Source organism: Arvicanthis niloticus, chromosome 4, assembly GCF_011762505.2.
Source record: "Arvicanthis niloticus isolate mArvNil1 chromosome 4, mArvNil1.pat.X, whole genome shotgun sequence".
Classification (NCBI taxonomy): Eukaryota; Metazoa; Chordata; class Mammalia; order Rodentia; family Muridae; genus Arvicanthis; species Arvicanthis niloticus.
The window spans coordinates 65,433,143-65,721,500 of record NC_047661.1 but is presented as its reverse complement, the minus strand read 5'-3'; the positions used below and the strand labels follow the sequence as shown (position 1 = coordinate 65,721,500).

Here is a 288,358-nt window from a genome sequence, read left to right as displayed (position 1 = left end):
ATTAAAACATCCTGATGTAGGCATGGTGCCCCAGGCAGGGAATTTACACTTGACAGCCCATTGCCCCCTAGTTGAGTTCCTGTTTGTGTTTTTCCTTCCCTGGCTTGGCATATATATTGAACCTGCTCAGTAAAAGCTTTGGCATTCTCCCATAACGAATGACCGGAGTCAGTGTCTTCCTTTAATCCCCCAGGCCTATGCCCGAGCTCGGTACTGTGGCAGCACTGGCGCTGTCAGAAATATAAAATATAGTGAGCTAGGGAGAGAGCTCCATCAGTAAAATACTTGTCCCCAAACATATAGAACTATCATCCCTGACACCCACGTTAAAAAGTCCATCAGCACCAGGTATGACAGAGAGCACCTTAAACCCAACATTCCTGAGGCAGAGGCAAGAGAATCTTTATTAGTTCAAGACCAGCCTGGTCTATATAGCAAGTTCCAGGCCATTCAGTGATACCCTGCCTAAAGGAAGTAAATAAATTCCATACCTGTAAGCTCATTCTAAGGAGGTCAAGAAAGGAGAATCACTAGGGATTGCTTGCAAGCTATAAGGTACCCACAGTTAAATATAACTTGCACCCTCATCAAAGAAGCTTCTTTTCTCTGTGGACAGAGACCATTACAGAAAACTACAACTAGTCAAAAGGCAGAGAACAACCAACTGTGGAGTGCCCAACCCCAACTAATGTATTACACACAACCCTTATACCAATGGCTCAGGGAACATTGCACAAGATAGAGTGAAAGAGTCTAAGAGCCATAGAACTATATCTGCTACAAGACAAGCCTTCTAATATGATAGGGAAACTACACCCATAAAATGACAACAGTGTGGCTGCTTAAAGAAAACCTAAAAACAATGACAACACCAGTTGATGTGCCAACATAAATAGGGGAAATCACTTGGGATCCCACCCCTAGAGAGAGAACTTCAGTCAATTAAAAACTGTGGAGAGGGGAGACTTAGTCTTCCCCTAGAGACAAGCACCCTAAATGATTATCCAATACCAACTAGTCAGCCTCCTCCAAAAAAATAGACACATATAGGCAACACTAAATAGACTCAGTATGTCCACATACACACACATATATACATATGTTCACATACATATATATGTATCAATAATAAAGAATAAGAGACCATGAGTCTGAAAGGGAACAAGAGGAAATCATGGAAAGGGTAGGTAGGAAGGAAGCAAAATGGTGGGGAGGTGGCAAATGATTATATTTTAATTAAAAAAATATTCTCTGAAAAAGAAGAACATCACAAGGTGGATAGCAATTGCTATGCAATCCTCAATTTCTGACAGCCATGCACACATATACAAGTATACAGACATGCTCCTTCATGCACATGAACACACACATAGACACACAAAATTGTAATGAAAGCAGTCAAGACAGATATTTATGCTTATAATCAACTGATTTTCAGCAAAAGCACCAAGACAGAACAATACTAAGGGCAGCTTTTCTACAAGTGGCAAAGAGGCAATCAGATAACCAAGTACAAAAAAAAAAATCACATCCTGTAAAAATTAACTCAAAATCCATCACAGGCTAATTAAAAGAGGGAAACTATCTTAATGTCTTGAGCTCAGAATGTAAATATTCCAAAATAAGATAATAAAATTAAAATATACTAATGGTTGCAAAGCTCTATAAATAGACTTAAAACAACTGAATTATGTAAATGAAGTAAACATACTGATTGATCTCATCAACTCATTTCACTGGTCAATAGTCCAATTAGTTCAGAACATTAAGACACAGACACTCCACCAAAAGATGTGTATAATGACACAAGAGGTGCCACTGTCCTGTCTGGCAACCATACTACAGCTTGAAAGGAATACACCAAACTGTAGCTAAAATCAGGAAAAGTAAAAGAGAAACAAAATGAAACTGTTACTTGAAGTCTCACCTTACCTTTGGACTCCAGATAAGTAAGTTCATAAATCCTTTTTATTGTGCTCAAAGCAATCGAGTAGAGGGTTGCTGGGGTTTTTCTTTTGTTTTCTTTCTTTTGGGTTTTATCGGGTTATTGAGACAGGGTTTCTCTGTGTAGCCCTGGTGAACCTGGAACTTGTTCTGATTAACAGACTGGCCTGGAACTCAGAGATCTGCTTGCCCCTGCCTCACCAGTACTGGAATTAAAAGACTGTGCCCAACTGCAATTGGGCACACTATCACTAATACCAATCACAAAAAGATAATCAACAAGAATGTTCTAGAGTAGATTTCTTCTAATCCTTAAACGTATAGGTAGGATGATGGAGGAAGTAATCTAGATCCTGATGTGACTAATAGAAACCCAGTGGATAAGTTATCTTTATACTAAAGTTCATTTAAGAGTCTGAAAAGTAATCAACAATGGATTTATACAGTCCACATAAAATTTTTAAATGTTATTTTTATTTTTAAAGTTTTTTTAAACTATATTTCTAATTTTTCCCTCCAAAAACTAAAGATGTGCAACAACACTGAGACCACATTACAGCAAGACATCAATCAGCTAGAATGTCTGTTGCCCTCTGAAGTAAACAAAGGTTATTCTATAACCATCAATAAAAACATTTATTTAATACCTAGCTCCTCTATTTATCAGAACATAAAGTTAATTGCTACACAACAAATAATAAGACATAAGAGTCCATTTCTCAAGCTGTAACATTTAAATTAAAAATCAGAGGATGTACATAATGGTTTTATTATATACTTGTAATCCCAGTATTTAGGAAGATGAAGTAGGAAAATCTCAAACTCAAAACTAGCCTAACTAGCCTAGACTACACAGCAAGTTCTAGATCAGCCTGGCTACATATTACATAGGGGTGTTGTTGTTATAACAACAACAAACAAACAAACAAACCAGCTGGGTGGTGGCACACATCTTTATTCCCAGCACTCAGGAAGCAGAGGCAGCTGGGTCTCTGAATTTGAGGACAGCCTGATCTATATAGCAAGTTCCAGTACAGTCAGGACCACAAAAACTCCCAAAAGAAAGGGGATTTGTCAACTTGACTACATCTGGAATTAACTAAAACCAAAAATGGTGGGCACACCCATGAGGGATTTTTGCTTAAAGTGGGAAAATTACTTCTAATCCATATCTTTAAAGTAGGAAGATGTACTTTTAATCCAGATCTTGAGGTGAGAAGACATACTTTTAATCCAGATTTTTGTGTGTGTGTGAGTGTGTGTGTGTGTGTGTGTGTGTGTGATGGAAAAATTCCTTTCTCATCGGGGCCACATGTTCTGCTGAAAGCCTATATATAAATAAAGACATGGAAGAAGGAAGCCTCTGTTCTTTGCCTGCTTGCTGTCACCTTACTGATAAATCCATTCCTTCAATTACACTAGAGACTACTTTTTCAGGATTCTGGCATACTGAAGACCAGCTGAGACATCCAGCCTCATGGACTGCACAACTACAAATTCCTGAACCTTCCATTTATGGCAACCATTGTTGGATTGGCTGGACCACAGTCATTCTAATAAATCCCCATATACATATAAAAAGATTCACTCTATAAGCTCTGTTACTCTAGAGATCCCTGACTAATGCAAGACCCTATCACAAAAATAAATAAATAAATGCATGAAAACATATATTTGTCATTAGCCCAAGAGAGAAACATTATTCACTTAAATACCACTGAGTAGCTTTAGATGAATAGTAAAAATCTCCTACTCTACAGCAAGTTCCTGAAATATGCCAAAATATTAATTGTTCTGTATCCACTGTCTGATAAGTAAACACACAATTGAAGACAAAAGGAAATGGTTTTAAATTGCAACATGATAAATATAAAAGTGGAGAACTTTGAAATGCTAGGATACACCAGTGTCCTATTCATCAAAATTTAACTGAGAAGCAGATTTGGAAAAGAAATTACAAGATATGGTAACTTTCAGCAGGGCAGTGGTGACGCACACCTTTAATCCCAGCACTTGGGAGGCAGAGGCAGGCGGATTTCTGAGTTTAAGGCCAGCCTGGTCTACAGAGTGAGAGTTCCAGGACAGCCAGGGCTACACAGAGAAACCCTGTCTTGAAAAACCAAAAAAAAAAAAAAAAAAAATAGTAACTTTCAAAGGAATTTAACAGGTCGGTCAAGCTACATGAGCAAAGTTGAGAAGCAACATTCTATGAAGCCAGATGTTACCACTTACTATCTGGACAACTCTGGAAAGGCTGTTTTTTAACATTAGAAAGTTATCTTTTAAAGTAACAAATATTTAATCAGTAAAAAATAAATAAATAAATAAATAAATAAAAGAACAAAAGGTCATAGAACATGTTTTAAGCTAGGTACAGTGGTATGTGCCTTTCTACTGGGGAGGCTGGGATAGAAAAATCACTTTGAATCCCGGAATCCAACGCTAACGTGGGCTACACATGGAGATCTTATCTCTCAAAACAGGGAAGAAAGGGGGCTTGAGAGATGGCTCATCAGTTAAGAGCACTGGCTGCTCTTCCAGAGGTCCTGAGTTCAATTCCCAGAGACCACATGGTGGCTCATAACCATCTGTAATGTGATCTGATGCCCTCTTCTGGTGTGTCTGAAGACAGCTATAGTGTACTCATGTAAATAAAATTAATTTAAAAAAGAAAAAACAGGGAAGAAAGAATGTATGTATTCCTACTTTAATACGCCTAAAAAATGGAAAAAGTTATGTCAACATCAACATAGACTAGAGCCACTGGAGAAGCGGGAGCATCAGTTAAGAAAATGCTTCCATAAGACTGTAGGACATCCTCTTAATTAATGATTGATTGAGGGCCCAAACCACTGTGGAGTGGTGCCACCTCTGGGCAGGTGATTCTGGAGTCCATAAGAAAGTAGCTTGATCAAGCCATAGGGAGCAAGGCAGTAAGCAGCACTCCTCCAGGAGTATCAGCTCCCACTGTATCAGCTCCCCACCTCCAAGTTGCTGCCTTCTTTGAGTTTATGTCTTGACTTCCTTCACTGATGAACAGTGATATGGAAGACAAATAAACCCTTCCCCCTCCCCCAACTTTCTTTTGGTCATGGTGTTTTATCACAGTAATAGTAACCCTAACTAAAGTAATACCCCAAAAACATAGAATGAAAATTCCACTAGAGACTAACTCTCTACAAATGAAGGTTCGCAGGGCTTACACTTCTGTAATTTCATGACTCACATATGTCTCATGTTCTGCTGCTTGTTTCCTACTTTTCACAATTTTGGAAGATTTAATTCAATGTACCATTAAGAAAAAGATTGTTACCCCTCACAGAGGTACAGACCTATAATTCCAGCATGCAGGAGGCAGAAGCAGGAGGATTTTAACAAGTTTTCTGCCAGTCTGGTCTATGTAGACAGAATCAGATCAAGTAAGTATACATAATGAGAACCTGTCTTAAGACAGAAAGATAGGACAAAGGAAGGGAAGGAAGAAAGGAAAGAAGAGAGGGAAGGAGGAAGAAAAAAGATTGAACTGGATAATATTTTTGTCAGCAATGTGCCTGCCATGCAAGCTTGACGATCAGACTTCAGTCCCCAACTCCCACATGAAAGGCATGTACCTGAACTCCAGTGTTAAGAAGGTAGAGACATGAGGATCCCTGGAGCTTGCTGGCCAGCCATTCTAGTTGAATACACGAGTTCCAAGTTCAGTAACAGATAGAAATATGGATGGATGGATGGATGGATGGATGGATGGATGGATGGATGGATGAATACTGGGCAGTGGTGGTACACACCTTTAATCCCAGCATTCAGGAGGCAGAGGTAGGAGGAGCTCTCAAGTTGGAGGCCGGCCTAGTCTACACAGAGAAACCCTGTCTTAAAAAAAAAAAAAAAAAAATGGGGCCAGTCATATGGCTCAACTGGTATAAGCACGGGGTGACAATCTGATTTTGATCCCTAGAATACACAAAAAGTCAGATGTCCTGACTCATATCTGTAATCCCAACACTCCTTCAGCAAGCTAGGAGACAAAAAGAGAATCACCCTATAGTGCAAGGGCCAGCTAGACTAAACTACACAGAGCGGACAAACAGTAGGAGAAATGGAAGTGGAAGGAGAGGACCACCTCCCAAAAATCTGCCCTCTGACTTCCACACCTGTCCCTGGCATGCTCACCCACACTTACATATACATGCTCACACACAACAGTAAAGAAAATATGGTAAATAAGTAAATAAGGTAGAGAGTGATTAAGGACAACACTGGACATCAATCTCTGGCCTACATATAAACATACACTGATGCACAAATACATACATAAATACACACACATACATACACTAGTGCATAAATACATAAACACACATACATACATATAGCAGTGCACAAATACATAAACACATACATGCATACACACATACAAAAAAAGTTAATCAACTCTCTGCACAGACTGAATGAGAAACCAATGAGAATGAGAAACAACAAAAAATGTGTTTGCTTTTAAGGTTTTTTTTTTTTAAGTGTAAAAAGCTTTTTTAGTTAGATGAAAAAAGAGTAAAATCCACTGGTGGAGGGTCAGCCATGAATATTTATCAAGACTAATAATGACTTCTGTGTCCTTGAGGAAAGCAATGCCTAAGGTACAAATACCTGCTTAGAGATGAAAACAACTACACGCCAATTCATGTGACAGATATATTCCTGAAAAGACTAATCCTAAAAACCAAAGTGTAGCAATCTATATATTTAATTTTCCAGTATCTTGATCTCCAATCTTTGAAATGGCACATATGAATTATGTTATTTAGAGAGGAGTTAAATAATAAGGCCACTTGGTCCACTGCCTGGCACAGAACAATGTTCTTCCTTGGAACAGAATCACAACTCACACCATGTCCACTAAGAAATATTAGATGCAACAATACTAGCAGTGAGATGAACTAGCTGAACCACCAACACCTTGGTTCCCATAATTTTCTTAGAGCCCATATTTTGATCATAAAAGGTACTCTAAATGATGACAGAAGAAAGAACTGCCATTGGCTCCTCTCAGCCACTCTGCCCACCATACTCAAAAGAGGGGAAGCTGCTGAAAAGGATGTAAAAAGGGACAGACTTTCCATGTTTCTATACTGTCAACATGCAATGATGACAGGCCCAACCTTAGAATTCGTATCAAGACTACCCTTCAGCAAACTATTAATAAAAAATTTACATTTTCTTTAACGATAAAAATGCAAGTGATTCCTGTTTGGTCATCCACCCCAACATAACACACTGTAAAGAATAGAGGAGTCTGAATCTTCCTGCCAAAAACTGTTGTGTTTTCACACAGAAACAACTAAGTATGGACTATATCACTACAAGATTTCTGTGCACCATCCAAACTACATCAGGTTCAGAAGGAGAAACCAAAATTAAATTTTTAAAAATTTGTTTTTTGAGGTAAAGGGATAGATGAATTTCCGTTTCATCTGGAAGCTCACTGTTGAAAGTTTCAAACACACAAAATATTCCCAAAATACTGAAGTTGGATGATGGATGCCAGAGTTCACTGCACTACACTATTCTAATATTCAATAACATATACATTTCAATCATTAGTTTCAAAATGTGTGTATATGTATGTGACTATCAGTATTTATATCAAAAGTCACTATACAATAATCTAATAAAGAAATAAAATATGGTTTAAAGTTTTATGCTTCAAAAGAAAGTGAATTTCACCTATACCTATCCTGTTATTCTAGAACCTGTATTGCAAATAACCAGACTAAAAGTAAAGGCCTAATACAGGAAATAATTAAGTGCCTGAAATAAAACAAATCTAACCTTGAAAATATAGAGGCAAAAAGGATGGCTACTAAACAGGTATTACAACTACTGCACATTTATATCTGGCACCATGTATTATCTTCTAACACTGGTTGAGTGAAAGAAAATTACTTTAAAGCCAAACTCCTTTTTGATTCTTTTAAGTTGACAAGCAACAGAAAATTAAAGTCTAAAAGGTAACTTCTAAAAATGGAATGGAGAGAAAAAGAAAGTACTCATATCCACTTAAAATAAGTCATTGCCCACCATAGTATAACCAACAACTTCCAATGACCAAATCTGATAAATTCTTCCAATGATAAACACAAATTAACAAAATCGTCAAGCTCATACTGTGGCTGCCTCAGGCCTTTTTCAAATTGTCATTCAATTATCACAAGATAACCCTAAACCCACTCCAAAATTTAACTAACCTTGATTAGTTGTTTCTAAAACTAAAAGTAGCCAAAATTTCTAAAAATACTAATTTGCAATAAGTTAGCCTATATCAGTACTATGAACATGAATTCTGTGATTAAAACTATAGCAAAATGTAACTTAGGCAAAGACTCACATTAGCCCCCCAAGACCAAAAAAAAAAAAAAAAAAAAAAAAAAAAAGTAACTTATTCAGAATATGAATGGGAAATGCAAGCTTAAACATACACTTCTAAGAGGTAAAAAGTTACAGCCAAATTCTCCATTGAATACTTGACCCACACACACACACACACACACACACACAAAGACACAATTATACTTCCACACCAACAATTGCTTAATTAGCACAAAAGTGCTCATGTTCATTCAAAACCTGAAGCATCAAATTTTGCATAATTCTCTTTAAACTGAAATACAAGTAATTGCTTCATTTAGGTCAAGTAGAATTTTGTCTCTATCCGTGGAAAAAGCCATTAGATTGAGTGAAGCACATGACCCCAGCTTCGTCTTGTTCCCCAACTCACCGAGAAAAGTATATGCTTATAAAATATTTATCTACTTACCAGGTTAAAGACAGTTTCTACAATATCCCTATTGGACACTTCTCCAACTTCAACCAACCCCGTGAGCACGGCGAATTTCATTCTGATGCCCCTGATGGGGAGCCCCGGCTTCAGAGATAAGGCACCCCCTTCCGCGGGGGTTTCTTCTTTCCCTCCACCTCCCCCGTCATCACCTGTTGGTGGCCGGGAAGGGGCACGATTGTCTTCACTAGCCATTAGTAGTCCACGAGAAAGGACAAGTCAGAGTCACCCTGAGCCAGCAGTCGCTGCACTGAGAGGCGGCACAACACACGCAAACGCTAAACCAAAAAGGGTCTCTGTTCCAACTTGAGGAGAAACCCCAAAAGCAGGAAAAGTCCTTGGCGTCGCCCTCCTCCTCTTGGAGACTATTTGTCCAATCTCACTCCCGGAGGCTGACAACAACGCCAAACCCTATTGGAAGATTAAACATTTGTTAAATAGGGTAAGTCTGTCGTGGGATTTTTTAGGGAGGAGAGGGAAATAGTTACTGTCTGTCAAATAAGTTACTAAGGGCACCCCAGGGCCAGCCGGCCGCTCCTCCCGGGCTGCAGAGCCGGGTCCGCCGAAGGCGGGTCCTCCAGGCCGGCGAGCGGGTTCCCTCCTCCCCCACCCCGCGCAGGTGGTGGGCGCAGGGCAGGTGCACCGCGGGGAAGTGTCGCGGGCAGCGGAGGGGGCCCCCCGCGACCACGGAGGTCCAAAGTTCTTCCTCACCCAGAGACTCCGGCCTCGTCCTCACCCCCGCCGGGGCGCAGCCAGACGGAGGTGGCGGCGGAGATCCAGGGCAGGAAAAGGCGGGGGAAGGGGGCGGTGATTCTCCTCAGCGCTCGGCCCAGGGGGAGGAGTGGAGCACCTCGCCCGGGCACCTGAGCTTCGCTGAGGAGAGGAAGGGAGGCGTGTGCTGGGGCGGGAAGGCAGGCCCGACGCGACTGCGAGGCGGGGGCGGGGGAGAGCAAGGTCAATGCACCTGGTCGCAGCCTTCAAGTTTCCCTAGTCCGCTCCCCGGGAGCCCGCGGCTGCCTAGAACTCCATGGATTCCTAGGCCGCCCCACCCCTGCGCTCAGCCCTTGCAAAAGCAGCTACTGCAGGCCCTAGCGACGCCGCGGCTCGTGCTGCTGCGGTGGCCGAGGATGCTACTGCCACTGATCGCCGGGCCACGGCGCGCGGGACTACCCCTGTGCCTACTGAAGCTGCTCCTCGCCGCCATGACAGCGCCGAGGGCCGCCGGGCGCGGCGTGCGCGTGCGCGAGCGCGCGGGGTGGCGGGGCGGGCGGGCGCCCAGGCGGAGGCGGCTCGGTAGGGGACGTGCGGGCGGGCCCGGGAACCGCGAGTGAGCAGGGGAGCCGAGCACGCGCTCCCCGGAGGTGCCACGCGGGCGGGAGCGCGCCTCGGGAGCGCGCTGCTCAGGTAATGCGGCGAGCGGCGCGCTTCCCCTCGTACTCTCCCTTAGACTGTGCTTCGGGGAGAGCGAGGAGGGTGTTGTTAAGCTAGGGCTGGTCTCCGGGCGCCGAGGGAACCCGCCCCACGTTGTCAAGGTGTCTTTTTGTTGGACTTGGAGAAGGACACCTGAGGGACTTAGGAGTCGTTGAGGTGGCGGCGTTGGAGCCTCCAGGGAGCAGTCTCCACCCCTGGCTGAGCTCAGCTGCTGCCCGCCCGCGGCGCTGGCGTAGACTGGGAAAGATTTCCACTGGGATGCCCTGGCAGCTGCCCGGCTCGGAGGGGAGGGACAGCGACTGGGAGGATTCCTTGCCTTGCAGCTGCCGCCCCAGCAAAGCTCTCCCACATTCTAAGGAGGATTCATTCCTCAGACAGCTGCTCTGAGCAGTGAAGGCGGGATTCACGGGGCTCTGGAACTGGGAAAGGGAGTTCCTCTCAGTTTTCCAGTGTGAAAGTTAAGTTTGCCTCATTAAAGATGCTTTAAAAATATATAGATAGATGAGGGTTTGAAGCCAGTACAAATTGTCGTAGTCTAATACTCTCATTCTCTTCACTGCCTCTGATAATGGCAAAGCTTTAATCCTGGCGCATCAGTAGAAAGTAAAATGAGCATAGAGGAGGTAGTTTTTCAACCTATTATTATTATATGGGATAAGACTTTAAAGTACGTGCTGGGCAGTGGTGGCGCACGCCTTTAATCCCAGCACTTGGGAGGCAGAGGCAGGCGGATTTCTGAGTTCCAGGCCAGCCTGGTCTACAGAGTGAGTTCCAGGACAGCCAGGGCTACAAAGAGAAACCCTGTCTCAAAAAAGCAAAAACAAAAAAAGAATTTAAAGTACGTGTCTAAAATACTTCTAGGTTCCTAAAAATAAAAGTGAAGCAAAAAAAAAAAAAAAAAAAAAAAAAAAAAAAAAAAAAAAAAAAAAAAAAAAAACGGGATGAACTAAACAAAGTACTCTGAAGAAATCCAAAAACCTTACATCAGTTTGAGAAATGAAATGATTCAGTGGAAAAGGAATTATTTGAAACATCCTTGAAAATAGACAGTTTTAACTATCACATGAATACTTGAAAGAAGCAAACATCAGAAAAGATTCTAGCAAAGAAGTGTGTTTAGTGTTGCACCTTTTTAAAATACTCAATAAGATGCTTCTTAAAGGAAACTAGGTTGCCTCAAAATGGATTTACAAATTCCAAAGATAAGGCAGACATTTTTCTAATTCTGTGAATTGCTGATTTGTGCTGATTGGGGTTGGAGGTAATATTACTGGTCTCCTGTTGCTAAAATCCCTGAAAGGAGAGGTGGGAGAGGAAACTCCTCAGATGTCATTGTGTAAGTCTGAAATAAGGGAGTGAGAGGTCCCTGCAGGATCAAGAAAACATTCACTTGACCTACCAATTTCTATTTTTGAATGTGGGAGCCATGATTAGGCTACCAAAATCATCTGGTAAGATTTTTGTTTCCTTGGGTTTGGGCATATAGTTTAAGTTACTATGGTTTATAGTTTGTTGATAAATACCTTCCAATGAAAGAAGCAGAAGGATAGCAAGAATGAAAATGGTCACAGCCCCATGGTCTCAAGGATCCAGGCATGTGTCTCATGCATTTCTGAGATTATTGGTAATGCTCTTTTACCTGGGAAACAGAAGTAGATACAAGTCAACTATCTAACTATTTCAAAACAAATTACACACTTTAAAAAGTCATTTCCAGTACTTTTGTCACTGCCTGCTTTTCTTAGGAGGTTTACTGCAAGAAGAAGCACAATGAAAGCAGAAGAGGAAGCTGGGGCTAGCCCAGCCCTGGTTAAAGTACAATCCCCATAGATTGCCGTTTAGATGTATAACATCCTGAAGGATGCTTCCAGCTAAACTGCCTGCCCATCAATTCATAAGTTTTTTAATATACTGTGTATTGTAAGTACTCTATCCTATACTAACGGGGATTAAATCAAACCCTGAAGTCATCTGCTTTAATCCTGAAAGCTCTTGCTACCATTGGAAGTGAGGAAAATTCTGCTATCATGGATATTTTGGTATGAAAACAGTTTTTTATCAGTTAGATGTAATGGAAGTTTGTCTAGTTAAAAGCCTTCATATGAGCTATCAACAGCTAAGTTTATAGCTGTGTCATACATACAAGGGAGAAAGGAGAGAAAATGGAGGGAGATGAGAAAATTGGAGAAGGTGTAAGCTTACCTTCTGCAAAGGTAACATTCACTTGACCTACCAATTTCTATTTTTGAATGTGGGAGCCATGATTAGGCTACCAAAATCATCTGGTAAGATTTTTGTTTCCTTGGGTTTGGGCATATAGTTTAAGTTACTATATCTGGTTTATAGTTTGTTGATAAATACCTTCCAATGAAAGAAGCAGAAGGATAGCAAGAATGAAAATGGTCACAGCCCCATGGTCTCAAGGATCCAGGCATGTGTCTCATGCATTTCTGAGATTATTGGTAATGCTCTTTTACCTGGGAAACAGAAGTAGATACAAGTCAACTATCTAACTATTTCAAAACAAATTACACACTTTAAAAAGTCATTTCCAGTACTTTTGTCACTGCCTGCTTTTCTTAGGAGGTTTCTGAAACTGAAACTTAGTTCCACTTTCTTGTTGCCTTTTAATTTGTATCTATCTGATATCAATGTCTTGGGATTAAGTCCGAAGATTTTTTTATATATATATAATTTTCCTTATCTTAAGCATACATTAAAACCATAGCAGAAAACAAAAGAAAGAGAGGAGTTAGGTGTGGTGTTCGGGCCTATAATTCTAGCTAAGCCTTGATGATCTCAAAGTCAAGGCCTACCTAGACAAGTTAATGAAACTAAAAAGTTATAAATGTGTTGAAGGAGATGGCAAGTTGACTCAGAAGTTAGGAGCACTTGCCACCACCATTTGTTAAGAGGACTGGGATTCAGTTTCCAGCACCCCCCTTGGGACTCACAACCATCTGTAACTCCAATTCCAAGAGATCTGACACCCTCTCCTGACCTCTGTGGATACCAGGCATGCATGTGATATATACCTCAGGTCAAACACTCATGCACACAAAATAATAAAAAAAAAATTTAAAAAACAGTTGGGAATATATATCACATTAGTAAAGAATGCTTTCCCAGCCTGTATGAGGTCCTGGGTTCAGTCCCCAGTACAGAGAGAGAGAAAGAGGAAAGGAAGGTGAATTCAGAACAGGAAGCTTTTTGCATAACTCAGAAGAACTCAAGCAAAAAGAATGTAATTTCATACTGAAATCAAGATTATTGATCTATGAACTCTTACCTACATACAAAGAAAAAAATGAGAACAGAGATGAGATGGAATTTTCTTTTATCAGAAAAACAGTCCACCCAATTGTAACTTCTTGGCATTGTGTAAATATATAGGTTAAAAGATAACTTACACGGAAAGTACAACCTATGTGATTGGCAGTGCACCGGTGTGTACCTCCAGATTTGAATTTTAACTATTCTTTAACACTATGAAAACATAGGCTGAAAATTCATGTCTCTAACTTGCTTCTTATTGTAAGAAAGGCAAACATTTTTTAAGTTATTTCTTAAATTACATCATTCCTACCCCCCTTTTCCTCCAAAATTTAAGACTGTTTCTTCCTTAATTATTGCTGAACTTGAAATTACTGAGTCTATTTAGTGTTGTTCATAAGTACATGTATTTGTGGTTGGTCAAGAGAATTGGAATTAGTTTTCTCCAGACCTGAGCCCTCTGGCAGATTATGCAAACATTACTTTTATTATTAAATACAACTTCAAAAGTTAGTAGTATTTATTACTGACTTTTGTTGATTGGTTGAGTTTTAGAGACTTTCTTGCTATGAAGCACTAGCTGGTCTCAAACTTGCTCCAATCTCCTTTCAGCCTCATAGGTGCTGAGATTAAAGTGTGTACTACCACACCTCCTAAGTAATGTGAAAGAAAGTAGTTCGTGCATCCTGTTCCTTCCTGATAGTGCCATTAGACTGCATGAAATGTTCTACCCTGAGATATCACTCCAACACTAAATTTTTTTTTCAGTGTTGGAGATGGAACCCAAGCCATTGAGAATACTAAACAAGCACTATCACTGAGCTACAATCCTGTAACTAAATCTATATGAGCACATATCACTAGGGAAAGTAACTACATTTGTCAGTTTTAGTCTGAAATTCTGGCCTAGCTAAGGTCTCTGAAAAACAAAGATTTCCTTTGAAAGGAGATGTTTGCACTTTTTATGCTCGGAATAAGACTGGAAAGTAGACTATTTGAACTACTTGCTAGTCTCCAAGTGGAGAAGAAAATTATGTCTGCATATGGTAGTGTGCTTGGAACAATCTCTCTTAGGACCCAAACTATTAGACAAAACCACGTAGAATAGTATCCAGGCCCATCAGCCAACATCCCAAGCTGTTTATCTAGCAAACAACCATACCCAACTACCTGCCATGTGAGTAAATCCATCTTGAATGTTCTAGTCACAGCCCTGAGAAGATTACAGCCCTAGCCAACGTGTATCAGAATTCATACAGAACCTGTTGACCCACAGAGAATAGTAGATACTTGTTGATGTAAGCAACTGGGTCTTGAATTATTTGTCATCTAGTCTGAAGACAAAACATCAGGTAAAACAAATTCTCAAGTTTTGAGTTACCATCACTTTGTCCAGAAGAAAAATGTTCAAATACTGCAGGTCATAGCTATGCTGCAATTCATATTCCCTATAACTGGGCCTGCATGTTGCAGAAGGTTTTCACTATGTTTAGTCAGAGAACAAGAAAAAGATGATTTGTATGGAATCACATTTGGGGTTAAAAGATAGAAGAATTTGGCACTAGGATTTTCTTTCTTTCTAAATGAGAACTGCATTTAGTTTTATTAAAGGAAACACTCATTTCCTTACAAGTAATCCAAATTGTTTTCTTTGCAAAGAAACATACATTCTCAAATACACTAAATGAAAATGAAGAAAGTATTGAGCAAAGGCGAAGTATCTACTCTAATTGACAGTAGGCTGCACCTTTTAGAATGTATCCTCTAAGGCACTGGTTCTCCTTCCTAATACTGCAACTCTTTAATAAAGTTCCTTATGTTGTAGGGACCCCCAACCATGAAATTATTCCTTTGCTACTTCATAACTGTACTTTTGCTACTGTTATGAGTTGTAATGTAGATATCTAATGTGCAAGAAATCTGACATGTGAGCCCTCCCCCAAGGGGTAACAAACCACAGGTTGAGAACCACTGCTCTAAGGGAGTGAAGGGGAGAATATAACAGAAGTTTAGTAATAGAGTCCTGTCTCAATATGTGTGAGGACCTAGGGTCAGTCTCTAGTAACACATGCACAGAAGGAAGCCTGGGAAGAGCAAGTTGTTCATTACTGTATATTAGATGGAACTAGAAGTTAAGCTGAAGAGACAGAGAGACTGTGGTAAACTTGTTTAAGGACCAGATTCTATGCTAAGAACAATCATCTATCTGCCTGGGAAATATTATGAGCAATAAAGTGTGGGGCCATGAAGAGATGGTTTGGTCTCCCCAGTAGAGCACTGGGTTTGAGATAGCCGGAGACCCAACAGGTGACCCCTATGAGGGACATGGCCTGTGAGGGACGGCATATATCTCCCCACGCCCCGGATTCCAGACTCCTCCATGTGGTCCACATCCTTCATTAACCTGGGCCTTGCAGGCGCGTTTGGCTCAATAGCTCCTCCCAGAGAGGTTTTGCTTCACCATCTACAGCTACAGGTAGAGGGTGTGACTAACAGGCCTCTTCATGAGTTATCTAAAGACAGGAGAGGAGGCACCATCCAGACCCATCCACATTCGCCATGAACAATAAAGCTTTGAACTCTTGGGCTCCACGTGTCTTCTGGGGCCTTCCGCCAGGTTTCCAGCCTTTGGAACCGGATTTTCTCATATCTATTGGGACCCACAGTCATGTGGCCAGCACACAGGACTTCCCGACCCAGCCTCTCCGCAGGTTCCCACGCGAGTTTGTTCCCACAATAACAGAATTTTACTAGCCTCTTAAGAAAGTCACTGAAACTTCCAGCTCCCACTCCATATTTGGTAGAATCAGCCATTGTATAGTATTGGTAGATTGTAGTTTCATACTGCTTTATAATTTGCACAAAGTATAAATATAAAAAAATTGTATGGAATAAGATGAGTAGCATCCATTGAAGTTGGGTGATTCATTCTATGCTTTTCCTCTGAATGTTGAGAAAATAAAGATAAAATATCAGTGTCATCCATCTCCTCACAGACACATGCCACAATATCTTTAGTAAGGAGTATGAAAACGTAGATATTGTTCATCTGTAACCATATACATAAAACATGTATGCTATTACTGTGTGTTGCACATTGTTCTGGAAATGTGATATGCTATGAATATATTTGAGCAGCTAGTTTCAAACATAGAAAATGCCATCTTGAGTTGTCATAGCCTAGTTCAGTGGGTCTTAGTGATCGGTCTTTATATTCACCTGGAACCTTTTTATTTTTCCCAAATTTTTATTATTTGGGAATTTCACACAATGTACCCTATCACACTTGCTTCCATTCCTCCCAGGTTTACCCTCCCACATTTGTGCCCCAAAAAAGAAAGAAAGAAAGGGAGAGAGAGAGAGAGAGAGAGAGAGAGAGAGAGAGAGAGAGAGAGAGAAAGAAAGAGAGAGAGAGAGAAAGTCAGTCCATAAACTCATTGGAGTATGGTCAAACTCCCAGTGGCCCCTTAAAGAGAACTGAGTTGTTTCCCACCCCACCCACCTCCAGAAGCCATCAACTATGAAGAGCTACACTTCAGCCATCCTTACCACAATTTTAAGGACTCTCTTCAATAGCTTCATGTCTGGACTGTTTCTTTTGGGGGCAGGGGTTGGAGGGGATGGGAATGGCACAGAAGCCTCCAATGTTTCTCATTCTCAGTTATGAGTCCGCAGTCATCAAAACCAGGGCAAAAGAAGCATCCCTGCCTATAGCTGCATATCAACATGGTTGGCTCAGCATGGTTTCCAGTGGCAACACAGATGTCTTTTGAGTAGACCTAACCCAGAAAATGAACCATTCTTTATCTCAGATATCTTGATGTTGCTCAGAATCAGAGTGATCATGTTATTGATATCTCTGATATCTCTCTCTCTGTCTCTCTCTCTCTCTCTCTCTCTCTTGCTCTCTCTCTCTCCGTGTGTGTGTGTGTGTGTGTGTGTGTGTGTGTGTGTGTGTGTGTGTTGAAGAGGCTGTAGGTGCAGGACCTGCAGGAGCTCCAGACTGCTGCACACCATCTTGTCCTTCCTGTGAGCCACTTTGCTGACACCTCAGGCACCATGCCCAGTGGTGGCAACAACATACTCTTTTGTCCACCACAGCTGTATTTACATATCTCTAATTCTCCTTCTCTCTTCCATATGCACCACTCCATTTCATTCTGCCATCTTTTTTCCTATTTGACCTTACTCATTGAAACCTTTAATGTCACCTAACACCTTTTTTCAATCTCAGTGCCTACACCCATTAAATTAGAATCATAAATAAAATCCAGACATCAAGATTTTATTACAGCTTTCTGAGCAATTTGTTTGTTCATTTGTTTATTTGCTTTTCTTTTAGTTCTGATTGCTTTGTTTTATGGTGTTTTGTTTTATTTAGCATGGTCTCAGTATGTAGCCATGGCTGGCCTGTAATTTGCTATGTAAGACAGACTGGCCTTGAACTCGAGATCTGCCTGCCTCTGCCTCCCAAGTGCTGGTATTACAGACATGGACCACCACAGTGACTCTAGTTAATTCTTATGTGAGACAAAGGCAATAACCACTGAGATCCTTCTTTTTTTTATTTGATTTCATAATAGTCCTTTGATGACATATATAAAAATGAGTTTAATGAGATTCCTGCTGTTTGTGTTAGTGTTTTTTGTTAGTGTTCTTTGTTTTTGTAGTATTTTGTAGACCACGTCTTACTGTATAGCCTAGATTGGCCTCAAGTTTACTGTTCTCCAGCATCAGCTTCCTATGTGACAGGATTACAGGCATGTATAAACATAGCACAGGGCTTATGAGGAGCTATCATTTAGGGGGTTTGGTTTGTTTATTAAACTGAAGTCTTATTCTATTGTCCAAGGAGGTCTTGAACTCCTGGCTTAAGTGATCCTCTTGCTTCAGCCTACTGAGTAGCTGGGACAAGAAGTGTGAGCCACTGCTCCTAACTGTGTCTAATGTTATGTAAAATCAACTTGTACAAAGATTTTTAGTTTCACCTATTAAGGTTACTGGAAATAACCTATACTACCACTAAAACTGGACTTTTTCCTAAAGGCATTAGTTCTCTAAATGAGGAGGAAAATATAAGAGTTCTGTGTAAAGGAAAATGCATTTGCTAGATTTCAACACAAGACAAGCATGGTGCAAAACTTTTAAATACTTGATTTCTGCAACAAATGTATTAGCAAATTAGAAGTTATAATTAACATTATAATTATAAAATTATTATTTCCAGAGTATAATGGAAATTAATGAAACTGCAGTAGAAGAGGGAAAATTGTATGCTGTAAGGTAAAACTAAAAGGTCTTTGTTCCTCAGCTAAATTAAACTTTCTTTAATGAAGGTTGTCTGTCAGTAAAACTTTGTGTTTAAGCTTTTTGAAACAGATTTTGCTTATGTCATTTTAATTAGTTGAGAATACACTAATACAGAAAGTAACACTTCTAAGTACTGAAGATCTATTTCTAGTTACATGACTCAAACTGTAAACACTTAAAAGAAAGAAAATTCCATGAACTGCAGTCCTGGAAAATGAGGTGAGACTAGCTTGAGTAGAAACAAGTCTAGTCAGCGACCTTCACATACTCATTTCATTCTGCCTTCGTGCTTTCTTTACAGATAGATGGCAATTAAGAAAAGAATTTATTTTTCTGGTTTTTTATTTTCCCATAGCCGTTATTAGGCAAGGCTAACAAGGTGAAAAGAATAAGCAAACAGATGTATTTATTATTGTGCACATGAACATGATGGGTATGTGGAGACATTTGCCTGTTACATTAGATGGATGATTGACAGAGGACAGCTATGTGGAGCCATTTTTTCCATTCCACCATGGAAGTTCTGGGAATTGAACTCAGTTTCAAGTGGCCCAAGCTGACTCCAAGCAAAAAGATTTTATTGTTTCTTGTTTTAAGTTCCCAAATATCAACTTGAGCAACATAGTAAGTTGTCTTTGTACAAAATAATAAATAATAAGTAAGGACAAAGAAATACAAACAAAGTAGGAAACTCAGCATCAAACCAGACCTCATAATCAGAGGTCAAGGTCATTCTCAGCTGTACAGAGGCCAGAATGGACTACATGAGACCATGTCTCAAGGAAATAAAATGACAACAATCACAACAAAAACCATACAAAAATAATTTCTCATATACATAGCCAGTAAGATGTAGAAGCAGTATTTAAGTGAGGTGTTTGGTACTAAAGCCTCTGCTCTTGCTCCTAAAGTTCTAGAATTACAGGCATGTGCCATTTCAACTGCTCTAGTGAAATTACTGAATAAATTATTGAATTTTGCATTTCTTCATCTATAAAATGTTTATACCAAGAGGATTTCAGTAATGTTCTTAGCATGGCAGGCCACAGGCAATCAGTGCCTAATAAAAGTAAGCAAATTTATGATAAATTAAGCATAATTATTTTAAAAGTTTGGAAATCCATTTTCTGGTGCACTTGTCTGTTCAGTGTCTTATCTACCAGCTATCTGATGAGCATCCTTGACAGTCACATAAAGTTGTTTGGATTACAGAGCCTATTTATTTCTTAAATCAAAAGAGGGCATTTTTTTTTTTTTACATATTTTCTGTTCCTTTTTCCTTCTGTTATTGTTTTTTTTTTTTTTTATGCTGTTGTTGTTGTTTTAGAGGGGCTTGGGTGTTTGTTTTTGTTTGAGACAAGGTCTCACTAAGTAACCCTGGCTGGCCTAGAACTCACTATGTAGACCAACCTGGCCTCAAACTCACAGATATATGCCTCCAGAGTGCTAAGATTGCACTCTGTCCCCCATGTTTGGCTTCTGTTGTTCTTTGAAGAGATAACTCTTGACAGTAGGTTTCTCTTTGTTTATGAGCTGTCCACCAAGTAAGATGACTAGCAAACCACAGCAAGGTGGTACCAGTTTCTGCTCTGCTTGATCAGGCCTTGCAGTTCTCTACTTCCTCTTTGCAGCTTTGTAGGTAAATGAAATAAGTATAGTGGTGAGTTTAGCTAAACCGCTTGCTTTCTCAGCCACCTGCCAGAGTTCTTTGGATTCAAAAATGAAACACACATACACACACGCCAGTTAATTTTAAATGTCTTGACTAGCTGAAAGGTTAGCCAGTTCTAATCTTTTTTGCAGATAATAAACACCCCCTCTGGTACTTCTGAGTTAACATTTTTAAAATCTGTATTTCATCTCCACTACTCTAAACACAATTGGGGAAATGACCCGTGTGGCCACTTTCCCTGATTCCCACATGTCGGAGGACCTTTAGTTCTGGTCTTTCACATCCACACCCCCATCCCCATCATAGTGATCTCCTCCTTCCTCTCTTCCAGTTCCTAACCCACACAAATCCAAAAGTCCTGCCTCAGTCTCTCTGCCCAACCACTGGCCGTTGGCTCTTTATTGATCAACCAAAAACCAATTGGGGACAAAGACCTTCAGCGTTTGAACATGCAGATTCCGGGTTTGGAGAGCCAGATTAATCCAAAACATTAAAACCAATCTCCAACAAAGAAGGCTATATAAAATTCATACCAGAGCTATGAAGATGAGAGTTAGTGAATTCCATCCCACCTTGTACAACACATACATCACCCTAAAGAGCCTTTATGGAATCTCTCAACTGCTCCTAAATTACAAAATGCTCTTGATTTCCATCTCATCCTTTTGTCCCTGTTTCAGTAATTATTCTGACTTCATCTGTAGTAAACAGAGTTCTCAATTATGTCCTGCTGACTTTTTTAATCATTAAAAATATTTCAAGGCCTACATGGGAGCTCATGAAAGCAGCAAACACTTGGTCGGCATTGCTTCAAATCACAATGGTGAGGTCTGGCTGAAGAGATGGCTCAGCAGTTAAAAGTACTAACTCTTCTTCCAGAGGGCCTGATTCAGTTCCCAGCACTCACAAGGCCAACAAGTCCCAGGGGTATGTGAAACTCTTTCCTGACCTTTGAGAGTATTGAACATATATGGTGAGCAGACATACATACATGCAGGATAACATCTATCTACATAAAATAAAAAATAAATCTTTAAAATTAAAAAATATTTATATCAGGCAAACATCTTCCTCACCTTATTCTGTCCACCTCCCTAAATAAACAACCTCTTCTATGGATTGTTAGCTATCTGCTGTGATCTCTTTCTACTAGGTTCAGTGCAGCATGGAAATGAGAGAAAATGCAGGTACTTTATTTACCCAGCCTTCATTTCTGTTTACAGAATTTCTTTGTGGCCTTTGCAAAGCTCCATTCCATTCACCCCCACTGTAGCACCATTGGTTCTAACCATCAAACAATGAACAGGAAGGTCTGAAGTCAGTTTCTGACAGGAGAAGTGGGAGGGGCACCCATCAAACTGGTTTAACTACCCCAAGACTGATTACACTAGTTTTACAAGAAAAAGAAAAAAAACTTACAAAATAACAGGATTCTGAACTTCCCAAATCTGAAATTGGATTTTGGAGCAATAAACAACTATATGCTTTACTCTTTTAAAATGTATGTATTACATTTATTGTAGTGGGAGAGGTAGGCACCACACTGTGCATGTACAGGTCAGAGGATAACTTGTAAGAGTGAGTTCTGTCCCTCTACTGTGTGTATCCCTGGAATCTCAATTAGGTCATTAGGCCTTTTCGTGGGCCTTTAGCCAATGAGTCAACTGATTTTGTCTTTATGTTTTTGTTTGAGACAAGTTCAGGTTAGTCTTCACTATGTAGGAGAGGATGACCTTGAACTTCTGAGTACTAGGATTACAGGTGTGACAAGGAAACCCTGCTTGTACAATGCCGGAGATCAAACTCAGGGCCTCAGGCATACTAAGCACTCTACTGAGTGAGCTATAGCCCCAGCACTCCCCACCCCCTTTTTGTACTGAACTACTGATAACTTTTAAATGGTACACATTTTCTCAACGTTGTGTGAATATCACATTAAGTGATTCACTTAATTTTTAAATTAGCATGAAAAGGAATATGTTTCCTTATTTTCAGGCACACTTTGTTTTGGTTAATCCTTCCACTCTTTCTCAACTCTGACATCTTCCTGTCCACTCTTCATCACCTTAAGGCAGCTGCTCTGTATATACAGTTTTGGAGAGGTAAATTGCTCTTCCCAGCTCCACAGATTCTAAAATGCCCCCTGGAATTAAAGAGCTGATAGTCCTCAAGCTAACATATAGTCCAGTCATGTTGACAAAGCAGAAAATGGGAGTCTCCTAAGGTAAATAAAAGGTACTGAGACTAGGGAGCTGTGCACCCCCTTCAGTTAAATGCTAGAAATGGTAGAAACTATAGGAAGAAATATACTTAAATAAACATCTAGCCACTAATTGCTTGCTTGCTTGCTTGCTTATTTGTTTATGGTGTTTGGAGGCAAGGGCTTGTGTAACCAAAGCCAGCCTTAAAGTTCTAATCTTTCCATTTTCACCTCCCTAGTACTGTGATTATACATCTAAGTACATCCAATTATACTTTTCTTTTTACATAGGTTCTGGGGACTGTCTTCATGCTTTTGAGGCAAGTGCTTTACTGACTGAGCTCTCTTACCAGCCCTGTCCAGGGTCATTTTAATTGCCCTCTCCTTGTGAATCTACAGAAGCTGTTTAAGCATCTTGCCCACCTCTACCTTACTATGAGTGAGCATTACCTCTTTAATCCAGTTCTGCTCTCCACAATGCTGGGTATTCCAAGGCCCTTTTTCATAGATGTGGTGTGCGTTCCATACAAGTTTGTGTTCAAATGAAAGAAGCAAATCTTGAATATAGAAGCTTTTGTGGGCCTCATTGTTTGCAACTGGCAACCATATTCCAACTGGAAGCCATTTTGTTCTTTGTCACTCGAGGAGAGCTAAAGATGGAACTCAGGTGATAGAGTACTATATCCTAACACATGAAGGATCTCCAGCACTTCATAAAATAAGCATCATGCTATCAGTCTGAAATTCTAGCAGTTGGGAAGTGAAAACAGAAGAATCAGAAGTTCAAGGTCATCTTCAGGTACATAGCTAGTTTGAGACCTACTTGGAAAACATAAGACCCTGTCACAAACAAACACAAGAAAGGATCAGAGAAGCAAGTGTATGTGATAGTTGAATGAGTTGAGGCAGGAGGATCTCAAATGCAAAGAAAGCCTGTGCTATATACATCAAATTTAACTTGGGGAGTCATTGGAAGAAACAACTGTATGCCCTATTTATCATAGCACTATTCACAGTATCCAAGTTATGGAACCAGCCTACATCCCTATCAACAGATGGATTTTTAAAATGTACTGGCCTGATGTGCTGGCCATGCCTTTAATCTCAGCACTCTGGAGGTAAAGGAGGATCTCTGTGAATTCAATGCCAGCCTGGTCTATATAGTGAGTTCCTGGCCAACCAGACTAAAATAATGAAACACACACACACACACACACACACACACACACACACACTCCATGTTTCATATACAGAATTTGAAAGAGGAACTTAAGATGTAAAATAGGGGCGATTAGGAAAGAAGAAGGAGAATAAGAAAAGGAGTGTGTGCTGGAGAGATGGCTCAGTGGTTAAGAGCACTGACTGCTCTTCCAGAGGACCCAGGCTAGATCCTCAACACCCACACACGATTTTCTTTTCTTTGGTGCTGGGACTAAAAACCTTTTCATATAGCACCACTTATGGACATCTTCAACACTTGGGTTTTTGAGACAGGGGAGCTTTGGCTGGCTCTGAAACTCTGATGTCTCTGCCTCTGCCTCTTCTTTCCACATAAGGAGATTAAATGTGAGTGATAGCACTTGCCTTTAATCCCAGCACTTGGGAGGCAGAGGCAGATGGATCTCTGAGTTCCAGGCCAGTCTGGTCTACAAAGTGAGTTCCAGAGGAGAGTCAGAGAAACCTTGTTTGGGGGGCGGGGGGAGGAAAGAGGAGAGATTTTGTGTGTGTGTGTGTGTGTGTGTGTGTGTGTGTGTGTGTGTGTGTGTGTGTGAGAGAGAGAGAGAGAGAGAGAGAGAGAGAGAGAGAGAGAGAGAGAGAAAGAGAGAGAGAAGAAGGTAGTTGTTGTTTTGGTTTTGGTTATTTGTTATTTGTTTTTGTTTTTTTGAGACATGGTCCCTGTATCCCAAACTTGCTCAAATGGCCTTGAACTCCAGATACTGTTACCTCTACCTCAGATGCTGGGTGTGGGGGAATTTTTACAGACGGTCACCAGTACACTTGGTTTAAGAATATGTTCTTTTAAAAACAAAAACCTAGGAGAAAAAAAAAATGGAAGGAAGGAAAAAAGGAAGGATGGTTAAAGCATTGAATATTGCAGGTGTATAAGGAAGTACAATGCTAATCAAAGACCTTTGGCTTTCCTGTCAATTCCTGATGATTCTTGATGAATCCTGATGACCCTCAAGAGAACTATTGCAGACTAGTTACAAGAACAGATTAACTAAGGTTGAAGATTGAGCAGGTATTGACAGGTGGTTGGCATAGAAGACAGACCATAATTCCATTATAGACAAATCCCCACGGACCATGACACTAGCACCCTCCACAGTCGTAGCTCCAGCACAGCAGCATCCAAACTTCCTCTTCATACACAGGATATCCCATACTATCCCATCTCCACCTTTGTTCTTGGTATTTCCATATGCGCTGAGAGTCTACTGTCACTGATTCAGAAACTCTGAAGTCCTTCCCTAATTACTTCAGCTTTATACTGCAGTAACATGCACGCTACGATCGTTTTTCTGATACTAAACACATTCCCAAACTCAGCCTGGTATTAATGATGTATCAGATGTATATGCCTAGAAGAAAAAGACAAATTTTAATAAATACTTGTACCCAGGTGTGATGGCACTCACTTGCAGTGCCAGCACTTGAGAGACTGAAACAGGATGATCACAGGTTTGAAGCCAGCTTTGGCTATTAGTCAGACTCTCTCAACAAACAAGCAAGAAACAGAAAACTCAATATGAGTTAATACTCATTCAAATATAATAAATGTTACTTATGTAGATTCATGCAAAGAATTTGAGTCATAAAACTTAAGAAGACTGGGGTAGGAGCTGGAAAGATCTGACTTCTTTGGCCTTCTTTGTTTTTTTTTTGGTTTTTCTTTTGAGCAACAGGCACACAAGTAGTATACAGACATACATTTAGGCAAATACCCACACACACAAAACTAAATTCAAAAGAAGAAGAAGAAATCCTCGTACTTGGAAGATAGATTGTAAATTCAAGCCCAGCCTAGGATACAGAATACCCTATCTTTATTCAATGATTTATTTGTTTTTATTTTATGTGCATTGGTGTTTTGCCTGCATGTATGTCTGTATAAGGATGTCTGATCCTCTGGAACCAGAGTTACAAACAGTTGGGAGTAGCCATGTGGCCGCTAGGAATTAAATCCAGGTCCTCCGGAAGAGCAGTTAATGCTCTTAACTGCTGAGCCATCTTTCTATGACAAAGGAGAACGTATCTATAAATAAATTTTTTAAAAAATAAGGAAAGAATAAGGAAGGGAAAAGGGAAAGACAGAAGGACACAAGTGCTCTTTACCGCCAACCCAACTCTCCAGCCCATGAAATTGCGGTAGTTATTACACCTATTAGACCTGACTGTTGATAAGTAGATAAATGGATAGATGAATGGAAACAATGCACTTATGATTTTAAATATCCTGATAACTGTGCTACAAGATATTTTTCCCTACTTTAATTGTTTAAGAACATTATTCCAAGATGGGTTCATGTATTTTAACAAGTGGACCAGAGTGAGCTCAAAAATACCTCCTCAATCTGTTGTTCAATATATGTGGCTTCTTCAAAGCAATGGTTCCCAGCTTCCACAAGAATTAGTTTCTCCACCCTTAACTAAACCCTCCAGATCTTACCTCCCCTACCACTTCAGGCTACCCTTGATTCCTACAGAACCCAGGGTCCAGAGTGCTAGAGAAACACTCTATCATTGGGCTGTACCCCAATGGCAATTGTTCATTTTCTGTATTCCATGGAACCCTACTTTTAGACCAGAGACCAGACATCCACTTACCACATGGATCCCGCAGTTTAACATTAGCGGTTTTAAATATCACGAGTAGCCCTGAAACTCCAGGACATGTAGTAATTTGCCAGTCCACTGAGGCATGAAATGGGATTGTTACTTCTGGGATTGGAGTCAGTGAGCCGGTTAGGAGCCTGACAACCCGGATCCACAATTCTATATGACATTTTTCCATGCTGGTCACAAAGCTAACAAATGTTTATATTAACCCCATTTTACAGAAGAAGAATTAATGAAAGTATAAATTAGGGGAGAATTGAAGGACCTAGAGATTTTAATTGACTGATGTATTATTTGTGAACCAACCATTATGGAGGGAAAGACTGTCTTTAATTTTGGAACCCTGGGGCCCATACTGGGCCTGACAGTTGGTAGGTGCTAAGTAAATCATTTACTGGTTAATGACAGGAAGTGTGGTAGGAATTCTGCCTTCACTTTCTGAAAAGGAATATCTTGAGGTCATGGCCTAAAATTGCTTATCACTGAACTCCCAGCCCCTAGAGCAGCACTCAGATCATACAAGTCAAAAAGCTTCCTATCTCAGTCAGTCTAGGGTCGGTTTTTTTTTTTTTTTTTCAGGATGGCATTACTTACCCCAGACTGGTCTCAAATTCCATCTTCCTGCCTGAATCTCCCAAATTCTGGGAATACAGATGAGATGTACCATGCCTCACATTGCATTTTAGGTTTTCTATGAAAGCTTCGGAATAAAGATAATGTACAAAAGTATAAATGTAGCCAATTTTACACACAAGTCACAATTGCTTTCAGCTTTTAACTTTTCAAATAACTTTCCCAACAGCCACCATGATTACTACAGGACTTGCTTTTATGTATTATGAGAAAGAAAATCTATATTTTCTGGGGCTGTTAATCATTATTAAGCTATAGCTGGAACACATATATAAGTGCAATTCCTAGTTATATATTCCCCCTTAAGTTAAAATAAAATAAAGATAATATCCAGTTTCTTAGTTAATTCAGATGAAAATACTTTATGTTATAGGATGAAAAGGAGGCAAAAATAAATATAATCAGAGGGTTTTTTTCTTTTTCTTTTCTTTTTTTTTTCTTTTTTCTTTTTCTTTCTTTTTTTCTTTTTTTTCTTTCTTTCTTTCTTTTTTTTTTTTTTTTTTTTTTTTTAAATGTCTTGTTTTGTAGCTCTGGGTAATTTGGGATTGGGATTGACTATGTAGGCCTGACTGCCCTAGAACTAGTAGTGATCCCCCTGCATCAGCCTTCAAGTCCTAAGACTACAGTAATTACAGTGATAAATCACTACTCCCAGTTGGAGAACTTTTTTTAATGCAGTCCTAACTAGGCTGAACTCCATATGTAGATAGGATGGCCTCAGCTCAGAGAGCTCTACCTGCCCCTGCCTCCTGAATGCATTTGCCATTATGCCCTGCCCTGAACAAACTCTTTTAAAAAAAAAGACATTTATTGTTTTGCTTGTTAGTTTAGGGAGATTGAAGAGAGAGTCTCAGTGGCCCAAGCTGTCCTCAAACTCACTGTACAGCTGAAGATGACCTTGAACTCCTGCTCCTCCTGGTTCCAACTCCCAGGTCTGGGACTACAGGTATGTACCACCATCCAGTATGTTCCACCATCATGCATGTTCCATCGTCATGTATGTACTACCATCATGCATGTTCCACCATCATATATGTACTATCATCCTGTATGTACTACCATCGTGTATGTGTTACCATCATGCATGTTCCACCATTGTTGAGGCCCGAGCTACCCCACGCTTGGGGACCAAAATGTCTCGGACAGCTCTATCAATATTGAAACCCGCACTGCCAAAAGCCTTGGGGGCTAAATTGTTAGAGTCCGCACTGCCCCAAGCTGCTCTGGTCCACAGGTCAGGGTTCAGCAAGAGAGAGAGTGAGGACACACTCGAAGAATGGAGACCAGACAGAGTGTGATTCAATCTTGTTTATTCTTCAGTCTCTTTTCTTCTCTCCAAGTCCCAAGTCTTGAGTTCCTAGTTCCAAGTCCCTAATTCCTAGTCCCAAGTCTCAAGTCCTAATTCCTAGTTCCAGCTGTAATAAGTCTCAAGTCCTTATCCTCGTTCCTAGTTGCTAGTCTCTTTCCCAGTTCCAAGTTACCTGACTCAAGTCTCAAGTCTCAAGTACTCTTCCAAGTACAAGTGTCTAATTCCAAGTATCTAATAATTTCTTCTGTCTGCCTCTCGCCTTTTTATATGTCTCACTTCTAAGCCATGCCTTTAAGTCATGCCCTTAGGTCTTTAAATCACACCTTTAAGTTTCACACACCCAAGGGAAAATCCTGGGCATCTAAAACAAGATGTTATCAGAGTGTGCTCAGCTGTTGTAGGCTATTGTAAACAAGTCTCTTGTCAGGGTATATGGCTCAAGATGGCTGCAAGGATGATAGCCGCCTTCTGTTGGCTCCCCACACACCATCATGTATGTACTACCATCTTGCTATGTATGAATTCTAATTTACTTCTGTTTGAGATTTTTTTCTCTCTTTCAATGTTGAAAATAAAGTCCAGAGTTTCGCACATCCACATCCCCCAGTGTTGCTGCCCGCTCTGTTCCATGCTTGGCAGCCACTGTTTCCCGGCCCAAGCTGCCGCTCCGATCCAGTCTGTGGGTTGGGGGGGGGGGGGCTGGGGGGGGCAGAGAGAGAGAGAGAGAGAGAGAGAGAGAGGATAAAGGGGAAGAGATGCGAAGAATGGAGACAAGACAGAGGTTCTGATCAAGTCTCAAGTCTCTTTTATTGAAGGGAAATCTGGGGTATTTATACGCTTTTGCCACGTGCCTTGTAGGTGTTGATATGATGTAAGCCTTACAGGCTTGGATACCACGTGCACCTTATAGGCATGTATGGCATGGATAGCACGTGGACAGCACGTGAACTGCATGCCCTGCAGGCATGGATACCTTGCAGCTGGGGGCAGTAACAGCAAAACAAAATATGTTGGATATCAGAGTGTGCTTCAGCTGTTGTAGGCTGTTGAAAAACAAGTCTCACATCAGGGTATATGGCTCAAGATGGCTGCAAAGCTGATAGCAGCTTTCTGCTAAAAGTCAGCTCCCAACACCCCAGGGTATGTTTTGGCAGGAGATTGATTTGACAGTAGTACAAGGATCAAAGAACAAAGAACACCAGAACACCTCTTTATCTACATGTCTTTTTTTTTGTTTGTTTGGGTTTTTTTGTTGTTGTTGTTGTTGTTGTTGTTTTTTTTTGTTTTTTTTTTTTTTTTTTTTTTTTTTTTTTTTTTGAGACAGGGTTTCTCTGTGTAGCCCTGGCTGTCTTGGAACTCACTCTGTAGACCAGGCTTGTTGGGAGCCGACTTTAGTAGAAAGCGGCTAGATCAACTTTGCAGCCATCTGGAACCATATACCCTGATGAAAGACTTGGTTTTCAAAAGCCTATAACAGCTAAAGCACACTCTGATAAGTATATTGTTTATCCCACATAGTTTGTTTTACTGTTTACTGCCCCCAGCTGCAAGGTGCACATGGTAGCCACACCTGCAAGGTTTGCGGTTCACGTGCTGTCCACGTGCTATCCACGCTATACATGCCTGTAAGGCACACGTGGTATCCAAGCCTTCAAGGCGCACGGTGCACGTGCTGTCCACGCTATAGATGCCTGTAAGGATTACGTCATATCCATACCTGCAAGGCACGTGGTATTCATGCGCCTACAAGGCACATGGTAAAAGCGTATAAATACCTCAGAATTCCCTTCAATAAAGGAGATTTGATCAGACTTTCTGTCTTGTCTCCATTCTTCGCGTCTCTTCCCCTTTATCCCCACTCTCTCTCGCTAGACCCTGACCCTCAGACCGGAGCGGCAGCTTGGGCCAAGACACAGTGGCCGCCAAGCGTGGAGCGGAGCAGGCCGCAACATTTTGGCCCACAAAGCCAGGCAGTACAGGCCGGGACACAGGCTGGCCTGGAACTCAGAAATCCACCTGCCTCTGCCTCCCAAGTGCTGGGATTAAAGGTGTGCGCCACCACCACCCAGCTATCTACATGTCTAGAATGTGTTAAATGTGAGTGTATCCTACCCCAAAGTGCTTTCCATCCTGAGAAGTCAGAAGCACCTACATAAAACCCGAAAGTGGTATGTTTATATTTCTTATAAAAGGCTCTTTGCTCATTTTCTTGATTACTTTCAGTGAACGACACTTACCCAGTCAAGAATGACTGTGTCCTTAAATAGACTTAGATGCCACCTTGGAGAGGTATTTTGCTTTTGCTTCCAAGTGCAGCGTTCGGGTAAGTACCTCAGTTATACTCGCATGTCACAAAACTCCAGCTTTGTGAAATTAACCACTTTTCATTTATCTTTCAAGTTTTCCTTTCTTATTTTTAATTGTGACTATGTATCTCTCTGTGGATATGTGCATGCATGTGCATGTTGGTGTTCAAAGAAGTTAGCGGTGTGGGATCCCCTGGGTAGAGTTGCAGGTGGCTGTGAGCTGGGAACTGAACTCAAGTCCTCTAGAAGAACAGCAGTCTCATAAATGCTGAGGCTTCTCTCCAGCTCCCACCTTCACTTGAAAAAAATGACTTCATATTTTTCAAGGGGTAACAAAGGCATTGGGTAGTGTGGTACCTTAAATGAGAATGGCTGCCATAGGCTCATATATTTGAATACTTGGCCACCGGTTGGTAAAACTATTTGGGAAGAATTAGGAGGTATGGCTTTGTTATAGAGGTGAGTCACTGGAGATGAGCTTTGAGGTTCAAAAGCCCGTGTCATTCCCAGTTAGCTTGCTCTGCCTCATGCTGTGTGTAGAGCACAGCACCCATGTGGAAGTCGAGGACAAGTTTGTAGAATTGGTTCTCTTTTTCAACCTTTATGTGGGACTGAGGACCAACTTCAGGTCATCAGGCTTGCACAAGTGCTTTACCCACTGAGCAGTCTCACCCAACCCTTTAAAAAAAATGCTTACTTGTTTATTTATGTGTGTGTATATGTACGTGCTCATGTAAGTGTAGGTATACATGTGTATGCCTGTGGAGGCACTTCTCCTATGGGTAACGTGTGGTCAGGTACTTCCTCCTAAAAGGAAAGATGAACAAGGTAAGCTTAGAGTGTAAGTGAGCCTAATCTAGCCTGGAAGTGACTGTCAGGAAAAAGTGCTATTTATCATCTCATGCATATGCATGGATGCATATGCATATGCCTTAAATTATGAAATGTATGGCCTGCTCAAATGCAGATTATTCAGTATAACAGGTTACAACAGGTTATCTGTCAGTCAGAGTAAGGATCTTTTCCTGGCCCTGGGGACCAGCTCCTCACTTTGTCTAGACACATACAACGAACTCAGGACTCTTGAGCCACATTTGCTCAGGGGCGGTTCAGGGCGGCTCCCGTTCTAGAGACTGTACTCTCTGCTTTCACTCTCACATTCAACAAATCTATACGACTTTTAATAAATATATACTCTTTTTTTTTTTTTTTTTTAAAGTTTGGTTTGGTTTTTCAAGACAAGGTTTCTCAGTGTGGTCCTGGCTGTCCTGGAACTTTCTCTATAGACCAGGCTGCCTTCAAATTCAGGGAGCCACCTGCCTCTGCCTCCCAAGTGTTGGACTTAAAAGCATGTGCTACCACCACCAGGCACAAACCTAAACTTTCATTGCTATGGTTCTGTGTTGTGAGTTTCCCTTTCCTCCGTAGTCATTGGGCACCACCCCATGAGGGCAGAGAGAGAGAACAGATGCAATGAGCAGGGTTCAGCGCCGTGAGTATGACAGAAGAACGTCTGGAAGACAGCTTCAGTGGCTCTATTTTATTGTTCCAGGGGTAAAGTATACAAGGGCTCTCGGGGTACAGGTATAGAGGGCTGATTGGTCATAACAAGGGCAGGGGAGAGAGCCAGACTCATGTGCTGAATCGTGTAGTTCTTGCAGAAAGCGCTGTGCAGGGTCATTCTCCAAGTAAGGTCAGGCGTCTGTACCCAGAGACACCCTCCAAAAAAGGTTAGGCAGAGCATAGGAAGCTCCACTGAGAAAGGGAGTCCTCCATTCTGCACCAAGCTCGGAGAGCTATCCAAACATGGTGGACTGCGATCTTAATAGCAGAGTTCTCCAACAGTGGGGCTTGTCCAATTTGCTGATTGAAACACGGAGAATCTGGGTATCATGTCAAAGGGCACCTAGAGAGAGATTACCCTCCAGTAATGTCCATAGTTGTCAAGGATTCCATCAAAGTAACAAGAAAAACAACTAATACAGAGGGTTGGTGTCAGTGGCGTTGTTGCTATGATAAGCCTGGCCATGTTGTTCATAGGCTTTTGAACTGGCTTATAGGAAGAATGCTCTAGCTTCATGCGAGAGAAGCCTTATAATTCTTTAAGCTGAGCTTAACAGATCATTCTAGTGAGAACTGAGAGGCTCAGATTGATGCCAGCAGAAATGGAGACAGTAAAAGCTGCTCGTGAGGTTGGAGAGAGGAACAAGTACTATCTGAATCTAGGAACTGGACTGGAAGTCGTTCATGTTGCATTCTGTCAGCACATCTGCTTGCATTCTACATGTGCCCTGAAGTCTGAGTAAGGCTTCTCAGTTTAAAAGTAGTGGACTAATTACCTTGTTTGAAAGAATTTTTGAGACAATATACTAGTCAGACTGTGATATGGATTTAATGAGGTCTATAGTGAAAATTCAAAGCAGAAAGTAAAACAGGAATATGTAAAATATGTTCAGTTTGTTCAGTAAGAAATGTGACAATAGATAAATTTGTTGAACACTGTGGGTTCAGACAAAGGGGCTGTAATTGCTAGAGACTGATGCTGTTAAAGAGAAACTGTATACTTTGCCCTGAGACAATAAGAAAGGAGCTGAGGATTGGTCCCCAAGGCTCCAGTGCATAAAATTAAAAGTTCATTTGAAAGAAGAGAACCTGGACAAAGACAGCCTCCAAAGCATCCTGCCCCAGCAGGGTTCGCTAAGAGAGAGCTTCCCAGGTTCAGCCAAGCAGGTGCTCAAAGGCCATTGTGGTTGTAGTAGAAGGGGGTAACTCCATCTCAAATTGGTAGAAGGAACATAGGTCATCTGTGTGGTGCTGGACACAAGCATGAACAGGCCATAGAGACTTGCACCTGTATTCTAAAAAAAGATACTGAGGCCAAGCAGGCAATGTATGACAGGGACAGATTCTCTGAAGAGAACCAAGTAGGCTATGTATGAAGCTGTGAAAGATGAACCTAAGTTAAAAGTAGAGATATATCCAATATATCAGAGATGTCAGCAACATGGGCTGTTCACAAAGGAAAGTCCACAAGAGGAGCTGCCGAGAGAGAGAGAGAGAGAGAGAGAGAGAGAGAGAGAGAGAGAGAGAGAGAGACCACTGTATGGCAGGAAAGGCAGTTCTGCTAGATTCTCAAACCTCTTGGTTCCCAGGTAATGTTGTCATACTCCCTAGTGCCAGACGTGGAACTGCAAGGTTTGCTGTTTGCCCTGCTAGGGTTGGGGTTTGCTTTGGTCTTGTCTTTAGCTGTTGTTCCACCATTTCTCCCTTTTAGAATGGAAGTCTTTTCTCTGTTCCTTTGTCAGGTGTTCTGTCAGGGAATACCTTCCAACATTCTGCCTGTTGGGAGACTTGTGTTTTGCCTTTATAGGGGCTCATAGTTCAGACATTGTCAAGAGTATCAGGAAGAAACTTCAGACTTCTGAACCATGTCAGAACTGTAAGAAGGCCTTTAAGTAGGGGAACCTAGTGAAAGGAAGTTAGGTCATTGGGAAGTGAAAGGTAGATTGAAATATTGGCCATTTTCTCTTTGCTTCTCAATCATGAGATGAGCATACATTTTCTACCAGGCTCTTCCACCATAATGTTCTGTGTCACTCCAGGCCCAAGACAATGGAATCACTCAGTGGTGGCCCTAAACCTCTGAAATAGCAGACATAAAACTTCCCTCTGGTAATTAGTTTATTGTTGGTATTTTAGCACAGGCATTGATATCTTCAAGTATATGAAATATACTTCAAAGTATGATGGTACACAGCTGTAGTATCAGCACTTGGGTAGAGGTGGAAGGTTAAGGCAAGTTCAAGGCCATTCTGAGCTACATAGTAAAATTCTTTCCAATGGGAACCATGTATAAACAGACACATGCATATATATGCATCCTGTGTGTGTACACATGCAGTGGAAAGTGTCACCAGTCAGCTTGAGCCAGAAGAAAAGGATTTTGTGAATAGAGAACAAGACTTGTAGAATATTGCATTCCAACACCAATGAGGAAAAGTTAACATGAAATTCACAGAAGTACATCATTGACACACTCTAGAATCTGATCAAGGAGTCAGATCCAGAGACCCATGAGAAAGATGAAGGGTCTGAAATAAAACTAAAGGCACAAAAATCAAAGCAGAAAATTCTCCAAATCTAGAGGGAAAATAGAGATACTCAAATACAAGAGCCATTGAGACCTCTAAATAGATGTGAGCAAAGAAGAATCTATAATGTACTATAGTCAAGATGTCAAAAATGTAAAGCAAAGAAACTATATTAAAAGCTGTAAGGGAAAAAATACCAAGTCACCTACAAAGATAGAAATGTCAGAATAACATTAGATATCTTGTCAGCATTTCTAAAAGCAAAGAAAACTCAGATGATACGTCTAAAGCCCTGAAAGTAATAACTGCCAACCAAGATCCGTATCTAATAAACCTACTACATTTAAAATTTTATGGGAAAATAATCGCCTATCAATACAAGCACAAAGTAAGGGAATTTATTATCACTGATCCAGCATTGCAGAATACCATAGTGAGAGAAGTAGTGTGCACAGAAGGACTCTCAGTTACAGAAGAACAGGAAAGCATAAATGTATAGAGGAGTAGATGGGAGAGATAGGACCCCAGCACGTTTTCACAGTCAGCCAGCAAATCCTTCGTACTAATGGGGAAGAGGTTAAAGGCAAACAGTATTCCAACCTACAAGAAAAGCAGCCACATTAGAGGGACTAGTAAAACTTCTCAATAATAGCCTTAAAAATAAGTGGCTTCAACCCGCCAAAAAGAGACATAGACTGGCTGGCTAGATTTAAGAATTAGATCCTAGTCTCTGTAGTCTCTAAAACACATACCTCATCAGTTTAAAAATAAATCCTCAGACTTAAGAGTTAAAGAGTGGAAAACATTTTATCAAGCAAATAAGAACCAAAACCAAATTGATGTATATATCTGAGAAGAGACTTGAACCAAAAAGAAGAGATGAAAAACTACTACATCTTAATAAAGGGAAAATACATCACGAAGATATAGCAATTGTAAATATTTCCCTAGATAAAAGTTTTGTATATCAAACTCCAGAACACATTAAGTAATACCCACTTGACTAAGCAGGTTTCATTCCAGGGATGCAAATTTGGTTCAACATATGGAAATCAATAAGTATTTTTATAAATAGAGTCAAGAGCAGGGATCATATGAACATCATAATCAATGCAGAAAAGCCTTCAGCATCCCTTCAAGATAAAAAGCTGCTAAGAAACTAGAAATAGAGTTGTTATCTACTAAGCTTAGCATGCCAAAAGCATGTCATGATTTTGACCTGGGTCTTTGCAGTAGAAGTGCTAGGAAGTGCTTGAACTCTGAAGATACGCATTTTGAATATGGGTTTGAAACCTAAAATATGAAAGAAGGGGAGAAGTGGAGCCAATTTTAAAGTTTCAGGCTTAAGCAGATGGAAGAATTCGGTTGCTGTAACTCAGATGGGGAGGCCACATCCTGTTGTAAATATAATAAGCCTGTGGGTTTACAAATGGGCTTTATTTCTTAATAGTGTTTCCTTAGTTATCAAAGGCCACCGTTTCCTTTAGTGGCAGCCAGTTTAGAACAAACGTGGCAGGTTTGTTCTAGGAGCCCCTGAAGACACCGGGGATGTTCACATCCTTTATTTAAAATGGCATACTGTTACACGGCCTGCATAATTTATTTAATCTCTACATTACTTTAGCTAAATTGCTAGTGCCTAGTATAACATAAATACTGTACCAAGAGCTGCATATTCAATACAGATGCAATGTTTTAAATGTTTTCTACTTGAGGATAGTTGAACGAGGGGTGTGGACATGGTGGGTCTCAGGTCCGGACCATGTTTCACACTGATAGATATGTTTTTAACTGTAAGGGATTTTTGTGTGTGGTTTTTACATTCCTAGTAAAGTGCTGATGAGTGAGAAAAGCTTCCTAACTGTTCTTTTGAAGCATTTCAAGTGTCACCACTGGTGTAGTTTGTGATCTTTGCTCTTGCTGAGCTGCTGAGATCTGGCTGGCATGTCGTAGGCGGTTCAGCACAGTGATCCATGCCGCCCCTGGTGCTGCAGTACGCTAATTGTAGGAATTATCTTTTGCTCAGCTATCTTCTGTACAGAGAATTTCTGCTGTGATTATCCTCTGTCCTAAACCTGCTCACCACAGTATAAACAAACTATGCTTTCTGCTCCACGGGGAATATTTCGCTCTCTTGTTCTATTTCTACAAATAGTCTAAATGTAAATCTCTATGCGGCTTTCTTCTCATTTTATATCTTGAGAAATAAAACTTTAAAAAAAAAAAAAAAAGAACTTGCTCTGTTGACTTGGCTGGCTTTGAACTGACAGAGATTGGCCTGTCTTTGCCTCACGAAAACTGAGATTAAAGGTGTATGCCACCACTGCCCTACGAATAATAAAACTCCTAGCTTTCAGGACTTTACTTCCTCTTATTTTAACCATGGTTATTAGGCCTGCATTTTATTTTGGTATTCTTTAACAGAATGTGTGTGTGTGTGTGTGTGTGTGTGTGTGTGTGTGTGTGTGTGTGTGTTATATGTATATGTTTGTGTACATATACAGATGTACAGGTACATATGGAGGCCACTGGTCAATCCCAGACATCTTTATTTATTTATTTTGAGTCTTGTAGATAAGCTTGCCTTGAACTCACAAAGATCTGCCTGCCACATTACCAGTATTAGAAATATTCTCCACCATACCATTTTATTTCTGAGACAAGATCTTTCACTGAACCTTGAGCATGCCAATTTAGTTTGTCTGCCTAACCAGCAAACCATAGGACTTTCCCTGTCACCTCCTAACCAATGCTGAAATTATAGGCACAACTGCTGCACCAGGCTTTTCTTTTATGTAAGTGTTGGAAAAATGAACACATGTCCTCGTGTTCACACAACACCAAGTAAGCCATCTTTTAGGCCTTAGAAATGCATTAATTCTACAGTGAGTTTTGTTTGATTTTTTTTAAAGATTTGTTTATTTAGTACACAGTATTCTACATGCATGTTGCTGGGAATTGAACTCAGGACCTCTGGAATATCATCCAGTGATCTTAACCTCTGAGCCATCTCCCCAGCCCCTTGTTTGATTTTTAAGATTACAGGATTTAAGGATGGCAAGATGATCTAATGAGTAAACATACTTGTCGCTATGTCTGCCTGCCTCAGTTTATTATTATTATTATTATTATTATTATTATTATTATTATTATATTTTAGGTATATGGGTATTTATATCTGTGTACCATGCATCTGACTGGTGCCTACAGAGACTAGAAGCAGGCAATAGATTTTCTGAAACTGGAATTAGAGATAGTTGTGAGCTACCATATAGATGCTGAAAATCAAACCCAGGTCCTAATAATGTCACTCCCTGTGGGCCAAGCATTCAAACACATGAGTCTGTGGGTGCAAAACCTATTCAAACTACCACAACCAGCTATGTATATCCCCAGCCCTACTTCATGTTCTTCTTAATCTTAACAGCAACATGAAATCATGTTAAAGTTGATGGGAAGCTTGGGAGTAGTATGATTCAAATTACTGCCTTAATTAGGCAAATTACCCCGCTCATTTTCAAAACATTTCCAGTATCAGAGACCCTATTTACACAATGTGGTAATCTATTCACTTCACTTTTAAAGAAACCAGATTGCCAAAACATTCTTTCTTACAACTTAAGTAAAGTTGTGTCTTCTATGGCTTCTTCTACCCACACACTCTTGGAGATACAAAAAGAACAGCTGCTTTAATCAAACATCCAGGAATATGTCCCCAGGTAACCTCAATCTATCTATGTGACAGTAACTCAGAATCATATCCATTCGACCCACTTTTCTGTTCTGGAAAATGAAAAGGTTGGACCATTTAATGCTTCTTCTAGCTTTGAAAATTATAAATGAGAGAGAATACAGTAAATATGGGGCCTGGTGAGATGGTGGCAGCCTCCAATCCTATGGGTTTGAGTTAGATCCTAGATTCCATATGGTGGAAGGATAAGAACCATCTCAATAAAGCTATCCTCTGACCCCCACATGTACACCAGACATGCATACATACACAATAAAATATATAAAAATGTTTTTAAAAAGATTCAGATCTTGTTTTAAAAGTAAATATAGTCAGTCATAGTGATATAAGCATGTGATCTGCTCCAGAAACTAAAGTAGGAATGTTATGCCCAGATTGTGAGGTCCCCACAGAACACTAGAGCCCACCAGGAGTCTAACTCGTATGCAAAAGCAAAGAGTCTTTAATCAAAGCTTGAGCTCAGACCCTCCAACCTCTCCAGCACAGTGGATGGTATGGAAGGTCCTGAGCTGGTACAAGCCTTGCCTATTTATCATGGTTGCTGGAGCAGGGTAAGGGACTTTCCAACTTGGCAGTTACATGATTAGATGACATTTGCTTGGTGCACTTCTATTGGCTATTAATGATTTCAGCTTGGTATGAAAAAATGGTTGCTAGCTTAATCTATCTACTTTAGACATGAGGTACTCCCCCCCCCTTTTTGAAGATTTATTTATTTATTTTATGCATATGAGTACACTGTGGCTCTCTTCAGACACACCAGAAGAGGACATCAGATCCCATATACAGATGGTTGTGAGCCACCATGTGGTTACTGGGAATTGGACTCAGGACCTCTGGAAGAGCAGTCAATGCTCTTAACCACTGAGCCATCTCTCCAGCCCCCAAAATAAAGTTTGTAATGTTAAGCTGGACCATTTGGGAGGAGGACTCAAACTTGAAGCTAGCCTGGGCAATGACAATTGTCCTGCTAAACTAGAGACAAAGAGACAGAGACACAAAGACAGAGAGACAGAGAGAGTCCCAGGGCCTCTCGAATGATACATGAACACTTTACCACTGGGCTATGCCAAACCTTACAGTCTCTGATTCTCTGAAGTTCCAATTGTTTTTGTTCTCTTCTTTGACCATTCAATCTAAACTAATAGGGAATTGTGGGGAAAGAAAGTGTAGGCAACATTTAGTTGACCACCAACAGCTGGTGTATTGCTTACTTGGAAATTTTCATTAATCTTTCTTAAAAGAGCAAATGTTATTTGATGTATCATAACTGTGTAATCTTTATAAGAAATTCAAATAGCCTGGCAGTGGTGGCACATAACTTTAATCCACTCAGGAGGCAGAGGCAGGCATATCTCTGTGAGTACTAGGCCAGCCAGCTCTTCAGAGTTAACGCTGGGATAGTCAGGGCTGTTATACAGAGAAACCCTGTCTAAAAAAAAAAAAAAAAAAAAAAAAAAAAGGAAAGAGAGAGAGAGAGAGAGAGAGAGAGAGAGAGAGAGAGAGAGAGAGAGAGAAAAGAAAGAAATTCAAATATTCCCAAAATACATAACTCAGGAAATAAATATCTAGATCAACCACACTGAGAAATCATCTCTGAAAACCCTATCCTTGCATAAACTTCTAAGTTTCATTTTTTATTGATATTATCGTTATTAGTTTGAGAAGGAGTTTTACTCATTAATCAGGCTTGTCTTGAACTCAAAATCCTTCCAGTTCTGTCTCCCAAGTTGCTGGAACTTTAAGCAAATGTTACCATACCCAGCTAAGATCCGAGATGTACATAAGCTATACATTAATTTGAATAAAAGCTAAGTAACAAACACCTATACTACATATGCATGTTATATAAGATTACATAAATGTTACTTTGCAAAAATGTAACTATGATAATCAATACTTGTTATTCACACACCTGCCTTTTTACAATAAGGAATGCTTTTTTCTTAATGCTTTTGCCTGCCCTTTTGGTGCAGGGGCCATTCTAGTCTTCTCTGTATTGGTTCAACTTTAGTACATGTGCGCTCCCTACTCATGGGCCACCTCACCTCACGCATCTAAGCAACTATGTTACCACTGAGCAGTGCCGCAGCCCTGAGCTGATCTTACTATTCTAATGTGCCTGTCCTGAGTGGTCGGTGAGGCTTGAGGACTTTTCAGAGATTTATTTCTACTTCTGCGATTCATCACGCACGAGATTCCTATCTACACTTACTAAGGAATCGTGGCAATGGGAACTCAAAGCTCCTGAAATCCCACTTTTTAATCTTTCTGTGAGACAGAGGCAGAGACTCACAGCTAGACAGCAACTTACACCTGGCTCCTCTTTCAGATCAGTGAGTTTGAGAGCAAATTGGAAAGAGCAGAAAGAGAAAAAAAAAATTTTTTTTTGCACTCCACCCCCAGCCAACGGCAGCAAAGGAGCTGTGCCTTAATTGTACCCTTCTCCTGGAGGATGCTAGAGATCTCTAGAGGTGGTTATTATTTCAACATAGAGAACAAGAGGCGCATGGAAGCAGAAAAGCATCTCACCACAGTGAGATGTTTGAAGAGTTAGAATGTGAATTCAGAGACGGAGTGTCATAGCCGACTACTGTTATTTATGCTTTGTTTTTCTTTTTTTTCAGTGTTTGTCTCAATATAAAGCAGACGCTAGCTTGGAACTCTCAAGCCTTCTGCCTCCGTTTTCCTTGTGCTGGATTTACAGCACAGCTATTGTTGTTTTTTTCTGTATGCTTTTTACCTGGATCCTGAAGCTATTTCTAGAACCAGTGTTGTCACTATAATGGGGTAGAGTAGAAATATAGTCATCGGTTTCTTTTTTAAAATATTTTCGTTATGTGATTGTGTGTATGCCTGAATGTGTGCACACCACATGTGTGGAGAGGCCCACAGGACTCAGGAAAAATCTCAAATTCCCTGAAACTGGAGCTCCAGGAGGTTGTGAGCCATCTAGTATGGGTGCTGGGAACCCAGGTTGTCTGCAAGTGCTCTTAACCAGAGCAATCTTCCCAGACCCTATAATTGAATTCTAGTCATGTACTATACAATTTGTCCTTATGGTATACAATATACAGAACTAAGGGTATAACGTATTGCTACAGTATTTGACTAGCATATGAATGGCTATGGTTTCAATCCCTAGCACTGTAAAAAAAAAAAAAAATCATAATGTATACAATGCATTGGGTTTCAGTACATTCAGAAGTAACCATTTAGTCAATCATCCACATCATCATTATCTAGTTCCAGAACATTTTTAATAGTCTAAGAGTAAATGGTATACCCACAACTTCATTCCTCATTCCCCATTCTCCCAACGTATTCCTGGCTAACACTGATGTAACTGTCAGCCCTACATGTTTGCCTATTCTGGACATTTTATAGAAATGAAATTATAGAATACATGACCTTCTGTGTGTCTGGCTTCTTTCACTTAGCACAGTGTTTTCAAGGTTCATCCATGTGTTGCATGTATCAACACTTCATTGCTTTTAGGGTCTAATTATATTCCACTGAGTGGACACAACACATCTTGTTCATTCATTTACCAGACATAGATCATTTCCTTTTTTTTTTTTTTTTTTTTTTTTTGGTTCTGATAATGCTGCTGTGCACATTTGTGTGCAGACACTTTTCAATTTTGTGAGGCTAGGTGTGGTATTTCTAGGTTATATGAGAATTCTTTATTAAATCACTTAAGGAAATGCCAATCGGATCCCCCAGTGACTGTATCATTTTACACTTTCAATAGCCACGCATTAGGATTCCAATGTCTCTGACTCTCGCCAAGGTTCTAGTGCCTGAAAATTTTAGTTATAATATAACCATTCATCCTAGCACATATAAAGTAGCATTGTGGCTTCTGCTGATTAATATGCTAAGTATCTTTTTCATGTGTTCAGTGGACACATGCATCTTTTGGGAAGAAGTGTCTGAATACTTTGTTCATAAATTCATTTCTGGTGTTTTGTTTTGTTTTTTGAGACAGGGTCTTACTATGTAGCTCTGGCTGGCCTTGGAACTTGCTATGTGGATCAGGCTAGTCTGCCTCTGTCTCCTGAGTGCTGGGATAAAAGGCAGCCACCACTGTACCCAACTGTTTTTAACTTTATAGACCAGGCTTGCATTTCTTCCTTTATATGCGTCTTCTCCCACTCCTGAGACAGGGGCTCCTGTATCCCAGGCTGACATCAAACTTGCTAGGTAGCCAAGGATATCTTCCTATCTCCACCACCCAAGTGGTGTAGGTGTATACCATTATGTCCTGCCCCTCTACCCATTATTTTTAAATGTTAATTAACTAAATAGATGAAAAACTTAAAATCCTTGGGGACCTGAATACAGGGTAATGTTTCTTAGCACACAATGAGCAGTTTCATAGAATTTTGCAGCAAATAGGAAAGTAATTCATAAGTGCATTCCAAGAAAAAAATGATAATTAAAAGAAAAGGTATTTAATGGGTAGAAAATTAAAGAACCTGTAATATATTTTGACTTCTCCTCATACCCGTAAGTGCATATAAAGCAGATTGTTGGAGGTTATTACATGAAGCACAACTAAAGGCAAATCTGCCCCCATCGAAGCTGAAAGGGACCAAAAGGAAACCAAGGTTGATTACTCAGGCTAATGGCCTGGCGGCCAGAAATGACAGGTGGCTGCATTAAGGAAGTTATTGCCTTCACATGTTGAATGATGGCCAGTGATGTTTTAAGTAATAAGGCTGGTGCTTGAAATCAAGCTTTCTGACTAACTCTCCACCCCTCTTTGAAATCTTTGGTAGTTAAAGCAGCTAACTTCAATATAACTCAGGAACTTTTTAAGAAGTTCATGGGAGCACACAGAGTTAACAGTTTATAAATTTTCTTTATTCCACAGAGGGAAACAGGCACAGGAACTGGGCACCTCTGTTGTGGTCATCCTGCCAAAAGTCTCCTGGGTTCTCTGGACTATTCATTTCCTCCTTGTAAATACACTCCACCACACTTACGGGAACACGAAGAGACTTAGAGAAGAAATGGTTCCTGGTAGGCAGGTAAGACTGAAATTTGAGATCACTCAGAGGAAAGTTTGGGTCAGTAGGACAAGCAAGAGGAAAGAAATATGGGGTTAGAAATCTATTCAAAGAGTCTACTTAAAAGAATTCAGGACTTAAACCAAATTAAATAACAGTAAGCCTCAAGACCTCACACAAGCGAGGCAAGCTCTTAACTCGGTTTCACCCTCTGCCCACCTGGGAATTTTTAAGTGCTTAAGGCAAGAATTACATGTCAAACCTGGCCAGAGTCTGCAATAGAAGCCATGAAGAGATAGCCACAGCGCTTTTGACACAAACTGATCCTGACAGGATGCTGGGGGTTGGGTATCTTACAGGGTGCTTGTAAAATTGGATCCATGTATATTCTTTAGAAAGTTTCTAACTTTACCAGATGAGTTGAAGAAAATATTTTACGAGCATCCAGGGTAATTAGTGTGCTGACACTTTCCATCATTGTGATAGAGCTCTAAGAAAACAACATGAGAGGGAGACATGTTTGTTTTGACTCACAGGCTCAGAGTCTCAATGTGTGACTAACTGGCTCTACTGCTTGTGTGTTTCTAATAAGGCAAAATGTCATGGTGGATAGTCATGGTGGGAGGAGGCTGCTTGTTGAATAGTGAACAGGAAGTAGGACATGGCTCCTACTACTTCCTGCCTCTACTCTCACCAAGTAGGTGCTACCCCCAGCTTTCTCCTACTCATTATCTCCTTTATGGACTGTAGCCTCTCATCAGTACCACAAGCTGGGGACTAAGGCTTCAAGTGTCTTGGGTGGAGGACATTTCAGATTCAGGCTATAGCAACCAACTAGTTCCCAAGAACACTAACATGCAATGAATCAGTGAGAGTACTTCAGTTGCAAATACTGAATAAAACTCGTTCTCATGAATAATAGTCACAGACAATAAGGACACTTATGTTATATGACAAGGAAGTTCAGGGCTAGGGCAAGGAGACTGATGTCATTGATTAACAATGATATAAAAACTAGAGGATTCTTCTGTCTCTTCAAGTGTGTCGCCCAGGTTTCTTGCTGCTCTCAGACAGTGGGGAAGTGGTTACAGTGATTCTTGACATCATACCCCAGACATGCTAACATCCAGAGAAAGAAGACTCACTTGCAGGAGTGAGGAAGTATCTTCAAGAACCATACAAAATTGGCCACATGCTTATTTGGAAACCAATTACTGGTCCCGGGATGAAATGCCCTAGATTGGTTATGCCAGCCTGTAGTAAAGAACAGAATTTGCCTGTAGGTGGACACATGCCATTGTCTCCTCCCATAGAAGTTAATCCAGTTGGGCAGGTCCTTGACCTGATGAAGACCACCTTAAGTCCTGTTAAAGAGGAAGGAGGACTAATTATCCTTTTAATGGAACATGTACCTTTCCTTGCCAGAATTCCCTGCCCCCCCCCCCCCCCCGCCCCATATACACACTCTTTTACAGGGCTATAGACAAAACTTTTCCTTTTCTTTTCTCTATTTCTGTTCTAAACATGCTTCCCCTGACACTTTGGATTTTTTTACTCAAGCCCCTCCCCTACTGTGGCCGCCTGCCCCATGCAGCTGTTGTCCAGACTAATGTAGCTCAGTTGAGATGTTTGCTTGTTTTCTTCCCCTTCTCCGTTTTCCTCATCTGGGCAGTTTGCCTGCCCAGAGATTTTTCTTTTGAGCTCAAACAAAACTGTCCTCAAACTTCTGTTTGAGAACCATTCTGTGATGGTTTGTGTATGCTTGGTCCAGGGAGTGGCACTATTAGGAAATGTAGCCTTGTTGGAGTAGGTGTGTCACTGTGGAAGTGGAGCTTTAATACCCTCGTCTTCAATGCCTGGAGTGAGTATTCTGCTAGCAGCCTTCAGATGAAGATGCAGAGCTCTCAGGTCCTCCTGCCTGGATGCTACCATGTTTCCACCTTGATGATAATGGACTGAACCTCTGAACCTGTAAGCCAGCCCCAGTTAAATGTTGTCCTTTATAAGAGTTGCCTTAGTCATGGTGTTTGTTCATAGCCATAACACCCTAACTAAGACACATTCTTAAGTTATTTTATTAACTAGATTAAGCCCCCTAAGAGTGGACCCTGATTTCTAGCTATCATCTGGTGACCAAATAGAGACACTGTGAAACTTCCAGTACAACATGTATTTTGGGGATAGATAATAATAGAGAGTCGACCATATTTAGTAAGGTCTGTAACAGGGCAAGGCAGTGCTGGGGTTCCTTCATCCTGTATTCCTGATGAGGCCATTTCAGGTTTAACCAGAACTTGACCTCCCCGATGGAGAATCCCATGGAAAATTACCCAACTCTATTCTAGGAACCCAAGGTCAAGATACCCCAGCTAATTTATCTTAGCTTCTGTTAAAACTGCCTGCTTGTGTGGAACCTCTCAAGCTAACTGTTGATCTTAGCACAGAACCTCCCCTCCAGCTAACTACTTATCTTCTATCAAATTGTTTGCTTACACAAAGCCACTGTTCCCTGCAACATACACACACACACACACACACACACTCATTCACACATGGCAACTGCCAACCAAGATACCAGGACATGGTTTTTGCCTTCAAACATCCCATGCTCTGGACACTCAAGGCTCTACATGGGTTCCCTAAATACCCAAGTATAGTCTCAGTCAGCTGGAATAAAGACTTTCAATTGTGTATAAACAGTGTCTGAGTGGTCATCTCTGGGAGCTCCTCACAACAGGTCTACTTTTACTTTTATTGATATTTCCTTAGTTTTCCCTTATCTGGAACTTGTTAACTGGTTGGCAACACTAGCAAGATGTCAGTATTTCATGCTCATTTTTTGATAAATGTTTTCTCCCTAAACCCAAAACCATCACCGAGGTGCATTGTTTTTGTGTAATAACCAAAAAGGACAAGAGTATCTGAGAACTTGGCTTAGCAAAAACAAACAAAGAAACATGATGAAAACATCTGAGTACAAAAGAGTTCATGTGTGTGATTATTTGAATAGAAATGGCCCCATAGACTCATGCATTTGAATGCTTGGCCCAGGAAGTAGCACTATTAGGAGGTGTGGCTTTCTTGGAGTAGGTATGGCCTTGTTAGATGAAGTGTGCCACTGGGGGTGGGCTTTAAGGTCTCATATCTTCAAAGACCCTGTGTGGCAACGTCTCTTCCTGCTGCCTTCAGATCTGGATGTACAGCTCTCAGCTCCCCCAGCACCATGTCTGCCTGTGTGCTGCTATGTATGTGACAATAATGAACTAAACCTCTGCACAAGCAGGCAGTTTAACAGAAGCTAAGTAAGCCAGCCCCAACTAAATGTTTTCTAGGAGTTGCTGTGGACACAGTGTAGCTTCCCAGCAATAGAAACCCCAACTAAGACAGCATGAGCTATGGTATGCATGTGAGACAGTTTAGACACACATAATTTGTTATAATTAAAGAATCAAAATTAGCCAGGCGGTGGTGGCGCACACCTTTAATCCCAGCACTTGGGAGGCAGAGGCAGGCGGATCTCTGAGTTCGAGGCCAGCCTGGTCTACAGAGTGAGTTCCAGGACAGCCAGGGCTACACAGAGAAACCCTGTCTCGAAAAACCAAAAAAAAAAAAAAAAAAAAAAAAAAAAAAGAATCAAAATTAATGATCAAGTTACTTATCACCAGTGAACTCAAGAGAGCAGCGTAGGTGAGAGGGTATTTATTGTGCTATGAATTCCATAAAATCAGATTGCAGGAAAATACTTAAACCCTTTGAAGAAGTACGAGGTTAAGGGATGGATCAGTTGGTAGAGTTCTTGCACAATATATACAAGGCCCTGGGTTCGACCCCAGCATCACATAAACTGGGCATGGTGGTACATACCTATAATCTTGGCCTTTGGGAGGTAGAGGCAATGGGGTCAAAAGTTTCAACATCCTTCTCAGCAAATAGCAAGTTTAAAGCCAGCATGGACTTCATGAGACTGCATCTCAAAAATAAATGAACAAACCAATAAATAAAAAACAAAAAGTAAAAAAGGGGGCTGAAGAGACAGACCAGCATTTAAGAATACTTACTGAATGCTTACTGCTCTTGCAGAGGACCAGAGTTCAGTTCTTAACACACACACTGAGTGGCCCATAATTGCCTGTAACTTGAGCCTCAAAGCAACCGTTCACCTCTGGTTTCCACCACCTGCACTCATGTGCATATACCCACATGCAACACATGCACACATACACATAATTAAAATAATAAAAATAAATCTTAAACAAAACAAAATAGGACCAGCAAGATCGCTCAGTGGATAAAAGCAGTTTTGACGGAGCCTGAGGACATGGGCTCCACCCCTGAAGCCCAAATGGTACAAGGAGAGAGTAATCTCCACAACTACCCTCTCACAAAATACATAAATGAAAATAAAATTATAATAATATTGAGAGAGAATTAAAGAAGCTGATGTTACCCAGGATCATTGTACAGGCACCTAACCTCACTGATAGATGTGTGTCTTCATTCCTAGCAGGCCAAACAAAAGATGTCCACAGAACTGTTCATTGTTAAATAAACTTCTAAACAGTACCCAGAACAATTTTTGTTTGCTTGTCTAGTTTTGTGGTGCTAGATAACAAACCTGGAGCCTTGTGAATGCTAGGCAAGCACATTACCACTTAGCTACAACCCCAACTCCTTTTACTTTTCCTTTTGAGATATATTCTCCTAAATACCCAGGTTAACATTGAACCTCCTGTACTCTGGCCTCAGCCTCCTAAGTATCCGCGATTACTTGACCTGTGCCACTAGGCCCAGATCCAAAAACCTTTTCATTTGTTTGAGACAAGGTCTCAAGTAGCCCACAGTAGCTTCAAACTTGCTTTCCTGCTAGTTTTGAATTCTTGATCTCCTGGCCTTTACCTCCCAGGTGATATGATCATGGGCGTGTACCAGGAATCCCAGATCAAAAGAACTTTTTCTTTTTTTCTTTTTTTTTTTTTTTTTTTTTTTTGGTTTTTCGAGACAGGGTTTCTCTGTGTAGCCCTGGCTGTCCTGGAACTCACTCTGTAGACCAGGCTGGCCTTGAACTCAGAAATCCGCCTGCCTCTGCCTCCCAAGTGCTGGGATTAAAGGCGTGTGCCACCACCGCCCGGCCCAAAAGAACTTTTAAATGAGGCATTTTACATGTGATTAAGTGGCAGACTGAGTGTACAAATTCTAAAATGAATAAAAATATACAATAAGGTGCCCTCAATCTTTTCTCTTTATAATTCTGATACAGCTGATTTTTTAAAATTAGCTATATATTTGTAGAGGTGTTGCCACAGTTGGTATGGTCAAAGGCTGGCCCAGGAAGCCCTAACAATCAGATACCTGTCTTTAATATGCCCATTGAAGGCACAGATAATAGTGAAAAGCAGGAAAAGGAGATTTATTCAATGTGACCATATTAGGAAGAGGAACACTCACCTCTAAATCTATCTCAGGGAGTACTAACAACAAGTTTTCTTTCATTTAAACAGAGGGCAACAGGTATACAGATTTACCAGTCCTAGTCAAACTGCAGTTCTGCCCATCACTCACCCACCATTGTCTCAGTGCCAGGCTATCCTGCAAGGTAGGCTAGAGAATTTTTCTAAGCATGTAAAAATCTCTTCCTGGGTGGCAAGTTCCAAGTTAGAGTTTATTGTTTTTAAAGTGTGTGTGTGTGTGTGTGTGTGTGTGTGTGTGTGTGTGTCAGTTTGTGCAAATAAATTCAAGTGCTCAAGATAGCCAGAGGCATTGGATCCCTTGAAGTTAGAGTTACAGGCAATGTGAGCTTCTCAATGTGGGTGCTGGGAACTGAACTTCATCCCCTGCAAGAGCTGCACTCTATGCTGCCAAACCTTGCCTTTCCTTTTCCTCCCCTCTCCTTTCCGATCCTTTCCTCTCCTCTTTTCTCCTTTCCTTTCCTTCCCCCATTTTTCACTTTTTTTATATTTGTTTATTTTATATTTATTTATTTTATATGAGTACACTGTAGCTGTCTTCAGCCACATTCCAGATGGTTGTGAGCCACCATGTGGTTGCTGGGAATTGAACTCAGGACCCTTAGGAAGGGCGGCCAGTGTTCTTAACCACTGAGCCATCTCTCCAACCACCTCTTCTCTTTTTTCTTTTCTTTCTTTTTTTTATTGGATATTATATTTACATTTCAGATTTTATCCCCTTACCCCATTTCCCCCCCCCCCACTCAGGAACCCCCTATTACAACCCCCCTCCTCCTGCTTCCATGAGGATGTACCCCCACCTACCCCCTGACTCCCACCTCCCCACCCTCAAATTCCCCCCCACTCGGTGTCCAGCCTTCATGGGAACAAGGATCTCCTCTCCCACCTATGTCTGACAGGGCCATCCTCCCCTACATATACAGCTGGAGCCATGGATCCTTCCCTATGTGCTCCCAGGCTGGTGGTTTAGACCCTGGGGAGCTCTGGTTGGTTGGTATTGTTGCTCTCCTCAACAACTGTAGCTTGCGACAAACCCTTTCAGCTCCTTCAGTCTTCTCTCTAACTCCTCCATTGGGAACCCTTGATCAGATCAATGGTTAACTGTGAGCATCTGCTTCTGAATATGTCAGACTCTGGCAGACCTCTAAGGAGACAGCTATATCAGGCTCTTTTCAGCATGCACTTCCTGACATCCACATCAGTCTACCTTTGGTGACTGCACATGAGACAAATACCCAGGTGGAATGGTCTCCAGAGAGCCCCTCTTTCAGTTTCTGTCTCACACTTTGTCTCCATATTTGCTCTCTTGAGTATTTTGTTACTCCTTCTAAGTAGGACCGAGGCACACTTGGTCTTCCTTCTTCATGAGCTTCATGTGGTCTGTGAGTTGAATCTTGGGTATTTCAATCTTTTAGGCTAATATCCGCTTATCTGAGTAAATACCACGTGTGTTCTTTTGTGATTGGGTTACCTCACTCAGGATGATGTTTTCTAGTTCCATCCATTTACCTAAGAATTTTTCGAATTCATTATTTTTAATAGCTAAGTAATATTACATTGTGTAAATGTACCACATTTTTTTTTTGTTCATTCCTCTGTTGAAGGATACCTGGGTTCTTTCCAGCTTTTGACTATTATAAATAAGGCTGCTATGAACATAGTGGAGCATATGTCCTTGTTATATGTTGGAGCATCTTCTGGGTATATGCCCAGGAGTGGTATAGCTGGGTCCTTAGGTAATGCTATGTCCAATTTTCTGAGGAACCACCAGACTGATTTCCAGAGTGGTTGTACCAGCTTGCAATCCCACCAACAATGGAGGAGTGTTCCTCTTTCTCCACATCCTCGCCAGCATCTACTATCACCTGAGTTTTTGATCTTAGCCATTCTGACTAGTGTCAGGTGGAATCTCAGGGTTGTTTTGATTTGCATTTCCCTGATGACTAAGGATGTTGAACATTTAAGGTGCTTCTCGGCCATTTGAGTTTCCTCAGTTGAGAATTCTTTGCTTAGCTCTGTACCCCATTTTTAATAGGGTTATTTTGTTGTCTGGAGTCTTAATTTCTTGAGTTCTTTGTATATCTTGGATATTAGCCTTCTATCGGATGTAGGATTGGTAAAGATCTTTTCCCAATCTGTTGGTTGCCGTTTTGTCCTATTGACACTGTCCTTTGCCTTACAGAAACTTTGCAATTTTATGAGGTCCCATTTGTCAATCCTTGATCTTAGAACATAAGCCATTGGTGTTCTGTTTAGGAACTTTTCCCCTGTGCCTAGGTATTCGAGGGTCTTCCCCACCTTCTCTTCTATTAGTTTCAGTGTATCTGGTTTTATATGAAGGTCCTTCATCTACTTGGGCTTGAGCTTTGTACAAGGGGATAAAAATGGATTGATTTGCATTCTTCTACATGCTGACCTCCAGTTGAACCAGCACCATTTGTTGAAAATGCTGTCCTTTTCCCACTGGATGGTTTTGGTTCCTTTGTCAAAGATCAAGTGACCATAGTGTGTGGGTTCATTTCTGGATCTTCAATTCTATTCCGTTGATCTTCCTGCCTGTCTCTGTACCAGTACTGTGCAGTTTTTATCACTATTGCTCTGTAGTACAGTTTGAGGTCAGGGATGATGATTCTCCCAGAAGTTCTTTTATTATTGAGAATAGTTCTTGTTATTTTGGGTTTTTTGTTATTCCAAATGAATTTGCACATTGCTCTTTCTATCTCTATGAAGAATTGATTTGGGATTTTGATGGGGATTGCATTGAATCTATAGATTGCTTTTGGCAAGATGGCCATTTTTACTATATTAATCCTGCCAATCTAAGAGCATCAGAGATCTTTCCATCTTCTGAGATCTTCTTCGATTTCTTTCTTCAGAAACTTGAAGTTCTTGTCATACAGATCTTTCACTTGCTTTGTTAGATTCACTCCAAGATATTTTATATTATTTGTGACTATTGTGAAGGTTGTCATTTCCCTAATTTCTTTCTCAGACTGTTTGTCCTTTGAGTAGAGGAAGGCTACTGGTTTGTTTGAGTTGATTTTATATCCAGCCACTTTGCTGAAGTTGTTTATCAGGTTTAGGAGTTCTCTGGTGGAAGTTTTAGGGTCACTTAAATATACTATTATATCATCTGCAAATTGTGTAAATTTGACTTCTTCCTTTCCTATTTGTATCCCTTTGACCTCCTTTTGTTGTCTAACTGCTCTGGCTAGGACTTCCAGTACTATATTGAATAGCTAGGATGAGAGTGGCAGCCTCGTTTAGTCCCTGATCTTAGTGGGATTGCTTCAAGTTTCTCTCCATTTAGTTTGATGTTGGCTACTGGCTTGCTGTATATTGCTTTTACTATTTTAGGAATGGGCCTTGTATTCCTGATCTTTCCAAGACTTTTAACATGAAGGTATGTTGAATTTTGTCAAATGCTTTCTCAGCATCTAGTGAGATGATCATGTGTTTTTTTTTCTTTGTGTTTGTTTATTTAGTGGATTACATTGATGGATTTCCAAATATTGAACTATCCCTGCATTCCTGGGATAAAGCCTACTTGATCATGATGGATGGTTGTTTTGATGTGTTCTTGTGTTTGTGAGAATTTTATTGAGTATTTTTGTATCAATATACATAAAAGAGATTGGTCTGAAATTCTCTTTCTTTGTTGGGTCTTTGTGAGGTTTAGGTATGAGCGCGATTGTAGCTTCATAGAACGAATTGGGTAGTTATCCTTCTGTTTCTATTCTGTGGAATAGTTTGAAGAGAATTGGTATTATATCTTCCTTGAAGATCTGATAGAATTCTGCACTAAAACCATCTGTTCCCAGACTTTTTTTTTGGTGGGGAGACTTTTAATGACTGCTTCTATTTCTTTAGGAGTTATGGGACTGTTCAGATGGTTTATCTGCTCCTGATTTAATTTTGGTACCTGGTATCTGTCTAGAAAATTGTTCATTTCATCCAGATTTTCCAATTTTGTTGAGTATAGACCTTTGTAGTAGGTTCTGATGATTTTTTTTTAAATTTCCTCAGTTTCTGTTGTTATGTCTCCCTTTTCAGTTCTGCTTTTATTAATTTGAGTACTGTCTCTGTGCCCTTTGGTTAGTCTGGCTAAGGGTTTATCTATCTTGTTCATTGTCTCAAAGAACCAGCTCCTGGTTTTGTTGATATTTTGTACAGTTCTTTCTGTTTCTACTTGGTTGATTTCAGCCCTGAGTTTGATTATTTCCTGCCCTCTATTCCTCTTGGGTGTATTTGCTTCTTTTTGTTCTAAAGCCTTCAGGTGTGCTGTCAAGTTGTTAATGTATGCTTTCTCCAGTTTCTTTTTGTAGGCAGTTAGAGCTATGAGTTTTCCTCTTAGTACTGCTTTCATGGAGTCCTACAAGTTTTGGTATGATGTGTACTCATTTTCATTAAATTCTAAAAAGTCTTTAATTCCTTTCTTTATTTCTTCCTTGACCAAGTTATCATTGAGTAGAGCATTGTTCAGTTTCCACACATATGTGGACTTTTCATTGTTTTTGTTATTATTAAAGACCAGCCTTAGTCCATGGTAATTTGATAGGGTGCAAGGGATTATTTCAATCTTTTTGTATCTGTTGAAGCCTGTTTTGTGACCAATTATATGTTCTATTTTGGATAAGGTACCATTAGGTGCTGAGAAAAAGGTATATTCTTTTGTTTTAGGATGAAATGTTCTATAGATATCTGTTAAATCCATTTGCTTCATAACTTCTGTTAGTTTCATTGTGTCTCTGTTTAGTTTCTGTTTCCATGATCTGTCCATTGCTGAGAGTGGGGTGTTGAAATCCTTCACTATTATTGTGTGAGGTGCAATGTATGCTTTGAGCTTTAGTAAAGTTTCTTTTATGTATGTGGGTGCCCTTGCATTTGGGGCATAGATGTTCAGAATTGAGAGTTCATCTTGGTAGTTTTTTTTTTCTTTGATGAGTATGAAGTGGTTGAAAGTTGATTTTATTTGATATTAGAATCACTACTTCAGCTTGTTTCTTAGGACTATTTGCTTGGAAGATTGTTCCATCCTTTTACTCTGAGGTAGTGTCTGTCTTTTTCACTGAGGTGCGTTTCCTGTATGCAGCAAAATTCTGGGTCCTGTTTATGTATCCAGTCTGATAGTCTACATCTTTTTATTGGAGAACTGAGTCAATTGATATTAAGAGATATTAAGGAAAAATAATTGTTGCTTCCTGTTATTGTTGTTATTAGAGGTGGAATATGTTTGTGTAACTATCTTCTTTGGGGGTTGTTGGAAGATTACTTCCTTGCTTTTTCTAGGTTGTAGTTTCCCTCCTTGTGTTGGAGTTTTCCATCAATTATCCTTTGAAGTGCTGGATTTGTGGGAAGATATTGTGTAAATTTGGTTTTGTCATGGAATATCTTGGTTTCTCCTTCAATAGTGATTGAGAGTTTTGCTGGGTATAGTAGTCTGGGCTGGCATTTGTGTTCTCTTAGGGTCTGTATGATATCTATGATATCAGTACAGGATCTTCTGGCTTTTATAGTCTCTGGTGAGAAATCTGGTGTAATTCTTATAGGTCTGCCTTTATATGTTACTTTACCTTTTTCCCTTACTGCTTTTAGTATTTTTCTTTGTTTTATACATTTGATGTTTTGATTATTATGTGACGGGAGTTATTTCTTTTCTGGTCTAGTCTATTTGGAGTTCTGTAGGCTTCTTGTATATTCATGGACATCTTTTTCTTTAAGGAGTGAGGGAAGTTTTCCTCTATAATTTTGTTAAAGATACTTATTGGCCCTTTAAGTTGGAAATCTTCACCCTCATCTATATCTATTATCCTTAGGTTTGGCCTTCTCATTGTTTCCTGGATGTTTTGGGTTAGGAGCTTTTTGCATTTTGCATTTTTTGACAGTTGTGTCAATGTTTTCCATGGTATCTTCTGCACATGAGTTTCTCTCTTCCATCTCTTGTATTCTGTTGGTGATGCTTGTTTCTATGACTCCTGATCTCTTTCCTAGGTTTTCTATCTCCAGGGTAGTTACCCTTTGAGATTTCTTTATTGTTTCTACTTCCATTTTTAGATCCTGGATGGTTTTTGTTTAATTCCTTCACCTGTTTGGTTGTTTTCTTGCAATTCTTTAAGGAATTTTTGTGTTTCCTCTTTAAGGGCTTCTACCTGTTTACCTGTGTTCTCCTGTACTTCTTTATTTATTTATGTCCTTTTTAAAGTCCTCTATCATCATCATGAGAAGTGATTTTAATTCTGAATCCTGCTTTTCCGGTGTGATGGGGTGTCCAGGGCTTGCTATGATGGGAGAACTGGGTTCTGATGATGACAAGTAACTTTGGATTCTGTTGCTTATGTTCTTGTGCTTGCCTTTCACCATCTGGTTAACTCTTGTGCTACCTTCACTCAATGTCTCTGACTGGGTCCAGATGTCTCTGTGATCCTGTGATCCTGTGATCCTGTGATCCTGTGATCCTGAGCTCCAGCTCCTCTAGAATGTCTCAGGATATGGTGTGTTCATAGGAGCAGACCAGCTAAGTGTCTGCCCAGCCACCTCTTTTTTTTTTTTTTTTTTTTTTTTTTTTTTTGAGACAGGGTCTTATTGTATTGGGGCCTTACTGTATAGACCAGGCTGGCCTTGATCTTACAGAGATCCACCTGCTTCTGCCTCGTGAGTGTTGAAGCTAAAATTATGTGCACCATGTTTGACTTAAAGAAACCTTTAAACAGAGTAAATGTAGGAGTTAATATAATGGTGCATGAGAGACAGAAAAGGAAGCAGCCAAGAGCATGGGTGTGGACTGCCCAAAAAGATCCACAGTTACTGTGGTAGCCATACTCGCACTTTTGTGAGTTCAAGTTATTATCTTCAAGGGGTGGGTAAGGAAGTTAACTGAGATCATAGGGTTTTTCCTGAGTTGCACCAGACAGGGTTAAAAGCTGACAAAACAAAATCATGGATCATAGGAAAGTAAGGTTATCTTTGCACACAGAATAATCTTGTTCATGAGATTCCCAGAAACGATCCAGAAGAGAAGGAAGGTCATTCTCAAGATCATGTATGCTCAGGCCTTAGCATGCTTCATTGCTATTTGGACATTCTTACTTGAAAATCGCTCTACAGAAATGTGGCTCAGCTGGACAGTGGTGGCGCATACCTTTAATCCTAGCACTTGGGAGGCAGAGGCAGGCAGATTTCTGAGTTTGAGGCTAGCCTGGTCTACAGAGTGAGTTCCAGGACAGCCAGGACTACACAGAGAAGCCCCATCTTGAAATCCCACCCCCCCAAAAAAAAAGAAAGAAAGAAAGAAAGAAAGAGAAAAAGGAAATGTGGCTCATTGGTACAATGCTCGCCTAGCATGCACAAAGCCCTGAGTTCAGTCACTAGTATCAAATAAATCCTTGAGGAGTGGCACATGACTGTAATTCCAGCATTGCTGGGGTAGAGGCAGGAGGATTAGAAAGTCAAGTTTATCTTCTACTGCATAGGGAGTTTGAGGTCAATTTAGGTTCAGGAAGCCCTCTCAACATGGTAAAATGTGTGTGTGTGTGTGTGTGTGTGTGTGTGTGTGTGTCACGCACGCACACGTGATATTGACTGGGTTGACAGCCTTCATGGCAGTATGTCAGTTGTACTGTGATTTTCAGTTGATGACAAATTTCAATCAGACTTCACAGTAGGAATCTCCTTTCCTTCTGACGTCCTGGTGTTTTTCTTGTCGTTTTATACTGCCTCACTTTGACACCCATTAACTTAATATCATGACTCATTAATGTATCTGACTTGGAGATAAGGAACACCTCGCTCCCTCCCTCATACCAATCCACAGCAGGAAGTGAAGGGAAACCTACTGCCTCGACTGCAGTGAGAAGTGCTTTGGTTGCTCAGTCCCCAGTGTCCTGAGTTTTACAAAGTGGGTGTCACCATCACCACTGCCACCCACAGGCTGGCCTCAGGAGGATCTACTCTTTCCTAGTAAACCTTTGGTTCAAGATGGAGAGCTCCTTTACTCTCACTCCCTATGGCATAGTTAAATCAGCCTAAAACATTTAAGCTTTTCCTAAGGGCTCTGTGGAAACAGAGAGAAAGGAAGAAAAAGAGAAATATGAACCAGTTGGTCTTTTGTAAAGACAGATCTCACTCATTCTGAGTTAGTGCCTGGGACTATCTGCCTCTGTGCTGTGAAGGTCATCTTTTCTTTTCCTTTCCAGAATGATGAAATGAATTTTTACAGAAGAGCAGAGCGACTCCAGCCGGAGGCCTTCAGCTCCCCGTCTCTGAATCTCTGAGTTCCCCCTTTCTCTGATGCTTGTCTCCTTTACTGGTTGAATCTGTGGCAGAGGCTTTCACACACCCTCTCAGAAGGTGACCTTGCTCTTTGGTTTTATGCTTTTTTGATTCCACAAGCTTAATATTCTTAAAAGAAATATAAGGGATATACAGGGTTTTTTGTGACTCTCCGACACAAAATAAAATAATTACCTATAAATTTCTAGAAAGTTAATACTTGTCCTGGCCAATCTGTGTGAAGACTATAGCCTTAAATGCAACAGAGACATGATCAGGACAGCAAAACACTGGTTTCCTAATTTTATTTTATTTTTTTTAAACTAAAAGTATCCAGGTTTGGGGGACTGGAGAGATAACTCTGGGGTTAGGAGCACTGGCTGCTCTTCCACAGGACCTGGATTTGCAGCAGATATTTTGGCAGCAGATAGCAATAGGTAACTCCAGAGGATCCAACACCCTCTTCTCGCCTCTCTAAGGGCACTATAAACATGTGGTACACAAACACAATATACAGAGAAAATACCCATGCATATAAAAGAAAACAAATGAACCCTTAAGTATATATATAAAGTATTCAGGATTTGGAGGTCAGTGCCCTTGTCCTTGTCCTTAATCTTAATCTTTTCTTCAGAGGGTTGTAAAATGGCATTGAGCCAACTAGAAAGTTCTTTATGGTTTACTTAGGAAATGATCAATGAGACACAAATCCTGCTTTCCTTAGGTAAAAATGGGAAAGCAAATATTGTAAAGTCCTTGTTTAACAACAATAGCGGTAACAAAAGGCTACCCAGTATCTCTGGTTCTGGCCTGGTTGGATATCTTTCCTGGGGACTCTAAAGGTGCCTGGATCTGGAATCACCCTGCTCTGTATCTTCTGGCACAGTGACTCTGGCTACCAAAGAATTAGGACTGTGAGTGCAGCGGGCAGAAATGAAGACCACAGGCCAGGCCAACCATCAGACTGCTGTCCATAGGTCTTTCTCCACTCCTGCCTCCATGGAGATTGTTGGGGACCGCACTAGTCCCACGTTGGGGCGGCTAAAAAATGTCTCGGCCTGAGCAAAATGTTGAGGCCCGGGCCGACCCACGTTTGGGCGGCCACTGTATCCCAGCACAAGCTGCTGCTCCGGTCTGCAGGTCGGGGGTTCAGCAAGAGCAAGGGTGAGGGCAGATTCTACCTAATGTCTGAGATTCGTCTCTGATGATCCCCTGTATTCTCTGATCTCCGTCTATATTCTCTGATCTCTGGTTCTGTCTTCTATAGTCTGACTTCTAAGCCACGCCTCTAAGTTACACCTTTAACCATGCCCTTAGGTCTTGCCTCTAACTCTGATCTCTATAATCTCACACACCTTTAATCTCAAGGTATCTAAACCAAGATTATCAGAGTGTTCTCAGCTGTTGTAGGCTATTGTAATTCAAATCTCATGTCAGCGTATATGGCTCAAGATGGCTGCAAAGCTGATAGCCACTTTCTGCTAAAAGTCGGCCCTCAACAGGAGATGTCCTTAGTTCCTGGTTCAGTTCCTTGCCCTGCAGTAATAGTAACAAAACCACAACCGAATGAGCACAGTGTTATATGTACCTGTGAGCCCAGTGCTCAGGTGTGAGGACTGCAGTGACTTTGATTTTGAAGCCAGATGAAGCCACAGAGTGAATCCCAAATCACCCTGGGCTAGAGTGACCCTATCTCAAAACACCAAAACCAAAACAAAAGACACAGAACAAAACGAGAGGACCTGGCAGATGGCTCAGTATACAAAAGTGCATGTGCTTGTTGATGGGTTTGATGGAGCCAGAGGGAGTACACCTGAGGCCTAGCAGCACAGGCAGCCAAGGCAGGCAGATCACTTGAGCTCAATAGTTCCTACAATCTCCCTAGCCTCCAGAAAACAAAACAAAACCAGGTCATTTTTCTTAGCAAAGTTCTGATTGTATCACTTTGCTGATCAACCAACCATGTGGTGCTGATCAACCAACCACAGCCTTCCACATAATTCTCAACTGTATATTCTGGCATGTGGTAGATCATGAAATAAAATGCTCTAAGTTGCTTCTGTGGAATAAAAACAGGGCTGAAAGTCTAGTTGGGTGATTAAGAGTTTATCTTACATGTGTAATATCATCAGGTTCAATCTCTAGGACCTCAAAAAAAATGATGATTAATTCATTTTTATTGTTAAATTTGAAATGCCATTCTTTGTGTTTAAATGTTTCATTTCTTCTTAATTGTTTATAGATTTACTTATTTTTATATGTATGAATGTTTTGCCAACGTGTGTGTGTGTGTGTGTGTGTGTGTGTGTACCATCTGTGTGCCTGGTGCTCAAGAGGTCAGAAGAGAAATGTACAATCTCATGGAACTGCAGTTAAGAATGGTTGTGCCGGGCAGTGGTGGCGCATGCCTTTAATCCCAGCACTTGGGAGGCAGAGGCAGGCGGATTTCTGAGTTCGAGGCCAGCCTGGTCTACCGAGTGAGTTCCAGGACAGCCATGGCTATACAGAGAAACCCTGTCTCGAAAAACAAAACAAACAAACAAACAAACAGAATGGTTGTGAGCCACCATATGGGAGCAACCAGTACTGTTAACTGCTGAGTCATCTCTTCAGCTCCGTAAATATTTTATTTCTTAGGTGGAATAGTAGATACATGTTTGGTTTACTAAAGAATGGTAAAATATCCAAAACATAAAAATGACACTTCATGTCACTACAGTGTTCTACAAACACAACTACTGTTAGGATAGAGAGATAGCTCAGAAGTGGAGAACACATTGAACATGTGTGAAGACCTTGGGTCCAAGCACTAGCACTGCAATAAACAAGGAAACGGACATATTAATGGCCTTTGCACCAGAATTCCTTCTCTTAGATAAGTGTTTCTACGGTGCATCTGTAGTGTGTATTAGTGGCATTCATTGTTATAGTTGAATGCTTCTCCACTGTGTGAATATATCATTCATTCTTCCTTTCACTGGCTAACATGCTAGGCTAGCACTTTTGGCTGTTTCAAATCGTGATACTATGAGTATTTGTGAACAAATCTATATTTAAATATCCCTTCCTTCCTTTTTTTTTTTTCACCTGAGGGGAAGCACAAAGTGTTAAGGAAAGCATGCCTTAAAAAGGAATAGAAACAGCTATGAATTTGAGGGATATATAAAATTAATATATATATACATATGTATGTATATATATATTTAACTTTAATGAAACTATGTTTTATGCACTATATTATGATCATAATTCCCCTCTCCCCTCCACTAACTCTTCTCAGCTCTTCCTACCTTCCCACCTACCCTTCTCTCTCTCTCTCTCTCTCTCTCTCTCTCTCTCTCTCTCTCTCTCTCTCTCATTAGAAAACAAACACCTTTAATCCAGCACTTGGGAGACAGAGGCAGCTGGTTCTACAGAATAAGTTCTAAGACAGCCAGGGCTGTTACTCAAACCCTACCACCACCCCCTCCAGAAAGAAAGAAGGAAAGAAAGAAAGGAAGGAAGGAAGGAAGGAAGAAAGAAAGAAAGAAAGAAAGAAAGAAAGAAAGAAAGAAAGAAAGAAAGAAAAATACAGGCAACAAACAAACAAACCAGAATAGGACAAAATAAACAGGAAAAAAAGAAGAAGCAGCAGCAAAGGGGTAAAACAAACAGACCCAGAGACAGAGACACACATCTGCACACAATGAATTCCCATAAGAAAAAATAAAATTGGAAACTGTAAAATACACAAGTGAAAGACCTATAATGTAAAAGAAACACCCAGGGAAGGCACAAAGAGACAAAAAGCCTCCCACAATGCCTCTGGACTCATTTTGTCATGGCCATATACTGGTGGACATGGGGCCTGCTCTTAAGTGAGATTTGTATATCCAGTGAGATAGCACTGGAGAAAATTGATTTTTTTGACACAGAGTCTGTGTCAAAATAGCCTTGGCTATCTTGGAACTCACGATGTAGACCGGGGTGGCCTTGAATTCATAGAGATCTGCCTACCTTTGTCTCTCAACATTAAAAAGATAATGAAAAGTTATGATTCATTTTCTCAGCAACTAAGGATGTCGGGGAGACTAATGAAACTTCCCAGCTGCGGCTATGGAAGTGACCACACAGACAGCAGGGTCTGGGAGGGAAAGGCACAGTATCTCCCTACTGGAATGATTAGTCTCCGCAGCTCTTCTGCATAGATTAAGGTGTATCCTGCCTCCTGAGGGATGGTCCCTTAGCCAAGGTTGACCTGCCAAACTGGAATATCAGGTCTCCATCCAGTTTAAAGGTTCCATTCTCTTGACAATAGTTTTCTTAGTGAGTTTCTACTGCTGCTGTAATGACCCCTCCTCTGAAGAGGCAACCTTAAAATCCCTTAGGATGAAACTGGTGAATGGAAATGACCCATTTCTAACATGAAAATCTGGAGCTCTGGCTCCTTGGTGGAAGGGCTGATGTCTGGAGGAGTTTCAGCCCCACCCTCACATACAACCTCCAGGCAAGGTCCTGTTCAGGATCAGATAAGAAAAGAGAGGTCCCTTCTGGCCAGAGAAGCAAGACGCTTTCAAACTTTTGCTTTCTAGGTGGGACCCTGCCCAGAGCTGGCCTATCCAGTTTCAATAGCTTGTTCTCACTACTATCTAAATATCATCTTCTGATTGTTATTGCTAATGTATAGATGTTTTTAGTGTTGTTGCTCTTGTAGCTTGCAACTTTGCTGTACTATTTGTATCTTTGTTGTGGATGCTTTAATGTTTACAGTGCCCTGCCTGCATGTATGTCTGTGTACCCACCACATGTGTGCCTGATGCCTGAAGAGGTCAGAAAAGGGTGCCAGACCTCTGGGACTGGAGTTACAGATGGTCATGTGGGTGCTGAAGATTGAACCTGGACTCACTGGAAGAACAGCTCTTACCTACTGAGCCATCTCTTTAGGCTCATGTTCTCTCTCTCTCTCTCTCTCTCTCTCTCTCTCTCTCTCTCTCTCTCTCTCTCTCCTTAATGAATAAGTTTTACACAGTGTAGTGCAAGCTATCCTAGGACTCATCATGTAGACCAGGATAGCCTTGAATTTCAGCAGTAGCTTGCTATAAACCCCAGTCTCCCAAGTGCTGGAATTGAGTCAACGTGCCTAATTTTTTCCTTAGATTTATAGAGGTTATATCTGAAAATTCATATTTATTTGGGACTACAGAGATAGGTCAGTGGCTAAGAACACTTGTTATACAAGCATGAGAACCTGAGTTTGAAATCACAATGAGAAGCCAGCTCTTTTAAGTTCAGACTCCATTTTAGAGAACCTGACTTAAAAGATGTGGCCTCTCACACCACCCTCCTGCCCAGTCTTCTAAATAGCGGGACTGCAGTCAGGACTGATCAACAGTTTTAGAACATCTTAAATGTTCCCTTTAATTTATTCTTTTAGACATTTGTTCACATAGGATCCTGTTGATCAATTTCAGCAAATTTATGAGGTTCCCCGCATTCTTTCTAGTATTGGCTTTCCTGAGAGAATATACTTTATATTATTTCTTTAAATTTTTTAAAGTTATGCCTATATGTAAATCTGCATACCATGTGTGTGTGTAGAGCCCGCAGGGTCCAGAAGAGGGCTTTGGACTCCTTGTATTAAAGTTACAGATGGTTGTGAGATGCCATGTGGGTGCTGCAAACCAAACTTGGCTCCTTTGGCACAATGCTTTGAACCTCTGAGCCATCTCAGGCTCCCTTCCCTCATTTTTACTGGCTTTTGCTTGTGTATTTTTGTTTTAGGCACCAGTTCTTAATCTTTTCTGATGGGTTTACTCTTTTATCATTGTGATACCTACATTACATTTTTTTTGGTATTGCATGTGGTCTGTTTTATCTGATAATAGCGGAGCCACTCCATTGTGTTTGTTGATTGTTTTGTTTTTCTGGTTTTTGAGACAGGGTTTGTGGTGGTTTGAAAAGGTATGGTCCCCACAGACTCCTGTGTTTGAATGCTTGACCCCTAGAGTGGCACTATTAGAAAGTGTGGACTTATTAAAGTAGGTGTGGTCTTTGTTAGAGGAAGTGTGTCACTGTGGGGTGGACTTTGAGGTCTCCTATACTCAAGCTATACCCAGTATGGAATGTAGTCTCCTTCTGCTGCCTGTGAAACACAATCTAAGACAGAAGTTGGTACCAGGGACTAGGGTATTGCTAAAATAGGCTTGACCATGTTTTTCTTTGGAGGAATGTGGATTTTAGGACTTTAGGAAAGCAGTGGACTGTTTTAAGTGGAGTTTAATGGGCCATCCTAGTAGGAACATACAAGACAGTGAGTGGTGCCGAGAGGGACATGAACTGTGGAGGCCTGGTCAGAGGTTTCAGAGGAGATGAATTTTAGTATATTGTCTAGAGATTATTCATGTGATATTTTGGTGAAGAATGTGACTGCCTTTTGCCCTTGTTGGAAGAGTTTGCCTGGGCTAAACTGAAGAGTTTTAGATTAATTGCATTGGCAAAGGAAATCTCAAAATATCCTAGTATAGACTACTATGAACTACTCTGTCTTTTTCATTCTTTTTGTTTGTTTGTTTTGGTTTGGTTTGGTTTTGGGTTTTTTTTTTGTTTGTTTGTTTTTAATTAAAAAAATTGTATTTACTTAGAAGCATTCAGAATGTCAACAAAACAGCCGCAATTTTTTTTTGCAATTACAGAGTGGTATTCAGTTAACAGAACAACAATTATCTTCGTATAAGCTGCATCAGAGACAACTGAAGATGGAAAAAAAAAAAAACCAAAAATAAAACCAAAAGAAAAGAAAAACAAAAACCAAACTACTGTCCCCATATATAACTAATTTGTGCTGTGCACCAACAAGAACCTGCTTTAAATTTCCATGCCAATTTACAACCCTAGGACTGTACCAGGCAAGGTTAGGGGCTATTGAAAATACCACCAGGACAGGGCTATCTAAAGACACATTCAGTAGTGTGTTAACTATACAAAAAAAGACACTGTACAGTTTAAAAACAAATCTTACACAGCCTTACATTTCAGTTTTTCTTTAAAAGGAGTGAGTTGTGTACAGGGGGTTAAATGATTTATAGACAAGGGAAAAAAAACTGCGCTAGAACCAACTTATTCATCATCATCTTTGTCTTTCTCCTCTTCCTCATCCTCTTCATCCTCCTCATCATCTTCCTCTTCCTTCTTTTTCTTGCTCTTTTCAGCCTTGACTATCCCCTTTTTCCGCTGCGTCAGGTTTTCCTTTAGGTCTGTAGGCAGCAATATCCTTCTCATACTTCTCCTTCAGCTCGGCAGCCTTCTTCACGTAGGGCTGCTTGTCATCCGCTGCAGTGTTGTTCCACATCTCTCCTAGTTTCTTTGCAACATCACCAATGGATAAGCCAGGATGCTCGCCTTTGATTTTTGGGCGGTACTCAGAACAGAACAGGAAGAAGGCCGAAGGAGGCCTCTTGGGTGCATTGGGGTCCTTGAACTTCTTTTTGGTTTCCCCTTTGGGAGGGATGTAGGTTTTCATTTCTCTTTCATAACGAGCCTTGTCAGCCTTTGCCATATCTTCAAATTTCCCCTTTTCTTTAGCAGACATAGTCTTCCACCTCTCTGAGCAGGTCTTGAAGAACTCTGAGAAATTGACAGAAGCATCTGGGTGCTTCTTCTTGTGCTCCTCCCGGCAGGTTAGCACAAAGAATGCATATGAGGACATTTTGCCTCTCGGCTTCTTAGGATCTCCTTTGCCCGTGTTTAGTTGGTTTTCCTCCGTGAGGCACAGAGTCGCCCAGTGCCCGTCCGGCTCTCGATTGACCCGGCGCTGTCTTTATGGAGCTCAATGTACTGCAATGGCTGTGAGAGCGAGAGCCAGACGCAGCCTCCTCGTCTTTTTCATTCTTAAAGAACATTTTGATGAAAAGAAACAAGCTGAACAAGGAAAAAGTGTGCAGTTCAAGAAGAAAAGGGGCACTTAGGAAGTGAAATGGAACTAAATCTTGTGTTCAAGAAGATAAACAGATTAAAGATATTGAATGGTAGCCTCAGGGAAAGATTCCACTCAGAAAAAGTAAAAAAGAAACAAACAAAAAAGACAGTTTAGGTCTAGGTGTGGTAGTACACACCTGAAATCCCAGCACTCAGGAGACAGAGGCATGCAGATCTCTGAGCCAGTCTGCAGAGCAAGCTCCAGGACAGCCAAGCATGGGTAGTGAAGGAAACCATCAAAAAACAAAGCTAGTGAAGATGTAACTGAATAAAGGGACCATGTTCTAGCCCCAGCATGCTGCAGAACTTGGCAGCTTCGACCACATACTTCTGGCTTTAGAGTCAAGCATTGAAGATAGGGGTTATGGAATCTCCCACCAAGACTAAGGAAAGCCACTGAGGGCAAGCATGTGGCAGGGGTGTCCCTGAATGGAGGCCCAGAGAAGCCACTAAAGAAGCTTCGATAGTGAAGCCTGGATTGCCTTTTTGTTTGTTTGTTTGTTTGTTTCAAGTATACCAGGCTGGCCTGGAACTCACAGAGATTCAGAGTACTGAGATGAAAGGCACGTGCTACCAAAACCAGACAGTATGGCTCTTGGCTGAGCAAATCTCCAGACCTGACCTTGTGCTTCTTATCCTTAAGCCTCTGTCTCCTGAAGGCTAAAATAACAGGCATGTATCATGAAGTTTACAAAGAGCTAGGCATCAAGCCTAGTGCTCTGTGTACGCTAGGCTGGTGCTCTACCACCAGAGTTACATCTTTTGTTCCTAAGTAGAGATTTGTTAAGTAATTCTTGTTTTCTATATGTTGATGTATGCTTTGACCCCTCTTACTTTTAGCACACACAAAGGAATGTGCTAAATTCCCACAGAAGGAACCTGGGTTGTTCTAAACCAATGTTTGCTCACGCTTCCTTCCTTCCTTTCTTCCTTCCTTCCTTCCTTCCTTCCTCCCTCCCTCCCTCCCTCCCTCCCTCCCTCCCTCTTTCTTTCTTTCTTTCTTTCTTTCTTTCTTTCTTTCTTTCTTTCTCTTCTATGCTCTTTTTATAGCTTTTTTGCTTCTGTATACCTTTATATTCTGTTTCAAAGAAACATAGAAAAACCTTTCTTGCTGGGATGACATGGCCCTGTGAAGCTATCCAGTTTTGAAAAATAGCAAAGCATCAGCATGCCTTTAACATGCAAAGTAAAAAAACAAAAGCACACCTCCTCTCTCAGGCACATATGGGACAGGAGGCCATATTCCTTTGCTTTGGTCTTCACAGACATAGGCAAAAGGCAACTAAAAATCGACCTTAAGAGTTAAGGCATCCTGCCTTAAATTGTTTACTCTGCCCCACCTTTCCTGTCTTACAGAAATTCTCCAAAAGGTTCTACTGTTGGCTGTTCACTGCTGTCACCTGATCCAAACCTGGCACTGACCATTGGGTAGCAGCGGTGACCTACTCTCTAGAAGCTGTGAGTGTAGTAAGTATTGCTGTCTGTGCTTCTCTCTCTTCTCTCATAACTGCCAGGCCTGACCATCTCACCAAAAACACGTGGCTGAGGAGATGCTCATTGGAAGAGTGCTTACCTATAGAACACACAAGGTGTGAGCTTCATCTCCAACACTGCTTGCATAAATAAATAAATAATAAAATGAGAGAATGCAGAATGCTGACTGAATGCAAACACAAGCGTTTTCCCTCAGGCTCTCAGAACAGCAGCTCCAGAAAAGTTTAATCTGTGTGCCTAAACATTTGGCTCCTAGCGCTACTTCCTCAGCTGTGTGGTTTTGAGCACATTGCAACCCCCCTGAGTCTCCTTCTCCGAGTCACTCAAAGATATTAAGTGAGATCATATAAATGATTCTTCTACTGACTCAGGGCTTCCTCTATCTTAACTTTCTTTCCTAGTTTTCTTGGTACTGTGTTTTTAGTGCAACCATCAGAGGCTTCAAATTAAAACTTTTCGTTTTGGCAATTATTGGGAAGGAGAGATGCAGAAATGGGACTGGGGACAGAAAGCCAAGGTTATGTGATATTTCAAGAAGGAGAGATCTTGCATCATTCCCAAGGCGTTCAGAGTGGGCGATTTAAATACTACCCAACATTCTGCTGATACTGAGTGTCTTTGATAATAAATAGATTCTAAAAATAAAATTAACTAAACCATCGTGGATTCTAGTGTATGCTCAAAGCCTGAATGGACAAGAGCCATTGGCACGTGTATTTTCCACTTTTAAGGATCCTTTGAGATGGGAGGGGCAATTGTTATTATCTCCATTTTACAGGGACCTAAAAGTCAGGGATCACGTGGCTTGCCTGTGATTACTAACTTGCTGGTGAGGAAGCTGGAGCTTAAGTCAGGTCAATTAACTGCAAATTACAGTCTCGGAGCTGTGGAGATCTTAAAATAAAGTATCTTTTGAGTGGATAAGGTCACTACACACCTAGATAACACTACTGAGAAAATGCATGGCTGATTGATTAGTAAAATAAATTTATTATAGTGAATACAAATGCATAGATGCAAAAGCTATCATTTGAATGGGAAAGAGAACTGTGGATTTAAGGGAAGACTCTAAAATAGGGCTGATGGCACATGCCTGTAATCCCAGCACTGGATAACTGAAGGCAGGAAGATCAGGAGTTCCAGACCTGCTTTGACACGGACATAATGAGTTTGTCTTTGACATACCCTAGACGAAAAAAAAAAAGAAAGAAAGAAAAAGAAAGAAAAGAAAAAGTAAATAGACACAGTAGTGATTCGTTGTCTTAATCAGGATTTTTACTGCTGTGATGAAACACCATGACCAAAAGCAGCTTGGGGAGAAAAGGGTTTATTTGGCCTACACTTCCAGATCATAGTCCAGCACTGAAGGAAGTCAGGACAGGAACTCACACAGGGCAGAACCTGGAGGCAGGAGCTGATCCAGAGGCCATGGAGGGTGCTGCTTACTGACCTTTACTTACTCAGAGTTTGTTCAACCTGCCTTTTTAAAAAAAGATGTATTTATTTATTTACTCTGTAGATCTCTTTAGACACACCAGAAGAGGGCATCAGATCCCATTACAGATGATTGTGAACCACCACGTGGTTTCTAGGAATTGAACTCAGGACCTTTGGAAAAGTAGGTAGTGCTCTTAACCACTGAGCCATCTCTCTAGCCGCTCAACTTGCTTTCTTATAGCACCCAAGATCATCAGCCCAGGAACGGCACCACCCCCATCAATGGGCTGGCCTCTCCCCCATCAATCACTAATTAAGAAAATGTCCTATAGACTTGCCTACAGGCTGGTCGTATGGAGGCATTTTCTCAATTTAAGTTCATTCACCTCAGGTGACTCTAGTTTATGTCAAGTTGACGTTAAACTAACAAGCATGTCCAGAATATCTATATTATAGTATTGCAGTATATGTGTCTAAACTATCTAACCGCCTTACAAGACCTTGGTTGTGCATTTAAGGGAAGAGTCTAAAACAGGGCTGATGGCACATGCCCATAATCCCAGCACTGGATAACTGAAGGCAGGAGGATCAGGAGTTCCAGGCCCGAGATGCTTAAGCCTGAGAAAGGGTCTGTGTTTTCTCTCCTAATTTTATCTACTTATAAATAAATATAGAGGTGAACAAGTTAATGTCTTTTCTTTAAAGTCATTCTTTGTTTAATTTCTCTCTTGTCACAGGCATCTCCCCTTGCTCTAATCCTTGGGAGTCACTATTCTTTTTTTTTTTTTTTTTTTTTTGGTGGTTTTTTTGTTTGTTTGTTTGTTTGTTTGTTTGTTTGTTTTGAGACAGGGTTTCTCTGTGTAGCCCTGGCTGTCCTGGAACTCACTCTGTAGACCAGACTGGCCTCGAACTCAGAAATCCGCCTGCCTCTGCCTCCCAAGTGCTGGGATTAAAGGCGTGCGCCACTACTGCCCGGCTTTGTTTTGTTTTTGAGGCAGGGTCTCATGCAGCCCAATAGGCCTTGGACTCACTATGCAGTTAGAGTGCTAAGAACAAGGGTTGGCATTGCCATGTCTGGCTGCCAGTCTCTAAATTTTGCAGTACATTTCATTCATTTGTTATAGTGTTCTATATGTTGATAGATGCATAAACTCTGTGAGTACTAAGTTAAGAAAAAAATTCCATAGCTGAGTGGTGGTGGCACAAGCCTTTAATCCCAGCACTTGGGAGACAGAGGCAGACAGATCTCTGTGAGTTCAAGGCCAGCCTGTTCTATAGAGCTAGTTCCAGAACAGCTAAGGATACCCAGAAAAACCCTGTCTTGAAAAAAAAATCATTTATATAATCCTTATTGATATGTCATAAACATATTTTGATAAATAGCTATTAGAAATAATTTTCTGCCCTGTGTGGTAGAACATGCCATTAATCCCAGTGACCAGAAAACAGAAGCAGGTAAATCTCTGTGTCTACTTAGTGAGTTCCAGGCCAGCCAAGGACATTTTTACAAAACTAGGGAGCTAAAAGGTGACTGCTCTTAATTATCTGTTTCTTCGTTGTGGATGGCATCAGATTTACTTACTCACTCTTACTATGGCAGTGCTGGGGAAGGAACCCAGGGCCTTGCATATGCTAAGCAAGCACTCTAACCCTGCATATGCCCCAGCCTCAGTAACAGAAGTTTGGGTGTGCACGTGGGAATTCTATGCCAGCCTGCCTTCATTCTCAATATGTTAAGGTACTATGAACAGATCAAATGTATGGAATATGTGGATGGTATTCTTCAAGGGAAGGAGCATGCCTTCCTGTCTGCTTTCTCAGTGGTGCAAATGTTGATTTTTCATCTTGGACCACATGGATGAGAAGGCACAGTATGGCTGGCACTGGAATTAAACAGATGATGTCATAGCTGTGTATGTCATGCAACAGCATGAGACCTGGTCTGCCTCCACTTGAACTGTCCCTTCCATTACAGATAGCTTCTACATGTTTTATACCCCATTATTTAAGTTGTTGTTGGTGCTTCCCTGGAGTTGTGAAACATGGCAGACTTTACCAAACTTCTAAATGATTGAATTTCAGGAAGTTTTAGAATTCCTGAGATCAAACTTCTCTAAGGTGAGAGTGATCAGAGACCCCCATCTGAAATGGGGAAGGAACCCAGGGCCTTGCATATGCTAAGCAAGCACTCTAACCCTGCATATGCTCCAGCCTCAGTAACAGAAATTTTGGTGTGCACATGGGAATTCTGTATCAGCATTTCTCATTCTTTCTGAAATGTTGCTGCCTGTAGGAAAGTTCCAGAACTTGTGCTTTTAGACTGTCCAATGTAGTTTCAATTCCCTTGTGAAGACAGTGGCAGTGGCTTTGTGGGAAGTGAAGACAAGTGGGTGTTGTTCCTGTGGTAGCACAGAGAACGGAGAACCCAGCATGAGGGCACCTCTGTACTCACATAGCACCATGGACAGATGTAATCTTTTCTCAATTTTCCTGCTTTATTTCTTGGAACAAGTTCTTTCTTCTTGTCTGCCAATCACAACAAACCTCCAATGACTTCTACGGAAGCAATACTGAAGCATGTCACCAGGCTAGGGACAGAGGTGGCTGTTGTGGCCCGAGCTGCCCCATATTGGGCGCCAAAATGTTGAGAGCCCCCCTTCCCCTCGCTTGGGGGCCAAAATGTCTCAGACAGCTCTATCAATATTGGAACCCGCACTGCCAAAAGCCTTGGGGGCTAAGCTGTTAGAGCCTGCACTGCCCCAAACTGCTCCAGTCGGGGTTCAGCAAGAGAGAGAGAGTGAGGATGGACTCGAGGAATGGAGACCAGACAGAGTGTGATTCAATCCCATTTATTCTTCAGTCTCTCTTCTTTTCTCCAAGTCCCTAGTTCCAAGTCCCTAGTTCCTAGCACCTAATCCTAGTTCCAGTTGCTAGGTCTCTTTCCCAGTTCCAAGTTCTTTCTCCAAGTGCTAAGTGCCTAATCCAAGTGTCTAATCCCTAGTTGCCTGTCTCTAGTCTCAAGTGCCTACTGTCTAATTCCAAGTTCTTCCTCCAAGTGCCAAGTGCCTAATACCTAATAATAATTTCTTCTGTCTGCCTCTCGACTTTTATATGTCTCACTTCTAAGCCACGCCTTTAAGTCACGCCTTTAAGTCATGCCCTTAGGTCTTGTCTCTAAATCTGATCTCTAAGTCATGCCCTTAAGTCACACACCTTTAAGTCTCACATACCCAAGGGAAGATCCTGGGTATCTAAAACAAGATGTTATCAGAGTGTGCTCAGGTGTTGTAGGCTATTGTAATCAAGTCTCTTGTCAGGGTATCTGGCTCAAGATGGCTGCAAGGATGACAGCTGCCTTCTGTCGGCTCCCCACAGCTGGCATGGGTGTGAGTGGACAAGTGAGGGAAAGCTGACCATGTAATAAGGCTCAGACTCATTTTGATTAGACAGGGAAGAAGGAGCATTAAAGATGCTGATGCCTAGTATGTGCTAAGCCTGAGGTCGACTTCTGACATTACTGTATTGTTCACACCTTAGAGCAACCACAGGAACTAGGTGTCATTATTCACACTCACTGTTGAGAAAACAAGGACTGTACAAGCCACCCAAATGTGAGACAGCTGGCCCAAAGCCCATGATCTCTACAGTATGCTTTGCTAGTGTTTTAAAGTCCTTTTGAAAATTTCTCATTTTTAAATACATTGCTCTTGGGTGTATTGCAGTGATGAGGCTTTGCTTAGCATGTATTAGGCCTAGGGACTCTTAGGACATTTGCTAGTCCTAGGCTTGAGGGTAGAGCTTAGAGCTAAAGTGAGCATCCACCATGTATAATGTCCAGAACTGCCAAAATAGAAGGTGGAGTGCTAACTGGGAAGGGAAGGAAGGGAGAACAAGGGGTGAAGGGAAAAAGGAGGGGGAATGGAGCCGGGCGGTGGTGGCGCACGCCTTTAATCCCAGCACTTGGGAGGCAGAGGCAGGTGGATTTCTGAGTTTGGGGCCAGCCTGGTCTACAAAGTGAGTTCCAGGACAGCCAGGACTATACAGAGAAACCCTGTCTTGGGGGGTGGGGGGGGAAGAAGGGGAATGGAGGGGAGAGACGTTTCTCTCACTTCTTCCAGTCAGTCAGCATCTGAAAAATTCGAATTTCATTTAGAAAAGACCTAAGGATTGGGTTGTTCCTTAAGGGGAAGGGGAAGAAAAGAGAAAGAAAAGGGGGCAGGGAAGGAAGAAGGGAAGGATGAAAAGAAGGAAGGAAGGGAGAGAAGGAGGAAGGAAGAAAGGAAGGAAAGAAGGAAGGGAGGGGGAGGGAGGAAGGAAGGAAACAGGCCTTCTGTGTGTGGCATGCCCTATACAATACGTTGTAGCACTGGGAATCCAGTTGATCCTGTGACTCAGTTTACAGTTTAATGAGGAGAAAGTGCCAGATGGCAACAAGATAAGGAGTCTAAGCCAGGATGAAACTGGCACACTATTTTTTTGACAGAGAAAAGTCTTAGTACGGAGGGAAATGTCAGCTTAATTGAACAAAGTGTTCAGTGACAAAACTGATTTTATTCTGGCAAAGGCTCCTTGTCACATTAACTGATAATACTTTGTTGACTTTCAACTTTTCTGTCAATGCACAAACTTTGGGAAACTCCTAGAGTGGCTTGAAACAACCTCGTCTCAAAGACCTCTACAAAGCAAGCTTCTACAGCAGTGGGCTGTTTCCACTATATAAACATCTTAGAGAGAAAGCCTAAATTCCTATGGAAATGTGTAAAAGGCTGTAAATTAGACTCGTTCAGGGGTTGTCAGGGGCTGGGGCTATATTGCTCAGTTGGTAGAGTGGCTGCCTAACACACGAGTCCAGGGTTCAATCCCCAGAGAAAAGAATAGCATGGAGACACAGTAGCAAACACTTGTCATCATAGCACCTGGGAGGCTGTAGGAAGAGAATGTCAAGAGAAACAGTGTGTGTGTCGGGGGGGGGGGGGGGGGGGGAGTACTGGGGGGAGATTCACCTATTGATTGATCAAGTACTTCCTCCACCCTGTCAGAGTAGTTGCAAGCTAGCTAGGACATGGTTGCACAGGAAATTCGTCTGCTGCTTCCGCCTCTGGCTGCATAGGCCTGGCCAGTTCTGGGCATGTAGGTCATACCAAACTACCAAACAAACCCCTTCTTATCAAAAGCTCAATTACTCCTCATCTCATGTGACAGGGGAATGGATTCTCTTGCCCAGTGGAGGATCTCAGAGCCTGCATCCACACCTTAAATATTTCAAACAACAGAGAGGCAAATAGCAAGTTCTAAAAAAAAAAAAAAAAAAATCAAGTTTTTCTTCCCAGCCACTTAGTTCCCTTAAATAACAACCCTGAGACTAAATATTTATTAATAAATAGACCAGAAGAGTCAGCCTGCTCTCTGACTTGCTCTTAACTTATTATCCCTTTTAGTCTAACCTGGGTTCAGCTGAAGACCCCCATACTTGGGAGAGCCTTCCTCAAGTCTCAGATCACGACCACCCAAAGAGCACAAGAAACCATACCTGGATGCAATCAGCAGAGGCTTTATTAGGGAAGTAAGCCGGCGGTCAAAACGACAAGCTCTTTAGCTCCAAGAGCAAGGTTTTTGGCCCCGAGTGGTGGGTTAAAGGGTCTTTTATAGCATGGGGTGGGGGGAGGAAGGCATTTTTGCGCGCTTACACATGAATGGTTGCGTTTTCGCGCGCTTACACATGATTGGTTGTTTTACAAATTTTGAACATAGCACTGGGAAGACCAAGGGAGGGGTAACCAATAACAGTGGAACATTTCAGAGGAATCTAGCCCAAATGATCTAGAGTCATGTGAAATCACTCTGTACACTCATTCTTCTCAAAAATGTGTTTTTTACCATGCTATTGTGTCCTATCCTGCCATTTACCAACTATTTCAGATTAACTATCTTCTATATATCTATATATCTATATATCTATATATCTATATATCTATATATCTATATATCTATATATCTTCCGGCTATAGCCCCACCTAGGTGGCAGCATTTTTATCTGTGGTCATTTTTTATCTGTGGTCCTGCCTTGGGTGAGGCTTGAGGAATATAATCCAGCAAGTGTCCTTCACCTGGAATGTGAAGGCCTGAAATCTTATTTTTAGTTCCGAGTTCTGTAAGGTGAAAAATCTACACATATTTCATAAAATGGCCTTTATAATTTTTCACTCTACACAGCTACTTGGCTGGTTTCCTCTCCTTGTCTTCTTATGTCTGTCTCCTCAGCTTTCCTGGCAAATCTCCCCTTTTATTCTAACCCGAGTTCAGCTACTGGCTGGTTTACCTCCAACTCCTTAGTGTCCTGGCTAATCTCCCATGCCTCTGTCTATTTCCCAGAATTCTCTCAGTTCCTGCTGGATGTCCCACTTCCTGTTTCCAGCCTCAGCTCATTGGCCATAGGCTTTTTTTTTTTTTTTTTTTTTTATGACAGATGATGCTTATAAGAGATTCTCTTTGTACTCTGCCCTCAATTTCTCCAGCACTGACATATGGGGATGTTGTAAACAAAGGAACCTTGTACATAAGCCCACCACCTGACTGGGATGGGACCTGCATGCTTGTTAAACTGGTCATACCCTTTACTCTGCTTTCAATTCTTCTTAGCACAGGCTAATTCCAGGAGGCACACCTTAGCCACCATGTTCTCTGATTAAAGGGGGGATGCCAGATGCTCCATCATCAAACTCACAGCTCTGGAAAACTATTCAGAATATTCATGTGTCTTTGACCGTTGGTTTTATGGCTGTAGAGACAGCAAATGATTCTATTAAGTGATTACCCAAGCCCTCAGTTCTTCAGGAAATGACTTGGATAAAGGAGATTCTCTCAAAGCTAGGCTCGCCTATGTGCTTTGAGAATAGGATCTCGTCTCCACCCAGACAGAGAGCTGGGGGCCAGTGTCTGCACTCTCACCTCCAAGCCTGCCAGGAGTACGTAGGGGCTTTGCCAATGGAGCTTGTGATGTTTTCTAAGAAATTCCAAAACCCAAAAGCTCATTTAATTTGGTTGTCATGCTTTACAAATTAAGCCTCTAAACAATCAACCTATTTTTAAATAAAATGTTGTTAAGAAACATGTTTGCTGCTGTGTGTGGTGGGCTAGACCTGTCCATCAGCAGAAGGAGTAAAGAGTTGGCTTCAGCCTTCTTTGCTACTTCAGGCCACACTGCATGTCAGTTATTTATTACAGATTTAATGTGACTGACTGCTTTCATCTGCATTTGTTGATTGAGTGCATGGAATAAAAAAGAGGAGAATATTTTACAAGTTCTGTTAATAGGGTTAATATTAGAAAACATTGTAAAGTGAATAATTTATGCTTGACAAGGCAGTCACCACCTCTGGGATTATACTTTTTAGAAACTGAAAATAATTTCTTTTGGGGGAATATAATTTAGAATTAAATTGTCTCTTTACATAGTATGACAATATAGATTTAAAAGTAAATATAAAATATATTTACCATATAGTACTCAGACAATTTGATGTTAACAAAAATATATATTGTAATGTGTTTAAATACTAGATACGATCATTTAAGGTAATAGTCCCAATTTTTAAAACTTTACCTTATCAAATGTTTCTAACCAAAATTTATGTTTTACTTGAGACACTTTTTTTCATTAACTAAGAGGTATTGTTAGTATCAAAACAAATATACAAAATTCATCATATGTGAAATATGATAGAAATATCACTTAGGCCCGGCGGTGGTGGCGCACGCCTTTAATCCCAGCACTTGGGAGGCAGAGGCAGGCGGATTTCTGAGTTCGAGGCCAACCTGGTCTACCGAGTGAGTTCCAGGACAGCCAAGGCTATACAGAGAAACCCTGTCTCAACCCCCCCCCCCAAAAAAAAAAAAAAAGAAAAAAAAAAGAAATATCACTTAGGCACTTTCTGTTCAGCTCCATTCCTGAATACTGATTTTTAACTGACTTCTTTTAGAAAGCTTCCAGGTGCTTGTTCCTTATGCAGGTGTCTGATGTAACAATCAGCTAATTACAGTCACCTTATTCTTCTACAGAACTCTGGCCATGCTCCAGCCAGTTGTATAATTTCCTTTAACCTTAAGTTGTATTGACTCATGTTAATTTTGATGTAAAAGTTTTCCTCACAGAATTTTGTCGCTCGGTGTTTCCCTACAAAACTGTACGGTTTTTACCTCTTGACGTACATTCTGAACGGTTTGCAGCTGTTAAGTTTATCATGGCTGCTTGGATGGACCTTCTCTCTAACTGCTGCTCCTTCATCACCCTTTTGTCAGCCTTGAAGACGTTCAGCTCAGATCAGCTTAACATCCTTCGGGACCAGTTGGACTCCTTGACTGCTGCACTATTCCAAGATTCAAGAAGACTAGCTCTGACTGCCGCTAGGGATAGGATTTGTGCCTCCTGGAGCAACACTGCTTTACACCAACAGATCCTAAACTTGTTTAAAAGGGAGCCTAAACTCACAGGGAGGAGACAGAGTTCCTTCTGATTCCCTCCCACTCTGGCTCCTCCCCTTGACCCATGACCACTTCTTTTTTCTTATTATCCTCATACTTATATTTTCACCCTGTCTTTTAAACGTTTTACTTATGGAACTTCCTCCTATACCCAAACAAAATGTTCCACAGGCTCTCCCAACGGCTCTCACCCTACAGCAGCTCCATTTGTTCTGTTTGATCCTGATTCATCTGCAGAAAGACCGTTCAGATGGTGTGGAGAAGCTCTGGCTGCAGTGGGCCTTCATCCTGTTCACCCGGCCAGATGGTTCTGTACACTAGCCTATTTCTCCTGTTCCTTTCCTTTGATGCTCTGTAGCCTGCTGGTGCTTCTGCTAGCTTGTTTCAGTACAACAGTCCAGGCAATGGGACCAGTCATTGTCACCTTAAATCAACTCTTTGCCAGCCTACTTGTCCATCCAGCCTCCACTCTTCCTCCTCCTGCCACCTTCCCAGAAAAATGTCTCCATTCAAATCTGTAACCGAACCATCTGCTTTCGACCTTCTAATAACTGTTTTCCCAATCTTCTTCAGAAATATAGGATGGTGATCATCTGATCCATTACAGCCAGTCAGGTTAAGACTCTCTCCCTGCTACATAACCAGAGGATGCCGTCTTCAATGAACCCAGAACTACACCCTCTGAAAAAGACCCGACTCAGAAGAAAGCAGCTATAAAACTCCTGCCCTGCATGCATATATATATATATATATATATATATATATATATATATACACACATATATATGTATATATATACACATACATATATATATATATATATATATATATATATATATATATCCTCTCAGAGTTAGGAATGATAATCTCCTGCTGAAAGACTACACTGCCCAGCTTCTCTAGCAGACAACAGAAGTCATTTCTGCCCCTCTATGGGTCACATTCCATCTTCTTCTGTAGGCATTTTAGCCATTCACACAGGTGACAAAGCTCCCTTGCTGTGAATAAACATGGTCTGGCCACCAAGCCTCTCTTGTCACCTTCTCTCTCCAGCTGCTTTGCTAACATAACATAGCTGTGCTCACAAGAACTAAATTGACTAAACAACCCGAACGATAAATGGTTTATCCTTTCCTACACAATCTATCCTTGAATTTTAAGTCTTTTTTTTTGGGGGGGGGGGGCAAGGGTCTCCTATAGTTCAGACTGCTGAAGGCAGTTGAATTCTAGCTAGAGATGAACTTCAACTCCTTATTTTCCAACCTCCAATAGAAGGGTTGGGGTCACAGGCATGTGCCATCACATCAAGGTCTTTGTCACCATGATCTTTGTCACATTATTCACAGATACAGCACTTCTAAATGTATTAAACAGTGGTCCTATCTCTGGACACGTAGCCTGAGAGCAATTTTACATAATAATAAACTAATGAATAATTAACTTTTAGTGTGAATTGAATTCAGGGCATGCAGGCATATGATCTACTACTAAGCAACACTACAATTAGTTTTGTTTATTTATTTTTGAGAAAGGGGTCTTACTATGTAGCCCTGGCTAACTTGGAACTAGCTATGTAGATCAGGCTGGCCTTGAACTCACAGAGATCTACATGCTTCTGCCTCCTGGCTAATGTAAAGTCATGTACTACTATGGCCAGAGTATTTTATACAAATACTTTTAATAATTTTGTGCCTGGACAAAGTTTTACCATGTGAAATTTTCCACGAAAACCTCCTATCAGAGGTCACACAGTTTCAGATTTTGAAACATTTCCTATTTCCCGGTTAGATTGATCAATCTATATTACCATCAAAGCATTTGAGGAAATATTATCATTAAAAAGACACTTGAGATTTGCAGGGTTTCCCGGAACTCATTCCATAGAGCTGGCTTTTCTCAAACTCAGAGATCTGCTGCCTCCCGAGTGCTGGGGTTAAAGGTGTACCTCCTTGCCTGCCTTCTAAAAAGGCAGAATTCTAAACATGAAAACAACAACATAAGATTTTCTCAAATTTCTTTATTTATGGGAGACATTTCTATCCATTAATTAAATAAATGACCAACTAAACAGCAGATCCCAGCCAAATTCTGTTCAAAGTGCTGTTATTTTAGAAAGAATGACATGTTCAAACAGAAGAGAAAAACAGGACAAGGCAAGATAAACAAATGTCAAGCTGCTTTTGGCCAGAGGGTGCTTCTTGGTTCCAGAAGTCACAACTTATTTGGATGCCACTCTGAATGACAGAAGAAATCTAACCCTAGCATCTACTGGACAGCCCCACACGCTCCCCTCCTGTCAGTGTGCTGTCTCACATGCCAATAGGCCCAGCACTCACAAGGCAGAGGTAGAATGCTATGAAGACATGGCTGGCCTACATAGTCTAGGTCTTGCTGAGAAACAGAGTGAGACATTTCCAAGGGAGACAGGGTTAAAAACAAAACAAAACAAAACAAAACAAAACAAAAAACAGAAACAAAAACAAATAAAACCTCCAAACAGAAAGAAAATAAAGAAAAAAAAAAACTAGACATAGCTGGCTTCATTAATGTCTCCCATTGTAGTTTTTACTTGTGGGCAGAAAGAGAAAGTAAATTTAGGTTTTATTTTGAAGTTGTCAGCATGTGAGGAGGGGCCTATAATAAATTCTTTTGGGAAAGTTTCACAGTAGTGAAATGCCAGCTATAAAGAAATCAGAGTCAAATATCACCGATGGCTATAACTCAGTGGTTGAACATTTGTATTCAAAGCATAAGGTTGTAGATGGTCCTGGGTTTTATGTAATACTGAAAAAGAAAGGTGAGAGATCAAGTGAAGTGAGAGTAAGAGAGAGTGAGTGAAGTGAGTGAGAGAGAAAGAGAGAGAGAGAGAGAGAGAGAGAGAGAGACTCTGCCAGCATTGAATTAATACAAGAAAGTGTTATTATTATTTGCTTGCTTGAAGTGGAGTTGCACTATATACTGTAAGATGACCTGGAGCTGATCCTCCTGCCTCAGTCCCTCAAGCATGTACTGCGATGCCTAGTTTCCCAGATTGTTAGATGGAATATTATGTTTGGAAGGAATATGGTGGACCTGGTCCATGTCACTAGTTTTCACCAGTCTGTAATGACACAAGGGAAATAAGGTCTATATTGGTATATACGAGTAATTGCTAAAGATCTTTTCCCATTCTGTAGGCTGCCACTTTGTGTGAGTGATGGTATCCTGTGCTGTACAGGAGCTTTTCTGCTCTCATGAGAGACCCTAACTTTAAAAACAAACAAGAACTACAAAAAAAAAAAAAAAAAAAAAAAAAAAAAAAAAAAAAAAAGAAAAAAAGAAACATCTGGGTGGTGGGGTTAAGGGGAGTAGAGCTGACTTCTTCACTCCAAACATCTGGACGGTGTGAGTTAAGGGGAGTAGAGCTGACTTCTTCACTACAAACATCTGGATGGTATGGGTTAAGGGGAGTGGAGCTGACTTCTTCACTACAAACATCTGGATGGTGGGGTTAAGGGGAGTAGAGCTGACTTCTTCACTACAAACATCTGGATGGTGTGAGTTAAGGGGAGTAGAGCTGACTTCTTCACTACAAACATCTGGATGGTATGGGTTAAGGGGAGTGGAGCTAACTTCTTCACTACAAACATCTGGATGGTGTGAGTTAAGGGGAGTAGAGCTGACTTCTTCACTACAAACATCTGGATGGTGGGGTTAAGGGGAGTAGAGCTGACTTCTTCACTACAAACATCTGGATGGTGTGGGTTAAGGGGAGTAGAGCTGACTTCTTCACTACAAACATCTGGATGGTGTGAGTTAAGGGGAGTAGAGCTGACTTCTTCACTACAAACATCTGGATGGTGGGTTAAGGGGAGTAGAGCTGACTTCTTCACTAACTAGAACTACATTTTTATCGGGGGATATCTTATTTTTCTTTGGGTAGTCAAACGTAAATTTTAAATGAAATGATGTTGTTAGGAAATGTTGGGTCTTTTATTACTGTTATTTTACAGTTGGCAAAACTTAACACTTGTTGTCTTGTTAGTTCCTAAACTTATTCTGCTATCTGGGCTGGATAAGATGTGACTGTTGTCATCTAACCTTCTCTATTCATTCAATAAATATCCCGAGGGGTTACTATGTACTGAGAGATGAGGCACAGATGAGAGAGAGGCCACCGCGTTCCCTTTCCTGCACACAGTGTAAAAGAGGCATGTTTTGTCACTTGTTTCTAACAAGTAATGCTAGGTCTTCAGGGACCAGGTCTGAAGGAAAGCCTACTCTGCCAGGGACTGGTTTCATGTTGAAAGAAATGGGCTACCTTTAAAAATGTTTGGGCATGTGCCAGCTAAGGAGGGGTGAGTGAGATGTAAGCAAGGGAAGCTTATTAATTCAGGGGAATTTAAGTAATTTATTGGTGGTTGAAGAATAATTATTTTGTAGGAGTCAAGACATGGTGAAGACAAACAACGAGAGCAGCTCTGAGCATCTTCAGCTAAGCAAGTGTGTGATGTTTTATTCTTGTGCTAGAGATTGGACCCAGGGCCTTGGACATGTTGTACAAGGGATTTACACCACCCCTGTCCTGATGTTTGGGTTTGTTGTTGTTGTTTGTTTTTAAAGTCAGGGTCTCTCATGACACTGAAAAGCTTCTGTATGGCAAATGACACCATCACTCAGGAAAAGTGGCAGCTTACAGAATAGGAAGAGATCTTTACCAATTAGACATCTGGTAGAGGATATGGTGGTTTGAATGAGAATGGCCCCTATAGGCTCATGCATGCTTAGTCCCCCAGCTGGTGAACTGTTCAAGATTAGAAATTGTGGCCTTGTTGGAGTAGGTGTGGCCTTGTCAGAGAAAGTGTGTCACTGGGGGTGGGCTTTGAGGTTTCAAAAGCCCACACCAGGCCCAGTGTCTCTTTCTTTCTGCCTGCTGCCTACAGATCAGGATGTAGCTCTCAGCAACTTCTCCATCATCATGCTTGCCTGCATACTGCCATGCTCCCTGGCATGATGATAATGGACTAACCCTGTAAGCAGGCCTCCAATTAAATACTTTCTTTTACAAGAGGTGCCTTGGTCATGGTGTCTACAATAAAACTGTGACTGAGGTAGAGGGTTGAATATATATATATATATATATATATATATATATATATATATATATATCTCCAAAACCTGATTACAAAAAAACCAAATGACTCAATTAAAAATAGGGCACAGATTAAATAGTTCTCAAAAGAAGAAATATAAATGACTAAGAAACACTTGGATAAATGCCCAGCATCTTTAGTCATTAGGGAAATTAAAATTAAAGTTTGAAATTTCATCTTATACCAATCAGAATTGCTAACATCAATAAAACAAATGGCAGCTCCTGACAGCTGGCAAGGTTGTGGGGAAAGGAGAATACGCATCTATAGCTGATAGGATGCAAACTGATACAGACACCATGAGAATCAGTGTGGTGGTTCCTCAGAAAGCTGGGAATTGAGTTGTCAGAAGATGCAGCTCTACCACTCTGGGGCATCCAACCAAAGGACTCTACATCTCACTACAAAGATACTTACTCAACTGACCAAGCCAGCTCAGTCAGTCAACCAGGTCTCAAGGGAGGGATTGAGGATTGAAAAGAAAATGACAATTAGACAACACTGTAGCATGACTCCAGCCAGTGCTGAGGCTGAAGTGGATTTATTTTTCTCCAGACTGCTTTTATACCATTCTAAGTACATGCAAAGAATAAAGTCAGTTTTAGGTCAAGGAACAAACAAGGCAATAAACAAAAATAGTCATTTGAAAAAGGTCATTTGAAAATCCATGCCGGGCAGTGGAGGCGCACGCCTTTAATCCCAGCACTTGGGAGGCAGACGCAGGCGGATTTCTGAGTTTGAGGCCAGCCTGGTCTACAGAGTGAGTTCCAGGACAGCCAGGGCTACACAGAGAAACCCTGTTTCAAAAAACCAAAAAAAAAAAAAAAAAAAAAATCATATGGAAAACTACTAGTATAGAATATATATATATATATATATATATATATATATATATATATATATATATATGATCTAAGTGGAGTGGCTAAACAATAGTGGAGAAATGCACCCAGTAGACTTCTTATGCCACCAAATAAAGCCTTCAGTGCCAGGAATGGGTTATATCTTGTTGAGTCATTGGCAATGGAAGTCCCATGAACCCACCCCCACCCCCAAATAAAACCCTCAGGCTATTGCCAAGGCTATTGTTTGCTCTCCACAACTTGATGGTAAGACTCTACAACTGAAGAGAAAGCTAACTTAAGTCATCAAACACAGAGAAGTCAAGCTGGTGCCTAACTAGTAGTGTTACCTCTACTGACTAGCGGTACTGTTGCTGGAAGGCACTCTGCATGCTTTTGGAGACTAGGTAATCATCAGTATCATACAGCTACAAACTACAACCTATACCAGTGACCTGCCTGCTGCCAAACTGATGTACTAGTGGCGCAAATGTTACGGGAGTAACCAACCACTTTTTGATTTGATGTGATGTCCACGCTATGAGAGGGGACCCGTACCTGACACTGCCAAAGTGGTCAAGAGCCTGAGATTAGAAGCATGGGCTTAGGGGAAAGCTGGAACTGCTAAAGGAACACAGCAATAAAATCACCCCCAATGACATAATTCCATACCTGTAGGTCAGTGCCCCACTCAGCCTACATCAGAGAAGCTCCTTCTTAAAGCAAGTGGGGATTGACAGAGATTCACAACTGGACAATGTATAGCGAATGAGAGATGACTTTAGAGCATTCAGTCCTAGAGGGGATGTCTCCATCCCCTCAAGGGTCAGGGATCTGTGTGGAAGGGGAAGCAAAATGCTAAGGGCCAGAGATGGTAGCTGACTAAAAGGAAAAACATCTTCCAGACACAGCAGGATTGTTGCACATATGAGAAGTCACAGACTGCGGCAGTATACACAGGGCCTGCACGGGTTCAGGCCTGATGGAGTCATATCATAACACCAAGAGGGAGAAGCAGACATGGGGTTCCTACTCCTAACCAAGAAGCTGTCTGCAACTGATGCCCACTGGCAAGGATAAAATCAATCTTCTTCCATGGCTTCTGAGTGTATCAACTATACTCCAGGGTATCCCCTGTGCCCAAAATCGGTTAGCTAGCACAAGACACACTCAACGGTATTTTTGTGGACTTTTGCTTGTTTCATTTTGCTTTGCTTTAGCAATGGTCTTTTGCTTTTTTGTTTTGCTTTTCATTTTTGTGGTTTTTTTTTTTTTTTTAAGACAGAAGAAAACAGAACATAAAGTTGGGTGGTTAGGGAGGCTAGAGGATCTGGGAGGAATTCAGAGACAAAAAAACATGATCAAAAGATGTAGCATAATTTTTTTCCAGTAAAATAATAAAGTCAGATTCTCAGTAGGCCTGACTGGCTTGGAACTCACTATGTAGACCAGGCTAGCCTCTAACTCACAGATCCAATCGCCTCTGCCTCCTGAGTGTTGGGATTAAGGGTTTGTTTGTTTGGTTGGTTTTGGTTTTTTGAGACAGGGTTTCTCTGTGTAGACCTGGCTGTCCTGGAACTCACGCTGTAGATCAGGCTGGCCTCGAACTCAGAAATCCGCCTGCCTCTGCCTCCCAGGATTAAGGGTAATACAGGGTCTCGTGTAGCTCTGTTGGCCTCAAACTCCCTATCTATGGGTTACTTTGAACTTCTGATCATCTGCACTTCCTGTATGTTACAATTACAGGCATGTGCTGCTGCCGCTTCCTCTTCCTCCTCCTCTTTCTCATCCTCCTTTCTTCTTTTCTCAGATAGTGTCTCTCTCTGTAGCCCTGGCTATCCTGGAACTCTGTAGACCAGGCTGGCCTGAAACGGATCCGCCTACCTCTGCCTCCTAAGTACTGGGGTAAAGGCAAGTACTACCACCAGCTCTACAGGCATGTGTTTCTGTACCCAGTTTATGTGGTGCTAGGCTTTGTGCGTGTTAGACGAGCATCTAGGAACTGAGTTGCATCCCTAGCCCCTTTGGTTTTGTCTGTTAAATTATAGTAAGAAAAATAAAATGTATCTTCAGACTATCTTGTGATGGAGGGGGAAGGGCGGCTGGTGAAGTGTGAAGAGCAAACCAAGGACGTCCTAACTCAGACAAATGCTCTCTATCACTGACATTTCTGGCCTTGCCTTAACTATTTTTGAGGGTACCCTTGTGTAGTGTTAAATACAGTCACACAAAAAGGACTGGAGACACTACAGACATCTGAGACCTGTGGAGTTACCGAAGAATTTTGGGTGGGGCTAAAGGGTAGGAAGATCAACTTAGAGGCCGGGGTAGGAGGACGTAGGAGCTGAAAGCTAGCCGGGATTTTAAGGTTTAAAGGCTTGGAGCGTGGAAGCTGTGCTGGGATTGAATGACTACCAAGCAGAGCCTGAGGGCAAAGTAAAGGCCCGAGGGTGCAGCATCCGTGCCCGCCAGGCGTGACTAGTCACAGACTGGGGAGTTCAAGTGCGTTTAACATGACTGATGGGAACAAAGATGGCTCCACTGACAGAGAAGTTTCGTGCTGGGAAAGTCCAGTTGATGAGCACCTTGACTGACGTTATGATTAGTGGGGCTTCAAGTCCCACTGACCTCTGACAATGTCTTCTGAGAAGACATTATGCAGTTCAGTATCTTTCAGGAGGGTGACTCGATGGAGGAGCCTGGATGGTGTAAGAGATCCATTTATAGCAGAGGGGTGGTGAGCTGTAGAGAAAGGCACCTATTGATGGAAAGGGGACTTCAGTTACATTGAACTCATACACATCCTTAAAGATAGAGGCAGAAGGCAGAGGTGACAGAGGAGAGCTTCGCATTCCAGCTAGAAGCCAGAAGACTATGACTACACTTCTAGCCTCTTAGGAACCTGAGGTGGGAGGATCCTCTAAGATAGGGATCTGGGACAAGCCTGAGCTACACAGAGAGAAACTGCATCTCAAAATAACAATAATAACAACAGTTGTAACCAAATGCTCCTAGTTACTACTTTGGGTGTTTCCATTATACTGCACGCACACATGCATACTTATTTCTTTATGGTGATGGAGATTGAACCAAGTACCTTGTATGAACAAATATATACTGCCACAGAGCAATAACTCCAGTCCTAGGTATTCAGAGATTGGTCTCACTGTGTAGCCCAGGCTGCTCTCAAACAAAGAATCTTGTCTCGGCCTTCTGAATGCTCGGATTACAGGGGTGTGCCATCACCCATGGATCCTTGAGTTTTTCTCAAGGTTATGGTGTGTCCTCACCTAAACAGCTTTTGCTGGTCTTGTGTTTAGCCTCAGACAGCTAGGTACATGTTATCTTTATAATAAGACACTTCTGTCATTTCACAAATATAGGGTAACATGACAGAGGCCCTCCTCTCAAATCAGAGTCAATTTTTTCTTTAAGAGAAAGCTTCCAATTTGTTTCTGAGTCATGATTAATCTTTATATTTGAAGGGGAAAAAAGGATTTTAAAACTTCTTGAGAGCCTGCTGAATAGGGAGTTGGTTCTGAATTTTTGGGTTTTGGCCTTGGCCAAAGAGGAAGTTAGAGAAGAGAACCCAATACACTGCTGGCCGAATACCAAGCCTCACAGGCCAGTTCTACCCTTGAGGCAGCTGGTGCCATCTCCCCAGGCTGTGGTTTGCTAAACTGCTGTTGGTAACTGGATGTGGCCGAGCATGCCAGCAATCCCAGCACCCAAGAGGCTGAGGCTTGAGGAGCATGAATTTGAGGTCAGCCCAAACAACACAGGCAGACTCTTGTTTTGAAAAAAAAAAAAAAAAACAAACAAACATAAAACAAACATAAAAATGGGGAAGCCAGAGGTGGGGGCTTGGAGGTGTGGAGGGGTGGGGGTAGAGGTAGAGAAATGGCTCAGTGGTTAAGAGTGGTGACTGGCTGGGTGGTGGTGGCGCACACCTTTAGTCCCAGCACTTGAGAGGCAGAGGCAGGTGGATTTCTGAGTTCGAGGCCAGCATGGTCTACAGAGTGAGTTCCAGGACAGCCAAGGCTACACAGAGAAACCGTCTGGAAAAAACAAAAAAAAAAAAGAGTGGTGACTGCTTTTCTAGAGGACCCAGGTTCAATTCCCAGGACCCATGTGAGCGCTCACAACAGTCTGTAACTCCAGTTCCAGGGGAACTGGGACTTTCACACAGACATACATGCAGGCCAAACATGTAAAATAAAAATAAACACATCATTTTTAAAAGTGGGGAAGAGTGGTTTGCATTAAGAAAACTGGTGGGCAGATAGGTACAACAATTGGTCGTGACTGTGCCTTTTTGGAGTGCTGGAGATGGAATCCACCGATCCACTAAAAAACCAAATGCTCCTCCTATCCCAGAAAAAAAACCCAAACCAAACAAACAACAAAACCCCCGGGCTGTCGAGCTGACTCATGGTAAGGGCACCTGCAGAGGCCTGTTGGATGGTGAGGGTGCAGGGCACATCATATGGAAGCCTCTCCCTGAGCCTTATACCCACATGGTGGAAGAAGAGAACCAACTCTTGAGAATTGCTCTCTGACCTCCACACAGAGGCCTGTGAGGCACATGTATGACCACACACATAGTCATACAAAATAAATAAAAATATGATTACAAATGTGTAATATACTTACAGATATACCCCACTCTGCCGCCCTGCCCAGTCTGTCTTGAGGTATTTCAGACTAGTCTGGAATTCACCGTATACTCCAGGGTCTCCTCTAACTTGCTATCCTCCTGCCTCCAGGGCTCTGGGATTGCGGCCATGTGTTACCACACATGGCTAAGCCTCTCTTTTCATGAATGTTCACAACACAGCCATACCTAAGAGTAATCATCAGCACGTGAACGGCGTGCCCGAAGTTATGCTTACTGAATTATACTAACATTATGAAATAGATCGCATGATTATTCCCATTATACAGACGAGCGAACTGATGGCTAAAGAGGTCAGAAGGCTAAGTACTGTTCATATCACCACTTGAACACGGATTTGCTATCTCTGATTTAAAGCCCATGATCTAGGGGAGAAACATACTCTCAAAATTAGAGTCTGCGAGAGTTCAGCGGGTATCTCATTGTATGGAAATTTCCCACCCTCAGGGCAACGGAAACCACAGGAAACCTGACATGAGTTGAGCATCTCAGACAAGCTCCGGCGCACAGCCTTCTCCCAGTCAGCCCGCGGGCCGCTGCGCGACCTCCCGACACACGAGGGCGCTATTGCAGCACGGTGGGACCCAGCTGCTGGGTAGTGTCGCGAGATTACTAAAGCCGGAAGGGCGAAAGAGCAAGGGTCACGTAGACAGCGCTCCCCGCCCGGTTCGCGTTAAGTTCTCGCGCGAGTTGTACTTCCGCCCTTTTGGCTCTCCGATCGGCACCATGGCGGTCGGCAAGAACAAGCGCCTTACGAAAGGTGGCAAGAAGGGAGCTAAGAAGAAAGTGTAAGTGGCGGATTTTGCGGATCCCGGGTCTTCGGGGCCCGCAGGAGTTGGCGGGCAGGTTCTGGTCTGCAGTGTGGGGCGGATGGTGAGGATGCGGGCTGGATTGCGCGGCGGTGGTGCCGGCGGGTGCGTGCCGGACGACCGCCTCTCCCCGACCGGGCCGGGTGTCGCGCGCCGCGTGTGAGCCCGTCCTCCGTCTCCAGCGGTTGCTCGCTTGTTGCGACCTGTGGCTCCCGGTTTGCTTGAAGTTCGCGGCACTTTTAGCACCCCCTTTACGTCAGGAGGTTCGGCAGTCAACTCTGGTTGTCCATTTGGGACCCCACGTCACTTCTGTGCTCCGGGGCCTCGTGGAACCTGGAAACTCATGGCTGTCGCTTAGCAGCAGTTGGTGCTGTTCCGGACTAGTTAATATCACCAGTCCTGTAGGTTCGGGGCAGTATGTGATACTGCCTGTGTGACTTAGTGGGGAAGGCATGGCTTCGAACTTACTGAAGTTCGCCCCACAGTGAGGCAGGGGCGCATTTGGTATTAAATGCAAGCCAACTCCAAGATTTTGCCTGGGAAATTGTGTCAACAGAAGTACTAAGGATAAGAGTTTAAAAGTCGTCAGGAGTGTTCTTAGGATTTACAAAGAAACTTGGCTATTTTTCTCCAATCCAGGGTTGATCCATTTTCTAAGAAAGACTGGTATGATGTGAAAGCTCCAGCAATGTTCAATATTAGAAACATCGGAAAAACACTAGTCACAAGGACTCAAGGAACCAGTGAGTACCATAGACTTTTTTTTTTGCTTTGTTCCTAAGCTGTTGCATGCGTTGTTTTTTTTTTCTTTTTCTTTTGGTTTTTTTTCGAGACAGGATTTCTCTGTATAGTCCTGGCTGTCCTGGAACTCACTCTGTAGACCAGGCTAGCCTCGAACTCAGAAATCCGCCTGCCTCTGCCTCCGCCTCCCAAGTGCTGGGATTAAAGGCATGCACCACCACTGCCCGGCTTGCATGCGTATTTTAACAGGCGTCTTGGTCAACGATTTGTCCAGTGATGGGACACTTGATTGAAATGTCAGCTCAGTGGTTGCAGGTTTGGCATTTGGAGTGCTTGTTTTTAGTACGTATGTGGCAGCGAGGACAGTTGATAACAACTGTCCAAGAAAAACATTTAGGTATTGCCAGTAAGGCACTGGAGGTGGATTTGGTAACAGGCTCTGTGGTTCTTTTGTAGAAATTGCATCTGATGGCCTCAAGGGTCGTGTGTTTGAAGTGAGCCTTGCTGATCTACAGAATGATGAAGTTGCATTTAGAAAATTCAAGCTAATCACTGAGGACGTTCAGGGCAAAAACTGTCTGACCAACTTCCATGGCATGGATCTTACCCGGGACAAAATGTGCTCCATGGTCAAAAAGTGGCAGGTGAGACCAAAACCCAAGTGTTCTGTGGTACGGGTGTGTTGGTAGGAAGGATCAAAAAACATGGGGTTTTTTTCAAACTTGGGATGGTTTTCTTGGTATGAAGCACTCTCCTGGAGTTGAATTCCTGTTTTACATCAGTGAGTATCACTGTTACTCTTGTGCTGGAGGTAGCTCAAGGCTTTCCACATGCTAGGCAGTCAGTCCCAACACTGAGCTGCATCCCTTAGCCTGGTATTTGCTTGTTATGGTCACATTAGGTGGGGTGGGCACCTTTGCCAGTCTGGAGAATGTTTGAGGGTTTCCATCTTTAGAGTTCATAGTGAAAAGGTGCTCTAGCTGACTTGATTGACAGCGGAATGCGGCTGAAATCAGAGCTTCGGTCCCCATTTGTTTTGTTCTTGAAAGTAGCAAGCCTTCATGGCAGCTTTATTTCTTCATTTGAATAGTCAGAATCAGCTCATGGAGTTGTGAAGATGGAATAACCTGTAGGGAAATGGGCTTAGCACAGTGACCAACAAAGAAGGCAGTAGAAGGCAGTAATCCATGTTTCAGGAAAAAGCTGTCAGATGTATCTGGTTCAGAGTGATGGCATATTGTGTATGGGAATGAGTGATGACAAGATGTTTCGGTCCCAAATGAAGCCTACTGATTATACCGTTACATTTATTGCTGACATTCCCTAATGTACTTTGTGTGATTTTGGAAATGATAAGCTATTTAATATATATTGATGCATGCTTAAAACTCTTAGTTTGTAAAATTCAAAGAAATCACTTTGTCACTCAACCTGATCCCTTAAAAGATGGTAGCATGGTCTAATTACAGATTTTATTTAGATCTTAGCTTTGGAACTATGTACTTAAGTTCTTTGCATAACTTTAGTTTGAAATAAAAGGCATTGAGAAATATTTTTATAGCAGAGGTAATCTACTTCCCTGTTCTTTCAAGAAAGGATATCCAGGGCTGGAGAGATGGCTCAGAGATTAAGAGCACTGACTGCTCTTCCAGAGGTCCTGAGTTCAATTCCCAGCAACCACATGGTGGCTCACAACCATCTGTAATGGGATCTGGTACCCTTCTTCTGGTGTGCCTTAAGACAGCTACAATGCACTCACATATATAAAATAAATCTCCAACCTGTTGTGATCTGGTGCTTGCTATGTAGACCATGCTGGCCTTAAACTTACAATCTGCCTTTGTACACTGAGTGCAGGGATTCCAGACATGTGTCATGTGTGGCTTATTTTGTGTTTGGTTTTCTGGAATCTTGAGACAGGGTCTCACTGTGTGTATCCTTGACTGGCTTGGAACTTCTGTGTAGACCATGTTGCCTCAAATTCTTAAAGAGATCCAACATTTTCTGCCTCCTGCTTAGAGTACTGGAACTAAAGCCACCAGACACAACCTATTTTTCCTTTTAAAAGATAAAAACTTACAGTTTCATTCTGTCTATACCATCTTAGAATTTAACTTTCAAAGCTCTTGGGGGGTGTTGATACAAATGTAAAGGGTGTGAGTCCAGTTGATGACTGGTTTATAAGGAGAGTAACTGATTTTGGGGTATCATTTTAATTTCACTTTAAGGAGGCTGTGTAAACTTTATATACTTTATCACATGGGTTTGGCATCCCAAGCTTGTATATTAGCACTTAAAAATTGATTTAGGCTGTTAAAACATAAAAGGAGGGGGTCTCTGAGTTCAAGGATAACCAGGGCTATGTTGTGAGAACTGTCTCAGAAAACGGCAAGCCCCAAAACTGTTACGAGCTGACAGTATCCCTTTCTCACTAGACCATGATCGAAGCTCATGTTGATGTCAAGACGACCGATGGGTATTTGCTCCGACTTTTCTGTGTTGGTTTCACTAAAAAACGCAACAACCAGATAAGGAAGACGTCCTATGCGCAGCACCAGCAGGTCCGCCAGATCCGCAAGAAGATGATGGAGATCATGACCCGGGAAGTGCAGACTAATGACTTGAAGGAGGTTGTTAACAAACTGTAAGTGCGCTTCTTTTTCTCCTATAGAAACTTCCTGAGTGCCTGTTAAATCATCCTTCTGTTATTGAAGACAAGGTGGAGTTGGACCTCAACTTAAATCACTGTTTTTTGGTTGAAGTTATCTTACAGTGTATAGCGACTTGACTTAAACACAAAATGAATAACAGCTTTACGTATAATGCATGGGAATATGTGATGAGAAAATGTTTCGGTCCCAGTTGATGACCACTGATAACTGTTACATTTTTCTGATGTTCCCTTGTAGAATACAGGTGGCTAAGGGGGTGTTATGCAAAAAGCATAAGGAAGACTTCAATGTTAATTTTGTTGCTAAGCGTTACAGTTTAGATACTTTCTAAGATTTTTTTTTTTTGCTATTTAAAGAAAATTGCTGCTTATGTGAGAAAGTCGACTTTGGTGGGTTTTTTTTGTTGCTTGGTTGTTTTTTTAAAAGTTTACTGTTCTTACAGGATTCCAGACAGCATTGGGAAAGACATAGAAAAGGCTTGCCAGTCCATTTATCCTCTTCATGATGTCTTTGTTAGAAAAGTAAAAATGTTGAAGAAACCCAAGTTTGAATGTAAGTGAGAAATCATGTTTCATGAGATGGAAGTTTATGAAACCACGTACATGATTTTTTAAAAATGATTAAAATTTTTGATTGGTTTATGTATAATGAGTAATTTGCCTGCATGTATGTATACATCTCTGGAGACTTTGGTGTTCTCAGGGAATGGTGTTACAGATGGTTACAAGCCACCTGTGGGTGCTGGGAACTGAACCCAGTTCTGCAAGAACAAGTGCCTCTTAACCACTGAACCAGCCTCTATATGTAGGTTTTTAGGGCAAAATAATGGTCTGTTTTCTTCTGTCTGTAGTATGGAAACCATTTTTTAGGGTATGATACTTGTTTATAACAAGACTTCTTTTCTTTTCCTTTTAGTGGGAAAGCTCATGGAGCTCCATGGTGAAGGCGGTAGTTCTGGCAAAGCAACTGGAGACGAGACAGGTGCTAAGGTTGAACGAGCTGATGGATATGAACCACCAGTCCAAGAATCTGTTTAAAATCCAGATTTTTAATAGTGACAAATAAAAAGTCCTATTTGTGATTGTTTGCTTCTGGACATTGTTTTAAAATAGAGAGCTTGGTGAATCAGGTATTGTTTAATGGGTTTTATCCATTTAGAAGTTAGATTAGTAGTGAGACAAAGTGTGGCTCTGTCTGGCCTCCAACAGGAGATTTGGATACTTCTGGTTTAAAGGCCTGTGCCACAACACCCTGTAAGTAGAAATCCGCATAGGCCAAGGTTGGGTTTTTTGTTTTACCTCCCTTTAAATAAACCTCCTGCTCAGTATTATGTATCAGTTAGTTATGAAGTAGCAACAAAGAATTTTATGGTTGGAGGTCACCACAACATGAAAGATGCCTTGTTTGACAAGAGTGGGAATCTTATACAGTCTTATATACAGTCTTATAAAAGACTGTAATCCAACCGTAGGGGTATTGATACAGACTCCAGTAAAGTTCACTGGTCTCCAGCACTTTGATTTGTTGTGCCTGGGATTCAAAAGTAAAAAGTGTGATGTTTTGAAAAGTAGTAGACTTCCTGGTTTTGCATTAAGTGGTATGTCAGCTTTACATAACAAACCAGCACTATAGGCATGTTGATGGAAAAAAGAAGTGGCTTATTTGAGTTCATATTTGACCAACTGGACCCTATTGCTTTGGGTCTGTGGTGGCATGGTGGATGCATCATGGCATGAGTGGCAGAGGAGGCCCATTTTACCTTGTGACCAGGCACTAAAGACCAGAGACTCACAGTCACAAAGACCTATTAGGCCTGCCTAAAGGCTCTAGTGTGGACCTGAGATCAGTGCTGCAGGTTGGCTTCAGCTGTGCCTGTGAGAAGGCTTGCTGATGGTAGCTAGTGAAAAGTCAGGCCTAATGTGTCTCCCTCTGCATGTTGTCTGCAGATCAGGATCTAAAACTCAGCCATTCCGCCATGGCTGTTGTCTGTACAGACTCACTCTAAAACCCCCAATTAAATGCTCCGTTTTATAAGTTGTCTTGGTCATGATGTCCCTTCACAGCAACAGAATAGTACAAGAAAATTACATTTTATTCATTGTACTAAAAACCTAATAGATTGGGTAAACAAACTGTGTTATTTGTATGTAGTAAAAGAATTGATTTAGCATGGATAATTAAGCGGAAGGCAGAAAGTGCTATGTGCTTTTACGAATTTAGAAGTTAATCTGGTAGTGGAAACCAGAACATTGGTTGTGGTGGGAGACTTGAAAGGAGTGTAGTGACTGGAAGTATAAAGGGACTTTGAAGACAAGTGTTTCAGATATTGACTGTATATGGTGTCAAGTCAGAATTATTTGCTATCCATGTGTTTTATGTAAATTGATTTAGCTTAAAAATGGGTCCAACCAGCCAGGTCATTGATAATACCAGTTTCTTGGCTTCCATGGTATTCAGGACTGGGGACTTCTAGGGTCATGGGGCTGGGTCCAATCGTGTTTTCCAGCATTTCAGAGGTCAGAATCATCAGCCTGACAACAGTGATTCTCCTCCCTGAAGTACTGTTTCCATAAATTTCCATACTTGGTTCTCCAGTCTATATCCGTCCCCTGGGACATGATCTACCCCATCCAGTAAAAACAACCAATAACAGGCCAGACCACTTGAAATTCACATTTGTTGAGGATCAACATTTTATTTTTGTTTGGTTTGAATTTTTGAGACACAGTCTCACTACATAGCTCTGGTTTTCCAGGAAGTCACTAGAAACAAAAACTCACTGTGTAGACCAGATTGTCTTGAACTCAGAGATCTACCTGCCTCTACCTCCCAAGAGCTGGGATAAAGGAATGTGCCACCCAGCTTTCCAGTTTTTCTGTTTGTTTTGAGATAGGGTCTAGATATGTAGCTCAGGCTAGCCTGGAACTCACTATATTGATCAGGCTAACCTCAGATTCCTGGCTTGTCATGTGGTTGGTCTCTGTCTCCTGAGTACTGGGATTTCAGAGTCTTTCTGACCAGCCTGTTCATTCTGCATACAACCTTTCCACCACTCTTGTGTATTTAAAACTCCTGTCAACATTTTCATACGTCCACAGAGAAAGCAGTACTGTCTTTGTGATACTGAACTGAAGGGTTAAGTGCAATGAATCCTTTGAGAAATTATTTCAGCTGTGCCTGGAAAACAATGTGGTAGGCTGCAGTAATTGAGTCAGGACCCCCGCCCCCCTTTCTCGTCCCCCATGAGACTCCGGAGTACGGGATTCGAACACGCAGGGTAGAGCGAACGCAGAAGGCTGCCTTACATGCGCTGCGCCACTGCCAGTTCGCTGGAGTCAGGACTCTTAAATGTAGATTGATTTGGTTTTGAGGTGATTTCATGTAGGCTTTGAATTATATATCAAAGGAAGCCCTGAACTCCAGATCCTCTCTGCCTCTACCTACCAAGTGCTAGGATTTTTTTTTTTCCCCTTGAGACAGGGTTTCTCTGTGTAGCCCTGGCTGTCCTGGAACTCTGTAGACCAGGCTGGCCTCAAACTCAGAAATCCACCTGCCTCTGCCTCCCAAGTGCTGGGATTAAAGGCATGGATTACCACACCTGGGCTTTTTGTTTGTTTTCTTAAAAGAAAATGTGTAAAGAAGGAATACAAGATAATTTAGATTTTTGGTCAACCAGATGTGGGACACGACTAATCCAGCACTTGAGAAGCTCAAGCAGGATGACCATGAGTTAGGTCAGCCTGGGGTACACAGGGAGACCCTGTTACAACAGCAAAAAGATTGTTGGTTAATTTTTGAAAAGTAGACAATATTTCAGATTTCTGAATTCGAATCATTAGTTCTGAGAAGAATGTCAGTGAATCCTTACCTAACTTGCAGAGGATAAAGATAAATAGGATATGTAATTGCTTAAAATCATCTTCTTTTATCTGACATGGAGGTTGGAGATGGCTTGTTACACAGCCTTAAAACATTATAGACCTGAAGTTATAGGCAGTCACCAAGAAAAAGCTCTCCATTAGTGGATGAGCTCACAGTCTGAATTTCTGGACCCCCACTGGGGGTTGCATATCAGATATTCACATTACAATTCATATCAGTAGCAAAATTACAGTTATGAGGTAGCAATAGTGGTTGGAAGTCACTACAACATAAGGGACTGTATCAAAGGGTCACAGCATTAGGAAGGTTGGGAACCACTGTCCTACTGTCTCATGTAGCCCAGCATAGCTTTGAAAAATCCACTAAGTAGGCAAGTAACCTTGAATTTCTGATCTGTCTGTCTCTGCCTTCCAAATGCTAGAATTATGTACACACCACCAACCTGACTAGTACTTCTCTATTTGAAAGAACATTTCAGAGGCTGGAGAAATGGCTCAGTGGTTAAGAGCATATATTCTTGCAGAGGACCAGAGTTCAATTCCTAGCATCCATATGGTAGCTCATAACCAAGTGTAACTCCACATCAGAGGAGCCAACACTTTCTGACTTACATGGTACATACATATTCATGCACATAAAATGTTCAAAACATTCATGCACAAAATATTTTTTAAAAAAATTCAGAGCTTTAATTTGTTCTTTGCAATCAATACCTACCCTTCTTCCCTTGTTTTGCAAGAAGACAGAATCAGTCTTCCTTGTACTGGGGTTATAGGAATACCTGTGGGATTCTTCCTAATGAGTTGTGTGAGCCTTTGTAACTTATAGGCTAAGAAAATACCAAAACAAAAAGATTTATTTTATTTTTATTCCTATCTTTGTGTCAGTGTGAGTGAAAGCCATCTGTATGCAGGTGCCTGTGGAGTCTGGAAAAGGGTGTCAGTGCCCTGGAGCTGGAGCTGCTGGCACCTGTGAGCTGCCTGCCATGGGTGTTGGGAAGTGAACCCTGGGTCCTCTATCTCTCCAGCCACATAAGCAATTTTAACAGCTGAAGAAAAGCATCATTTCAGCATAATAAATGGGAAAGACACTGGATTGGTCGTCAACAGAGCGAGGCTCTGTTTAAGGCTCTGCAGTGACTTTACAAGTCCTGTAACCCTGTTGAGCTCTGCAGCCCCATACTTGTAGAAAAAAGCTTGTAATGAAAGAATAGGCCCCTAGATGGTGGCAGTGTTCTGAGGGAGGCTATGGATTCTGTTCCAAACAGTGAAGTAAAAAGTAAGGTAGAAAATGATTTCCCATTAGTTCTGGAAAAGAAAACTCAGCTTATGAATTCTTTCAGTGACATTCAAATTGGCATTGAATCATCTTACAGCCTATGCACATCTGGCATTAATTAAAAGGAAACAATGTTTGCACCAAAGTTAAAATAATCTAACTTGATCCATATATTCATTGCTGCATTCTCAGGCTTATGTACCTAAATTTAAGAAACTGAATACAAATAGTGATTTTTAAGGATACTGACATACAGTCCTATAATTATCTTTTTAAAATGCCAGTTCTAATGATATATTTTGATAAATATATTAATATCCTGTTCTAAATACAAACTGGTTTCCAAGGGTAATGAAAGAAGTACATTCTACGGCAATGTATACAGGGGCATCTAAGGAAACCTTATCTTTTCGGGTTCAAGGGATAATATATTAAAAACGGCTTCTGCAGTTTAAACCTAAAACCAAAAACCAAGCCCCAAACCTGAGTTTTTAAAGAGGTTTGTATGATGTATGGTTTGGGTATGAAGGGGTCCCCAAAGACTCATGTGTACAAGGTTTTGTCCTCTATCTAGAGGTATTACTGAGATGGGATCAGGTCATGGACAGATGAACTAATCCAGGATGGGTGGACTCCATGGATGAACTGATGGCTGAATGGGATATTGAGGGTCGGAGGGAGGCTGACTGAGGTGCTCCTCTGAGGAGTGTATCTTGTGCCTGGCTATCTTTTTTTCTCTCTTCCTGTTCCCTACTTTCTCTTCCTTTTCAGCCTCTTCTCTCTTTCACAGATTCTATACGTTGAAAAACTCCCCACCATGGTGTTCTGGCGTGCATCAGGTCCAAGGTGATGGAGGCAGATGACCTTGAATTGAAAACTCTGTCATCTGGCCCAAACAACTATTTCCCCCTTAAGTTGCGTATAAGTACTCTGTCACAGCTGTGAAAGGTGGACTGACAAAAATGAACAGTATCAAGCTCTCACCTGAAAATTTGGAAACAAACACAATAACCCATTTCCATTTATCTGAAAAGTTTTTCATATATAATTATTTTTCTTTGAACATTTTTGAGTTTTGTTTTGACCTTATTATATATAATAAGAAAGTATCCATGGAAACCCCACAGCTACATTTTGCTTTCTATTAGTTAAGAGAGAAATAAATAGCAAGCAAAACAGAGCATGGTAGATCTAGTGAGATGGCAAAAAAAGAATTTGTTTCAATATTTCAATATATATTTGTATTAACAAAGAGCAAAGGTATTGAGTAGACTCAATGGCCTGTGAAAGCCACCCATCCATCTGTCCACCAAACCCATCTAGCAAAGAGCCACCCCCTCCCCCCACCTGTGCAAAGGACTGGAGGTACAGGGACAAGACAGGTAGCATCTACATTCTGAAAAATGCAGTGTAGTCTGAAATAAAGATTGAAAAGCTGAGTTCAGTTTATTATGGTGTCAAGTAGATACACAGCTATTGCACTTATCCTGCTTACAGAGAGCCAATGTTTAGAGGGATTTTCCCTTCAACAGAGATAGGTTGTTCAGAATCTTCACTATTAAATGTTAAAATCTCACAGGCAAAGACACACTTCATACCCCTCTCCACACCCCTGCCCACTTCTTGCTCTTGTATGGCTTGCTGCCAATGAGAATTGAGTTTGGAAAACACTTTAAGTCATCTTATTCTCATAAAACAAACATGAGTAAAAACCTACAATGATTTTCCTTAAATACTCTTAACCAAAAACATGTAATAGAAACCCCAGATCCTAAATGCCAAAATCAAATGTAATCAGATGCCAGGGATAGGAAATTTAGCAGAAAACAAAGTAAATATTTCCTTACAGGAGCAACATGTTCAGGAAACCACTGGCCGCCCAGGTTTTGAATAATGGGGAAAACAATGATATGGTCCAGCATATGGAACTCTTCTTGAAAACAGAAGAAAGCCACGAACCTGCTGGAGAGTGTTTCACATCTCCAGTGAAATGTCAACCCACTGAGCCATTAGATTGTCTTCAAAGCATTTGGCTTTAGTTTGTAAACTGTAATTGATTCAATCACACAAGAACCACTTTTGAAACTCAGAACGTGTGACCCTGGATGACGGGAAAGTGGTCTTGTATTCATTCCAATAACTGTGGAGATACGCTGGGGATGGGACGGGTACTGCACCAGCCTTCAGGCCTCTTACGTTATTTAACTTCTGATTATATTGAGAAGAAATGAGCTATGGGGGCTTGGTATTGTTTTTCATCTTACCATCTTCTCTGTAATCTAAGATACTATCCAAGATTCATAATGTACTACTATAACAAGACACAGCTTTTATGTATTACTGGGGTAATGCAAAGAAAATGAGTTTTCCTTTGGGTACCAGTAATTGTCAAAGGAATGATTGCAGATTCAGAAAATGTGCTTTATAATAACCCTGTTAACATAAAGTTTACATACACTGAGGAAGAGGTAAGTGTGGCATGTCTGTGGAGGAGTTAGTTGTGTTAGCAAGGCATCTCAGGGATGGTTTTGGTTCTTTTGACCCCTTCAAGTCCCTGGACAAATGGGGAACGCTGGGAAACACAGGAGCACTTGGAGGAACATGAGCTTATTTCCCTACCTGCTTGTAAATGTTCCACTAGTTACCAAACTATCTGTCCTGCAGCAAGAATTTGCCCTGGAACTAAGACTAATGTGCTCAAGCTATGAGAATTAATTTGAATATCAAAAACGAAATTCAGATTACCATCCATGTCCTGATAGTTACAGCATGTAGAATGTCAAACGTCCACTTTTTAAAACTAAAGTAGAAAATGAAGAAGCATAGTTAACTCAGTGTGTTGATGGAACAGGTGTACGAGTACAGTTCCTGCTTGTTAGCCGACCCATGCTGCCTGCAGTAGATGCTTTCCCAGGGGAAGTGCGTCGCCTGCCATCCATCCCCGCTAACGCTTCCCGCCAGCTTCCTCACTCTACGTACATGTACTCTACATACGGTTTCTACATACACCTTTCCACTATGAATGAAGCTACGCTATAAAACCTACATGTTTTCTGGCCTCAGAAATTCTAGTGTACCACGTACATCTTAGATACTTCTCTTTCTGTTAAAAAAAAATAGTGCAAATATCTGATAGTCAAAGTGAATGTTCAAGTGAGTTCTCGTGCCAAGGAACAGCCAAGCTTCACCTTCAGCTGACTTGCAGAAACTGAACGTAGTTTTTGGGAAATATTCCAGCTCTTCCCATTAGTTCTCCACGCATCCAGTCATCATCCACGGGCTCCAGCTCTGTTATTACATCTCCAGCCTGGAAGAAGACAGGAGTTAGAAATAATTATTGGTTTCTGCAGGGTATAAGCACAGAGCGTAGCCTACCTGGAGCGGCATGAATAATCTTCTCTTTATATAACTCATTTATCTTGATTTGCAGAGAGGATTAAGTGATAAACCGCACAGATGATATATACCTTTTCATTTGCTGGTAGGCCTCTTTCCTCAAAGTAAACTCAATCCCCCGCCACTGTCAGACTGGCTGCATGCTGAGCTTCCACTTAGGTCTTATGCTCCCACAAGCACAATTCCTAACCTAAATCACTCTTTAATCAATAACAGTATCAGCTATATATACACAAACGCACACAGTTTCATCTAAGAAGTATTTACAGAATACCTACTATGTGGCAGATACTGTCCTAGGTAATATAGCTATAATGGACCTGTTCTAGGGTGGGAAGACAAGCCAACAGAGAGGATGGAGAGAGTGGCACACTGGCAGTCACACTTATATAAAAGTTACAGGTGAAAGAGTGAGCATGCTCCTGCGTGCTCTGTCCTAGTCTGTACCTCACAGAAATATGTTTCTATAGATGAGCACCGCTGGTATCCTCATGTGAAGCAGAGACCTTTTCATTTTTCTTTTTTTTTTGTAAGGTGTGCATACATGTGGGCTCGTGTGTGCATAAGTGCATATGCATGTGTCTGTGTGTACACATGGAAGCCAGAGGTTGATGCCAAGTGTCTTCTCCATCGTTGTGCATCTTATACTACTGAGGAAAGTTCTCTTACTTGAACCCAGAGCTCACTAACTCAGCTAGTATAGCTGGCCAGCTTGCTCTGGAGAGCCTCGTCTCCGTCTCTGGCAGATTGCCAGGACCTGGCATTTCCATGGATACTGGGCATCTGAATCCTGGAACTCAGACGTGCAGCAAGTGCTTTACCCACTGAGCTATCTCCCCAGTTCTAAATGTCCTTGTTTGATAGATAAAGCATCTGAAGCTCAGCCATTATATATGTCTTAGTTAAGGCTTCTATTGCTGCAACAAAACACCATGGCCAAAAAGCAAGTTGGGGAGGAAAAGGTTTATCTGGCTTACACTTTCAGATCACAATTCATCACTGGAGGAATTCAAGCAGGGAATTCAACCTGGAAGCAGGATCTGATGCAGAGGCCATGGAGGGGTGTTGCTTACTGGCTCCCCCCCCCCTTGATGTCCTTGTTTGATAGATAAAGCATCTGAAGCTCAGCCCCCCCCCCCCTTACTATAGAACCCAGGACCATGAGCCCAGGAGTGGCACCGCCCATAATGGGCTGGGCCCTCCCCCATTAATTACTGATTAAGGAAATCCTCTACAGGTGGATCGTATGAAGGCATTTTCTCAGTTGAGGTCTCCTGAGTTCAGATGACTCTAGCTTGTGTCAGACAGAAGACTAGCTAGCATGCTAGGTGGTGGTGGCACATGCCTTTAATCTCAGTATTCAAGAGGCAGAAGCAGGCAGATCTTTGAGTTTGAGGCTAGCCTGCTCTACAGAGTGAGTTCCAGGACAGCCAGAGCTGTCTTGAAAACAACAACTACCACAAACAAAACAAAAACAAAGACTAGCCAGCATAACAGAACTTATCAGGATTGCACACAGAATTAGTGTAGAGCCAGAATTCAAATTTTAGTGTTCTAAGGTCCACATTCCTAATCAGGAGGCTATGAGGAGGCCTCCACAGTTCACAGTGTAAAGTTACCATAAAACTGCGTGTACCAGTCTGAGCACATTGTATCAGATTCTTCATGTAGCCGTGTTTCTCTCTATCGTGGGCTCATTCTGTCCCTCCCCAGCGTCAACATCAGCTCTGCATCCAGTCCCATCTGAAGTGCTTTGCCTCGACACAGCATACAATACTGGTTTACCCTCACCTCAGTCACAGAGGAGTGTGTATTACACATGTGCAAACTATGATTCCTTTCTCAGATGACGATCAGATTTTGTTCTTGATGGTGTCTAATAATTTCTAAAAAGCCTGGATTTAAAGTTCTGCAAAGGTCTAAGATAACCCTGGCTACTTTAAAAAGAAAGTACATTTACCAGGATAAATGGATTTCTTTGTAGCACTACTACGTAGCTCTCTGTAAAATTGTTTGATTAAAGTCTTTCCTTTATGGAGACTGGAATGAAAACGTGGTAACTATCAGATGTCATTTATGTATGCTTTGCTGAAGTCTGTAAAATTTCGGCTATTCAAACTTTGTTACAAGTAAGTTATTTCTGCCTGAAACTATAACATAGTGAGTAGTTGAAGCTGTTTCTAACCGCCGTCAGTTTGGTGAGTGCTAGGACTACGTAAGATAGCTATCTACTAACATACTGTGCACATTTATATTCAAATATTATTTAATAAATAATAATGACCAATAGAAAAGCAGTAGAGTCCCTTAACAAAAAACTCAACCGTTTGACTGATGAGCCACTCATTCCTGAAAACAACCTGTTCTCTGTGGGGTATGCTGTGAATTCTGTGAATTGACTCAAATCAAAGCTAAAATATGTAGCATGCACTATCTGATCTCTCCATTAATTGCAGACGTTAGTAGCAGGCTCTGAGGGCTGTGGAGAACACTCTTAATGGGAACTCCCACATCAAGATCTGCTATTATAAAGCCAAGACACAAGGAATTCTTTGAAGACTGGGATTACTAAGCTAAGGTTTTTTTCCCCCTCTGTCCTTTAATGGCAGTTGATGATGTACACTATTCAGTTTATTTAGTTCTTCCTCCCTAACTGCCCCCCACCCCCATTTTCTTTTTGATATGGGCTCACTAGAGGCTCAAGCTGGCCTTCAATATATGATCCTCCTGTCCTCCTGCCTCTGCTTCCCTGAGATGGAATCACAGAACTGCGTTACCATGCCCAGCTCTGTCCGCTCTCTTCTGTTACAGTTAGGGACTGAGAACTGTTCACTCTTAGGTAAAGATCATGTTCCATTCATGTGTGCATTGCAAAATAGGTAGAGTTAGTACAAAAGATATGTATTCTGACCTTGAAAGAAAGTTCATCTTCGTTTTCCCCAAGAAAATCATACAGGGCTTTAACCTTCCTTCCCTTCAGTACCGTGGGAGCCACAGCTTTCACCTCAGCTGCAAAGACACAAGAATCTCAAATATGCAGGAAGACAATCACACAAAACACAAACACCTTAAGAATCTGCCTTGTCTTTCTCTAAATATTTTCAAGTAGTTCTGAATTTACTTAACTTGAAAAAGATAAAGGATGTTCACCTAGGAGGAAAAAAGTTGTACAAAGTCTACTTGTTAGTCAAAGCCAGCTGCTATGTAATCATAGCTTTATCTTTTCCCCTCCCCGTAACTTGGACATAATAGTATAGGAGTGACTTTATTAATCATCTCTTCCAGATGTAAGAAGTCAAGCATGGTCAGAGGTAAAGGACGAGACAAATGTAAAAGCCTCGGGCCCGTGAAGTAGGTCACACTCGTAGCTGTCCTACCTGGGCAGGGCTGCACAAACACTGCTGGGAAGATGCCCTCCCTGTCATGCAGTCGGCCCCGGTACCAGTCAGAGTCTAGACGCTCAAGGATCAGGATCCGATCTCCGCGTTTGAAGGGTAAGTCCTCGCTGGTCTCTGCTGTGAAACTGTGAAGAGCTTTGCACCATTCTCCAGGAGGGCTGCTATCCTGTTTCAAAGCAGGAGTCTGGTAAGGACTTCAGGGTTTATCCCAAATAGCAATATCCCAAGGCCCATGTCAGGCAGCTCACACCCACCTGTAACTCCAACTCAAGGGTATCTAACCCCCTCTTCTGGCCTGGGAGGGCATTCACATGCATATGTAAACATATACACATAAGTAAATAGATACATATAAAATAAAAGCAAAGGGTTTTCTTAAGAGTTCAAAACCAGAAGTTTTGTTCAAATTACCTAATATTTTATGTTACTATTAAGTTTCAGAAATAAGTTTCCAATAACTTTTTTTCTTACAGTGTAATTTTAAGTGATGAGTGTGATAGAGTTTAAGGTTTTGCTGGTTTTAAGGGACATGTAATATTTAAGCCGAAACTTTCTTCCAGTGATCTAATATGATAGGCTACTGTTAGGAACATTTTCTGTGGGGCTGGGGGGAGACACACACACACACACACACACACACGGGGGGGGTGGAGAGAAGAGAGAGACAGGGGGAGAGAGGAGAGAGAGAGAGAGAGAGAGAGAGAGAGAGAGAGAGAGAGAGAGAGAGAGAGAACACACGGGGCTGGAGAGATGGCTCAGTAGTTAAGAACACTGGCTGCTCTTCTGGAAGACCTGGATTTGATTCTGGGTTTGATTCCCAGCACCCACACAGTGACTCAGAGTCCCCTGTACACCAATTCCAGGGGATCTAATGCCCTCTTCTGGCTTCCTGGGGCACTGCATGTTCATGATGTACAGAGTACATTCAACAAAACACCCATATACATAAAAAAAAAAAGCAAAAGGAAAAAAGCTTAAAAAAAAAAAAATACTTAACCACCAGTCATAGTGGTACATGCCTTTAAATCCCAGTCCTTAGGAGGCAGCTGCAGGCCAGTCTATCTAGAGTTTGAAGTCCTCCTGTCTACAGTCTTTAACTCCCTCCAACGCATGGAAGAAGGTTCTGCCCTGTCTAGGGGCAGCTTTTTCAAGATGGATGGATCAGAATCTCTAGCAGGCAAATGCTTTGCAGCCATGCAGGCAAGGGGTCCAGACCTGGCTCTACTGTTCCCTGGCTATGTGTGACACTAGGCTTCTCAGAATTTGGATTAAGGGTTGCCATGAAAGTCAAATGATGGGACCCAGAGAACGAGTTCCACAGTGCCTGGTTTTTCCCTTCTCAGTAACTGCCGGACTAAAAACAAAAACGAAAAGCAAGAAAAGAAGAACCCCTTACCTGCTAGGTTTAGTGGCTCACACCTGTAATCTAGGAAGCTGAGGCAGGGGGATGGTCATATATTTGAGGTCAGCCAAGCAAAGCAGGCAGAGTAGTGCATCCTTATAACATCAGCACTTGGGAGTTAGAGGCAAGATGATAAAGAGTTCAAGGCTACACAAGACTCTAACTTAACAGCCCTCTCCATAAAGGAGAGCAATGAAACAGAAATGGAGACTGCTTGGGAGGAAGAAGAGGAAGGGAGAGCAAAAGGCATGGTGTCTGTTTCTGCATCTTCTATCAGGGTCTGCATGTCTTCCTATGAGTCTTACGTACAGTGTTATAGCCACCATCTAATCTACTGCAAACATTTGCTACATAACACGGAAAGTGATTTCGTACGGTCCCCTCTTTATAATTATCGCATCAGTTCTTCCAGGTTTGAACGTGGATGTCACAACAGTTATCCATTCAAGCAGCCTACCTGAGGATTTGACCCAGGGTCTTCATTTTTGGTCTTTGGTGGCACCTTTGTATCTACATAAAAAAAAAAAAGTGTCAGATGAAAAAAAACTACATAGCCACATAGTATTAGAGCAAAAGTTGTTAGGTGGGGGTGACAGCAGAGACTGGGACTCCAGACCAGTCTCTTTAAGTGTTAGCCTCCTGGGAACTATTTATTTAACTATAAACCAGGACTCAAAATTAACAGTGTAATGCGCTGCTTACAAGTCTCTGTCATTTCTCATATGTAGCCACTGCTAATTACCTAAGCAACAGATTGAACCAGTGCCCCACACATATCACCGTTCAAAGTCAGTATTTTCTTACTGTGACAAATGTGGGAATATGGATCATTAAACATCTACAGCGCCATTCCATGACTGGTTCATCGGAGTTAGGCAAAGACCCATATCCCCACACTCACTTGAGATATTTGCACCAGATGTGGGGTGGTCCTCAACGAGCTCCACAAAGTTAAGCGGGAAGATCCCAGCTCGGTCTCGGATCTCTCCTCTGCCCCATTCCTCATTCACATACTCTGTAAGGATAATGACTTCTCCCTCTGAGAAACTTAGCTCATCCTTCTGGTCTCCAATATACTCAAACCGAGCGACACATCGTGGGCCTCTGAACAAAGAACAGCGCAGTTACGGGTTAAACAAGAGCATGTCTGAGAAATAAAGACTGCGGTTGGCTTTGCTGTCAATCCCACTGCTAGGCAGCGCTTCAAAACACAGAATGAAGTTCTCTCTAGTAGTGACTTTAAGAAAACGCTTCAACTTTCATTCAGTCTTTCAATACATATCCTGTTTACTATGGATCAAGGTATATTTTTTTCTATGAAAACAAAAACTAAAACAAACCAACTCCCACGAAGAAGAGTACGTTGCACATCTAAATGACAAGGCTTATTTCTAGATGGTGAAGCTCGTCACTCAGAAAGGCTAGGCTTGAGGCCCGAGACTCCAGCAGCATTCCAGATTGGCAGCTGACTGGATAGTCTATACTGCACATCTGCCTCTGATCAGTTTTTATGTAAATACAGAATCTCCCCAGGCTCCATTTGTCTGTGTCTTTGTGCCAAAGCAATCCATGGCCCCTTGAAAGCCTTTCAACCACAGACTTGCTGGGATTAGGGTATGTCTCCTGAGAATTTCAGGGCATAGCATCAAATGTCTTGCTTAAGAATGAGGACAGTGCACAAGGGGCATCTCCCAGGCAGGGGGATGCTTGCTATGAATGGAAACCACCAGTGAGCTTGATGAGTTATAAGGTCAAAGAGAACAGAACGCTGGCATGCCAAAACACGCCTCCAGACGCTATGCTGCTCTGAAGGACAGTGTCACCTGTAAGAAGGTGCTGTCCTGAGACTTGGAGCAACCCTTCAGTGAGCCGCATGTTGACTGAAAATAAGATACAAGCAGAGATAAAATTTGGTCTGTGGGTCTGATTCAATTCCAAGCCTTTGATTTGTGACCTAGAAAGGAAGTTTCCATGGCAGAGATCTAAGGAGAAGACAACTGCCTGTAAAGGAAAGGCTGGCCCTTGCTGCAGCCAGATTCTGATTTAAGTCGGGTCAATAGATCAATGGCCATTCAAGCCTATTGAAACTGAACAAGCCCAAGTGGTATCTGTGCTCAGGGTAGGGTCGGAACCCGAGCTGTAAGCCAATGACTTGATGCTGTCTGTGGCACTGAATGTTTTCTTATTTGTGATAACCTTTGCGTTTATTTTCTCCAGTCCCCTGGGAACATCTCCTTATGTCTGACCTATTCACAGACAGGTTTACAGTCTTCACCAGGTAGTGAACTGCACTAATTTGCTCATTTAACTAGAGTATAAAGCTGCACTGTGGCAGGGCTTTAAATCACCCAAGAGTTACAACAAGGCATAAAAGGCACATCAATCCCTGGAAAGGTCTCAGGAACGCAGGGACACACAGGGAGGTCCTGCAGTTAACTCTTCCCTCACCGTTGCCTAGTCCACAATACAACAAGACAAAATGTCTGCTAAGCTGCATTTCTTGTTTCCGTGGCTGTGATCAGAACTCAGAGCCCTCTACTCTGCTAGGTCAGTATCAGCCACTGAGCTGGGCCCTGGCCTCCTCTGGCTCTTTTTGTAGGATTAATATTTCTTTAAGAGGAAAACACTTTAAGTTCCAAAAAAAGCTGCTAATAACCACCAGAAAACTACACTAAAATCTCCCTGATAGCAAAGCTGTCTGCGTGCAGGTCAGGGCGAGTCTAACCACAGTGATTCGCCGCTGCTCCCAAGTCTGCACAGGAGGCTACTTAAGCTGGCTTCTACCAGCCCACAGCATCTTCTTTTCAAAGTGTTTTTCTATTTTTCTATATTAAGCAAATAAACTTTCCTTAGACTTAAGGACACTAAGAATCTGTCCTTATTTATTCATTTATGTGTGTGAGTGTTTTACCTGAAGTATGTATGTGTGTGTATGTATATATGCATACATATACATATATGCGTGCACCATACGTCTTGGTACCTCCAGAGCTCAGAAGAAAGCATTGAATCCCCAGGAACTGGAGTCACAGATGGTTGTGAACCACATATAGATGCTAGAATCAAACCCAGGTCCTCTGCAAGACCAGCAAGTTGCTCTTAACTGCTGAGCCATTTCTTCAGCCTATCTTTTTTTAAATTAAAAAAAAAAAAAAAAAAAAAAAAAAAAAAAAAAAGTTGTTCATGCACATACCTTCAGAAGCCAGCAGAGGGAACCAGATCCCCTGGAATTGGAGTTAGTGGTTTTAAGCTACCTAATGTGGGTTCTTGGAATTGAACCTGGGTCCTCTGCAAGAGCAGGACACATCTTAATCACTGAACCACATTTTAAGCAAATAAAGTTTCCTCAGAATAAAGGACACTGAGAATCTGCTTAATCTGCGATGGAAATGATTAGGCTTAGAAATTCTTCATTGCTAACTTCTTTAAAAAAAATTGTACAAAAGAACATGGACAAAACTTACTTAGCACAGTGAGATGAAAATGATTCTCTTTTCCCACTTCTTCCTTCTGGGATATCAACCTAGCAAAGACAAAATTATGGTAACACTCGCTCTTTCTCACAATCTGGTTAAGATACATCCAACATCAAGACTTAGTGATTAAAATTGAACAGTGAAGCTGGCCGTTGAATGTATTGGAGCTACAGTTGCTAAACACTAAAATAACCTAAACGGGGTTTTGGAAATAATGTACAGATTCAGCAGGATGTGGTTACACACTCTTGTAACGTCAGCACACAGGAGGCTGAGGCAGGAGGATCATGAAAAAGAGGCTAGCTAGGGCTATGGCAGTGAGACCCTGTCTAGAAGGCGTGGAGGGGGAAGAGCTCTTGATGTAGTCCTCCTTGAGCAGCTAATTAACTCTAGCCTTGTGTGCTGCCACGAACACACAACACCACCCTCTCCCTGAGAGTTCTCTACACTTCATCCGAGGAGCTATGACAGCAGACATCGGGCATCAGGCCGTTATGCTGTCGCCTTGTTCAAACGAAGGGCAGGATTCTGCAGCACTCCCCTGTTTGATCAGATTGGTGGATTCTCTCCAAATATTGAAGGGCACTTTGCCCCTTCACATAAACAGGGCAAGAAGAAAGCAGTTTGTGCTAAACGAGTGTCACCTAAGTGCTTAGCATCTGGTTGCTTAGCGGCAGGTAAACAGGGGAGCGTGGCTGGGATAAAACTCTCGGCCATAACGATGCAGTTGGAAACTACTTAAGGCTGTGAGGTCTGTATTAGATCAGGGCCCTTTATGATAAATTCTGTAAGTTTGATGTTTTAAGACGATTTTTTTAAACCTGTGGGCTTAGGAATAACATTTATACCAATAACGTGGTCCGCTGGGCGTGATTGATTTCAGTGTGGTAATTGTGCTTTTCAGAGCACCGTTCCACTGAGCAGAAGAGAAATGGGGAGGGGTGTTCAAATGTACATTACTCTTAATATTAATTTAGAGGCTGTGGCTGGAGGCCTGCAAAGAAACAGGTCACATCTGCACTGGGCAATTTTTAAGACCTACATTTTATAATCCAAGAGGCTCAGACTCTCTCTACTTGAAAAATACAGATTTTCTGTAATACCTAGATTTTAAAGTTTCTGATGTAATAGAAAACTATTGTTTTTTCCCCTCCAAAATAAGCTGTCAACATTTAAGTTAGTTTTATTGATATTTCATAGTATCCATAGGTTATATCAGGGACCGAGTCCTATTTTTCCTATTAATACATGTGTTCAAACAACAGTCTTGTTTTGTCCCTGGGTTTCACAGCTACTCAGGCCTAGCAGGAAAGCCTCATACTGGAGTGTGTTCACAAGTTAAGCTATTAGGGGCTATAAAATTTTGATGCTTCAATGTAATTTTCTCTAGTATGACTTGAAAATATTATGTGAAAAGCAATGGACCACCACCTCAGGCAGAAGTGCCTGGGTATTCTCCAACTGACGTGGTGTCACACCCCAAAAGAGCATCCCTGTAGAACTGTCTGGTAGCACTAACTCATGTTCACTAAATGTCTCCAAGCACTAATATATATCCTTAAGTGCTTAAGAACCCTCCAAGGATAGATGATTTACTAACTGATACCGTGTCATTGGAGGGTGGGCCGGGCAATCTGTACTTAACTGAAGATAGTGATTCCCCCACTCCTAAACTCTGTCAATAGTAACAGGTGTCCCTGCTGAGTCCTTATTTCTTTCCTAACTGAATTCTGAGCTAGCCTGTGTTGGAAAATATTCATTTAAAAAATGTCTGAGTGTCAAATGATCCAGAGAAGACAGAAACAGCAAACTCAGGACTGTAGGTTTCTAGTTTCTCTTTCCCATCTGTGAGCCTCACTGAAGCTCAGAATGTGTGGCCAAATAAAATAAACAAACCCCACTCACAATGACTTTGACGTAATTGGCAGGAAACACGCCAGTCTGGTTCCTGCATTTCCCTCTGTACCACTCTGCATCTATTTTTTCAAGAAGATAAACAATCTCTCCAGATGTGAGACTCAGATCATCAGCTTGCTCTGTAATACAGAATCAGTGACACACGATGAATTACCCCAGCTGCGAATGTGACTAAAGCGGAGAACAAAGTAGCATTTAGATCTGTCCACAGAGGCAGGGAGTGCTTCTGCCGATTCTGACATGGACTAGATTATACTGATCAAATTAACTTTTTCATGCAATTATATTTTTAAAATGTGCTATTAGCGGTTCTGCTTTCTAAGATCAGATTAGATATATCTACTAAGGGAAACCGTTTTTTAAAACCACCACCGTCCTGGTCAGTGATTCCTACTGTGCCAGTGTAAGTCTTGCTGAAAAACACTCGGCATTGACAGATCTGTATAGACCTGGCGTGATACGATCACCACTATTCCCAGTCATCCATAAAAGCCATTCCAACTTCAAATATTAACTAAGGGAGTACTACGGCTCTTTAGGAAGAAAATTTACACCGAAATAAAAATCAATCTGCCAAGTATATATAAATAAGTTGTAAATAGTTTTTTAAACAACATTTGTAGCTCTGGCCATGAAGGCTAACTTAAAATGATTACAAAAATCTAATACTTGGATCTCAGAGGCAGGTGGGTGACACACATATCAAAAACCAGTTTATACACTCACTTTACTTTTTAAATTAGAATTAACTTCATCACAATGCTAAGCATGTACGTGTTCTATCCTGAGGCCCTGAAGAATATTATTTTGAGCTAAAACTTCATCACAGAGTTAAAGTTTGTAAACAGTAAGCAGTGGCTAGTTTTCATTTGTATGAGGGATCTCCCAATCCTTTCAAAGGACAGGTTTTCAGCTAAGCCTTCTGGCATGATTGGGTGCGTGGCCCCTTCCTGAAGACAGAGTCGATGGATATAAGATGGTATCTGCAGGCCAGCATCCCATGGGCACCAGCACTGAGGATGAAAGGCTTGAGGGGGCATCCCAGGGCTCCACCACTTTATTATGTATGTCCTTACCTGCTGGGAAGTCGTGAAGAACCACAGCGTGAGGAGCACCACTGTCTGCGGGCTTCTGAGCATGGCCTGAGTCCTTGGGGGGAAAACAGGGCTGTGAGTGAACAGTGAATTTCTGTCACTGCAGAGTGTGCAGGACAGACACCAGTTTCATTATTCTCTGCAGGATCGTCGCCGTTGTCTCACTACAGAGTCCTCCCAAAAGAACTGTGCCACGAGTACCAGACGCAGACCACACAGGCGAGGTAGACAAGGGGATCATCACCTCAAAAAAGAATGTGTCCTTGCCAGGGTGGGCACAGAAATAAATTTCAATTGCATATCAGTAAGCATTCCTTTTCAAAGGCTCACTTACTTTATGCATATTCGTATTTTGCCTGCACGTATGTCTGTACACCATACAAATGCCTGGTGCTCAGAACTGGACCTGTGTCCTCTGCAAAAGCAGCCCCAAGTCCTTGACCCCTAAGTCATCTTTCCAGCCTCAATAAGGTTTTTGATTTTAAAGGAGGAAAGTAACCCCAAACAGAACTGTCTAACTTTAAAAAGTCAAAGGAAATAAAAACAAAACACCACACTTATCCTACTGTAACGTTGTGGGATTCAGCCACCTTGCCTTTCACCGAATGGCACTTTCCCACTTCTACTGATCAATTAAACCTTAAGGACAGAGCTCTCACAGCCAAGTCCATTCTGATAGAAGAGAATGAAGTTCTGTGTTTATGTTCTTGCTTTTTTCAATGAAAAGAGCTATTGAGTTCCCATAAAAGTATAATTCACGGAAGGAAAACCAGTTCATTTATTACCACTTAACTGAATACATTCTCTAGTCTGAAAGCAATGCTATCTCTCAGGCTTGGCCTTTCTATTTAATCTGAATGGTTTCTTCAACAGCAATTCTAAGTAAATTAGCAAGGAGGGTAGGTAAACAATGGCCTGGCTTAGCTGGAGGAGAGGGGTCCTAGATGACACTTACTTACTGACAAGCAGCTGCTCCTCTCTGGTTTTACTTTGTTCTTCTTGTTCTTCCCCCTCCCGCCTCTTCTGCAGCTGCAGTTGCTGTTATGTAGACCAGGCTGGTCTCAAACTCCTAAGAGATCCCCCTGCCTCTGCTGGGATTAAAGCCAGCACCCACCACACTCTGGTTATTTCTTGAGACAAAGTTGCTATATCTCCAGGTAGGCCTGGAAGTCACTATATAGATTAGCATGGTTTCAAATTTATGATGCTCTTGCCTGAGTGCTAGGATTATGAGTGTGTGTCACCACACCTGGGTTCTTCGTCTCTTATATGAAGAAACTGGCTTATCAATGACATCATCATCATCAAATCCAGTTACTGGATATTTATTACTTTCTTTGGTGGTCTGCAGATCAAGGTCAGGGCTTTTACTCATGGGCAAGGAAGACTCAATCTTTGACCCTTGGGAATGTTACTTAAAAATCTTCAACACTAGCAAACTTATAAATGAATGAAGATAGACTTCCATGTGCTTCCTTTCTCCATTCTTCAGTGACTCTTGACCTCTTAGATACTTCATTGCTGGCCCTTCCATAGCCGCAGTGCACTGGCTTGATCACAGTGTACTGTGAGGAATGGCCCACTCTTCCCACCCTGCACTTCATCAGAATCCTCCTGCTCTTTTAACCAAAGTGCGCCACAGGGACAAACTGTCTATTTAATAGAGGGAAGCAGAATTGTAGCTCAGGTCAAGGCAGTAATGGCTGAGGCAGCTTTTCACATCAGCTCCTGCTTACTGCCTTTGTCTAAATAATGAGCAACGCGGGATTTGTGGTAATTGTGAGCTATTCTAAGTCTCTGGTGGCTTTAAGAATACCAATTTATGTAATTAATTGTGTGTGTGTGTATGTGTGTGCGTGTGTGTGTGATTTTTATTTGCTCCCGATTTAAGTCTTCAGGAAAAAAAAGAATGGCTATTCAATAAAAATACTAGGTTGGATGACTAGTGACTTAGAAAAGGTCAAGACAGATCTACCTTAAACCTAACATGACCGTGAGTCTCCAAGTGAATCAAAGACCTGCGTGTACCCAAGAGTGAGAAAGTGGGGAAGATAATTTGAGCCTCCAGGTCCTTTCTCAAGTCCTCAGTGATGAGCAAGGAGACTCATCAGGGGGAACAGCCTAGACAGGGTTGTCTACTAGGGAGCCATACAACCTAGACTCTACTACTAAGGTGTACATCTTGTCAGTAAACCTAAGACAGTTCAAAGGTCTTCACTGCTAAAGAAATGATATCATAACAGTAATAGCTAATACCATTGTTCATTACTGTGCTCCAGTCACTGTGACAAACACCTTTTATGCATTAACATCAGCTCACTTGTTAACTGTCTGAGACACAATTCATGCAAAATCAAATGTATCCATTTAGAATCTATGTCATTAAAGAAACACTCACGGAATGGAAGCATCATAAAATGTATCCATTTAGAATCTATGTGGTTAAAGAACATTCACAGAATTGAAGCGTCATTGAAGGCTGTTTACAGAGTGTTTATGCTTCCTCCTGCTTCCCCACAGAACAGAACCCACGTGAGGGCTAAAGTTATGTTTTAAGCTTAAATTACTGTGCTTAAGAGATCTATAAAACAAAAATGCCTCTAACCTGCCCAAGAACAGATGACATCCCTGAATGCTGGGGCATTGTTCATGTAAGATAACAAACCACACGTTTTCACTTTTGTAAACAAGCTTGGTTGTCCCAACTGCACAGGATGTGCTTGACCCCGAAGGCAGGAGGTGTGTAAGCAGGAAGGACATCAGGAAGTATGCTCACCGCCCCCCCACCCCAAATGGAGAAAGGCAAGAAGTACATAGCCTTGTAGGGTTTTCCCTTTCTAAGCTTCTAACTGATGTATTTTGGTGCCATTCTCTGGGAACCCCGGTGTGGACCTGGCTGATGTCTGTTGTCCTGGCCAGTTTTATATACACCTTGCTTCAAGTTGGCTCAAAACTTGTGGTAATGGTCTTATTCTTTCCCAGTGGGGTTAACGCCTACCATGCTGGAGCTACTCCTCATTCACCCTCCTCTCAGCCCTAAGAAAACACCAAACTACTTTCTGTCCACATAGATTCACCTTTTCTGGGTGTCTATGCAATATGTCAATTTTAAAAACAACACTGGGGATGATACCATACTTCCCACATTAAAAAGCAAAACAACAACAACAACAACAACAACAAAAACCCAACAACAAAAATGTTTAGCGCACTCTGTGGCCACCCAGGTAGAAGTGCAACTGAAGCCACACACGTGGTGATGCTCCTTCAGTCTCTCTGACCAGTCAGTCCTTTGGATTCAACCATAATCCATACATTTAATATCTTCTGTTTGCCAATTTAGGGGAAGGTGTGACACAGTTTTGGATCTTCTTCTTCCAGGCTTTTGGTGGTCTTGGGAATGGGTACCAGACAAGTGCCGGGTCAGTGAGTGACTCGTTTCATTTTCTAAAAACCGTAGCAATCCCTACAATCCCCAAAGCATAAAGGAAGGTTCACTTCATTATCACCAACAGAGACAACGCACTGGCCCCAGAGGTCAACTCTTTGCAAATCCACAGCTTGAGATTAAAAGGCAGCGATCAAAGTGGGAAAACTTGGGATTGTTACAACTTAAATTTTAAGCTTTAAAAATGTGTAAGAGGATAGATTTTTTGGCAGTGTTAGTCCTGCTGTTACCAACGGCACGCTCCGAGAGAGGAAGGATGGCTACAACAGATGGCCAATGCTGGACCCAACCAGAAAATTGGGTAAGAGAAGTTTCCTATGTGAACTAGTTAAGATTTTTCACGTGCCAGCTGCACTAGCTAAAGACATATCTTCTCTCTAAAATGGTAACTTTTAGAGCAACTTCAAAGGGTAAACTGCCTTTCAGGAAGAAGGAATTACACTGGATTATGAAAACTAGGATGAAGAACAAACTAAAAACTATTTACTAGAGTTGGATGACAGGTGGGCATTGTTACCTTGAGTGACAGATTGTGAATACTTAACTGGGTACATTAAAGTCTTCCAAAAATACAGCTAGAGCTGAGGGTGTTGCTCGGAAGTAGGACAGCTGCCTAGCTTCTCTGACACCCTGAGCTCAGTCTCCTGCAATGCTAAACTGTAAATGTAACTTTTATTCTCCTGTGGTAATCATTGTCTCTGAGGTTTACTGCCTCAGCCTGCTGATCTAGGCCTAGTCCTGGAAGCTTCTAGCCTCTTATCTAGGCCTAGAATGTTTTCAGCCTCTGAGACTTACTGCTGAATAAGCTCACCCTTTCTAGTTGTTTCTGAATTGTGGTGGCTGGTTCAACTCAGCTGTTCTGACTCAAAACTCCTCTCCAAGCTGACTGATTCAATCTGGTTTCTCACCTGGTCTCTGACTGAATTACTCTGTTTGGTTTCAAACTCTGGCAATCTTCTAATCTTCTGGCTCCTTCTCATTCTCTGGCTTCACCTGTGTCTAGTTTGTTCTCTCTCTGTAACCTGTCTCTGTAAAACTCTCCCAGTAAAACTGCTTCCTCTTTTCTCTCCCTCTCTGCACTGCTCTCTTAAGTAGTCTCTCTTTTCCTCTCTTCTTGTGAGAGTTAGGTAGATCCCATTTTGCCAAATCTTTCTCTAATTCATCATGTTGTCTGCCACTTAATTAGACATCACATTCAAACATGGGTGTTTCCTTCTACAAACTAACTTTACCTTCATTGTTTGGGATTAAAGGTCTATACTAAGGCATGACTGTATTCCAGCCAGAAAAATTAAAGGTGTGTGCTAAGGGCTGAGCCACAGTACAACCAGAACTAGGAACACCCCCCTCCCCCCAGTAAATGACACAATCTCAGGTTTACAGTGTCACCAAAGTGCAACACTAAACAAATTGTCTTCAGGAATCGTTGATTCTTACATCAGGCTCCAAAAACTTGTCAGGCCTAAATTGTGACTTGAGACACTGGGTTATATTTCATTATTTAATGAACTTATTAAAGCAGATAAATGAGGTTTATAGGTTTACATGAAGCTCCCTTTCCCCTCCCCAGACAGGGTCTCCTGTCAGTAAGGATGCCCTTGAGCTCTGCCACACACCCAAGGAAGACCCTGGACTTCTGATCCTGCTTGACTCCACCTCCTTACAGAGAGAGCACAGGCTACTCCACACCCAGTTACATTAATCTACTCTATTCTCTCTCTCTCTCTCTCTCTCTCTCTCTCTCTCTCTCTCTCTCTCCCTTTCTCTCTCTCCTTTCTCTCTCTCTCTCTCTCTTCTCTCTCTCTCTCTCTCTCTCTCTCTCTCTCTCTGTCTTCTTTTTATTTTTGAGACATAGTTTCTTTGTATAGCCCTGGCTGTCCTGGACCTCATTATGTAGACCAGGCTGGCCTTCAAGTCACAGAGATCTGCCTGCCTCTGCCTCCAGAGTGCTGGGATTAAAGGTGTGTTGCACAATACAGGGCTCAGCCTGCATTTTAAAGCAGTCTTTTATGTCAGATTTAGCATTCACAGGATTCCTTTTAAAATAATGGATTCATTCTGCTAGAAAAACAACCTCTGGTACTCGATAAACAGGTTCACATTATTTAAAAGGAGTAAGTAGCTTTCTCAGTGTCCTAGCTCCCATAAGCCATCATAACTTCAAGAAGGCAGAACACCCAGTAGTCTCTGTGCCAACACCATCAGAGTCATTTATTCCAAAGTTGGAGCAAACTGCTACTGTTATTTCCACCTCGGTTAAGGTAATGTTGCTAATAAAAGAAGCTCAGAGAGTGGAGGCTATAATTAATAGCTCTATGATGGGTTCACCATGCAGGGCACAAAGCCTCACAATAGCAAGTCCTTACGTTAGGTCTGCTTCTTGGGCGCTCGTCAAGGGGAGTGACAATCTTCATCTGGGATGGGTGGACTCTGCCAGTGCCTTCTCCCCGTTGACATTCCAAGTAATTATTTTCTGCCTGCTTCAGGATCACAAGTACATCCCCACGCTGGAAAGCACAACAGCACTCTCTGAAGCAATTATTATTTAATAAAACATTATTACTTTCCCACATTTTAATCTTTGGAGCCTAAAGCATTTAATAATGTGTAACAGCAGGAACAGAGGGCAGCGTTTTAGGTTTTTTTTTTTTAATCAGTCAGTAAAGAAAGAGCTTGACTTTACCTTACAAGAGAGTTCCGTGGGGTTTTGGGAGACAATGTCTTCACTGGCAATCCCATGAGGCACAGACAGCTTAAATGTAAACCAGAAGAGAATTATTCATAATCCCAAACCGTTACCTGCTGCTGATCACTTTGGCATGTGTGCTGAAGTACGACTTCTTCAGAAGGTGCACTCTCAGGCAGGCCTCAAGCCCCAGGATCCAGTGAGGCCACCATTTCTACTGGGCACTGAAGCTCTCAGGAGGAGGAGCTGAGCCCACAGGATCGCAGGGGGTGAGTGTGACGTCACATTCTCTAGGAGCTCTCTCTGTAGGGCTTTACTGATGGCTTCCATATGCCTCGTAGTCTCCCTGGCAGCCAGTGTCTGTCTGCTTGAAGCCCAGCGTCAATGGTCTGACCTTAGGATGGTTTTTATCCGCAGGGATAAAAGGTTCTATCCCTGCCTTGGTAGACTGAGGCTGATGGAGTACGTGTCTGAAGTTCTATGGAATACACACTCAAAGCATGGAGAACCCAAGACACCGACACAGAGTACAAGGAGGTGGCTTTGTGAATCTGGGTTGAGCAGCATCGTCACTCCTCCCACATCTCCACAGCACCCCGGGCTCCTAGGACACATAGGTTCCTAGTAGTAATTTAGTGGTGGTGTAGCCATGGGGGTAGGAAGTGGATTCAAGGATGTATTTTATAATGAGACATATCACTCTAAACAGACCATCATTTTTAATCACTGAATTCCTTAAACAGTTTGACATTACACAGAACCCCAAGTGGAACCTGGTCCCCCTTGAATGAACAGTTTTGGCCTAGGATGGCCAAAGCAAACAGAGAACACACCACTAATACCCTGTATTCATGGTATGGTGAAATGCTGAGGACTGTGGGCTCCGTGCCAGACTGTTCGGTGTTAATGTCCTGGTTTTACTGCTAACTGGCTTAAATCTCTAACGTGTCTCATTCTCCTTATTTGTATAATGAGGATAATAAAAGTATCTAATCTACAAGGCTAGTTTTGAATAGTGCCTAGTTAACAATTAGTTCTTCATACATACCATTTATTAAGTAGTCTATCCCAGAGACTATGCCTTGGGTTGGGCTAGTTAAAGTTTCATTAGTTTATACTTCATCTTGGGGGGGGGGGGGTGTGGGAGAGAGAGAGAGAATGAGAGAGAGGGGCAATGAGATTCAGTAATTTAAATGACTATGAATATATTATCTGTTTTTATCTGTCTATTCTCTTCTCAAAACCAGAATTAGCTTAAAGTAAAAAAACACTTTCTGGCTTGATGGAAGTATAGAGCAGGATTAAATTACTAACTACTGTTAAACACAGTACTGGCATACAATTATTTAAAAAAATAGAAATAGTTCTCCATGCCCACTTATGAGTTAATTCTCATAAATAATCTCTGCCTGTCACTCGTGGGAAACACAGGCATAAGTCATTTGGTAAAAAAACATCCAAAGAGACCAAAATTAACAGTCAACTATCTCAATTACTGATAAGAACTTTTAGCTAAATGGGGCGGGAGAATTATGCTTACAAAAAGAAAAAAAAACTGTAAGAAAGTCCACTGATCTTAGTAAAAGCTTAATTTCTACTTCATTTAAATGCTACTCACTTAGTGGGCAAAGCAGCTGTCAAGTACAAACCATACCAGGAGATGAGCCAGGCACTTGTTACCCACTCCCATGGTAGATGCTACTGCGTCAGTGAGGTAGCATTCCTATCTGCCTGCTTTCCCTTCCTGGGTGTTTCTAATACTCTGTCTTGAAAACCCAGGGATTTTTGTTGTTCTTTTGTTTTTTTAAAGATGCATTTGTTTGATGTGTATGAGTGTTTTGCTCGCATGTATGTGAGTGTGTCATGTGTTATGGGTGGTTGTGAACTGCTATATGGCTGCTAGAAATCAAACTGGGGTCCTCTGCACCTGCAAGAACAAGTGCTTTAAACTACTGAGCCATCTCTCCAGCCCCGGAAAACCGAGGCTTGTGGCAGCCTACTTCTCTAAAGCCTCTGTGCCAGGGTCCAACCCCACGCTTGCTTTTATCACCCTTTAAAAAGAACTACAGGTCTTTCTTATCCTAGCACAAAACCCTTAAGCACCAATATTTTTAAAGTCCAGGCTTACCATGTACTTCCTGTAGAGAGGGTGTCCTGGTTTAGGACGAGGGGGTAGCACCGGATCTTGGTTTTTAAAGATTTGACTCTTGGCTTTTGAGAGTCCAGATACCAAGTGACTTTGTTTTTTCTGAAGATCCATATCAGAGGAGGATCGATTAAAAGGCAGATTTTTATTTGATGATTTGGTTGCAGAAAGTTTAGGGGGTGGTGGTCTCTCAGGGGCCCCTTTGGGGGGAGGCCTCCAAACTGGAATGACTTTTCCATGTACAGGCCTGAAAGGCAAGGGGGAGCCATGAGTCAGCATGCCCACACTCGCGCACACACACACGCGCACGTGCAAACACACAGACAGCCTGGCACAGGCACGAAGAGCTTTTCTGCTAGTGGGATACAGTTTACTGAAACCTGCAGGGTTTGCTATTTTTGAGCAAATGACTATTGCATTAAACATTGTATCAGAGGAAATGGTATGGTACCAAGTTCCGGCTTCCTCTTAGCTTGCACTGGAGATTCATTAGCTCAAGACAAACAGGCATTTACTGTCATGAACACGCCAATGCCCCAACTGCTCCTAAACCCACTGACTGTTGCAGGAAGCTAAAGTACTATCTCCCACAGTCTGAGACAAAAGCTTAGACAGGAGATGATATCAGGTGTATGTGCTTGGGTTGTTTGCATAATTGGAAAAGGAACATCAAAATCCCCTAATGGTCACATTATGCGTTACTATTAAAACTCTTAATTTGGATTAGCATAAAGTCCTAAAAACGGAATAGGACAGTTACTGGTTTGGAAACCTTTTTCCTAATCTCTAAATGGAAATAAACTTCAACATGGTGATACCTTCTGAAAGTGTGGCAGCCTTTGTCCAAATACCTCTAGAGCTCTGGGGCTAAACCAGCTCTGAGTTCCCTTCAGAGCTGCTGAGAAGCAGGCCTGCCTTTCCTAATAGAAGGGTGTTTATGAGCAAGGCTCCGCCAGAGGAACTGTTTTAGTTTGGAAAGCTGTTGTATTTATTTGGAAAAAGTATCAAAGACTCACTCATGTTTGTGCTCTGTAGGTTTTTGGATCTTGTTAAAAGAAGAAAAGATCAGAGAGTCCCATAACCTGCTGTCACAAGCAGACTTTGGGCTGGCAGCCTCACTCCAAGGCAAGATCTAAGGCCCACAGTCCTGCATACAGAAGACAGTGGACAAGAGCCAGTTCTCCACAGCATCCCTCCAACTTCCCACATTATACCTACCTTGGTGGCAACCTGGGGGGTCCTTGTATCAAGCCTCCTGATTCACTGGCTTGCTCCAGTTCCTACAAATGTCACAGAAAGCTTTTTAGTTGAGACTAACCCAAAACAAGAGGTTTGTTTTTGTTTGTTTGTTTGTTTGTTTTGGTTTTTTGAGACAGGGTTTCTCTGTGTAGTCCTGGCTGTCCTGGAACTCACTCTGTAGACCAGGCTGGCCTCAAACTCAGAAATCTGCCTGCCTCTGCCTCTCAAGTGCTGGGATTAAAGGCGTGCACCACCACCGCCTGGCAAAACAAGAGTTTGTAAGAGGAAGTGGGGGGTCAGCTTTTTGGGTGATTCTTCAAGTAGAAACTGTGAAGTTAGGGAGATTAGCTGAGAAGGACTTTCAGTATGATACATATACATACACATTACACAATACATATACACATATACATCATATACATATACACCCTTGCTGGCTTAGAACTATGTAGACCAGGCTGGCATTGAACTCGGAGAGATTCACCTGCCTCTGTGTCTAGAGTGTTGGGATTATAGGCATGGTCTACTGTGTCTAGTCATAAAGCAGTATTTTAAAAAAGGCTTTTTTATGTGTATGACTGTTTTGCCTACATGTATGTCTGTGCCAACATGTGTGCCTGGTGCCCTCAGAAGACAGAAGAGGGGGTTGGGTGCCCTAGATGGTGATTTTCTTCTTTCCTGCCAGTTTGTTTGCTTCAATTTTAATATATGACATTTCTTCATCTCGATTATGGAAGAAAACAAACAGTCATGAGTTTAAACCACAGAGAGTGCAGTGGATGGCTGCTTTGTTTTAGAGCAGATCTCATCTCCTTGCTGGATAGCTTCAAAACAAGCAGTGGGTTCTGAACTAGAGAAGTTGAAGACATTAAAAAGAACTCAAAGGAAGACACGTGAGGAGAGACAAAAGGGAAGGAGAGATGGGATGGTGGGATTTCTCCAGACTGCAGACAGTTGCATGGGTGGCCGAGGCCTTTGTGGGGAGTGTGTGAGTACAGAACAGGCGATCAGGGCTCTGCAGCCTAATGATGGACAAGAGGATTTGGAGGGGGAGGGGTTGATGGAGAGATTTCCTGGGGGTGGGGCTCAGCTGGTCCGTTTCATAGGTTTTCCTAGTCCAAGGACTGGGAAATCATTCCTCTGTTGAGTGAGAAACAGAAAAATCTCAAAGACCAAGCAGGCCTTTTTGTTCTTTTCTTTTGGTAAAGTCCTAACTAAATTTTTCTTTCTTTCTTTCTTTCTTTCTTTTTTTTTTTTTCCAGTTGAAATCTTGAAAGTATTTACTCCCAAGACCAACTTTCCCTTTTCCAGTCATTAAGACCCCAGCACACACCCAGGAAATACTGTCTCTAAGACTTTACAGGGAAAAATTTTCTAGCCCTCTAAAATTACTCTGCATTAACAGTTACTTAGATAGTGCTTAGGGATCTTTGAACAACTCCAAACTGTTTCATCCTCATAACAAATGAGTTAAGACTTCTTTTCACAATTTTAAAATTCATGCTATTTATAACATTTTCTTAAATACCAAGTGATTAATTGCCAATAACTATGATAATTTAAACACGTTTCGATGTCTTAAAAACCTCATTTTTTAAAAAACAAATTAAGCTTGCCCTTAAAACTTGGTTTCACTAATGAGTTCAGTTAATGTAGTGAAGCAAGCAGCCAGCTCATAAACCCTGCAATATTCCAGAATATAACCCATGCCTTATAAACACGTGGCTGCCTGTAATTCTTCCTGACAATATTGCTCTGATAAAATGCATGTCTTTCCTTGGCCACCTTTAAAATTAAAGCAAACAAACTTTAGCAGGCAAGGAGAACTTTTTTATTGATTTTCCTCAAAATTAGTTGTGGGTTATGCCTTAATAATTAAGGGAAATTTCAGTGGGAATATTAATGTAGAACTCTGATTTGCATATATATCTTGCATATTTGTATATATCTTATGGTGTACAACACATATTAGCTGAGGCTTTCTGGGCAGAGGCTCATCTTCTTTGTTTTCAACAAGGCTTTACTACAACTGAACTACAACCGTGTAGTTTTGTCGGATATTTAAAATATCTTTCTGATCTCTCACTTTCGACAAACTTTTAAGTTGGAACAAGAAAGGCATATCCTGGAAGACACTGCCATACGTGACACCTCCAATGGTGACAAAGTGGCCCCTATTGCTGCAGTTGTCTTAGTGTTTGCTCAGTTTGGGTTGGTGCCCAGGTTCTGCCAACAGTCCTCGGAGATTACTGACGAGGGTTTCTTTCTCTTTAGCATTCCACACACACTGTGAAGCCTTTCTGTATCCTAGTTTTTTCCTAGTTTTGAGATCCTGGAGTTCTGGTGTCTGAGATGCTGGCCACGTTCCCGGCAGAGGTCTTTTTCTGATCATAGCATTTCTATTTGCATCAGCTGCACTAGAATCAGACTGTAATTTTGGAACCTCCCCCCCCAATTTCTTTTTGAGAGGAGACCTTGAGGTATAGCATGGATAAGAGTGGAACTCATGGTCCTCCTGTCTCAGCTTCTCCAAGTACTAGGGTGACAGGTGATTGTCACAATATCCAGGGTGTGTATCATGGGTAAGCCTGTCACTTAAGTAATGGAAGTGAGGTTTGGCAACTGTAGCCCCCAGGGCTGATGAAAAGGTCCCTGGCACTCTCTCTGGGCAGGAGAAGCAGTAGGTGAGTTTTGTCCAGTGAAAAAGACAGTTGGGAAAGCCTGTGTATCCTCCGTCTGCAACACTGGGCTTCCCTCTCACTGCTAGACCTCATGGCCTCTAGTCTAAATAAATTCAGTAATTCAGTTCTCAAAACAAAACTTTTAGACATGTGTTTGACGTTAGTCTCTAGGAATCACACACAAACCACAGAGCTTATAATCTGTTTCCTCGTGCCCTTTCCTTCAGACTCATTGTGTCTATTGCGGTCTGCATGGATGAGCATACAGGAGGCCCTGACTCCCTGTGATGGGTACAGGGCAGGATTTCTTCCTGCTCACGTGAGGCTGGGATGTAGCTATGGAGCTCTCTGGGTAGCTTAGTTTATCAAAACTGTTTTCTTTTACATGTAGGTGTCACTCATGGACTGCGTGACACCGCAGGTGACAATCCCGGTGTTTCCATAGCGTGGTCAACCACAGAACCTGGCACAGCTCTCACTGGAGAGTGTGCGCCTGCTCAGCACAGCTTCCTTCAGGAGCCTTTGCAGGTCTCAACACCTACACTCCTCCATGCGAGTTTGCGATCACAGTACGGCAGGGGCCCCATGATCTGCTTTTGGGCTTTCTTTGCCCAGTTTTAATAAAAATTTATTATCAAGTACTTTGAAGATACAAATGATCACTAAATTTTAATTCATTCTACAGAAGAATCTCATTAACTTAGTATTGGCTAATTTAATTTAATGTCTTTTTCAAAGAAATTTCTCTTCACAAATGATCAGATGGGTTTGCCGTATGATGAGCACAGTTAATGCACAGGGCGAGGCTATTACAAAAATTGAACTGAATTGGTTTAAAGACTTTAAGAATTGATTTCTCTTGAAACAAGCCATAAAGATCGCCCACCAGGATGGAATTTTTAAAAATGCACATGGGAATAGTAAGCATTAAGGTTGAAATATAAAATCCATATATAAAAGGTCCTAGGTATGCTAACAAATGCATAGGAAAGTATTTTATTTCAATTAAAAGTTTTTCTTAAATTTCAAAATAAAAAATTCTTAGTTATTTTAAATTATTTTTTAAAATAAAAATAGATTTGAATGTTTTAAACAAAATCCGACAAATTGACTAATCCATTTCTCCAAATATTAAAGTTTTGGGGGAAGTTATAATAACTTCCTCATTATTATTATGGTATCATATAAAAGACAATGCCATTATATTGGCACAGGAGAAATTATTTTATAATGAAGTACAATGAATGAATCCAATCCTTCTATAGGGACTTGTAAAATAGTGAATATAACACTAAGTAAGCACATGAGGTTTAACAAATGGGTTCTAATAAGATATTTCTTAAAAATCTAGCCAATGGTAAGATAATTTAAACAGCAACTGAACACTCAGAAGTGGTTCGGAAATCTGTCTTAGGCCTAACAACCCCAAAGTATCACTTACTGGGTTCCTAGTTCTGTCAGAGTTACTGAGTCTTCCAGACACTGCACTGTAAGTATTTCCAACCGGCTTTTCAGCAGGGAGAGGAGGTGGGCTTTGTGATTCCTCGTGTAAACCTAGGGGGAAAGACAGAAGACAGAAGTCACCAGCAATGGCTGGTCTAGGATTCCATACAACGAACTGAATGTTTGGGCTCCCAAGGAAAATGGCAGGCAGGAGAGATCCTCACCTGGAACCAGACAGTTCAGTAATGAGAAAGAGCCTAAGCAGACCCCTGAGAAGTGAGTGAGCTAATACCATGCTACATGCTATAACAGGGGATAGCACCCGCTAAGAATGATGAGTCAGCTGTTAACTTAGGCACTTCAAACAAAATCACCGTCCCCGTGCCAGACCTGTCTGGTCTACTCATAGCTGCTCCTATGTGTGGCAATTTCGGTTTAAATCTTACTTACAGTAAAATACAGTCAGAATGTTTGCTCTTCAATTGTGCTAGCCACATTTCCAGCAGCCAGTTGCCACTGGGGGATAGAGGCTCCTACAGTGGCCAGCACGGATAAACTACTGCTGGAGAATATCATACAGACAATATGCTTCCTATGCTAGAGACACCAGAATTCAGAAAGCTCTGAGTGAGCTGGGTTAATTTACTAATGTCAGTAACTCTCAGGTTTGTTTGTTTGAACTGAAAGCCTGTGTACATTCCAGCAAGACATGGTCCTTAACAGGAGGAGCACCCAATCCTCCCCCACTCACAAATAATTAAATGTTTCTGATAATTTAGGTTAATGGCCATAATTACCCTCAATTACTGAAACAATATTTTTATATCCAAATCACACACGTAGCTCAGTAGTATTCCCAACTTAAAGAAAGAAGATAGAGATGATTAGATTTAATTATTGCCAGATAATTAAAATCTGTGTGCAGGGATACTTCTTGAGGGGAAGACTGTGACATATTGCAGGAGGCTAAAGCCACCTTTTACACTGTCTGGTGTAGCCACTGAAAGTACATGGGAATTCTCATTTGTTCAAATGAATACTTGCACTTTCTAGCTCCAGTGAAAAACTTCTAACATGAAGAAGATCTGTCAGGTTCCTGTTTTACCCACAGACAGGAAAATATTCTCGAAGGAAAAAAGAAATGCCCCCCAAGCTTGCTACTAGGAAAATAATGATTAAAGTGCTTGTTGTGAGAGGACACACAGAATCACTCAAAGTCAGTCAGTCACCTTCCTGAGACATCCTCCCACTGTGACAGGTTCTCAGCCTCACAAGGAGACAATCATGTTATTTAAGAGTTCACTGGAGCAGGAAGTCAGCTGGACCCTTACCTGCAGAAAGGGCACAAGGTGAACCTGTTATGGGTATGATGGGCTTCAGAGATATACAGTTCCCATTTTAATATAGACAGTGAAGGATCTGGCAAGGGCCTGAAGGAATGCAGGGGACCAGCTATAACCTGGGGAGGATGTCTTAGGTTCCAGGGGAAGGAGCTGCAGGTTCAAAGACTCTAAAGGACCTTGCACACAAGCTGTTCTTTTCTTCCCTGTCCATTCCAGATTCTTTAGACACCAGAAATCATGTTCTCTTTCCTCTGCTGCATTTATGCATTGTTTAAAAGCTCTATCAATGGGGGCTAGAGGAGGGCTAAGAGCACTGGCTCCTCTTCCAGAGGACCCAGGCTCACAGCACTCATGGAGGCTCACAACCGCCTCTCACTCCAACTCCAACTTATCTGAACTCTTGTTCTTTTTCCTGTGCACTGCATGCACGTGGTACAGAGACACACATGCTGGAAAAACCCACATTAAAAAAATAAATTATTTACAAATTATACTATCAGACCTCTGGAGAACTGACTTACGTTGGCCCCAGCGACTCTGGCTGTTTTGGAACTCAACTCTGATCCAGGCCCTGAACTCAAAGAGATTCACCTGCTTCTGTCTCCTGAGTGCTAGGATTAAAAGCATGTACCTGGTACCTGGCTAGTTGGTACCAACTAACCATCTTTAGAACTAACAAATCAGAAGACTCTGTCTCAGCTCAACAGTTACTTTCCTTCCAGGCATCTGGAACTTTAGAACCTGTCGGAGTCTTTCTGGTGACCATGTATCTAGTCCTCAGGGACAGTGGCGGGCAAAGCAGCTCTAGGTTCCCGGTTAACATTTTGTGTGTTGTCCTAACTCACTACAGGGAGACTGAAGTCTGTCCTGTGTGGTGTGACCTCACTAGAGAATTCCCGGAAGCTTATTTCTGGTTTCTATTGCATTATACCCCATTTGCCTTTCCCCTTGGTGGATTCTGTGTCATTTACTCTTACAGTAAAAAATCGTAACCATGACTGTTGAGTCCTGAGAGGAGTCCTAATGATTCATCGACTTGGCGGTGATCCTGGGGACACTGGCATTAGAGCAAATTTAAGAACAGAAGTTGTGAACTGAGGGTATAACTCATGTAAACCATGAGAGAGGACTGGATTCCAGCCTTCACAAGAACCCACATGAGGTTTCTATAATATTGATCTTTGTATTTTACTATGCCTGTAAAATCCAGAATATGGCTACAAGATAACAGTAAATGGGTGAGCCATCCCATGAGCTACAATGTTACTCCTTTCTCTACTATATTACACCAACAAAAGCCATTATGTCACCATTTTCCTAATCAACACTACCATATAACCTTCAAAGAATCAAGACTTGCCAGAAATTGAGGTGTTGGCTTTTCTCCTCATTTTTCACAGCAACTCTGTTCAATCTCAGCTACTGGCTGAGTGTTATCAATTAATAACAAAACCATTGAGAGACTAAAACCGTTATGATGCTTCTTGAAGGTGTCTTAGAGAAAAGCCAGTCCCCTAAGGTCAAGTGTATTCTCCTATACACTCTTGGGGCACTCCAGCCCTGGACACATGCCTGTGTTAGGAGGAATCAGCAGGACCTCTTGTCAGACAAAAGCAAAGGCATCTCTGGGCCAGGCGAAAGCTCTGCAGGCATAAATGAAACCAGAGGCCCCTGGAAAGCTGAGTGATGATTCCCAGCAATGCCAGGAACTGCTCCAGAACTCACAGATTTTCTTTTCTTTCTTAGTGTCTCTTGTAGCTTAGACTGGACTTAAAACTCACTGTGTAGCCGGGCGGTGGTGGCACATGCCTTTAATCCCAGCACTTGGGAGGCAGAGGCAGGCGGATTTCTGAGTTCCAGGCCAGCCTGGTCTACAGAGTGAGTTCCAGGACAGCCAGGGCTACACAGAGAAACCCTGTCTTGAAAAACAAAAAAAAACCCCTTACTGTGTAGCCAGGGGTGACCTTGAACTCCTGATCCTCTAGCCATAACTTTCTGAGTGCTAAAATTACAGGTGTCCTTCATCTCTCCCTGTTTTATACACTTCCTGGAACTGAACCCAGGACTTCCAGCATGCTAGGCAATCAGTCTACCAACAGAGTCACATCCCCAGCCCTGCATATCAAATTTTTGAGGTACAATTAAAACTGATATAAAATTTCATTTACTGCATGTTTAAAAGAATCAACTAAGGATGTACACAAAAATCTAGGGCTATACAAATTTTAAGATGATATTTATTTTGCAATTTAGTCATTCTAAGAAGTATAATTGTTAGATATTTCTAAAGCTTTGGACAATTCACACATACGAAGACTGAGCTGACTGGAACAGTACACCCCTGACACACATATATAACTTCATTTGCTATTCGCTTCACCTCTTTCCTACCATCTTTACCAGAGGCACTGATTCAGGATACTATGATTGTTCCCAGATTCACAGTCTCTTACTCTCTTTGCTAAAATCAACCTTAAAGAAAGACAGAACACACATTCTTGGTGATAATTCTCCAAAGAATTGGGAAAGAACACCTTGCTCCAGGATGTCCATGACCGTGAATAGCAAACAGCAGGTTATGTGTAATTTCCAAAGCAGACATTGATAAGTTAATTCAGATTTCTCCTAGGCTCTTGGAGGAGTAAATTAGAACACAGAAGAGCTTACATTTTCCTGGTTTGGCTGGGATTCTTATTACAGTAGGCTTCCTGGTGGGCGCCGGCTGCCCTGCTCTTTCTTTTGTTGCTTCTGGTTTTGTGGGGAGCTGAAAGGGATCTAATGAAAAACATAGTTTATTTTGCATGTTTTAGTTAACACAGATTCAAACAAAAAAGCCTCATTCATAATTTAAGAGTCATATTTCTCATGCCCCAGGGAAAACTATTCATGGATAAACAAAATCTCAGTTTGCAGAGACAAAAACAAAGTTGGAGCTCATAAAAGAAAATAATTTAGTGCCCCGTAAATAATTTACATGGCTTTCTTCCTCTCTTATGAGAGAGAGATCCAGGACAATCCTGAATTATGTAGAAGCTAGCTTTCAGGGGAGTGTAATCATTTCATAAACGTCTGCCTGCAAATGAGGGGCAACTGCAACAAGCAATCTTTCCAAACAGCAACTCCCTGGGCCCCTAGGAGGGCTCGCCTCTGCGCATCCCAGTGCAAGGCTGCCATACACGCCCACGGGCTCACCAGCAGCCTCCTCCTCCCCTCACATGACCTGACACTGGGAAGGGTCCAGCTGCCTCAGATTCAGTTTAGTGATTCTACACTTCCATAAAGTGAAAGTAAAAAGGGCTTTATTCCAAAAATAAAACATCTCCCTTCAAATAGCTAACTCTGGGGCAAAGATACACGACTTAGCATTTCTCCATCTTCATTAATTTTAAGTAAATCAGATATGCCTAGGGTAAGCATTTTAAATCAAAACAACTATAAACCCATTTTTTTAAACAGAAAGAAATGAACTTTAATGTAAAAAAATGTTTTCATTAGTTTAGAAATATGTCTATAAAAATGTTTGCATGTAGGCCTGGAGAGATGGCTTAGCACTTGTTAGTACTTGTTGCTCTTGCAGAGAATCTGAGTTTGGTTTCTGGCATCCATATCAGGCCTGTGACTCCAATCCAGGAGATCCATTGTCTTTTTTGGCATCCATTGATTCCAGGCACATAGGTGATACATAAATACACATGGAGGCACATCCCCCATATAAATAACATTTAAAAATGTTTGTAAGCATGGAATATGCTTGTGTGTGTGTGTGTTGGCTCACATGCATGTGCACGTTACATGATACAGGGGTCAGAAGAGGATGCCTGGTAACCTGCTGTATCACTCTTACCCCTTGGAGGCAGGCTATTTTATCAGATCTGAAGCTGGCCTCTTCTTTGGCTAGGCTGATTGGCCAGTGAGCTCCAGTGGTCTATCTTTACTCCATTTTAAGCTGGGATTGCAGATGCACAGGCGCATACTTGGACTCTCTCTCTGGATGCTGTGGATCCAAATCCAGGCCCTCCTGTTTGTGCAGCGAGCACTCATACCCACTGGACCACCTCCCCAGCTCCTATAGATTTCCTTTTAAATAATGGGAACCCAAAGCTTGGGAAATAGGTCAGTTGGTAAAAAGGCTTGTCATGCAAACATGGGGACCTCGTTTAATTCCTAGAATTCATGCAAAAAGCTTTGTGTACTGAGGAAGCAGTGACAAGAGGGTCCTTGGGGTTGGCTGTCAAGCTAATACAGAAGAAAGGGGGAGCGCTGGCTTCAGTGAGATACCCCATTTAAGGAAAAAAGGGGGAGAGCAGCAGAGGAAGACACTTGATATTAGCCTTTGGACTCTGCATGCACACAAGTGTGTGCACCACACAGACACAGACCTCTCTTCCCACAAAAATAATTAAAAGGAAAAAAAAGAAGAAGAAAGATGGAAGACCTGAAAATAAACGGAATAGTAAAAAGAAAATGGTGTGTTCTCTAGCATCTTCCCTTTCTGTTCATCTCTCCTTCCCCTGCCTCTGTGCTGCCCCCTTGGCCTGCTGGAACCTAGGACTGTCAGCCTTCCTTACCCTCTACGTGCTGCAGAAGCTTGGCCTTCCTTCTAACCACCCTTAACCCTCATCAACCCCCTCAGTGGTTACATCCCATTTTCCAGTATCTCTCGCAGGGATCTGTTTCTGCTGGAAAAGGACTAGTTAAAATAATCAAGGCTAATCAAGTTCAGTGTAGTCAACCTTTCATGTGGTATTTCTTCTGTAATTGCTGCCTCTGGCATCTCTAATATGTTTGTTACTGGTATAGTATTTTGGCCAACAACCTTTGCTGGAGGGAGAAGAAAATGTTGAGCCTGAAATTGAATTCTGCAACACTATGATACCTATACATTCTCACATGCAGAGTAGGCGTGTGCAGGGTGATGGCTCGGGGTGGGTGGTGGGTAGAGAAAAGCTTGTCAAGAGGTACTGAGAGGCTGGCACAGGAACATCCAGCTTGCAGGGGAGGCCAGCCACAGGAAACCCTGCCCCTAACCCTGCACTCTCTAGAAGGCATATCTCAACAATCCTGTCAGAGGGTCAGTCACTTTGGTTTAAGCTCAAGGATTAAACACAAGAAGAGATGCTACAGTTTATATGCAAAGTGCTCTCAGCGTCCCAGATGCCCACTCCTACCCTCTTTCTTCCTCTTAGTTTTCCTGTCACTAACTCCTTTTAAATAACTGACTCGGTCACCTGTAATTATTCTGCTATGCACGCCCTGGTGAAAAAGTGTGACACTGTTGCAGATTGGCAGGCCCCATGTGCTGAGGGGCCCCAGCTGTGCTTACTGAGTCACTGAGGCCATCTGCATGTTGTGTTGGGCTGAGATTCATGTGACACCAAAAGAGGACAAACAGCACCATTCCAAATCACTGAGAAGGAAGGGGGATCAAAGGCTTGGTCTTTATCTCCATGATGGTGGAGCCCATGGCCTGTGCAGGACAGTCAGGACAGTCACATCCCCTCTAAATGAGCCACGCCCTCAACCGCTGAAGTTGACTTTTTCCCTGAATGTGGGCAACATACAAAGCAAGCATGGTACCTCCCTTTGTGTTTGTGGACTCAGACACAGCCCAGAAGGTCACATCACCACATCACTGGTATATGTTTTTAAAGGGCTAAAGTTCGTGACCTTTGGTCCTGGGCTTTTTTTTTTTTTGGTTTTTGACACAGGGTTTCTCTGTGTAGCCCTGGCTGTCCTGGAACTCACTCTGTAAACCAGGCTAGCCTTGAACTCAGAAATCCGCCTGCCTCTGCCTCTGCCTCCCAAGTGCTGGGATTAAAGGTGTGCACCATCACTGCCCAGCTCCTGGGCCTTATTTTTAGAAAATTACTCTAGGAACAAAAAATACTGGAAGTAAATATTTCTGGGAGTATATGTTATAGAATCTCTTTCTTTCTCTCTCTCTCTCTCTCTTTCTTTCTTTCTTTCTTTTTTTCTTTCTTTCTTTCTTTCTTTCCTGTCTTTTATTTTTTAGAAACAAAAGCAAAATACAGGGACAACAACAGGGGAAATCTTGAGTATTCAACTCCAAAATACTTTCATTTTATTATTGAAAACAAAACAAAAAAACAAAACTGGGCAGTGGTGGCACACGCCTTTAATCCCAACACTTTGGAGGCAGAGGCAGGTAAATATCTGAGTTCAAATCTAGCCAGGGATACATAGAGAAACCTTGTTTCAAAAAACCAAAACTAAAACCAAAAAAAAGGGGAGGGGAAGAAAAAATAGATAAAAATAGATGGCAAATATATATATATATATATATATATATATATATATATATATATATTAAGAAATATATATATATTAAGAAAAACCTTCCCGCCTGCCCCAAGAATGTTTTTTCAATGGTTTCAAAAATGACTATAGTTTTAAAGGTAGGGATATTAGATACAAAGAAACAATAGATTGGACTATTATCCTGAAGAGAGGTTGTCAATAAATCTCATTGCTTTTCCAAGGCAACAATAATATTAATCAACAAAAATAAGCTATAAAAATAAAAACTGCTTTGGTGACCTTGGGGAGTGCAGATACATACATATTACTCATACACACAATAAGCAAACAGAATCTTAAAAAAAGGAAAGAAAAAATGATTGGGATGGACACGGGGGTCTATTATGATTCCAGAAGCTGTGAGGTAAAGGCAGGGGGATGGCAAGTTTGATGGCAAACTGAGCTACAGAGTGATAAAATCCTGACTGGAAGAAAGAAGAAAAAGTAAGAAAGGAGAAACAAGTAAAAAGGTAGCACTTACACAATTTAAATGACTAAACACAAAATGAAAACCAGGCCTCCTTCCATCCATCTTCTCAGAGTCCTTCTAGATACATCACTTAAGACAACACAATCAGTAACTAAAATACCAGGAATACCATTCTTCATCTTTTTGAATTATTTTGAGACAGGGTCTATGTATCCTGGGCAGTGATACATAGTGATACATAGTTTGATGTACAGTGATACATCTTATGTATCAAGCTCACTAAGTAGCTGAGGATAACCTTGAGCTTCTGAGCCTCCTGGTCCTCACTGAGTGCTGGAATTACAGGCATGTGCCACCACATCAGGTTTACACAGTACTGTAGGTTAAACTCGGAGCTTTATGTATCTTAGATAAAAACTCTACCAACTAAGATACCTCCCTAGTCCCTGAACCTTGCACTTTTAAAAAATGATTAAATATATGGAGGCTAGGAAATAATAGGTTTGTTTGGTGTCTAGGTACTACATGATACTCCACTGTATTGCATCATACCATAATTCATTTAAGCTGCCCATTGAAACCTATTTCCAATATTCTTTGTAGGTGTACATAATCTGCATAGACTGGAGATGAGAATGACTGCCATAGGTTCATTATGTTTGAATATTTGATCCTCAGCTGGTGCAACTGTTTGGGAAGGATTGGGGGTGTGGCCTTGTTGAAGAAGGCGTGTCACTTGGGGCAGGCTTTAAGGTTTCAAAAGAGCCATTCCTAGTATGTGTGTCTCTCTCTGCCTCCTACTTTCAGATTAAGATGTGAGCTCTCAGCTACTGCTCCAGCACCAAGCCTGGCTGCTGCCTACCTTCCTGTCTGCCACCATGATCTGCTCCAGCACCAAGCCTGGCTGCTGCCTGCCTTCCTGTCTGCCACCATGATCGTCATGGACCCTAACCCTCCAAAACCATGAGACCCAGATAAATTCCTTCTTCTGTAAGTTGCCTTGATCATAGTGTTTTGTCACAGCAACAGAACAGTAACTAAGACATAGGTGCATTATCTCCAAATGTTCTTTAGAACAAGGTCTTCATCTAGAGCCCAGGAGTGGTCTTGACATGTTGTAAGATGTACCTCAAACTGTTCATGGATGAATTAATGGACACCCTTTGAAAGGAGATTAAGATGCACAGGCTGCATCAGGTTCTCAGAATCTGGTGGTCTATAGGTGGTTAATCACCTCCTGGAGATAATTCTATCAGAGACTGCTCATGCATCACAAGACAAACACTCTGTCCAAATCTAGGGAAGTCAATGGCATTTTTCTGCATTCTCATTTGCCGTGTTCACTCTGTCTTCTTTCTGGTTTCTCATTTCAACACCAATTACTCTACACATGTCGCCAAACAAGTAGGCTTCTTTATACCAAGGCATGGCCTTCATTACTGGGCTGATAAAAACACTGGTGATTTCTTCCCTCCATTAGCTGTCTGTAATAATATGCTTTTCAATGTAATTAGTTTCCCCATCTCTAGCTTGCTTTTCTGTCATTTCTCTCTCCAGAGTTCTGTTAATAGCAGAGATTGGTCACTAAACCATTAATCCGGTCTGTGTAATGGAGCTGACAGTAGAAGCATTTGGCTTTTTTTTTTTTTTTTTTGACAACTAGGTATGATTTGTAAGGGTTAGAAGTGGAATTGCTAATACTTCTTGGCTTTATTACATTAACCTGGAAGGCATTCTACCTATGAAATGAATCCAGTATTAAATTGTCTGTTTTATGAGTTTTCCTTTAATAATTCTCCTAATCTTTACAATGTTTCCACAGTGTCAGTATTTTCTGATCCCTATTTCCTGAGATTAATATGGCAACTTCATTTTATGAATGCTTTATTAGTTCCTCATTATTTTTGAGGGAAGATAAAGAGGCCCAAAGACAGACTTCTGAGTTTTCTTCTGCGTTTCTCCCCCTAGTTCTGGCTGATGCCTGGACCATTCAGGCAAGGGTTCACATTTATTTACTTATAATGACAATGCCACCGAAATACCAGGAAAACCTCACAGAATCCTCAGTCAAAAAACAAACAAAAAAATCCATCAGTACTGAGGGCTGAGGTGATTCTGAAGGTCTCTGGAGGGTAACAAGCATATGGAGTCATAAGGCCGGTGCCAGTGTGCACTCTGGGAAAATCCCTAGAGCGGCTGTGGCTCAGGAGATGATGAACGGCTTGAAAGAGCTTAGAAGGAGGCGGCAGTAATCCAGAACAAAGGCTGAAACTGGGGCAGTGTATAGGAATGGGAGGAGTGAGGCAGTTCTGAGGATGGGTCACAAAGTAAAGCAAGCAGTGGTGATTTAACAGATGTGAAGTTATCACTGCCTCCCAGTCTGCAATGGTGGCAGCGCTCTCCTATGCAATCACAGTGGCCCGGTACTCTCCCCCACCAGGGGGATCACTATGGTGCTTTATGTGAGATAAGAAAAGTACTGCCTAGTTGAAGGAAGTGCTAAAAGGCACACAGCAATTGTGAGAGATGGCTCTACTCATAATCCAAATAGCTAGATATTCTGTGATACAGCGAGAAGACTCAGGGATAGCCTCTCTGTCTCTCTAGGAAAGACTGTGTGAGGTTGTCACCAAGTGAGGTGCGAAATATAGGGGGGCAGGTTTACAAATAGATAAGCACGGGGCTCCCTATGACTCCACAGTCAAGAGCAATGGTTAAAGTCAGGCATACAAATGATACATCTTGCCAAGAGAGAACCCTGATGATTAAATAAATGCTGGGCAATGAAGAGGTAGAAATCAAGATGCAGAAAAGGCCGAGTGTGAGCTTGGCACTGCAGCCAAGCCGAGTGTGAGGCCGAGGTGTGACATTGTAGCAACGTCAAGTGCTTTCTATTCAGCTTCCTCTTTGAAGATGTCTGTCATGATCTGCTTTATAATATAGAAGAAATGTTCAGCATTTTTAACCACGTTTCCATCCCCACAGAACCTAGGAGGTTCTAAAAAGACAACCTCTGTTTGGTTTATATCGTTTTCCCATCCTGCCCTTCTCTGGAACTTGAAACATCAAAAGGTTTAGATAAAAAGACATTAGCAACACCTTAAAATAGTCTATAAGGTTTTTTTTTATTTAGGGAGTCCTGAAAATGCTGGGTAGCTAACAATTTGAAAAACAGGACTTAAAATAAAAAGATTGTATCTGGGGGCTGGGAATGTAGATAAGTTGGTAGCATGATGAATGAAGCCTTGGGCTTGACCCCCAAGGATGCCAAATCAAAGTGGACATGCACACAGACACAGACACACACACACACACACACACACTCAATACACACACATGCACACATACTGAAACACGCTCACACATAATCACACAAACATACTCATACCTACCCACACATACATATACACTCTCACACACACAAACACATGCCCACACATACACACACACAAACACACACAAACATATACACAAACACACATACTTACACAAACATTCACATACACACATACACAAACACACACACATATACACAAACACACATACTCACACACACACACACACACACACACACACACACACAAACACACACTCACACACACACCACTTGAGAGCCTTGGTTGGGAAAACAGTTTTATGACATGAGGCACTGATAGTCTCTCAGTCTGTTTACTTCATTTGCAATGTGAGGCCATTGATGCCACACAGAGGGCTGTCTTAAGTCAAATTAGTTTGAGTTGAAATAAAAATAGCATCCATCACAGTGTACAGACCATCAGCAGAAGCTCAATATAGCCTAATGCTCTCCTTCTGCCTTTTGTGGATAAGAGATGTATCTTTTTGCTTTATATTCTATAGCCAGCTATAATGTTGTGTGCATAATAAACATTTAACAAATATGTCTGCTACCATGTACAAGACACATGGTATTCAGATTTTTTGTTTCTTTGAGACAAGTCTCAGATGTAGCCCAGGTTGTCCTTAAACTTGGGATTTTCCTAACTCAGCCTCGAGTGCTGAACTATCTTGCTTAGCCACACTTTGGCTTTGAAACTGTGTGTATTCTGCACCATTCTAAGGGATGCTTAATATTTTAAGATAACAGTTAAAATCTGGAAAATACTATCAAGTTTATATACCCACAAATTTCATCCAAATAAGTAAACAATAGTAAAAGAAATTTTTCCATAGAAACACAGATCAGCTTGGTTTGACAGATCAAAGATAAACTTTATGTTAGCAACAGATAAGATTTGCTATCTGAACAGTGTGAAGAAAACATTCTCTCCGCCTTTGGGTATTTTAATTATCTTGATCTTGGCAGTACCCTTACAATTTTTGAGTTTTAGTTACAGAAATTTGCATTGCCAAGATATTCTGTGAGGATTATGGGAAAGAATCTTGCAGTATGTGTGTCCTGGCTCTGGGCATCACTTTTCCAGGATTCCTGCTTGGGCTCCTGGCTCTCAGCTAGGACCCCTGTGGGGTCAGCAAATGATTCTCCATTTGTGAAGCTTGCATTTCATCCTCCTAAAGCTGTGTTCCCAGAGCCTTTCAAGTGAGGCCTGAACTTCAAACTGCTAATTCAGGAAGCCAGCAAAAAAACTGGCCCCCAGTCCCCGTCTGTTTATGTCTGGCTGCTATAATAAAATCGATGTGTTCTAGTGTGGGGAGCCGACAGAAGGCGGCTATCATCCTTTCAACCATCTTGAGCCATATACCCTGATAAGAGACGTGATTACAATAGCCTACAACAGCTGAGCACACTCTGATAACATCTTGCTTTAGATATTCAGGATTTTCCCTTGGGTGTGTGAGAGTTAAAGGTGTGTGACTTACGGGCATGACTTAGAGATCTGATTTAGAGACAAGACCCAAGGGCATGATTAAAGGCATGACTTAGAGGCGTGGCTTAGAAGTGAGACTTATAAAAGACGAGAGGCAGACAGAAGAGAGGAATAGAGAATCAGACACTTCAGAGAGTATAACTTGGAACTAGGAATTAGGTTAGAGAGTACAACTTGGAGGAGCAACAGATTACTTGACATTAGGTAGAAGACACTTGGCTCTAGGCAGTACAACTTGGAGTACAACTTGGAAGTTGGAATTACGCAGAGGTATTAGGCACTCAGCACTTGGAAGAAGAAACTTGGAACTTGGAGGCACTAGGGACTAGGAACTAGGGACTAGAAACTCAAGACTTGGGACTTAGACTAAGAAGAGAGACTGAAGAATAAATGGGATTGAATCACACTCTGGTCTCCATTCTTCACGTCCGTCCTCATTCTCTCTCTTGCTGAACCCTGACCCGCAGACTGGAGCAACTTGGGGCAGTGCAGGCTCTAACAGTTTAACCCCCAAGGCTTTTTGGCAGTGCGGGTTCCAACACTGACAGAACGGTCGGAGACATTTTGGCCCCCAAACGTGGGGTAGTGCAATTCTCAACATTTCTGGCCCCCAAGTGTGGGGCAGCTCGGGCGGCAACATTCTAGTATCTCTTTCACTGGTCTCCACCATCCACTCCGTGTTCTTCCTTTCCTGTCTTTATAAGCATGTATCCCATGTCTCTTATTTTTGTTTATACCATCTTGAAACATGTGCACATACCTCTATACATATATACGTACTGAGTACCAAAACAGCGAGTGAAACTAAAGACACCATTATGAGCTCAGGATCCTTCCACTTCAAACTTTTACTCACCTAGAACCGTCTCACAACTAACGGGTTCTTCAGCTGAGCACCCCGCGGTGGGCAATACGTCATCGTCAAAGCTGATGAGGTCGATGTCCCCTAGGGCTTTGCTCTGTGGAGCTGGAGCTGAGGGGTTGGATGGCAGCCCTTCTCCAAGTGACCTGAACGCTTTGGCTTGTGACGCTACTGAGAGTCGGGGAGGAACAGAAACTAGTTTCGGTGGAACCGAAGGGTACGGCGGGGCATCTGGGGAGGCTGATTTCTTCGGCAGCAAAGGCCGGGGAGCAGGAGTTGGGATTTTCTTCCCCGCATCAGGGCTCTCAACCATGGATCTTCCTCCAGAAGTCTCATGGTTCACGCTTCGTGTAAGGCCAGGAGTTGGTTTCTTTGGCAATTCAGGTTTGGTTACTGGGATGATTCCGGCTTCTGGTGGCGATGAGTATGGGATGAGCCCTTCTCTGGCAGTCACCTTGAGCCTGTTTTCGGCCCACGAGTCCCATTCTCCAGAAGCTCTGTTAGCAGCTGGCTTGGGCGCCACCAAGGGTTTCCCTGAGGAAACAGCAGGCTTCGGGGGAATCGTTCGAGGAATAATCTCGGGTTTCTTGTGCAGTCCTGGGATTTCTGTGTTTGTCTGACCCTCAAATGCCTTGATCCTGGAAACAATGGTATTTTGGCTTTGTTCTGTGTTCATAATGTTCATCACTGCCTGGCTATCTAAATTACAGGTGCTGTCCAGCAGACACTGGGGTGGCCAGTCTTCTCTGGGGGTCACTGGGCTTTTCGGGATGTTTTTTTCTTTACTGTTAGCATCCCTAGCTACTGGTCTGAGGTTGCCTTTTGACCTTGGTCTTGGCACCGGACATCTTGTAGCACTGGGGTTTTCAGGACAATTTTGCTCTTCACAAATATCGAAGACTATTAAAGGTGCCACACCTGGGGGGAGATTACCAGCTGAGGCTGCTGGTGAGGGCTGGAGAGGCTTGAGAGGCGCCTGTAGTGCTGACAGGAGCAAAGGAACAGGGCAAAGTTACGGTGTTAGCATTTGAAAAGCAAAAACTTAACAGGAGCTATACAGATTTAAAAATATACAGATAGGCCACCAAGAGATTTGGTTTCCACTAGGAACTGTTCGAAGTCAGCTTACAGGACGGTACAACTTAAAATGCAGTCATTGTATATTTTAAAATACCATTAGACTCCTGGCTCTCATTAGACATCACACAAACCTGGTTGTCAAAACTCAACAACTTTAATGTTTACTTTCCAAGGCAAGTCGCTCTCATCTCTGTTGACTGAATATGAAATACTTTAAAGAAGCCCAGAGAATAGTCACCCTTGGTATCTTACCAAGATGAACTTACTAAATACCTTTATTTATTGAGAAATGTTTATTTTCTATATCTATTATTACTGAGAAAATCCTTCTCAATAGAAACAAAGGGGCCCTGCACTAATGCACACTGCGAGTTGAACAGAGGGTGTTTTTGTGAGATGGATGAGAGACTGGGTTAAAGCCCTCAAGAAAGATCTATTATAGCAATCACTGCTCATCCAAATTAAGAAAGCACCCAGTGATCACAAAGCCTAGGAAGCAAAATTCAATAAATTATGCACGACTTGCAAATTATTTTAAAGGCAGGAGGCCGGGCTGATTGCGGCCCTAGAACTAGGTCAGAAATAGGGAAGACAGAGTACTTGCATTACTTGGAGGTGGATCGCTGTCTATTTCTTCTGGAAAGTCAGTCTGCGTTGCAGAAGTAATAGTCCTCCTTGGAGTGGCAGCAGCATTATTGTTATTTGTGGAGTTAACCTGGACTTGGTTTATTTCTTTTATCACTTGTTCATAGGAGGGCGGGAGCTGGGAAGCAAAGAATGAAAATTTCGTATGTCTATGGGCAGTAACAGGCAAGGTGCCTACAGCCTCTCTGTGAAAATCTTTGAATGTAATTTGAAAGAAAGAAAATGCAGGTGTTTACGCACCTCAGCAGGAACCAAGTCTTGGGGCCTCCAAGGGCCTGCTACAGGCGTGGAGGGAAATCCCAGTCCTGGTGGTGGAGCTCCTGGAAACCACGAGGCCGGCCTCAGTGGCTCTGCTGCCACGATGGTGATCTCTGGGCGCCTGGAAGATGGAGCCTCAGTAAGGTTCTCAGGTAGGACACAAGTTAGCATCATGTATCAGTGTTTAAGAGACTCACGGGGGCAACCACTTCTTTTAAAGAAGCATCAAAGCATTAAAGGTCTCAGAATGGCCTTTGTGGTCCTGGTGGCTGCACAGAATCGCCAGGAAGGTTTCAAGGGAGCGAATGACCATCATCCTCCATGAACCTTGAATGCTGGAGAATTGGGCCCCCGGGTGCTTAACTCTGCTGTGGCTGACAGGACAGGGCTAATCAAGGCCTCTCAGCTTTATTCCATAGCTCTGCTGCTGGCTAGCAGATAGCGCAAATATGTGGCTTAAAGTAGAAAAACACAGTGGCCAGTGGACTTGTGTGGTTTTCTGTGATGAGGAAGTATATACAGAATGGACGTCACCATGTGACAAATAACACTGTTCTCACTCCATCTCTGTCCCAACTTGAAGCTACCCTTTTTGTTTGTTTGTTTGTTTTGTTTTCCAGACAGGGTTTCTCTGTGTAGCCCTGGCTGTCCTGGAAATCATTCTGTAGACCAGGCTGGCTTCGAACTCAGAAATCTGCCTGCCTCTGCCTCCCAAGTGCTGGGGAAGCTACCTTTAAAATGCTTTAAATGTATTTGTTCACGGAGAATTTGGTGTGTATGTGTATACACACTCTAGTCAGTTTTGTATTTTGTACATGACTTGATTCATCTGGAAGATTTGCGTCATAGTGACTCAGAAAAACCTTCCTTTCTTAGTCTGAGTCTGCATTTTTGTTTGTTTGTTTGTTCAAGACAGGGTCTTATATGTAGCTCCAGCTGCCCTGGAACTCACTATGTAGAGTAGGCTGGCCTCGAACTCACAGAGAGCTACCTGCCTCTGACTCTGGAGTGTTGGGATTAAAGAGGACCACCACTACATCTGGATTCTGAGTCTACATTTTTATGTTTAATTTTCAACTTGCTTTTCTAGCAAACTCCACCTATGTGACCCTGGGTAAGTTAGTCAGCTTTTCTGAACTTTGGTTTCATATCTAACAGACAGGAATAATATTTGTTTTGTCTTCTCTATGAAAATAGAAAATACGCTGTTATCAAAATTGTGTACATATACACATTCTCCTGCTAGCTTATGAAGTATGGTAAACTTGTCACTAATTAAGTTTGAACCGCATTCCCTAAAACCCCCACTGACAGCCTTTTGTAACTCAGTAAGCGTTGGCAGTAACTGCTGAGCACCAGAATTACACATTAAGCCTGTGACAAGCTGTGAGGTGGGTGTGGCCAGCACCAGTTTACAGAGAGGGGGATGGAAGCTAAGGAGGGGCGGTGGCTTGTCCAAGGCCGTGTGGTAGGAAAGTACAGAGGTCAGGATTTGAACATCATTCTGTCTCAGCCTAATCCTTTTTCTTCTGGGATAAGTGGCTCACACCTGCAATCCCAGCACTTAGAAGCTGAAGCAGGAGGACTGAAACAAGGACTTCATAATAAGCTCCAGGCTAGCCTGGGCTACTGAGTGAGACTTGTCAAGTCTCTCCAGTGCCCCAAACAGTCCCTATTCTTCATTATTCTCTCTCTTTTTTTAATTATTTATTTTTATTTGTGTTCACTGGTGTTTTGACTGCATGTATGTCTGTGTTAGGGTGGTGGAGCCTCTGGAACAGGAGTTACAGATAGTTGTGAGCTGCCACATGGGTGCTGGGAATTGAACCCAGATCCTCAGTGCTCTTAAACACTGAGCCATCTCTCCAGCCCCTCTTCATTATTCTCTACTGTACTTTAGAAAAGTTTAAAGCAGGAATGATGACTCACAAAGCTTGATCCATTCCTTTATCCACCTGTCCACTCTTCTATTTGTCTATCTACCTTTGTCCATCCATCCATCCATCCATCCATCCACCCACCCATCCATCTATCCATCCACCCACCCACCCACCCATCCACCCATCCACCCACCCATCCACCCATCCACCCATCCATCCATCCATCCATCCATTTACTTTTCTTTCACCACTTTGTCTTTCTTTCTCTAATATATATGTACACATATAATACATATATATGTATATATGCAATATATACATTATATTAGTTTTTTAAGACAGGATTTCTCTGCCTGTCCTGAAACTTGTTCTGTAGACCAGGTTGGCCTTGAACTCACAGAGATCCAGCTGCCTCTGCCTCCCGAGAGCTGGGCTTAAAGGTGTGTGCCACCACCACTTGGCTTTATCACGCTCTTTCGAACTCACCCTCTACCATATATTCATCTGTATAGCCATCCAGCCTGTCTCTTCTCTTATTCTTTACTATTATTATACACCCTGCCCCTCATCCATATATCTGGGCAACAGTTGTTAAGTACTTATAAGGAAAAATCATCTCTATACATCATTATAATAAAGTTTTACATGCAATAGTTGATTAATAATTACTTTAACACTGAATTCAGCAAATACAAAAGAATCTTTTAAGGTCTGTGTCATCCCGCTCAAGCAAAACCTTCATTTCCCAAACACATATATGAATTCAGAGATGTGCTGATGAGGCAGAACTCAGCACAGCACTGCTTATGAAGGTAAAATAATCTGCCAATTGATGATACTTTACACTATCAGAGTATACCCTCAATTATAAGTATAACCATACCTCCTATCCCGATGAAGTTCACTTTGAATACAGGTCCGAGAAGCTATGAGAAAAAAATAAACTAGTGTAGCACCATATAAGTAGATTCAAAAAAGATTCAGTTTCTATACAGCATATAATTAGAAAGAAGTTAATTTATACAGGACACATATAGAAGATATAACTTTTAATACTGCTAAAAAACAAAACAGAATGATCTTTAAATATGGCACAGTTAATTATTATCATATATTTGAATGCAGAAGAAAATAATAGATTTCAAATAGTGTGTAAAATATTCTCTATATTCCTGAAAATCACAGCGTTAAAACTGAACAAAGAAAAGAGTTATTAGACAGAAACCACGTGGTAGGAGCACTGAGATTAGGACATAAAGTAACAATGGGAGAAAAAATAAATTTCATCTACAGGACTAGTCTAATACAATAGTTTTATTACTATTGTAAAATGTGTAGAAGTAATGAAATTTTACCTATTTTTTAATTTTTCTGACCTTTCCAGTAGTTTTATTAAATAATAAATATAATCAAAACTCTTTCATGATCACATTTATAATACACAGTTTTTTGTGTGTGGCATAATCAAGAATTTCCCCTAAGTCTCAAACTCAAAAATCTCCATGGCAGCTAGGTGTGGTGTCGCACATCTTTAGTCCCAGTGCTGAGGCAGAGGCAGGCAGCTCTCTGTGAGCCCTGTGCTAGCCTGGTCTATATAGTGAGTTCCAGGCTGCATTCTGAGTCTATTCACCTGACTCAAATTTAAGCTCCATGGCTTAAATTTTTCCTGAATTATATTTATAAGGCAAATCAATTCAACAGGAAAATCATGTCACCTTTGGAGATTCTTTGTAACATAACAGAATATCACCTCTATTTTTAAAGATCCCTTTGGCAGGTGGACTCTTTAAGTACTCTACTGTAAAGCCTTGTGTACAAGGGCATTTGCTTGAGAGGCAGACTACTTGGGAGGCAGCTTTCAGCACCTCTCCACTACACTTTCCAAGTGCTTCTGATTGGGAAAGAGTGGAAACTCGCATCTCCATTATATCTTCCAACTTTCCTCTGAGCATGGCTGCCAGAGCTGAGACCAGTAAAGGCAGGAATGAAATCTGGGGTACTCTCAGAGCTGGGGCAGCTGAACCGACACTGGGCTGCAAAGGCTGAACCCCCAGTATTGGAAACCCAAACCCATGTCTGGATCACGACTTGGAATATGCTAATAGAGTCATCGGGCCCCAATGACATTTGACATTCGAGTCAAAGCTGAGCCACATGAAGGAATGTTGTCTACAAGAACGGGAGAGGTCAGAGCTCTGAGGAATGTCTGATTGGTGAGAAGGTTTCACTGCGTCAGAATCACCCACGCTTGCTGCAGTCATGCCCACCATCACCACTAAAGCTGGAATCAGCAGATACAGCACTTCCCCAAGACTCCAGTCTTCCTGCATGAACATACCTCTTCCGCGGGGCATTGTGCTGTACACTAGTCATGAATGCTAAGGGAGAAAAAGAAGGGGTTACAGAAGAGGAGAGGGAGGGAAAGGGGCGAGCCAGTTGCCTATGCTCTACAAGGAATTCAGCAACAAGACCACCTACCGTGTTGCTTTTACCCTGAGAGATTCTATTCTCAAGGAACACATTCTAAAGATCCCTTTGTGGGCAAAATCTCCAGGTTCCCCCCATTCTGCACACTTAAATGGAAAAGAAAGTTGATGGGCCACAGTTTCAGATGGTAAGAAATAAGTTGAGATGTCAATTTGTAATGTTACCACCAACACAGAACCTTTTAAGTTTTGGTAGGATCATAAGCCTGGACAGACCATCCTTGATCCTCCTCAAACCATAGGGAGAGACATAGAGGTGTGAGCAACCCATGGTCACACAGGTGTGAGGGTCCACAAGCCTGGGAGCAGCTTGCTGCTCCAAATACTTTGGCTCCTTGTAGAACTGGGTGAGTTGGTTGTTAGTTCTCATTCTAAATAATTTCAAATAATCTATTAGATAACTAGAGAAAACAAATATGTTGGAAGATTATATATTATAAATGTCCTTACTATAGGGCCACACTATTGATAAAAGTCACAATAATAAAAACTCAACTGCTATGCTTTTTGGACAGGGTGCGAGCAGGTGCAAGTGATGTGACATCAAGGGCATCCAGAACAGCAAACTCGTGCCTTCAAGTCTGGAAGCCTCATCCACATTGCAACTCTACCTTGTGAACCAAACCTCCCAGGTTTCCGCTTCCCTTCAGCTGTAAGTCAGGGTCAGCTCACAGTCTGCCGACAGTGCTACTCTCTAATGCGGACCCCCCCCCCCCCCCCAGCTGATGGTATGGAAGCAGAGTTGGAGAAATCTGAACTCTAGGGATATGTTTGTCTAAAAGTGAATGAAAAGGCCAAGAGTCATGGCACACACCTATAATCCCAGCACTTGGGAGGCAGTGGAATCACTATAAGTTCAAGGCCAGCCTGGTGTACATAGTCAGTTCCAGCCTAGCCTGAGCTATGTAACAAAAACCTGGTCTAAACCCAGTCTTAAAAAAAAAAAAAACCAAAGTAAACAAATAAACAACAAAAAAGGTCAGATAGATCCAATTAGCACATGTAAAAAACATTAAAAAATATTTAGGAGTCCAAGAATGAATGCACAAAACTCCACAATAGACTGGAACTAGAATCATTATTAAGGAATTTAAAAAGCAACTGGCTGTGTAATGTTGCATTACATTACAACAAAGAACAAAGAACGAAGGCTGTCTTCTTACCAGGGTTAGATGGCTGATTCTGGACTAGTGAACAGGACATCTTTTGTTTGTTTGTTTGTTTGTTTGTTTGGTTTTTGGTTTTTTGAGACAGGGTTTCTCTGTGCAGTCCTGGCTGTCCTGGAACTCACGCTGTAGACTCACTCTGTAGGCTGGCCTCGAACTCAGAAATCCACCTGCCTCTGCCTCCCAAGTGCTGGGATTAAAGGTGTGCGCCACCACTGCCCGGCCAAATAGGACATCTTAATTGGCTGCTATGATAAAAAAAAATTTACAACTTTTTTCCTTCAAAAAATTGTTTGTTGCTTTATTTAAATTAGGGGCTAGGGAGACGGCTCAATGGTTAAGAGGATGAGTGCTCTTCCACAGGACCCAGGTTGGATACCCAGCACCTACCCTGGTAGCTCACAGCCATCAGTAACTATGTGTATGGATGTTTGGCCTCCATGTATGTCTGTGTATTCTATGTGTGCCAGGTGCCCACAGAGGCCAGAAGACACTGGATCACTTAGGCATGGAGTCACAAATGCCTTGTGAGTTGCCATGTGAATGCTGGGAATCAGACTTGGGGTTTCGGGGAGAGCATCCAGCTTTTAACCGCTGAACCATCTTGCCAGCCCTACAAATGTTCTTAAAGAACAGGCGGGGGGGGGGGACGTTAATTATCCCTCACTTTATGTCTATACGAATGAGGACAGTGTATCCATCTGTCATCTATCCGTGTTTAGCATCAGAGCAAATGCAGACTCGTGTAGTTATTTACCACATGAGTGACAGATAGGAAATAAAAGGAATTGGTCATTGAACCCCAAATCCCTTTGCTTCATCTCCTCCTCCCTCCCTCTACTGGGGCCATTGTGCCAGCTCTTCTCTTGTGCCCCAGGCTGCTCTGCCAGATCACTGCTTCCCCTCCAGCCGTCCTCATCCTTGGCAGCCTGATAGACAACCAGGCTCTCTCTGCTAGTTTCCTGACTGACTTTCCTGTCTCCAACACAAGCCCCTCCTTCCTTTATTTTGACTCGCAAACTTGGTTCTATTCAATGTTGAAATGTTATACGGTGGCTGCTGTCTCCACTGACATCCCAGGTATGGCACACACACCTGCCTGTTCTTTGCTCCTTTTCCTCGGCCTCACGGCCTCAGGGCCTTTCACAGCCCCACAGGCAGCCATGGTTTTTCCACAACTCTGGCCATGCTTTTTGAGTTCGTCCTGCCCCTTTATCCTCATCTGCCTTCTTTTACCTTGCACAGTCTAAGCAAACTCCATCCCGGGGAACCTGGAGAGTCAGGGACAAAGTGCAACTCCTATCAGAGTCCTCACATCCCAGGAAGGAGAGGGAGGACACCAGCTCTCTCTCCTCAGCAGGGGAGGTTTTACAAAGATGACCACATATCTCTTCCATTACTGTCCCTTAAAGGGAAGAGCTGTAACAGTCACCAAGGTCTGTCTCTTGTGTCTTTTTCCTCCCAATACGAGTGCTGAGAGCCAACCTCCATTCCTCTCAGCTCTTAACCACTGACCTTCTCTCTGCCAAGACAACAGATTTTTATGAACTGCCATCATACCGACTTTTCCTTGTGATTGTTCAAAGCCATGTTCTTCATGACGTGTGGATGCTTTAAATTCATATTAAATATTAAAAGCTATATTCCTAAACATAGGCTATATTATTTTTAGTGTGGTAATCTCCACTCCAATTTTAGAGTAAAACATCTAAAACCCTGTCTTTACTATTTCTGTAACAGGTAATCCATGTTCTGTTTAAATAAAGGACCTTTTCAGAGCCTTTATTTACAAAAGGTTAAAATTCTATACCAATAGCAAATTATAAAATACCAGCCAAGAGGTAAAGACACAAAATATAAATGTTAAGTTTGGAGAGAATTCTACTATGGCCCTTCTATTTCTATATGTAGAGGTATGAGCCTATCTTTATAGGCATTTATATAGCCCCCCATCTCTCTCCTCTTTCTCCTCCTCCTTCTTTTAATCTATCTGCTGAGTTTTTTGAGGCAGGGTTTCTCTGGCTGTCCTGGAATTCACTCTGTAGACCAGGCTGGCCTTGAACTCAGAGAACTGCCTACCTTTGCTTCTCAAGTGCTGAGAGTAAAGGTGTGTGCAACCACCACCAGGTTGCATTTATATAGCTTTTGAAAATTTCATAGAGAGACTAAATTAACCAAAAAAAGACAGGATTGGATATTTTTTATCAAAATATTTTGTTTTATGTGTAACAGTGTTTTACTTGCATGTCTATGTACCAGGTGCATGCAGTGCCTGTGGAGGAGGGCGTTGGATCCCTTGGAACTGGAGTTACAGATGGTTGTGAGCTGCCATGTAGGTGCTGAGAATTGAACTCAGGGTTTCTGGAAGAATAGCCAGTGATATTAGCCACTGAGCCATTTCTCTAGACCAGGGTTTAATCTTTTTTTAAAACTCAGCAGATAGATATTTCTTACTTTAGAAAAAATATTACACAAAATTCTATCTGCTTGTTGATACTGCATTGCAAGATTAAGGTTTCTGGCTTTGTTTTTAAAGACAGGGTTTCATATAGCCCAGGCTGGCCTCAAATTCCTTATGTAGCCAAGGATAACTGTGAACTCTGGATTCCCCCTTTCTACCTCCCAAGTGCTAGGATTATAGGCATGTCCACCATGCCCAGCTCCAGATTTAAATTGACTGTATGAGGGAAAAGTATAATTCTGAGATACTGGCTTATCAAGCAATGATAGTGAAAAACCTGCTGTCAAAAATACATTATTAACTCTTAGGAGAAGCTATACTTGTTGGGTCCTTGGTAGATTCATCATACACAATCACTTGCTGGGAATCTCAACCATCATTTATAACGACTACAGAGGAAAATACAGAGCAGAAGAAAACAAACTTACATCTCTTGATTACAGCTCTAATGGATGACAGGGGTCCTTGGCTAGAAAAAGAGAGAGAGAAAATGTATTACACATTCATCAGTTCTGTGGAGAATAGTTTTTCACAATGCCAGGTCTTTTAGGGGCATAAGACATTAGTTACTGGCCTCTTTACAGAACAAAAATTAATGAAAAACCTTAAATTGCCTTTTATATTACAATGCCTTAAAATTGCTTTCATAGAAACCTACAAATTACATCTCCCAGTAAAGCTCCGGACACTCCTCCTCATCAGACAGTATTATTACATGATGCTCACAAGAGCTTTACATAGTTCTCCCAGGACCTCACAGCAGCTAAATACATTATCTGAATATCAATTTAACCTAAGGGCCAACAGTTTCTTCTTTAGATCGCATCGGGCTTTAAAACACCTCAACCCAACAAAGCAATTTTCAACCCAACAAAGCAATCTTCTACTTCTTTTGGGTTCTGTTCAGCAGCTGGCTGTGGTTTCCTGCTGTCCTTGTGTTCTTGGAAGAGTTACGGAGACAAGACTCACTAGCTACAAGTGTTTGATGTTAGTGTTGTTTCTACTCAAATCAAATGGTCTTTGGGACATGAAAAAACAAACAAGCAAAAACAAAACAAAACCAACCAGTTTAAGGAGAGGATTTCGGGGTGCGGGGAACAACCAAGAATTTGTTTTTAACATTCTTTACATTTTTTTTTTAGAATATTCTTTTAAAATTATACTTGCTATGGTGGTTTGAATGACAGCCCTCCCCCACCCCCCATACATTTGAATGATTTGTCACCAGAGCATGGAACTGTTTGAGAGGGATTAGGAGATGTGTCCTTGTTGGAGGAGGTGTGTCCCTAGGGGTGGGCCGTGTGTGTGTGTGTGTGTGTGTGTGTGTGTGTGTGTGTCTGTCTGTCTGTCTGTCTCTCTCTCTCTCTCTCTCTCTCTCTCTCTCTCCAGGATCTAATCTCAGCAACTGCTCCAGCACCATGCCTGTTTGCTTCCCACCATGACGGCCATGGATTAACTCTTTGAAACTGTAAGCAAGACCCTAATTAAATGCTTCCTTGTGTTTTCCTTTTATAAGAGTTGCCTTGGTTATGGTGTTTACTTACTTAGTTACTTGCAAACAAGTAACTAAGATACTTGCTTTAAAATTTATGTTCTTTCAAAATATACCTTGTTTCGTAAGCAAGAAAATTAAAACTTCTGGATATCGATTTATTTAAAGGAGGGCTCTCTAAGAATAAAATTGCTTTTTTAAAAACATGTCTCCTACAAAGCATGCATCATCAGAAGCTTAACTGCCATCAATTAGTACTGGAAGGACCTGGTTAGAGGAAGCCAGGCTCGAAGGGTCCTGCTGCCATCAAGTAGACGGGAGCGAATTCATTGCAGAAGAGCTAGATCTGGCTCCCGCTCACACATGCTCTCTAGCACCTGCCCCTTTGCCTTCCAGAAAGAAAAGAGCCCTCTCCAGATCCCAGTTCCTCAGTTGTTGACATCCCAGTTGCCCAAAGAACCAGGAGCTAATAAATTTCTACCCATTATAAATGACCAGTCTATGATAGTCTGTTACGGCAGCACAAAACGAACTAAGCCATGGTTCTCAAAGGGTGGGTCGAGACCCCTTTGTGGGCTGCATATCAGATACATACATTATGATTCATAACAGTAGCAAACTTATAGTTATGAAGTAGCAACAAAAATAATTTTGTTTGGAGATCACCACAACATGAAGAACTGTATTGAAGGATCACAGTGTTAGGAAGGCTGAGAATGACTAAATGAAGATAATGCATTGTTTCGGAAGGAAGACAGGATAGTTCTTGAAGCTCCTTGACAGCAGGAAGCAAGAAATGTTTTCGTACTATTGACTTCTGATAGAGTTCTTAAAGGCTTTCTATAAAACAATTACCTGAAAAGCAAATTAACAATAAGGTAATGCAGAAGTTACGGCTCTGAGAAGTGAATAAGTTGAGGCTTGCTGCACTGTGGCTTGGCCAGCAAGTACAGGTGCTTGTTACTAAGGACCTGAGGTAGATCTCCAAACCGTACTCCCTGAGGGAAGAAGATTCCTTTATCTACATGTACACCTTGGCACACAATGCTCATACCTACATCTACACACACACACACACACACACAAAGAGAGAGAGAGAGAGAGAGAGAGAGAGAGAGAGAGAGAGAGAGAGAGAGAGAGGGAGAGGGAGAGGGAGGGAGAGGGAGGGAGGGAGGAGAGGCTATATACATGTGAATAAAAAGAATCAGGGGTGGAAAGCTAACACATACATGTATGGGTTAAGGAGAAGGGCTCTTTGAGTACACTGCAATCCCTCAGCTCACTGGAAGGTGTACTGATGGGGTGGAACGAGCAGATGTTATGGTTGAATTGCATCTCTCTTCACAAAGCTATGTTAGAGATGTTACCTCCTGTGCCTCTGTGCGTGACTTATCTCAGATAGGGCCATTACAAATATTACTGGTTAAGATAAAATCATACAGGACACAATGCTATACGTCTGGATGCTTAGATGACAGAGATACCCAGGGAGAGCTCTACAGGACATCAACGGTGCTGCTCTGAGCTGAGACCACCAAAGGCTACTGGTGACCACTGACACCAGGAAGGCAAGACGGTACTGCTTGTGGGTTTCAGAGGAACACAGGCCTCCTGCCACCTCAACTTCAGCAAAACCAGTGGGCTACTACATTTCTGCTGTCATAAGTCACCTACCGACTCCAGCAAAACCAGGAAGGTAAATACATTTCTATTGTTTTAAGTTTCCTTTAAACCCTATGTCACTGTTGAGCATCCTTGGTCTGAAAATCCAAAAGGAAACCTTCAAGCACTCTTACGGATAGTTCACAGGCAAAGTTCACTCAGACACCCAAGTCTGAAAGACTCCCAAGTCCAAAACACTTCTGGTCCTAGGCGTTTCAGATAAGGGACTTTCAAAGTTACTCACAGGATGTGCTAATTTGCTGAACTCTACACCTTGTGGATGCCACATTTCCTGAAAACAGAAATTTGACTGAGTAGCAGCAGCCATGTTCTGGCCCCTCCATCTGTGACAACTAAAAATACTATTGAGAACCAGTATTGGCAGCAGCAAACAAACAGTCAGGGCCAAAGTGAGCGGGATGGAAGCCAGCGCCACCACTTCTGGTTGGCAAGGCAAGATGGCCCTGACAGAGGATGACAAGATCAGGGTCTGGGTGTGAGGAAATGGGCGGAGGCAGGATGGAAGAGAAGGGAGGAAATTGGTCTCTAGAAACAATAGGTCTCTAGAAAAGTGTGAGTATAACCAGCATAAGGTAGAGAAGTAAGCCTTCCCACGACAGAACACAGGAAGTCAGTCTTTCTAAGAAATGAGCCTTTGAATAAGTGAATGTTTAGAGCTCAGAATTATCTACAGTCAAAACAACTGTGTTTGTATTTATTTATGGCATGTCCATTTGTTCGTCCTATGGTGAGCATGTGGAGGTGAGAGGTCACATTTGGAGTCTGGTTGTCTTCTTCCACCATGTGGCTTCCAGGGATTGATCTGGCAGTCTGGCAGGAAGCACCCTCTGACCCACTGAGCTTTCTAGATGGCCTGCCCAAAATAATTCTTCTTCTTCCTCTCCTCCTCCTCCTTTTCCTTCTTCTTCCTCCCCTTCTTCTTCTTCCTCCCCTTCTTCTTCGTCTTCCCCCTCCTCCTCCTCCTCCTTCTTCTTCCTCCTCCTCCTCCTTCTTCTTCTTCCTCCTCCTCCCCTTCTTCTTCTTCCTCCCCTCCCCTCCTCCTTCTTCTCCTTCTCCTTCTTCTTCTTCTTCCTCCCCTTCTTCTTCCCCCTCCTCCTCGTCCTCCTCCTTCTTCTTCTTCTTCCTCCCCTTCTTCTTCTTCTTCCCCCCCCCCTCCTCCTCCTCCTCCTTTTTCATAATGCTGAACTTGTCAGCTTAGGTAGGCCAACCAAGGTTCTACCACTGAGTTATGTGTCCTAATCTATATGTCTCTATATAGATATATCTATCTTTATCATACGGTGATTTTATACAGTAATAGATTTTGACTGTGGTCATGCCCATATTCACATTAATACTCAGGAAGCTAAGGCAGAAGGACTGTGAACCGAAGGCCAAGCCAGGCTCTATAGTAAATCGAAGGCCAGCCTGGGCTCTATAGTAAACCGAAGGCCAGCCTGGGCTCTATAGTAAACCGAAGGCCAGCCTGGGCTCTATAGTAAACTGAAGGCCAGCCTGGGCTCTATAGTAAACCAAAGGCCAAGCCAGGCTCTATAGTAAACTGAAGGCCAGCCTGGGATATGGATAGACAACATGTCCTGGAAATCCAATGAACAAAGAAACAAAGTGGTTCCATTATGGCATCTTTCTATGGGCACACAATACATTTTGATTATACTGAGTTCCCATTCTCTTCTTTTTTCTCATACTCCAAATTTTATTCCTCATCCACAATGAAACAAATGTGACCTATTTTTTATTACATTTCAGAAAAATATAATTACTTGTAATTTTATAAACAGAGCTATGGTTAGTCTGATTTGCATCCCCAAAGGGAGCCAAGCGAGCTATGGGATTTCTGGTGCTTCTGTTTTGTGTGTGCTGGATGGAACCTGTACCACTATGTATTAACTCTTGATTTAAAGCAATGTGTTATGTAACAGAAAAAAGGAAGTACTGTTCTGCAAGTATTCTGTTTCACAGATATAAAGGAATAATGATATTGTAGCAGTCTAAATTGATACTGAATCACAGTCTGTTGTGCTCGATGTGGTACACTGTGAAGAACAGGAGAAGGTGTAGCTGAGCAGTGTCTTCAAGTTCTAAGATTTGGATAAGTGTCACACTTAAGAGGAAGGGGAAAAGGCCTTGTAAAGAGGGCCCAAGGATGTGGCTGGCAGAACGCTGCTTAGCACAAGACTTGATTTCTAGCCCCACATACATCAGATGTGGAAGCACAGGCCCGGAACTCTGGAAGAGAAGGCAGAAGGAGCTTCAAGCTCGCCCTCAGCTACGGAGTGAGTTTGAGGCCAAATTGGGCAACACGAAACTCCATCTTTAAAAAACAAAACAAAGAAAACAAATTGTGATCTAACTGGAGTGACTTTCCACCCCTGAGGAGCTGACGGCACCCCAGAGACGGACACACGTCATACGTTCATCCACGTGCTATCACTGAGCCATGTCCCCAGCACTGAGGGATGGTTTTGCTAAAATTGAAAATGCTGACAAGACAAAAAAGATTTCTAATCTGGGAGTGATGAGCACACTTATAATCCCAGCCCTTGCTGGTGAGTCTGAAGCTAGCCCGAGTTCATAGCGAGTTATGGGTCAGCTTCAACTACTTAGCAAGCTTGTGCCTCAGAACTAAAAACAAACAAAGAAAACAACAAAGTAAAGCAAAAGATATTCTAATCCCCTCCCTCACTTTGGGTCACTACCGACAAGTCAATTTCTAATCTTTAAGATCATGACACCATGAGTATGCAGGTGCACTACTGGACTCCGAGGGCCATACAAAGGAAGGAAAGGGTATCAAGGTGGGAGGGGCTGTGTCGAGGGGCAGGCCTGGGGAAGGGAGGCTTTGGGTAGATATGATTAAGATACAGTGTGTACAGGTATGGGACTGTCAAAGAATAAGTAAAAATATTCTTTAAAACGATCAATAATACAATGCCAAGTTTCACCAGACACTTTTATATTCATCTTTTCCAAAGACAAACAAATCATATAAAGGATAGGTATGGCTAATTTCAACAAGTTCTATTCATATTTGTGGGGAGAGCTTGGCTGGCAGGCTGGGATGTGTCTATGTGCTGACTGGAGCCACATCAATGTCCAGAAAAGGTACAAACCCTACAGCCAGCTAGAGTCCTACTTCCACTCCTGTGAGCAGGTCATTCAATTTACTTCCTGTTACTTTTCTGCTTGTAAAATGAACATATGTCCATCTTCGGGCTGGCTGCCCAGACTTAAAGGAAAACAATGTAAAATTATATTAGCACATAGCTGGCACATATTAGATTTTAAAATGTAATATTTTTTTTACCCTACTTTCCAATATTGAAATTCTTATAGTTCATGATATATGTGGCTGAATTGTTGTTGTTTTTGCAATAAAATCTCATGTGTTCTGGGCTGGTCTCAAACTAATTATGTTGTTGATGATGACCTTGAATTTCTGACCAACCCGTCTTCATCTCTGTAATGCTGGAATCACGGGCACATGTCACTACACCTGGATTATACGGTGCTGTAGACTGAACTCAGGGCTTCATCCATGACAATCAGGCATCCTACCAACCGTGCTCCATGACCCACCAGGCTGAAACTTTCAGAACTATTGAGTCAGCACCTGCTGGGCTGGCCTAGGGCCACATAATCCTATCTTGAAAACACAAATATTTTGCATGCCAGTTGGAATTACTATTTGGCATTTAGCAAACATTCAAAGTCTCACAAAGAGTACTCTTGTATACCTCATCTCTTAGAGCATCAAGCGAACTACAGACCTTTGTACTTTTGAACCATGTTCTTATTCCCACTGTAACCACAGACAGTCCTCTGTTCTATTAGGTCAGCCTCCCAGTCCTTCAAAATGGCCAGAGATCAGTGGGCTCTGTAGATTTAGTTTCATATCGCTCTAGGTCTATTAAAAAGAAATTCTATATAAAGTTCAAAGATCATGGAAAATGCTTTCAACTGTTAGAACTACAGAACAGTTAAAATTGGAATGTGCTACCCCCTCCTTCCTAATTCTCTCCCTCTCTTTTTAAATACATGCATGTCTTGACTTCCTAATTAGATTGCAGGTTTCTCAAGGAGAAATAATGGCTTCTCCCCATTTTCACAGAGCAATTCAGCGGAACTGCATCACGTGCTCACTGAACTGATGTGAGCTTAATCCCACTTGCAGGCAAAAGAAATACAATTTAGCTAGTTCCAGTGATTCTACCACAACCCACTTAGCACAGAGATCTTCAAATTCTGCTGCTGGTTTTGTCCTATTGAGATCAATATCCAGTTATGCCGTGTCATAGGCATGTCCTGCCCGAAGTATCTGAGTCTAAAACCAGGAACTGTCCCGTTCACTGGGGCTGGCAGCACATGCCTAAAATCCCAGCGATTTCAGCGCTGAGGAGGTAAAGTTAGGAGGATAGTGAGGTCAAGGCCAGTCTGGGATACACAGGGAGACCTTGGCTCAAAAACTCAATAACCTGGGGCTATTCACTGGTAGAGCACGTGTCTCACATGTCCCGAGCCTTGAATCCATTGTCGAAACTGAGGAAAATAAAGAAGCACTTTTCACATTGCCTTGACAAGCATGTGACACTGACTGGAGGATTGGCCTCACTACCAACACTGGATGGAAAAGCAGCAATGTTGGCCTTATATGAGGGTGCTTTAGACTCCAACGTTTAACTTCCGTACTCCATTTAACTCCAACACTGGTAACAGACACAAGAACTTACATGTCAGATCACAGACATTCAAGAGTGATTGCTTTACATTTGTTTTTGTTTTTTAGCTGCACACTCTCTGAGACTCTCTCATTATAAGACTCTGCTAGCTCCCAATAAACAGTAAAAACTGATGTACTGCTACTTTCAAGCTATGTAAAAATACAGTAACACACTGTGACATGCATTAGATAAAATGTGTCTTGGGCTGGAGAGATGGCTCAGTGGTTAAGAGCACTGACTGCTCTTCCAGAGGTGTCCTGAGTTCAATTCCCAGCAACCACATGGTGGCTCATAACCATCTGTAATGGGATCCGATGCCCTCTTCTGGTGTGTCTGAAGAGTGTGTACTCATATACATAAAATAAAATAATTATTATGTTCATATAATAAAATAAATAAATAAATCTTTAAAAAATGTGTCTGAGTCAGGCTTGCTATGATAGGGAACAGGCACAACTCTATTTGCAAAGAAAGGTATAGCATAATGTCCAGTCAGGCAGAAAAAGGTGACATTTATAGTTATATGTGCAGTGTGACCTCTGATCTCTTCAAATGGGAACACAGAAAGAACTATGAGTCTGATATATAATTGTGTTCAACAAACACCTACTGAGTGAATGGAACCAAAGAACTAAGTAACTGAAATAAATCATTTTGGGGGGCGTGTTATCTTTCCCCTTCAGCTAACTTAGCCTGATCTTTAAAAAGGAAGAAGGAAAGAAAACCTAATAACAAAAAGGGCTAAAGTCCCAGCCCTTCTCTCTTCAGGTTTGTAGCAATGCAATCGAATTTAATTTTACGGTAAGGATTTATTTACTGGTAAAAGGTATAAAAAGGACACCACAATTTTGAAAGATTACCTATTATATTAGGAGAATCAAAAGATAATATTAGGCAACACATGGCAGGTTCCTTTTGGCTTATTAGCTTATGACGCCCCCATACCCTTATCTCCTTACCTCCCCCTCAAGCAAAGCACAACTGGATACCACACACACATACGTGTGAAAAGAAAGACAATAGAAGAAAGCAAGAAGAATGAGAGGAAGACAGAACTATACTCCACACTGGCCCTTGTTACATTTGGCCCTTCTTTTGGCAGTGTTTCTAACCGATTTTAAAGCAACCAATATTGAAATCTAGGAGACAGAAATTCCTAGCACAGGTTTCTGGTATCTACTGATGATGTAGGCAAAAAATAAAAAATTCAGTAACAGAAAACTTGAAGTTCCAGAAACAGCTGACATTTGGAATTGGGCTAGCAACAGAATACATTATACAGGGGCATGTGCAGGCATGGGAGCTTAGGGAGGGGCCTTAGCTTCAGCATCCGCACTGTTCAGACAAGACTAGAGTCACCTCAATCAATCAGTACAATGTTCTACAGAAAAAATGTCAGGCCTTACCACTGATACAAAGTCACTCAAAGACCAGCAGGTTTAACAGAAAACAACAGGGAAAGAAACCAGACTGAAAACATGAGTTTATGTTTCCTCATTCTTTACAAGACTAAAATAAAACTGCCAAGAGGGATGGAAGGCGTTTCTCTTTTTCTTAAAGACAAGACAAATACACATTTTAAGCATTTGAAATTGATCAAAATATTAATTGATACTTCTGAAAACAAAAGAAGTAATTAGTGACATAATTAGGAAGATAATTTTTTTTACACCTTAGATGGTAACAAAATGTGTAAGTTATTATAAGATACCACAGTAAGGCAGGCCCAGAGGCACAGAACCCCAGGACTTGGAAGGCAGCATAAGCCACATAGGGAGATAAGATAGATGTCTCAAAACTACCACTCCCTCCAAACAAAAGGGCGACAGTATTTCCCACACCAAAATAACCTTTAAAAATATCTTTTATGCTGGGCGTGATGGCCCATGCCTTTAATCCCAGTATTTGGGAGGCAGAGACAGGAGGACTTCTGAGTTCGAGGTCAGCCTGGTCTACAGAGTGAGTTCCAGGACAGCCAGGGCTACACAGAGAAACCCTATCTCGAAAAACAAACAAACAAACAAACAAACAAACAATATCTTTTATGGGGCTGGACAGATGGCTAAGTGACTGTTCTTACAGAGGACCCAAGTTTAATTCCCAGGACCTACACTGTAGCTCACAACTGTCTATAATTTGATGCCCTCATCTGACCTCACAAAGGTTTATGCATGATGCACACACATACACATATGCCAGACACTTGTACACAGAAAGTCTTTAAAGATTAAAAATACTTTAAGATTTGGTCTTGCTATTTTGTCTAGGCTGGTCTCCAACAAAGTGATCCTCCTGCCTCTGTCCTCTCAAGTAGCTAAGACTACAGGTGTGTGCACAACTACACCAAGCACCTAGCAGCTCTCTTCTTAGCTTTGTCTCACTCAGTCAAAACAGTCCTCTGACATGGTTGCACTCAGACAGAAACGGCTGTAAATCTCTGGAAAAAGGCCTTGGTGTCAGCAGGGAACCTGCCTGGAACAGAACGTGCAGAGTTACCACAGCTTCTGTGGTGTCTGGAAGGCATTTGGTCCTGTCGTTCCATCAATAAGAAGAATAAAACTAAGGTTGATGTGGAATAATTATAGGTGGTGTGTTACTCACCAGTGTGTCTTTGCTTTGCCATCCGAACTTCCTATAAGGTCTGTCTTATGACTTGGCACCTACCATTCTGCCCTCAAAGGTCAACCTTACTTTGAAAGTAATTTGTTAAAGATTAGCTTATTATTATAGTACTTAAAAAAAAAGAGTTATTTTTTATATGTGAGTACACTGTAGCTGTCTTCAGACACACGAGAAGAGGGCATCAGGCATCAGATCTCATTACAGGTGGTTGTGAGCCACCATGTGGCTGCTGGAAACTGAGCTCAGATCCTCTGGGAGAGCAGTCGGTGCTCTTAACTGCACAGCCATCTCTTCAGCTCTAGACTAGCTTGTTTTTTATTTGTGTGTGTGTGTGTGTGTGTGTGTGTGTGTGCACGTGTGTACACAGGAGTGCAGGTGCCTGTAGGACCTTGAGATTCCTCTGGAGCTGGACTTAGGCATCTGTCTTAGCTGCCTGACTTGGGTGCTAGGAGCCAATCGCTTCTTCTGAAATAGCAGTATAATCTTAATCACTGAGCAACCTCTCTAGTCCCTAACATAACTTTTTATTTTTTATTTATTAATCATTCCATTTGTTTACATCCTGGTTACCCTTTTGTTCCACTTCCTGGTTACCCCTCCACAACTCCCTTCCCACATCCACCCTCCCCTTTGCCTGCATGAGGGTGCTCCTCCACCCACCCACACTTTCCGGCCCCACATCCCTCTTCACTGGGGAATCAAACATCCCAGGGACCAAGGGTCTCCCCTCCCACTGCTGTCAGGCAAGGCCATCCTCTGCTATATAAGTATCTGGAATCATGGATCCCTCCAGGTACACTCCTTGGTTGGTGGTCTAGTCTCTGGGAGAACTGGGTGGTCAGGCCAGCCTATGTTGTTCTTCCAATGGGGTTGCAGTCCCCCTCTGCTCCTCCAGTCTTTCTGCCAGCTACCCCACCAGGTTCCCTAAGTTCAGTCTGATGGTTGGCTCCAAGCATCCACATCTGCATTGGTCGTAAACAAAATGTTTTAAAACATTTACTTATTTTTGTTTTAGGTATATGAACACATGGATGTACCTCATGTGCTTGTTTGGTATCCTGGAAAGCCAGAAGACAACATCCAATCCTCTAGAACAGGAGTTGCAGGCTGTTTAGAGCCACCATGTAGGTGCTGGGAACTGATCCCCGGTCCTCTGTAAGAGCAGCTGGAGCCATCTCTCCAACCCCAAAACAAAACTAACTGTCCTTCACATACCTGTACACAGATTCATTTCCTCCTATTTCTCTTGTTGGTAATTTATAAGTGGGAAGGATCATGACCAGATAAATAGTGTTTAGACACTCTTACGGTGATATTATCATTGGTTATAGATTCAGGTTAATACTGGGCTTTGTGCCAAGTGCTTCTGCACATGCCTGCCCTGGACTGACTGGGTCTTTTGAGAGATGGTGATGGCTCTGGCTGCTGAAAGCAAGGTGAATGCTACCACTCCTGTCTGAAAAGTTCTTCTACTAGGAATTGTTATTCAATCTTTTTGTATTAGCAGAAAGGAAGATGCACTTTCTTAGTTTTTGAGTCTGACAATGGCCGCTCCTTTACATATACTTTATTTGAATTGGCACATGATTCGTTCTATATTTGATAATTATTTTGTAAAGGTTCCAAGTGTCCAAAGGTGGTCCCTGTCTCCGAGCCTGCACTAAAATCCCAGGGTTTGTTAACTGTTTGTTTAACTGACTGTTTACTTCTCTCTTCCCCATAAAGTTTTTGAAGGCAGTGGCTCATTTTTACACTTGTCCCCAGCACCTAGGAAAACCTGAAACCTCACAAATGCTCTCAAAAAATACTAATTACATGGATGTCTTTTTAAAAAGTGTTGGTGCTGGAGAGATGGTTCAGTGGTTAAGAGCACTGGCTGCTCTTCCAGAGGACCTGGGCTCAATTCCTAGCACAGACGGTGGTTCACAGCTGGCTGTAACTACAGCTTCATAGGGATCTGATGTTGTCTTCTGGCCTCTAAGGACAGTACATATGGTGTACAGACATACATGCAGGCAAAATGATACACATAAAATAAAACTAAATAAACCTTGAAAATTCTAAGTGTGCACATTGATGGAGTGTGATTGTTAACTCTTGTTTTATTTTCATGCCTCAGCAGGGGTGGCTTAGGAAACATCATTTTCTTTTCGTAAACAGCTCTGACACTGCATACAGGTCCTGAGTCATTTTATTATTCAACTTTGGATCCAGGGGATTTTCTCTCCTATAATGGTAAATAAATCTGACCCCAGGCTGCTAATTTCACATAGTGACTGACTGGATGACGGCTTAAATATAATGTTCATTATTCAAAGGTGTAGGAATTGACACAAGCCGATTGATTTATTTTGTTTTGCTTTTTGCCACAGCAAGTTATTTTAAAATAATTCACCGGGCTGACAAGATGGCTCAGTGGATAAAGGTGTTTGCTCTGAGGCTTCATCATCTGAGTTTGATTCCCAGAACCCACTTAAAGGTTAAAGGAAAGAAGTGACTCCACAAAGCTGTCCTCTGGCCTCCACAGGCATGCCCACATTATAAACACGCACATGGTAATAAATAAAATGATGTACGAACTACACAGAGCATTGTGTCCATCGTATGACGCTTATGAACCACAGTGGCGTGGTAATGCTACGTTACAATTACATGCTTGGGAGGACAACTCTGCTAGCATCAGCGGCACAGACCGTTGTCTGCTGTTGTGTGCTTACGAGACCTTCTTGTTTAATGTGGAGGCTTTGACTCTGTTGTCAGTGGTGGTGACAACATCGCTGCTGACTCCAACAATAATTCCCAAAAAGAGAAGGAACGTTTCATTCATCGTTCTGTGCACTTTTCGTAATGCTTCCATCTGTCTGTGTTGAGATCAAATCAGGTCTTGCGCATGCCATGCATGCATGTACCACTCTTTATAATGCTCTCTGTACTCGTGCAAGTTAAATCTGCATCGCTAACATTTTTTTCCCCATCACTTTAAGTGTAGGCAGCAAGCAAAATGATAAGTCAGCCCCCTGGTCTGCCCGTTTTCCAGTATAAATATTCCCACCATTGCCTTTCACAGCTGCAGTGCGCCACCCCTTGAAAGAAGTACATATTGCACACCTAGCAAGCAAAATTAACATAGTAGGAAATGGTGTTCTAAAATAGTACATTCAAGCCGGGCGTTGGTGGCGCACGCCTTTAATCCCAGCACTTGGGAGGCAGAGGCAGGCGGATTTCTGAGTTCAAGGCCAGCCTGGTCTACAGAGTGAGTCCCAGGACAGCTGGGGCTACACAGAGAAACCCTGCCTTGAAAACCAAAAAAAAAAAAAAAAAAAAAAGCACATTCATTTTGTTATTTATTTAAAAAATTAAATTACATTAAAGCCAGACATGATACTTGATGCCTATAAGTTCACCACTTGACAGTCTCAGGCAAGACAATTTGCCTTGAGTTCAAATCAGCTTGGCTACATAGTAAGTTTCAGGCTAGCCTGGGCTAATGAATGAGATTCTGTCTGAAATAAAATAACAAACCAAACCAAACAAACAAAAAGGCAGAAGATCAAAAAGATTTGTGAGTTAGTGCAATTTAGTTCTTAATATTGCCAGTGTCTAACACAAATTTGTAAAAATTTGTCAGCTGTCGTGTGTGTGTGTGTGTGTGTGTGTGTGTGTGTGATCAGTTCATTCAGGCTGCTTCAAAAAAAAAACAAACAAAAAACAAAACAAAACAAAAAAAAAACCCAGACTTATAGTCTCATTAAAATCAACAGGGATTTTTCTCTGTCATGGATCTGGAGGCTGGGAAGGTCACGGCCAAGGTGACAATAAGCACTGCATATCTGATGGGGACCTGCTTCATGGTCATAGAGACTGCCTTGTCCTTGTCCTCACACAGCAAAGTGACAAGTGTCCGATGAGGATCTCTGTTGACAGACTTTGCCCTCAGAACACAATCCCAGCTTAAAGATCCTCCCTGCAGGGCTGAGGAGATGGATGGCTCAGTGGGGGAAGGGAGATGGGGAAACTTACCAGCTAACCTGGAGTACAGAGTAAGAACAAAAAAAAGACCTTCCCTAAAACAACAGAGGACACCCAAGCTTGTCTCCTGACCTCACATGAATGCACCCCCCCCCCACACACACACACATGAAAGAGAAAACAAATAATTAAAAGCTTAAAACAGAAAACAGAAGACTCTCATTGCAAAGACCATCAACATAGAAGGTAAGACTTCAGCATAAGGGAGCTTAGTGAGACACAAACATTCAGACCACAAAGAGTTAAAGTGCGACTTAAGAAGTAACTCACACTGAATACTGAGTAATTTGTACCTTTTACAAGTGCTGTTCAGTCTGTGTGCTCTCCTGCTTCAGCACGCACAGACTATAATACTTGGGGCCATTTCACTGTGAGGTTAGGGAAGAATGGCTGAATAGAATTCACACCTCCAGTGTGGGAGGGAAGAAGGGTGAGACAGGATAGGACACAGGACACAGCAGCAACACACTGACCTGTGCAGCTTTTCTTCAAAGCTGACCAGTGTGACCTCATCATCCTTTAGGCAGAGGCTAACCTTGGTTCTGATGGACGCCATACCTACTGTTTTCTCCCCTTTCTGTTCTCCTTCCTGGTTCTTCTTGATGCTTTTAACTATCCTGACTACATAAGGCTGCTTATTTGGTGCCATCTCACTATCTGCAGTCTTCATTAACAGTCATTGTCCTTGGATAAAGACAACTCTTATGCTAAAGCTTGCTCGTCTCTGGCCACCCTAGTCTAGAAATGGACACTGTCTCTGGGGTCATTTCATGTAGCTACCAGTGGTCAGCACTTTAAAGGGCTCCAATGTCCAGTAGCTACCAGATGGGCTCTTGATTTTCCAGTGGCTTTGCGTGGAATAGGAATTAGAAGGTGGGAGTCCCAATAGTCTTGCTTATGTAAAGGAGACATTTCTAAATATTTGCATAGAAGGTTTGTGCCTACACATTGCTGGAGTTCCTATCGAGATTCCCCAAAGAGAACAAACCCTTGCGTTGTTAGAAGGAACTCATGTTTCATTTACATTGTTCGTCAGAGCTACCAGAGCGAGGAACATTCTCAAAAAATGTCTATTTTCCAAGGACATGATTCAATTCATTTTCAAAATGCATGTTATTAGCAAACCAAAGGCTTCGGGAGGTCTCTACTACAGAAATTTACATTGATTTTGTGCTTCTGTATCTATTACTTTGTTATTTTCTCAACCTGTGATTCAGCCTGTTTTATCCTGGCTTAGATGCCACTGAATATTTGATAAGATATTCAATCGTAGTCCATGTTTTATTCCTGCTGTTGATGAAATGACAGCTATTGTGGTAACAGTGGACATTCTGTTACAGGGAGGGACCCACTGAAACCAAGGCCACAACTTTCCCCCAAGATTTACAGCTGTTCCTGTCTGCAAACAACCATGTTAGAGAACACTGGGTTCTCCTCTCCCCAGGAAGAGAAGGAAGAGAAGTGTGTGGTGGAGGTAATCACACAGTGAACTGTCGATGGCCGGGTGAGAACCTAAGACTCCAGGTTTTACTCTAAAGTCTACATTACTCACACAAGCCACAACTCAGAAAGCCAGGGTCTGAAGAAAACTGGGTGGGACCTCCATGACAGGAAGGCCAGCAGTGATAGCAGACTCACAGAAAGTATCAGAAAAGGTGACAACATAGTCTCACTGTAGGCTGAGCGATGGGGCCATGAAGACAGCTTAGTGGGTGAAGCATATGCCAAGCCATCACCTAAGAACCACGCCTAGAACCTACATGGTAGAAGGAGAGAAGAGACTCCAGCCAGGTGTAGCATATGCACCTCTCCACAAATAAGATGGAACAAGAATGTTAAAGCTGACTAACATAGTTGTTCCTCAAGGTCTTAAAACCCTTGTCAAATACCAACGTATTTCCCAAAAGGAGGTCTTAGCCATCTTGGGTTGGCTTGACCCACTTGCAGGCTCACCACTCTGACACACTCAGGTAAAAGTATGTTATCTGACCCTACGAGCTACAAAAAAGAAAGTATTAGTGAAATGATGAAAACGTCAGTAGACAAAGATTGCCAGTTCTCAGTAGGATTTAAGATAATTCAGCCGGAACAAAATTATTAAGAAGTTTTTTAAAAATTAAATTTCACATGTCTTTTTTTTTTTTTCTTTCGGAGACAGGGTTTTTCTGTGTAACCCTGGCTGTCCTGGAACTCACTCTGTAGACCAGGCTGGCTCTGAACTCAGAAATCTGCCTGCCTCTGCCTCCCAAGTGCTGGGATTAAAGGCGTGCGCCACCACTGTCCAGCTCTTCACATGCCTTAATAATTAGTATGAATTACCTCATTACTTAGAAAAATACTAACACAATAATTGTTTTTGACATAGGGGGTTCATTATGTACTCTTGGTTAGCCTGGTACTTGGTATTTTGACCAGGATGGCCTCAAACTCAGAAAGATTCTCCTGCCTCTGCTTCACGATAATTATTTTTTAATGTAAGTGAATTCTATTTTCAATATAACATTGTACAGGAATTCCAGTACATCTATTTAATATCAAATTAGTGTTTCATAAAATTAAATGTTGAGATAAAAGTTTTTAAAATATACTTATTTGTGTATTTTTTTTTATATGAACACTCTATCTTCACACACATGAGAGGAGGGAATCAGATCCCATTACAGATGGTTGTGAACCATCATGTGGTTGCTGGGAATTGAACTCAAAACCTCTGGAAGAGCAGTTGGTGATCTATAATCACTGGGCCATTTCTCTGGCCCCTAAATTTCTGTTTTCATATGCAACAGGCATGGTTCAAGTTCACAAGATCTGAAACCAACAGCCCCTGGCTGCAGCTCTAAATGCACAGGATGAAAAAAAGGCTCTGCTTATAAAAAGTCCCTGGTTCACTTTCTTTTGTCCTTAGTATCTTTATCTAACTGGAGTCAAAGACATAAGAATGTTAAAATATAGTTTTGATTAACCCTACAGAAAATTATGGGTAAGGAAATGATACACTCATTTCAAGGAAATCTTAAGTAAATCTACCTTTTCCTGAAATCTTTACAAAAACAAACTAGTGTGGATGGCAGGCTTTAAAATTAGGGCTACAGAGACATCTCAATATGGGTTTCGGTGCTTGCAAAGAAACTATGAGTTTGGATTCCAGCATCCATATAAAAACTAGGCCATGGCCGCAGAACCTATAACCCCAGCACTGTGTGGGTGATGGTAGGGAAAGATTGGAGAAAAGAGACTTGTGAACAGCCAGCCTAGTTCCAGGCTCACTGAAAGACTCTGTCTCAAAAGAATAAGATGAAGGAGCATAACAGCCACTGCCCCACCTCTGACCCAGCCTGGCTGCCACCCTTGAATACACACATGCACACACATGCATGTATGCCACATGTATCCACCCCCCACACTTAACCCAAACTATGTAAATAACCCTACCTAAGTATCTTATGGATAGAGAGAAACCGATATCCATTATGAGAGAAACCTGTTGACAAAGTCAGAACGTTGGCTAGGACATAATGGTGCCCATGACTGAAGACAAGTGGTTAGGGAGAAGCTATAAAGTCAACATATTGTAAATGTCTGCATGCAATTCAATATAAGAAGTTATCGTTGAAATCACAATCCTTCTAACCTCCTTCTGACATGAGATCACATAAATTTTCTCTCTTGTGTGTGTGTTCCAATGCTTTACTGTGTAGTCAATCCTCCTGCCTTAACCCCCTGTTAGGGCTATGTTTTCATTGAATTAGTTTAATTGTATTTATCTATCTATTGAGAAGGGGGTAGTTACTTCCTCATATGGAGGTCAGAGGGCAACCTGCAGAAGTCAGTTCTCTCCTTCAACTATCTGGGTCCTGGGGATCAAACTTTACCTGCTGAGCCATCTGGTAGGTCCCAAGGTTATTTTCGTAAAGATCAAAACCAATATAAAGTGAGGCTGAATGTGTAGCTCAGTAGAAGAATGCAAGGTCTGGGTTTGATCTCCACCCAGAACAGGCTTGACTTAAATTCTGGGAGTAAGTCTTTTGTTCATGCAAACAAAGACCAAGACTGGTGTCACCCAGTAGAGACAACCCACCTCTACAAATGAAGTATCTATCTGCATTAAGGCTGCACAAGGATTCTGGGATAGTGCAAGGCCCTATGATCTACTTCCGTTACGTATGTCAAGTGACTGAATTGAGTCTAAGGTCTAAGGCCCAACTTCAGTCCTGCCATGCTCACGGTGTGAGCATATTATGCCATATAATGTCATTTTCCTTGCCTAGATAGTATGATATTATCAGAGTAGATGACCTCTAGTCTACCTACCAAGTTAAAAAATTATGAAACTTAAAACTGTATGATTCAATTTAAGTCTTCTTAATGCAAAACAAAGACACAATCCAACAAGAGCAAAGGGGGTCAGATTTGATATTTATTAACTTCCAATACTAAAAAACAAAGGCCAGTGTGATTGACAGACTCTAAAGACTTTTAATTCAATCCAGACCTAAAAAGTAGTTATGATCTCACTTTACAGATGAGAAAGTTTTTGTAATTTGAATGCTCAGAGTCTTAGAGTCAGTGACTGAGGAAGCCAGGGTTTGACCTTACTCTGGCTCAAAGCCTGGGTGCTTTAGCATTGTCCTTCACTGCCTCACAGGAAGTCAATGCTCAGCTGTGTGTGCACACCTACACACACAGACCATCTTATAAAAGTATGGATTAATTGCCAAGCAACAACAACAAAAAAAATTGCCAAGCAACTATGAGAATCTGTCATCTTTCAGTGAACATCCTACAGGCTAGAAGACTTAAAACTGAAGTGACAGTGGAAGAAACAGGGGACTATTGATCGTGAAGGGTAAGAAGGGGCTGGACATACAGTAAGTCAGTAGAGCGCTTGCCTGGCATGCACAAGGCCCTGGGCTTAGTCCTCAGTGCCACATAGCATGGTGGCACATGGGAGGTAGAGGGCTGTGGATCAGATTTTCAAGGTTATCTGGCTACATGGCAAGTTCAAGGCCAAGTCAAACCAGGGCTAGCGACCTTGTCTTGAAGAAAAGATAGACTGCATTTTGTTTTAAGAAATCCTATATGAAAGTATTTTTTTAAACCTTTGTTGATTTAAGAAAACAAAATAACAAAGATGCCTATTGTTCACTGAGGCAAGAGTCTGCTGCCACTGTCCATACTGCAAGCGATGTATTTTCCTGTAGGAGATGGCGGGAGGGATCTGGTTTGTCTGTAAACACTTTAAAGCTCCATTCTGCTCTGTTTTCCTAATATATTCATGGCATCCAAATCTATTTCAGAATGAAAACTATAGTCTGGGAGAGTTTTAAAGCCAGTATTAACAATGCCAGGAACACAGCTTTCATTTCTAAGTTGCAATATTGCTGCTGTTGCTTCTTTTAATGGAATCATATTATCATGTGAGGATGAAACGACCCGAAACCTCCTTAAGCTCTAAAGCAATGAGGAGTTTTATTATGAGCATGCAAAGTTTATCTCTAGAATTCTTACAAACAGGAAAACACACACAAATAAGGTGCGGCACTGGCGGAAACAAGCCTTTCCAGTTCTGAACTCTCATTGTTACTGCTCTCATCTTTAAACTGGGACTCTGCCTGCATCTGCACACACTTACCAGCAATTTCAAGTCTAAAGACTTCCAAGACCAGAAAGAAGTTAATTTTAAAGCTCTGGTTCTTCTAACTTAAACTTGAACAAAGAATTGATTAGCAAACCCTGCAGGTTAGAGGCCCACCAGCTACACCCAGGTGTGGGATCATGGGAGAGCCTGGCTCAAGGTGCATGAGCCTTCTGCTGGGCCTGGGGAGAGAGTTCTCAGAGAAGCAGGCAAAGCACCAGCTACAAGCAGCCTCCATCACTGCATGGGGTCAGCTTTTGTGACAGTTATCACCAGATTGCTTAAAAACATGGAAACAATATTCTGAACACAGGCTGGAGAACCCACACAGGCTCATTCCCAGAGTGAGTCCCCAAAACACCAGAAGGCATCCTGACAATGTCGTGATCAGACTTTAGTGTCTTATCTTTTTCTCCAAGGGTGTGTGTGTGTGTGTGTGTGTAGTTATTCTGTGTGTGGATTGAGTGGAGGTGAGGACTTACTTCCAAAGGAATGCAATCAGTTTCCTACAAAGTGGCCTGATTATACAAAAAAAAAAAAAAAAAAAAAAAAAAAAAAACAAGAATAAATGCAGAAAACAAATCTCTAACTTCTTTTCAAGTAGTCTAAGAAAACATCTTATCACCATGTCAAAATCCACAGTTCCTTACAACCCCAGGCACTCGTGGTCCAGATAAAGCAAGCACAGCAGCCATGTAAAACCCGTACGCTGTTTTTATTATGTAAACTCTTATCATGATTAGACACCTGTCTCAAAATGACAGTCCTCTTCAGGGCCACAATCAATAGTAACTGTGCAGTTATTTATGACAAAAATGGACAAACATCAAAATATTAACATTTTCTGAGTTAGAGAGAGGCAGAGTCCTGACCTTGAGAAGCAGTAATAATAGCAGAATTCATGTAAGTGGGCTTAGTCTGCTTCTCCCAAGGTCCAAAGAGACTATGATGGCCAACTTTATGTGTCAGTGTGGCTGGCTACAGTTTTCAGTATTCATCACAAATTTACATGCTCCTCTGAAGGCACTATATAGATACGGAGGTTAGCTTTAAATAAGTCCAGGTTGGCTTGGTTCACTCAACTGGAATGCCTCAAAGGGAGAGTAAGGGTTCTGGGTTGGAGAGCTCCACCCACAGGCAGCAGCCTTGTAGCTGCTTCAGACTATATGGGAGAGTGCCAACTTGCTTCCCTTGTGGCCTATCCTCTGGCTCTTACTTGCTTAGTCAACTTCTACAATATTGTGATCGAGTCTCTGCAATCTCTTCTCTCTTCTTATAAAAGCTCTATTACGTTATTGATTCTGTACGTGTGTGGGTCTGCATGTGCATCTGTGCACTCTAGTGCTGGTGCTCTTGGAGGCCAGAGGCACTGATTCTGGGGTTACAGGTGCCTGTGACTCACCCAATGTGGGGTAACTGGGAATTGAACTTTGGTCTTCTGCAAGAGCAGTAATCACTCTCATCTGCTGAGTCATCTCTTTAGCTTCCCAATATATCTATTAATATAGATACATTCACTACTAGTTCTGTTTTGCTGACAAATATGGCAATTGGGGAAGTACGACAAACCTAAGAGGTAGACACTACACCTAGCCCTATTTGCAGCAGAACCTGAAGTAAAAAGACCAAACCTGCCAAGGGAACCCAGATCCTAAATCATGTGGCCAGGATTTGAACTCAGGCAGCCTGAACAGCAGCTCCATTCTACAGTTCCATGGAGAACGGTTCTACCATTAAGGGAGCACCACACAGCAGCAACGGGGCTTTAAAAGCTCACTTCAGAACATCCTAAAATGTTTCCTCAACTTGAACACACATGGTTACCATTTCAGATACAGCCTGAAAAGTATTGATTAGGAGTCTGAAGTAAAATTTACAGGAACAGATAACAGATGTGGGTGTGAGTGTTCTTGTAAAAAAAATATGAGCTATACTGAGATACAATGTGTGTGTTTGGGAGAGAGATGAGAAAGACAGAATCCGTAGCCTTACAAAGTGATATGTAAGTGCTCAGCCACTGAGCCACACTGTCACGAAACCCAATATGCTTGTTATTTTCATCTGCTACACCCATAAATAACACAGGGCAAAGGGACAGCTTAAAAAAAAAAAAAAGTTACAGAGTGAGAACGCAAACTTTCAGCAAAGCCACTGGGCAGCATAGATACTCCCTCACTGTAATAGGTCACATCCAGTAAATCTATTGCAAATTGAAAATATCCTAAGATGAAATGCTTTTTAAACCATCTAAGCGGGCTGAGGGTAAAACACTTGGAGTAAACGTGTGCAGATCCAAGTTCAAATCCCCAGAGCCCATCTAAAGACAGTATGATAGTGAACATCTGCAATCACGGGCTCCTATGAGGAGGTGGGAGGCAGAGACAGGAGAGTCCCCAGGAGCTCCCGGCCAGTTAGCATGGCTGTCTTCTGATTTCTACACACTCGCACGCACACACACACACATGCACACAAATATAAATGTGCACACACACACACACACACACACACACACACACACACACAAACACACACTCCTCCCCTTCTAACCTGTTGAACAGAAACAGGACCTCTAAGCTGTTGCATTTCACTGCTTACTGAGCCTTATCTAAAACGTTTAAGTCATGATATCAAAGATCATTTGTACACAGGTGGACGACAAAATGCAAATACAAGACTGTTCACAGCACTTAAGAGGAAGAAGCTGGGCATGCTCAGGAGGCAGAGGCGGGGCACTGAGTCTGAGGCTTTGCAGTGGGACCCCTTTGGAAGGAAGAAAGGACAACGGGGGAGAGAGTGGGAACAGCTGAATGGCAGCCACCAGGAAGATAATCAGTCTTTGGTATACTACACCTGCAAGGCGGGATACTAGCAAAGAGTATGCAATCTTACAGGTTATTGTCTTGTGAAGAACTATGTTAACAAATACGTAACAAGCATTCACATCAGAATGCTAAGCCATCAGTACACTAACATTAGTTACTATTGGACTACACTGATAATCCTTTTTCTTGATTTTTTGTAGACTTTCTACATCATTTTTAATTTTTATAAAAAGTTTTAAGCATAATTTTAAGAATATGTATTAAAATGGAAAAAGATTTCATGAACTAATGAAATAAACACAACAGTTTTAAAATAGCATACTCACGAACCTCTTTCCATATTAAATTCATAATCTATTTGAAAAGACAGAATCAAAAAAAATTACATTAAAATGTAATAATGATTAACTATGGCTTACGTATGATTAGATGATTTTTCTCTTTTATATACTTGTCTTTTAAAAAATTCCCATCATGAACATATTCTGCCTCATAATTAGAATAAACACATGTAATTCTACCTTTTTTTATTATTATTTTTAAAGAGCCAAGGTGTTAAAGAGAGAACTGCCCAGATGGAAATGGTGAGGGATACAGTGCAGTCTCTGAGGACCTCCTCGTCCGGGTCTCCTCTTCAGAATCCAGTGGGCAATGGCTGCTGGTAAACTCCAGGTCCTGCCTATCCTAGCACCTGCAGCATAGCACCTCTGGCCTGCCTGCAGGACTCCAGTGCCCAGGACAGCCTTATCTGAGGAAAGGTGCAGCTGGAGGAATGCTTGTTCTTTAGACACATTACTCTGAAGGTTATGAGGCAGCTGATACTTTCCCTCTATTCTTTTGTTTTCTTAATTACCAAAAGGAAGGTACTAATTCTCATCCCTCCTGTCCCAATGGAAGGAGGGAGGGAGATAAGACAAGCCTTCTCGGACACTCATCTTACTTTCAATGCAGTCACAAGGCTACCTACCACAGGAGCTAGAACATAAGAGGCAAACCATCATTGGGGCTGATGTTAAAGTTCTAATGTGTTAGGTTCAGAATTCTCTAAGCAACCAGAGAAGTCCAGTTCTGGGTCCAATGAATTCCTGTCCTGGGACCAGTGAGCTCCAGTCCTGAGTCCAGTGAGCTCCAGTAGGCTCCATTCCTAGGCCCAGTGAGCTCCAGTCTGGTCCAATGAGCTCCAGTCCTGGGTCCAGTGAGCTCCAGACTGCATCCAGTGAGCTCCAGTGAGCCCAGTCCTGATTTCTCTGTTTACTCAGGTTTTAGCTTCAGGGAAAGCATGGGTTTCTTTCTGATCAGCAGCTGCTGATTGTCAATGAGATGGTCTGAGGTTGCAGCCAACTGAATGTTTTTGTTTTTAACCAACTGTCTAGACGGAGATTTTTCTAGGAATTAGTTTGCTTTTGTAGTTTATAGTGGTAACCAACATACTTGAAAAAGGTGGTCTGTGCTATGCCAGTAAGGGGCATATTTAAATAAAATTTAAAGCCCCATTTTACAAGGATATTTATTAGTTGGGATAAAGCATAACCTAAGGACAGACTGAGCCACAAGGCTGTACACCAAGCTCACTTGACCAAAGTCTCTGTGATATTGGCTTTTGCAGCGCTGTAAATAACTGCTTCTAAATTATAGTACAGAAAGGTAAAGAACGAATATAATATACAACCCAAGGGAAAGAGAAGAAAGAAGAAAGGGTCAGGAGTTCCATGTGTTCCCTGGACTGCTGAAAAATGGTGGCCATACAGGCCTGTCTTGAGAGAACATAAATACAAGCCAGCTGTTTCAAAGCTAGCAACCTGCTGCTTAATTTGCAACTTCAGAAAAGCTCCCAGGTAAGTTTAATGGCAGTGGCAGGTCAGCTGATAAAACGGTTCAGTTATCCAACAGACACAATATAAATGTTCATTCCCATCACACCGCAGGGAAATGCTCAAGTCCCATTTCTTAAAACCACGGTAAAACAGCACAATTCATATTATCTCGTCTCCCTCTGCAAAAAGGGTTTTCTTTCACAAAACCCATATGCACTTTAATTTTTCACCTTGTCTCAAACTTCGTAGATCTTAGAGCAAAAGTAATGTTTCCGTTATAGCTCACAAAGCATAATGCCAAGAAGTAATTACACACAAGCTATAGTTTATAGAGGTACAGAAATCAAAACATATGGGAAGGGAAATGCTACAGAATTACAGTAGTTAAATGGAGCCCAGGAGAGCATGATGATTTAACAGACATAGTTAGAAGGAGAAAAGCACAAAACAGGGTAAATCTTTGTTCAGACATTCTATTTAAAACCATAATGAGATGATGGGGATGGGCCAGAGAGAAACCTCAACACCAGTAATGGGTACCAACGCCTAGGACCAATTTCAACAACAGGTACCAATGCTATGAACCATGATCAATGACAGGTGCAAAATGTGGAGTACCATCAATGACAGGTACCAATGTCAAGAACCGTGATCAACTATGGGTACCAATGCCGAGAACTAGGAGCCTTTGAAACTCTTAACCACGAGTGCTTGCTGTGATGTTAACATCTGCAGCTCTTAATTCTGTGTTTACTGAACCCTGTGTATAACTGGAGTCCGTCCTAGGCACCATACCACCATGCAGGTATATGAACGTTCAAAGGTAGGAACATGGGCCATGTAAAAATTTAATATTTGAAATGATTATGAAGGTAGAAATGAGAAAAGAAGGAGTCTATTTGGAAAGAAACAATAAAGGTTTTCACAGACAGATCTACACACAAGATGTTCACAATGGGACCATTTCTAACTGCAATGACCAGGAACAACCTAAACATGACTCTAATGGAACTGGTTGAATAAATGATATAAAGCTATGCTGAAAATTTTGTACAGTATTTTCAAAAGGAGCGACACGTGTTACTCCATAACCCCGTTTCTTTTTAATTCATTTTATTATTTTATGTATTAATTATCTTATTTTTCCTGCATGTTTGTATGTTTGTCCCCGACCTCCACACCATGACTGCAAAATCAATCTCTCTCTCTCTTCCCCTCTTTCTTCCTTCCTTTCCTCCCTTCCTTCCTCCCTTTCTTCCCCCTTCCTTCCTCCCTTTCTTCTTCCTTCCTTCCTTCCTTTCTGAAGGAAAGAAGGGTTTCTTTCCCTGTGTGGCCCTGGCTGTCCTGGAACTTGCTCTGTAGACCAGGCTGGCCTCAAACTCACAGAGCTCTGCCTGCCTCTGTCTCCCAACTGTTGGATTAAAGGCATGCGCCATCACCACCTGGCTTAAATAATCTTTTCTTAATTACTTAAGTTTCATCTTTTGTGAATTACTTGACCCAAAGAAAAGACAAAAGAGTTGGTTTTTTCCCTTTTTCTTCTGAAATGCAGTTTTTAATTTATCTTGGGCACTAACCTTTGTCACTTGTGTGTATTACATGGGCACACTTCCCTTCTTATGTTTTTATAACATACTCAGATACCTAAATTTAAATTTTTTCATCCAGTCCAATTTCCTAATCTTTTTATGTCTTGTACTTGCTGAGTTTAACAAGCTCACTGTGAGGGTTGGAGAGACGGCTCAGAGATTAAGAGCACTGACTGTCCCCGGAGGACACAGGTTCAATTCTCAGCACCTACATGACAGCTCGCAACCATCTAGTTCCAGGGGATCTAACACTCTGGCTAGGCATACAAAGACATAAATGAAATGAAAACGTAAGGGTTCTTTGGAAAGTCAGTTGTGTCGGATGGTGTTTTGCTGGGGCAAACAAGTGAAGAAGTATTTTTCTGAAGCAGACACAGGTGGAAGGAACACATGATTTAGTGGATATTTCACTAAAGCAGACTCGTGAAGGAACACATGATTAAGGATTCTTCTACAATGACACACGTGTATTGGTTACATGTGTTATCGAGCTCCATCTGTGGTGACTCCATAGAGAGAAACACACCAAAAACCTTCTGGTGATGTGCTGGTGGCTTCTTGCCACCTCTGCGGACTTGGGCAATGATGTCACCTGATACACGCTCAAGTGGAGTTTTGCTAAGACAGACTTAGGTGATGAGGCAACCCTGTGATGTTTGAAGGGAGTATAAATAGGGCCCAACTGACTGTGGGAGGGGCTTGCTTGTAGAGCTAGCTTTGCAATCCTTCTTGGTCCCGAGTCTTCAGTGATCTTCGATTTGCTGAGAAAGGCACAACGGAGAACTTCTCCTGGTGTCCTTGGTGATCCTAATCCCTCCTGCTGACTCGTGCTGTGCTGACTAGGCTGAGGCCTTGGCTTTCATGTCAACACTGCTGCTATCCTGACACTACTGAAGTGAATTGCTGGTGTATCTATGAAATGTTTGTCAGTAGTTGTCGCTATTGACCTCTGAACTGCTGCTGATTTCCCGACAACACGGGTGGGATTTGCTCTAAAGAACCATTTCTAAACAGATCCACTGTTCCCATATCTTAATAACCTTTCTCTTCCACCTTCTCTGGTGGGTGGTGGGCTAGAAGGGAGGTTAAAGGATTTAAGAACCATTGTTAAAAATAGGTGTTTGAAAACTGTAAGCTACACATATATGCAGACAAAACATCCACATACACACACACACACACACACACACACACACACACACACACACTGTGTACTCTCAAGTCACAAAGACCATCTTGCATATTTCTTCAAGCATTTCATATTGACTTCTCTTCTTTGGTGGATTTGCAGCTTATCTCAAAGGGGTGTGTGTGGATGTTTGATACCTGGATGATCAATGTTTCTAGCCCCATTTGTTGACAGCTCACTCTTTCACTGATCTGTAATGCCACCTCTGTTACATCCCACAGATACTGAATATAATTACCTGTCCGTGAACTCTTCTCATTCTGTCTGGTGACCTAACTGTTGACAAAATACTATCTTAATCACGTCCAGCCATCTGCCTCCCCTTCCTGACTTTCAAACTTCCCTTGGCCACTTCTTCTCATTAGACATTACAGAATCACTTCATGTTTCCTTTTCTTGCATGTGATTTTCAAACAAAATATTTCCTGAATGGGTTTCAAAAGAGATTATAACAGGTAATTTTAACAACGCTTTAGGAACATGAAAATTCACATGATTATTTTTTGAAAAGTAGATTTAAAGGTTTTGTTTCGCTGCCTCTTTCTTTGCTGCTGTAAATTATTTTCTTGGGGAAGATAAAATATTTGAGATGAAATATCTAGTTATTCAGTCCCCGTAAGTCACTGAAACCTGTAATTTAAGGCTCATGGAGTGGTACAAAGAGCTTCTAATCTTCTATTCAGTGATTGCCACAGGACCCAGTGTTCTATATTATCTTCAGTTCCTACTTCCATCTAGTCAGTTTCTCTAGCACTGTTTCCTAGTGCCTTTTTCTAGATGTTATTAATAGTCATGTCTGGGGGAGAAAGTTATAAATTCAAATAAAAATGTAATCTGATGGCTACTAGAGCTCTCACTTAAGAGTTTTATAAAGAACTTTATATATCTAAAAATGCTTTCATTAGTATCTGTGAATGCTCTTCTATGTTGGGTGAACGATGCTTTACTAGGACTTAGAGAATTTAGTCAATAGAGCTGACTAAATTTTTGCTCAAACATTGTGGTGGTTTGAATAGGTTTGGCCCCACAGACTCATGTGTTTGAATGCTTGTCCCATGGAGAGTGGTACCATTAGGAGGTGTGGCCTTGTTGGAGTGGGTGTGGCCTTGTTAGAGAAAGTGTGTCACTGTCTTTGAGGTCTCCTAGTGCTCAAGCTCCACCCAGTGTAGACAGCCTCCTTCTGGCTGCCTATGGAAGATAGTCTGCTCCTGACTGTCTTTGGATCAAGATATAGAACTCTCAGCTCCTCCAGTACCATGTCTACCTGGATGCTGCCATGACCATAATGAACTAAACCTCTGAAACAGTAACAGCCCCAATTAAATGTCCTTGGTCATGGTGTCTCTTCACAGCAATAACACCCTAACTAAGACAAAGGTCATTCCTAGGAATACCACTTAGCTCTAGTCAAAGTGGCAATGGATTGGCTTTTGTTTTGGGATACTAAAAGGTGAGCAAAATTTGCAAATAACTGAGAATTACATTTGTTGTGAAGACCCCAATCCAAACAGAGGAAAGAGAAAAAAAATGAACTGAAATTTTTAAAAGATACTGGTTAAACTCTGTCAGGAGACCCATTTAAAATGAGATAAAGTCTTACTTGTCTATTGCCTTAATTTGAATTTGCCTTAATTTTGAAACTGACTCAAGCTCTTAAAGAGACATATATAAATTCTCATTTCAGTGTATGTGTGTTTCTATGTGTGGGTATGTACAAATGAGTCAAATGCCTACAGAGGCCAGAAGAGGATGCCAGACTCCTCAGAGTTAGAGTTACAAGCAGTTGTGAACGGCCCAGTATACAGGGTGCTGGGAATCAAACACAACCTCTGAAAGGGCCAGAAGAGCCCTTGAATGCTGAGCCATCTCTCCAGTCCCAAAATTGGGCCTTTCTGAAATTGTGTTTGGAAGACTGTGTCTAACCTCTAAGATAAGTAGGTACCTCACACTGTAAATGAGAAAATAAAGCTAGGATTAAACAGTGTATACTGAAATTGGGTCAGACACGGCAGCCATTGCATCAGACACTCTTCTCTCTCGACCCCACAGACAAAGTGCTGCTGAAAACCCAGATGGCCCACCAGCCTTTTCAGCTGGCTCTGGTGTTATAAACAATTCCAACTGCACTGAAGCTTGCAAGAATAAAACCCGGAATTTATCGCTTCAGAATAAAAGAGAGCTCTGCCTGAGGAGAGTGCTTTAAATTTTTCTCCAGCTCCTACCTGGAGCTGCACACCCATCCAGGATCTTAATTTAAGAAAACAACAAAAGTAATTATGAGGCTGGTAACCCTTTGCAGGATGCCCATGTTTCTCTCAACGACATGGCTGGCTGGGCGATGATCTAGCTAAGACAGGTCCAGTCTATTTCTGAGGCTTGCCATCTTAAGCTCAGTGGTGCCTTACCACGTTGCTCTGCTGGTATGGCTCATGTCCTGCCTCATCCTCACACAGTTGGAAGAGTAACTCTTAGGAGAGGGTAAAGCCCAGGACTGACATCCCGTCTGCACTTTCTGGGCATCATCTAGAGCCATCCTTAAGTGGGTTTAAGCATTAAGATCAACAGCTATGATAATGGAACCTATCCAATACTTAAAGGTATGTATACATACATACGAAACCGGCATCAGCAGGCCTCTAAACGGACCATCAGGCATGAGTCTGTAACTCTCTCTCCCTCAAATTGGGAGAGAATGCTTATTTCCTACTCTGTCAAAAGACTTCACTCTCATTCTATCCCCTTGAAACATTCCTACGTAGAAGAACCAGAAAGTGAGAATATACGTCTTCTTCCATGGATATAGAAGTACGAATTGCTAGTGGGGAATGTAACAGAACATGTATTTACTTAATGCTTAGAGGCTAATGAGAAATAAGAAAGCCACCTAATTTCCTTCCACCAGAAGGAAAATGGCAAAGTACACAGAGGGGAAAAGAAAAGGAACCGTCTACACTCTTCCCTTCTCCTAAGCTCAGAGCACCTGACAGTTGTTTATAGCGCCAGCCTAGAATCATCTGGTGTGGTGGTCTGAATGAAAACGTCCTCTATAGTCTCAGGCACTTGAACATGTGTGCTTCCCCGTTGGTGGTGTTGTTTGGGCAGGATTTAGGTGGTGCGGCCTTCCTGGAGAAGGTATGTCACTGGAGGTGAGCTATGAGATGAAAAGCCTTCTGCCATCTCCAGGTCACTCTCTGCTTTGTGTCTGTTTCAGGATGTAAGCTCCTAGCTTCTGTCCTGCCACCATGCCTGCCACAGTCTGCCATTGCAAACCCTGCCATTATGGATCCTAACTATCTAGAACTTTAAGCAACAGAAGATTAGCTAATATACTTGGGAAGACAGCCTCAACCGAGGAGTTATTCAGATCAGGTTGTTCTGATTGTGAATTGATATATAAATATTTAGGGGACTGTCATGATTGTTAATTGGTGTAGGGAGATCCAGCCCACTTGAGAGGCATCATTCCCTAAGCAGGAGACCTGAACTACACAGGACAGGAGCAAGCTGGATGAGAGACCATCAACTGGTGATGTGTGTAATTGTTTCTCTCCGCTTTTTACTGTGGTTGTGATGTGGCGAGCTGCTCTGACTTCCCAGACACAATGGGCTATAATCTGTAGTTACAAACCAATCTGCCCTTTCTTCCTGAACTCATTTTTTATCAGGGCATTTGTCACAGCAACAGGAACGAACTAGAATGCCCATAGCATTCTAAAGAGAGACATCTGTGACAGCCTGCCCCTCACCTAGACCCTAATCACTTGTCTTAGCAGGCAGCACCAGCCGCTGGGATTGGACCTGACCAACAGAGAAAAGGATGAACGAAGGCTCTGCTCTACACATTGGGTTTTGTTATTGTTGTTTGTTTGCTTGTTTTTTAGTGTGAAAAGAGAACAAAGAAATCCAGCCTTCAAATCTTGAATTTTCCTGGAAAAGGAAGGACTGAGATGAGTCTACCTGCTCCTGTTTTTACTCTTACCCTTGGTGGGTGGCTCAAGGCTACAATCACACTCTGGAATCCACTCCGAACTGACCTGGTTTCTGCTCTAGCGGAGGGAGAGTGATCCCGGGGAACCCATCGGGCCAATGGCAGTACTGCCTTAAAGGAAATGGATGAAGGTGTAAGCCGAAGATCGATCGCTCTCTCAAAACTGTTTCCATCAAAGCCTCAGAGAAAGAAGGGTCCAGTGTGATGGAGGCAATGCTGACCGTCAAGAAAATGAAGCCGGCGTTGGCTCCTTGTGCAGATGGCAGCACAATGGACGGGCAAAACACTCCACTTTAAATAGCAACGTATGGAAATGGTTGACACATAAACACCAGCATCTTAAAGTTCAGTCAGTCTCCGACAGAAGGTCAGCCTGGACTTACGTAGTGAGGTTTAGAAAGCTATTCCTGTGCTCTCTGCCACAACAGCCCCTCTACCCTTCACTCAGTGGGGTCAGGGGCTCTGAACATTGAATCCTGACCACTCAGATACCACATTTTACAGATGGTTCTGCCATCTTTGTCTTCTGTCATGTCCCTTCCTTTGAATCCAACTCCATCTCAGTAGCTGGAATGGGAATCTCCCAAACCAATATTTATGGGCTACTAAGTAAACCAGGGGCTGAAGCCACTCGAAGACTAACTTAGTTACAACGGCATCTTTTTCTCTTTTCTCCCCAGTGCCAGCAATCTTAGCTTTCCTTCACGATATTTGCTCACAGAACAGCCTTTCTTTGATCAGCTCTGACAGACAATTCTTCCTCATATTGTGTAGAGAGGTCCATCACCCTTAAAGTTCTGTCCAGAGTCACATTCATCTTCGGGGACTTCTGCCAACAGTTGGGCAGTTCTTCCACTGCTACTTTCTGAACTTTTCAAGTCAGGGTGTGGGGACAGACAGCTCAGTTGGTAAAGTGCTTACATAGAACCCAAGGTCACCCCCAGGCATCCAAAAGCCAGGTGAGTGAGTAAGCCCTGGGCTGGGGATGCAGAGCCAGGTGAAGCCAGCCTAGTCTAAGGGGTGAGCTACAGGTGCCCTGAAGAACTGTCTTAAAGAGAAACGATGGATGGTACCAAGGAACCATACCCAAGGCTCACATCTGTTCAGATGCTCACACATACCTCACCTAAATACACACACACACACACACACACACACACACACACACACACACACACACGTTCAGTCTATAATAAAAAGACTGAGGAAACAATAAAATTCACACATACATACGCCTTCTGTGTATGCACAAATCACTAATGTTCTCCTGTGATTCACCTGCTTCTTCATCTGCCCTTGTTTTTCTCCCATGAATTATACGAGACTAGACTGTACACATAAAACATGCCACCCCTGACAGTTTGGCATCTGTCTACTGAGAGCGACTTTCTTATTCTCTATCCAAAGGGGCAATGTTTACAGGTAAAATCCGTATTTAAGCCTTTTTAGTTGTCAGTCCTCCAATTTCTTTTTTTTAAAGATTAGAGTTGTTTTAAATTTCTTCTTTTATTTATTTGGGTGTTGTATGTGTGTGGGGGAGGATATTTTTAATCTTAAATTTTAAATATCAAATGCACACACCACATTTATTTGCTAATCTCTTCTAATTGTATGTATATATGTATTATGAGCTCTTACATATGCGACATATGCAAGATAAACAGTCCACATTCCTAGCCATTGGATTTTTTTGAGTCTTACTATGTAGCACAAGCTGGTCTGGAACTCAGAATCCTCCCGTCTCTTCTTCCAGAGAGCTGGATTATAGGTGTTCACCACATCTCTCTCATTTTGTTAATGGAAAACTTTCTCCCAGCCTCTTTGTGCCATTCAAGACACTATTCTCCAGAACCCACTGTCTCTTAGAGCCACCGTCTACATAATGAGTGTGCCGCTGCTCCGTCATCTGGAGACACACTGCCTGGCTCCTGTCGACCGTGATAGGTAAGATGACCACTTGATGAAGGTAGTGACTTCCCTTTATGCAACTAAGAACCCTTTATGGGGTGATCTTTCAAGGCCACACAACTACCAGCTCCCCAAACAACCCTACAGAAGGGTTAACTGCCACCGATGGTCTTCGCCTCAGACAAAACTGCACTCAGAACGGCACAGTGATGGTTTCCCTAACACTACCATCCCTTCTATGTGGATTTTAAAAATCCCAATATATTTTATACTCAGCTAGGCAAGGTGGTGTATGCTTTTAATCCCAGCATTCAGGAAGCAAAGGCAGGAGGATTTCTGTGAGTTTTAGACCAGCTAGGGTTACATAGTGAAATCCTGTTTCAAATATAGCCAAAATATACAAATAAAATATTTACACATATAGATTTAAAATCAATTATCCTATTTTTTTTTTAAAGACTCAAATCATAAGCTGGCCGTCAATCCCTAGGGTCCTCCTGTCTTCCCCTTCCCATTCCCCATGGGGTGCCCTGATTTTAAGACAAGTGCTGGGGATCCACCTCAGGTCCCTGTTCACGCAGCAAGCACTTTACTGATTGTGACATCTTACCCAAGTCCCCAGTATATGTATTTTTTCCAAGGTTTTCTCAGTTGGACACTGAGTCAGGGTTCTCTAGAGTCACAGAACTTATGGAATGTCTCTATATATTAAGGGAATTTATTGTGATGATTTAGTCTGTAGTCTAACTGACCCAACAATGGGCAGCTGTGGATGGGAAGTCCAAGAATCTAGTATTTGCTCAGTCCCACGAGGCTAGTTGTTTCAGCTGGTCTTCTGTAGAAGTAGGTTCCAACAGATGTTCTGGCAAGTAAGTGAAAGCAGTAGAAGAGTGAATCTTCCTTCTTCCAATGTCCCTGTGCAGGCCTCCAGCAGAAGGTGTGGCCCAGATAAAAGGTGTGTACTACCATACCTGGATCTGGGACTTGCTTTGTCCCAGGCTGAGATCTTCTTGCCTCAGACTCCTGGGATTAAAGGAGTGTACTACCTTGCCTGGGCCTAACTTTTCATGGCCACTACACTTCAAGATCTCCGTGCCTCTTACTCTCTTACTCTTACTCTCTTACTCTCTTACCCTCTTTCTTACCCTCTTGCCTCTCTGTCCCCTCCCCCCTTCCTCTCTCTCCACGTGGTCATGGCCGGCCTCTACTTCTCTTCTCTCTTATCCTTCCACCTTCTTCTCCCCACCTTTGCCCCATCTCCTGAGTAAACCTCTTCCCCCTTGGGGGAAAAAAAAGATCTCCATGCCAAGATCCAGGTCAGAAGCTTGAATCTTCCAACCTCAAGATCTGGATCACAGGAGAGCTCTCTAATTCTGGATTGTAGTTTATTCCAGATGGAGTCAAGTTGACAACCAGGAAGAGCCATTACAGGCACTTCCAAGTTTTTTTGTTTCTAGTTGGAGCCAAGACTCATTTTGCACATTTCCCTTTCCAACCTAAGACCAGCGATGCCTTCAACATGTAGGCCTCACCCTTAATAGGACTACAACCGTGAAGAACAATTCTTCCCGTCTTTTTTACCTGCCACTCTCCAGGGATTTGAAGCCAGATACCACTTCCATCCCAAACACCTACTTACCTTGGTTACCCTGTTCCTGTCTTCCCATGATTTAGCTGTGTTTCCCCTCTACCTGTCTTAAGTCAGCTGCTGCATTCCGGACCACAGAGCCCAACCTGGCTATGCACCGGAAGCACCCGAGGCCTTGACTAACACACACTGAGGATCTATTCCACACTTTCTGAATACGCTCTGGGATGGGGAATGAGATCCCACTTTGCTTTTTAAGCTCCCCATAAGATATCAGTATACCCACTCCATGGTATACCATGACTTCTTTAAGGTCTCTGAACCCAGAATTAGACAGAATGTCAAAAAAAAGTGCTATAGCAGGAACACTCATTAAAGTGGTTATATTATTCTTTCCATATAATCCACAATCACAAATCTCTGGGGACATGAAAACAACCACAAAGGTTTCCACTCATGGTGATTCTACAAAGAGCTAAATCTTCACAATTTTTTTTAAACATGCTGCTTAAATTCTACCTCCTCCTGTCTTTTTTATGTCACCTATGCTTCACGTAAGGATCTGTGTTATATTAAAATTTATACTGTTCAATTCGTTCCAAACTTCAGTGTGGCAAGGGGCTCATGAACCTTGGTTTTTACTATTCTAAATATTTTATTTAAATTTATTCTTCTAACTTTATGTTGCTATGAGCCAATGAGATGGCTCAGCAGGTAAAGGTGCTTGCTGTCAAGCCTGCTAACTGAGTTACCCAGGACCCACACCGGGAGGACAGAACTGACTCTCAAAAGTTCCTTCCTGACCACACAAGGGCTCTGCCATGCAATAACCCAGCTTTACACCATCCATTGATAACAATATGCTCTGAAAGTTCTTATATTTTTCTTCTTAAATTTCATATTTGAAAAAAATTAAAAATCAAATTTACAGGGAAATCAAAATGATCCAGAAAGTAAAGTGCTTGCCTCTGATTTAGATCTGAAGAACAACATGGTAGAAGGAGAGAACCAACTTCTACAAAGTTGTATTCTGATCTCCAACCCGTGACATGGCATGCACACCTACCACAAGCACACAAAATGCACACACACAGGCACACCCACCACATGCACACATGCATGCCCACCACATGCACATCTAACACATGCACACTCACCACATGCACACCCACCACATACACACCCACTATATTCACAAACTACATGCACATCTAACACATGCACACCTACCACATACACATATGAACACATGCACACCCACCATATACACATGCACCACATGCACACCCACCACATGCACACCCACCACATGCACATACGAACACATGCACACCCACCACATGCACATACAAACACATACACACCCACCATATACACACCCACCACATGCACACCCACCATATACACACCCACCACATGCACATACAAACACATGCATACCCACCATATACACATCCACCACATGCACACCCACCATATACACACCCACCACATCCACATGTACCACATGCACACCCACCATATACATACCCACCACATGCACACCCACCACATCCACATGTACCACATGCACACCCACCACATCCACACCCACCATATGCACACCCACTATATGTATATCCATTATATGCATATCCACACACATGCACACCCACCATATGCACACATGTACACTTGTCGGGCCATGGACGGGTATCCTGGTTCTTGGGTTGTGGGTGTTCGGCCACGCCCCCAGAACCCAGGGCCCTGACACTCGGTCTAATCTCCATTCAACCTGTCAGTCACATAAGGCACAGGTGGAGGGTGTGATTAACAGGTCTCCACCTCGAGAGATTTAAATATTAATGAGTTATCTAAAGGCCAGGGGGCGTAGCTAATTAAGTTACTCCCTCTCCTCTTCCTCCTCCCTATAAAAGCCAAGCTCCCCTGGCTTTTAAGGGGAAGGGCGCACCATCCAGACCCATCCACCACTCCATGAACAATAAAAGCTTTGGATCCCTTGGACTCCATGTTTCTTTTGTGCCTGCTGCCAGGGTCCCAACCTTTGGAACTAGACCTTCTCGTGACTGTGCGAACCAGACCCGCCAGCAGCGTGGAACGCCCCGCCTCAGGACTCCCCCACCATGCGAGTTTTTTCTCACATACACTGACCACACGCATACCCACATGCATAACCACATGTACACCCATCCTATATACACCTAACCACATGCACAGCCACTATATGCATACACATACATGTATACCCAACCACATGCACACCTACCATGTGCACACCCACTACATGCACATCCACACAATGCACAGCCCACACACACTTGTATTCACATACATCCACATACATGCACAGCACACATATGCACACTCATACACATGTACACACACATGCACAATACACATATAAGTACATAATAATATATGTCTGTCAAGACACAGAACCAGCCATATATAAAGAGTGATTTATTATGTATATATTATACTGGAAGAAAGGCCAATATTATAGACACTCAGCTATATTTTCCTTTTAAATAGACTCTCACTGTTTTGACTGAAAACTGTTGAAAAATGTATGTCTACTATAATTAGGGAAGCTTTCAAAGATTTTATACTTTGATTGACTGAGTTCAATACAAGTTAGGATTTGACCCCTTGAAAAAGCATTAGGGTATAGTTTACCAGTAAACCTAAAAAATGCACCATCACTACTTTATCAAACTTCATAAAATAAAATCCAAAGAAACATCAGTGATGAATAAAATGGGAAAGTAATAGAAAAAATTACAGTTTTCTAAAATTTGATAAAAAATATCTAGAACAGCCTGCAAGTCTCATTTAAAAGAGAAAGAAACAAAGTTAGTTTCTACCTTTTAAAGTTTGAAAGTATTTTTAGAACTATTCTTTGGTGCTGGTGAAAGTTGGTTTTTGTTTATTTGTTTTTTAATGCTTTGTAGTTATAAAAATTAAGTTGGGGCTAGAGAGGTGGCTCAGTGGTTAAGGACACTGACTGCTCTTCCAGAGGTCCTGAGTTCAATTCCCAGCAACCACATGGTGGCTCACAACCATCTGTAATGAGATCCGATGCCCTCTTCTGGTGTGTCTGAAGACAGCTACAGTATAATCATATACATAAAATAAATAAATCTTAAGAAAAAAAAAAACAAATTAAGTTGGGTGTAGTGATGTACACCTTTAACCCCAGCACTAGGGAGGCAGAAGCAAGCAGATCTCTGTGAGTTTGAGACCAGCCGTGTGTTTATGTGTGTGTGTGTGTGTGTGTGTGTGTGTGTGTATTTGTGTGCAAAGCTCTAGAACAGCCAGGGCTACATAGAGAAATTCTTTTTCAACAAAACAATTTATTTTCTGGGACAGAATGGTTCAGCAGCTAAAGGCATTTGTCATACAATCCTGACATCTTGAATTCGATCCCTGGGACCCACGTAAGGTGAGAGGGAGAGAACTGACTTCACAGAATTCCCTGTGACCCATGCATGCTATAGATGCATTCCCACACAGCATGTACACATCAGTTACACATACACATCAGTGAAGTTTAAAACTATCTTCTGTGTTTCTATAGAGTCTGTGTCAATTCTGTCATCAGGAAAACAGCAATGTGTGTTTTAAAATACTGGTTAGAAAGAGGAGAGAAAATTAAGTTATAAGAGGAAGAAAATGAGAATGCTTTATGAAGCTGGATCTGTTCCTGACAGGAACCCTCAGTATAAAATACTGTCCATGTACTCAGTATCTTCAGAGGGTTTTGTTCAGAGAACAAATGACTTCTCTCCTATGAAGTCATAATCGAGTTCAACATAACAGTAACCCTAAAAAGGACAGTTTCATGGCTTCCAAATAGTTTTTCAAACAAGGAACTTTAAAAAGAACCATTAAATACTATAAATTCATACCTTGAAGAACGATGTTCTGGCTTATGTCGCTCGTTGCGATCTGAAAAGAAAGGAGACAGTCACACGTCAGCACAGGCTTTAAAGGAGCTGTAGACTCCAGCTGCCACACCACCGAGTCTCACAGATGACAGGTCAGGGCAGCTCTGTTTTCTCCTGGGCAACGTTCTTCACTGGAGTTGAGAGGATCTGCCTGACACGAGTGTCGAAAGCATGCGACACAGGACACATAAAACTTTTTTGATGGGTTGGTAACATCTACTCAGAAAATGTTATTCATTTTAGAAGATCTTTGCTGTGTTAAAGACTTTGCTAAAGCTAAAACGACAGCTAAAGAAAATAAGGAAACTGAAAAGCCAGAGATTACTCAGCTCTGAAAAATTATTCCATGAATCATGGTTGGCAGGAGCTTCTAGCAGAATGGGAGGGAGCAACATGAGCAGCTGGCAACATCTGCAAACACACCAAGACCAGTACAGCCTTAACTCCCTCCCGCCCAGAACATTCAAGAATGTTCTGTGGATAGTTAGCTATAATGCGGTATACATAAACATTCCAATGATCACAACGGTGAGGGAAGGAACTGCAAGAACAAGAAACCGGAGACGCTGTTAATTGTCCAAAAGTACACAGTGCAACGCCCTAAGATGTCAACTGTGCCCGGGGTGAGAAAGCCAGCTGTGTATAAAAGTTCAGGGGCCTAACTGCTCAAATGTAATTTTCTAGACTGTTACAAAATACTATGTATCTATCTGAAAACCATCCCATGCACAAGAGACACAAAACATCCAACTTGCTCATTTGAGTCCAAATAACAATTGTTCCCTTGTATATGCTTTGAAATAAGAAAAAGAAACCGAAGAAAGCCTCAGTGTTTGCAAAAATCAACACAGTGCAGTCCCACCCGACTTTAAAAGAAACCTATGGGAACACTATCAAATTCCCTCTCCTATAACACCATCTCAATCAATGTTAACTTTGTAGAATGATTTAAAGACAAAGCAAAGGTTAGATAATAATACCCCCATCCAATTTTACTGAAGGTAGAGCAGGACAGAGAGCATTGTACTCTAAGAGGAAAGGGGAGGGAAGGAGTAAGGCGCACTGAGGTGCATGATGCTCCATCTTCTGCACAGGATTTATAATAAAAAAGAAGCGACTTATTTATTTATTTATTTATTTATTTATATTCACTTCTTTAGTGTGTGTGTGCATACACACGCAACTTTCACAGGCATTAGGTTTCTGCTTCTGCTGTGGCTTCCAGGAACTAGACAGCCAGGTTAGCATCTTGCATGACAAGAACTCTTCCACTGTAGCATTTTTACCTGCCGGGCCATCTCACCCACCCAAGAAACGCCTTTTTAAGCCAAAGAACTAGTATACAGTAAGACTGTTTTCAGAATGAGTAGAAAGTAGATTCATGATAAAACATGTTTGTTTAGATGCTCTGCCCTCTATGTGTACAATGGTAATGTTTCTGGTTCTAATTTCTACACACTGAGTGTTACTGTACCTTTAAAACAATCTTAATTTACTCATCTCACTCCTCCCTTAAGCAAAAACAGTAGACTTTCCACTGTCGGGTATTAAAGTCATAGTAATACTTGGTATATTTTAAATCTTAAGAGAAAACAAATGATTCTTCTGGCTTTTAGCTTGCTTGTTGTGTTAACAAAAGCAAAGCAGAAACTGGATAGAAGTTAGTCATTCCCATAACAAAGCAGCAGCTCTTACCTGTGGCTAGCCAGGAGCTAATAAAACTCTGCTCGGGATGTCACTGCCCTGGTTTCCTGCAGTTTACTTATCTAGGCATGTGCCAGCAGGATCCTTCACTAATCTCCCAAGGCACACAACACACAGGAGGAGGGAGAAGCAGAGTCAAGAGCTTGTAAACAAGCCTCAGCATCCAAGGGCTTCCCTCCAGGGACCATTCTGATTGGCAGATGTGCTATGACCCGTCTGCACATCTGGAATGTGACCACTCAGGAAACGGATAGCTCTGGATAGCTCGCAACTCTCCTCCACTCTGGGTTCAAGCAGGAAATCCCAGTCATTTCAATACTTTCAGCTCTAAGAAAACACAAATGTCTTCCTTTTCAGAGTATCAGGCTGGTAAATAAAATCCAAGAAAATGATCTGATTAACTGTTGGAAAACATTTAAACGTTTCCCACAAGTTCACTTTGTGTTACAGATCAGATTCCTATGTCAATATATGTGCAGTGTTTATTACGTGTTACTCCTATGAACCCACAGTGATGATTTGAGAATAAGATAAATTATCCATTGTTTACAATATCCCCAGACATTCAACTTTCAACAATAGTAACAAATTGAAACACACATCTCCACCTTCATCTTCTCCCCAAAGAACACAGATAAACACAGTTCACACTTGGTGATCAGGTCATCTTTTAGCTGGAATGCATATAAATAATGGAACGTGTATGTGTGCACACCCATGAATGTGCATGTGTGTAGTGTCTATCTGAGTCTTCTGTTTGTACTTTTCAAATAACGTTATGGTTTATGCACTTCTATTTTAAGCAAAGCAATTTTCACAATAGGGAAGAATATTGTGCAACTGTCAAAAAATATATTGTGATTACTTCAGTCCAAGAGCCAAGACTGAACAAAACAAATCACGAGAACAGATTCAGGCTCCAGTTTCTTGCCAACAATAAAAAATAAGTTGGATAAAACCTTAAGCAGAGCATGAACAGACTGAGATCTAACATGAAAATTTTATCTTGGCCTACACAGTGCTTAAAGAACACAAATTTTACTTATTTCAAATCAAACACTTTCTAATATATTCTCCATAATTAGAAAAGAATGTATGGGCAGAAAACAGGTTTCTGGACTCATGTATATGATATGATAAGAATAACATTGAAGAATTGCTAAAAATAAAAAGGCCCATATTGACAACTCCAGGTTATACACATTTCCCTTTCAAGACAGTTTCTGGTTCTAAGACATGGAGCACATGTTTTAGTTACTTTCTAACTGCTGTGATAAGACACCAAGACATCTTAGTTAGGGTTTTACTGCTATGAACAGACACCATGATCAAGGCAACTATTATAAAGAACAACATTTAATTGGGGCTGGCTTATAGGTTCAGAGGTTCAGTTCATTATCATAAAGGCAGGAACATGGCAGCATTCAGGCAGACATGGGGCTGAAGGAGCTGAGAGTTCTACCTCTTGTTCCGAAGATTGGCTTCTCGGCAGCTAGGACAAGGGTCTTAAAGGCCAGTTCCCACAGTGACACACCTACTCCAACAAGGTTACACCTATTCTAACAAGGCCACTCCCTGGGCCAAGCATATACAAACCATCACAGCAATTTACAGAAGCAAGACTTTATTTGGGGCTTACAATTTCAGAGGGTGAGTCCATGACCATCATGGCAAGGAGCATGGTAGCAGGCGGGCATGGTGCTGGAGCAGGAGCTGAAAGTTTATATCCTGATCCACAAGCAGGAAGCAGAGAGAGCTAACTGGAAATGGTGTGTGCTTTTGAAACCCCAAAGCTCAACCCCAGGGCCGCCATCTTCTCTAACAAGGCCACCACATCTAATCCTTCTGAAAGTGTTCCATCCACTGGGGACCTATTCAAATATATGTGCCCATGGGGGGTCATTCTCATCCAAACCACCACATATGATCCAATGTTCATGTGTTCAGACAGTACACCACTTGTGTCCACTCTGACCAGGACGGCTTTTGGGGAAATGACTGCACAGATCCGACTCATGACTCTAAGATGACAAGCACTTTGAAATGTAGATGACACAAATGCAAATGTCATCTTTTGCTTTGGTTAAAACTTAAGAGGGATGGCCAATGTAGATCTTGCAGAGTCAGGCTTTGATGATTTGGCTTTGATCACTTAACTAAAGAGAAAAATCAAGCCTCATTGAGGAGAGAGGAGCTTGTTTTAGTAACTGCAGTCAGAAGTGATGGGTCTTATATTGTTCTTTGAAATTAGGGGAAGACTCAACCTCCAGAATGAACACAGGATAAACCCACAGCAGAGCAGGAAGCAGTGCGAAGGGAATCTGTCCTACAACTCACACTAGAGTTTCAAAATGTCTGTAACAAGAAAAATCTTTAAAAGCTTCTATGTCATACTAAGCACTACCATCGAGTTCTGACTTGGGTGTTTGTCTATGTTTGGTTTTAAATTGTATTTATTGGTTTTAAATTACATTGTGTGTGTGCATTGTATATGTTGTGTGTATGTATAGTGTGTATGTGTGCATGTGTGTATAATGTATATGGTGTGTATGTTTGTGTAGTGTATGTGGTATATGTGTTTAGTATGTATATGCATTCATGGGTATGGTGTGATGGTGTGTGTATGTGGATATGTGTGGGCACACATATGCCATGATATACATATGAAAGTCAGAGGACAGTGTTCAGAAGTCTGTTTTCTTTTTCTATGTTGAGAGCTGGAGACTGAATCCAAGTTATCAAGCTTACCCACTAAGCTATCTCACTAGCCCTAAAACCTGTGTGTGTGTGTGTGTGTGTGTGTGTGTGTGTATTTTGAGACAGGGTCTCACTGTATAGCTTTGGCTAGTTTGAAATTCTCTGTATAGACCAGACTAGTCTATACAGAAGAACTCAGAGATCTGCCTGCCTCTGGCTCCCAAGTTCACCACCATGCCCAGTGTTTTGTTTTGTTTTGTTTTTTAAATCAGTCTCACTATGTTGCCTACTCTGGTCTCAAATGATACCTCAGCCTTCCCAGTAGGTAAGGTTAACAGGCATGCACTTGACTCCACATTCAGTTTATTCTATTATTTCAAAAACATGGACCCCCCCCACACACACACACAAATCATTCAACATTAATGCAAGAGTGCAAGTATCTGAAAAAGGATTAGCCATGTGCTATGTAAGGTTCAAATAGACCATATGGTAGTGGTCCCAAATGATTTCCTGGAGCTAAGAGTTCCTATTGCTTACACACCTCATAGTCCAACACATCACACGCACGTTTGCAGGATGCTGCTATAAAGAGACTCACAGTATGGCACTCATGAGCATGTAGCACATGCAATTAAGCAGGGTACATAATAATGACTACACTGCCGGTTTAGGTATTTATTATCCTATACTTTTAATCGTTATTTTAGATCATATTCATCTCTATATAACACAAATTTACTATAAGACAGCACATAGCAGCCTCATGTGTCTCGCATGCACTGCCTCTCTTGACTGCAAGGGGCTTCACTTAGTAAGTGCTCTATACCACCAGGCTCTGTGTGAGTGAGTCTCTGTGACATGCACAAGACCGAGACAATGCCTGGTGACTTATCTTCCATGCACATTATAGCCCCATCATTAGCTGCCCAAGGTGACACTTGCCCAACAATACCATTGCTTTTAATTTATGATAAGCAGCTTAAATAAAACAACGAACCCATCCATTACACTGATAGAACAGAAACATCCAGGGCTCACGAGTCCTTGAGGACTCTTAAAGATCGAAAACCGATTCTACAGAGATACGTGTTATACAGAGTTTCATGGGCTTTCCTAAAGCTTCAAACAAAGAGAAGACATATCAGGGAATTTGGGATGGTTCAGCAGGTCAAGACTAAAAACCTGAGTTCCGTCTCTGGGACCCCATGGGTCTCACAAGTTGTTCCCTGCCTTTCACATGTGCGTGCACACACAAACACACACACACACACACACACATACACACACACACACCAAACAAACGAAATAAAACGAAATGCATTGTACATATACCTAGTTCTTAAGGATCCAGTGGTTGTTCTCTGTCTATGTGTAGACATGAACTTAGAGATGTCTGCCTCTGCCGTCCATTAGATCGGCTTTGCTCCAGTGTGTCTCTAAAGTGATTTTTCTTCACGGTTAGGGTTCCTACACTGACTGTGATACTGCTCTATTAAATGTAAGTTTCCTAAAAACTTGTTTCTTTTCTTGCAGTGCTAGGGATCAAACCTAAGGCCTTGCTCAGACGAAGCAAGAAACTGCTCTACCACCAAGCTCCGCTCCCACTGGAAAGCCCAGTAAAGATCTATTTGACCTTGTTGAACTGCTAGGAGATTAACGAGAACCTCGGCATCACTACAGCAGGACAATTTGAGGCACACAATTTACGCGACTGTTGCTCTTTTCTAATCCTAATTAGAAACCCTAAACTCACTGAATCGTAGCACCTTAATCACGGGGAGGGGAAACAAATACAGAGAGGAGTTTAGTTTTCAAAACAGGATTCATGATCACACAGCAGCACACTGTCTGTGTAATCTGCTCCGGCCACACCCAGTGTGTCCACGGCCCTCTCCCAGGCTCTTATCAGCTCTTGTCAGGGTGCTGTGTCCCAACCGGGTTTTCTGGTTCTGGCCTCTTCTTCCATCCTGCCATATTTGTTTGCCAGATAAATCTAGGTCTTAGAAAAACTACAAATCATGACATGCCCATGCCGTACACCCCAAGAAGACAGATAACACAGTGACGCTTTGTACACCCTGCCTGTGCTACTGCCGTAAGCCTCAGTCGCCATCACCTCAGAGGGCGTCAGTGAACTAGCTGTAGTCACTAGTGTAGGGACTGCACTAGTTATTTATTCTTAGTCAGTTTTCTCAGCTGTGAAAAGTGAGAAAATATGTCACAGAGTTTCTGTAAGGGAACACGCCATGCATAAGTGCATGCCGTGTGTGTGTGTGTGTGTGTGTGTGTGTGTGTATGTACATGTACATTGAGGCTACTATTTATAATTATTATATTTTACTTACTTATTGTTAGCATTTTGTCTATGCTCCTGCAGTTACCTGCCAACAGCCAGGTATGCCTGACTCACTATAAAAGGGGCTGTTGCCCGCTCCTTTCTCTCTTGCCTTCCCACTCCTACTCTGTCCTCTCACCCCTTCCCCCTCTCTCCTGTTCCCCTCCTCCCCCTCCATGTGCTCATGGCTGGCCTCTACTTCTCTACTCTTCTCTGCTCTCTCTGTTTCTCTGCCTTTCTCTGCCTCTACTACCCTCTTAACTCTCCTCCCCATGCCCTGAGTAAACTCTATTGTATACTATACCTTTGTGTGACTGGTCCCTCAGGGGGAAGGTCCCTCTGCATGGGCCCACAGAGGCACCCCCTTCCCTCACACCTCACCACACATCCACCAAAACATATCACCTGTCTCTTTATCTTTTTATAAACACATCACTTATTGTGTCAGGGGTACACACGTGCCACAGTGTGCATGTGGAGGTCAGAGGACAACTTGCAGAAGTCATTTCTCTCCTACACTGTGAGACCTGAGAATTGAACTCAGATCATCAGACTTGGTGGCAAGAACCTTTACCCATTGAGCCATCTCTCTGGTCCCCTATACCTCTTTTCTTGATACAGCGTTTCTCACTGAATTTTGAGTTCACCAATTTGGCTAAGCTGGTTGACCAATTAACTCCATCAATCTGCCTGTCTCCACCTCCCAAGCACTGGTACCGTAGATGACACATGCCTTTGTGCTGGCCTTCCAATCAGTTCCTCATGCTTGCACAGAAAGCACTTCACTGACTCAGCCATCAACCCAGCCCAACCGATCAGCATTTTAAAATCTCTTTCTGACTCTGCCTTTCTCTCATATCTATCTTTAAACACCAGTCATGGCTATCATAGGTCAGAGATGATCATTCAGTATAATTTCTTTATAAAATGGCCAACTGATCAGCAACATTGATCCTCCTTTGCTATAGAATGAGACAGTCACTGGTTCCAGGCATTAGGGCATGGATCTTTGTGGGGAAGGGGAAGAGCATTATCTTGCCTAAACCACCTTATCTGGATGCCATGCTCCTTCTCACCCAGTCGATACTTAGCTTGTAACAGCATGCATGCATTGCCCCCCCCTTTTTTTTTTTTAAGATTTATTTATTTCATTTATGTGAGTACACTGTCGATGTCTTCAGACACACCAGAAGAGGGCATCGGATCCCATTAGAGATGGTTGTGAGCCACCATGTGGTTGCTGGGAATTGAACTCAGGACCTCTGGAAGAGCAGTCAGTGCTCTTAACCTCTGAGCTGTCTCTCCAGCCCACATGCATTGCTCTTTACGGTTTTCACACAAGTCTGTTCCATTTATCCCAAGTGTGGTGTTTGATAAAAGCAAGGACAGTCTTGGGTTCTCTACACCGTCAGACTCTGCAAATGCTAACGATAATGGGACCAGCCACTGCTCTCCCTTTCCTCTTCTGACCTGCATCCCATCTCAGAGGTAAGTCTGATATCGATGAAATACATCTAAGAATGTCCATGCATCTTTTACTTCTCATGAACATAATGATTTTAAAAATCACCTCTGTTCTAAAACTTCTGCCTCAAAGCAGCCCTCAGAAAAACAAACCAAATACAGGAGACAAAATGGCAGCACATAGGAATTGGAAAAGGCACTGGCTATCTGGTGGCAGGCTGCTTCCTTTTAATAATTCTTTAAAGTGTTTCAAGGGGCTCACTTTGATTGCTGAATTCACCTGGCTATTAAATCAGGCTGTGATCAGAGCTTTTTTATGCTGGTCATTTCAGACACTCCGAGTCCCCTCACATGTCCCTTTTCACCCACAGTGAGTCTGGCAGGGACCTTAGGAAGATGGACATTTCATCAGTGCTATGCAGGGAAGAAACAGAAATGGAGGCTGGCCCAGGGACAGGCGTCCTCCTTCAGTCCTCTCTGCTGCTCTCACCTCAAGCTGCCCAGTGATTCTCTTGTCTCACTGATTACTTTCTTTTGAAAGTCTTACAATACCTCTTTGTTGCATTTGTTTATTGTGTGCATATGTGCATGGGTGTGTGTTTGTGTGTGCACGCACGTGTGCATGTGTGTGTGAAGATGTTCTGTTAGTGCTTTGAGACAAGTTTTATTATGTAACACAGGTTGGCCTGGAACTTACACTCCTCCAGCTTCAGACCATAAAGCGCCAGTATTAGAGGTATGCAGTACCATGCCTGGTCCTTGTGAACACATAATTGTACTCTCCAAATGTATTTCACTATGACATAACCTACTTTGGCCTCAAAAATTATTAGTGTTATTAATTTGCTAATTTGAGACAGAGTCTCACTATGTAGCCCTGGCTGCCCTAGAACTATGTAGACCAGGCTGTCCTCAACTTCATAGAGATCTGTCTGACTCTATCTCCCAGGTGCTGGGATTAAAGGCATGAGCCACCAAACCTAGCCTAAAATTATTTTTTTTTTAAGACTCAAGAGTTTCAAACCACTTTCCTGAGTAGGCTGAATGAGTGACACAGAGAAAGGAATGAAATAGATTAAATATAAGAATTTTATCTCTTTACTAGAACTTCCTATTATATTTCAGAACAGTACAGATTTTGTTCATGAGACTATGGGAAACAAAAATTAAGATTGTTATTTCAGGTGCAACAGGGTTAGACAACACCTCTAGCCACATGCTGCCCTTTTCAGCTGTTAGGAAAAAACAAACACAAAAACAAAACCAAAACAAAAAACCAACAAGACAAAGTCTTTACAATCCTTTAAAGACAAACCTCCATTTTTCCTATCTCCCAGTCTGTTAGTTCTGAGCATTAAATGATGTTGCAACACAGCGCTTTTCTCCTGTACGGCTGACTCTGAAAGGTGAATGAACATTAGGAAAAGAGTGTAGCTAAGAGATGCTTTCACTTGTGGAGTAGCTGAATGCACCAAGGCCTTGTGGAGTAGCTGAAGGTAACCTTGTGGAGAAGCTGATGGTGACCTTGTGGAGAAGGAAGAGCACCAGGCCAGGCCCAGGGACTCCAGTGAAAGAACAAGTGGTAAATAAACCTTTCCCACTGGGATGGGAATTCTTGTGACCTGCATTTTCAAGTTGACGTGTTTATCCACAGTGGGGCAGTCTTGATCTCTAATCTAGAGTGACCTTTAAAAAAATATTTTTTATTCAAGAAAAGGTAAAGCCATGTATGATTTTTGCTAATGTATCTTACCTAGGGATAGGGAATATACTTTCTGTACACACACTGCCTCCCAAAACTCAAGCACGCTCATCTCCTTCCTCTCCATTAACTTCCATCCAAAGAACTACCTTCAGAAGAACACAGAAGCAGAGGCAGAATTCTCAGCTGGCTCATGCTGTTCCTCCCCGTGTAGACACCTAAGGTAAGTGCTCATCCAGCCCTTAGCACCTATCAGCACTAACACACTTTGACACCTCATTGCTTCCACCGGTGTCAACTGCTTAGGGATGACAAAAACTGTAATCCCTGGTACCTTGCAGTCTCAGTGCAACATGATAGGATACAATGGCCCGAGTCCTCCATCTCTGCAAATGAGAAACAAGCTGAGATAAAAGGCCTGTGCTGCCCATTTGTGTCTCCTCTTATTTTTTTTTTTTTAAAGAATTTATTTATTTAGTGTAAGTACACTGTAGCTGTCTTCAGACACCCATATGAGGGCATCAGATCTCATTATGGATGGTTGTGAGCCACCATGTGGTTGCTGGGATTTGAACTCATGACCTCTGGAAGAGCAGTCAGTGCTCTTAACCACTGAGCCATCTCACCAGCCCTGTGTCTCCTCTTTTGTGGGAGCAGGTGGCTATGACTGATCCACAGAGTGTGTATCATCATCCAAAAGCTACAGATAATTCTGATTAGAAAAGAAAGACCCCAGTGGAAGAGCTAGGGGAAATACTGAAGGAGTTGAAGGGGATTACAACCCCATAGAAAGAACAATTAACCAGACCACCCAGAGCCCCCAGGAACTAAACCACCAACCAAAGAGTATACAGGGAGGGAGCCATGGATCCAGATACATATGTAGCAGAGGATGGCCTTGTCTGACAACAATGGGAGGAGAGGCCCTTGGTCCTGTAGAAGCTTGATGCCCCAGTGTATGGGGATGATAGTTCGGTGAGGCAGGAGTGGGTGGGTGAGTGCAGGAGCACCCTCATAAAGGCAAAGGGGAGGAGGGAGAGGGAGAATGGGATGGGAGGCTTGTGGAAGGGTAACCAGGAAGGGGGATATCATTTGAAATGTAAACGAATAAAATGATTAATAAAAAAAAAAAAAAGAAAGAAAAAAGAAAAGAAAGCATCTGGAGGTATTACTTCGGAAATGTAAACCAAGAAACACATAACACCAATGAAGCAATGCAGTGTTGAGGGGCAATGCTTCTGTCACAGAGAAACACAGAGCCACCTAAGAGTCACTTCAGTGGCTCCCAGGTCACACAACACCACTGGAAGAAATGTGAACTGCTTACCAAGCACAACAGCCCTGAAAGCTGTCCGAGTGTCTACTATGTTAGAGCATCCTTAAAGGGCGGCCTCTGTGCCTCACCAAAGCCCCATGGTGAAGATCCTCTGTGCCTCACCAAAGCCCCATGGTGAAGATCCTTGACATCTTACCGATGAGAAAGTAAAGTCTCAGAGAACTTAAGATTGAGAACTAAAAGGAGAGATTTTGGGAGTTGAATGTGAAGGCCCCCAAAGTTCCTGCTTCCCTCCTTTCCATCAGAAAACTGGTGGGGCCCTCATCAGATGAACCTGTGGTCCACAAATAAAACCGCTGCTCACCAGAAGCCATGCTTATCCCACATTAGATGATACGTCTCTCAAAGACTGACTCCACAGTCCCGAATTCCTTCCCCTGGACTCTGAGTTTTCTGAAGCTCAGAAACTCCCCAACTACACGGAAGCCTTCGAGTTGAGCACCTCATGACAGCATGTGAACTTGGAGAGCTCCAATCTACTGTCCAGTGTTATCAGATTCTTTGTCCTGGTTACTAACATTGGATTTATAAGCAAGCGTGTACACAGCTGTAGGGATGCAGAGCATCGTAACATTAAGAGGCTTGGATTCTGTGGGGCAATCATTTGCTGTTAACTCCTGCATCTTTTCTACATTCCTGCAGGAAACAGGCATGCCTTATTAATACACCGATCGGCACAGTCAGCTCTGTAATCAGAGGAAAGTGCTATTGAAAACAAACCTTCATCCTAAATTAGTCAATTCATCCTTTCATTCATAGACATGCTCCCTCAACCAACGTTAAACAAGCAGCTAAGGAAATCAATACGTAAAACAGACTAGCCAAATGTACAATCGATTCTCAATGAAAGAGAAAAAAAAAACACCTTAGGAAAAAGATATTTAAGATGTTTTAAATGCATTCTCAGATTTAACAAAGTTTATTTTATGTATATACCTCTTTCTATTTATACATAAAACAGGAAAAATCTACCATGAAGAATGAGAAGACAGAACAAGTAGTTCTTCTGAAAGATTGAAGAGATGGCTCAGTAGTTAGCACTTGCTGCGCTTCCAGAGGACCTGGGTTCAGTTCCCAGCATTTATGTGGTGGCTCACAACCATCTGTAACTCTGGTCCCAGGGGATCCAATGCCTCTCCTGCCTCTGCAGATACCGCATGCACATGATTATGTATACACAAACAAATACATAATAAAATAAATATTTTTTTTATAAAGAAGTAGTTCTTGGAAGGATTGGTTGTAAACATAAAAGACTAAGCAGACAAGCTGAAAAAGAGAATAAACAAACCTGAACGTTAATCTGAAAATTTAAGGTGATAGGATTTTAAATAACACAAAGATAGAAAATAGAAAAATTAAGATCCATAGAAAATAAGTTCACGATGTCCACGTCATTTGCTCATTTGTGTTTTTGTCTCTGAGATGCTAACTCAGCCTAAAGCAACAGAACGGGTGATAGAGATTAAAAGTCCCAAAGAAATAGTTGGTGAAAATCCATGAACAGAACATATCCCCAAGACATTAGTGGACAAATGTCCAACAGGAGAGCTGTCACCCACGTCCCAGAATTCCACTCAGAAATATCCTCCAAGGAGAAAGGTGGGCAGAGGGAAGATAGAAGGTGTTATGGATCTGTCTGGATCTGTTTGGGGGTGTCTGTTTGCACGTGTTTGGGTTTATTTTTGTTTTTGAGATAGAGTCTCAAAGTGTAGGCCAGGCTGGCTGGAATTCACTATGTAGTGCAGGCTAGCCTTGAATTCACAGTGCTTCCTGCCTCAGCCTTATGAGTGCTGGAATTATAGACATTAGGAATCACCCCTGGCTGTTGGAGCTGTTGATTCTGTTACAATATTTACAGGGGGAAATGTCTGGGGTAGAGCTGACAAACCCAAGAAAGCTCTGGAAATTGAGAAGTGCAATTCAGGAGAAGATGAAATAGAGGTTGTATAAATAAGAGAAAAATCGTAGCTAAATTCCATCCACAAGGTATTTAATAAAGATTCCACATAAGATGCTTAAGTTTCCCATTAGCACCACCACTGACCAGACATCACTGCGCCAAAGTGCTTTTTATATGTCGCTAACACACAGTGAGATGCTACTACTCCACCCCCACCAGAATAGCTACAAGCCAACAGATGGATAATGAAAAGTACTGGCAAGGATGTGGTAAAAATGGAACCCTTCCGTGTTCCAGATGGGGATGTAAAATGGTGCATCTGCTTTGTAAAAGAGTCAGCAGTTTTCAAAAATCTAAATACTAGAGTTACCAAATGACCCCAAGATGCCAGTCCCGGGCACATGCATCAACAACAACAACAACAACAACAACAAAACCAGAGCTCATGTCTCCAAGGGAATAAGAGATTCTGGAGCCAAATATGAATGACCAAGGCCTGGGAACACAGACTTAGGTTACCCAAAATTTGATCGATGTTCTAACACATGGAAGCAGTCTCACTAAGTTTTTATAGTAACATAACAAAGAAAGTCGTAAATTAAGGCACTTAGCAAAAACATAGGTGGAAGCATTAAGCAGGCAGTTGCAGTACAGCAGGAAAACCTCGGCTGCTGCCCTCGGCTGCTATCTGAGAGCCTTTGGGTTGACAGAACTGAGGCTTTGTTAAACCAATACATCCACACAGGTTTTAAGCCTTGCTTTGTCTGTTAGTGACAGGATGTTAGGCCCAACACAGTGGGGTGGGCCTGCAAGGAATAGCTATCAAGTGCATACAAGATGCCTGAGATAAATTTAATTAGACTCTGGGCTGCAACAGCCCAACCTCTCCACATCACTGATGTTCCAATCGGTCTTTGCAGACACGGCTTACTTCCAGGAATTCTTGTTCACAATACTCAAGACAAAGGAAATCATTTCCACACAGAATCCTGTATACAAATGCTCAGAGCCATATAACAAACAGTAGCCAAAAAAATGGAAATGTTTTAAACTAATGAACTAGTAGTGGATAAAATATTGGTAGCAGGGCCAGTGAGCTGACTCAGCAGGTGAAGGTGGCTGCCTGATAACCTGAGTTCGTCCTTGTAACGCACTGCAGTGTGTGCTCTGACCTCCATTCACTCACACGCCATGGCACACGTGCTCACGAGCACACACATGCACATGTGTGAGTGCGCATACACACACCTGCACACATGTGAACACAAACAAGCACACACACAAATGTGATTACGTAGTATGGCATATAATAGAGTATCACTCGATCAGTTATCAATAGAGAATGGAAGCATACATGGGTAACACACATGGGTGGGCCTTGTAAACATTAAGAAGAAACCAAACACCCGCATGATGGCAGGAATGGAAGCCAAGAGCACACAACCTCAACAGGAAGTTGAAAGCCGAGAGAGTGAACTGGAACTACGCAAAGCTACAGATTCTCAAAGCCCACCCCCCCAACGACATACTTCCTTCAGCAAGGCCACACTTCCTAAACGTCTCCATACCATGCTACCAGCTGGGGAGTAGGGTTTCAAATGCTGAGCCAATGGAGAACATTTTCAAACAAACCACCACAGCTTTATCTAATTCCTTTTTATCTTTGGATGACAGTAAACTGGCAAATTTAATATTAAATTAAAATTTAAAAGTAAAATCAATAGTCATCTTTGAGGATACATGGAGTCTGGTAGAAAAGCTTCCGTGGTAATAATATAGACCCAGCTATATTTTGCTATGTCTAACTAAGGCTATAATAGTCTGATTATCTAAATATGATCTAAAAATGACCTTTCAACAGGAAGCAGTGTAAAAATATAGATAAAAAGGTGAACATGGATTTGCCGTAGAGTAAGTAAGTTGTACGAATCAAGAGAAACAACTCCAGTGACAGACAGAGGTAATCCCATGAGGTATCCCCTAATCTCTCTTATATTTTCCCAGAAACAGCACGACTGAGAAGCAAACACCCTCATAATGATCAGCCCCCGTCCTTATGAAGCTAATCAGTTTAGAGCAAATAAACCTCAATGAAGAAAGCACTTCTATGCTTCCTGAGTAATCAGGATCCAAATATGTATAAGAATGATTATTTAGTATCTAAGACGACAGCGATGTTATTATCAAATAAAAAGTACAGCAACTGACAATAACGTTTAAGCTCTTATGCTATAAAACGGAAAAAGGATTGTCTCTTGCTATTTACTTCTGTGAATATCGCCAAGACGTGAGAGTCAAACACTACATAGTCATGTCTTGATTCAAAGGAGTAAATATAAGTGGTCCCTGTATAACTGATGGCAAAGTCCTTCCCTCCCTTCCCATTCCCCTCAACACAGCATCTTCCCTCCCCATCCCCTTCCCTCCCTTCCCTTCAACACATCACCCCTCCTCCCTGCTGTCATCCACCCATCACCTCCCCTCACTTTCTCTCCCTTCCCCTCAACCCAGCATACTCCCTCTTCCCTTTCCTGCATTCTTTCCTTTTTATAATGGAGAGTAAGTGCAGGCCTCGCTGGTGCTGGGCAGGCACTCTACCATTAAGCTACCACCTTCCATCGTTTTACGTTCTTGCCCAATGGCAAAAATTAAGTCATAACTGGACAAATACTAAGCTAGAGAAAAGACTCCTTATAGCACAATGGTAACTATTAATAATACTGTTTTGAAAACAAAATCAAAGCAGGAGACACAGGGTCTGCACTGTAAGTGTTCAAAGCAATCTCCCACGGCAAAGCTCTCCAACTGCTGGGGAAAGCTACGCACTGAAAGCACTCTTATTTATTTTACTGGAGCATTGAGGAAAACTTCATTCTTTGATACAAGTTAAAATACTAGCATGGTTTGAGAATTGCTACTGAAAAGGAGACCAACCATAAATGAGTGTCTTAGTTACTTTTCTATTGCTGTGATTAAATACCATGACCAAGACAACTTACAAAAGAAAGCATTTAAATGGGCATACTGTTCCAGAGTGTAAGAGTCCCTGAAGGCAGATCAAAGCCATGGCGGTGGGTAGCAAGAGCAAGCACAGCTGAGAGCTCTTGGCTCCACTGCAAACTGGAGGCAGAGAGAGCTCACTGGAAACACAAAGCTTCTGAAACCTCAAAGCCCACCCCTGGCCATACCTCCCCAAACAGTTAAACCACCACACAGAGAGTCATGACGTTATCCCGCTACTAGAAAAGGAACTCAGAAAGAAGAATATCTCATCATGCCCCCTCCAAAGAGTGGATAGCTTGATGCATACTGAAGACCTGCTGTGGAATTCAGTTTCCAAGCTTAATGTACATTAGTTCACGGTGCCAGCAGGTGCTAACCAGAAGGCTGAATGATTTTTGTGGTTTAATAAAATGGCTATTAACTCCTGAAGTTAATCAGCAGGGAGCAAAAGCTGACTTGACCTTTAAGGGTCTACAGTACACAAGGTGTGGATTGCAGGGACAGGCACTCTTGAGTTTCACCCAGACAACAGCACAAGACTCGAAGGGTTGACGTTGTTTCTGATATTGTTCAAAGATATCCTAGGAGTGAATCATTTGGGAGAACTACAACCTAAGCTTATACAATTAATTGCTCAGAGCCTTGACAGAGTATAGCAAGAAAGTTAGACATTAGAGTTGACCTTGGGAAAGTACAGTGTGCAACAAAGCCAAGAACCAATAACACTAAGACTTAATCCTAAATTCTTTATATCTGAGACTAGGGATGACACATTTGTCTAAGGGGATAAAGGAAAATAAAAAAAATATTTTAAAAAAGCATAAAGATGGTTAAAATGGGATTTTTTTAAAATTTATTTTTTATTGGATATTTTATTTACATTTCAGATGCCATCCCCTTTCCCCATTTCCCCTCCCTAGAAAACCCCTATCCCATTCCCCCTTCCCCTTTTTGCTTTTATACAATTTTTTTAATGTTAACCAAAGGCTTTGTAAGTTTGGTAATGCTCAATATCAATCAGAAGTGTAACCTAATACCCAACCTAGACATATCAACTATCTTTGACTGACGGAGACATGTGAACATCTGCCTCCATGCCTAGCCCCCCTCTCTCTTTCTCTCTCATCACCTAGCTCCTCCTCACCTCCTCCTCCTCTCCTTACTCCTCCTCTTCTTCTCCGTACTCCTCCCTAAAATGGGATTTAAATATAATTTCTTAACAGTTATTTTTAAAGGACAGGAGTGTTGTGTTAAAACCAAAGACCATAAAGCACATATATCAAATAAAATGAACATTCTGAAAGAGCCTAAGATGACAGTGGACACCAGAATTGTGGTGGTCTTTCACTTGAGTTACTAAAAGAATCTATTTGGTGAACATGCTTCCAGTATGAAAGTCAAGTGTTGGCCAAGCATCAGTGCACAGGCTGTCCCTGAGACAGCAAAACGGACAGGCAAACAGGAGTACTCTCTAAACTTTCTACCATGACTACTGCTGGCTCTTTTGGAGCACGTTAATATTTATTTGTTCATATATTGATTAGATATTGCAACAAGATCTGATTTCCACTTCATTTGTTTCTGGGGGAATAGTGAGGAAATACTGATGTTTGGTAAAATTTACAAATCAACACCCTCCCGTGGGAAACAGGGGTCCTCTCTCAGCAGCATGCAGGAGTAAACCCACCACAGAGACTGACTCCTCCCGCCTGCCCAGCTTTCAGTAGCAAGTGTGCCCAGGCCTTTGGAACATTCCTACCTGTTTCCTGTAAAAGCTCATAACATTCTGGGTGTAGTTTAGCTGTGAGCTGTCAAATTCAAATGTTATTGGATGGATTTACACTGGTCCAGGACGGCCTTCTGTGTCTTTCCCTCAGATCTGGCCAGTCTCAATCCCCAAAGAAGATAAATTTAACTAGGGAAGAACAGTAAAGAGAAGGCCTGGTGAGATACACGACTTGAAGAGACCAGATCGCCACCCTCACAAGAGGTAAAAATAGCAAGTTTTTCTGCTAGTGTTTTAATTTATGTTTTTAAGAAAACTAAATCTGCTGGGTAGTGGTGGCACACGGCTTTAATCCCAGCACTTGGGAGGCAGAGGCAGGCGGATTTCTGAGTTTGAAGCCAGCCTGGTCTACAGAGTGAGTTCCAGGACAGCCAGGACTACACAGAGAAACCCTGTCTCGAAAATAAATAAATAAATAAATAAATAAATAAATAAATAAATACCAAAAACAAAAAAAACCCTAAATCCTCCTCCAGATTAAAATAGCTAAAACCTTTTGCTACAAAAGTTAAATTTTACTAACAGCATATAAAATATAAATGTGAAAAGGAAAGCCCAACTCCAGGTACTAGAGGGGTGCTGTCAACTGTCTTTCTCTGAGCTTGATGCCTCTTAGGGTAAATCCAAATTACATTTGTGCATGTGTCACCAGAGAACCGGAAAGTCCCTTCAGTGTGGAGTTAGCAATGTCTCCCTTAGACAAGGGCTTAGTAAATTCTTTCCACTCATGACCTCTTTCACCTGAGAAGTTTTTATGCAACTCCATATACACAGGTATATAAAATTAGTACATATATCAAACATTTACTGACAGTAAATCACAAAGTAATTTACTTTAAAAGAATTCTGTGGTATACATGTAGCTTATTACTTATTAAAGACAAAGGCAAACTTAAATATTAATGATAGGTGTGCTTGCTTAATTTTATATAAATAATTAAATCCTGACTAAATGGGATGCTAAAGGACAGAACATCTTCAATAGTTCTCAGAGCTGATTGCTATTTTGATTTATAATCATCGATGCGGCCAGTGCTCCTTCGCATAAAAACGTGGTACAAAGTAGTTAAAGTATGGTTAGAGCCATTTCTGAAACTACTGGAAATTCTGTGCTAATCCCAAGACAAAGTTCATTAAAATTTTTTAAAATCAAACCCAAACACCAATTTTTGAAAATCAAAGCTTTGAGGGCTGGAGAGATGGCTCAGCAGTGAAGAGCACTGTTTGCTTTTCCCGAGGACCCAGGTTAGATTCCCAAAACCCACACAACCGTGTCCACTATAACTCCAGTTCCAGGGGTTTTGAAGCCTTCTGGACTCTGCAGACACCAAGCACACAGTGGTACACAGGTATGCATGCTGGCAAAACACACACACACACACACACACACACACACACACACACACACACACACATATTAAATAAAATAAATAAAAATCATAGATAAATAAAACATTGTAACCCAATACAATCCAAAAACATATTAATTTGATACACGCTGAAGAATGCTGGCATAAAAATATTGTCTTTGTTTTTCCTAATTATTAAACATAATTAATTATGTTTCTAAAGAGCAGAAAATTTTGTATGCACATCAAAAACACTGTAGATTGCAATATACAACGGTCTTGAAAATTAGGTATTCCAGGCAACACTCACTGGTGCTACCTGTCATGATGACATGGCATGGGACACACGGGCATTCAGGACCACGGCTGGAGTGAAGTCATGTGACTCAGCACAAGCACGCACCTCCAAAAGAACATTACACATTTGATTTTTTAACTCATTTTTGGTCACTGCATCTTAGAAGCTACACATTTTTCAAGACTCCTACATTTATTTAGTTACTGGATCCCTTATGAAGTCATGACTCATGACTTAAGAAATGGGACTCAAGAGAATCTTACTGCAGAATGAAGTGGGGATCGGAGGAAGGGACAAGGGATCTTTAAATAAAGCAGAAAGGAGAGAACACCGTGGAAGGTCAGGATGGGCACACAGAGAAAGCAAAGCGCTGGGTGCCTCCGTCTCTAAGTTGTACTGAGATGGGCATAAAAACTTTGTTCTGCCCGAGGAGTTAAAACTACGCTCAATCGCCTTTGGCTGGGCCAAGGAAGAAATAAGCAGGTGAATTCCAGTATTGCTGGTTTTAACTCTGTGGCTGTTATTTACAGACTAAAATTCAGGCTAGAGATGTCAGGTAGCTAACCAAATTTATTCCCTTTAGTTGGCTTTGAGCCGGGAAGGCACAGTTAATTGTCAGTGTAGACTGTTGACCCTTTTACGTCTGTGGTCAGTGTAGGGCCCCAAGCTGCTCCCTTGATTCCTTTTTTACTGAAAAACACAAGCAGCATGGGAAGTGTTTGCTGAAATGTTAGCATTTGAAAGTCTTAAGTTAGTCTTAAATTAGCCGGGCAGCAGTGGCGCACACCTTTAATCCCAGCACTTGGGAGGCAGAGGCAGGCAGATTTCTAAGTTCGAGGCCAGCCTGGTCTACAGGGTGAGTTCTAGGACAGCCAGGGCTACACAGAGAAACCCTGTCTTGAAAAACAAAAACAAACAAACAAAGTCTTAAGTTGCCTCTTAAGAAATATCTGCTCCTCTCCCAAGTCTCCAACTCCTTTCCTCCTCTATCTTATTCTGTGTTTAACTAAATACATAGAAAATGACACTATTTTTTAATAATAATGTCCAATGCTGATACAAATAGCACAGATATGGGCATTCTTCCTTACCATGGTAGAAATGGGAATGGATCTTTCTAAACCAGAAAAATTTGACATTTTAAAAAGTTTACAGCTTTTTTCCTCTTCAAAAGTTCAGTTTAAAAAAAAAAAAAAAAAAAAAAAAAACTCTCCAGAACTAGAAGGGCAATGGAGATTTCCATGAAGATTTTCACTGTACTCTTCTTTTGACTTCTCTATCTAATCCACATTAACCCTTCTTCAGATGTCATGAGTTCTACGGTCAGCTACGGTCACACGTTTTTCATCTCATACAGCTTAATGATGATTAAGTTACGTGCCATAAAATCTACCTCTTTAAGAATACAAGCCAATGATCTAGTAAACGTACAGAGCTGAGCACACGTTACTGCAGACACTGTAGAGCTCTCCCACTGACGTCCATCAGTCAGTCACAGGACTATCAAGAGGCAAACTACACAGACTGCAGTGACTACAGAATCCTTACAGCAGGGCAGGATGTGATAGTCTCACCATGAAGACACAAGACTGCCACAAAGTAGTGAGACCAATATGGCTGACCAAACACATCTATGCATCATTAACCATACAGATTTGCCTGCTCCCATCATGCCACAGCTGTAAACCCCCTATGAGGGCAGGAAAGGGGAGCAAACCCCATTCTGAAACAATCTTAACCCATTTCTGTAATCTTAGCTCATTAACTCAAGATAACTCTCCCTTCAGCAAAGTTTGCCCAGGGAATAAGCTATAATATGTACAAAAGCCCAGCAATGTATCTCATCCCTTAAATGTACCTTTGCCCTGATAAACATATTCTCTATCATTTACTTTGTCTCACTGTATTCTGAATTCTTTGCTGGCAACAAGAACCTCAGAATGCAGAATAGGGAGTCTCAATCTATTTATTTATTATCTCTGAAACCTGCTCTGTTCTCACCCCCAGTGACTAATCCCTTGTGCCCATCTGTAGCCATTCCCTGCTGCCATCTTCAAACCAGCATATATTAAATCTTAGATATACAGTGTGGTTGTAGTATATAAAATGTCTACTTTTAAAGAATTAACGTGGTGCTATAAACAAGTGGTGATTTTCTTATAGCTCATTAGAGCCTTCTGGTAGCAGGAATGGTGGCACTCCAATACCAGCTGAGGCAGAAGGATCGATTGCCAGTTCAAGGCCACCAAGAGCAACCCGATGAGCTCCTATCTCAAGATACAATTTAGAAGGCAGGTAACTTCATCATAAAATACTTGCCTAGCATGTGTGAGGTTCTAGGTTCAGTCTTCACTGAGAGGAAAAAAAAAAAAAAAAAAAAAACTGGCTGCTCTCATCTTCCTGCATTCAGCAAGGTGACATCCACAAACATGTGTTCTTAGCAGTGCTTTGGGGAGCATGCAAAAGGAGGCCAACACTAACACTGTCATAACAAGCCCCATCTCTGAGGCATATCAGAAATGGCCACTTTGTCTCCACTTTGTTAGCCATTTTTAATTGGAAGATGTGTTTAAATGCTCACCTTCTTTATAATTTTGCCTAATGAGAGTCTGGAAAAAGTCTAGCTGTTTCTTTAAGTGGACAAAGTATTTTCACCCAAAATATTCAGGAATTTGGTGTGCAGGAATAAGCGTGGCTGACTGAGAGACTGGCCAATACGTTTTTGGTTGGTGCTGAATAGGGACGTCCCTAATTAGGGAGCATTTGTGTCATCTGATTTCTGATCCTTGCTTCAAAGTTCTCCCCACACAGCAGGGAGCACAAGGAGAAGATTAAACTTGATTTAATGAGAAAATATTTCTACCTGTTCAAACACGTATGAATCAAGGCAGTAGCAATTTTAGATCTAAAATTACTAGGAAAAACTGCTTTAAGCATTAAGAAATTCTTCCAGTGACAAAGGTCAACAGGAAAGAAACTCTTGGCAAAGTGTGAAAAAAAACTTCAAGAAACTGTAGACAAAGGTTCAAATCTTCGGACGGTCACCAGTTTGTCTCTGTCTCTGTCTGTCTCTGTCTCTGTCTCTGCTCTCTCTTTCCCTCTCTGGTCTCCTACTCTCTCCTCTTATCTGCCAGTCCCTCTCCAGAAAACATAAGTAAAACACTTCAGTGGAAAAATTGCTCCAGGATTTTCTCACCGTGAGTTTGTACTGGCTTGAATGTTTATTATTCAGAAACTAAAGCAACTGAATTAGGTTTCTCCCCTGTCAACACAATATCCTGGTGGGCCATCTGTTAGCTTCTCTGTCATCTCCCACTCAAACACACAAAGGGAACCTCAAAACCACTTACGTGGATACTCAGGATTGTTTTGAGGCTCAAACAGATGTGTACTTACACCAACTCTCCATTCCGGAGCCTCCGGGGCAATTACTGTGCTGACAAGAAAGATCACATGACACCCGAGGCACACGTGTGTCAGTCAGTTCTCACCTTCATCCTCAGCACACGTTCAGGATGTCTGTACAAGTCACAGTATTTAAAAACATTTTCTCCATTACATAAAAGAAAAATAATACACTTAACTCTTCCCGTTTAAAGCTGAACACTGTTTCCAGTGTTTTTCTTTTCTGAAAGATTAAGGTTTTTCAAGCCACAATTAAAAAATATGACTTAACTGGATTAAGAGCATACATTCAAGATTTTCATAAAATAATCATGAGAAAGGAGAATAAACTTGCAAAGTCTAAATCTATACTACTGCCTATCAGATGTGTGCAGATTTCTCCTAAAAATAGGTCAAAGTTTAAAGATATGAAAACCTGGTTACTGATTAAAGAAAAAAATTTCCAGTGTAGTCATCAGAAACTCAGGAACTCTGGTGGATCTAAAGGCAATACTTCCTGGGAATTACTCCAATCCTACGATCTTTACAAACGAGCTAAAGAAAATGATGGCTTCCCAATTCTTCCACTTTCCCCCTTCTCCTCTCTTTTCTAACACAGGGTTTAAGTATACAGCACAGGCCACTTGTGACCATCCTCCTGCCTCAGCTTCTCAAGAATAGCGATTATGTACACACAGCCACTATGACCTGCTCACCATTTTCTTAATTAAGAAATTAGTTACGGCCATCTCAGTTTAAACTAAATTCTGTAGCCAAGGCTGGCCTTTTAATTAGTGCACCTCCTGTTCCGCCTGTTCATTCTTTAGATCATATTTGTAAGTCCTAAGAGAAAGGTATTAAAGTTATGTAATCTCCACTAGGATAGCATCTTCTGCCTTTACTCTTTCCTTTCTTTCTGTGGTTTAGCTAACAAATGAAAGCCACAAGAAATTCTAAACTCGAAAAGGGGACAGAATATAAGATATCCAGACGGGCCCTTTTCTGTTTTGACATGTCTACTCTAGAACAGGTCCTGGCACCTGGCATAGGAACTCAGAACTGACCACTCGGTGAACAAGCAATGATTCGTTAGGAACCTTCGATAGGAAGGATATGTTGCTAGACAATGAATTCTGGGTTGGAATCTGTAATATTAGGAAGCTGGGGAGATACCAAGCTTTGCTACTTGACATATAAGATAATTAGCTTACACTTGGCCAACAACAACCTCAGTTTTCTTATCCACAACAGGGGGCTGAGGACTGGAAAGGCCATTGTGCGCTGAGAAAGAACACTGAGCAAATAAAAACACCATTGAGTTTCTGTGACTGATCACATTAAATGATTTAGAATCGTTTTCAAATCTCTACGCAATAACGTATTGTTAGAGGGGTTATTTGGTTTATAAACCAAAAGGACAATTTTGATAATAACAAAAGACTATAAATACTTTTTCTCCAGAGTCCATAATTATCTCTATATAAATTGTACATATTCATAAAATTCTAACTTCTGGGTGCTATGGCCAAGATTACTTTTGCTCTCTACTCTGAGGTCTTACCTACTTCCTTGATGTTACTTGTTATTTTGAGATATTTAATACGTTTGTTCAGGTTTTCCTGCAGTCCCCAACCAGGGGACTCACATGAAGAAACAGGAACCCTGTTCCTCATGATAACATGCCAGGCAGTCTAGGGCAGTGGTTCTCAACCTGTGGGCCACAACCCCTTTCAAACAGGTTACCTTATGACCATCAGATATTTGTATCTTATGCATGACAATAGCAAAATTACTATTATGAAGTAGCAACCACAATAATATGGTTGGGGGGGGGGTGTACCACAACATGATGAATTGTATTAAAGGGTTGCAGCATTAGAAGGGTTGATAACCACTGGGGGAGGGAATCTAGAAGGCACAGCTGGGCATGAGGCACTCTGGAGAAAGAAGCATCTTCCCTGAGATCTACTTGCATTTCAAGTTCTATAACCAGAAATGTGAACACTTGAATTACATTAGTTATCGCCTCACAGAAATAGATTCAAAATCATGGCGTCAGCATGTATTAAGAGACTATCTTAAAAAACCGATCTCTACAAAACTGCTCATTAAGTTAATGAATGAGCTTTTTATAACATTGTAACAAATGTGCTGACTGGGAAGGAGAAAACAGTGTCTCCTGATTGGACAGCGTGCTTGCTACCATCAGGTCACACTGGGCATAAATGTGTCTTTTGATGCACTGACCTCTTGAAAGGTCCTGTTCTCAACTGAAATCCTTACAGCATCACAGTGCTATCCGTGACTCTTGGAAAACCCAGCCCTCCCTTTTCCCACCACAGGCCTTCCAACTGTATACATTGTTATTATTTTCATGGTGTTTTCCTGTACTGCTCCAGCACCATCATCATATTAGCAGCCATAACCAGCTCTTGCTCAGCAGTAAGTCATATGTTCAAAAGTTCTCAGGGTCAACCTGCAGGTGGGCCAGGAACGAGGCTAGACAGCCTGTGCCATGCAGGCCAATGCGGTCACTTACCTTTCATAGCCTTCTCTATTATTATTTTAGTAAACAGAAGTTCTAAACTAAAACCTCTGAGCTAGTTCTCCCTTCCCACTAGACTCTCCTACCCGACTCCAAAGCCCCATCAGTGCTACACATCCTGGTCTCCATTTCGCCTAACACCTTGTATATTACAAATACCCACAAATACCTGGTGACCAAGGACTGCAAAGAACAGGGTATAAAAGGGCAAAAATGTAAAGAGAAAGCAGAGACCACTGGCTAGCTAACAGCTAACACTGGCTAGCTGACCAACAGGTGAATTCCCCATTATTTTCCAGTACAGCCAGTCCTCAGAGGCTTTTTTGATCCCAGTTTAGGGCTTGGTGTAAGCTTCCTACTGTCAGGGAGGAATTAGTTGAGAGACTGCAGTATGCTCCTGACACGTAACAGGGAGGGCAGAAGGTCTGTGTCTAGACTCGTCCCACACTATAGCCACTACCCATTAATTAGGCCCTGCTTCTTCTATTGCTCCCTTCCCTGCTCTACCCCTATCCCTCAGAGGAAGCAGAAACTCGCCAAACAGCCTGAGCCTGCAATAGTCTCTCAGTCCAATCCTTTCCCAGCCCGGCTGAGGTGAAGACAAAGGGGTGAGGTGGGGTAGGGTGGAAGCAAAGGACTCCACCAGGAGAGGGTATCTTGTTCTTCCTCGCTGCTCCATGCATGTCCCTGAGGACAGAGTGTGGATTCTGTTGGCACTGCGGACCTGCTGCCACTTCTCTCGGGGATCTCAGGTGAGTCCCGAGCCCTAGGCAGTCACATCTACCTTGGCTCTACCAAACTCAGACCCTCATGGTTGCCTGGCAAGTACTTTCATCTCGGAGCAATCACCAGCCTTCAAATCCTTCTCCACCCTGTGCCCCTTCAGGCCTCCTGTTGTGACCTCCTTGCTTACTTATACTGGCTTTTGCTCTGACTTAGCTATGACCTAAGAATCACAAGGGACAGGACAACTGCTGTAGGGAGGACAGTGCTGTTTAATCTGAGAAGTAATTGGTAATATGCCAATGTCTGCCTGGGTAGAGTATACATGGGTAGGCAGGTAAGGTAAGCACACTGGCCAAAGAGCCTCGTTTCTGTGTCCACAGTCTCACTTCTTAATACACTAATTCTACCCTTTATTTCTATGTAAGAATAAAACTATATTCCAAATTATAAGTAATATAAAACTATGTTCCAAATATAAGAATAATTCCATATTATTGTTCCCTGAATCATAAGATTCCTCTGTGCCATCTAAACGGGAACAACGACCATGAGCCTTCTTCACACCCAGGACCTCAGGCTATAGACTATTTCAAAACCCATAAATCAGGATTCTGCCTACCGCGGGGCCAATTACTTTTTTGGTTTGTCTGTTTTTTTAAGACAAGGTTTCTCTTTGTAACAACCCCGGATGTTCTAGACTTCGCTTTGTCAACCAGGCTGGCCTCAAACTCATCTATCTGTCTCTGCCTCCCAAGTGCTGGGACTAAAGGCATGCGTCTCTGTATCACGATGAGGGCAAAATATTTTAAATCAGAGCTACTTGTCAAAAACCACTAGCTAGAATCTGTATTTATTGCTGAAAGTTGCCTTCTCGGTCTTTAACACGGCTCTGTCCCTGCAGTTTTGAAGCCAGCATACATGCTAAAGGGGCTGAGAATGCCTCTCACAGATCTACAGACATGAAGGGACCACGGTCAAGGCGAAAACACGGTGCTCAGAATCAAGTTAATCCATCATCTGCTCCAAGTGCTGTTTGGGGCTTGGGTAGGGAGACGGAGGGTACATCTCAAGGAAACATGGACCAAGTCTTTGTAACACGCTGCCTTCTTCCTCAGTTCACTTCTTCCATGCTGCTATCCTCAGAGCCCCTGGAGAACCCAGCAAGTTTCAGACAGATTTAACTCCTCAAATCTTAACTAGCTCATAGAAAGGCTCATTTACCTCCAGTCCAACTTTCCTATCTTCCCTGGACAGGCAGAGAAAAGCTCGAGTGTCAAGTTGGAAGTTTTGGGGTCCTTGAATGAGTGATGAGCTGGGGATCAAATTATATCCAAACCAGTGAGCCTCCAGCATACAATATCTGAACCAGTGAGCCTCCAGTATACACAAACATCAGTTTCTATAAATTTTGAATTGAGAGAGAAGTCAGCCATCTCATTCACAGAGATGCCCCCCACTTTCTGGGTTTCTCTGTTAAGTTTCTGCCTCTGATTTTCTTGGGGCTACCTTAACTGGTGAGGTTACTATGGCCAGGATGAAGGAGCAATTGCAAATGAAAGCGAAAAGGCAAATTTTAGAAGCTGAGACTCTAAAATTTGGAGTTAGCAAGATAGATACAGGTCTGCTGGTCTGTAAATCTAACCTGTTTGTTGACTTTCTCCACCTGTCTGGAAAGCCAAACTGCCAGAGTGAATACTTGAGGCAATGGATAATGCAATGGCTTAAGCTGATCGGTACACAGTAAGTGTACCATAGCATACGGCCCATGAGGCTGTACAACTACAATCTGTCAATTAAAAACAACTGGGCAACCCTAACAGTTCTCACACTCATTCTCTTGATGAAACTGGGGCAGAGCTTGGAAGGAAATTTAGACACACAAAACTTTAAGGCTGAAAGAAATCCAGAAACCACCTGGCCTAACCCCACTTCACACTAGGTAGGAAAAGAAGCTGGGGTCCAGAGGTTACCCTGCTTTTGGCTGAAGCCAAGAAGAAAGTCAGACAGCACAGGACTTAAGACTCAATTCGGAAGAAAAGGGAAGAATGTAAGAGACCAGATGGTTTCAGGTAAATTGGGTGAGGCTGGAGGAGCCCACACAGTGCATTAGCCATCTACAACAAATCACTTCCATACTTACGCCACTGAAACAGCAAACCTTAGTTGCTTTCTGTGGGTCAGTGACCAGGAAGGGCTGGGCTGGGTCATAATGGCTCAGGGTCTCTCGTGAACTGCTGCTGTCTGGGCCATGTTCCACGTTCATATCTGAGCTCATTCATGTACCCGCAGCAAACCTCAGCTTGTTTGTCATTCTTTACCCACCCACTCTCAGGAAGCCCTCTGCAAAATGGCCTGGAAAAAATGACTTCCATACGAGGGAGTGAGGGAGGAAGGAGTGAAAGCAAGAGCCTGGGTCTTTTTATAACCTACTTTCATGTCAGTCATCTCATTATGTCCTACTGTATTCTCCAGTAATGAGTCAGAAAGGTGTGCCACTCAACAGGCAAAGACTGAAGTGACTTGGTTACTTCTCTATTGCTGTGAAGAAACACCATGACCCAGGCAACTTATAGAAGAGTTCCTTGGAGGCATACAGTTTCAAAGGGTCCATGACCAATAGGGCAAAGAGCGTGCCAGCATGCAGGCAGGCATGGTGCTGGAGCAGTAACTGAGAAGCTTACATCCTCCTCTGAAAGCACAAGGCACAAAGAGCTGAATAGCAATGGCATGGGCTTTTGAAACCTCAAACCCCATCCCCAGTGGCACACTTCCTCCAAAACGACATCTCCTAATCCTTCTCAACCAGTCCATCCATTGGGGACTAAGAACTCAAATATATGAGCCATTGGGGGTCATTCTCATTCAAACCACCACAGGGAGCCTATTAAAGGCTGGACACTTCTCATTTAGAAGCTAAGGGGCACGGTATTATGATGGCTCAAAGGTCAAGGCTGGCTGTGCCTAGTGCTGGAGGAGCACACAGAAGAATACAGAGGGGAATTCCTTGAGTCTCTCATTAGCTCCATTCACAGGAAGTACTTCGTGGTTGTGCTCCCTGGTGGGGTGTTGGGGAAGGTTTTGTTGAAGTTATAGAGAGAGTGTCTAAAAACACCTTTCATATAACAAATGCAAGCTTGCCTTACTGTTCTTTTCCTAAGCTCTGGATATAAAATATAAGTGGTTAAAAGCATGGGGATACACACTAGCCAGGGCTAAGTCCATTTTTCTTTCATAAAACAAAACAACAACATATCACATGACAGATAAGAGTAAAACATAGTTATTGGAAGGAGTTCTGGCATGAAGTAGAATGAACAACAGCAAAGCAAATCTCAGATTTCATTAAACAGCACAAAAAAAATCAGTATTGAAAGTCATAGCTTTCATTAATAACCACAAAAATAAAGTAATTACATACTGGTAAGTGAACTAAACTGGGGCCATTATAAGAGCTTTCAGCTGGAGAGATGGCTCAGCAGTTTAAAGCACTGGCTGCTCTTTCAGAGGACCTAGGTTCTATTCCAGTACCCACATGGTATCTCACAACTGTCTGTAACTCCAGTCCAAGGGATCAGGTGACCTCTTCTGGCCTCTGTGGGCACCAGGCACATGAGGGCACAGACATAAAACCCTGTATTCATAAAATTAAGAAAATAATAAAAAATTATTTTTAAAAAGTTTTCTAAACACATGAAGTACTAAGAACTTTGCAAAAAAAAAAAATCCCAAATGTAAGATTATATAAATGATAATTAAGACTCAAAGAATGATTACAATTTATTCTGAAAGTAACACTGTTTGTGTCAATAAGATCCAGGAAGAATTCTTTTTAGATGACATTATTACCAAAGAATACTTGACATTGGAGAATGCTTAAGTATAAGAAAGACATGCTGAATATGTAGAAAACTTTAAAAGACTGTGAAAGACGCCATGTATCTAGATGTTAGAGTCAAAAACAGAACAAAAACAGAAAACCCAAGTAGATAAAAAATGTTATAGAATTACAAAACAGCTGAAAAGTACTTTACAAAGGAACTCTTACCTTAAGGCATACGTTTGCTTTTTAATAGACACAACTGATGAAGTAAAATCAGAAGTCAACTGTTGACTGTCAGAAACAGGAGAACAGGAGCTGTGATCACAGGCTACCTCATAATACTCCTATACCCTAGATGTCTCTCTTCTCCTGTGCTAACAGACTGTGTGTGTGTGTGTGTGTGTGTGTGTGTGTGTGTGGGCATGTGCGAGCACACACACCCATGCACACATGCATGCCAGAGAACTGTTCTACCATTAAACTACAACCACTAGTCCTGCACCTTTTTAAAAACCAAAACTTAAATATAATACATAATAGGTGAGACAGAATGACAGTTACATCTAAAAGAAAACCAAAAGATCTCTGCAAATATATTCCTCATGTATTATAGGAATACAAGTTCAAGTCAACATACTTGGAATAAGATCATTCCAAAAAGGAAAAGTTAATTTTTGTTCACAATATGAGAAACTGATAGGGAAAAAAGATAGTACATAGTTAACTTGGACTGTAAGAAGGAAGTCAGTTAACTATATGTTTATTAGACCTTTGGCTTCTGAGGGGAGATATCCTGAGTCTAAATAGAAGCATTGTATTTTCTTACAAGAACATACCGTGTTCTGGAGAAGTGATCTTATGAAGTGGAAACTTAGGGGTTCTTTGGAAAGTCAGCTGTGTGGGATGGATTTTGCTAGGGCAGACACGTGAAGGAGTGTTTTCCTGAAGCAGACACAGGTGAAAGGATGTTTCCCTACGGCAGACACATGAAGGAATGATTTGCTGAAGGAGATACAAGTGAACGGATGTTTCGCTAAAGCAAGCACGTGAAAGGAAGAGTGATGACAGATTCTTCACATGTACTGGCCTGCCTTACACTGTGTAGTTCAGCTCCATTTGTCTGACTCCATAGAAAGAAACATACCAAAAACCTTCCGGTGGGGTGCTGGCAGGTTCAGGTCAGTTTCTCGAACTCAGGCCGATTGGCAGAGTGGTGTCAGCTGATACAGGCTCACATGGAGTTTTGCTAAGACAAACTCACATGCTGAGGCAAGACATGTGGTGAGGCAAGACCCCTGGAGGACACTATTTGCTATTTGGAGGGAGTTTAAACAGGACTCGACAGACGGTGAGAGACGTGTGGCCTGCTTGCATAGCTAGCTTTGTAATGCTTCTTGGTCTTTGCTGAGAGAGGTACAGCTGAGAACTTCTCCTGGCATCCCTGGTGGTCCTAGATCCTCCTGCTGACTCTACTACACTGTGTCACTGCTGCCAATTTGTCTTTGCTACCCCAACTCTACCGAACTGGACTGCTGGTATATTCACGATATATTGCAAATGGGTTGAGCTGCCATTGCTGCTGAATCGTGAACTGAGTTGCTGATTTCCTGACAACGCAGATGGGATTTGCTCCAAAGGACAATTTCTAAACAGGTCCACTTCCCCCGTATCCATAACCTTTCTTTTCCACTACCTCTGGTGGGCGGTGAGCTAGAAGGAGGTTAAAGCGTTTAAGAACCATCATTAAAATTAGGGTTGAGAGGAATTTAAGACCACAACCTTCAGCAGTAAGAGTAGTTTGTAAGAATATTTCACCTCAGTCCATCAAAGGCCACCACCACTTGCTCTCTTTTTGGGCTTTTCAAACCACACCTACCTACTCATGTGGCTTCCCTACACATAAGCAGGAAGGGGGTGCCTGGTTGAGAAAAGTAAAAGTTCTAAATAATGGGGAAATAAATAGCTCTTGTAAATGGTGACTCTAGTTTCTATTCAAGACTTGAATGGATTTTTTAGGGGTGCTCTGACAAGCCTTGAATTCGGGAAGCCAAAAAGATAAAGCCTAGAACCAAGACTGAGCTGGGTCGAGCTAAGTCCTATGTGTGTGTAAAGACCTGCTTCAGTGGATTCTGTATGTGATGTGGCATCATCTTCTAACTATGGCACAAACATGCATTTGCTTTATGATTCCTTGGTATTAGATATTACATTGTTCACTTTCAATATCACTTTATTCAGTCTTACCAATGAAATGTGATTATTATTATATCTACAAATGAAAACAATGTCGCAAAACAACTGAGATAATGTTAACTTACTTATCCCAAACTGCAGCTCTCTCCATCAGAAGTGGCTTCCATCCACTGCTGAAAAGCTTGGTCAAAGGCTCTTCCTTCCACTAGACAAGAATGACACCCAACCTTTGACCCCAGCTACTGTACCTCTTACTGGAGTCAAAGTCCCCATTTGTAGCTGTTTATTTCTCTTCTGAGCAGGCATGAACAGCTTGAGAGGAGAAACAAATGTCCAAGCTACCTTCTTAACCTTCTACTAGTCCTAACAAATGGGAAGTATCCAGGCCAGCTACTGAAGGGTATTTCATTTGTTTGTTTTGTTTTGTTTTGTTTTGTTTTTTGAGAAAGGGGCTCATATGATCCATAGGTTACACCCAAACTTTCTATGTTGCTGATCCTGCTTCCACCTTGCAAGTCCTAGGATTATCGGCATATGCCTTGCTTCAATCTAGCATCGAACAAAATGAGACCTATACACTGTAGAAATCCAGCTGTTAAAACCATGAAGAATTAGTATGAGTAAAATATATACTCTTTAGTAAGATATAAAATATACCTTATACATTATAGGTATATAAGTCCCTACAAGAAAGCAAGCAGGGCAAAATTGGAACAGGTTCAGGCTCAGTCAAGGGATACCCACAAGCCAGCTAAGAAAATAAAGAGCCAGGGAAAAGAGAGGGCTGTCCAGGGTGCGAGCGTGATATAACAAATGCAATGTGTGTGTGTGTGTGTGTGTGTGTGTGTGTGTGTGTTAGTTTTATGACTTACTGTTCTGAAACTAAAGCTTGACTAAAATTTTCTTGTCCAGGTTTCAGAAGTAAGATCAGATTGGGCCTTTTAAATGTGTAATTGTTATTGTTATTATTATTATTATTATATTATTGGTGGTGGTGGTGGTAGTATATATTGAGTGTACATGTGTGTGCATGCGTGTGCGCAGGGACACATGTACCACAGCCACTGCATGAAGGCCAGAAGACAACTTTAGGGAGTCAGCCCTCTACTTTACTGTAGGTTCCAGGGATTGAACTTGTGTTGACAGTTTTTCATGGCAAGCTTTTCACCAGTGAAGCCATCTTGCCAGCCCCAGATTGGGTCTTCCAGTAGAGGTCATAAGTATCTGTTGCTGAAGGCACCAAAAATGCCCAGTGCCCATATCTGCTCTTCTTTAGGGGATAGTTTTATGGGGGGCTTGCTCATTTTCCTATATGACGAATTGATTTAATGGACTGAATTAGGTAAGACAGAAATACAGATATTCTATAACTTGCAAGTTCATTTAGCCCCTATTTTATCTTCAGGATATCCATGATAGAAATTAATTCCTAATGAGCAGGGCAGTGGTGGTACACACCTTTAACCCAGCATTTGGGAAGCAGAGGTAGGCAGATCTCTGAGTTCAAGGCTAGCCTGATCTATATAGAACAAGTTCTAGCAAAGCCAGTGCTACACAGAGAAATCCTGTTGTGAAAAAAAACAAAAATAATGATAATGATGGTGATGACAATGATGATGATGAAGATGAAATAAATTCCTAATGTAGCATCCTTACGCTATATAACAGGGTTCTCAACAACCTACTGACTTTGACAATGTCTGAAGACAAATCCCAACTAATAGTAGGTAACACCAACCATCTAGCAGACTAGGAATATTCCTCAATAGCCTACAATTCAAGGCAGCTACCTCACAACCAAGAATCATCTGACCCCTAAGGTCACCAGTGCCAAGGTTGGGACATCCTAGCCTACGGTATCCACTGGCACCAATCTAGGTTGTCACCAAGGTAATCTTTGCTGAGAACAAAATCAAAACCAGCAGCTTATCAGGCTGCTTTAACAGGTGAAATCCAAGCTCAATGCTAGAGCTGCACTAATACACTTAATTCATATGGGAATTTTACAGTGTATTATTTATTCCCATTTTGCAAAGATAAGGAGGTAGTAACTTGTCCACAGCCCCCACACTCTCTCCATATTGGCATGCACAGCTTTCATGTACAGTAGAAGCAGTTAAGAAAAACAAACAAACAAACAAAAAACCAAACACCACCTCAACTGCAAGGCCTGGGGACAGAGAACCCAACCCCTGAGACAGGAGCAGCAGCAGAGAGCGCCCATATCCGTGAGGTGGGCATGAGATGTACACTCACCACTCCCAATGTCTGGCTGCTTCCTTATTTTAGAAAAATCAAGGAAACAGTAAAAGGGCGGGACCAGTGTGTTTCTTGATTGGTGAACTGAAACTAAAACGCCTGTAGAGGAAAGTAGAATCGATAAAGCATAAAGATGATAAAGAGGCAATGCATAATCAATTACATGTATCAAGGATCAGGGCTGGAGACATCAGTGGTTAAGAACACTGATTGCTCTTCCAGGGGTCCTGAGTTCAATTCCCAGCAACCACATGGCGGCTCACATTTATAAAGGATCTTTGCGATCATCAGTTGATTCCTGTCACGGCCTAGCAGGAGACTGGAGAAAGGCCATTGGATAAAGGTGATTTGTTCAAGGCCACTGTGCAAAACAAAAGTGATATAGACTAAAAACCACTGGAGCGTTCTCCAAAATGACAAAAAGAATTTAGCTCCTATTTACAAAGGACTCATGGGTTCTTGATTCTCTCTTTGAAAAATATATATTTCCTTATATAACCCAAGGTCATTGTCGCACCTACCAGGATTAATGACACCCAGCCAATACCTAGCTCTATCAAATTTCCGTCCTTAGAAAAAAAGGGACTTATTAAGAGCTGGTTTGTTAAGCTGGGATCCAAACAGGAATAACAAACTTATCTGCCTCTTTAAAGCGAATTATGACCCAGAGCAGTGTCTCTCCCCCTTTCCCCTCTCGGGGTTGACTTACTACAAAAATGAGGTTAGCGGCTTTAGAAAATGCCCCACATTCTGACTCTACCTATTTACTTCCTTGTGTTGTAATTTAACTAGTACTTTCATCCCTGGTATTTTTGGCAAGTGGAAGTAGCTTTAGAGCCCAGGTCTCTTTCTCTGACAAGAATGCTGCACAGGAGGTACTGCGTGCTTCATATTCGAAACATCAAGAGGCACGCTCCTGCCTTGTCCCACTTTTTAGCCATGCCACAGCTGAGCAGAGGGCTCAAAGGGACCAGCCTAAGATCTGCATCCACTTTTCCACTAAGGCTTCCAGCAACTCGGGACCACTCCCCCAATCAATTTTCATGATGGGCTGTAAGTAGTGACTGTCTAATTTTTTAAACTTTTTACTAGTCCAAACACATTTATTAGGCAGACTCTGCCACACATGGGCTGAGCCTGATTGGTTTCTATGATGATAATTTGTATGAGAGAAGCAGGACAACTCTTTTTTTACCTTCCAACTTTCAGAATAAGAAGCTGGTGCCCTCGTTACATCCCATAGAGCTTGCTTCCAACAAAACTTAACAGACAAAAATCAAATACATTTTTATCAAAATACATTTTTATAAAACATTTTAACAACAGAGAAAAGAGAATCTGTGAGCAACCTAAATTATCAAAGAAGTCGGTGGGAACTTCACCTTTATCTAGTGATGGCAGAAGCCCAGAACCTGGGATAATCATGGGACCCAACAGTGTCTGCTCAAACCTTTACTCCTGACAAATCAAAGACCTGTCCAGACTCCAAGGCACTGTAAAACAAGGCAGAAACTACCTGTTCTCCAGTGAGAGGCAAATGTAAAAAGGAGATCTGACTTTTCTCTTTTTGCAGTGCTTGGGGTAGAATCCAGGGCCCTTCTATGTGAAGTAAACACTCTGCTATGCACTATTCCAAGCTCCCTGACCTTTCAAGAAGCCACATTCACAGTTAAAATTGTCTGTGAACACAGAAATTATTTGAAACAACCACAAAGGTGGTTGTGACTAAAACAAGTGGTTTTTTTTTTTCTTCAGAAAAAAATTAAGATGAAAAGCAGGAAACCACAAATTATAAGATGATAAAATCATAGCAACTCGTACAAAGCTAGAGTGAATGTGTAAAGCTCAAAGACAGAGGATGTAAAGAATCCACAGAGGCCTGCGGAAAGCTGGTAAGGTAACAGTGAAGATGGCATCTCATCTGGCAGATGCAACTGAAGACAAGTGGATCTGGAAAGCCTGGTAAGAATGTAGTGGGGCAGTCAGTAAACAAATATATAGAGACATTTTTTTCAAATATTCATTTCTAAACATCTCTTTAAAATGTAGTTATTTAAATAAAGAAGTAGGTTGGGCAGGGTGGTACAGGTCTAAAAAGCTAACTCTTGGGAAGATCACATTTTTGAGGCCAGCATGGGACTGTCTTACATATGCACACACATACGTGCGCGCGCGCGCGCGCACACACACACACACACACACACACACACACACACACACGGCACATGCATAGGAGAAGTCAGGCTAAGGCAATTGCACTAAAAAATTGCTGGCCTACTCTGCCACATTTCCACATCCCCTCCCTGCTCCTTTTATATGAGGATACGCACTTCAAAGATAGTCCACAACCATGAGAACCTATGTCCTGGTAAGAACAGATATCTGCACCAAATAAAGCCTCTTCGGGATTTAATTTGAATACAAGAAAGCTCTTGGGCAGGTGGTATGGACTGCAGTTGAACCATTTTAACGCAAGAATGGTCAGGAATCTGCGTGGAGACACTCAACAATCCTGTTTATAAGCTATCAAGGTACCAGGAACCCAAGTCCTCCCAGTTCTAATCTTCAAGGGCTGTCCTAGCTTAACTCCAGGCACCCCTGTCACACTCCCCTCCTAGCTTTTCACACACACCCCAGGTGTTAACCCCAAGACCACACTACAATAAATGTCCCATACACAGAGCATTGTCGTAGCGTTTATTTTCCAGAAAACCTGATTTGTAAAAACAAAAGGATTTAACTCAGAGAGTGGGTTAATTTCCTCTTTTCCATTTATTTTTTGACTAATCCTCGAATCCTACTCACCTTCCAGCTTCGTGCTATGGACAGACAAGCCCTTAATCCTTCTCAATACCCCCTACCCTGACCCTCAGCAAAAACAAAACAAAACAAAACAAAACAAAACAAAACTAAACTAAACTAAACAACAAAAAACAACCTCCACACAGTGGTTCCCCCAAGACAGTAGGGGGCGCTGCAGGGTCCGCAGCTGCTTTGCTTAAAACCCTTGCAGTCTGGCTGAGGCGAAGGGGAAAACGCTGAGAGCGCTATCTAGCGGGAGAAGCTGGTCCTGCCTCTTCCGTGGCTACTCCTCAGCTGGCTTCCGCCAGGCGCCTGAGTCCCGGAAGCCGGAAGTGCTGCACTTGAGGACAGAGGCATGGGCCTAGTTGGCCTCAAAGTTCTGCTGCTGCTTTTGCTGGGTGAGCCCCAAGGGCAGCGCCAAGAGGGGAAAAAAGCAGAGTTTTTGCCTCAAGAAGGCATCATATGATAATGTATGGGAGTTATTTGTGAGTGGCATCATCCAAGAAACTCTGCAAGGTTATTGCATAAACGCCACTGTTAATAATGTCCATGGTTCGATAAAGCAGTAAACAAAACTGAGGTCCTTGCCTTCATGGTTCTTATAATCAGTGCACGTATTGAAAATGTAAATTATAAACCATACCAAATGGGTAGTAATGTTATGAAAGAAAAAGAGCACCTAAAATAGGGACAATATAGTCCTGTAATCCCAACATTCAAAAGATCTATGTTTGAGGCCGGACTGGGCTAAATTTGGGGATTCTAGGCTGACCTAGCCTACATAACACAAAAGAACAAAAAAGGGTAACAGGTTAGTATAAAGTGGCCTCTCCAAGAGGAATAATTGGAGCAGATACTTGAAAGAAGCAGTACTTGGCTCAGTGATGGAACACATGGCTAATGCCTTCCAGCCCCAGCAGCACAAGGGGTCTCCCAGGTACCATTCCAAGGGACTCACTTGGCTGGGGACATGAGGGAATGAGGAAAGGACAAACACACAACACAGACACACAGAAAAGCTGGGGTTGGGTGACAGGAGCTGCAGCAGCTCAGAAGCTAGGCGTGTTTATTATATATAGCTGAATAAAAAGGTGGGCTTATTACATACCCGTAAACAAAGAGGCAGGGTGTAGCGTATAAAGCTGGATTGAGGAGGCAGGTTTAGCTAATCTAGTTGTCTTTGTTGGGGAACATTCTTCAGGCCAGAAATCTGGTGGGAGAAAGCTACAATGGACATTTTCTGACCATCAACATTAAACATATGAATCAGAGGAAGGTTTGCCATCCCTCTGAGCCTTACCCCAAGAGGTGAGGGCCTCTGCCATTTTCCCACAGGTCTGAGGCTACTTGATAAAGCTATGCCCATGTCAAAAAAAAAAAAAAAAAAATGCCTGTGCTCAGGGCCATCTCCACTACCTACACAGAGGAAGACTTCATGGAAATGAGCAACTTAGATAAGACCCAGGCCTGGGGAAACTGCACTTCAGGCCGAGGAAACTAGAGGCACTTTAGGCATAAGTAATTTGTTCGGTTAATTCTTTGGCCCACAATTGATTAAAACAAAGGCATGCTATCAGTAGCAAAAAGGTAAGCCATAGTACAAAAGCTATACATGTTTTGTAAAATGACAATTCAGTTAAAGAAAACAACATAAAAATAAGGAGCCTATAAATTTCAAAAGCATCTCGGGGCACCACTGTGAGCATACTTGATGCCCTGACAATGACACTGAATCACCAAGTAAACGGTAAGCTTCAGCTGCCATAGGCAGGTAGGTATATAATTATCAAGAGCCCTGCTCACTGGCAGATAATTGTACATTTTAGCCTTAACTACCAATCTGGAAAACTTTCTGTTCAGTGAGTATAATATGAGATGTTTTCTTGTGTATTAATGAATGATATGGTGTGTTTTCTGTAGGGGCTAACCAAGGCTCTTTTACCAAAAAGAAACACTTGCAATCGGGTGAGTAGTTCTCATGCTGGCTTAGACTGCAAGGTCTGAAACTGGAATTGGGGTGGGGGGGGAGGGAGGGACTAGAGGCATGGCTTAGTGGTTAGGATCAAGGGCTGCTCTTCCAGAGGTCCTGAGTTCAATTCCCATCACCCATATAGTAGCTTACAACTGTCTATAACTGTAGTTCCATGGAATGCCCTCTTCTGGTGGGCAGATAAAACATTCATACAGATAAAGTATCTAAATAATGAAGTCTTTTTACAAATGGAATTGGAAAGGGTGAGGAGTCCTAGGAGGGCTTAGATCCTAGAGAAGGATGAGATGGGAGTTTGGGGACAATGAGAAAATGAAGGAACTTCAATCTGCACAGTTCCCCTGCTCTTCTTTGTTTAGTATGTGGACGACCTGTATACTCTGGACGCATTGTGGGTGGCCAAAGTGCTGCTTGGGGGCGCTGGCCCTGGCAGGTCAGCCTACGTTTTGACCACACCCACACTTGTGGAGGTTCTCTCATCAGTGACCACTGGGTACTGACGGCAGCACACTGCATAAAAAAGTGAGTTGTAGCTGGAAGCTAACACACAGAGGCTTCTGGGAAATGTTTGTATGGTGTCATGGGAACCTGGAGACCAGTGCCAGCCTCCAGATCTGTGGGGCAGCAGGGAGCCCTACGTCACCTTGGAGTGAATGGAACAGGGCGAGACAGTTCCCTTCCTTTGTGTCAGCTTACTTCTGAGGCACAGGTCAGGAGTTTGTCTTGAGATTTTGGGGCTCACAAACATAATCTGAGCTTTCTCAGAGCCACTGTGTGAAAACAAGTTGCTGTGTGGTGAATACCACATGACACTGGTTCCTCACAAAGACTCTGACTCAAATAAGTAAGCCAGAAACAGATTCAGTCAAGCCTGGGATGACTGCAAGCCCACTCTGATTGGAGTGGTTTTAGAGACCCTGAGACAGAGATGATAGGTCACAACATTGCTGTAGCAACTAATTGTGCAACAACAGATAATTAATATGCATAGAAGTCAAAATAACAGGCTTTTTACTAACAACTGTGAAAAGTCAGGAAAATAGTGTAGTGACTTCAAAATGCTGAGGGTCTCTTCCGAGGACAGAATTGTACAGTGTACCCACATACCCATATACTATGTATGAATCAACAGGATATAAACATAGACATTTACAAATATACAAATTAAAAAAAATGTTACCACCCACACATATGGGCAGGGAGGAACAGGAAAACACAGATCTAGACAAAATAGTAGGCTTTAACACAAGAGAATTCTCAAGAAGATCATAAATATTATAAATGTAAGTCCAAAATGATAGCAGCCAAAGTAGACCAGACAAGAGGGCCGAGGGCCACAGTGGGGTGGGTGGGGCTACATAATTAACTTCAGGAAAAAACTTCAGCAAAGGGTTTAGTTTGAAATACAGTCACAAGATCCAATCTAACCTGAAGTGCAGCAAGCCCACACAGTGATGAGACAACATCTGTCTAACCCTATTGGTTAGGAAGAGGAGTGACAACCAATCAGGGAGAGGCTTGGCTCAGTCACTTTCTATTGCTGTAATAAAGACCACAAACCAAATCAACCCAGCAAGGAAAGGTTGGTTTCAGCTTACAGGTGTTGTCCAACATGAAATAAAGACAAAACAGGAACTTATGGCAGCAACTGAAGCAGAGACAGTGGAGGAACCCTGCCTACTGGCTTGTTCCCCATAGCTAGCTCAGCCTGCATTCTTATACCACCAAACCCTTAGGGGTGGCACACTCCACAGTGGGCTGGACCCTCCCATATCAATCATCAATCGAGAAAATGCCCTACAGACTTGCCTCCAGACCAGTCTGATGGAGGCATCTTCTCAGTTAAGGTTCCTCTTTCCAGCTGTGTCAAGCTGACAAAAACCTTAGTAGAACAAGGCTAGTCAGAGAGATGTATAAGGAAGCTGCTCAGTGTTCACCTTCTAATCAGGAACTCAAGACGCAAAGTGTGTGTGTGTGTGTGTGTGTGTGTGTGTGTGTGTCTATGTCTGAGGTGGGAGTTGTCATAAAGGCAAAATAGTGTTTCTTAAAAACACCAGAGAAATCATTAAGGGCTGAAAACTGAAGGTGACTGACTCACACACACACACACACACACAACTAGAAGGGGTGAGAGAACAGGGAGAGTATGTAGGGCAAATTCTGGCCACCAACATATAAGAGGAGACCACAGGAAGAGAAGCCAGGGCAGGGCACAGAGAGAAGAAAAGGACACAGACTAACCTTTTAGCTCAAGATTAACTGAGTGTTGGTATTCTTTCTCGTTCAGTCTTTGGGGTACAGATAGGTAGCTTGTTCTGATCTACTGAAGGCCAACACTCCACTTTGATTTTCCTCTATCTTTCCCTCTTAGGACCTGGTACAATCTTCTATACAGTGTGTGGCTTGGGTCCATTGATAAAGAGTCCTCAAGCACAGGCGAAGAATACTACGTGTCCAGAATTGTCATTCCTGACAAACACCGCCATACAGATGGAGATATTGCCCTGCTAAAGCTGTCTTCCCGGGTCACCTTCACGCCTGTCATTCTACCCATCTGCTTGCCCAATATCTCAAAGCAGCTGACAGCTCCAGCTTTTTGCTGGGTGACTGGATGGGGAGAAACTCAGGAAGGTACAGGAGAGATGGGGAGAGACAGGGTCTTGTGTAGCCTTAAACTTACTCAGTGGCCAAAGCTGGCCTTGAACTCATGCCTCTCACATCTCAGCTTCTTGGAACTGGAGGTGTCTACACCCGGCTCTACCTAATATTATTGAACTGGATCAAATCAATCTATCAGTTTTCAGATGGAGTATCTTTTCACACTTACACATTCATTGACTCCTGTGTCTTGCCTAGAGGCTGGTTATAACTGACAGAGCAAATGCTAACAATTTAAACACATAATTATCTCTCCTTCAGACTTATTAAACATGACTTAATGTTTGGAGTGTCTAGCTTTCCTTGGTTTGGTGTCTGTATGTTAATTTGTTGACAAAATGTATGTCAACACTTTTCCAGGTGAAATAGAGATGGGACAGGAATTTATCTCGAAGCAGAAAAATGATAAAGAGCAATTTTAGAATAATTTAGATTGCCTATGTTTTAATTTAATCAGAGGTTACCTGAATATTCTTTATTTAGAATACTGGTACAAGTAAAAACCCTCAGACAGAAAGAATTCAAATTTATTATCATTTTTTTTTTTAATTTAACCGTTTCAGATCTTTCCATAAGCAAGTATGGCTGGAAGATGTCTGGTTCTGACTGCTGTCCTGGTCACTGTGCAGGTTGTTAAAACCTCTCCATCTTCCTCTGCAGGCCATTACCCCTCCACCCTCCAGGAGGCTGAAATTCCTATCATTACCAGTGAGGCATGTGAACACCTGTACAACCCAATTGGTATCTTCCTCCCGGATATAGAGCGGGTCATCAAGGAAGACATGCTCTGTGCTGGTGACAGCCAGGCGAGGAAGGATAGCTGCAAGGTTAGTGTTTGCTCTTGAGGCATTTCTACACACCTTCCTTCTAGACCTTAATGTGGATCTAAGTTGTTTTATCTGTAGTTAACAATAAATTACAACCCAGGAAAATGATAGTTCTGGCAATAATTCTTGAGTTATGCTGGACAAATCAACTGACCTGTATCAACATTTAAATTTATTTGTTTTATTTTTAAGATTATAGTTACATTATTCTCCCCTTTCATTTCCCCCTTCAAACCATCTATATACCAATCCCTGATCTCTTTCAAATTCACAGTCTCCACTCTCATTTAATTGTTGTTATGCATATATATTCACATGCACACACAAACACACACACAATCTGCTCCATCTATATAGTATTACTTGCATGTATATTTTCAGGGCTGACCCTGAAAGTTGGTATTGGACAACCAGTTGGTGTGCTCTCCCCCTGGGGAAGAGCCTAGCTCCCACTCTCAGCATTCCTTCCCTCCTGCAGTTCTCAGTGTATGGTTGAGCTCGTGGGCTTTTCCCATCCACTCTGGCCTGTCTGTCGTCTTTGTTCAGCTCACATTTATGCAGTCATGTTGGTGAGATTTGATGGGTGTGGCTTCTGACATTACTGAGAGACACATTCTCACAGCAAAATCACATTCTCCCTGATCCTCTGGCTCTCATAGACTCTCTGCTCCTCTTCCATAATGTCCCCTAAGCCATAGGTATGGGAGTTGTATTATAGATATATCCCTTGGTACTAGACTCCATGACTCTGTATTTTGAGTAGGTGTATATTCTGTAATGTTGATTGATGTCAACTTAACTCCTTCAAACATAAAACTATTGATCTAGGCTAATGGTTTGCAACCTCCCAAGTGCTGTGACCCTGTAATACAGTTCATGTTGTGGTGATCCCCAACCATAAAATTATTTTTTGTTGCCATTTCACAAATGTAATTTTGCTACTGTTATAAATCAAAATATAAATATCTGATATGCAGGATATCTGATGTGTGACCCCTGAGAAAGGGTTATTTGACATCCCCTCCCAGCAAAGGGGTAATGACCCACAGGTTGAGAACTATTGGTGTAGATCAATGGAGCCATTTGTTATCACATCTTTTAAAACCTGTAATTTTTCATAAATATACTGAAGTAAGCACACACTTGCCCACATTTTACTTTTTTTTTTAAGAAAAAGTATATGATGAAATATTATTATTTCAGAGCTGACCATTAGGTATTGGACAACCAATTGGTGTGCTCTCCCCTGGGGAAGATCCTAGCTCCCACGATCAGCATTCCTTCCTTGCCTGCAGTTCTCTGTCTAGGGTATATTATTTCATCATATTCTTCTCAAATGTCATTTGGAGTCTCCTGATCAACTGTCAGCCATCAGGGTTTGTGGGTGTTCCTCAATGGTACACACAGAGTTACCTAGCAGCCATGTAGTGCATGTTGTGTTGGTCTGCTGGAATCCAGGTGACTGCCCCAACCTCCTTTCTCTTCTTTCTAGCATTTTTCCCTTTGCTTTCTAATTGTTGTGGTAGCTCTGAGCTCTGTCCCCTGATCTCAAGCCAGCAAGACTGTGCATTTCTATTTAAGTTCTTGCTACCAGATATGCAAAGGATGGACCTGTTTCAGAGAAAACTACTTAAAGACAAAGTGCCATTCTTTTTCTGCCAAGGATTAATCCCAGTTTCTGTCGGCTGTTGACCTCTCTCCACTGCCTTCCTAGAGTTGGCTTTTCTATGTCATCCGCAGTAGAGCTGCTGTGAGATAAGCATCAGAGAACAGAACACACTCTGAGTGCACACACAACATTCTCCAGAATACATTCTCAATACAGTTGAGGGATTGAAATCATAAGCAAAGTGGGATCTCTAGTAACAACAAAATAAAATTAAAAACAAGTAACTATGGACAACTCAACTCTGTGGAAGTTAACATATTCTTAAATAACCAATGAGTAAGAAAGAAAGAAAGAAAGAAAGAAAGAAAGAAAGAAAGAAAGAAAGAAGTCACAACAAAAAATTAGAAAATAGTCTGATAGAAATGAAGTAAAGACATATCTTATGGTTGGCGCTAATACAGTGGTTAGAGAGAAACTCATAGTTGTAATGCCAGTTCTATAAACAAGAATATCTCAAGTGAGAACCTGATCTCCACATTAAGACATTGGGAAATGCAACGCATTTCCAGCCCACTCTCAGTCTGACCTGCAAGGCCTTGGGTTCAGTCTGAGTACTGAAGAAAGAAGGGGCAAGGAAGGGAACAGAGAAAAGACAGCCACTAATGAGAGGGAGAGAGGGGGGAGAGCACAGTACTGGGGACATAAGGGGGAAAACTAGACCTAGAAAGAAAAAAACAAAGAAAATGAGAATTGTATTACTGAAGCAGAAAAAAGAAAGACAATATAAAAAATTAGCTAGACTGATAAAGTAATAAGCTGATATTAAAACTCATATGGAAATTCAAGTGGCCATAAACAGTCTTTAAAAAGGAAGAACAAAGTTGGAAGACTCACACTTTCTGATCCCAACGCTTTCTACAAAGCGACAGTAATCAAAACAGAGTGGACAATCATAAGACCAGACAGGCAAAGTGAGCTATGAACAGCATTATATCAAAAAGCTGTTACAAAACAAAGAAACAAAACAGGAGACAAACTCCCAATGGCTGTCATTATCACTCCACAGAAGAAATGAGCGCTTAACAGAAAAAAAAAAAAAAAAAAAAAGACAACGGGAAAAGAGCGGGTAACATACCGCACTGAGTAAGTCTTGCTTTGTAGTGACAACCCTGATGAGAAGCAGCATGTAATTTTACTTTGCTTTTTCATAGTATATCAGATGAACATTTAGAAATGGCTAATGTACATCTTCAAATTCTATGATCCCAGAACTTGAGAATTCCACAGCTGAGGGTCCAGGTCTAGTTCTGAGGACCTCTCCATCACCCCTGACTGACCCTCCCCTCCCTGTAGGGCTTCTCACTGCTGAGCTCAGAGCTGTCTGTCTCCCTTAGGGTGATTCTGGAGGGCCTCTGTCGTGTCACGTTGATGGTGTCTGGACGCAGATAGGTGTGGTAAGCTGGGGTGTGGAATGTGGTAAGGATCTTCCTGGAGTCTACACCAACGTGACCTACTACCAAAAGTGGATCAGTGCCATTATCTCAAGAGCCCCAGGCTGGGGCGGTGACTGTACTCACATGACTTCCTGTTCTCTACTGTATTACTTTCTCTGGCTCTCCTGGGATCCTCTTGAGCCTTTGGCCCTAGCCTAATACCTAGACAATCCAGGAGCTGACACTGCTGGGGAACTAACGGGATGGGTCGTGTGTGGAGACTAAAGCCTTAGCAGAGAACTCATGAGACAGTTGCTGGGATTCCTGGATGACTAGCTTTATGTATTTGATTTCAAGGTTCCTGACTGTCTTATGTTTTAGTAGATGGAATGCAAACAGCTAATAAATAAGGCTACCACTTCTGTGCATGGTTTGGGTGTGTTATTGTCATCGTCCCAGAATAATGTGTCTTTTGAGGGAAGAAGGATGCTTCCTATGAATAGATATTTGTGAATGTGAGTTAAATTAAAAAAAAAATCAAGATGGTGTAAGGGAACTCCATAAAGGGTCTACTTTGAACCTTAGCTGCCTCGTGGACTTACCTGTCCTGTATGTTTTGCCTCCTCCATCAGTCTTTGTTCCCTTGATAACCATCTTCTATCCCTGAATCTGTGACAAGGAGTGCATGGACGTAGCTTAGCTCTTGTAAAATTTCAGTCAGTGATTTACTACTAAAAATAGTGTTAAGTGACAACACAGCCCCTGGAAAGCAGAGACAGCAAGTCTGAGGTCAGCCTGTGCTACATAATGAATCTGAGGCCAGCCTGAGTTACAAAGCAAGACCTTGTCTAAAAAATGCAAATCAGTCAACTAAACAGATTGATGCTATGAATGAGCTGGAGCCCTGAGGTCTTAGGTGTAAATGACCCTAACCTACAGAGGTCCCATAGTGTCCGTTTTATAATAAAAGACTTTAAATGTTCAAACCAAGGAAAAGACCTCCATGCTTAGACTGCAGGGGCTCAGAGCTTAGTCCTGCCTGGAACACAGTCTCCTTGATTTTCTGGTGTAATTTCATTTATACACCTTCCAGTTATCCTTTCTTTCTCATTTGACTTGTTTATTGCCATCTGTGACTTTTATGGTAAATCAACTTCCAAAACCACCCCTTGGTATTAATTTGAGCACATTAAGTAGGAAGTGAGTACAAAAGCCAGACATGGCACATGCTTATAATCCCAGCTCCGGCCATGACTTACATTCTCAAGCTACCCTTCCCTGAAGCTCTTGTTGGCTCTCCTGACCAGAACAAATCTTTATGGTAAACATTTGCACAGCCTGGTGGAGCCTTCCTTCAGAGAACTCGACACAGCAGTAACCTAGCATTGTTTTATGTAACTGTATAGTTATCATATCTGTCTTATCAAAATGTAAGGTCTGCAAGAGTGAAGACTTTTGTTTTTGTCTACAACTGTATCCCAGCCTTGCTAACTATCTGAATGAAAGAAAAAAGGAAAAATACCCAACTTATTTTTGTCTTCCCCAAATACCCTGTGAGGATTTGAGTACTCTGTTTACTTAGACAACCCGGACTCTTGATATAATTCTTAGACTCAGGATCCCAGGTGTTAATTAAGTAAAAGAATGAAAGGGGGAAATGGTGTTGTTCCTGCTGCCCAGACAACAGAGCAGAGGAGAGACTACTTAAAGCAGGTGACAAAAAAACAAAAACAAAAAACAAGAACAGAAACTAAGGCAGCTCTGGATGACACAGCTGAGAGAAAGGACGGAAACAGAGGAGGAAAGGGAAAAAGAGGAGGAAAGAGAGACTACCACCAAGGACCAGGGTGGAATAGAAAGTACAGGTGTGACCTGAGTCACAAGGCAAAAAGGGCACAGGCCAAGACCATCAAACAGCTTCCTCAAAATGGGAAGTACCTGCTCCACAGCACAGCATCTGGCAAAACTTCTCTCAGGAACCAGGAACCAAACGGAGCGTAAACCTTTAGCAGGTGCAAGGACCCAGTGCAAAGAAGGCTAGCAAAGGATCTGTCACGTGATGGGCTGGGGCAGGAACGGGAGTCTGATTGAATAGAGGGCTGATCCTTCCCCTGGGGAAGTCTGAAGTGAGTTGGTGGGCATTCAACAGTATCGAGTGCACACCAAGTAACAGGCACACAAATAGCAGAACCTGCAGTACACTAAGCCTGCCTTCAGGGAGCAGCCTAGTGAGGGAGTGACAATATCAAATGCAAAAGAAACAAACTAAAGCCATGTACAAGAAGGTCTAGTGGAGAAAAATAAAAACAAAGAGGCAGCAGGTTGGAGGCAGGATTCCACCTGGCGCGTACTGTTTTCCTTCTCCTGTTTCCTATCTGCCCCATCCTTACAGCCAGAGCCGTCTACACTGGTGATCTGGGAAAGCCACAGCTTGCCTTTACACTGAATTAAAACTGAGCATTAAGACACCCAGCAGGCTCTTCAGCCCCTTTCCACCTCATGGCCTTATTGTGTCTGCCCTCCATACCTAAAATACCCTTCCTTTGTACATCTCAATGCATTTATTTCTGTCTACTGTTCAGAAAAGGAAGCAAAGAATACCAACAAAATACATTAAAAGCACCATAGGAAATGGTTTTTAAAATTAGGGCTTGAGGTGTGGCTCGTTGGTAGAACACTTGCCGTGATAAGCAAAGCTCTGGGTCCTATCTCCAACACCAAGAGAGAAAAATTAACAGACAAGGGGTGAATTGCACAGCACGTGAGTTAGCTCTCATTAAGGAGAGAACAGGGAAGTTTATCTTCTGCTTAACTTAAATATCGACTTCTCTATGATATATTTGGGGCTCAGTAAAGATCTGAACAATACTTGTGATTGCATTTCAAAACAAGACTCAAAGTAATTATATACATTTTCTGTTTCAGTTGCTAAAACACAAAATGGAAAGTATAACCCAAATTGTGGGATATGGACTTGTTAATACATTACTGAAGGGGGGAAAAATCAATAGACATTTGTATTCACAAAACTAAACTGTCAAGCAGTTACTGGCAACTAATGTAGGCAGCGCCATCACACCGACAGAGTGAAGGAGGACACAAACAAGGGCATCTTTATTCTCCGCTTTGGGAGGACTCAATATAGCACTTCTGATTTAAAATCCATTTTAATTTGCAGAATATGTTACTTCCTGGATTATCTCATTTTCATATGTTTTACTTTTCATTTTCAGATGTCTTGAGAAATTTTAATTTAATTTTTTTTTTTTTTGTTTTTTTTTTTTTTTTTTTTTTTTTTTTTTGTAGACAGGGTTTCTCTGTGTAGTTCTGGCTGTCCTGGAACTCACCCTGTAGACCAGGCTGGCCTCGAACTCAGAAATCTGCCTGCCTCTGCTTCCCAGGTGCTGGGATTAAAGGCGTGCACCACCACTGCCCGGTGAGAAATTTTAATTAAGGCAGGATTTTAACAAATAAAAATTGCTGAAAATATCTAGTCAACATTTTCCCTAAAAGTGGGAGGGGCAATAATATAGATTGTGATATCCAGATTTTTCTCTTTGTTACCAAGTTCATCAGGGAATGACCTGGTTTCCCCTCAATCTCATTAAGTCATACAATTGTCCTCCCCTGTGTGGGGACATCACAAAATAGAACTGGAAGCCTGCACTCTGCTTCTGTTTCAATGGTGGCACTCCACTTTTTCAGATGTCTTGTTTTGTTGATGCTATTGCAATCTCTCTAACAACTCAGACAAAATACACTTTATTTACATAATAGAAATGACCCATTTGCAACTTCATAAAACATACCCCTTCAGGAAGAGGAGGGGGGAGGCTCAGCTAATCGGAGCTCAATTTCATTCTCTATCTCCAATGACGGAGAGGAAATACTCAATCAGATGAACAAAAAAGACTAAAATCTTTAATGGAGATCCTAATTGACTTTCAAGATAATTATTTTTAACCAACCTAAAGTCTCCCCGGTGTCTTCTCTAATGTAAGAGTTCACTTCCATCTCCATATGGCTGAAGGGAGGCAATTGAGATCTAGTGGCACAATGCATGCCACATGTGACACTTAGCCCACACAGTACTGCACTGTAATTAACTGAGAACACCCAAGAGTGGAAAGGAAGGGGCAGGGAGCCAGCCTGGGGATCCAGGATGCTTAAGACATCCATTCTGCACTTAGTGGAAACTAACGAAGAGGATAAAACTGGATATAACTGGGTGGTGACAACAATACAACATCTGCTCAGCTTTGGATGTGATCTGGAAGTAAGCTGGCGTAGAAGGGAGAGACAGGAGGATGGGAAAGAGAGAAGAGAAATTAAGAACGACTAGGTTCACAGGTCACTGGTCCTATGGTGATTGTACCATTAAATTAATGAGGAAGGAAGAAGAGGAGAAATGGATGTACTGTGCTATCAAATCAGGCAATGGAATAAATAACACGTCCTGCAAGGATCCCAACGTCCCAATCCTCACAGTCTGTCAGTATGTCTTCACACATAGTTCAAGGGGTTTGCACATAAGATCAGGCATCACTGAGTACATTACCTTGAATTATGTAGGTAACCCTAAGTAATAAGGACAGGGCTTATTGACACAGTTAAGGAAGGAGAACCACAGAGATGCTCCTAAGACATGGTGACCCAAAAGGTGTAGTGGTGATGCAAAAGAAACCGTGGCAGTGTACAACTAATCCTGACACTGTGGAGGCAGAGGCAGGAGGGTCTCTGTGACTTCCAGGCCAGCCTGGTCTATAGGGTGAGATTTAGGCCAGCCAAGGCTATACCATGAGACCTTGTCTCTAAATAAAGCAAAGACATGCTCTATCTGTACAGCGTACAGCTGAAATACAACCCTGCCAGACATTCTTTTAAGTGCAGTGAGAGTGATTTTGGATTTTGAACCTTGAGAACTATATACATTCTTAATTTCAGGTTGCTTTTATGCCTTTAGTTTGCAAATTGTTACAAAAGCAATAGGAAACTAATGCAGGAATGTTCAACCCGAAAGACCTTTCAGTTATGCATATATGTGCTACAGTTGAAGAGGAGGAGCAGGGGCAGAGAAATGAGAAAGATCCTGTTCAATTATGGACAATCTTCACATTGGCAACACAATATAAAAAAGTGCACATTCACACACTTTTCTTGCAATTTTCAGAATATTCAAGAACCCCAGCAGCGATGACAAAGGAGTCTGTTCCGATGCCATGGGTACTGCCTCCCATGGCATAAGGGGGAGAGTCAAGGAAATTTAATCTAAAAAAAGAACCATTTTCCTGAAGTCTGGCTACTGAAAGAAAACCAAACATCACTAATGGAACTGACATGGAAGGTTCAAACCCTGTGGCCCCACATCACCCTCACCGTCGACCAGGGCACCCTTAACCATCTACCATGGCACTCTCACCATTGCCCATGGCACCCTCACCATTGACCAGGATGCCCTCATTGTCGACCAGAGCACCCTTATCATTGACCAGGGCACCCCACTGTTGCCCTTGGTATGCTCACCGTCACTCACGGCACCCTCATCGTTGACCAGGGCACCCCACCATCGCCCTCAGCACCCTAACAGTCACCCATGGCACCCCACCGCTGCCCACGGCACCTCACTGTTGCCCTCTGAGCTGGCTTAAGGACTTGGCTATTGTGCTATGACTTCTTTTGAAATGTTGAAACAAACACTGCTCATCTTTTAAAGCTAAATGTTTTTAAAATTAGCCAGACCAGAAATCTGTGATATAACAATTATAAAGCTTCCCAGGTGATTAATGGTACTAAAACTCCATATCAATCAATAGTCAAGGTAAAGAAAAATGACAGTGGTTGGTTATCAATGAACTTTTATTGTCAGTGAGTTTGGAATAATAAAAATACTCTGGCTTTGGGAAGTTAAAAATTGTTAGAACATCGTCAAAGGCAACTCTTTAGATTTTAGGAGAAATAGCCTATCTCCCTGGGAGTTCAATGAAGTTGTTTTTAATTTGGAAAAAGCTGACATGAAAGACAACAAACAGGGCTGGAGAGATGGCTCAGTGGTTAAGAGCACTGACTGCTCTTCCAGAGTACCTGAGTTCAATTCCCAGCAAGCACATGGTAGCTCACAACCATCTGTAATGGGATCCGATGCCCACTTCGGATGTGTCTGAAGACAGCTACAATGTACTCATACACATAAAATAAATAAATGCTTTCTTTCAAAAAAAAAAAGTTTAAAAAAAAAGACAAGGAAAATAAATATACTGCTGTTTCTGAGACTTCTAAATCAGTGCCATACAAGGAAGGAAAAAGATCTTAACCATTTGAAGAGCCTAGGCCAATAACCAAGTAGTTCTGGGTGGACCTGATCTAAATCATTCATATCATTACTTTAAACTTCTAAAAACACACTCCATATTTAGCTTTGAATAAGCAGGATATGAAAACTAGTATATTCCAAAAGCTCACTGGGCTGTTTTCTAGTTACTTCTTAATCATTGGGAGTTCGTGGACAGCATTGTACAAAGTATTCCAAAACAGGTTTCTGCCATCGGTTTCAATCTCATCAAACTAGCAAAGCTCACAGAGGCACTGTTGCTTCCTCGGACCATCACTGTTTCCCCTGTAAATGGATTACTGATCATCCACTAAAGATCCCCATGACTCACAGGGTCTACTGGAGTCGTATGTTAGCCAAAGAAATGTGAGACTGAAGCCTGCAAGCTCTAAGCAGAGGCTTTAAATGCTGGCACTGGGATTCCTGTCCATTGTTCTTACCCAGTTCAGGGCTGCTCCTTCAGCCAGGAAGAGCAGCAGGGTAAGCCTGTGCATACACCTCTCCAGCTGAATACAATGGTGTTTAAAAGATGGTCTTTAAAGCTGTTGTAACTACTGCATTAGTGACCATTTATGTCAGGTTCGGGTGGCTAACAAATAATAATTCATGGTGTTTCCGGTTTCAGTTGAATTTTTCTAGTAATTTAACTAAGACGAAGGGGCTGGTGGGGATACTGGCCTATATATACAAATCCAGAAGGAAGAATTTTAAGTCTGAAAGGAAATCTGATAAACAGGAATTAGCAAACTTTTTCTCTAAAAGGCATGCCATAGATAATATGTAAATGAATGTGTATGGCTGTGTGCCAATAAAACTTTATAACAGTCATAAACTTGGGGCCCAGGTCCATATCCTTTGTATTTGTCAATGGAGACTCTGAGACAGAGAGTGGAGGTCATACAGTTGGTATTTCAGTTTCCTTTAGGGTTTTTTTTTTGTTGTTGTTGTTTTTGTTTTTTTGTTTTTTGTTTTTTTTTTTATGTGTATGGGTATTTTGTCTGCATTTATAACTGTGCACTATAAAGGGCACAGAGTCCAGAAGAGGGTGTTGGATTCCCTGAAACTGGAGTTACAGATAGTCTTTAGTTGCCATGCAGGTGCTGGGAACTGAACCTAGGTCCTCTGGGAGAGCCGTCAATGCTCCTTGCTGAACGATCTATCTTGCCCCTTAATTTTCTCTCTGTTACTGTATAAAAACTCTGACCAAAACCAATTTAGGGACGAAAAGGATTTATTTGGCTTACACTTCCAGGTCACAGTCCTTCATTGAGGGAAATCATGGCAGGAGCTCATGTGGGAGCTTGAAGCAGAAACCATAGGGGAAAACTCGGGCTAGCTTCCCGGCTAGCTCACTGAGGATGGCACTTCTTGCAGTCCTCCCAGATCAAGTAAGGCAATCTAGGCATGCCTCAGCAAGTTGGCAACACAGTAACAGGTAAATACAATTACTTAATTGATAATCTTTACCACATCCTGCAGATGAGTCTTTGTCACATTGATTGACAGTTAATGCTAATGACCTAGGGCAGCTGGCCAGTAGGAGGTAGAACATTTAATTTAGTTAAGTTTAGTTTTGTTTTTACTTTTTGAAACACGGTCTCTCAATGTAATCCTGGTTATCCTGGAACTCACTATGTAGACCATGCTGGCCTCAAAGTCACGGCTACCACCTGCCTCTGCCTCTGCCCAGATTAAAGATACGCTCCACCATTCTCACTGAGGGTGAGCTAAAGAGAGTGAGTATAGTCCTCAGAAGTTCTTTCTGTTAGGTCACAAGAAAAAGATAAAATACATACAAAAAATAAAGCAGGAAACACTTGGGATTTTTAATTATGTTAGGCAGGCAACAGTGATTATAAATGAGGACTTGATTTTCAAGTGATTATGGCATTTGTGGAAACAAGTAAACAGGGTAAGCCCAAACTCATGAACAAATGAAGAATTAGGAAGCATCTTGAAAAATGAGCTTCAGTGGAAACACAATTACATGCTCCCTTCCGACGATCATCTGCACGACAGTTTATCAATCACTTCAATTATCAACAGGACAGCATTTGCTATTACTTTTACAGTAACTCATCTCTGGGGAAAATAGCATTTTCAAATAATATGGACATGGGCAGCCGTAAGTTGCTCCTCGTGGTTCTCTTCGTTGTTTCCGCGCTGAAGACAAACTCGGGCCGAGGCAGCTAAATTCCAGCTCTGCCGCCAACCTCCTCACCCTTCTGGTTTCAACTTACTTTCCTTTCTTTAACTTTCAAAAATAGCAAGCACTCACTGGCAAAACTCAGTACGGGAATATAAGCAGAACACTGCAGGCTCTCCTCTAGTCCACTGTCCGGGAGTTAACCATTCATTCCTTTTTAACATTATTAGTTACTGTTGTATCTGAGCAATGTCACTTTTACTAGTTTGACATAGACAAATAGTTTACTTTGACAAAGAAGAATTCGGAGTTCCCCTGGCCAGATATTCATGGGAAATCCTGTTTTAAAATGACAACAACAACAATAAAAATAGAATGCAACAAGGTGGGTAAGGGGCTTTGTCTGTGATTTTAGAGAAGCAAGGAGCCCAGAGAGTCTGAATGACGGAGGGGTACTCAGCTAAGGAATGCCCCCTTTAACAATGTCTTTCTTTTCATTTCTCCTTTTATGTATATAGGTGTTTTGTCTGCATATATGTCTGTGCAGCACTCCCATGTCTAATGCCTGTAAAAGCCAGAGGATGATGTTGGATCCCCTGGGACAAGAGTGACAGATGGTTGTGAGCCACCATGTGGATGCTGGCAATCCAGCCCAGGTCTTCTGAAAGAGTAGCCACTTAACCACTGAGCTGTCTTACAGCCCCCAAGAACCATCTACTTTATCTATCTATCTATCTATCTATCTATCTATCTATCTATCTACTTACTTATTTTGTGACCATGGGGCTATCATGCCAAGACATTCTTGTGAATGTCAGTAGACAAATGGGAGTCAGCCCCTTCCTCTCACATGGTCAGGCTTGGTATCTGTCACCTTTATTCAATGAACCACTTTGCCCTCCTCAAGTCCTCAAGTCCTCTCTACAAATACTTTATATAGATTTATTTTACTACTTTAGATGTGTATACATGTATATATATCTTTGTGCAGTACCCTCAGAGGACAGTGTCAGATCCAGGGAAGCTGGTGTCACAGGTGGTTGTGAGCTGCTCTGTGGGTGCTGGGAAATGAATCTGGGTCCTCCAGAAGAGCAACAGGTGCTCCTAACCCACTAACTCATTTCTCCAGCCCATGCTCTGTTCTTTCAAACTGTCACTATGTTGCCAAGGCTGGCCTAGAACTACTGGACTAAAGCAATTCTTTCACCCCACCCTCCCAGTACCCTGGATGCAAGCCATACTGCAGGCATCCTCAGAAATGTCTCTAAGATCTATGCCTCCCACCCCACCCCATACACAAACCTCTTCTTACAGTTTGGTGGGGAGTTGGGGAGCTTGAAGCTTTTGCAGTCACCATTTGGGTTTGTAAGGTGGGTGGGTTTTTTTTGTTTGTTTGTTTTGTTTTGTTTTTTTGAGACAGGGTTTCTCTGTGTGGCCCTGGCTGTGCTGGAACTCACTCTATAGATGAGGCTGGCCTTGAACTCAGAAATCCCCTGCCTTTGCCTTTCAAGTGCTGGGATTAAAGGCGTGCACCAAGACTGCCCGGCTGTTTGTTTGTTTTTGAGACCTAGCCCAGGTTAGCTTCATACTCTGTGATTCTCTTGCCTCAGCCTCCTCAGTGCTGAGATTATAACCCTGTCACACTATGCCAAACTAAGCTGCAAACACTTCTAATGGTACTACCTTTCCAGTATCTCCATCTTTACTTCATAATTAGTGTCCTTTTCACAGCTAAATATGCAAATGTAATTTGAACTTTAAAATTTTTAGACATCAGTTTGATGAGACACAATTGGCTGTGCCCTCCTGTACAAGCAGAGCCCCTGCGTCCAAGAAGTTGTGGCAGTTGTACAACCACCTGGCTCTCCCTCTGTGTAAGGAGCTCATACCCCCACCCCCACCTCCACCCCCAACCAGCGCACCCCAGCAGAGCCTCTCTATGGTGACAGTCAAGTACATCCATCCCCAAGAATGGCTGCTGGGAAGGTGCTGGGAGCTGGACTTGATATCCGTATACTACTGCACACAAGCCAACAGCAGTAAGCCAGTACAGGCTATACTGATGGCAAACATTTAATGCCCTTTGGACTCACATAAGACAGGAAAGCATTAAGTTCCAACTCCTTAGATAAATAAGTTTCCCTCAGGCCATAAGCAGAAGAGGCTTCCCAACTTTTCGTACATAGGATTCAGGTTAGAATAAAAAATACGAGTAAATATAATACAGTAAATCAAGTCAGGGTTTAAAACTAGAGAACAGTAGGGCATGGACACACACATACACACATAGGCACAAACACACAGGCACACACACACACACACACACACACACACACACACACACACACACACACCCTATAATCCTAAGCATAGGGCAGGTGGAGGCTAGAGGCCTCCAAGCTTGAGGCCTACGAGTGTGAAGCCAGCTTGGGCTACATATCAAGACACTGTCTCAAAGCAAGAGTTGAGCCGGGTAGTGGTGGCACACGCCTTTAATCCCAGCACTTGGGAGGCAGAGGCAGGCGGATTTCTGAGTTCAAGGCCAGCCTGGTCTACAGAGTGAGTTCCAGGACAGCCAGGGCTACACAGAGAAACCCTGTCTCGAAAAACCAAAAGAAAACAAAAGAAAACAAAACAAAACAAAAAAACCCAAAAGAACAAAAAACAAAAAACAAAAGCAAGAGTTGAGGATACAGCTCAGCAGAGAAAACCTGCTAGCACACAAGGCCCCTGATTCGGGTGTGTATGCACTGCTTCCTAGTTAGTTTAATACCTGCCAGGATTGAGAGCCACTGCCCCACAGGATAGACTAGGAGGGCCTGGGCCTCTGATTTGTTCTAGGGACAGTCACCAGCAGGACCACCTGAAGCTTGTTAGAAATGCTGAGTTCCGCTGCAGAGCGCAGGGGTAGGAGCCCGTAGGTAGCGCCTGCTATTCAGGAGTCTAATGTAGCAAGAGGATTCCTTGAACCCAGGAGTTCAAAACCAGCCTGGGAAACACAGTGAGATTCCTCCCAGTCACAGAGGGGGAGAAGGGAAGGGGATGGGAGGGAAGAACAAGGAAGAGCAGAGGAGAAGGGAAGGAAAAATGCAGAATCTTAAAACCTACAAAACCAGGACCTGCATTCTAGCAGGGTCTCTAGCAAATCTGTAGACATAATGAGATTTGAGAAGCACTGGAGACTACCAGCTGCTACAGAAATATAGAAAATATGCCACACTATTAAGTATTTATACAAAAAAAAAAAAAGAAATAGTACAGGATAGAAGATAAAATCATGCTTGTGGTCTTAAGGCATTTCATATAAAGCATCCTATTTATATTAGTCAAATACAAACCATGCCTTTAGTCTCCACACTTAGGAGGCAGAGATGGGTGGATTTCTGTGAGTTCAAGGCCAGCCTGGACCACAGTTCCAGGACAGCCAGGGCAGCACAGAGAAACCTTGTCTCAAAAAAAAAAAAAAAAAAAAAAAAAAAAAAAAAAAAAAAAAAAAAAAAAAAAAAAAAAAAAAATTCAAATATAAGTACACATTTTAAAACTAGCAACCACATGCTTTAGTCCAACAGAATCCACTCAGAGACCAAGAGACCATATCCTCCCCTTCAGTGGCAATACTCAACTGAGTAACACAAATCTGCCATGTAACCCCGGAGTTCCGGCTTTCTCCACTACATGACAAGTCTTCCTGAAGAAATGAACAGCAAAGGTGTGGTCTAAAGATAAGGGATCATGGACACTGGTGATGTTGTAACACTTTCAAAGGACTACTTAGAAATGGTGATATTTATTACAAAAAAATGAACCTCTACCTTGTGTATGATGTTCTCAACAGGTGTTGGAGGGAGTTAAAAATTAACAACCTTCCAAATACAATGACTCTTTGATTAATGTAATGTCTGGAGACAAACCTCTGTTGCAATGAAGGCAGCCATATTGAAACTAGGCAAACTCTAGACCCCCACCCAGCAGCAGTCCAGGCATTATGGTGTTCACTAGCAATGCAAACAATAACCCGTTAAAAAGCATCGGAAGAGCGGGGTAGCACCTCCTTCCATGGCTTCTGTTCATTTAATCTCAATTAAACTGACATTAGGCAAATGCCAAAACCAGAAAGAAAAAAAAAAAAAGCTTTTTCCATATTCCTGATTTGTTGAAAGGTAACCAGGACTCTTTAATGTATGTGAAGGTCAAACTTATAAGCACGCTCATCATCATCAGCCTCTGGAATTCCCAATCAAAAGAGGTAACCAAAATATGTACAGGCACTCACAAAACTGAAGCTATTTGTCCAAGGTTATTAAAATAAAACAAAAATATTATAAGGATCCACGTGTTTGGTTTTGGTTGGTTGGTTGGTTGTGTGTGTGTGTGTGGTGTGTCTATTTTGCCTGCATTCATGTCTATGCACCATCTGTCTGAGGAGGCCAGAAAAGGGCCTCAGGTCCCTGGGACTGGTGAGCCACCATGTAGGTACCAGGAACTAAACCCAGGTTATCTAAAAAGCAGCCAGTAGCTGAGCCAACTCTCCAGCCCTAGGTCTAGACAATCATGTTTAACAAAGTACATTACCTGCAAAAGCATCAAGTTGGAGCCTGTCTTAGGGTTTGCATTGCTGTGAAGAGACACCATGACCAGGGCCCATCAAGATACAAAGAACACATTCCTCAGCTGTATTCCTCTTGTGCCTACTTTCTAGTCCTAGCCCAATGTCCAATTCCTGCCAAATTCCTAGAAGGCGGCACCAAGAGCTCTCCACACAGTTCTTATAAGGACATTTAATTGGGGCTGGCTTACAGTCCAGTCCATTATCATCAAGGCAGGAAGCACTGCAGCGTCCAGGCAGCTATGGTGCAGGAGGAGCTGAGCATTCTACACCTTCATCTGAAGGCTACTAAGAGAAGACAGGCTCCCACATGGTTAGGGAAAGGGTCTCACTGCTCACTCCCAGTGACACATTTCCTCCAACAAGGCCACACCTGCTCTAGCAAGGCCACACCTCCTAACAGTGCCACTCTTTGGGCCAACCATATTTAAACCACCACAGATCCTTTACCAAGTAAGGGCTACATCTGACTACGGTTAGGGGCATGGGATAACAGTGGCTTAATCAAGACAGTTTCTGCTACTATTGTTGCTGTTTTCTTAAAGAAAGAAGGCAAAAAAATAAATAAAGGTTCATATGGTGGTGACTGTATTTTAATCATTAGGAACTGAGATTCCATTCTGCTCTCCCACAGCCATTCTCTGGTCTCGGGGGACAGGGACAGTTACTGTGAGTTATGTTTATTTCTGGCAAACTACCATTTGGATCCTCAGTATCCCCCAGGGGCCTCTGTGTCTAAGGCTTGCTCTTCAGCCTATGGCACTTTTGGGAAGTAGGGGAACTGATATGAGGTGGGCCCTAGTAAAATGAAGTTAGATCATGCATAGCATGGTGCTTTCCCTTCTCTCTCTTTGCTTCCAGCTGCCATTAAGAGAGAAGCTTCTTTTTTTTTTTTCATTTTATTTTATTTATATTTAAGATGCCATCCCCTTTCCCCATTTCCCCTCCCTAGAAAATCCCTGTCCCATGCCCCCACTTTCCTTTTTGCTTTTATACAATTTTTTTTAAATGTTAATCAAAGGATTTATAAGTTTGGTAATGCTCAATCAGAAGCGTAACCCAATACCCAACCTAGATATAAAGACTATCTTTGACTGGTGGAGACCTGTGAACATCTGCCTCCATGCCCCCTCTCTCTTTCTCTCTCTCATCACCTAGCTTCTCCTCTCCTTCATCTTCTCTCGTTACTCCCTCTCTTCCAAGAGAGAAGCTTCTTGTGCCAAGAACTAACTGCTGGCCATGAAGAATTACCTTGCATAGGTACTAGGTCAATGGGACTAAGCAAGCACAGACCAAAACCTATGAACCCATGAGTCAAATAAATCATTCCTCCTTTAAGTTGACTGTCTTGGGCATTTTGTCACAGTGATAGCCAGCTTACCAACTAGTAGTAGGATGGGGAAAGATGAGATGATAAGAAAACAGGCCATTCTATGCAACTAAGTTAACCTCTTTAAGGTTTTTTTTTTTTTTTTTTTTTTTTTTTTTTAACATGCAGGTGTCCTGCCTGCATATATATCTGTGCACCATATGTATACATGTATGCCTTTGAACCACATGTATGTGATGCTCATGGAAGCCAAAGGAGGACATCAGAGCTCCTGGAACTAGTGTTACAGACAGTTATTAGACACCACATGGTTGCTGAGAATTGAATCCAGGACTTCTGGAAGAGCAGTCACTGCTCTTAACTGCTGAGCCATCTCTCCAGCCTTGAGTTAACCCCTTAAAGAGCAAAACTTTCAGAAACCCCAGTCAACACTTACTTGCAACTCATCAGCAGGCTAGAAGCAGCACAATAGGTGACTCCGCTGACACGCTCAGCAACACAGGTAGGTGTTCCAGGCACCAGGGAGGCGTGATGAATGAGTCCTGGTAGACCAGAGCCTGAAATACACTCAGTCCTATTCTATTTCTATCTGTGTGACCTTCAGTGGATTATCTGCCCTTTGCAGGTCTTGGGCCCTTCATTCACAAAACGTAGGAAAGAGTCACACATACTTCATAGGACGAACACCAGGGCTGAATGAGAAAAATATGTGTAAACCAACTGCAAACTGCCTGGCACCTAGTGCACAATCAAATAGTCACTCGTTATCTGATTCATTGGAGCCCAGTGTTTTTCCAAATCCTCCCCAGTTCTCTGACTTCCTCTCCATTTCCAAAATTGGAAAGGAATGCATATTAGTCATTGCACCTGTTGCTAGAGCACTCTGGTGGGAATGAGTTTTAGCTGTAGGGCCACCTCAGTCACTTCATGCCCTCCCTTTTAAACCATGAAAAGAAAGTATACAAAGATTTAGGGTGGAGGAACCGAGATTCTCCAGGACCATTGATCTGTAGAGCTGAAGCTATGAAGATACCCAGGAAGCAGGAAACAGTGGGGAATGTGGCCAGGAATGGTGTTTGGTTGGGAGAAAGCTTGCCTAACAGGCATGGAGCCCCTGAGTTTGAAATTTCCAGAATTTTGAAAACCAGGTGGCAGTTGACTGTAATCTCAGCAGTCAAGAGATGCTGGCAGAAAGATCACCAGTTCAAGGGCATTCTACATAGAAATTTTGAGGCCAGCCTGAAATACATGACACCATCTAAAAAAGAAAGAAAGAAAAAAGAAAAGAAATCAAAAAAGTCTTTTATGCAGAAGATTTTTTTTTTTTTTTTAATGTATGGAGACGCTTTATGTCAAAAGAGGTCTGTCAGAGCATCTTACTCTGTTGGGACCGCTCGCAGGGTGACTTCCTTCACTTCATACAGTACAGAAGTCATGGGGAGAAAAGTTGAAGTATAGAAACCTGCCAGTCACTCCCAATGCAATAGGTAGTATGAATTGTATACACCCCTGGATAAAGGTAGCATATCACCCGTGGTCTTCCTAGCACTCAGCCTCATCTTTAGAAAAACAGCCAGGACCTGGGAGATGGCTTGGTAGGAAAGGACCTGAGTTTGATGCTCAGAATCACATAAAAAGCCAGAGGAGATAAAACACATCTGTAATCCTAGCACTCCTAAACTAAGACAGAAGGCAGAAGCAGAACAATTACCCAGAAGCTCATGGGCAAGCCACCCTGTTGTGCAGCAGAGCAGCAGAGCCAAGAGACCTGCCTCTGCTTCAAGGGGCAAAGTGAGAATAAGCCCACCCACAGCTGCACATTCTCGCACAATAAACAAACAAACAAACAAACAGAGGCTTTTCAAACATTATCAGACAAATCCCAATAGAGATACATTGTACAAAAGATCTGTTATTCCTCAAAAACATCAAAGGCATAAAAAGCAAGAAATACCCAAGGAGTTGTCACAGCTACAAGAAGCCTAAAGAGGCGTGGCAAGTACATGCAAGATTACTAGTAAGCGAGGTGGATCCTACAACACAATAAGGACAGGAAGTAAACACTAAGTTGCCCTGGCCAGTGGCAGAGCGCCTGCTCAGCATGTGCAGAGTTCTGGAGTCCACCCCAGCACCCACAACACAAAACCTTAAAGCAAAAGGCCCAGGAAGATGCTGTAAACTGCCAGGGCTACAAAGCTAATTGAGACTAGAAGCAAGGCTGGAATTAGGATTGACAACAGAATGCAAGTTCTCTTCTCCCCAGAATGTGATAGGTTGATAAAGCTACAGAAGTGCAGGCATAAAAGTGAAGACAAAGGAAGAAGAAACACCCTAGCAGAAACAGGTTGTGTGAGTCTGTCGATTGTGTGAGTCGGTCGATTACAGGCTGGCACACCCGCAAAGCCAGCACTTTAGAGACTGAGGCAGGAGAATCACAAGCCTGTGGCTAGTGTGGACTATACAGCAAGACCCTGTGCTCTTTATCCCTAAAGGTCATGGGAGTGAGTAGTTTCTCTGTAATGGCGTACTATGATATTCCTAGCACATTGCCAGACATGTTGCAAATAGTTACAAAGTTATTAGTGTTTAGTTTAAGAAGACTTTCTGTTGCTTTTGTTTAAATGTCTGTAAAAGATTTGCTGCTCTCCCGTTCAGTTCCCAACACCCACACAGCAGCTTATAACAGTCAGTAACTCCGTGTCCAGGACCTCAATACCCACTCTGGCCTCTGCAGGCACCAGGCGTGTGCATGGTGCACATACACACATAAAGGCAAACACTTATACACTGTGTGTGTGTGTGTGTGTGTGTGTGTGTGTGTGTGTGTTGGAGAAGTGGAATAAAAGTGCAGTTTTCATGTGTATTGGAAAATGTGAAAATAAAATGGTCAGCTTTTAGCTTAAAAATAAATTTTAAAAAGAAGAGGAAGACATGAAAGACAGCAAAGATAGTGTGAGACTGGGGTGTTTCCCTAGAACGCTCAAGGTCTTGGGTTTGATCTCTAGGATTGAGGGGAAAAAGAGAAAACTGTCAATTTCTGATTGGTTGAAATTAACTCAAGAACAAACTTTTCACTTGTGACAATAATGAAAACTAAACATTACTACAGGGCAGTGTTAAGATCATCTGCACAGGGGCAGGAGAGATGGCCCAGCAGCTAAGAGCACTTGGAGCTCTTGCAGAGGATCTGGGTTTTATTCCCAGCATCCACATGAGTGATCACAACCATCTGGAACTCCAGACCCTCTTCTGACCTCTATGGACACCAGGCATGTGGTACGTAGACCAACATACAGACAACACTAACAACGACAACAACAATAATCGTCATTATCATCCGATGGCTTACAGAATGCCAAGATAGAGAATCAGTCTCAGTCTCTGGGAGTCTGGTAGGACTAAGACATTTCCAAGAGCTGTGTGCATTTCACAACCACCACATCTGATTGCTGAGTGGTGACACTGTGTATTCCTGTTGTTTCTTCTGCTGAAACAAAACCCACAGCTAATATCCAGATGGAACAAAAGTTCAGATGTAACTAAGTATCAGATACTTTAGCAACAGCAAAGAGCAGATAGAAAGTAAACACTAACAACTATAAACATTTACAACGTGTCTGGCTGTATTCTAGGAGTGTTCCAATAAAACGCTACAGGGGAAAATATTCTTGGGATTTATTGTAGGGATAACATTTATTCACCAGGAATAGGAAGTGGACACAATTATAAAAGAAAACTTTATATAGTCATCTAGTTTAAAATGAGAAACACTGACATCAAATAGACCACAAAGAAAGCAATAATGAAATAGATAGGCTTCAGAGTAGAAAATATTTGCAATGCATATAACTTACAAAAGTTTAGATACCTTGGTTAAAACAACAGCAAAAACAAAACAAAAACAAAAAACAAAAACAAAAACAAAACCCTCCAACAATCAATAAAAAGAATGGAAAAAAAGCATAATGTATCTACCACAGCTCAGCTCCTTAAAGTGTGGACTGCCACCCTGCATATGGGGTCATATAATTGAATGTATAGTTGCAAAAAACTCTGGGAATAGTAAAATGTTTCTGAACATTCAAGGGCCAAAAATATGTTCAAAATCAAAGGTGCAGCAGATTCAAGTACTTCTGACAGTTCTTGCCTATGTTGTATCCCTGGGCTTCAATACAGCCCTGGTTCTGAGCACAGAACAGTCTACATATCACACATAGACACACACACATACACACATACACACACACACACACACACACACACACACACACACACAGAGCCATCATATCATCAACACCAACAAACACGTAATGAAACCCCTGGTTCATATTTGAGACTACTTTATATTATTAATTGTGGTATTTTTTTTACTATATAGAAGAAGTTTTCTGCTTTTATAGAAATAAAACATGGATTAATTATACAAATTGGAAACAATATTTTCTTAGCACCATTCAATGTATCAAATCAGTATATGTTTGAATTGCATTGGGTTGGAATGTTTGCCTTTTCAAATTGCTGTTTGAGATACTAACTTAAGTTTCATTTCAAAAAAAGTAATTAAATTTTGTCTTTGGACTAGAAAAGAATTTCCAACAGTCTTTGAGTCAGCCCTAAACACAACTTAAGTCATTCTGACCAGTGTGTACCTCCACACTGGCGACTCTCTCAAGATGTGTTAACGCCCAGCAGTACAATTAACATTTCAGCCAAGATTTATATGCAAATTTTCTTTTCTCTTTAATAAGTAAGACTATTACATGTATATCAAAGGATTGCTTTAAAATAGAAATTCTTTATGATTTCTTATCAGTTACCATTTTTATAGGCCCATACAGCTACAGGCATATGAAACTTGTTCTAGTCCAAAAAGAGTGTTAAATGAAAACATATTTAAGACTCATTCTATACAATGGTGATGAAAACCCACAGCAACCTGTATGGTTATCAACCTTACAATGTTGACTGGAAAAAAAAAGTGACGCTTACTCTGAGGTAGCCAACTTTAACCTTCCTTTTTCTCCTTCTTTCTCCAAGGTCAAAAGAAGTTGACAACCGGGGCTGGAGAGATGGCTCAGAGGTTAAGAGCATTGACTGCTCTTCCAGAGGCCCTGAGTTCAATTCCCAGCAACCACATGGTGGCTCATAACCATCTGTAATGAGATCTAGTGCCCTCGTCTGGTCTTTGAGCATACATGTAGAAGAGTGCTATTTACATAATGAAATAAATAAATCTTGGAAAAAAAAAAAAAGTTGACCACCTTAGCTTCACAGCGAATGACTCTATACCCTGATGTGCCTGACACTTCCAGGGAACTTTCCATTTTAAAAAGTGAAGGCAGTCTCAGGAAACCAGGAAAGAATTGGCCACTTCAGCTTTCCTTCCCCTGGCCTCCATATGATCCACTCACCGGCACTAACCAGTGTAACACAGCGATGACAACACACCAGACTTAGCAGTGCAGATGGATGAAGAATTGTTGGCCAACAACAAAAAAGTCAAGAACAGAGAATGTCGTTGACTGTCTAGGCTGGCCCACGGAAATCAACCTTGGAATCCCTTAAGCTGTCAAGAAACCCAGAATGAAATATAAGCTTGTGTGCTTGTCTGTGGATCTCTCTGTGTTTATCTCAGTGTTTTTCAATTGATCTGTTTAAAAAACAAAACAAAACAGAAGCATCAAAATATCTGGGAGCACGTTAAAAATGTTCTCAGATCTCAACCTGTGAGATGGCTCAGTGGACAAAGATAACCGATAGCCTGAGTTTCATCCCTGAGACCCACATGGTGGAAGGAGAGAAGATTCCAGCAAGTTGTCCTCTGGCATGCATACAAAATAAACAAGGTGTAATTGTTTTTAAAAAGAAGTATTTTCAGACCTTATCCCCAAACCAATGGGGATCAGAGATTTGAGAGGGCAGCCAGCAATCTGTGTTTGTACAACCCCTATAAGGCAATTCTGGTACACAAAGGAAAAGTTTGAGAAATGCCTGGTTCATATGCCCACATCTTGTCTGCCCTGCTTGAGAGTGACATTTAATGGGTCAGTTAAGACACTCCAAGAGTTCAAATGTGTCTGGCTTTTACATTTTAACTGTCAAGTGAGGCAATCAGGATTTTTATCACACCATCAACAATGAATCTCACTTGGTAACAGGTTCACACTACAACATCCACTAGCATCAGTGCATGCCCCCCCCCCCCGGCTGCTCATAAATTAATGTCAACTAGCTTATGTCCCCAAATTTTCAAATGGCTTTTCTTCCTCCTCATCCTCTTCATCCTTTTGTTTGCTCTCTCTCTTTTAAGATTCCCCACCTCTCTCTCACCCCTGGTATATTATAACTTTTTCTATGTGGTTCTCTTAATCACTAAGAGCAAAATAGAAAGACAAAGAAGTAATGGGTGACGGAGGGGGTTCAAATAGAATTTTTTAAAAAAAGAGCTTGATCAAAAAACTTGATCAAAATATGAGAAAAAAGTTCATTTGTTGCCCTTGGTAATATCTTTGAACCTTAAAAATAAATTAAAACAACAACAACAGCAAACCAAGGCTGGAAAGACCTTATATTTGGCATAGGTAAGGCCCTGGGTTCAGTCTCTAGCATGTTCCCTGCTTCCACAAACAAGTAAAACCCTGAGAAAACTTACAGATACATTTTATGAAGAGGTAAGAACTGAATCAATTAGCCTCCTCTCCTATGTGTAAGAAGAAATGATTACAAAAATTGTGTTTGTTTTCTAAGGATGCCCTGTGCCTGTTGGCTACAAAACAAAAGAAAACAAAAAGCATGATGTTTAAAAAAGAATGCTGGTGTCATACTCCTGTAAATCTAGCTCTTAGGGGGCTGAGGCAGACCAGGCTATGAAGCATGACCTTGAGAAAAAACCTACATTCTAGAGAATTCTACCTAAGTCAAGGTACACACTTCAACAATATCTCATAGGCATGTGTATGTGTATAGTAAACTGTAAAGACAAAACAGGAAACAGTCTCAAAAACAGTTTTTTTTTTTTAAATAGTAGGTGGGAAAGCACTTGCCTAGTATACACAATGGCCTGAGTTCAGTCCCTAGAAACACACACACACACACACACACACACACACAAATGCTCACACATGCACACACACATATTCTCAGGAAAAGTTTTAATGGTTAACTATCCAGAGAGAAGGGACAATGTCTGGGAGGGATAGAGCAGATGATTCTAAGGAACTGATATATTGTTTGTCTTACTCAGGCATAAGTTAGGCCTTCACTTTATAATTTATTGTATGTACATTACAAAAAATAGATACACTTACACAACCATACCTAATTTAGCAGGGTGAGAAAGTTCACTGGCTGTTTCAAGTCTACAATCCCCAGGGTTATGGGCTGTATCAGGTCATATAAGATTAAAGAGAAGAAAAGCCTTTAACTTGAGGGAAGAAGCAGGAAACACTGATCTGCTATAAGGAAGAAGCAGAGGGACTTAGAGACCTTAGGCCTCTGAGTGAGCTCACACTCTCTCTTTTGGAAAAGGACACCAGACAAGTACTGCAGCTAATGCCCAAGCTTGGTAAGGAATGCAAAAAGTGTTTGAAAAACATGTTAATACATTTGGGGGGAGGGAATCACCACCTATAAAGCATGTCGACTACTAAGTAATTTATCCCCAAGACAATAAAACCTAAAATTACAAGTCTGACCCTCTCACACACATCATAGAACTGCTGACCCCTCACCCCTTCATGAAAGGAAGCCATATTATGGGTAAGAAAGCTGAAAACACCTACTTCTGGATGCAGAAACTACACACCACCACGTCATGGCAAGCTATTATCACAGAACCTAGACTAGGCTTTGGCAGCCTTCACACATTATGGAACTAGTAAAAAGTTACAAAAGTAGCATTTGTGCTGGCCTTGGGGGAAAAACACACTGAAGAAATGTTGAACCTGTATCTGGGTCATATTTAGTTTAAATTCCAATACATCTTTCTTCTGAAAGGTACCAAGAATCCAAGAGTCCCCACTTTTAAAGTCTGTAAGCAACCAAGGCACAACTTTGCAAACTTTTTCATGGTACTGAATTATTTACTCAACAGTTACGTGTTGTTTCAGTTAGGTTTACACTGAACAAAAATACCGATTATTACCACTTGGTGTTCATGGTAACAGTCAAGTGTCTTACTCTAAAAACGGCCCAGTAGCGGGCCTAGAAAGTTAATTTTAAGGCTCCAGAATGTCTATGCGGAGTATCCAGTTCTTACCGACCTTTTTCTCTCTTTTTGCTTTTTCTTTTTCTCTTTTATCCCATTTTCTGCCCTCTAATTCCACAGACCCAGCTTCCTCCTGGTGGTCGCACAGGAGAGCCTCTTCATGTTCACTTGCTAAGAAGGCTCCAACCTGGTGAATGGATTTCCCTTGAATCTTCCCAATTCCTTCACCTCTTTGTGCATCCTCTAGGTTAATTCTTCCCTCCGTTTCAGATAACTGTGGTTAACCGGCGGGCCCAATAATTTCCTCTCCATTATGGTTACACTGAAAAGCCACCCCAGGAAAAAGGGAAGAAGTGTGAATGTACATTTAATTTTACACTTATGCGCCAAGCTACTTGATTCGTGCTTCGTTGGTGTGTCCCAAAACAAGAGCTTAAAGGTAACAACTAACTATAGGCCCCCAAATGACCTCCATGCAAATAAATTCCCTTCTCCAATAATACATTGGGCACTCCCTGTTTACAACGGGGAGGGTAGTTGCAACAAATTAACTCTCAAGCAGAAAAATCAGTGCGGTTGGGGGAGGGAAGGAAGAGACTGGAGGTCCGAAGTTCACTCGCTGCCGAAACAAGACCTGATTCAGCATGGGCACGTGGTCTGACCAGGTTGAGGTGGCCCAGGCGAAACCATAGGGAGGGGTCGTGGTCCACCGAGAGAGCCAGGCGAAGGGAGTTCTCCATGGCCTCTGACTCACCCAAAGATAAGTAATCACCCAGCCACAAGTTCCAAGCCAGCCGCCTTGGCTTTACTTTGCACAGAAATTTTGGAGTTTCTGCTCCAGGGCCACTAACAGGTAAAGAGACCATTCTGAATTCTCTCGGGCTCAGCCCGAAAAAGAGACTAAGGATGAAAAGGCCACTGTCCCGCCCTCTCGCCTCCACGAATTAAAGGTGTCAGTGCCCTCCAGGCAGCATCGAGAGCTGCCGCCGTGCTGGGCAGGGCATGAATGGGCGCGGAGGGCCGAGTCCTAGATGCCCCCAACCCCCGTGCGACCCTGGTCCCCGCGTCCCCCGCGTCTCACCTGCAGCCGAGTGGCCCGGGAGCGCGCGGCTCCGGGCGCGGCGCGGGCCCCCAAGCTCGCGGCGCTCTCGCAGCTCTTCCTCCTCGTCCTCCCGCCGCCGGCCCTCAGCCATGGGCGAGGCGCCGCCGCGCAGCCCGGGGACGGCGGGCGAGCTGCGGGCAGCGGGTGCCCCTCGCCAGCGCGCTTGGCGGGGAAGGAGGGCTCCACCTGCAGCGCGCGGAGCTGTGGCGCGGGCCTGGCCGAGCTCCCCGCCTTCTGGGCACGCACCGGCGGCCTGCAGCTCCTCGGCAGCTCGCTTCCCGTCCAGTCCCCTTCCCCGCCCCACAGAGGTCCAGCCTGGGATCGGGCGGGCTCCCGACCGGCCTCGCCTCCTCAGGGAGGGGTTTCGGCTGCTGAGGCCGCCCTTCAGCAGCACAAGCTGGAAACACCCCCACAACCCAAACAGACGTGCACAAAATAAATAAAGGGGTTGAGGAGTTGAGAGAGAGAGACAAGGAGGCTTGGCCTCTTCCTGCCCTTTCACAATATTCCAGAGTCAACAGGAAACCCATTCGCTTGACACTTAAACAAAAGGGGGAGGAACCGGTTCCTAGGCGAGTCTTGGAGAGATGCACAGGCTGGGAGAGGCTGAACTTGACTTGGGGCACACCATCTAGAGTTGAGTCTAGACTTTAAGAGATCTCTGTCTCCGTGTCTCTCCTCTATCTCCTATCTCTCTGTGTCTGTTCTCTCTCTCTCTCTCTCTCTCTCTCTCTCTCTCTCTCTCTCTCTCTCTCTCTCTCTTTCAGATGTAGCTTAATTTGACCTCAAACTCCTGTTCACTCTGCCTCTGCCTCCTGAGTGGCGAAATTACAGTAGTAGGTTACCATATCAGGCCCATCCCCCTCACATCACCCCTTCAAAAGTACCTCACTAGGGAATAGGTTTTTTGATGTTGTTGTTTTCCTTTTTTGGTAATGAAAGTACTCTATGATACATGTCATAAATGAGTTCAAAGGCACGGAGTGTGCAACAGCAAGGATGAGCCTCCGTGTACACTATGAACTTTGTGGGCGATAAAGCTGCATAGGATTGTAACAAATGTACCCCGACATGGAGGATGGTAGTGGTAAGAAGGGAAGCTATGCACAAGGGGATCAGGGAGAGCATTTGCACTTTCAGTTTTACTGAGAACACAATGCTGAGCTAAACAGTAAAGTCTAATTTCTTTTAAATACCAGATAGGACTTGGGGTTGGGGGACGGGGTAGAATAGTTCCTCAGCATGGGTGAGGCTTATCTCTGGCACTGTAAAAAATAAATACATAAACAAATGAATAAGGCCTCCCAGTATTCAGCTAATTGAGGGTTAGGAAACGGTCACCATCCCTAGAAGTCCAGGAAGAGAATGTGTTAAAGGAGACCCTTACCTGATTATTTGTAGAAGGGTGATTTGGCCAAGTGGTAGGCGAGCTGGCTCTGAAGTCAGAGGCTGTAATTTGAGGCACTTAACTGTGGGAACTAGCCCCTGCACACTGCTCCAAAGTTGGAAAGAGCAATGCAACAAAAGTCACTTTATGTACCTATAACACACATCTAAGGTTCTGTATGTGCACATGTGTAGTTTCACACAGAGGGGCAGATTCTGGAATGTCACAAAAAGACACTGAAACAGCAGGCAAGAATGTTCCCTTAGGAAAGGGCTGCGTGGGATGAACAGGCCTTTATCTGCAGCCTCTGGCTCTCTTTCTGAGAGCTTGTGAGAGCCCCCAATGTTCGCTGTGCTAGAAGAAGAAAGGAAGAGAGCGGGTCACTGGAGGCAGAAACACTGGCACTGTTGCTTTACCTCTCCGGTGGTGACTGTTGCTGCCTGAGAAAACTATTTCTGTTTTTAAGCAGATAAGAACAAAATTCAATTTTAAGGTCAGATCCACAAGTTAAAACACCATTACTGCATAAGCAGTTAAATAAGTGGACCCTTGGATAATTCAAAATTAAAACAAGGAGATAGAATTCTGAACTTGCAGGGTTGTCCTAAGTGCTTGGGCTCACTTTATGTGGAAGTGTGTCTATCACTGGCCTTCAAGAATGAGGAATAATTTGGAGGCCCCTCTCTGACAACAGTAGGCCTACTGGTGTCAACCTGCTATTACCCAGCCCCTTAGTGTGGGAATCCTTGAAAATTGTCCTGGATCTCCCATACAATCAGAGTTGGGAGATCATATCCTCTTGGGGTTGGTTGCATGCTTACACTCACATTAGGCTAACATGATTTCTAACTACTTTGTGCCAAGAACCACCCCACATGATCCCTTGAGGAGACCAAAGAACCAGGCTCAGACAGTTACTGTCAGGGACCATTGTGGTGCTTATCATATGTACTTTTGCCATTTTAAATGAACACGATACATTCTTTGTCCTCCAATAAGAGACAGATGGTTGTGGAAGGCTGTCCTCGAAGCTTGCAGCCATTGATGCATCTTGACCAGAGCAGTGGGATCACCCACAAGCAACCCTCAGATTGGGCCTTGTATTAGTCAGGGTTCTCTAAAGTCATAGAACTTAGGGAATGTCTCCCTATTGAGGAGGGAACTTATTGTGATGACTCAGTCTGTAGTCCAACTAACCCAACAATGGACAGCTATGAATGGGAAGTCCAAGAGTCTAGTAGTTGCTCAGTCCATGAGGCTGGTTGTTTGAGCTGGTCTTCTGTAGAAGTAGGTTCCAACAGATTTGCTGGCAAGGAGTCGAAGAAGAGTGAGTCTTCCTTCTTCCAATGTCCTTATGTAGGTTTCCAGCAGAAGGTGTGGATTAAAGTTGTGTACCACCATGCCTGGATCTGGGACTTGCTTTGTCCCAGGCTGACCTTGAACTCAGAGATCTCTTTGCCTCAGTCACCTGGCATTAAAGGCGTGTACTACCTTACCTGGGCCTAAATTTTTCATGGTCTCTATGCCTCAAGATCTCCATGCCAAGATCCAGGCCAGAAACTTGTGTCTTCTAGCTTCAAGATCTGGATCACAAATGAGCCCTCCAATTCTGGATTATAGTTCATTCCAGACCATAGTCAAGTTGACAACCAGGAATAGCCATTGCAGGCCTATTGGCGTTCTGTCATAGAAAGGGGTAGGTGAGTCATTAGACTCTCATCTGAGCTTCCAGCCACTCATGCCTATGCCCCAGTGGTATGTAATCCTGCCATAGCTGCACATAGTCTTAGAAAGTTTTGTCATTTATAGGAGGTAGAAATTGATCAAAAGGGGGCGAAGGACTCCAGCAACACAGCTGCCAGAAGTTGTCACACATGCTAGAGTGAGACTTTCTGGTGATTCAGTTCGTTGGAGACAATTGTAAGTCACCCCTGGCCTGTGCTCCTGTGCATAAGCTCAATAAACTGACTCTCAGCTACACCAGGGTAGAATTATGCCAATGGTCTGTCATTGGTGCCTTGTCTAGGTTTACTAGATGTTTGTTTGAGTCGCCCCAGGAGAAGTTAATGCAACAAAGACCTATCCAGTTGACCACAAAGCAAGGCAAAGGTTAGGAAATCCCACCATAAAGATACAGCCTCAGACAAGGGTAGTGAGCTAATCCTATGGAGAAGTTGTTTTTATGCCTGACTATTCATGTACAAAAGAATAAATTCTTCCTACCTCATAGCACCTACAAAAATTAACTCAACATGTATTATAAAAGTCTATTTGAGAGTTCCAGTGCCAGACATGATTTTCCTCTTGTTGAAGAGGCCTGTCATAGGGTTTTATTGGTGCAGAGACACCATGACCACGGCAATTCTCATAAAGGAAAACATTGAATTGGGGCTGGTTTACAATTTCAGAAGTTTAGTCCATCATCTCCGTGGAGGGAAGCATGGCAGGCAGACAGACATGGTGCTGCAGAGGGAGATGAGAGTTTTACATCCAGATTGGCAGGCAGCAGGAAGAGAAAGTGAACCACTGACCCTGATGTGGCTTCTGAGACCTCAACACCCAACCCCAGCAACACACCTCCTCTACCAAAACCGTAGCAATCCACGAGGCCAAACCTCCTAAGTGCTACTCCCAATGGGCATATGGGGGCTATTTTTATCCAAACCACTACAGAGCTGTTGATGACAGAGAAGGTGTCACTATTGGAACCTTACGGTTATTGGGCCATGGTGGTCATTGTTGTGGTTCATGGATGTCATAGCCCAGGAGGACTACTGCCTGCTCTTCCCCTTTGGAAGCTTATATGATATCTTCTGGTACCATGAGAACTAGTCCTTGTGTCCTCGGGGGAGGAGGCTTTCAGGTCAGATCCAGCCTTGGCTAGTGGGTTTATGGGATTGTGTAGGAGAACCTACAATCTCCATTTTCTTAGGAGAAACCAGCATAATCCCTAAGTATATTCTAAATACTTTTCATTACGCCCACAGATAAGGGTAGTCCTCACCCCTCATCAAGGAAACTTCTCTTTATAACAGATGCTTATCATTACAGAAAACCACAAGCAGAGTTTCAGAACCCAATCCCAACCGATCCATCAACAAGACAATTCCGGCACCTAAGGCTCAGGGAGCACTGCAGAAGAGGAGGTGGAAAGACTGTAAGAGCTCAAAGATTCGAGGAGTTTGCTGTGAGACTGAGTCTCCTAAGGATGTCTAGAGCCACATCCATAGTCTCACGGACGTGACTGCCTGACCTGAACAAGGACGGCACCACTAGACATGCTAACACGGACAGGGGACGATGCTCACAAGGCCTCAAGCCAAGACAAAGAACCACAGACAACTAAGGAATGCTGAGAATGGGAGAAGACGCCAATTGGTTAACCAATGCCAAATGGTCGGCCCTGAAAACACACAAATAGAAGTGCCATTATACAGACTGAGCATGTTCAATTTGCATTTAGGAACACACACGCATACACACATACAGACAAACACACATGTAAAAAGAAAAAGAGACTATAAATTTGAAAGAAAGAAAGCAGGTATATATGTGGGAGACTTTGGAGGGAGGAAATTATATTATATTCTCAAAAATAAAACTAAACTATTTTTAAACTATTCATAAGAACTAGAACATCAAAGAAAACACAGCATTTTTGAACATAAATGGTATATACCTTTAATCCCAACACTGGGAGGCAGAGTCAGGGAGACCTTTATAAGGTACAGGCTAACCTATTTCTAAATAGCACATTCTGGGCCAGCTAGGGCTACATAGTGAGATTTTTGTTCCCCGCCCCCCCAAAAAAAAGGAAGGAAGAAAGAAAGAAAGAAAGGAAGGAAGGAAGGAAGAAAGAAAGGAAGAAAGGAAGAAAGAAAGAAAGAAAGAAAGAAAGAAAGAAAGAAAGAAAGAAAATGCAGTATGAAATCTCTGTGGCCTTAAAGGCTGAAGAAATTGCTCAATATAAGGAAAAATATTCTCCCAGGACCCTCAAGTCCAAGTTCTCAGCACAAAGATGTATTTTCCCCAGAGGGACAGAGGTCAGGGATAAGGGACAAATACAGGAAATAAAGGAAGAGGGTTAATGGGAAGAGAACAAGGGAGAGGGGGAAGGGATATTTGTCCCTGGGGAAAAAAGGACTGCCTCTGGATAGAGAGAAACAGACACATAGACAAATGGTGATTTATAAAGATACAAAGGGAAACCCCATGTTAGGATGGGGTGTTCAGTTTTTGATTGGACATGTTACTTAGGTGACCAACCCAATGGGGGCTTTTGATTGCTGGACCTTAATACTTTGATAGCTGGACTTGATAACCTCTGGAGGAGGAAGTGGCCAAAACAGGAATAGACCTCCCTGGCTAGCTTTCGGAATGTAATCTAATGTTTTTGGTTTTTTTCGAGACAGGGTTTCTCTGTGTAGCCCTGGCTGACTGGATCTCACTCTGTAGACCAGGCTGGCCTTGAACTCAGAAACCACCTGCCTCTGTCTCCCAAGTGCTGGGATTAAAGGCGTGTGCCACCACTGCCCCACATTGTTTTTGTTTTTTAACAATGGAATTGGGAAGGACACGCCCTGACTGACCATGTTTGCCACACTAGCCAGAGTCCCTTCATTCAGTGGGTAAGAATGTTTGCTGCTCTTGCAAAGGACCTGGATTCAAATCTCAGCACCTACATGGAGTCTGTCTATAATTCCAGCTCCAGGAGATCTGATCCCCTCTTCCTCTGGCACCAAGCATGCATGTGTTACACAAACATACATTCAGGCAAAACACCTATGTACATAAAATAAAAATAAATTTTTTAAAAACAAAGTCACTTTTCTTTTTTCCTCCAGGGTGTTTAGAAGTGTTGAGAAGCACTCTGAGTCTCTCGGCATTTGATACATTGTTGCAGGCTTTTCTGCACAGGACATCTAACACAACCAGAATCTCTGGTTGTAGGATTGTTTACCTTTATAGCAAGAAGGTTGGGAAATGAGCAAAACTCCACATGTGGTAAGTGCCCAGGCACACTTCAAGGGGCTCACGTTGTGAAACGTAAGAAAGTTTCTAAAAGGGGAAAATAAATCTGGCCAGGTCTTTAGGGGTTCTACATGTGCTAAGTGTGTTGGTGACAGGGTCGAACATGCCCTCCTCACCGAAGAGCACAAGACTGTGACAGAGTTGAAGGCATAAGCTGGGGGTCAGAAGGCTTCATAAAAATTATGAAGATAGTGTTTTTTTTTTTAAGTAGCAAAAATCAAGACTTATTTGTATAGGGTGGAGTCAAAAGATAGACTAAACTAATTCCAAGTCGGAATATGAAACAGGAGGAGGGAATAGTCATCAAAGTGCTGCCAACAGGAGCAGGAGGAGGCCCAGTGTATCCCACCACCTGGTAAAAAGGCTGGGCATGGAGGTGCCAGCCTACAATCCCAAATGAAGAGAGGCGCATCCTTGTGGCTCTATAGCCGGCTACGTTCAGTCAGACTCTGACAGCTCAAAGTAAAGAAGAGCAGTTGAATCTCCAGCCTCCACAGAGTTACACGTTCACGCCCGTGCGCACACACACACATACACACGCGCGCGCGCGCACACACACACACACACACACACACACGCGCGTGTGCACACACACATTTGGAATAGAACAATCTATAAAATAGCTTAACCTAGAATTTTTTAAAAATCCAATTTAGGGGTTGGGGATTTAGCTCAGTGGTAGAGCACTTGCCTAGCAAGTGCAAGACTCTGGGTTCGGTCCTCAGCTCTGAAAAAAAAAAATCCATTTTAAAAATTGACATTTTCAGGGCTGGAGAGATGGCTCAGTGGTTAGGAGCACTTGCTGCCCTTGCAAAGGACTGGAGCTCAGTTCCCAGCACCCAGATCAGGTGATTCACAACCACTTGTAACTCCACTTCCAGGGGATCTGACACCTCTTTTGACCTACAAGGGTACACATTCAGATGCACACACCAACACACACAAATACATAATAAAAGTTATAAATTAGTTTAATTTTTAAAATTAGATGTTCAAGAGCCAACACACAAAGCCTGATAACCTGAGTTTTATGCCAAGGACCTACATGGGAAAATGAGAAGATCATGATGGCTTGTATATGCTCCGCCCAGGGAGTGGAACTATTAGAAGGTGTGGCCCTGTTGGAGTAGGTGTGTCACTGTGGGTGTGGGCTTTAAGACCCTCATCCTAGCTGCCTGGAAGCCAGTATTCTGCTAGCAGCCTTCAGATGAAGATGTAGAACTCAGCTCCTCCTGTACCATGCCTGCTTGGATGCTGCCATGTTCTTACCTTGGTGATAATGGACTGAACCTCTGAACCTATAAGCCAACCCCCCAATTAGATGTTGTTCTTATAAGAATTGACATGGTCATGATGTCTGTTTACAGCAGTAAAACCCTAACTAAGACAAAGATCAATTCTCAATGCTCTGATTTTATTTTATGTCCCATGGTGCCAAATCCTGCATGGCCGCTGCAGAAGGGACAGCATGACACAGTTCCCACCCCTGGAGCAGAGGCAGCAGGGCATGGGCCTCCATGAGTGCTGACAGTTACTAGACTAAGGGCTGTTCGTATAGTAATATACATAATTTACTTTATGTTCTTCCTTCAGGAGATGTTCTCCCTGCCAAGGTTAATGATTCCAAGATAACTAGAAACAGCATGAGTCCAGGAGATGAGGGTGTGTCTAAACATCCTCAGCAAAATGGTAATTGCTGAGTCCCTCAGGACCACCCTTAAGACTGTGGGAAAGAATTCTGAAAACATGAGTTCAAACATATATAAACAGGATTTCTCGATTATGCAAAAAATATAAGGATGCAATATGAATTATATGAGGGACCTCGATGACCTGAAAGAACAGAGGCAGCTGCACTATGAACCAGCTTGTCAGAAAGACACTAAGGAAGGAGATACAGAGATTGAGGGAGTGGTGATCTCAGGACAGGATCCCACCCAGCTAAACTTATTGTTTCTGTTTACAAAGGCAGGCAGATTTCTGAGTTCAAGGTCAGCCTGGAACAGAGCAAGTTTAGGCCCAGGTGTGGCAGGTATGGTAATCTCACAGCAAGATCCCACCCAGCTAATTTATTGTCTGTGTTTACAAAGGCAGGCAGATCTTTGAATTAATTTGCTATATTAAAAAAAAAAAAGTACTTGCTGTCCTTAAGAATTGAGGGGCTAAAGTCATAAAGTTCTGGTTCATGGGATAATCAGAAGAGAACTTGGAGGAAATGACTGAATTGGTATGTAAATAAAAGTCTGCAAGAGAGAGCTACCCAGAGAGAACTCCTTAGAGAGTAAACACAATTCTTATAGAATTTTTCTAGCTGGGCAGTGGTGGCACATGCCTTTAATCCCATCACTTGGGAGGCCGAGGCAGGCAGATTTCTGAGTTCAAGGCCAGCCTGGTCTACAGAGTGAGTTCCAGGACAGCCAGAGCTATATAAAGAAACCCTATCTCGAAAAACCAAAAAAAGGAAAAAAAGAAGAAAAAAAAATTTTTTTCTAACAGGATCTGTGTGTCCTTGGTTGGAAATCCCAAGAATTACTTAGAGAACTTACATCTTTTCTTTTTGGAATTTGTCTGGTGGGTTTTCTGAGTTATCCAGAGAGGTTTTAGATTTTTTTTTTTTTTCTAGCATGAGAGAGCTGTCTGTAGCAGAGAGCCATCTTGAGCAGAGAGCTGTCCAGGGAGCTGTCTTGAGCAGAACACAGAGCTGTCAGCTTGAACCCGCGATTGACTTCAAGTTGTTCTTTTGCTGCTCCCAAACACCCCTTCCTCAGGACCCACTCTCCAAGCCGAGGCTGGTCCTTAGTACCATGTTATTCATATATCTACACACATGTATGCAATAAATAAGCAAGCGAGAAATTAAAAATAAAAGACCATTGCCGGGCGGTGGTGGCCCACGCCTTTAATCCCAGCACTTGGGAGGCAGAGGCAGGTGGATTTCTGAGTTCAAGGCCAACCTGATCTACAGAGTGAGTTCCAGGACAGCCAGGGCTACAGAGAAACCCTGTCTCAAAAAACCAAAAAGACCATTAATGCCTGTGACCATTAGTTTTTTTTTTTTTAAATACCATTCTTCAAATTCTCAAAGGAAGGCAAATACATAAAAGAATACAGGCATGATAGCTCATACCTGTATTCCCAGCACTCAGAGGGCGGAGGCAGGAAGATTGTGAGCTCAGCCTGTGTTATATGGAAAGAGCTAGTCAAGAAAGGTAAGAGTGGGGGGGTGGGGAAGAGAGAGGGAGGGAGGGAGGGAGGGAGGGAGGGAAAAGGAGAAGAGAGAGGGAGGGACAGAGAGGGGAAAGATGCTTATTTTAATTCATTCCTAGGAAAATATAAAGAATTATATGACAGCTACTCTAACTGCTAATTTTGTTTTAAATCATAATAGAAATGGATGATGGGGATGCTCCACAGTCGCCTGGGGCACGTACAACGGTATATCCAGTTTGGAGGATAGTTTGACAACTCCTCAAAAAAATTCATCTTAGAGTTATCACTTAACAAAGCAATTGCCATTCCCCATGAATACCTGAGAGATACAGTCAATTCTAAGTGTAGCCTCTTACAACCTTGTACATCAATGTTCTCAGTGGCTTTTTTCTTAATAACTTAAAAGTAGATAAAATTAAACACTCATCAGTTGTTGAGCAGATAAATAAAATGCAGCATGTGGAGTATTATTCAGCCACAAATATTGAAGAATGTGTATATGTTACTTCACGTACCTTGAAGACATTATGCTAACTTAAAATAGGCCAAAAACAGGATTCCTATGATATGTGATTCTGCTTATATAAAATGTCTGGAGTAGCTAGTCTAGAGAGACAAAACGCAGCTTAGCGGTCCCCAGTGGCAGGCAGGAGTGGAGATGTGTTAGGTACGTTTCTTGTTGGTTGTGACAAAGTACAAAAAGCAATGTAAAGGAAGAAGAGCTTATTCTGGCTCAAGAGTTTACGGTCCAGTCCCCAGAGGTGGAAGCGGGCAGCTGGGACTCACATCTCCACAGATCGGGCAGCAGAGATGCTCACACTCGCCCGCTCTCCCCTTTCCTCCCTTTTGTTTACACTTGGCTCCAGAGTGTGCCATCCACATCCTGGGTGGGTCTTCCTTCCTCACTTAAGCTTCTCAGGAATCCGAATGTGCCTCTAAATCTAACGTGTTATGGACTTGAATGTGAATGTCACTATAGCTCATGTGTTTAAATGAACGGGTGCCAGCTGATGGCACTGTTTTGGGGATGTTGGAGCCTTTGAGACGTGGAGCCTGGTAATGCAGGTCACTAGAGGAAACTCCCAAGAGTCACAATGACCCAACTTCTGGTAAGCTGTCTGCTTTCTGACCCACTAAAACATTTTATTTCTAAAAATCAGGAGATTAGTTTTATAGTATGTTAGAGATACTGAAAGACAACTTTCTTGGTATATAAACTATATATTTCAATAAAGCTATTTAAAGATAAACACCTCACTACAAAAGCACAAAAAACAGAAACAAAAAAAAAAAATCAGGTAGGAGGTATAAGCAATAGCAATTCAATGAAAGAAAACCAAAGGTGTGGTCAACTACCTACCCATAGTGGCTATTCTTGCTTGTCAACTCAACTACATCTAGAACTAACTAAAACCCAAGAGGCTGGGTACACCTGTGAGGGATGTTTTTCTTTATTAGATCATTTGAAGTGGGAAGACCCACTTTTAATCTGGATCTTTTTGAAGCCTGGGCATCCTGGGAGAGCTGGCCTTGGGAGCATGAGAACAGGATAGCTGACCCCACCCCTAGCCAGCTGCAGTACTCAGGAAAGTGAGCTGCACACTGAGTTTTGAGCCAGCCCAGAGGATATAAATATGGGAGACCAGGCCCTACCATTTGTCTCCCCTGTGGTAGCATGGATGAGGGAAGATACTCTCCTCCCCACTTGCTCCTCACCACAGGCAGGAGACATGGCTCTGGGGTCAAGAGAGCAGGAGAGCTGGCCCTGGATATAGGGGGTGGCAGGTGAGCCAGCCCTGAGGGCGTGAGTGTGGGAGAGCTGGTCCTGCCTCTTGTCTGCTTTGTGGTACCATAGGTAAGAGAGAGATCCTTTCTCTGCTCTTTTGCCCTTACCACCAGTGGCAGGTGAGACAGTTGGCCCCAGGGTCATGAGAGTGAGAGAACTGACCATGTTACTCATTAGCTGCAGTATTTGGGAGAGCAGGCCCTGTACCTCACCTAGGCAACAGGGTAGAGCTGGCCCTGGTAGTGTGGGTTGTTGGTGAGCTGGCCTCAAGGGCATGAGAGCCCGGTGAGCTGACCAGCTCAGATACCTCTCAAGCCCAGCCATATCTACTCCATGGATGAAATACTGGAGTGCAGGAAGAGGCTGGTCCTACAGGTCCAGTACTACAAGATCTCCATGACACAGGACAACAACAGGAGATCTGAGAGGATTCCCAGTGAGGTTTCAGTATTGACAGAGTAGCAGAAGCTACTCTGATTGAACCAGACCAATGACTCATTATAATGAATGTTTGCAAGCAAAGAAATATGGACAAATGGGAATACTGTGGGACACACTGTGATACACTACAGCCTCCACCATGAGATTTCTTTCCTCTGTTGGGAGGGTAGGTTGCAAAGGTGGAGGGTGGGTATGAAAGAAGGGAGACATAAATGGGAATGGGGTGTATGATGTGAAATTCACAAAGAACTAATAAAAAGCTAAAAGATAGATAATATAGCATATTGTATATTAATATGTATTATTATGTATATTATATATTAACTTATGTAACAAATATAATATAAATCTATATTTGTTATGTAAGTTTTGTTCCTTCAGAGACCCCTGACTGGTACAGACTTTGGTATCAGAAGTGGTTCTGGAGCAACAGAAGTCTAAGGATAAATTTTTTCAAGGATCTGAAAAGTCTTTTCAATTTGCCAATGCCCACCAGTACTGAAGCCTCTTCAGTTACTGATGCCTCTCCTGGAAGCTCAAGAGGGCACTAAAAACCCATGGTGTAAACTATTTTATAAACTGAAGGAGAAAAATGCATTTGATTATTCTGATTCACCAGTTGTGAGAGGCAACAGATTTGGTGACTCTGTTTATAAAACTTTTAACAATTTGTGGAAAAATAAGGAAAATGATGACGGTGGCTGATTACTCCAGCTTCTCTCGATAAATTGACCAAGGAAAAGACTGAGCTCCCTGATAGGATAAACCAACTTCTAGCATCGCAGAACACAGACAAGGACAACAATGAACTCAGTGACAAAACTGACCAGCTCCAGATGCACATAAACAGGCTGAAAACTTCTAAGTGTGCCCTCAAAGAGACTATGATTCATTCTATAATCTGCTCTTCTAGAGAACCCTGACTAATACACTACCTAAGTGCACAAGAGCCTACACACAAAGGAGAGTTGTAAGAAGCACGGGATGAGATCAGACAGGAACATGATTCACCTCTAAAGCTGTAAGGTATTAAAAAAATATTTCTGTTAAAAAGTACACGTGTTTCAGAGGAAAATGTTCTTTTTAAAGATTCATTTATTTGTTTTTACTATGGTGTGTGTGTGTGTGTGTGTGTGTGTGTGTGTGTGTATACAACCTTTAGGAGTCAGTACTTTCCTTCCAACATGGATCCCTGGGATTGAACTCAGGCCATCAGGCTCAGCTGCTGAATTGTCTCACCAGTTCCAGAAAAATAATCTCCCTTCTTAGTTTAAATGGAGCTCTAACCCACAGCAAAATGATATGCCAATTAAACACTACTACTACTACACACAGACACACACACACACACACACATGCACACGCACATGCACACACACTATTGTCTTAGGGTCTCTATTGCTGTGATAAAACCATGACCCCAAACAACTTGGGGAGGAAAAGGTTATTTCGTCTTACAACTCTCAGTTCATAAGCTCTACCACTAAGGAAAGAAAGGGCAAGAACTCAAGGCAGGAACCTGGAGGCAGGAACTGAAGCCTGGTGGAGTGCTGCTTACTGGCTTGGCCAGCCTGCTTTCTCATAGTACTTAGGATCATCTGCCCAAAGGTAGCTCTACCCACAGTGGTCTGGATCCTCCCACATCAACCACTAATCAAGAAAATGCCTACAAGCCAACTACTGTAGGCATGATCTTAACTGAGGTTCCCTTTTCCAAAACGACTCCAGCTTGTGTTGAGTTGCCATAAAACTAGCCAGAACAATTATATAAATATTCATGTGTTACAGTGTTGGGCAAACAGAAGCAGAATAGATATTTGTTTAACGATTGAAAGAACATAACTTTTTTTTTTCTGCTAAAAGTATGAACCTCAAGTCCCTTTACTGGGAACGAAAGTTTACTGCTGAGGACTTTGAAGAAGAGAACGTAAGAATGGGCAGACTATAACCTTGAATTTAAAAGTAAGCTATCTTCAAAACTTGGCTCTTAATATGGCAGGACTTTAAGAGTGATTAATGCGGATGAATGCACACTAGTTGATTTTTTGTTGTTGTTGTTGCTGTGATGACGATGATATCTGATAGAACAATTTAAGGGGGGTGTTTTAGGTACTTGTTTGTTGCTATGACAAAGCACCATGACCAAGGCAACTTATAAAAGAGAATGTTTATCTTGGGGCTCATGGTTCGGTAGGGTTAGAGTCCATGATCACTGTGGTTTGAATAAAAATGGCTCCCATAGGCTCAAGTATTTGCATGCTTAGTCAACAGTTACTATTAGAAAGGATTTGGGGGTGTGACCTTGTTGGAGTAGGTGTGGCTTTGTTGGAGGAAGTGTGTCACTGGGGGTGGGCTTTGAGGTTTCAAGAAGCCCATTCCAAGCCCAGTGTCTCTCTCTTCCTGCTGCCTGTGAGTCCAGTTGTGGAACTCTCAGGCAGTACTCCAGCAGCATGTCTGCCTGTGCGCCACCATGTACCCATCGTGTACTGGACTAAACCTCTGAAACTGTAAGCAAGCTCCAATGAAATGCTTTCTTTTATAAGAGTTGCTGTGGTCATGATGTCTGTTCACAAGAATAGAACACTGACTAGGACAATCATAATAGGAAGCAGGAAAGCAGGCGGGCATAGTGCTGGAACAGTAGCTGAGAGAGACTGGGAATGGTGTTGTAGGACTGTCTCAACCCACCAGCCATCCAAGTAATGACACAGAGACTTTTTATTCATGAGTGCTTAGGCCTTAGCTTAGGCTTGTTTTCAACTAACTCTTAAACTTAAATTAATCCATTTATTCTAATCTGCCATATGTCCTGTTACCTATCCTCGTTCCTGGCACCTGTCTCTTCCACCTCCCATCTGGCTCACAAATTCCCCCACGCCTCATTCTTTCCCAGAGTTCCTATCTCTGCCTGAAAGTCCTGCCTCTCCTCTCCTGCCCAGCTATTGGCTGTTCAGCTCTTTAGTAAACCAATCAGAAGGTTCCCTTGGCAGGCGAGGAAGGAAAGAGACACACCTTCACACAGTCTACACAAAGATTATCTCAACAAAATGGCATGGACTTTTTGTTTTGTTTCTTTGTGTAGCCCTGGCTGTAGTGGAACTAGCTCTATAGATCAGGCTGGCCTTGAACTCACAGAGATCCACTTGCCTTTTCCTCCCAAGTGCTGGTATTAAAGGTGTGTACCACTACCAGGCCAGCATAGACTTTTAAAACCTCAAAGCCCACCCCAGTAACACATCTCTAACAATGCCATATATCCTAAACTTTTCCAACAGGTTCCACCAACTGGTGACCAGGCATTCAAATATATGAGCCTATGGGGGCTATTCTCATGTAAATCTCCATAGGGAGAAACAGTTTAATTTAGCTTCTGGTTTCAAATCTCTATCTATCATAGCAGGACCACATGGCAGTCACTGGGCACATGGTGGATGTCTTAGTCAGGATTTCTATTGCTGTGAAGAGACATCATGGCCACAGCAACTTTTATAAAGAAAGGCATCTAATTGGATCTAGCTAACAATCCATTATTGTCATGGTGGGAAACATGTTAGCATGAAGGCTGACAAGGTACTAGAGAAGGAACTGAAAGTTCTACATCTTGATCTGCAGGCAGCAGAACAAGACTGCCCCACTAGGTCTAGCCTGAGCATATGAGATCCCAAAACCCACCTCCACAATGACCCACTTCCTCCAACAAGGCCACACCCACCCCAACAAGGCCACATTTCCTAAAAATGTCCTGATTGGCCAACCATTCAAACACATGACCCTATGGGGCCCATTCCTAATCAAACCACCACAGTGAAGGTTCTTCATATCACGGTGAGATCAGGAGCTGGGTATTACTTCCAAAGGTCCATGCTTACTTACATATAAGCCAGGACAGGTCCACCTCCTACATGCTTCTCATGCTTAGTGAGCACAGTGCTTTCTTAGCAGGCAGGAAGTCCTGGGTTTGATCCCTAGGAATACAGAAACTGGGCACAGTGGTGTACACTCAGAAGGATCAGAAGTTCAAGGTCATCCTACATGCTACATATCAAAGTCAAGGCCAACATGGGACATATGAGACCCTATCTCCAAAAAAATAAATAAATAATAATTTAAAAAACAAAACCAGACAGACAGACAGATAGATAGACAGACAGACACACACCAAGGAGTTGGGAGAAAAGAATAGCAATATAGTCAACTGAGAAGATTCTAATTTCCATTAACTGCATTTCACTTCAGGGAATGTACCACAGTATGATAGTGTACAATATTCCTCACTTCCTAACCTTCCTCCATATTAACTCTCAAATGTTCTTTTTCATACCTTCTGTTCATTTCCGTGGGTCAAGAATAAACCCCTACCACAATTTTTGAGCCAAATTTGAAACAAATTTAATTAAATACTGGTCAGGATGATGGATTCTGGCCAGGTCCATAACCGAGTTCCAAAAAAAATGGCACTGAGTCACATTTTGCAGAGGCTTATAAAGGCAAACTCATAAGGCCACTCACTGTATGTCCTATCAGGTCTAATCAGGGGCAGGCATATATGCTGACATACTTCCTGCCTGAGTACCTCCGCCTCTATCCAATCAGAGGCACGTGTACTTCCTGACATATATCCTGCCCACGCACCGCCTGCCTACGTGTGATTGAGAACACCGGAGCAGGTAGCTCAAACAAGCACAAGTGAAGCACAAGGCTTGTTATCCCACATAAACAGCCTCCAGCATTTCAGGAAGTACCTGTCCTTGACCAGGGGACAACAGGTTAGAGGCCTTTTCTGTTTTATGGATCTCTCAGGCAGTCATTAAAACTTAAACACAGCCTCGGCTCTGACCATCAAGACATGGCTTCCACAAAGCTGAGGTGGCCTTGAGCTTTTCTTCAGCTGCAGAGGCGATGATGTAAGAATTCAAAGCAGACCTTAGGAGGCCTCTCTTGTTTCAACTTGTTCTGGAAGCCTTTTACCACAGATGAACCAGCCAAGATGAGTCTGTTGGTAAATGAGACACTACCTATCCCTGTTGAGGCATGGAGACCAGCCCACCGCCAGTTGTCTCTCAACTACGTCAGACAACCTGGGACAACACCAGCAGCCAAAACTGACCCACAACTGACCACTGCCTCCTGAGTGACAGCTCAGATTACAGCTGCAGCAGCTGGCGGGCTGACTCACAGCCAGCAAGGTTTGCTGTGTCTTTTTGTCACTGAGGTTTTGTGGTTGTTTGTTATGCAGAATTGGCTGGGTTTATGGTCTCCCAATCTAGCTGGTCAATTAAACATGAGAGCAACAAGGTTGTTAGAGAGCGGTGGCTGCAAGGAGACCAGATGAGAACTCTCATTACTGTGTGTACCTGACAGGACCTCTGCTACTCCAATTGGAAGCCCTAGAGCAAAGAACTGTGCTCCACTCTTGATAGGTTACTTCTCCGCTGGTGAAATGAAGCAATTCAGTCAAGCTAGATTAGAATATATTAAAGGCAGATTTATTGGGAACTTGCTTTCGGGCGAGTTCACTGGCACCAAGGACCAAGACCAGGGAAGTCACCATGGGGACAGTCGGGGGAGGGGAAAAAGAGAGAGAGAAAGGGTATGGACTCAGAGAGAGGAGAGAGCTGGGAGACCAAAATGTCTGGATTATATAGGGGAGAGACTCTGGGGGAAGGGCAGCCCAGCCACTAGGCTGGAAAGTTCAGGGTTGGGGGCAGGGTATGCCAGGTAGAGACTGAGGGATGCTGGGAGAATCTGGAGGCAAGGTCTGCTTTGATGTGTAAAAGATGCACCTCAGTCCGTTGTCCTTGGGTCCAAAACCAAACTCACTCCAAGCACACATGGCCAGGTTCTTGATTCACTGCTTGGCTCAGTGGGCTAAAGCTGCCTGAGAGCTGAGGCACTCACAAGCTGCAGGCTGCAGGCTTCCAGCACTTTTTGAGCCTGTGAAATGGCTTTTTCTTTTCAAGCCAATGTTCTTGTTTTTGTTTTGTTGAGATATGGTCTCAACATAGCTCAGGCTGGCCTTTAGCTTGCTATACAGCCCACGTTAGAAACAAATGTGACTGGGTATAGTGAGTGGCACACACCTTAATCCCAGCACTAGGGAGGCAGAGGCAGACAGATCTCTGAGTTCTAGGCTAATCCCATCTACAGAGCACTTTCCAGGACAGACAGAGATACCTAGAGAAACCCTGTCTGGGAAAAAAAAAAAACTGAAACGCAAACAGATAAGACAAACAAACTCCTGATCCATCTGTCTCAGATGACTGTGAGCGGGGAGTTTAGGCAGTTTACATGCCCGGCTTCATTTTGTTAGCCTTCTGATGTTAAGGATTGAATCCAGGGCCTCTTGCATGCTAAGCTCCATCCCCTGGAACACAATACATTTTTACTTAAAGAATTACTTAAGTAATTCTTTCGGCCACCCAAGGTCAGTTTCATCCCTCTAAAACCCGACAAGATGTATCTTAACGATTGCCCTTTTTGTAAGAGGTACAGCTAGCTCAACAGTTGTCCTGTCAGCCTTACATAATGATTACAACCAGATAAAGAGATGATCATCCATAAATCAAGGAAGAGCTCTGGAGTCAGCCTGCTTCAGCTCCCCTATATACAAACTGCCTGGTTATTAGCAACCCAAAAGGGATGCAATGCAAATTAGCTAGGCAAAGCGCATTTGTAATGCTCCAGACATCTAGGCATGCACATGAGAATCTGAAATATGACTCAAATCTTGTTCTGGATGAAATAGCTATTAGCAAAATCACACGTGACTTCTGCTGTGTTTGCACTGGAGTGCACAGGCAGGCAGTGGGCATAAAACCAGCAGTGGTTTTGTTATTACTTGGCTCTTTGACAGAGTCTTGCTATGTTGCCCAGGGTGACCTTGAACTCATGGTAATCTCCCTGCTTCTGACTCCCGAAGGCTGTGATCACAGATATGTGTTATCATGCCTACCTCCTGCAGCATTTTAATAAAGGATTCATAGAATGCTCTCAATAGACCAATTATTAGAAAGATACCAGGCAGAAACCCAGTGGGTAATTTTTTTTCATGGTGATGTCCACAGCAATTGAGAGAGGGTTTATAAACCTTGGGATGACCAAACAAGTCTTTCTTGAGGGGAGATGTGAGTGCCACAGTTATTTGTCAAGCCACTTATTGTACAAGACAAATCCACTGTTCGATGTTGTGTTTAGGGAACAGCATTTAGAGAGCACCTTTTCCACTATCCTTCCTCAGTTTCTTTTTTCCTCAGCTCCCCCATCTGCTAGCGATGGCTGCTCACTTCCCTGGGGTTTGGCTCATCCATAACTGGGTTTTCTTATCCTGGAGCACTCAGAACTCATCCTTCTTGGGCTAGGCAGCTTTGCTTTCTTCTTCTCGGTTTCTGTTCATCAAAGGAAAGCAAGGAAACCAAGAAGCACTGATTGGAGCTTCTCAAGTCTTACTCTTAATATTCTCCCAGTCCATTGCACCAAAACAGCCTCACTTCCCACTGATGGGCACCCCAAGACTACTCACCTGCTAGTCCCTGTATAGAGGAATTCCATTGCCCAGATGGCAGCTATAGTTTAATTCAACAGAAGGCTTTCATATCCATTGGTTAAACTATACAATTCTGTTGCTAGTAGAACCTCTAACCATATATGGACCACACAACAAAATGTCCCAGAAAGTGCTTCCATTTTCTCCATCCCAAGATCCTTGTGTACTTCTGATTGATGACACAGAACCATGTGAAGGTCTCTAGTATAATGTATATGTGGCATCCCAGAAGACTGGGCCCATCATCTCAGTGTATTGCCTCTGCCTTTGCACTTCAGTTACATCCTTGTGTGCTGTTTCTGTGTATGTATACATATGTCAAATATATATTTAAATATATATATATATATATATATTTGACACTTGATATAAATGCACAAGGAACTTTTAAAGGACAAGTGTTAGCTCATCCAATAAAAGCAAACCTATAGAACACATGAGCATAAAACCCAAACCTTGCAGAATAACACTCATGGAGCAAGTGACCATTGTTAGTCCTTCTCTTTAAATAAAATGAAGCCTATCTTGAAAAATCAGGGGCTTTTAGGAACTGTAGCTTCAGGTTCTAAATATGATAAAATACCTTCAAGTGTCAAGCACAAGGGAGCTTTCCTGAAAGAAGGTCATTTTTATTCCAAACCTTCACACATTTGAAAATGAAAATGTTGGTTGTTTATAGATCTCAGGCCTTCTACCATCCTTTTCACAGGCTGTATTAAAATCCTTGTCCTTTGATTCTTTCTCTGCATTCCAACCCACAGGATAACCTTTCAAAAATGTCCCCTCCCTCCCTCCTTCAGTCTATTCTAGTCTTTCTCCTAGATTTTCCTTCTCCTAGCTTGTCACTTTGGGTTTCTTAGCTGCTGCACTTCCGGCTTTGCCGTCTGTGAAATGGGAGGACACCAGCTACCTCATAAGAAGTTACTGAGACAAAACGAGCGAGTGTATTTTATAAGATTTCCAGGGTTGCTAGAACAAACTACTGCAGTGGCTTGAACAACATCCACTGCCTCACTGTTTTGAAGGCTGGGTGTCTGAGACAGTGGCAGAGGGAAGCTCTGCTCCTTCCCCCGGCTCCTGGGATTCTCACAGTTCCTTGACTCTAAGCTTAATTTGGCCTGTTTGCCGTGTAGCTGCTCTATGATCAGATTTCTCTTCTCTATAAGACACCAGCCATCTTGGATCAGGAGCTCACCCTACTCAGTATAACGTTATGTAGTTACATATGTAGAAAGGCGAATCCAAATAAAAGTCACATTGTATGGTAGTAAGATGTTAACAGGAATTTTAAGGAGACTTGATTCAATATCTTCCACATATAAACCCCCCAGAGCAGCTCTTGGGATAGAGCAGGCACTGTGCACATCTCCGTTCTTTATTTATTGAGTACGTACTGCTATAGTTTGGATCTGCTATATCCCTTGAAGTCTCCTGTGCTTGCTCCCTGGAATATGGTGCTAGTAGGTGGGGCTTACTGGAAGTTAGGTCATCTGGGGCACACCACTAAAGTGCACACTGAAACTCCAGCCACTCCTGACTCTCTTTCTCATTTTACTTCCCAGACATGAATGAGGTAAGCACCTCTGTTACACATTCCTGTCAGGATGTACGGTGCCATCATAAGCCAAAGGCAAGAAAGCCAGCTGATAAGCAAATGGATGGAACTAGAAAATAACATCCTGAGTGAGGTAATCCAGGCCTAAAAGACATGATTGGTATGTACTCACTTATAAGTGGATATTGGCTATAAAGTACAGGAAACACATGCTACAATCCACAGACAAACCCAAAGAAGCTAAATAACAAGGAGGGCCCAAGGGAGGATGCTTGAATCCCACTTAGAAGGGGATAAAGTGGTCTTTGGAGGCAAATGGAGGCAGGGAACTGGGTGGGAAAGAGCAGGGGGTGGGAGGATCAGGTGTGGGGAGAGCCTTAAGAGAGGACCAGGGGAGCGAACGGAAATCAGCAGCTGGCAGGGGTGGAGGGGTGGAGGGGTGGAGGGGTGGAGGGGTGGAGGGGTGGAGGGGTGGAGGGGTGGAGGGGTGGAGGGGTGGAGGGGTGGAGGGGTGGAGGGGTAGAGGGGTGGTGATGGTGGCAAGAGGTGGGGTGGCAGGGTAGAGGTGATAGTGATAGTGTCTCTCTAGGATGTGCCAGAGACCTGGGATGGGGGAGGCTTCTGGGAGTCTTTGAGGGTGACTCTAGCTGAAAATCCTGGCAATGAAGGATATGGAGTCTGAAGTGGCCACCTCCTGTAGCCAGGCAGGGCCCAGTGGAGGGACAAGGACACCAACCCACCCACAAAACTTTCCACCCCAAATTAATCCTGCCTACCAGGAATGCAGGGACAAAAATGGGGCAGAGACTGAGAGGGTGCCCAAACAATGACTGGCCCAACGTAAGATGCATACTCTGGACAAGAACCAATCCCTGACACTATTAATGATTCTCTTATACTTGTAGACAGGAGCCTAGCATAACTGTCCTCTGAGAGGCTTCACCCAGCAGCTGACTGAAACAGATGTAGAGACCCACAGCCAAACATTAGATGGAACTCTGGAAGTCTTGTGGAAGGGTTGAGGGACCCAGAGGGGATAGCAACTCCACAGGAAGGCCAACAGAATCAACAGAACCTTTGGGGGCTCCCAGAGACTTAATGACCAACCAAAGAGCATACATGGGCTGGACCTAGCCCAGCCCCCCACATATATAGCAGATGTACAACTTAGTCTTTATGTGGTTCCCCAACAACTGGAGAGAGGGCTGTCCCTGACTTTGTTGCCTGCCTATGGATCCTGTTCCCCTAACTGGGCTGCCGTGTCTGGCCTCAGTGAGAGAGGATGTGCTTGGTCTTGCAGTGACTTGATGTCCCAGGGTGGGCTGGTACCCAGAGGGGAGAAGAGGCTTGTGAAGGGGGGCTGTGAGGAGGATGGTCTATGATCAAGATGTATAGTAAATAAATAAATTAGTGGAGAGAAAAAGAAAGCCAGCTGATCAGGAACTGAAACTTCTGAGACCTTGGGCTAAAACAAAACTCTCATATGTATTTTCTTGAACATTTGTAGCAGTGAATCAGACATAGGCCTGTTCTTCACTGAGTCATGATAGAGGGCTATCAACTGTCTCACTTTTCTCAGGACTAGTAATGTGTGGGGATAAGAGGTTTAGGGGTACAGGATTTTCAGTAACCACAGATAAGTCCCCAGTAAGAAGGTCTAGTCATTTTCCCTCAAGGTGAACAAGATAGGGAGGAGAGAAGATCCTCATGGCCACAGCAGAAGCACTGTGGCAGACTGCTAGACCCTGTGTCTGTGTTCTTGTTTGATGTTCATGCATGATCAGGCATGAACATCAAACAAGATTACAAGTTCATAGTTAGCCTAGGCTATATAGTGAGAATCTGTCTATAAATAAAGAAAGATTTCAACATCTTATGACATCACAAATAGCCATGTGACTGAGCTCTGCCCAATAGGAAATGGCATATATGATATTTAGCAAAATCTATCAAACAGAAGAAACATACTTGTCTTTACCCATATCCTCTGTTGACTAGTACTTATATGTAATGGCTGGACTAGAGCAACCATCTTGAATCACAAGACAGAAGCCAGAGTTTAAGTACTTAAAAGAAACCTGGATCCTTGATTATCATGGAGAAGCATATTGGTCAGAGACCTCATCTGTCTAAATTTCAGTTTTTGTAAGAAAGAAACTTCTACTTTTGAAAGTGTGGTTATTTTTCAGGGCTTTCAGTCATGTACCTAATGCAAATCAAACTACTGCACACATTACAGTCTATCTTAAAAGATTCATGAAAGGTGTTTCATGGGAAAGGGAAATGTTCTGAACAAAAACCAATACACATGACTGCTTGCAACCAAAAGACAAATAGCTTCTGATTTTAATAGAGTAGATAAATTATTATAAAAGATTCCTAATAAGTTAGAGGAAATCTCCACAGGCTAAAAATGAATAAGGAACTATCACTGGAGTGTTAAAAATAGCTGACACACATATGCTGCTGGTCCAAATGTTTTACACAGCTTAGCTCATTCAGTCCTCACGACTGGCTTACAAGACACTCTTTGTCCCCTCCTTTTACAGAAAAGCAAACTGACTCAAAGGCTACAAAAGATAAAATGACAAAATACAATGGAGAGACAGACAGAATTCTAGACAGGACAAGAGAAAAGAACGAAGACAAGGAGACACTTGAGAAGATACATTCCATGGTAAAGCATTTGCTTAGCATGAAGCCCTAGGTCTATCCCCAGCAGAGAGACGGTGATGATGGAAAATTACCCAAGACAACACAAATCATGAGCTTTCAGAAAAATGAAGTGACAAAATTCATAAATATCAATTGGATTTCTAAGATGTTGATGTAAAAATAGTAGTTAAACATACTGAGGACTTGAGAATTGGCACTACCCCGGGGTTGGGTTTTACCTCAGTGGTAGAGCCTTTGACTAGCAAAGGCAAGGCCCTGGGTTCGGTCTTTAGCCCTGGAGGAAAAGAAAAGAGGTGCTACAATCCTAAGTATTATAAATTGCATTGATTAAATATCTCTCTCTCTCTCTCTCTCTCTCTCTCTCTCTCTCTCTCTCTCTCTCTCTCCCACGTGTGTGTGTGTGTGTGTAAAAATAGTAGTTAAACATACTGAGGACTTGAGAAATGGCACTACCCCGGGGTTGGGTTTTACCTCAGTGGTAGAGCCTTTGACTAGCAAAGGCAAGGCCCTGGGTTCGGTCTTTAGCCCTGGAGGAAAAGAAAAGAGGTGCTACAATCCTAAGTATTATAAATTGCATTGATTAAATCTCTCTCTCTCTCTCTCTCTCTCTCTCTCTCTCTCTCTCTCTCTCTCTCCCCCACGTGTGTGTGTGTGTGTGTGTGTGTGTGTGTACGCATGCCTATAGAAGTAGATGACTTATTCCTTAGAGTCTGTTCTCTCCTTCCTAGGTCCTGGTGTTCCAACTCAGGTAAAAGGGCTTGGTGGTAGGTTCTTTACCTTCTGAGCTATCTCACCAGTCCCAGATGATTTAGTCTTTCCTACTTTAAGGAACTGTCCCCACTTAGTAATAAAAAACGAGGCAGGGACATCCAATAAGCAACCACCTTCGGCTCTCAGAGCCTTCAAATGGTGGATCCAGAATTCAAAGTTAGACTGTACGATTAAAGCATTGTACTTTTCAATCATTTCTTTATAAAATCTCCTCTGATGAAAAGCTGTGGCTAGGGATCTATAAGTACAGACCATGGAAAAGAAAACACGGGGCTGTTCATGGTCCGACAGAACTTTCCATGGTGATAGTGACGTTCTTTGTCTATGCTGGGTACCAGCAATCACAAGGCACACACTCAAAACTGAAGAACTAAACTTTATATTTTAAAATGTACTTTATTTATTTATTTATTTATTTATTTATTTATTTATTTATTTATTTATTTATTTAATGTGTGTGAGTAAGTACACTTTCACTCTCTTCAGACAAACCAGAAGAGGACATCAGATCCCATTACAGATGGTTGTAAGCCTTCATGTGGTGCTGGGAATTGAACTCAGGACCTCTGGAAGAGCAGTCAGTACTCTTAATTGCTGAGCCATCTTTCCAGCCCCTAAACTTTACATTTTACCTACTTTTAATAAACTGAAACTTAAATTTAAGTCCTTACAAATGGCTAATGGCTACCATATCACATAGCACAGGTTCAAGGCTAATGAGGACAAGTGTATGCCGAAATAGCTTGGAGACTCCTAGCTTCTTAAACATAATGACAATTGTCCCAAACTGGCTTTTAATTGCTAATAAAAAATGTATATGCGTTACATTTAAACTATTATGGGGAATAATATATGTGCATTAATCTAGGGATATCTAGAGTTAGGAAGCATGAAAAGAAGCCTGCAGAGTTCTGAGAAGTGTCAGTGAGCTTGGGGGTGAGCCGAGCACAGCAGATGTCCATCATGCCTCCCACAGCACGAGTTACAGACGGCGATTCTGTCACATGCCGCCCACAGCATGTTGAAGGAATAACCAAAGGGACAGGATTGCCCACATTATTTAACCTACATTCTTTCTTTCTTTTCCTCCAGTACACATAGTAGAAAATAGCTGAATTAAATGCATATTCTAAGTATAGGTGTGTATAGATACAAATTGTACACTTTCTGACAGTATAAAATTATACTAGTTTTTATAATACTAGGTTTTTTGTTTGTTTTGGGTTTGTTTGGGTTTTTTTTCGTTGTTGTTGTTTTGTTTTTCAAGACAGGGTTTCTCTGTGCAACTCTGGCTGTCCTGGAACTCACTCTGTAGACCAGGCTGGCCTTGAACTAGGAGATCCACCTGCCTCTGCCTCCCCAGCGCTGTAATTAAAGATGTACACCCAGCTTTAAGATTCTAGTTTTTAAAATGTGTATTAAATATTTTATATTTAATATATTTTTAAAAGAAAAGTTCTAATTATGTGTCTATGTGTGGCTAGGTGCATGTGTGCAGGTGCTGCTAAGGTCAGAAGTGTCAGATCCTCTTGGAGTTGGAGTCACAGGTGGTTTTGAGCAGCTTGCTGTGGGGCTAGGGCTAGGGACTGAACCTGAGCCGTTTGCAAGAACAGTCTGCACTTGTGACTGTTGAGCCATTTCTGCAGCCCTTATACCACTTTACTATTGTGTATAACAGACCACTACAAACCTAGCAAACAACAGCCATTAGCTCACAATTCTGTTAAAAACTCAGACTACCCGTTCCAGCTCACCCCGAACTGCAGATCATCTCAATTTAAAAAAAAAAAAAAAAAAAAAAAAAAAAGAATAAAGGCTGTCATAGTTAGGGTTTCATTGCTGTGAAGAGACACCATGACCACAGCAACTCTTATAATAGACACCATTTAATTGGGACTGGCTTACAGTTTCAGAGGTTTAGTCTATCGTCATCATGGCAGGCAGCACGGCAGCACGCAGGCGGACATGGTGCTGGAGGAGGTGTGAGTTCTACATCTTGATTACAGGCAGCAGAAGGAGATTGTGTTCCACACTGGTCATAGCTTGAGCATGTAAGAGACCTCAAAGCTTGCCCCTGCAGTGACACGTTTCCTTCAACATGACCACACCTCCTAATAGTGCCACTCCCTATGGACCTAGTATTCAAACACAGGAGGCTATGGGGGCCATTCCTGTTCAAACCACCACAGAGGCCCTGCAGAGTTTACTATTTACAAGACTAACAACTAGGTATGGGCCAAGCTGGCTCTTTTCTGGAGCCTCTGGGGCAGAGTCTGTTTGTGGGGTCAGGAGAATTTGTTTCTTTGTGGTAGTAGGACTGAGGCTGACATTTGTCATTGTCCAGCTCCTAAAAGCTGTTTCTTGGACCTTTCCGCGTGACCCCTTCTACTCTTCAAGCCAGTACGGACATCTTGAAGCCTTCGTGTACTTTGAGTGTCTGGCTTCCTCTGAGATCAGCCAGAGACAACTCTCTGCTTTTAGAAGCTTCATGCCATGGCTGCCACCATGTTAGGTCCAGCCAGAATGACTTTCACATGCCAGCAATCACAGCAAGGAGATTCAATACACTCACAGGCATTGTCTATACTGAGAAGGGTCATTGGGGATAACCCCAGAATTCTCTCTACCATGGACATTTCTCATCTCCCTTGAGATGACCTAAGAGAAGACTAGTCATAAGTTGAAAAAGCTCTTCAATCTACAAACTTTCTTTAATGGAGTGCTTTTTAAACTTGCCATGTCTTGAGATGTCAGTGAAATAAAATTATATAAAATTTGTATTTAAAACTCAGGGCTGGGTATATCACTTGGTGAAATACATATTTTTATATTATATACAAGACCCTTGGTTCAATCCCCAATATTAAATATCTCTCTAGTTCACCTAAATGTCAAAGAACTTGGGTTCCAGGTTACAATGGGACACCACAAAGCCTTGTAATCCCAGCTACTAGGGAAGTTGAAGCAAAAAGATTGCTTAAGGCCAGAGTTCTGGACCAGCCTGGGAAATAGTGAGAGTCCATCTCAAAAGTAAAGTTATAAAAATTTGACCAACATATGCTGAGCATTTGTTATGGAACAGACACCATCTCACGCAGCTGAGGCTCCCCCTACACTCACCTCTGACCTTCATTGCCTTTGGTTTCTGCTTCAGACTGCAGCCTATGTGACTTCCAAGGACAGGGAGACAAACAGGGAGGGGTGACAGCCAGCCATCAAGGGCAGCAGCCACTCAGCTACTGAAGGACTCTAGACATGCCTTCATGGTGACTCCAGTGACAAAAGAAACCCAAGAGAGTACCCAACCACAGTTCACGAAAAGCATTCGTGGGGCCAGTGAAAGAACTTTGTTAACAAATATCTTGTCAAAAAACAAAACCTCAGAAAAGACAGAACTCAGTAAGCTAGCAAGAAATTGAAAAATAATAAGGTCAGTAAACAGCCAGAGGAGCCAAGACACAGAACTGAGCACAGAGCCCTTAGCAAGAAACCAAAATACTGCCTGTGTGCTGTGTGTTCATGTACATGAGTGTAAGGGCGGGGGTATAACTCTGTGGCAGACTAGCATGTTTGAGACCATCATTTCAACACCACTACAGATAAATAGCAGACACACACACACACACACACACACACACACACACACACACAGACACATAGACACAGACACACACACAGACACACAGACACACACACAGACACACAGACACACAGACACACACAACCACACACACACACACACACACACACACACACACACACAGACACACAGACACATAGACACAGACACACACACAGACACACAGACACACACACAGACACACAGACACACACACCCACACACACACACACACACACACACACACACACACACACACACACGTGTGGGGGTGGGTGAGGATGTTGGTCCATTCTTGAAGAGCTGAGGCTGTTCTTGCTCGGGCACGGTTTCATCACACAATGCTTTTCCATGAGCCTCCTCTCTGCATTGGCTTTCCTGTTTCCCTGAAAGGAGAGCTGCCCAATAGAACTGGTCTCTGAATGGACCCTGCACTGACCCATGAAAAGGCCAACACCTGTCAGTGCCAGCCAGGAGTACCAGCCTGCCTCACTTAGCAAGGTTTCTTGATACAATCCTGGGTGCTCCTTAGTTCCCTTGCCACTTGTTTCTTCTACTTGTGGGAGTTAACATTCAGCATTAGAACTGTGTGTAAAGGCATCTCACTCATCCATGTATTGTTCCAATGGAAAAGTTTGATTTTAGTCAGTGCCTTGCATTATAATATTATATCTTAAAACTTTTGTGTGTGTGTGTGTGTGTTCACACACCTGCATGTGGAGGCCAAAGGTCAACCTTGTGTCATTCCTAAAGTGCAGTCTTCCTTCTTTTTTGAGACAGGGTTTCTCACTTGGCATGGAACTCACAGATTAAGCCAGGCTGGCTAGTCTGATAGCCCCAGGGATCCTCCTGTCCCTATGCCCCATCTGTCACTCTAATGCTGGAATTACCAGTGATAGCCACTGTGTCATGTCAGGCATTTTAATATGGATTTGGGGATGAAACTCATATCCCCTTGCTTGCATAGCATGCACTTTACTGACTGAGCCACCTCCTCCATCCAAGATTTTGCTTCTTAATATTGTATTGTATTGGTTCATGGGCCAAGTGGATCAGTAACAAGCAAGAACAAGCATGGCAGCTTATTTACATCCAGACCATCAGCTTGGCCCTGGATTACAGAACCAGAACCCGAGTTTAACAAGATTCCCAAGTGATTCAGGTGCAAAGGAAAATTTGAGAGGCCCTATTGCATGTACTCACCCTGTGGGGACCCCTTGTAATATGGTAATAAAAATTTGGAATTTTCATCCTTTGATGCAATTGTAGTTTGCTTGAGGCTTTGTGATATTACTAATTAGACTGTAAAATATATTGTGCTTACATTTGAGCACATACTAGATCATCAATAAAAACTGGTAAGGTATGTAAATAAATATTGGCTGAAAGCAGGTAAATTTTTATTAAGGGAACAAGAAAATGGAGTATTGAAATGACCTTTTTGGGTTCGCACCTGTAACACTTTTAAGCATATCAGATTAACTGGGTATCGGTAATTTCCTCCAATTGTACTTAATTAAAACTCGATGCTAATGTTTTTTCCTGTTGTATTAAAATCAATGCTAAATGTATTTTTAAAAATAACTCAGCAGAGACTTAGAGGCCACATTGGGCTATATAGCAAGATCTTGTCTCAAAAACACAAGCTTAAAACCTAAGCAGAAATTAATTCTCCAACCCCACACTAGAATACCACACAACTTCCAGCTCCATTAACTTAAAGTATATGATGTTTTCAAGTGTATGATAAAGACCAAAGATGAATTTTGTATTTATTTCTATTTATTAAGATAGAAAAGGCTTAGAATGATGAAAAGAATCTCCCCACATAGAAACAGTCTAACTGCCTGAGAAAGATGGGTTTTAGAAACTTGTCTGGGGCTGGGGAGACAGCTCAGCAGGCAGAGTGCTTGCAGCAGGAGCTGAGGATCCAGCTCACATCCCCAGTACTAGGAAGCCGAGAATCCCTGGAGCTTGCTGGCCAGTCAGCCTAGCTGAATGAACAGGCTCTGGATTTAGTGAGAGAAACACTGTCTTAGAGAATACAATAAAGAGTGACTGAATAAGACACCTACTGAAGACCTCCAACCTCCACATGCACACACATGCACATACAAGCACACACAAACACAGGACCAAAGTTGTTGATTCTTGTTTTTTGAGTAAGGTCTCATGCAGCCCAGGCTGGCCCTGGACTCATTAGGTAGCTGAGATTGACTTGGAATTCAGGATCCTTCTGCCCTTACTTTCCAAGTGCTAGGATTATGAGCATATGCCACCACTTCTGGCTTTTCTTCAAGAACTTGGACTTGGTTGACTTCAATTTTATTTCCTAAAGTTTCTCTTTGAATTGGTGTTTATCCAAAGAACTTGTTCATTATCTTGAATTCCGAACCTCTCTCTAATTTTGCCGATGGGAAACAGAATTTTGCTGCTTCTTCTTCTTTTTTTTCCCCCTTTCATAGCATCTCCATAGCAATTGTCAGAACCCACCACACTGACCTTAGCAAGACCAAAAATGTCTCACACAGAGCTTGCCTTATTCCAGTCACTCTGAAGAGAATGCTCAGCTTCAGCAGTTCTTGGAGCTTAAATACCAGGAGCAAATGAGGCCGGCCGGCACATTTTTATGAGTATCGGTACTTGGAGGCCCTTCCCAGTTTGGCCATCGCTGGCATCAATTGCCTACTGCTCCCCTACCCACTGTGCTCCCCTCCCCACTTCGTGCTCCAGGCATCCTCATGTCTCCCCAGACACCCTTGTCTTTACTGTCTCTACCTGGGGACATGGTGCGATTTCTGCCAGGATCACGGGGACAACAGCAATGAAAGGGGAAGATGGGCTTTGGGAAAATCAGATTTCCTCATTCCATGATTATTTTTTTTTTAAGCATCCTGATTTATCTTCTGTTGATTGATTGGAAAAATAAG

At 42.2% G+C, this 288,358-nt stretch overlaps 4 protein-coding genes, 2 long non-coding RNA genes, 3 other non-coding genes and 1 pseudogene across 18 annotated transcripts in view; 6 read left to right on the top strand and 4 right to left on the bottom strand.

Moving 5' to 3' along the window:
• Lrba (LPS responsive beige-like anchor protein) overlaps positions 1-9,879 on the bottom strand; it is a 542,935-nt gene extending 533,056 nt beyond the window's left edge. For 4 of the 5 annotated variants that reach the window (XM_076932607.1, XM_076932609.1, XM_034501062.2 and 1 more), the window contains exons 1-2: positions 9,488-9,623; positions 8,756-9,187 (exon numbers count right to left, since the gene is read on the bottom strand). In XM_076932607.1, the coding sequence (XP_076788722.1) occupies positions 8,756-8,971 (216 nt within the window). In that variant the 5' untranslated portion in view covers positions 8,972-9,187; positions 9,488-9,623. Of the gene's footprint in view, positions 1-8,755; positions 9,188-9,487; positions 9,624-9,740 lie in introns of those variants that run through there. The other variant, XM_076932608.1, reaches the window with a different exon arrangement.
• A 30,644-nt stretch (positions 9,880-40,523) lies between these two features.
• LOC117707946 (U6 spliceosomal RNA) lies at positions 40,524-40,635 on the bottom strand. Its single transcript, XR_004606688.1, has one exon. It is a non-coding gene; the product is annotated as a U6 spliceosomal RNA (small nuclear RNA).
• Positions 40,636-57,268: 16,633 nt separating this feature from the next.
• On the top strand, positions 57,269-77,411 carry LOC143441890 (uncharacterized). The gene is made up of 3 exons (XR_013109638.1): positions 57,269-57,418; positions 66,650-66,760; positions 76,523-77,411. It is a non-coding gene; the product is annotated as an uncharacterized LOC143441890 (long non-coding RNA).
• On the bottom strand, positions 64,418-65,969 carry LOC117707544 (high mobility group protein B1 pseudogene; annotated as a pseudogene).
• Positions 77,412-87,983: 10,572 nt separating the features above from the next.
• Positions 87,984-92,662, top strand: Rps3a (ribosomal protein S3A). Its single transcript, XM_034500640.2, has 6 exons — positions 87,984-88,142; positions 88,803-88,906; positions 89,361-89,548; positions 91,340-91,548; positions 92,019-92,128; positions 92,492-92,662. Exons 1-6 carry the CDS (start codon positions 88,081-88,083, stop codon positions 92,611-92,613), a joined length of 795 nt encoding a protein of 264 aa, XP_034356531.1. The 5' UTR covers positions 87,984-88,080; the 3' UTR covers positions 92,614-92,662.
• On the top strand, positions 90,153-90,225 carry LOC117707956 (small nucleolar RNA SNORD73). Its single transcript, XR_004606695.1, has one exon. It is a non-coding gene; the product is annotated as a small nucleolar RNA SNORD73 (small nucleolar RNA).
• On the top strand, positions 91,736-91,804 carry LOC117707958 (small nucleolar RNA SNORD73). The gene has a single exon (XR_004606696.1). It is a non-coding gene; the product is annotated as a small nucleolar RNA SNORD73 (small nucleolar RNA).
• Positions 92,663-98,157: 5,495 nt separating the features above from the next.
• On the bottom strand, positions 98,158-257,725 carry Sh3d19 (SH3 domain containing 19). 6 transcript variants are annotated; one of them, XM_076932604.1, is made up of 22 exons: positions 257,389-257,449; positions 187,827-187,866; positions 149,267-149,307; positions 145,064-145,103; positions 143,609-143,651; positions 140,828-140,966; positions 140,552-140,705; positions 138,857-139,846; positions 129,073-129,180; positions 125,061-125,173; positions 120,918-120,979; positions 119,682-119,946; positions 117,551-117,619; positions 117,234-117,374; positions 111,402-111,474; positions 110,314-110,444; positions 108,397-108,455; positions 105,834-106,036; positions 105,390-105,442; positions 103,510-103,696; positions 103,044-103,141; positions 98,158-100,043 (listed from the first exon to the last, which is right to left on the bottom strand). In XM_076932604.1, the coding sequence occupies exons 4-22, from the start codon at positions 145,077-145,079 to the stop codon at positions 99,927-99,929; spliced, it is 3,021 nt and encodes a 1,006-aa protein (XP_076788719.1). In that variant the 5' UTR covers positions 145,080-145,103; positions 149,267-149,307; positions 187,827-187,866; positions 257,389-257,449; the 3' UTR covers positions 98,158-99,926. The 6 variants fall into 6 exon arrangements, with proteins under 6 accessions (XP_076788719.1, XP_076788720.1, XP_076788721.1 ...); XM_076932605.1 differs by lacking the exon at positions 257,389-257,449 and adding an exon at positions 210,842-210,863; XM_076932606.1 differs by lacking the exon at positions 257,389-257,449 and adding an exon at positions 189,561-189,669.
• Prss48 (serine protease 48) lies at positions 225,502-234,118 on the top strand. The gene is made up of 6 exons (XM_034500247.2): positions 225,502-225,572; positions 227,095-227,139; positions 227,524-227,686; positions 229,536-229,795; positions 230,483-230,649; positions 233,653-234,118. The coding sequence occupies exons 1-6, from the start codon at positions 225,530-225,532 to the stop codon at positions 233,908-233,910; spliced, it is 936 nt and encodes a 311-aa protein (XP_034356138.1). The 5' UTR covers positions 225,502-225,529; the 3' UTR covers positions 233,911-234,118.
• On the top strand, positions 256,945-262,593 carry LOC143442022 (uncharacterized). Its single transcript, XR_013109895.1, has 2 exons — positions 256,945-257,160; positions 261,848-262,593. It is a non-coding gene; the product is annotated as an uncharacterized LOC143442022 (long non-coding RNA).
• Positions 262,594-288,358: the final 25,765 nt, after the last annotated feature.

Coding starts and splice junctions, on each gene's coding strand:
- Rps3a (XM_034500640.2), top strand. CDS start 88,081: ATGGCGGTCGGCAAGAACAAGCGCCTTACGAAAGGTGGCAAGAAGGGA. Junction 89,549..91,339: donor CCATGGTCAAAAAGTGGCAG/GTGAGACCAAAA, acceptor CTTTCTCACTAG/ACCATGATCGAAGCTCATGT. Junction 91,549..92,018: donor AAGGAGGTTGTTAACAAACT/GTAAGTGCGCTT, acceptor CTGTTCTTACAG/GATTCCAGACAGCATTGGGA.
- Prss48 (XM_034500247.2), top strand. CDS start 225,530: ATGGGCCTAGTTGGCCTCAAAGTTCTGCTGCTGCTTTTGCTGG. Junction 225,573..227,094: donor TCTGCTGCTGCTTTTGCTGG/GTGAGCCCCAAG, acceptor TGTTTTCTGTAG/GGGCTAACCAAGGCTCTTTT. Junction 230,650..233,652: donor CGAGGAAGGATAGCTGCAAG/GTTAGTGTTTGC, acceptor TGTCTCCCTTAG/GGTGATTCTGGAGGGCCTCT.
- Sh3d19 (XM_034500245.2), bottom strand. CDS start 257,500: ATGGCTGAGGGCCGGCGGCGGGAGGACGAGGAGGAAGAGCTGCGAGAG. Junction 187,867..257,388: donor CCCGGGCCACTCGGCTGCAG/GTGAGACGCGGG, acceptor CTTTCTTTTCAG/ATCGCAACGAGCGACATAAG. Junction 119,947..120,917: donor CCCCCCAGGTTGCCACCAAG/GTAGGTATAATG, acceptor CTTGCCTTTCAG/GCCTGTACATGGAAAAGTCA.